Source organism: Anolis carolinensis, chromosome 6, assembly GCF_035594765.1.
Source record: "Anolis carolinensis isolate JA03-04 chromosome 6, rAnoCar3.1.pri, whole genome shotgun sequence".
NCBI classification, from domain to species: Eukaryota; Metazoa; Chordata; class Lepidosauria; order Squamata; family Dactyloidae; genus Anolis; species Anolis carolinensis.
Window position 1 is genome coordinate 78,053,581 of NC_085846.1, and position 288,358 is coordinate 78,341,938.

Here is a 288,358-nt window from a genome sequence, read left to right on the forward strand (position 1 = left end):
TAACACCCATTGGGACACATCAGCTGTAATGGGAAAGCAGCTGTCAGTACCTGCTTATTGTTAAGGGGCAGAAACGAAAGGAAAACAAAAGCAAGCACGAGGACTGTGAGGCTTTCATTTTCGTGTTGCCTCTCGTTTCCTACGAAAATGTCATCATTTGTAATGTGTAGACAAACGGTCAAAATGAAATGATAGCACGAAGGAAATGAAGGAAAATTTTTCGTGCACATCTCAATAACACAAGTCATGAGAAAAGTCTTTTAAAAATTGCATTTATTTGCATTTGCATTCTGATCATCTTCTGTCAAAACCACAGCACAAGGTTTTTGGAGGAATGGATTTTAATCATATGTTTTATATCTTTATATTGTTTTAATTGTTTTATTGGATTTTCATTGCTGTTTTAATTATGTGTAGGCATCGAATTGTTGCCAATTTTGTACGCCGCCCTGAGTCCCTTCGGGTGAGAAGGGCGGGATATAAATATTGGAAATAAATAAAAATAAAATAAATAAAATGGCACATTTGGATTTCCAGGGCAGTTTCATATCCAGACACTAAGGGTGCATCTACATGATAGAATTAATGCAGTTTGATACCACTCTAACTGCCATAGCTCAATGCCATTGAATCTTGGGATTTGAAGATTGGTGAGCCACCAGCAGTTTTTGGCAGAGAAGGCTAACGTATTTGTAAAACAGCAACTTCTACGATTCCTTAGCATTAATTAAAGTGGCACCAAACTTCATTGATTCTACAGGGTAGATGCACATTATGAAGATTTTTTTAGTGTGTTATATTTTATCCCTTAAGGCCATCTTGTATGAGAAAGATCTGTGTTATTCCAGATATTGTTGGAATGCCATACCCATCTGCCCTAGCCAGAAAACCAATGAAAATGCTTGTATGAGATGTAGGAGATTGAAGGAAGGATAATACTAGTATATCATACTTGTGACAACAATTTGCTGGATATTCTAGGAAGTTCAGCAAGGAACAGCACTGTGATCTTGATGAATGAACTATTGTAAGGAACTCAAATGTTTATTATTTATTTATTTATTTACTACATTTATATCCTGCTCTTCTCACCCCGAAGGGGACTCAGAGCGGCTTACAAATCAAATGAACATACAATATATTAATAGCATAGCACAATATAAGCATTAAATTACTATATTGTACGTTATCATTATATGGTAATATTATTAATAATATTACATTTAATATATAATATATAATTAATATTATTATATTCTATTATTATTATGTTAGTCGACAAGTAATGGAAAAGCCCAATGTTGCCTTTGCTTGATGAATAAAATATTTTTAATTTATATAATAATTAGGAGACCCTGGGCTGGTGAGAAAAATCACTTTGGTATTGTAGAAATTTTTTGGATTAAGATAGATTTGCATTATTTTGGAAAAATAGATTTCACAGGGTTCATTTTATAATGATGCTGGTGATAGTAATATTTTGAAATGAACATTTAAGTTAGTGAAAGGGCATCCATTACAGCAAGTTCTCGTGCTGTTGTCTCTGAAGCAGAACTGTAAAAATTGGCTGAGCAAAGCAGAGTTCCAGGTTAATTAGTGACAAAATCTACTGAGATATGATGAGAGGGGAAAATGCCTACTGTTCTTCAGTCAGATATATTTACATCTCTGTGCCAAGGCCTTCAACAAAGATTAACAGCTGTGCTTTGAAATTGTAGATGATCGACTAAAAAGCTAGCAAAGCTAACTGGAGGAATGATTGGGAAGAGATTCGTGATAAAACAAGTGACACGTGGCAACATGCCCTCATAAGAATTGGCACTCGAAAATTTCTTATATTTTAAAATAATATTTCTTAAAATCTCCTGCAATGTTCTAATGCTGATACTTTAAGAATTTATATTTTACTGGGTAAGAAATTGATTCTTACGGAGTTATAAGCTTGATAATCCACCAGTATTATGCATATGTATCTGATACTTGAGACTCACTTTTGCAGCAATTTTTCCACACTATCCATATTCTAGTAAAGGTAGAGGTTTTCCCTGACATTAAGTCTAGTCATTCCCGATTCGGGGTGTTGGTGCTCATCTTCATTTCTAAGCTGAAGAGCCGCTGTTGTCTGCAGAGACCTCCTAGGCTTTAGAGAGATAGATGCAGCATTAATGATTGTGAATTCATGACAAAGAACTGACAGACTTGGATTGTGACTCAGATTACACCTCTGAATGTATGTTTATATGGCTGTTTTAACTTAATTCAATTTTAACTATTATTACTGTTGTACTGCAATTGTTTTTATATACTCTGTTTATATTGGTTGTAAGACGCCCTGAGTCTCCCCTTGGGGGTGAGAAAGGTGGGATAGAAATTTTTGCAATAAATAAATAAATAGGTCATGTAGCCAACATGACTGCATGGAGTGCCGTTACCTTCCCGCAGAAGCAGTACCTATTGATCTACTCACATTTGCATGTTTTCGAACTGTTAGGTTGGCAGAAGCTGGGGCTAACAGTGGGAGCTCACTCTGCTCCCCAGATTCAAACTGCTAACCTTTCAGTCAACAAGCTCAGTAGCTCAGTGCTTTAACCCGCTGCGCCATTGGGGGCTCATCCATACTGTATGTGCATTTTTCATACCTCTTGGTCTGCCTTTTTTCTTAGCTGAATAGCCCCAACCTTTGTTAGCTTTACTGGCCATTCTTTACTAGCTAAGGCTACAACAGTTTTTGTGCAGTTAGAAACTTTAGACATTTTTGTCACTCTTCTCTTTCTTACATGGAAAAATATTTGCCACTTTAATGGTCACCCCCCCCCCCCTCCCATTTTGTCATGAGAATTCTTAAATTCTGTATTTTACCATCCTGGACTGTTTGGTGTGGTTGACAAGTATGACACGCCACTATATATCCCTCCCTCCAGATCCCTTGTGAACATGTTATAGAATGCTGATTTTATCCTTATTGTTTGCATGTATATAGGTTTTAACCCTTTACCGCACACTAGGGTGCACATATTGCCCATGTATGAGGGTTATCCAGAAAGTAGATTACGTTTTGGAATTAAAAATGAACAAAGTATAGGAGAAAACATTTACCATATGCAGTTGAAAGCCACACCCAAATACTACTTCTCAACATAGTCGCCATTCAAATCTAGGCACTTATCATAGTGATGAATGAACATGAAAATTCCTTCCCCACAAAACTCTGCCACTTGCGTCCTCAACACAGCATTTTGGCGATGATGCACAGGGGTGACCGGCTGGTTGAGGATGCAAGCGGCAGAGTTTTGTTGGGAAGTAGTTGCCAAGCTCATTCATCACTATGATAAGTGCCTAGATTTGAATGGCGGCTATGTTGAGAAGTGGTATTTGGGTGTGGCTTTCAACTGCATATGGTAAATGTTTTCTCCTATGTTAAAGCACTGAGCTGCTGAATTTGCAGACCGAAAGGTCCCAGGTTCAAATCCTGGGAGCAGCGTGAGCGCCTGCTGTTAGCTCCAGCTTCTGCCAACCTAGCAGTTTGAAAGCATGCCAATGTGAGTAGATCAATAGGTACCGCTCCGGTGGGAAGGTAACGGCACTCCATGCAGTCATGCCGGCCACATGACCTTGGAGGTGTCTACAGACAACGCCGGCTCTTCAGCTTAGAAATGGAGATGAGTACCAGCCCCCAGAGTCAGACATGACTGGACTTAACGTCAGGGGAAACCTTTACATTTACCTATACTTTGTTCATTTTTAATTCCAAAACGTAATCTACTTTCTGGATAACCCTCATATCCCGAGACTATTATATTTAAACAAAATACATGTTATTTTTTGTATGCAATTTAATTTCAAACGTATTAGGATCCTCACTCATTAACATCATCAGGGTAACTGTGTCCTATTTGTTATTTTACATCCTGGAGTACTTCATAGTATTCATATGAAGATAATACAGAATACAATTTAAAGATAAAATGAGATTGTGCTTTAAAACGGCCTGAGAACTTTGTACCCAATTGATATGATACATAGCATAGAGTACTAGGCTTGCGTAATTCAGCTGGAGGGTGATCCATTTTTCATATCCAAATTTGGTTGGGTACCCAGATCCGTTTTCAGGATCCTCTCGAAAATCAGCTAAAGGAAATATCTGTTTTTGACTAGGCAATTGAAAGGTCCGGGAAGATCCGGCCCATTGGCGGCAATGAAGAACTTACAAGGCTCTCCTTTCCATTCCTGGGATCCTTTCCTCTCTTCCTTTCAAGGGTCCTGGGTTTGAGGAATGGGGTTAAGGAAGCACCCTTTCTGGGCTCCTTTTCTTTCTTCCTTTCAAGGGAGCCTGGGTTTGAGGACCAGGGTTAAGGAAGCATTCGCCACGTGCTCCCCAATAGAAGGGAAGAAGTCATGCCCGGCAACTATGTGAGCCATTTCGTGCAAAAAAAAAAAAAAAAAAAAATGACGGCTGAGCCCTTGTTGTTACAGCCATCTGGGGAAGCCGAAGATGCTGAAGAAAAATGGCTAAAAAAGATTAGTGCACAAGTTTATAGACTGCATCTACATTATAGAATTAAAACAGTTTGACACTACTTTTGACTGCCATGACTCAATGAAATGAAATTATGGGAGCTGTAGTTTGGTTTTTTATTTTTTGGGAACAGACTGATATCATTTTATTATTATTCCCATTTTAGTTAGACTTTTTAATTGCCATATTTTGATAATATAATAATCTTTAGCATTCAAAAGGTATTGTCTTTTTTTAACGAATTTTTATTTTTTAAAACACAAAAAATACATACCGTTCACATACAAAACATTTACAATTCCCACCAACGACACGAGGATTGTTTTCATTTACATATTCATTTCTTTTTGAGACAATCTTTATATTTTGATCTTTATACATTTTTAAATGGAATTTAAAAAGCAAATAGAATTTGAAATTTGAAATTATGAATGTGAAATTAAATGTTTAAAAAACTAATGAAAATAGAACGAGAGAAATGGAAGAAAGATGGACAAGGGTAAAGAACTATATCATGAATCAATCTGGAGATCAAGCCATAAGAAATAAGATACAAATGTTATATAGTATACTAGCTGTCCCCTGCCACGCGTTGCTGTCGCGAAGTATGGTGGTATGGGAAATAAAGTATCTTAAATTATGTGCTTAGAACTGGATTATATGAGGCCTCTTCTACACAGCTGTATAAAATGCACACTGAAGTGGATTATATTGGAGTGTGGAGTCAAGATAATCCAGTTCAAAGCAGATAAAATAAGATTATAAATGGGTTATATAGCTGTGTGGAAGGGCTTTGAGTCTACACTGCCATATAATCCAGTTCAAATCTGATAATCTGTATTTTATAGGCAGTGTGGAAGAGGCCTAAGTGAGGCCTAACTCTGTGTGTCTCCTGGGCTGAGTGGGTTGCTAGGAGACAAGTGGGCGGAGCTTAGCCTTCTAACTGGCAGCAATGGGCTAAAAACGATTATTCATCTCCCTCTAATTAGGACTTTATTTTTCTTTTCTTTTTGCTGTATGAACGTAGAGGCATGGATGAGGGGTTGTGCTGCCATGTTTAGTGTTTCTGGGATGTGTAGTTTTGTTGTTTTGTCCTAGCCCAAAATTTCATTACCCTTTTATATATATAGATAGAATGGAAATGTATAAAGATGGAGCTGTAAGGCACCAGCATTCTTTGCCAGATAAGGTGAAGACCTTGTTAAACGACAGCTCCTATGATTCCACAGCATTGAGCCATAGCAGTTAAAGTGATGTATAATTGCATTAATTCTACAGTGTAGATGCACCCATAGTTTTCCCCTCTCTAGAATATTAACACATTGGAAAAGTTGCTTTTTTATTATAGTTCTCAGAATCTCCCAGTGGCCATACTGGCTGGAGAATTTTAGGAGTTGTCATTCCCCCCCCCCCCCAAAAAAACCCACTTCTTCCAGGCCTTGCACTTAAGATTTATCACTTCACCCTAACCAATATTCACCCTTCCAAATCCAGAGAGAGTTTCAGTGGGAAAGACCTGGGCACAATCTTCACACTGACTGAAGATGAGTCCATTTCAGTCTTCTTGCTTGGCTTGCATCTCTGCTGAGGCAGAACTAGTAACACGGAAACTAATTTAGTTTAGCCTCCTCTTGTGAGTGCCATGATTAATGAGACCCTTGCAAGGCCATTTTATTAAGGAAAGGCTGAAAATCTGCCCAGGAACAAATCTATTACCAGGTGGTTTCTGGGGTGCAGGTGAGTACCAAAGCCACTAAAATAATTTCATTTATTACAAAGGTGATAAAAAAAACCTCAGTGTGATTGAGAGGCTCTTATTTTTATAAGAGGAAATGATATTAAATGGAAAGGATATTTGGTTAATATTTCTATCCTCGACTCATCATATTCTCATTTGAACAAAGTATTATGATAGACAGAAACCACTAAAAAAAGTACCAGATGATAAATCTTAATCCTTTTGACTGGCTGTGTACATAGTGCTTAAATAAAGATGTCAGTGAGGGAGATTCTGCAATCTTTTTTTCTTATTAAGAGTAATTTGTTTGCTACTGTTGATGCGTTTATGTGAAAGGAAATGTACCATTGTATACATTTGGATCTAGTTTTAAAACTGGGTGAAGCCCCCACAGGATACCCAATTGCACCTTGTTCCTGGGATATTATGTGTTGTCAAGAGACACAATTTTCTTGGATTTTATGTTGAACACTCCAGACTTGGTCATGGTTTTGATTCTCCCTGTTTGGGGGTTGACCCAAGACAATTTGGCATGTACTTTGAAGTACTCTAAGGACCTGAATACACGTCTTTGTGATTGTGTAGGGTTGCATTGTGTAGGTTCAGCATTCAATCCACAGCAGAAATTGTTGGTGTCTACCATGCAAGTGGGGTGATGAATCCCCCCAGGTATCAGTGGGTTTTAAAGCTACAGTGGCACTATGAGTTAAAACCTTGTGCTGGCTGAACTTCTGACCTGAAGGTTGCCAGTTCGAATCTGCGAGATGGGGTGAGCTCCCGTCTATCAGCTCTAGCTTGCAGGAACATGAGAGAAGCCTCCCAGCTAACACATCTGGGTATCCCCTGGGCAACGTCTCTGTAGACAGCCAATTCTCTCACACCAGAATCGACTTGCAGTTTGTTCCTAAGTCACTTCTGACATGATAAAAAGTGGAGTTTTAGGGCCCTTCTAGACGGTCATATAAAATCCAGAATATCTGCTTTGAACTGGGTTATCTGGCATTGTAGACTCATATAACCCAGTTCAAAGCAGATAATATTATCAAATTTGATAATCTTGATTATATGGTAGTGTAGAAGGGCCTTTCGTTTTTAAAAAGCTGTCCAGAGTGCTGAAAATATTTTAGGAATAGTTTTCAGCACCTTCAAGAGCACCTTTAAAGTTTAGACTTAAATGCAGATTGGATTCATTACAGTCCTGACATGGAAATCACTAGCCACCACTTAAGAATGACAGTTTTCTCCTCTTCTCAGGAGGCATAAAGCCTAGAGCATTAGAGAAGGATGGATCGCCTGTAGAAAACTGTCCTATTCCTAATCGAGATTTTTCTTTCCCCCACACACAAACTAAGAGTTTGATTGACAGTTATACTTAGTGGTGTTTCATTGCTCTGGAATAGAGCTTTCTAAACATTTCATGTTGGTGATACGCTGTTTTGAGATGCATCATTTTGCAACACAATAATTCAGTTTTGCTAGGAAACCAGATTTTAACCAACCTCTTATAAGAGTTACGAACACATATATAAATTGTAACAACAAAATGTAGACAGACACATATTATCTCTTTTTTTTCGTGTCAGGAGCGACTTGAGAAACTGCAAGTCACTTCTAGAGTGAGAGAATTGGCCGTCTGCAAGGACGTTGCCCAGGGGACGCCCGGATGTTTTGATGTTTTTACCATCCTTGTAGGAGGCTTCTCTCATGTCCCTGCATGGAGCTGGAGCTGATAGAGGGAGCTCATCCGTGCTCTCCCCAAGTGGGATTCGAACCTGGCAGCTTTCAGATCAGCAGCCCAACCTTCAAGTCACACGGCTTTAACCCACTGCTCCACCGGGGGCTCCTATATTATCTCATGAAAACCTTTGATTTAATTTTAAAATACATGATTTGTAAGATAATTACATATATTTCCAAGATTTTGTCATTTCTTGTTATGTTTGCATGACACACCTACATAGAGCAGCCAACACAGCCGGGCTGTGGCGCAGGCTGTTGAGCAACCAGCTGCAACAAATCACAAATCCCCAGGTGTTTTGGCCTACAATTCCCAGAAATCCTAACAGCTGGTCAACTGGCTGGGATTTCTGGGAGTTGAAGGCCAAAACATCTGGGGACCCACAGGTTGAGAAACACTGCTCTACAGGATTCTAGAGGTTCACTGTGAATATACCTGATACATCAATTCCTAGAACTGCAAATCTGGATCTAGCCCTTTTTATTTAATGTGATTTAATTTGGTCCTGATTAGTGATTACCATTTGCCAAGGGGACATAATAAAAAATACATTGCTGCTTAATGATAGGGCACTATATTCTTTGAAGCTGTTAAGTTTTTAGTTTCTTCGATCAACTTGCCACTCTTTAGACTATCTCCCAATGCCATTTCTTGTTAAGAGCTTTAATCAAGGGAAGTTCTCAGACAGTATTCTTGCAGCATTCAGGATCTGAGTGCTTTGGAGCTATAGCGTAGAAGCCTATCTCTGAGAATCAAAGGAAACTCACAGCTGGTAGCTGACTGTGAAAGGCTTCTATTTTAATTTTAAATCCTGGTTTTCATTTTATTTCTTCAACTCTGAAATTGTACAGAAAAGTTCAGCATATATGCAAGATCATTTGGGTGGACTTTTCAGTTTCGAGAACTGCCACCATTTGATTACATAATTAGCAGGTCCTCAAAAGCAATTTCAAAGCCACCAAGCAAAGTTAAGTAATGTATGCTGAGTCATGGAAGTGTCCATTTACATCTGATATCAAATCTTTTCTGCTAGTACATGGGTTGTATTTGTTGAGTAATAACTTTAGGTCATCAACCTAATCTTTTCCATGCCTAATAATGCCAGTGCACGTTCATAAATGGGGGGATATCTAATAATTAAAGGGAAAGTGTGTGTGTATGTACTGAACTTAGCTCCAGAATAATGAAATCCAGACCTCTGAAACTTGGTGTGCAAGCTTAAAAAAAGCCCCCAACAGTATACATTTCATGGTTATTTTCTTTTTAATTTGGATTAATTCATTTTATTTAACTGAAGTCTGACTGTAACATACAGTACCAAATTGCTTTAATTGTTATTGCTTCATCATAAGAAATTCCGAGATTTGAAGTCTGGTCACATATGTCGCTGCCATATTTTCCCCTGTTGTACTTAATATCAGTTTACTTCTGTATTCTGGCTATGGGAGGATACCAGTATGAGATTCACCTTCAGATTTACATTTGTTGCCATTTACCCAGTTGGTTTTATGACTTTTGTGTGTGTTTAAATCATGTTTTATTAAGCTTGCTATTTTATCTTTACATGTTAAAGCTTAAAATTTTGTAATTGTGCATTTTTTTTTCATTTGATGTGTTTTATTTTGTTACTGTTTTTACCCTGGGTCGACACCATGTAAGCCGCCCCAAGTCTCTTCGAGGAGATGGAGGGGTATAAATATAAGGTTTTTATTATTATTTATCTATACCTATAAAAACACAATAAAATTAAAATAAAAAGTGCAGCTTTGCTTTTCACGAATGAATAAATCAAACGTAAAATTTTCCAGTAAAGAAGCAGAGAGGGCAGTTATTAGTGTGAACTGTCGTTGGGCCAAGAAGACCACAGTCTTTGAGGGCAATGTTACTACTCTGCAGAATGAAGTGGTTTCAGATCCTACATTGTCACTAAATCAACATGAAGAGTATACATATTGACTCCCCATGGCACATGTTATAGCTCAGCCATCAGGATCTGGCCCTCCACAGGAGTTAGAGTGGGACTCAGAGGCTGATTTAAATTTTGAGCCTCTCTGGGATTTGGATGAGAGCCCAATGGCTTTGCAGGTGCCTGAAGTTGTGGTTACAGAGGAATAGCTAATTGGAGAACATTCCGATGTTAACTCAAGGCTAAATTCACCAGATGGAGTTGTTGTAGGGGAGGATGAGTCTCTTGATCGGAGGCAATCTATCTCACAGGATAGAAGTCAAAGAGAAGTGCTGAGAAGAAGTAAACGTTTGACTCTCAAACGCTTCAGTTAATAAACTTTCTTATGGGAAGCTGTGATTGTCCTGGATCTCATGAACGGTAGCCCTGAGGTTTCCTTAACGGGACCTCGTGCCTTGTTTTCTTTGCGGTGTCAACGTGCCTTCTTGGGAGAAGCATCCTGTCTCTTGCTCCTTGCCTTGTTCCCGTGCTGTTTCCAGGATATCCAGTTGCAGTTTGTGCCTTGTGACTCTCAAGTTTACCTCTCCTTGTTCTCCGGTTTTTCCCTGCTCTCCAAGGGATACCTTCCATGTGGATTACAGTTGGCATTTTTGCTGCATCTTGACCCTGATTCCTGCAACTACTGGCTGTTTGCTGACTTTGACTCTTTGCTGGAACTCTTTGTATTCCGTTTGTGGATTACAACTTTAAAAGACTTTGAAGAACCATCTTTTGAACTATTGTGAACATTATATTATGGACTACTGACTCTTATTACTCTTACTGCTATTTACTTGCATATATATATATATATATATATATATATATATATAACCTTCAATAAACTGTGCTGCTTGAATACCTGGCTTCTGTGTGGTTCTCAGAGTGCTCTCGTACTCTTGGGGTGCAACAGCACAACTAATTCAATGGATCTACTTTTGTTGAAACTGCCATTGAAATACTAGCCCAAATGTCTTGGGCTGAGCCTGCTGCTGTTATAATAACATATGGAGATATGTGTTACCCTAACACAAGCTGTAGATCAGTGTTTCGCAACTTGGGGTCAGGACCTAGAGGAGTCATGAGGGGGTGTTAAAGGGGTCACCAGGCCATCAGAAAACACATATTTCTGATGATCTTAGGAACCCCCTTGGCAGAGAAGGCTGGATGTAGGTGAACTACAAGTCCCAAACTCAAGATGAATGCCCACCAAACTCTTCCAGTATTTTCTGTTGGTCATGGGAATTCTGTGTGCCAAGTTTGGTTCAGTTCCATCAATGGTGGAGTTCAGAATCCTCTTTGATTGTAGGTGAACTATAAATCCCAGCAACCACAACTCCCAAATGACAAAATCACCCCCCCCCCCCAAAATTCCACCAGTATTCAAATTTGGGCGTATCAGGCATTTAGGCAAAATTTGGTCCAGTGTATGAAAATACATCCTGCATATCAGATATTGACATTACAATTCATAACAGTAGCAAAATTGCAGCTATGAACTAGCAACAAAAATACATTGGGGGTCACCAGAACATGAGGAACTGTATTAAGGGGTCACGGCATTAGAAAGGTTGAGAACCACTGCTGTAGGTTGATGTTGACTGATGAATACTGGGACACAAGCAATGTTTGAGTGTAGTCAAGATGGCAAAAGTTATTAAGGAGGAAGAATTAACAAGCCAAAAGTATCTGCAGCAGTTTGCTTTTGCCTGAGCATACTGGGAAGAGCAAAACCCCAACAATCATTTCCTCTTCCACATTACAGAGTTAATGGAATATGAACTATGTTTGCATTTTGAATACAGTAAGCTTAGACAGGAGGAAAGTGGGAAGAGAAGATTGAAACTGGGATTCTTAACATGTAGAGAATGAGAGAGTGTTAATGAGGACTATCCCTGGCAAAAGGGGGACAGTTCAAGTATAAGTAGAGGGAGGAAAGTATATATTTCAGCACTTAATATTTTAATATTTACCTTTTTCTTTATTATATGAAATTAATTTTAAATGAGTTGCATACTATCTAAAGTGAATGCAAGAAGGTGATGATTGTATGAAGGGGAAAAGATGGATTCTGCTTCAGGTTTGCTCTCTGGTCTGATCGCAATTAGGAAACTATTTTTTGCTCCTAATTGTATTGGCTTCAGTTTCCCACTCAAACCCTCACTCAACTTGACAGCAGCCATATCTGATATATATTTAATTGATTTGCTTCTTGTTAAGGCTGATTTTTCTCCCCTTTGTTCAGAGTGCAAAAGAAAACAAACACTGAAGGATCTATTGGAGCTCTTTCTATCTGTAGGCTGTTAGTGATAGAGAAGGAAGATATAATCAAGTCAGAGACAATAAATAAACACTGAATACACTCTAGACAGTGTCTCCAGTGATATAACCTCAATGTTATCACTTTTCTCTGCAAACCTGTAAAGTATATACATGTAAATATGCAGATGAACATCGGGCAAACCTAAGCATGCTTGAGCATGCATTCACAAGCACATTTTATATGCATATTTTATGTATGTACTGTAGAAAATATAGATATAACAATTATTACATGTCCTCTCTTGATGTAATGTAATACACTGCAAAGCAGAGCTGTCTATGTTCAGACATCACAGTGTGGGATATCTGTTCTCTTGACAGCTCTGAACACAGAAATAATAGATTTGTTAGGTAATGTACTTCCTGTAGATCCAGAGCTGTTAGTACATTCCTGAAGTGGGCATCCATCATATGGAAAATCATGATGTGTGATATAGATTTCTTTTTCTTTTAGCATCAAATAAGAAATATTTCACTCTACACTCCTCAGTACTGATATTGATATTAACATGCTATTGAATGAGCACTTAATGAAACCAGCAAAAAACAAGATGAAGTTATTTCCTAGCCTTCTTCATTGTCGCCCACACCGATCCCTCTCACTTTAACGACCTCCGGTGAAAATTAAGGTAACATTTTTCTCTTGACATTAAGCCCAGTTGTGTCTGACTCTTCGGGTTGGTGCTCATCTCAATTTCTAAGACAAAGAGCCAGCGTTGTCCATAGACACCGCCAAGGTCATGTGGCCGGCATGACTCCTTGGAACACCGTTAACTTTCCCGCTGGAGCGGTTCCTATTGATCTACTCACATTTGCATGTTTTTGAACTGCTAGGTTGGCAGAAGCTGGGGCTAACAGCAGGAGCTCACTTTGCTCTCCGGATTCAAACTGCCAACCTTTCAGTCAGTAAGTCAGTCAGTTTAACCCACTGCACCATTGGGAGCTCCTTATGTGAAAATTACATGACTGTAAATTGGCCCATAATTTGAGTTTGTCTTTTAGGAAAGTGATGTCGGTGCATCTGCAGCTTTGCCTTTGTTTCACACTCATTTTCATTTTGCTCAAGGGTCATTGACTACTGTTACCGTCAAGCAAATCTTGTTGATCCAGAAAACCAAAAGATGATACCAAATATTAATAACCAGAACAAGAGGATGGTATTAAAAGCACATCAGCGTAAGGGTTGTCTGCTTTTAAAAATTATTTCACTCTGATAGGAACAACCTCTCTGAATCTTCAAGTTATGGAGTCTTGATTCACAGCTTTATCATTTTCTATATTCAGTGTTTAAAAGAGAGATGTTGCTCTGGGATGTACAGACAATTTTGCTGGAAATGATTTGGGTCCGATGAGGTCATTCGTACTGCAAAGAAAGAGCTTGTGTTCAGTGTGATGCATAAAGCTGCATTGGGGAAAGCTTTTATTTGGGTGGAAAGACAGAAAATAGACAGCTTCTTTATTTAAAAACCTATTCTTGACTCCTTTTGTCCTGTGGAAATAAGAGACCAGAGCAGAGGATAATTTTCTGCATAGTTGTCTCATTACACATATCCTGACTCTGAGAAATATCCAATATACGTATGTCTTCTGATTCTCCTCTGTGGAAGGAAAGGAATTAAAATAATGAGGGTTCAGTTTTTTTAATATGGAACAGGGTCAAACAGCATAGGGCTTACATTTTTTCTCTTTTCCCCACAACTCCCCTTTTATTCTCTTTTAACCTTCATGATAGTTACCAAGAGAATGAAAGCTCTTTTAAGGCATATGTTAAATTTTGGTGGAAAATATGGATTAAAACAACGACAACAACGACGACGACGACAACAACAACAACAACAAAGCAACCTACTTCATATCTGACACTATGTCTGGTAATTTTTGATGTTAGCACATTAGGAATGAAGAACCATATGGTTTCCAGATATTTTCTACTATGTTTTTCATAATTCCTTTCCATTGGAAATCCTGGGTGGTGATATTGGGAGTTGTAGCCCAAAACATCTAGTAAATTCAGAAAAATGCTGCACTCGCAGAGCTCAAGCGGTGTTGTATTTTGGTGTTGATGTTGACTTTTTTGGAGAGGTGGCTGCCAAGGTAGCGGTAGATCAATAGGTACAGTTAAGGTGGGAAGGTAATGGTGCTCCATGCAGTCATGCCAGCCACATGACCTTGGAGGTGTCTACGGACAACGCTGGCTCTTCGGCTTAGAAATGAAGATGAGCACCAAGATGAGTCGGACACGACTAGACTTAATGTCAGGGGAAAAACTTTACCTTTACCCATCTATTTCTACTCATTCTGTTCTGAAATCCTACTAGAGAAAGATCAGCATTGTGTTATATTATACTTGGTGTTGTTGTGTGCACCTTCAAATTGCTTTGGACTTATGGCAACCCTCAGGTGATTCTGTTATGAGGTTTTCTTGAAAAGAAAATGTGCATGTTGCCTTATCATAGTAGAGTAATGTAGGTATTTAACCTCTTGGCTCTAGACACTCTGTCCCACTGAAGTGCATTGTGCTTAATTCTCAGATGAAAAATCGCAGTTTGGGGAAAAGAAGGAAAGATAATGCAGCTGAGTCTGTTCTCACTGAAACTAGTGTTGCCAATAGATGAAAAATAATTTGGCCATAATAGATAAAAAAAGAATCTTGTACGTTTGTGGCATGCTAAGTAAGGAGAAAGAGCATGGATAAAATCACCTCACTTGTAACATGTTGCTTCGGCTTGACAGCTGAACCAAGGTCTTGATATTTGTGCTAATTATAAAAGCCACGGGCATACGAGGTAGCAGCAAATTGCTGTAAAAGCCCAGCAGGCTATAACAGCAAGAGTTTCCCAAACAGCATTTTTTCACCCTTTACACATCAGGCATCATTTCTCCGTTTCTAGCTTGATTCCCATTCTTTTCCCTTCACAGATCATTATTAGTAGAATTGTAACTGGAGATTTTTTTAAAAAAAAAAGCTTCTAGAATGTAATCCTAAATGTGTACAAAAAATAAACCTCTCTGAAAGCAATTGGACTTACATCTGTGTAAGTTTGCAGCATTCTCATTCAACTGCAAACCACAGCCACGGTATTTAAAGTTAAATGATAGCACTATAATGATGTAGTGTTCGTAGGACCTATCTTTTGTCTGTCACAACATGATTTTTCAAAGTAATCTAAATAATGGAATTTGTAGGGGTTGCCATAAATTAGAAATTAGTTGAAGGCATACAAAAAAAAAAACCAGTCATGGAAGGCTGGTGATACTCTAGAGCCTCAGTTTTAAAAATTCCTCCCTTTCTTTCAAAATACAACTTAAACCACATTCATCTGCCTTTCTTTTCCTTCCTCCTCCTTCTTCCTGCCCTCCTTCTTCCCCTTCCTCCTTCTTCCTTCCTTCCTTCCTTCCTTCCTTCCTTCCTTCCTTCCTTCCTTCCTTCCTTCCTTCCTTCCTTCCTTCCTTCCTTCCTCTTGTCATCTGTCTGATTTTACAATGAGTTTCCAAGTGATGTCACTAAGAATCTGATAAAAGCTATGTGGAATCTTGCACTCCATTTGCCATGGGGCTTAAGCCAAATGGATCAAGGCCACTTCAAAAGATCAAGAAAGGCACAAAATAATGGGGATGTGTTGCCTTGGAGCATATCTGTGGAATCACTTAACCCAGTGCACCTTCACAGAGATAACACTCTAGACTCTGAGCTCTGCCAAGTTGGAGGAAAGAGTTGTTTGGAACCTTCTGAAAATGTAGCAGGTAGCAGGAGATTTGATGTGAATGGGTATTTAAGGTAAATCTGAGCGTATTCTGAGGCTAGGGTCCTTCATGTGTTGTGAACATAAAGGATTCATAGCAGAAAAGGAGTACCAAATTTGCAGATATGGCCCTGCCTTGGTGATATACAGCTCTCGCAGATTCCACCTGTAGTATATTTAAATCAGTGGTTCCCAAACTTATTTTGCCTGCCACCCCCTTCCCAGAAAAAATGTGACTCAGTGCCCCCTGGAAGGGGGTGTGGCTTAGAGGGGTGGGTGTGGCTCCTGCTCAAGAGGGCAGGGCTGAGTCCAAGATGCAGGGCTGAGAGGGGAGGTGGGTGGGGCCACAAATGGGCGGCCAGGACTGGGATGGGTGGAGTTATGAGCTGTGAGGCAGGGCTGAGCTTTTATCCCTGTCCTACAGTGCCTTCCAGGACACAGGAGGTGGGGCTAGAGGAGGGGGCGGGGCCTCCTCCCAAATGCCAGACAGGGCTGAACCTCTATACCTCGCCCACATGTTCTAACAAGTGCCTCAGGGGAGGTATACAGAGGCTCAGCCCTGTCTCGCGCTCTTGGGAAGAGGCCCCCGCCCCTAGCCCCACCCTTTAGTCCTACAAGGCCTCTCAGGAGAGATATAGAGGCTCAGCCCTGTCTCAGGCTCTTGGAAGGAGGCCCCGCCTCATTCCCTAGCTCTGCCCTCTGTGTCCCAACAAGAGCCTCAGGAGAGGTATATATTTTCAGCCCTGTCTCAGGCTCTTGGGAAGAAGCCATGCCCACTCCTCTAGCTCTGGCCCCTGTGTGTCCTAACAGGTGCCTCAGGTGCTCAGCCCCATCTCCGGAACTTGGTAAAAGGCCCCGCCCCTCCTCTGGCCCCGCCCCGTGTCCTATTAGGTGCCATCGTCGCCCCCCTGGATCGCTCCAGCGCCCACCGGGGGGCGGTAGTGCCCACTTTGGGAATCACTGATTTACATGGTGCACATTTCAGTCATAGGTGGCTATGGGATGAAAATGGTTCTCATCTATCTATTTTGATCAATAGGTTTTGGAACCCAGGTCATGCATAACTCCAAAATGTGTGGCAACTGACTTGAGTAGATGCCTCCATGTGGGCCAGAAGCACAGTGAGCCATCAAGATCTGGGTCCACAATCCATTTTGTCACATATTGTTCCGTCATATAAGTAACCTGGGACTATAGTCCTTAGAAAATTGCACTACAAGTCTGCCTTTACAAAAGATGTGAATCAGCTCTGACGGAAAGGTTTGTTGATGTCATATTTATACATGAAAGAACCCTTGGCAGTTAGTGACTCCCATGTCAGTAGAGACCTGAATCCACTCCAGGGTTTAATCCATATTTAAAGGAGTTATCTAAGGTACTGTACTATCACCAAATTGTTTCAGCACCTTAAACAGCTCCTTTAAACCTATCAAAACCCAGTTTACATTCTTCCTGCTGCTGACCTGGGGGTTGCCAGCTACCGGTTATTTGTATGAATAATGCCAGAAGTTTTGTTTGTTTGTTTCGAGATCTGGTTCGAGTTGCTGTTTTAGAATTTATCTGAGATAAAGATAAAGACAGAGATAGACACCCGGAAGGCTATGTACACAAAAGAGACATTTTGCTCCTATCCGCTTAATCTGGTTTAAGTTCTGCCTGCTCTTTTCCTTCCTAATGCTTAATTTCTCTTTCCCCCCCTAACCTTTTCCTCATCTGAGTCCGCTTTGGTATATTAAAGTCATCTTTTGTGTTTCATTGTTAAATCTATATATTGTGGTTTTCAGGGATTCTTTTGCAAAGGCTAACCTCTGGTTTAATTGGCTCTCCTTTTGAAAATCTTTTTTAATCCCCTGTGTCTTGTATTTATGTTATTACTGACTGTTATCAAAATATTTTGGTCATCTGTACTCATATCAGCTTTTTTGATACTTTAGATTCTATATCTGTTTATCCGAGAAGAACGACCATTGAAAGCAATATTGCTTATTTTTAGTAGATGCTAGGATCAAACTAGAACTTTGACTTGGTTTTTCAAACTACTGTCTTAGTGAAAGTTTCCACCACTACCTTTCTAGGCTCTTTAGTGTTTCTATTTTTCCCCAGTTGACATGCTAATCATTTTGATTTATTGCCTTGTGACTTTCTCTCTCTCTTGAGTCAGCCTCTGCCTATTCATATCATTCTTCCTCTCATTACTGATAACAACAGCAGTACTAAAAATAGTTCAGAAGAGCATTATCTGGCACATTTTTGACTACCTAACTCAGGGATAAAATATATTACTTGAAGTATGAGTAATATAATTTTAGGACTACTTTAGTACTATGCATCTAAGAGAAGAATAATAATATTTAATTGGCATTGTCTAAATTGGAACTTGGAAGTATCGTCATCATCAGGGTATTGTGTGGTTTCTGGACTGTATGGCTGTGTTCTAGTAACACTTTCTCCAGCCTGGAAACCACACAACATTCCAGAATTCCGGCCATGGAAACCTTCAGCAATACATCATCATCAAACTAAAGCTCCTGGAATCCTCTAGGCATTATGGCAGGTTGGGTATTTGAGAGCTGACGACCTTCTTATCTAAACCCTACTGGAAGCACATCAGAAACTCTATCTTGCCCTTCTTTTTTTTGTTGTTGATAAAAATGTGCAGATAACTATGATAATTTCTTTATCATTAAAGATTTTTGTGGGTCACACAATTTCCACACACTCTGGTTTAATTTCCTCCTGATCTGGATGAAATCTACCAGATTTCTTCAATGAAATACTATTAGGAATATATTCATAACCTGTGAGGATTATGATACCAATATGGTTAGATATTGGTGCAGAGTAGCAAAAACTCAGGAGACTAGGGTTTATGTGAGCAGAGGTGAGAAAAAGCAAAATAGCCACTCTCCCTTTCCCTTTAAAGAGTCATGCGCATAAAATAAGCATCAGAGACATCAAAAGTAAAATAGTAAAAATATGTTTACTCACAATCTTGTATGATGATGGTCATACAGGTAAAAAACATCTTAGTTCCAAAAGAATACAGTTCAGGATACTACATATCTCTTAACAAAGAGTAACATCAGCATGGCATGGCTGGATCAAGAAAACAGGAAGAGCAGAGAGAGAGCAGGAAGAGAGTCTTCCCTTTTTATGCCCCAAATTCTAAAGGTGTACATCACTTCCTGTGTGTCCCCAGAAAGGATACTCCCCTTTTTCACTTCACATGCGCAATCCTTAAATGGTGCCATTAACTTTGGAATGCAGCTTGGCTCAGGTTACTAAGCAACAAGCAAAACTAACTACATAAACCATTCCACATTGAAAATGCATGCATGATTGCTAGATAACCCAACAAATACTGAATAGACTCACAAGTTTTAATGATGTTACAGCTCAATTGTTGACCTATGATTTATTGTTTGTAGCATTTCTAATGGAAAACTTTAATTAAATTATTGCATGTATTCGCACATTTCTTTCACACTATGAAGACTGGTCCTATGGGTTGGTCCTATTTAACCTTGGCTGACCTCTAGCTCAATTTTAAAATCATGCACACCTAAGCTTGTATGTATGACCTGGCTAATTCTAATATTCATCAGTTTTGTTGCAAGCTGTTTTCAAATCTAGAGTTTCAGTGGCTCAAGCTAAACGTGTCACTATTAAAGCAATTCCTCATTATATCATTTATTTCCAGGTAAATAGCAAACATATGGAGATGAGAGGATTTTAAATTGGACCAGCCAGCATGGTGGGGCCGGGCTGTGGCACAGGTTGTTGAGCAACCTGCTGCAATAAATCACTCTGACCATGAGGTCATGAGTTCGAGGCCAGCCCGTGGCAGGGTGAGCACCCATCAATTAAAAATTAAAAATAGCCCCTTGCTGACCTAGCAACCTGAAAGATAGTTGCATCTATCAAGTAGGAAATAAGGTACCATTATAAAGTGGGAAGGCAAATTTAACTAATTTATGACGTTGGAATGAGGAAGTATATGGGCATTGAATGTTTGCCCTATGTGTGTATAATGTGATCCGCCCTGAGTCCCCTTTGGAGTGAGAAGGGCAGAATATAAATACTGTAAATAAATAAATAAATAAATAAATAAATAAATAAATAAATAAATGGTGTAGTGCTTTGACTGTTGGACTATGCCTCTGGAAACCAGGGTTCAAATTCAAGTTCAGCCATGAAAACCCACTGGGTGTCTCGGGGTAAGTCACACTCACTCAGCCACCAAAAACCCTGTGATCGGGTTACCTTATGGTAGCCACGTGTTGGAAATGACTTGAAGGTATACCACCACAACAAAGGATGGATTTATCTATTTGATTGTATCTACGCATACTATTAACGTGGTTTAACTGTCATGCTTCTATGCTATAGGATTCTGAGATTTACCATTTGGCAAGAGATTTGGAATGCTCTGCTGTGGTATGGAAAATGGATTACAACTTTCTAGCAGAGAATTGCAACCAGCAATTCTTGGGCATTGTGTACACTAATGCAGTGGTTCTCAACCTGTGGGTCCCCAGATGTTTTGGCCTTCAATTCCCAGAAATCCTAACAGCTGGTAAATTGGCTGGGATTTCTGGGAGTTGTAGGCCAAAACACCGGGGACCCACAGGTTGAGAACCACTGCCTTAGAGAGTGTGGAAGAGGGGGTTGGAGAAGTGTTTGGCTATGTCCTTGTATCTGAAGACAGACCAATTAAATCATTAACTTGGGTGCCAGCAGATATTAGTAGATGATGTAATCATTCTGCATCTGACTTATGTGGACCTCTACTGTCATCCCTTTCCACCAAGTCCAGAATGACCATGGTGGGAAGGGGGACTCCAGTGACTCAACAGTAAGTCTGGGAAGTGCTGAATGGACAGCTGTAGCAGAGACCAGATCTTGGCCATAGCCATTGTTACATTGGAAACTAAAATCCAATTCATGGCAGTTGCAAACTGAGCAGCAGATGTCACATTAAATTTGGCCCTTACTGTAATCCTCACAAATCCATTTTATACCATACCCCTGTGGCTTGCTAAGAGGAAATCCAGCATCCAAGGTGTCTGCATTTATGCGTTGCTTAGCTTTGTTGTAACATTCAAAGCACCTTTTGGCAACATGATGTTCTTCAGATTCAATAGGACTACAGCTCTAACCATCTCTAATCAACTAGGTCATTGTAGTCCAACCATTCTTGAATAGGCCAGGTTTGTCAAAAGTTGTCAAAAGCTGGAGACATTTTTTTGGTGTGATCCATCTTTTTGTGATCCTTAGGTTATTCTTCTTATGTCGAAATCAATACGAATAGCCAGGGGTGAGGAATCACATGGATTTATAGGAATGAATCACTGATAAAACCTTCCTTTCAATCCAGGATTACTGACAACATGCAAACTAGCCTGTGGTCCTACACACATTTTGAGTTCAGTCAAAATTAGGTGGATTTGTTTTCAAGTAAATCTGCAAATCTGCTAAGGCTAGATTCTGGTTCAGATGCACATGTTTTAGGAGAAAATTGTAAATGGAAGACAGCCAAAATTATGGAACAACATTAGATGCTGCTGGAAAGGAAATAGCATTAATATATTCTAAAGGAGGATTCAGTAATTTTCTAATGAACATGAAGAAGGATTATAGAATAATTCATTTGAATGATTAAATCCTAACATGATCAGGACAGGAAAGCAACTGTTTAAAATAATGTGCACAAGGCACTGAATGCTGTCTCTTTATTGTGCGAATACTCACTACTTGTTCTTAATTATATAAACAGTCCCAAGACATTTTGAAATACTTTCAAAATGAAAACTGCTATTAACAGAAAACATGATGACATCTTCTATATTCTGCTCCTCCTCGAGAAACTAAATATACACTCTTCCATTTTAATTCTAATATGCTCCAATTTTGCAACTGTACTGGGGCCAAAGTAATTCCATTAATCAAATGTGTATGGCAATGGTGTCAAAGGGTCACCTCTCTGTACTGGACATTTCAGCCCAACTGCACCTGAGTCTATTTAATGTCAGCCATTTTTCACAAGAATACTTGGCGTTGGCTACAGATGATTCCGTACAGCATGCCCAACTTCTCTTCCCAAAATAAAATGAAAGTCCTGGGAAAGGACTGAGGTTGCAAATATGTTCAAAGGAAATGCCACATTTTCAAAACAGATACTGTCCATAATAACCAGTGACAGATTAGGGCACATAAAAATATCAAAGTGGTCTTGGAAAATTGCTGAGACCTGAGTAAGCAGTGGTGTATGGGGAGTATGGGATTCCCCCTTCCCAAATTATTTATTTATTTATTTACAGTATTTATATTCTGCCCTTCTCACCCCGAAGGGGACTCAGGGCGGATCACATTATACACATATAGGGCAAACATTCAATGCCCATATACACATAGAACTGAGACAGAGACAGAGGCAATTTAACCTTCTCCTGAGGGGATGTTCAGTTCTGGCCACAGGGGGAGCAGCTGCTTCATCATCCACTGTGAAGGCACTTCCTCATTCCAACGTTGTAAATTAGTTAAATTTGCCTCCCCACTTTATAAGTGGTACCTTATTTCCTACTTGATAGATGCAACTATCTTTCGGGTTGCTAGGTCAGCAACGAGCAGGAGCTATATTTTTTTAATTGACGGGTGCTCACCCCGCCACAGGCTGGCCTCGAACTCATGACCTCATGGTCAGAGTGATTTATTGCAGCAGGTTGCTCACCTGCCTGCGCCACAGGAATCTTCCACAGTGCAGCTTTATGCACAGAAGGCTCTTCCATCTTGTTTTGTGGGACTCACCCCACCTTCCCACTCCACAGACTGTCCCATGCAACAGTTTCTGTCTAGTGTTTTTGGGTCTGTATGTCCTTTATTGGAGTGGTAAAGAATTTGAAGCCCCTGGTGGCACATCGTGTTAAAGTGCTGAGCTGCTGAACTTGCAGACCGAAAGGTCCCAGGCTCAAATCCACGGAGCGGAGTGAGCGCACACTGTTAGCTCCAGCTTCTGTCAACCTAGCAGTTCAAAAACATGCAAATGTGAGTAGATCAATAGGTACCACTCCAGCGGGAAGGTAACGGCACTCCATGCAGTCATGCCAGCCACATGACCTTGGAGGTGTCTACAGACAATGCTGGCTCTTTGGCTTAGAAATGGAGATTAGCACCAAGCCCCAGAGTCAGGCACGAAACCTTTACCTTTATCTAAAGAATTTTCTGAATATAAAGAAATATTATATTTTTGTTGTTGTTGTTGCTGCTGCTGCTGCTGCTGCTGTTGTTGTTGTTGTTGAGTGCCTTGAAGTCATTTCCAGCTTACGGAAACTCTAAAGCAAACCGATCATACGTCTTCTTGACAAGATTTGTGACTTTTCCATGATCACCCAGTGGACTTCTAAATGGGGATTTAAATCCTGGTTTTCCAAAGTCCTCCTGCAACCTTCAAACCATGATACTTCCGTGAATCTCAAAATTACTTCCTTAGTTTCTTTTCTCCATATTTATCTTACTGGGAGGTGGTGTTGGGTGGGATACAGCCTCGTCATTGCCCTTGGGCTTCCAGCTGAAGGATGTGAAAATAAAAAAATAGACGTCAGAAGCAGATAGTAGAAATGAGTCATACTAATTTATAGCAAAGTAGATACATTGAGAATGAAGGCTTGAACTTACTATTGTTTGATATAACATCATTACAGTCCACTGGATTCCAGATTTAATCAAAAAAGAACTTGGAACTTAAAGGTCACAATGTAAGATCTGGATGCCATGGATATTTTGATTTGATAAAATGAAGGCACATGTTGATTTTAAAAATCAAAGGACAACCAGAGCATCAGTTATCCAAAATGCTTGGGACCAGAACTCTTCTGTTTTTCAGAATTCTTTGGATTTTGCATACACATAATGAGATATCTTGAAGATAAAACATGATATTCATGTTTCATTTACACCTTAAACTCAAAGCTTGAAAGTAATTTCATACACAATATTTAAATAATTTTGTGTATGAAACAAAATTTGTGTATGTTGAACCATCAGAAAGCAAAGATATTGCCACCTACGCCACCCATCAAGACACTTTTGGATTTTGCAATATTTCAGATTTCTGAGTTCTAAATAAGGAACGTTCAACCAATATTAGAAAATCTGCCCTGTGAGTTTGGTATAAGTATAAGCAGAAATGTTTTTCTAAGATTAGCCACCTCATTAGAGGAAGCCTTTTAAAAAAGGAAATAAATATTTGGAGATGGTTGCTGTGTGATTATCTTTTGTATTTTGGACAAGGCAGATGAAATTTTAAATCAAGGGAAATGATTCTCAAGAAATAAAAAAGGAAAGGAAAAACTCTCAGTTGTTTCACTTATATGCAACCTAAAGACAGATTTAATCAAGATAAGAGAACTGCAGACATAAAAAGTGAAAGAAAAAGTTATTTTAAAGTTATGTCAAGATGATGAGCATGTAATTAAAATGTTCAAATGGCTTTTGAAATTAAAGACAGAGGATTAACTGTGAAAAAGTAGATGATAAGGTGGGGTGAAAATTTTGGTCATAATGTACGTATGGATATATGGGGAAAATGTGTTCCAAGGATATAAAATTTATTTTGTGCAATCATTTAAAAGAAAATCTGTATACGGTTATTGATTATACTGTAAATGATATCTAATCTTAAATAAACTGTTGGAAATGTCTCACAAAGTTTGAAATCAATGTTGGGTATATCAACACAAAGGAGACTCCTTTTTCATATGTGACGAACTTGTAAGAAGGTGAAAAGCTACTGGTATAAGATTTATATAATAATCCAAAAATTGTTAAAGGTAGATTTTGTAATTTTACCAGAAATGTTTCTACTGGGTGTTATGGATAAAGGACTGGACAGTAAATGTGGATTATTTCTTTGACACATGATAACTGCAGCATGAATAGTATTTGCTCAAACATGAAGATTGACCAAAGCACCAGTGATAGAAGAATAAATTCTTATGAAAGTTGATGAGTTGTCCCAAATTGTCAAATTAATGTGGATTCTAACAGATATTCCAATTAAAGACTTTTTCAAAGACTGGAATTTTATTCTGGATTTTTAAAGCAACAGTAGATCTGTAGATCTGTAGGTGTAATGATTTGTGGTTATTAATAGTTGTAGTATAATTATTTGGTTAGATCCATAATAAATTAATACAAGCTTTCTTTTCTTATCAGTTAGAATCAGTGGTAGGAATCCTATTACGTTTTAGTTATCAATTTTTCTCTCCTCTTTCTTCTTTTTTCCCTGTCTTTTACTCTCCTTCATTTTGAATTATTAGTTGTTAGTATGAAAAATCAACCAATCAATCAGGGGAAAATTCACTTGTTTTGGAGCAAAAATGGCCTGTAAATTTATGGTTGGTGACATTTTTGTTTTATATAAAGTAGTCTCTTTCAAAGATGTCAGACATTATTTTTTAAATGATACAATGCCTGCACCATTTTTGGACTTGAATTGAGACCCTTAAAGTTATTTTCTACAGAAATAATTGAAGGATAGAGCGTGCCAATTAGCCACCCTGAGTTGTATTATGAGCACTGTTAAAAAAACCCAGCTTCTAAGGAATAAGGAAAAAATAGTAGTTACCCTGAATACTAGCAGATTGCTCAGATCAGAATCCATGACACATAAGAACCTTAATAAAGGCTTTTGTGTTCCTCTAGTTAGCAGATTCTATACAAAAGAACAGGTTAACAAAATTAGACCTTTCTATTAAAATTGACATAAATACTGTATTAATGTGTATAACATTATATAATGCACTTGTCACAAAATAAATGAATGAGAGAGAGAGAAAGAGGGAGAGAGAGAAATTAAATGAGAGGCCAAACTAAGAAGAAAGGTATCCTGAGGTGAATACATACAATTGCAACCAAAAACTCAAGTTCTTTGGATGGTTTCAGCAGTAAAGGTGAAACTTAATGGATGAGTGTAACATTCTGAAACTTGGTGGGCTAACAGTGGAAAATGTGTAGTACAATTATAGCAAGTTTCATCATGATAGCTCTAAAAATGAGAGAGAAATGAGCCCCTGAAATTTCCCCAATTGCTCAATTACTTAACGAAAAAAGTCACGAAATTTCATTACTCTTATTATAGTAACTGAATTTTCACTTTAGAAACACTTTAGAAACAAAACACCAATATCCCCTAATTTTGTAATGAGTTTTGAATTTTTTTTTTCATTGATCGCACAGCCCTAATCTGCAGCCCTAAGTACTCTAGTGATCCTCCTAAAGGCAGGCTATTGCGGCGAAGCAAATAAATCACAATTCTGTGACAGGACAGCAAGAAATACAGTGTTTCAAGAAGAAAGTCCTACAAGACTCCACAAAGGCTCAAACAGGACTAGGGGAGTTGTAGCAATAGTATAACACAGGGTTCCTACAGCTATTCCCCCAGCAACAGTAGTTGAAAGGGTTTAAGTTCTGGTTAAAAAAGAACATTATTCTAGCAAGGTTGTGACTGTCTCTCAGCCCCACACATATGGATTTAACTGCTATAGGGAAGGGATGAAGTTCATGTAAATCAGGGATTTGGAATATGAACACATGCAGGAATATATGTGATTTCAGGGATTCGACACTCAAATTGAATATATGTCATATCCTATTGATTATCACTAGTAATTACAGTTGCTAGAGCAAAGCCCGGAACTCCTATAATTTTAATAATTAACTCCTGTATCCTATGGTAATTGAAAGGGAAGAAAGAAAATTAAAGTCATCGCCCTGGCCACAAGGTTTTGTGGATAAAAACAAGAAATCATTTGCTTTACTGTAAGAACATGTTAGCACCAGAGTGAGGGGTACAAAGGAGGTTAGCTCCTTGGCTTTTTCTGTTCTCTAAGCTTTTAAGAAGGGGAGAAAGTCTTGCTTCATTGCAATGGAGATTCCTTTCTTTAAACCACACCTAGATAAAATAGCCAATGGATAATACATATAATCAAAATATACAAGACTCCAAAACAATGTCAAACTAAAATCCCTAAAGATTGGAAAAATTAAAAAAATGTTCATTTGAGATTTAAAGACACTGAGGGAAGGAGTAATCCGCTAATGGAGACAATTTCAAGATTATGAGACAGTAAGTGGGAAAGGATGAAGTTTAGCCAAGGAAGAGGAAATCCTTAGTTAGGTGAGAAGCCTAACTAACAGGTTGGTAAAAAGAAAAGGAGGAGCTAGGTTGTGTTGAGCTTTGAACATTAACACAAAGAGCTTATCCTTAATCCTAGAAGGAATGAATAACCAATGGAGAGATATCAAAACATGGGCAACAGGATAAAAAAACAGCTAAATCATAGCAGCAGAATGTTGAATGGACTACTGTGAGATAATGGGAGACCGACATAAAAAGATTGCAATAATCAAGACAGGAAATGACTAAGACATAAAGTATGGTTTTAGCAAAGGAAACAGAAGGAAAAGATTCTGAATTTAGCAATGTTATTAAAAAAATGGCATGACTTTGCTACATTCTCAGTGTGGGGAGCACAAAAGACAAAGAGTAAAGCCAAGACTCCATGCTTCCTTCACAGAATCGATGTGCCATTATTAACAGTGATGGACATCATATGCTCCAGAGAGAGTTTTGGAAGAAAACTGAATAGTTCTGTCTTTGTCATGTTGAGTTTTCGATGAGGATGAAGCATCTATGCTGAAATAGCAGAGGGACATGTTGTAATGTGATGTTTCATGTCAGAAAAAATTATGGAGAAATATAGCTGTATCACCGACATAAAAATGATACTGAAAACCATTTTACTGCTACCTCCTTCTCACACTCAAATGACACACAACTACTTAATATGCTTTGGCTTTTGTGAGGCAATTAACATGTTTAGCTATTGTTGGGCCAATTATTTTATATGTGTGTTTGTGAGAACTGACCAATGAATAAAAATGGGAGTAAGAAAATCAATTCATTCGAAACATAGTGCTGGATGAGTTGTGTGGATATAATAGACGTCCAAAAGAGACAAATTAATGGATCCTAGAGTAAACCAAGCCAGAATTCTTTCTAGAAACCAAAATGACCAAACTGGGCCTATTTTTTAATTTTTTAAAAATATTTAATATTTTAAGCTTTGATTTTATATGTGTTGTGGGGCATTGAATTGTGCCATGTGTAAGCCGCCTTGAGTCCCCTCCGGGGTGAGACAGGCGGGGTATAAATGGGGCAAATAAATAAATAAATAAATGTTGTACTTTGGCCATATCATGTGATGACAAATCATTAGATAAGACAATAATGGCCATCAAAGCAGAACGCTAGAGGAAGAGTTCATTATGGGTTTATAAACTCAATCAAGGAAGACACAGCTCTGAGTCTTAGAGGTTCTTGTTCATACATCACCATGAACTAAATCAAAGGTGATGGAAATTAACAATGACAACATCTGTGTTCATCTTTTGCTTTTCAAGTTTACAAACTAGTATTTTTTCACCTTTCTGTTACTCTAGTGATAGGCAGAGGACTATCAGATTTGCTAACAGAAAGTGGTTTTGTTGATAACAATATAATATAGGTTGCCAGTGTAGTTCTTCGGTGATATCTCAGCATGTTAACACAATCTTTTGAGATATAATTCTGCCAGCACAAAAGATAATGCAGTTTCTTTAAAAACTGTTATTTGCTTTCCACTGTGGTTTTTTTTCAAAATCCTTGGAGAATGGTCCTCTTTTATTATTGTTAATGCTTACTGCTCAGATGGGAAATAAATTCTTCTTGACAGAAAACAATGGTGATGGGTTGGGAATCACACATGCAGTATCAAGCCTTTCAGAAGACCAGCAAGGTGGCATCTACCACTCACCTATTATCTATTATCTACAATTCACTTCCTTTCAAGTATATCTTCATCTTGAAGCCCAATGGAGACAGTAATTGTCTGAAAGGATAGGCACTGTGCTTTGAAGAATCTTCATGATGGGAAGTTCCCAGAACCTCTTCATTTGGAGGTAAACTACATGTTACACTGTTTCTTCATGTCGTGAGCCCTGCTGAACTTTCTCCATTTCCCGGAACTCCTAGGAATGACTAATTTGCACCATATAAAGAACTAGATGGTAACTTTGGTATATATTCTGGTATAAGTTGACCTCATTTGTTAGTCAATGGCAGGTTTTGGGCCCAAAAATATGTATTTTGATGTGACCCATGGGTAAGTTGAGGGCCATTCTACAAAGGGAAAAGAACTGTTGTTGTTTCAGGGGGACCAGTCACCCGGGCATTCAAAAACGCCAGAAGTGGCATAGCAGTGGAGAAAATAGAGGGGGTCAGTGCTTCTTTGGGGTTATCTCAGGACAAACTTAGCTCTTTCCTTTAACCATGCTACTCAGAGAAGGAGATGGCTCCTTTTGGATAAGAGTTAAGATCCAGTACTTACACTGATTCATGGATTGGAAGATTCAGGTTTTGGGGTTGTTTTGTGATCGAAATTTCTATACCTATTCAAGATTATATCCAATAGTTTACCAACAGGACTGATATAATGGTTACAAGTTTGGATTAAGTGCAAGGAAATCCAGATTTGAACTCTCACTCAGTCAATGCATGGGGCCGGGCTGTGGCGCAGGCTGTTGAGCAGCTGCAATAAATCACTCTGACCCGTGGTGGGGTGTGCACCCGTCAATTAAAAATAAAAAATAGCCCCTGCTCGTTGCTGACCTAGCAACCCGAAAGATAGTTGCATCTATCAAGTAGGAAATAAGGTACCACATACAAAAAAAAGTGGGGAGGCAAGGTTAACTAATTTACAACCTGGAATGAGGAAGTGCCGTCAGAGTGGATGATGAAGCAGCTGCTCCCCCCTGTGGCCAGAATCAAACATCCCCTCAGGAGAAAGTTAACTTGCCTCTGTCTGTCTCGGTCTCTGTTTGATGTGTTTATGGGCATTGAATGTTTGCCCTATGTGTGTATAATGTGATCCGCCCTGAGTCCCCTTCGGGGTGAGAAGGGCGGAATATAAATACTGTAAATAAAATAAATAAATAAATCTTTTCAGGTGATCATGTGGCAACCAGTTTTGCAAATCCAAGTATTGTACTGAGTTCTTGTGCAGCGATATCCTCTCTTGAATATTATCCAGAATAATATTTGGACTGATATAGGAAAGCGGGAATGACTGTGAATGAATATATAATGTACACATTCAGTACGTATTTGAGGAAAATTGAAATGTTATTGAGAAAATCAGTCAAGTCTTCACAGTGCCTCTTGGTTGAAAAGCTGTCGATGAGAAATTAGTAAAACCAGCAGCAGCGATGAGAAGGTCTCACAGTCAGGGGCTTTTTCTTCCTGATTTGAAAGTCACAGTGGAGCGGAGGGAAGTACTGCTGCCACCATATGGTCCTAGCTGTCAGTGTGGTTGAAGTTAAAAATAGCACACCCCTGCTTTGCAATACATGTGGGCAGCCTTTTTGACTTTCAAATGGGGCATTTCATATAGCTACAGGATACTCAATGCATTTCCTCCATCTGGCAAATCAGGAAGAAGAGTACTGAAGCTCCAACAAAACTGTCGTCATAGACTACAGTTATCAAAATAAGAAACTGTCTGCTATAAGTAATCTTTAATAACATGTAAAATAAACCAATGCCATCCAAAACTCCTTCACTACTTGAACATGTGTTTAAAAATTGAATAAAGAAATGGAGTTACGATTGGTTATTCACTGCACAAAGAAAAAGAAAAAAAATTAAAAATAGGGGAGATACACTACATGCCAAGGAGCCCCTGTGGCAAAGTGCGTTAAAGTACTGAGCTGGAGACCGAAAGGTCCCAGGTTCAAACTCCGGGAATGGCGTGAGCGGCCGCTGTTAGCTCCAGCTTCTGCCAACCTAGCAGTTTGAAAACATGCCAATGTGAGTAGATCAATAGATACCGCTCCGGCGGGAAGCATGCAGTCATGCCGGCCACATGACCTTGGAGGTGTCTACGGACAATGCTGCCTCTTCGGCTTAGAAATGGAAATGAGCACCAACCTCCAGAGTCAGACATGACTGGACTTAACGTCAGGGGAAACTTTTACCTTTTTACACTACATGCCAGATACATTCAAATTCAAGCCAGAGCTTAGAAAAGGTACTTTTTTGGACTATAGTTTCCAGACCCCTGCAGCATATCACTGACAGAAGAGGATATTTGAATAACTTTGTGCTATGTATTAGTAGTAAGCTGGGGGGGGGGGGGGGGTTCTGGAAATTGATGTGCAAATTGTTACTTTTCAAAATGTTGGCTTGGATTTGAAGAGAACACCAATTTTTTACTTCAAAAAGAAATCTTCACTGTTTCTGATCCATTGTGCTTTGGCTACTGATACAGCCATTTGGCCTAAGCTATCCTTTGAGTAGCTGATACAGAGATGCATTTGCTCCAGAGACCTCTTTATGTGGCAGGCAAAAGGGAAGATCCATGGGGCAGCTCATGGTGCCCCATGCGCCCTCCTCTGTTCCCCCATCATATGGTGGGAATTGGACAGGGTGTGGACTCTGTTCCCATCAGATGAAAGAAAGGGTGGCAACGCATGTCAATGCATGGCAACGTGCATTGCCCCGGCTCCCTTACCCCAGTTCATACAGGGAAAAGGGGAGGAAAATGTGAGTAGCTCTGTTGGAGCTACTTAAAATATACTTTCCTCCCCATAGTAGTGGAGGAGGACCCTTTCGGCACTTCCCCTCCACTTTGGGAAGAATATGAGTCATGTGACGGTGCACAGCAAGCCCCGTCTAAGCCACGATTAAAAGTAGCAAAACGGGATTAAAATGTCCCATGTGAAGAGGTTCCAGGACATTTCCAGCAAAGTATAGAATCACCTGAAGGATCATGCAAATTCCTAGAAAAATATTTCTTTTTCCTGGGCATGGGTAATTGAAAACATGCATATGGGTTCCATAGTTACGGGGATCTTAAGGTAGTCATTTTTGATCCTCTAGATGAGAAATTATGTTCACATGTAGCCTAAGCCCCAAAAGACAATCCATTTCCAATGGTAAACTATATGATCAGTGATATTGCAGCTTTGATGTGGCATTTATTGTCAGTTGTTGCATCAAGGGCAGTTCCTTGACATTTTTGTGGAACTGCAAATAGCTTCTCCATTTATACAAGTCCGAAGTACATAGCATACAGAGACAGCAAAAAAAAATGGCACATGAAGCCAACACCTCCTCCCATCTCTGGGAGTGAAATTAGAACAGTAACAAACAAATAACTAATTTTTTTTTGTGTCAGGAGCAACCGGAGTTGCTTCTGGAGTGAGGGAATTGGCCGTCTGCAAGGACGTTACCCAGGGGATGCCCAGATGTTTTGATGTTTTACCATCCTTGTGGAGGCTTCCCTCATGTCCCCGCATGGAGCTGGAGCTGATAGAGGGAGCTCATCCACACTCTCCCTGGGTGGGATTCGAACTTGGCAGCTTTCAGGTCAGCAACCCAACCTTCACGTCATGAGGCTTTTATCCCCTAGGCCATCAGAGGCTCCTACAAATAACTATGAGTTGGTTGCTTTGTCAAGGCACCCCAAATCTGGTTCCTGAGGCCACTACATCAATCTTCTTCCTGATAGATAGGTCTGTCCCTGATTCCACCAATGTCTCTTTGCCATAGGGTGGCCAAAGGAAAGCAAAAACAGAGTGTTTGCATGTTTAGTATATGATATAGAAGATAGACTTTAAGAAAGTATACCTTACCCAAAACTTCTTCTTTTACACAACTATTAGAAGTTTAGGAGCCCGTTCCCCTTTTTCTTGTGCCTATGTACTAGTCAGAAATGCTTCCAAAGGACTGCTACTCAGGCTGGATCTACACTGCCATATAATCCAGTTCAAAGCAGATATTCTGAATTTTATATGGCAGTATAGATGGGGCCTCAGTAGTAGTGAGTTCCTTGTCAGCAGTCATGGAATCTGTCCCAGGTTTTATTCCAAACTTTAAAGTAGCCCCCCAAGGCACTGTATTCATTTTAGAAAGCTCATTCAAAGGTTGGGCTAAAACTCTTAGGCCCCTTCTACACTGCCATATAAAATACAGATTGTCTGCTTTGAACATGATGATATAACAGTGTAGACTCGTATAATCCACTTCAAAGCAGATAATGTGGATTGTCTGCTTTGATAACCTGGATTATATAGCAGTTGATTTATCAGTGCTTCTAGTTCTGCCAACAGAGAGACATTGCCCAGCTCTCTTTTCTTTTCCTTCTTAAGAGAAATTTTGTTGTGAGAAAAACTATGGAAGAAATGAAGACATGGGAAGGTCAGAAGTGGTAACCCAATCAATCAATCGGTTTCTTTATTGTCTGAGTCTCTTGAAAAATTGTATTTAGAGCTGGGCGCCTGTGCCTAACAACTTTAATCTGGATGCACTGCAAGATGAGAAGCTGATTTCATTCTTGTGATTATTTCAGATTTGCCGAGAAGGGTAGAGCACAAAAAAGTGAGAAACATCTAAAAGCCCAAGACATGCTATGTACTTAAAACCGCCAGGATTCTTTTTTTTGTCTTTATAAGCAACATCTGCTACTGCCTTGGCTTTGATGCCAGAACCGCAGGCATCCGTGGTTGTGTAAACAAGACCTAATATTTATAATGGGAATTGAAAGAGATAACTGGCATGATGGCCTTGCAGTCAGCATGTGTTTGCACTCCCCGCCCTCTCACTTCCCTTGTTTTGCTGCTTTCACAGTGGAAGGTGCTCACAGCATTCAAAACAAGTCTTCTGGAAATGTGAAAATTGGTTGGAGAAGTATGGGGACTTTCAGATTCACTCCTAAACATAATTGATTTAATCAGATCACAGCCTTCTTCTGCAAGCTGTGTGTGGAATTCTGCACTCATGGTGGGTGAAGGCCCCAGAGTTATTCTAACAACCTGAAAGCAAAAAAGAGAGATTTTATGCTGAAATTCATCTGTCACTGACTTTATTTATCTATGCAAAAATTAATATGTGAAAAATTTAAAAGTTCTGTTTATATAAGCATTAAGATGTGTTGGAGCTATTTAACATTTGAGACATAACTAGAGGGAGTGAACTTCTAAATAATACAGTCTCTGCCAGTGACTTGCAATGTTCTTGTTATGTGCATCTTCAACTTGGTTTTGAATTATGACAACCCTTAGATGAATCTATCCGAAAGTTTTTGCTTGAGTATGGTCGACACGCCTCCGCCTGTGTGTCCGAACGCCAATAACACGCAACACATTGTAAATTTTTGGGTATGAACTGGTCACAACATTTTATTGTTACAGGAACGAGAGTTGGCTGCCATGCATGGGTCCTGGATCGCTGATCGGACAGCCCAGTGCTGCCTGATCACAAATGAAGCCTAGGCGCGACCGAAAACCGACCAGGTTAACGGTACCCGAGCGCCCCCATGTGGTCAACGGATACTCCCTTCTCCTGCCAATGGGGGGGGGGGAGTAAGCATACCAGATCCGGGGCCCATGCTAAACACCAAAAACCAGAGTTGTGACTGATGGAACAAAAATTAACAGGTAACAAAACAACAACATGAATGTAGGGCGGGTGGGATGGCAAGCCGAAAAGCAGCTGAATGCCTGTCCCAGGCCTCCCGAGACCTGGTGGCATGGATGCTGGGCCCGCCCCTGCACGGGCCTGTCCAATCCCATGGAGGGGTGGTCCCACCCTCCATTGGTCCAGGGGCCTGGTGGCGGGAAAGATTCCCGCTGTCCAGGGGGCTTCTGGGAAGAAGAAGCCCCTGGCCGGCGCCATGATAGGGAGGAGGGCGCCCCACCCAGCAACAGGCCTGGCCTGGTAAGTCAGGCCATGCATTTTCTTGGCTGGATTCATTCAGAGGAGAGAGAGGATTTTGCCTGTTTTTGAGGCTAAGTGTTGCTAAAAGCTGAGCAGGAATTCAAAGTCTGGTCTCCAGAGCCTAACTCTCAAACCACCACACTACACTGGCTCTTAATTTGCCATGTAGATTTGCTCATATCACAATAGTCTTGGTATTTCAAATTGATTTTTACACAATATTTGTGACAGAGCAATGATGCACAGTAGCCTAAATCCAGTTGTTCATCTCACTGACCTCATCACAATGGACTAAATTTGGCAGCATGCGCCAGTTTAGCCCAGGTCACCCATGGAGCCTGCCAGCTCCCATCAAACGATGCTGGTGGGGCGGGCTCTGCAGGTGAAATAAGGGAGAGCCAACACATGCTGCCACTGCAGCAACACGGGAGGCTTCATGTGTTTCCATTAGAAGCAATGGGGGGAAGCCACGCCATCCACGCTTCCCCCCATGGGATCAACTTACGAAGGAGCCGGGCAATGTGGGAGTGGGGAACCAGGTTCCCATTCCCCATGCCTCCCCGATGAGGCGGATTAATTCCAGCGGCCATATGACAAGGTCGTGAATCAATGCAACACCTAAATGTAATCCAATAGATTTACTTTAATTGGTCAACATTTGGTTCTAAATTATTACTTCTTAGGATGCTGAGGACCAATAAGTTATAACCAATTCAGTGATTACCATGAACAAAAGAAGGAATTTGTCAGAATATACTATTTTAAAAAAAAAACTGAAACAGGATATAGATCATTAGATAAGCTCTATTTAACCTGATATATTTGTCAATATAGTAAGGCCTTCTTTTCCCTTTCTTCTCTTCCTCCCCCCTCTCTTTTTTGGGTTGGGGAGAAGCTGAAAGTATAGAATACTACATTTGAGACTTTGTAAATATCTATTCATGGCTAAAATAATAAAAAGATCCTTGCCCCTAGCTATACAGGGCAAAACATCGTGAAATTTTTATTTGAAGCTCAAATGTGGAGGTGGTTTTGTATGCAATAGCTGTTTAATTGCTTTGGGATTTGTGGGGATGAGCGGCTCCATATCAATTTAGCAATATTCGAGGGTTGCAGAGGGAGGAATTTTGTCTCTTTTGGATCATAACAAAACTCTTCACTGCTATGGCTCAAGCCTCCTGGGAATCACAACAGCCGACACAAGCACCATATAAATTGGGGAGAATAATATGATGGAACAACCACAAAATAAAAAGCAGGTTGCTTCTGTCTGCTCATGCCCCAAGGGCAGTCCATCTCCAATATCAGGTATGAGAAGAATGAAGTGAGAAGTGCTCAGGCCTGGAGACAGAAAATAGAGAACTGCTAATAGGATCCCAATGTGTTAGAAGAAATCCACTCTGACCTTTTTCTGTGAAACAGGGATAATGTTGGTATGTTGCTGTCCTTATGTGCAGAGCAAACAACAGGAAGATTTAGTTTGGTCACAACATGTCAGCTTACCAAAGAGTGTATATATTTTTTTAAATATATACACTTCCGAACCAGACTCTTTCTGTGGATTTCATAAGAATAGGAAGAGATACAATAACTGCTCAGACATTTAAAATTAAAAAGCTGAACATTTACAAGCCAATAATATAAGAAAAAAATATGAATTGAGATCATTAATGATAAGTGAATGCCACGGTGAAGCATTTTTGGTCACATTGATTTTGTTGGAAGAGAGTTAACCCTATGCTTAGCTGATAGTTTGAGAATGTTTAGGCACATTGATAATCCTGATCTGGCATATTGTTGCAGATTTACATCTTAATGTAATATATACTTCAGTGGTTGAAATCATCTGGCCTTCCAGATATTGTTGGACTGCACTATCCAGAAACCCAAAACGTCATTGGCACTGGCAAGGAATGCTGGAAGTTACATTTGGCAACATCTGAAAGATGATTCCTGCCTTGATGCAGATGCAGGCCTCTCCCCCAAATTGTTTTGATATGCTAAAAGGAGTATTCATGTCTGTGTCTCTAGATGCTAATGTGAAAATTTCACATGCACAGGAGGGCTGCATTACAAACTGATCAGAAAGGTGCAGGGATGTTTCTTGCACATTTACACAATGTGTTAGGGAGGTGCAGCAAATAATCCTATCTTCTTTAGAAAATGTTTAATTGTATTTTGATCTCAGTCTGTCCAGTTTTAGTAATTTTCATTGTAGATCATAGTGAGACCTCAGCATGGTGTAGTGATTTGAATGTTAGAATGTGACTCTGGGAGAGAAGGGTTCAAATCCATTTTTAGTCATGGAAACCCACTGGGAGATTTTAGACAAGTCACACTTTCTTTGCCCTAGGCTTCTCTGAATAAATTTTGCTACCCCCCCTCCAATGATCAAGAATTGGAACTAATTCCTCTGTTCACATGGGTCACTGCCACCACCCCAGTTTCCATGCTCAGCAGTATATAGAAAATGGGGTGACAATTACCTTTTCAGTTTTTCATCACTATAGAAGTGGCCTTGGAGCTGCAGAGAGCTTGAGTTTGTTGCTTGCTGCTTTTGCCAATGAAAGCAAAGGTGCTTATGGTACTTTTAAAGGGGAGGGGTGTCATAGTGTTAATCTGTTTTATATCCTCTTCTCGTCTAAGTAAACTTTCTTTTAATCTTCAATATTTAGGTGTCAAATTTTTATTGATTAGCATGCTAATCGGGCAGTGATCTGATGTCTCTCTGGGGTGGATTTGTACATTGTGAATCTTAGGTAAGATCGATTTTGAGACCCAGATCATGTCGATCCTTGCCCACGTCTGATGTCTACTGGAATAGTGTGTGTAATCTATTTTGTCAGGATTACGTTCTCTCCACGCATCTACCAGATCGTATTCTTCTTTCAACAGAAAGAGGTTCTTTGGAAGAACACCCGCGATTTTATTCTTTCTAGTTTTTTTCGTTTTATCTAGGTGTTTATCCAAAACTCCGTTTAAGTCCCCGAATATTATTATTTGATCACATTCCACCTTCTCAGGATGCAGATTCAATGTATGTTATAAATGGAAGAATTTTGAAAATATTTGTAACTGTTCAAAGATATGTTTCTGGAGTGTTGAGAAACCTGACAAAAAACACCCTGGATTGATGACAATCTTTGCAGTTTGGAGTATAAAAACTTTATGTAACATTTGTATGTGGTTGTTTGTCTGTGATCAAAACCACATTTTCTGAACAAAACTGCTGTTTCCTGTGCTGGAAAAAACACATTAGTGATTTCCAAACTAAAATATTTTCTGCACAGAAAATAATATTATTCCCTGCATGGAAAACATTGTTTTCTCTGCAAAAAAAATGCAACATGTAAAATTTTGCATAAAACGAATGCCAAAGTGAGAATCTCCCACAAAAACAGTGTAGTTCACAGAGGGAAGACATTTTCTAAAATTCCACCTCAATTCTTTCAGGAAGAAAAATGGTAAAGAAGTGTGGGCTTATCATTTAACTTGAGCTCTCCTAATTTTAGGAAGCAAGAGTGCACATTCAAGAAGTATTTCTTCATTCTTTGAAAAGAGGCCAAGTACCTCCTGACCCTCAGAAATGTAACCTCTTTTCTCCTAAGTTCTCTACTCAGACCCACAAATTCACATTCATATAATAGTTGCCAGACTACAGCAGAACCCAATTGGCATTGGCCTTTCTTAATTCTTAAAGCTACCAGAACAATATTGATATGTTTGTTTAACCAGTGTTCACATACATCTTTCCTTACTGGTGGTTCTGAAATTAGCAAACATGAATATCCTTATCCCTCCCTAAACTGGGTTTAAATGTGCAATTTTTTGGATCTTGGGTACTTTCCCCACAGGCTTAATTGATCTTTATGGCTTTGGTAAACATTTGTACATTGCAAAGAAAGGCTTTGGGAGAGACAAGCAGCTGTGTTCTAACACCTGGCACAACAGTCATCAGAATGAATGTTCTCCATCTCCTCTTTATACGTCTAATAGATATTCTGATGAATAATGGATGGTGTGAGAGTATACATTTCCTTCGGGGTTATATGAGTAGGTGAGGACACTATAAACTGACATGAATTACTGTGTAAACACAGATTGATAATACCAGGTTGAAAAGCCTTTGAGAAAGTAAAGACATCAAACCTGCTTTTATTTCATTGTACAGAGGCAAAGACGACTGATCTGACTGAAAATTTTAAATGCCCCTTCCTATAGAACAGCTCTGTGCCAATTAAAATGGAATAATGAAGCTATAATTATTTAGTGTGGATGGGCCCCAGGTTTAAATTGGGAATTATGGTAAATTGGATGATAAAAGTTTCTAATCAATATTGTCATATCCTAACATCATCTTTAGAATGTGGCATAAATCCAAATAATTGTTTTAGAAATAGTGTTTATTTCTGCAAAAATTACAATGCCATGCTTTCAAATTAAATGTTGATATATTGTACCATGAATTGTTAGCTGCAGAGAATTTGTCACTTTTAAAAATGTCCATCCCTATTGCTCAGGAACATTCCCTTTAAATGAATGGTATATCAAGGTGTCAAAAATATATCGAGTATTCAAGTCCTGAGTGAAATGATTGACAGCACATGCATTGGGAAGGGATAATGAACTTTCAGCATGATATATGGGAAATATATGGGAAAAAGTTTGTTTTCTGGGAAAAAACCCTATTTATCCATTTGAGCTGCAAGAATTGGAACCAGTTCCGCTGTTCACATGGGCCACTGCCACCACCCCAGTTTCCATACTCAGCAGAATATGGAAAATGGGTGACAATTACCTTTTCAGTTTTTCATCGCTATAGAAGTGGCCTTGGAGCTGAAGAGAGCTTGAGTTTGTCGCTTGCTTCTTTTGCCAATGCAAGCAAAGATGCCTATGGTACTTTTAAAGGAGAGGGGTGCCTTTGCTCACATTTGCAAGGGTGCTGAGTGACGGCCCCAAGCACTGTGCATCTCCAAGGCCATTGCTATAGTGGTGAAAAAACGGACAGGGTGAGCAACTATCCAGTGGACAGTGAGGATTCTGCTCCCACTGTTGATGTGGTTTGGGAGCAGAGTTGTGTGAATAACAAGGCGGAATCTGGGGCTAGTTCAAAGCAAGGAAGCCCTTGAATTTGTCACTCATGAATACACACTTAGAACACAGGGCAACGGATTTAACCTACGGGAAAAAGATATTCCACTTACGCATTAAGAAGGGAATTGGACTGCATCGCTCTTGTGACCTTTTACAACTCTGTTTCTATAATTCTATGAACTAGAAGAACTTTAGATCCACAGGGAATAAAGTTGGCATCATGGACTGTCTGAGATTCATGGAGGTTCCATGGAGATTGTGGGCAACCTGTTTGGGATGGAGAAAGGAGACGGGGAAAGCAGAGACAGTTTTCTGTGTCATGCCAGAGGTTAAATGTTGATCTCGTTTTCCTTCCTTCCCTCCTTTTTCACAATGTTATTTTATGAATTCCTTCTTGCAATTCTTTCACTCTTAAGACTTACCTAAGTATTACCATATATACTCGAGTATAAACCGACCCGAATATAAGCCAAGGCACCTAATTTTACCACAAAAAAACTGGGAAAACATTGACTCCAGTATAAGCCGAGAGTGGTAAATTTCAGAAATAAAAATAAATACCAATAAAATTACATTAATGGAGGCATCAGTAGGTTAAATGTTTTTGAATATTTACATCAAGCTCAAATTTAAGATAAGACTCTCTGACTCTGATTAAATCATTATTCTCATCTTGTTCAATGTAAATGTGCTTATGTATCCTTTTAATAATAATAGAGTAAAATAATACATATAATAATAATAATAATAATAATAATAATAATAATAATAAATACAGGAAAATGATACAAGTAATAATAAATAGAGTAAAATAATAAATGCAATAATAATAATATCAGAGTGAAATAATAAATGTATTAATAATAAAAATAGAGTAAAATAAATGTAATAGTAGCAACAATAACAGAGAAAAATAATAAATGTAACAATACCAATAATAATAGAGAAAAATAATAAATACACCATATATTCTGGAGTATAAGCTGGCCCAAATATAAGTCAACCAGGACCCTCACCCAAGTATAAGCCGAGGGGGGCTTTTTGAGTCTTAAAAAAAGGGCTGAAAAACTATGCTTATACTCGAGTATATACAGTACTTACCATTACTTACCATTCAGCAGACTTTTTGATCCAGTGGCTCTACTCCAGATGCAAAAGAATTTAGTTGTGCTAGGGCTGGGAAAAACTGGCATATACACAAGTTTTATGGAGTAATAAATATGCTGCAGCACTAAATTTTCTTATTATGAGTATGTTATTCTCATGTTGATAGGCAGAGGTGGTGACACAGTGAAATGAAAAGGAATAAAAAGTAGAATGTGCAGACAGCACTGAACTATTGAACTACAATACATCAAGAGCCTGATTGTCTCTCCTGAAGCTTAGGTTGGAATAAAGTGGACGACAAAAGTTCACACATTAGTTTGTAAGGTTCCACAGCATTTTCTGTTGGGATTCTTGCAACAGATTAATATGGCTTCTCATCAGGATGTTATTAAATATACCCTTGTATCCTGGATTTCTAATACATACAAGTGAGCATAATAAGGAAAGAAAAAGATAATATACATGTGCATAACTCAAGGTTATATACACATAGACCTTATTTTGGATGGGATGCTGAAAGGTTATTCATTAGTTAATTGTGTTTCACCTAAAAGTTCTCCTTCAGCTAGATGCTACAGCTGTTAAATGGCTGGAGGAGGGTGATGGAGGTAACCAAGAACTGACTTTCATTCCTGCTGTAGTTCACTTGTGCTGGGAGGAGGGGTCATATCTATCCCCCCCACCCCCGCTGAAGAACTGCAATAGGAATGGGGAGGATTCCTTAGTGTTTGGTCATCACTCAGGCTCCGTTCCCCCAACATCCTGCAAGTGTCCTAGGATGCTAAAATTCTCTAATGTGATGAGATACTTAAACTCTTTATGTTCAATGCAGGCTCTCAGCCTGAGTGTGGTAATATTGATGGATGAAGAAGCAGAACTAATGGCTAAGGCTTTTGAACCATGCATTCATTAAACATCATTCCAAATATACCCAATGATGGAGAGCCTCTTTTTTGTTTTCTTATGATCAAGTAATTTTTGTGGGGAAGTAATTTTGGCTAAAGTCATTTCAGAACAGCAGAGATTTAGATATAGTCCATGCTACTCACGATGTAGACCAGGGGTCCCCAAACTTTTTAAACAGGGGGCCAGTTCACGATCCTTCGGACCGTAGGAGGGCCAGACTATAGTTGGCCACCGAGCAATAATTAATAGTATTAATAATAATAACAACAATAATAATAAAAAAGAGGGTTGGAAGAGACCCTTTGGGTCATTGAGTCCAACCCCCTTCTGCCTTTGTGCACCAAAAGCACAAGCAAAGCACCCCTGACAGATGGCCACCCAGCCTCAATGTAATAATAATAATAATAATAATAATAATAATAATAATAATAATCATAAGAAGGTTGGAAGAGACCCCTTGTGCCATTGAGTCCAACCCTCTTCTGCCTTTGTGCACTGAAAGCACAAGCAAAGCATCCCTGACAGATGGCCAACCAGCCTCAATATTAATAATAATAATAATAATAATAATAATAATAATAATAATAATAATGCAGAAAGGAAGTATCAGTGAATGGCTAACAACTGGAAGAACATACCTGATACAAAAGGATCCAGCAAAAGGAGCAGCACCAGGAAACTACAGGCCAATAACGTGTCTGCCCACTATGTTTAAACTACTGACTGGCATCATAGCTGACAGAATTCAAGACTATCTTGAAGAAAAAAACATCTTGCCAGATGAACAGAAAGGCAACAAACGGAAAAGCAGGGGCACAAAAGACCAGTTATTGATTGACAAAATGATTCTGGAGAACTGTAAGAGCCGAAAAGCTAATCTTCACATGACGTGGATTGACTACAAAAAGGCATTTGACTCACTCCCACACAGCTGGATCATCAAGTGCCTGGACGCCATCGGGATTTGTAAAACAGTTGGCACCTTCATTGAAAACATGATGGAGCACTGGAAAACTGAACTGTTTGTTGGAAATGAAAGCTATGGACTTGTCAACATCAGGAGAGGAATTTTCCAGGGAGATTCATTGTCCCCTCTGCTTTTCATTATTGCCATGATCCCTCTGTCAACAATCTTACAAAAAACAAATCTCGGCTATCAAATATCTAAGAATTCTCACAAAATTTCACATTTGATGTACATGGATGACCTGAAGCTATATGGGAAAACGGAAACTGAAATCCAGTCTCTGACCAACACTGTCCGAATTTTTAGCACTGATATCAACATGGAGTTTGGTTTGGACAAATGTTCGACAGTGGCATTGAAGAAGGGAAAAATCATTGAAAGTGAGGGCATAAATATGCCCAATGGCCAAACAATAAAGTGTCACCAGCCAGAGGCCTATAAATATCTGGGCATACTACAGCTGGACAACATCAAGCATGAACATGTGAAAACTGTGGTCAGCAAAGAATACACACAAAGGGTCAGAAAAATTCTCAAAAGCAAGCTCAATGGAGGCAACACCATCAAGACCATAAACACCTGGGCCATACCTGTCATAAGATATACTGCTGGCATTATAAATTGGACACAGGTGGAACTGGACAATTTGGACAGAAAAACAAGAAAACTCATGACCCTTCATCATTCACTGCACCCTCGCAGTGATGTTGACCGGCTATATCTGCCTAGAAGATCAGGGGGCAGAGGACTCTTACAAGTAAAGCAAGCAGTCAAAGAAGAAGAACATGCCCTGGCAGAATATGTCAAGCAAAGTGAAGAACCTGCTTTGATTGAAGTCAAAAATCAGAAACTCCTCAAAACACAGCAGACAAAAAACCAGTACAAGAAAACTGCACTACAAACTAGAGCTGACAGCTGGCACAACAAAACACTGCATGGAAAGTTCCTTGACAAAATTGAAGGAAAAGCTGATAAGGAGAAGACCTGGCTATGGCTCACGAATGGGACCCTGAAGAAGGAGACAGAAGGCCTGATCCTTGCAGCCCAGGAGCAAGCCATCAGAACAAATGCAATTAAGGCCAAGATTGAAAAATCAGCTGATGACCCAAAATACAGACTGTGCAAGGAAACCGACGAAACCATTGATCATATCCTCAGCTGCTGTAAGAAAATCGCACAGACAGACTACAAACAGAGGCACAACTATGTGGCCCAAATGATTCATTGGAACTTATGCCTCAAGTACCACCTGCCAGCAGCAAAGAACTGGTGGGATCACAAACCTGCAAAAGTATTGGAAAATGAGCACGCAAAGATACTGTGGGACTTCTGAATCCAGACTGACAAAGTTCTGGAACACAACACACCAGACATCACAGTTGAGGAAAAGAACAAGGTTTGGATCATTGATGTTGCCATCCCAGGTGACAGTCGCATAGATGAAAAACAACAGGAAAAACTCAGCCGCTATCAGGACCTCAAGATTGAACTTCAAAGACTCTGGCAGAAACCAATACAGGTGGTCCCGGTGGTGATGGGCACACTGGGTGCTGTGCCAAAAGATCTCAGCCGGCATTTAGAAACAATAGACATTGACAAAATCACCATCTGCCAACTGCAAAAGGCCACCCTACTGGGATCTGCACACATCATCAGAAAATACATCACACAGTCCTAGACACTTGGGAAGTGTTCGACTTGTGGTTTTGCGAAACGAAATCCAGCATATCTATCTTGTTTGCTGTGCCATACAACGTCGTTGTGTTGATAATAATAATAATAATGGTTGTAAGAGAAGAAGAGACCCCTTGGGTCATTTAGCCCAACCCCCTTCTGCCCTTGTGCTGTGGGGGCCAGATAAATGGCTTCAATGGGCCGCATCCGGCCCCTGGGCCTTAGTTTGGGGACCCCTGATGTAGACCAATGGATAGTTACGATATTAACGAGAACTTAGTCAACTAAGGGTTCTTCCAGAGAGATAGTTTTACATACTAACAATCAAGACATAATAAATCACGGTTTTGCCTATTTCTCCTTAATAGATTACCTGTAGTAAGAAGGAAAGCAAAGTAGTGAGGAAGTATGGGAATATTAAAAGTGATGTATGATGTTGTCTGCCTCCCCACATCAGGTGTATCATTACACAAGTAAGCCCATTTGGATGCCATTGAACCCACATCAGATTTAAGTGGGATTAAAACACGATTAATACTTTTGAGCCAACCCACAGTGTTCTAGAAAGAGAAGACAAATGTATAATGGATTAAGTGGAATTGGCTGACAAAGATGGAGGACAGAAAAAAATAAGAATTATGTCAAGTGGAATGAAGCACAAAAATCAAGCCCACCTCATTAATACACAACAATCAGGATAGTATAGACAGAATAAAGGGGAGAGATGGAGAATGAGAAACATTAAATTTCATTTTTTTTTGCTTTTATAATAGTGTAAAGCAGTTATAATAAATTATCCTGGCTGGAAGGTAATAGGGAGGACAGCTTGACAGGAGGTAAGTATCATGGCTACCGGTTAAGACAGCTCTCAGACAGGTATGCAATGCCCTAACACCCTTTCAAAGGTTCTCTTTATAAAGCTGTCTACTTCAGGTTTTTTCTGCTTGCTGCCAAGATGATGTGCTCCATTTACAAAATAGTCACATCAGCAGTTTTGTTCCACTTTGTTGAACAATGTGTCCACCCCAAAATCTCAAATAAGAATTGCTGAATAGGTTGATCTTTTTTCCTCATTCAAGTAATAGTTTGCATTTTTATTTTTACCTTTAATTACAGACACACTTCCTCAGGTTTGTGGCTCCATCTCTTTTCATATATAAACAAGTGTATTATTATTATTATTATTATTATTATTATTATTATTATTATTATTATTATTATTTCTCAGAATTAAATCCTCCCACATCTTTCTATTGAAAGTAACCTTTGCCTTTTTTAAAAAGAAAAAAAATCACCATTCCTCACACCCATACTGAGCTTATATGGGTGTGATCCCATACAATTGTGCTATACATATGAATCCTACATCTATGGTCTGGGAATACAACTATGTAAGACTTTACCAGAGCCTAGAATAGTTACTATTTATATTAGTTAGGTAGGCGATCCTTTATTGTCCGTGTATGATGGCCCTCCAAGAGTAGTGTCTTGGTGGTGAGTACGTAGGTGACTGTGGAGTCCTATTTTTGACCCGCATGTTCTTCCTCAGTGAGGGCATCTGTTTCCAGGTGGAAGGTGGTCCTGGTCAGGGTTGGCTTGATGCGTCTTCCTTTTGGCATGTTTCTCCCATTCGCCCTCCATTCATGCCTATTTATATTACAACCTCCATAACCCACCAGCAAACATAACAACATTCCTATGAGATTCTGGAAACTGTCATTCCAAAAAGTTATTTTCCCAGGTTCTGACTCTCATCTCTTGGCTCCTTCCCAATAGGTACCCATAAGTTGGAATTCACACGTATTCATGCTTAGTAATTTCTCAGTCTTCATGAATGAACAGTAGATAATTGTCTCTCCATATAAAATAAGAGAGAGTTATGATGGGTCAGTCGAGCTTTATTTGCTCCATGATGTAACTTGCATTGTCTTTTTATTTTGAACCAAATATACAGTATTGGGTCATTGTACAATGACCCTATTCATTTTTTTCTATATATGTCTTGTTTCTAAAGTGAGGCAAAATATAATTAATATATATACTTTTGTTATCATGGAAAATAAAATGGCCGGCTATCAGAACACCCCTACTTCCAACTGTCATGTGTTTATAAGCTGCAAAGTTAAACTTTTTTTCACTCATGTAGAAAACATTTCTGGATCCTTATTTTTAATTTGGGCATCTAATACATGTTGAGTGGCTCCGATCCAAAATGTTTGGGACCAGAAATGTTTTGTTATTTTGGATCCCCCCCCCCCCCCAGATTTTGGAATGCCCGTGTTTGCATATACATATATGCCTTCTGTCATGACACAGTGTGTTTTTCTAATCTCAAATATCATTCGTTTGCTACTTGTGATTATCAATGTGAAGGTGAAGGGACTGTTATGAGGGGTTGCTCTAAGGGGCACCACATGGCCAGTACTGTGGCAGTCAGTCGTGAAAAGGAAGCAGAGGGAGAGTTAGAGGAGATGTAGAAAGAAGGTGGGAGAGAGAAAGAGTATGGGGAAAAAAGAGAAGGAAAACAATGAAAAAATAATGAGAAAAGAGAACTAGGAGGGAGGCCCAAACTGAGTAAATCTTCCCCAATCCCACCTCAAGGGAAAGAACAAAGAGGCTCCATCATCCTTCACCTCCTGAGGGACAAGAGGAATGAAAAAGAAGAAAAGAATGGGATAGAATGAAGACATGAAAAGAAGGGACCACATTATCTCTTATTGTGCCAGCCCCTATAGTCCCCATCAAAAGAAAAAGGTTAGGAAGGGAAAAGGGAAAAAGTGTGTTGGGGGGGGGGGCAAGGGATGGGGCTAGAGATGGACTTACTTTGAGGAACCAATGCCTCCCACCATTTTAAGTCTCACTCCAGTATTTTAGTCTCTCTCCAGCCTCATGTCTCATGAGGTTGGAGAGAGAATGAGGATCTGAGAGATGAACAAGAAGGAGCACTACCTCCACTGCTCTGAAGTTGAATCAGGCAGCTGATGGCAAAAAGATTTTATTTTTGGAGGTTTTTGGATTTCTGGATAAGGGAGGCTCAACCTATATTGTTAATTTCTTATTTTCTTCAGCAGGAGGACTGTGCTTGTTTATGTCTGAAAGATACCATTATGACTTGCCAATCGATCAGTAGACATGTGTGTTCCTAGGTGGGCAAGTAAATAGTTACCATAGAGATTGGACAAACCCAGGTACATAACTCAGTATAACAAACTGCAAAGTAAAAGAACTATGAAGAAAAATGAAACGCTTATAAAATTAAAGTATCTGTTTCAGTTCAGTGGTCATCATGGTGAAAAAAAATAAGGAGCATTCCATGAAGTCATACAGAATTAGTAAAAAAGTGTGTTTCAAAGATTACTTTCTATGAAAGCAACCCCCCTTACTTATATACACATATTTCAATTGTAAATATCAGATTATTAACAAGACAATGAAGTAGGGGTGGAAAGAAAATTTTGAGAAATATGCAAAAATGATTGAAAAACAGATTTATTAAGTGTCAGTAAACCTTCACAAGGAGAATGCTGGATGGGGAGGAATTTTGCCAGTCAGGACTTATTCTGTGAAATTTTTTTGGCATGTTTTAAAATATAAGAACACAGCAATTTCTGCACAGAAAACAAGTTTTGTTAAAAGAAAGCAGCATTTTTGTGCAAAAATATAAACAAATAAACATATTTTTGGAAAATAAATTGCTGTTTCATAAGTTCCTATTGCGTAGGAAATAGCAATCCTTATACAGAAAATATTTCTACCTGTTAACGGAAACCTATTTTCTGCACAGAAAACAGCCTTTTCTTAGTTAAAAAGCATTATTTTGACAGAATAGTTCCTGAATGACAAATACACAGTTTTGCAACTATTTTCTCATGAGAAAAATGTCCAATTATTTATTATTGCCAGTGAGAATTTATCATTCCCATGTATAATTTGATAACTAATTTCCACATTTCCACGTTTAATTTTGAACTTATTTAGGGGCACAAAAATTACTGCAAAATTGTAGCAAAATAGTAAATACCAGAGACTTATGACAGAGGAAATTTACCTACATCTGAGAAAACCTAGAATTAGGATTACATTGCAAAACCTAGGATTATATTACATGACATACAAATTGAAATTAAAATAGAGATTTCATTTCTTTTAAGAAAGCAGGTTACATGTAAAGTATGAAGTAATGCCTGCTAAATATAGGGTGACTTTAAATTTGGCCTCCATGCAAATTCACTTCCTTTTTTTCCATATTAAGGCTCACATATACATGATTTTTAGAACTTGAAACAGTTCATTGGTCCATTGATGTTTCAAATAATTTTATACTGTAGTTTCCTTAAATGAAAAAGTGGAGAAGTATTATTTATCAAGAACATTTTAATGCCTATTTAGTGTCATGATAACAGATTTTGTATATTCGAAGTGAACATTTAAATCTCTATGATATAGAAATTTATCTGTGCAACTCAGATGTTCTACACATTCTGGAAGCCAACTGTTCAATTTTATCGTATTATAAATCCCAATAACATACTTACTTGGGCAAATTTACTTGTCCATTTTATTATTCCTAATGATACTTTTATATACTAAAGTGCAAGGCAATTTATAAATATCTCCTACTTATATAATGACTATTGATTCTTTTTCTGTTAAAAAACAGTCTTGAATACTAGCTTTGAAACTTATTTCAGAAATATGTTATTTCCAATTGACAATTCCCCAATTATTTTTTTCTTGTTAGAAGTTACCCCTGAGATTTAGGGTTTATGGTTAAATAGTTATCAGGCTTTAAAAAGGTAAAATAAATACAGGATGTAAAAAGTGCTGACGTTGTGCAAAATATAAGTAAGGGCATTGGAAATCACTATTAAGGCAGTACAGTTTGCAGGATATTTATACAACTATGACTTAACATTATATATGCCATCTGGGCTTTTTAGTCTTTTGTTAATAAAATAGTACTTTAGCCTTCATTTATATTTTAATGGCAAGGATAAATTCATTGCAAATGGCATGCAGATAAAAGGGAATAATTTTAAATTAAGAGTAGCTTGATCTAATACATAATATTTTGGACACAGTAGTGTATTAATTTTGGAAACAAGCACTTTTCCAAAAAGGAGGAGGTGAAAGAGTAGACAAAGGGAAGGAAGAAGAGAAAGGGAAGGAGAAGGGAGGAGGAGAAAACAAAAAGAACAAAAAACAAAATCCTTAGCAGCCTCCTTATAAATATTGTAAATACATACTTCTTAGCAAGTATAGAAAAATAGTGTTTTTGATAAAGTACTCTGATTTACATAACAAAGAACGTGCAACAATTAACCACTCTCTACCAGCTCTATTTGGTTGATTGTCAAGGAGATGACATGCAGTGGTAATTGTCCCTTTGCTTTTACAGCATTGCCATAAATACCAGCAGGAGCCTATATCCCCTGAAGCAGACAGTGCCATAGATATTGTCTGGAAGCAACAATCACGCACTAAGAGAGGAAGAACTCTCTGCTTCACACAAAGAAGATCCTCGATCCTCATTGTCCAGATACTTTGGCTCTCAAGAGTGGCAGAGCATCATAAAAGTCTGTTGAGCAGTCCAGTTGAGTTACATTTGAGTACAAAAGGCTTTTCAGTGTGCTTTTTAAAATCTGGAAACCTGTTTCTCTTCATACAAATTAGGTAAAACTTTATCTTTCTGCTTCTCTCCCAACAAGGTGAATTTTCAGGTTTGCTAATTTCCATGGGCATTCAAGAAAAGGCAAAAATGTCATGCAGTACTGGATAAGCGTACAGCTGGCAGTTGTGGAGCATGCTTAAAGTAATGCTTCATTAGTTTCATTATACATTTATGGCTTTACTATCTTGAACATCTACGGTGCTCGCCTTAAAATCTGGAGGCAAATCTTCGGTGGTTGGTGCAGCTGCTGTTCCTGTTGTTCCTTCCAGGTCCCAAGACCCTGGCAGGTTCTCGAGACTTAGCGAACTGACTGCTCCCTGACTAAAGCTGCCTTCTTCGGATCGACTAGGCAGCACAAGGTGTAAGGATGTCTCTGACGATGAACCCATGGAGGATGACAAAGTGGCTGAAATAGACTGGAGAGGAGTCAAAGTGGTGTCTGAAGGTGGAGAGGTGCAACTCACTAACTGTAAATTATCTTTTTGGATTACGTGGTAGTGGGAAGGGGAATATTCAAGGCCTGAAGTGTAATAAAATTCCCCATCTGTAGAGGTCTGAATGTGAGGTTCAGTTCTTTGTGGACTGCTGCCTACTGAGGTTGGATCCATACTCCAGAAACCAGCTATCGTATTAGAATGGCAGAGCTGTGTTCTGGTGCAAGTAACATTTGGAACCTGCCTATGGAGACATGGTTGATGTTTAGTCCAAGTCATTCTGGTCTGCAAGTTGTCCATGCTGGTACTCGTGGCTGGACTATGCACCGCACAGAACTCTGGGGACTTCTGTGACACCAACACACTTTCCAGGAGCTGCATCACATTCTTCATGTCCTTAGTTAACTGAGAGACCTCTTGAGTCAAAGTAGTTACCTGAAATATTAGAATCAGACATATGGATTTACAGAGCATAATTCAAAGTTAATAGTGAATAATTGCACTTGTGATGGTGATTACCGTCTCTGTTTCATAGCTTAACCCATCTTTCTTATTCTAGCTATAAACTTGTTGCAGATAATTGCAAGTTTCTCATTAAAACAATTTCAGATCAAGTAATTAATTGATATGCAATAGTTTTGTATTGTATCCATGTAACTTGTGTTGTCGAAGGCTTTCATGCACAGGGCTGTTGTGTGTTTTCCAGGCTGTATGGCTATGTTCCAGAAGTATTATCTCCTGGCGTTTCACCCACAGCTATGGCAGGCAACCTCAGAGGTTGTGAAGTATACAGTGTTCCCCCCACTACTTCGCAGTTCGCTTTTTGCAGACTCTCTGTTTTGCGGGGAAACGGGGGTATACATTATTTTAATTGTTATGTGACCTTTCTCCCCCTTGCATCCCTTCCCAACCAGCACCTGCTGGGCCCTTGCTCCGGGCCTGTCATGTTGCTCTGGCTACTTCCCTGCAGCCAGGGAAGAAAGAACACTGCTCCAGCCGGATGAGTGAGCGAGGGAGGGTGGGTGAGAGAGTGAAAGCCGGCGGCGGCAGCAAACGCCTGGAAGAGGCAGCCAGGTCCGGCTTCTGCCTCCGCTCTGCCCCCTCTTCCAAGTCCTCCATGTTTCCCGGCATGGCCTGACTGGAGCGGAGGCAGAAGCTGGACCTGGCTGCCTCTTCCAGGCTTTTGCTGCTGCCCCCAGCCTTCCCTCTCTCACTCACACTCCCGGAGCAAGGGCCCAGCCGGCACTGGTAGGGAAGGGTTCTCTAGCTCCCCGGGGCTTGCAAGGGGGAGAAAGGCCACATAACAATTAAAATAATGTATAAATATTAAAATTAAAATAGTGTCCCTACTTCGCGGATTTCACTTATAACCTCCGTGATAAGTGAAGGAACACTTTATATACCTCACAACCTCTGAGGATGCTCGCAATAGATGTGGGTGAAATGTCAGGAGAGAATACTTCTGGAACATGGCCAAACATCTCAGAAAACACACAACAACCCCATGTAACTTGTAGTTTGGTAACAATATAATACCAAAGCAGCAACATTGTAACTGTTTTCTTTTTAGTTCGATGTGAGTGAAAATCAAAGTAAATGTTTTTCCACAGAAGTAAAACAGACCAGCAAAATTAGTGAAATAAGCTTAAAATTTGATTTAAATGAATTATTTAGAGCTAAATACAATGTTAATAAAGGATAGCTAGTTTACAAGGTCAAAAAAATCATTTGCATATGTTTATTATTTATTCTTATACCAGTAACTAAAGTTCTTGAGACAGCAAGATGTTCCCTGGGAAAATAAGCATTTTTCATAGGGCTGAATTACACAATGCATGAAATGACTACATCTCTTTTTTTTTTTTTTTAAAAAGAAACCATCATTGCCACAATTTGTAATAAGACAAAGGACAACAAAAGGAGAATTCACATTTCCTTCCTGCACCATGTCCTCCCAAAATTCAAACTCTCATTTGGTCCCAAACATGCTCTTTAGCTCAGATCATCACTGTGGAGACAAATAACTGCTTCAATGTTCAACCATTTATTTTTGCCTTCTTTCACTAAAATCAATGAGGCTACAACATCAAGTACTATAAACAGAGTGAAACATGTGCTAAACCTAAACAGAAACATCTTATACTAGTCAATAAGCAGCTAGCTGGAAAAGCAAATGAAGGAAGCAAGTTAAAAATTAGCTCTGTTTTGCTTTCAGTAGCAGCTAATCAATTTATTTTAGGCTAGATCATTGTCACTGTAGCCGTAGAATTAAACTTGTGCAGTTCATCGAACTGATAACAGTGAAAGTAATCCGGAGAAAGTCAGACAAGATCATACATTATATTTCCAGATAATGAATCTACCTGTTGGGAATAAAGAAGAATAATAATGATGGATTTATTTTTTTTTAAACTAAAGAACTATCTGATTTAGTATGTGACCTGTACAACTCAGCTTGCTCATTACTACGAATTCAGCACATGCAGATGTCAGAGGGAAGGGAAATCAAGTAGCCAGGGAGAAGATCTGTCCACTTTTTTTCAGGGATAAGCCACAGTCTGTTAATGGGGAAGTGCACTGCACATCTTTGCTTTAATTTAGTAGAGGGCAGGTCCTGATACCACTGTGATTGCTTGATTTCAGCAATGTAGTGACAGCTGTGAAACCAAGGCACAAAAACATTATGCACTTTATTCAAAAATAACTATTTCATGGAGGATTTCCGAGTTGCTTGGTTTGAAGAAAACTGGTGGCCTTTTAGTTTTGCTGTAAAACTGAAAACTATGGCAACAGATTTAGGCAGTCACAAAGGGTATCAGGGACAATGTGTGATCCAAATATTGCACACTATGATTTATGATACAAAAATCAGACCCTGGAAAAGTTTCCTGAAAAAACAATCAGAACTTTGTAAAATAGTTACATTTCTGACCTAGTATGATGACTGGCAGCAAGGCATAGCCACCAAAATGAGATATTATATATATGCATTTTAACAACAAAAAAGGATATAAAAACAAATGGCACAACAATTGATTTTTTGCCATTTGTTAAAATAAATAAATAACAGTGTACCTATTTCCCCACCCTATGTGTTACGTATTTTATGCAGGGCTTCTCATAAGCCACAATGAACACAGGTGAGACCTTCTCCAAGGTAAATGTATAAGACTTCAGTCTGGATTTCCATCAAACAATATTTATATGCTATATGGTCATTCCCACAAGTCTGATTTATGCTGAATGATTATTAGTGAAATCTGTACATATCAAGTACTGTGAATTTAATGAGTCTTACTACCAGATAACTAATAGTAAGTTGCAACTGAAATTCTAAGGTAAAGGTAAAGGTTTTCCCCTGACGTTAAGTCCAGCCGTGACCGACTCTAAAGGTTGGTGCTCATCTCCATTTCTAAGCCGAGGAGCCGGCGTTATCCGTAGACACCTCCAAGGTCATGTGGCCAGCATGACTGCATGGAGCGCCGTTACCTTCCCGCCAGAAATTCTAGTACACTGAAAACATGCTCTTTTTGGTATTAAAAGCACAGTCACTTGCTTAAATGTGGTGGGAGATGGATACTGCTAAACACACATTTTGTAACCTATCAAGTGCTGCTAGTTACAGAAATTTTTAAAATCTAACTTTGAGGATGATCATTACCATATTTATTCATTCACAGGGCATTTAGATTGATTGAAGTAAAATAACATGAATCAGTCCATACCTCATTGTTCAGTCTGTTGATCTGTTGTTTTGTTTCTTCTGCTTTGATAACCAGCACAGCAGAACCAATTTCATTCTCTGTAATCACAGCAGTATATAATAAACAGTCAAGGAAATCTCTATCATGACAGCATCTCATTCACTTGACTCTGTTAATTTAAGATTAATACAGAGATTATCAAACTGTATCAAAATCAACATCCCAAAATCAAGAGAAAGAAACCAAGACTTCAACTGGCATTTTCTCAGTGAATAATAATGGTGACAGTCAGGCAACATCATTGCAGCTCACTTTATTGGTCATTGTAGAGGTCCGAATTCAGAAGCCCCCCCTCCCCAACTCTGTAAGCCGTGCAAGTCCGCAACAAGGCCAATTTGCTGTTGTAGGAGAGCAAGGTAATCAGCAGGAATGCATCCAACTATTTTCCTTTAGCTGCAGGCACCACAATAGATATTGCAGAGATGTCTTGAGAATCCTCTACAGATGCCACTCAAAACACATCTATCAATTATCCTGCTTTCCAATATAATAGAAATGGCTGTGTTGTTTACATGCTGGACTTAGGAAGGGGGCAATAGGAGATATAGCTACAGAGAAATAGATATGGGATACAGATACTCCTCTCAGTGCCCTCTCTTGGCTCCCATTTCTAGATATGGTTGGTATTTATGTTTATGCATGAATATGTATATGCATGTGTATCGATATAAGCAATATAAGGAGCTGCATAAAATCTTGAATGTGAGATGAAACAAATGTTTTGCAATAGCACTGGATAAAATGGTTTCTCTCAAATGATTTAAAAAATATATTTAACAAGTGGCAATATATGTTATGATTGAGCCTCATGGCTCTGTTACTGACAGACGTGGGCGTAAGACTCCTCGAGAGTCAGATACTCTCGAGGAGCGAGAGAGAAAAAGACTGCGAGACATATTTGCAGCACCATCTGACGAAGAGTCTTTCGAGGGGTTTACGGAGAGAATGGAGGAGGGGCTGGTTAGCTCGGAGGAGGATGAGATGGATTGGACTCGGGTAAGGGAGGAATTGGGTGCCACTGGCCATGATGGGATAGAAGATGAATGGGGACCTTCAGGATTAGACCCATGGCTTAGCTGGAGGGATGGGACGGGATCCACAGCTGGAGATGCTGTTGGGCGTAGTCAGAGGTGTTCCAGCTCTGACGAGGAAAGTGATGAGGAAACGCCCGGGTTAAGGAGGACAGCTGACAGTGATGAGGATTTGTAACTGGCATAAAATGGGGCTTGGGAGCAATTGCAAATTGCGTTGGGCAAGGTAATCTGGACAAACGCTTGGGATCTGTGTGTGTGGGACGCTTTCCTGAAGACTGGTGTGTTTTCCTGTGCTGAGACGTAAGTGGTTTTGGAATTCAGGGTCAGACGGCGGGAGGAATTGTGTGGGCATTTGTTTGTGCAAACCTGTGCTTACTCTTATTAGCTTGACCTTCCGTCGTCTTCTTGACGGACGCCATCTCCTGCTTTGAAAACTCGGACTGAACTGACCACGGCTTGTCTTCCCCCCTTCTTGGACTTGGAAAACTACAAACGTCTGCTTCTGGCTTTGATCTACGGAACGGAACTGGTCTACTCTACTGCTACAATCCTTGGCTGATCTGCTCGTGTTGGAAATCCTGTCTGCTGTGTGTGTGTGGGAGCGACGCAAGTTACTCTAAGCACAGTGTTGGCAGCAGAGAGGAATCTGCTGCCAATTAGTTGCATTCTTTGTATCTTTTGTTCCTTGGCTTTCGTTTTGTTTATCTCCAGGCTGAAGCAAGCAGTTTGTTTTTACCCGGATTAAACTCCGGTTTAATCCGGTTTATCTTTTGAACATTTATTTTTGTCCCTTTTTGCTCCTAAAGGCAAATACTGCCTGGCCCTTGTGTTTTACGGGCATTTTTTGAGTTCTGTAATCTAATAAACTCTGTTACTTTGAATCTTGTGGCGTTCTGTCCTTGACAATATATTTCATGAAAAGGTCCTATATTATTGAATAGATTTCATTGCTTCAGTTTTTCCTGCTTCTATTCTAATTGGTCTCACCTGGGTCTCTTACAATCTGTTATTACATTTTTTGGCTTTGGGCCTATGACTTACTGAATCTCATATGAGAACATTCTCAGCTAATCCTTACTTCACTATCACTTCTTTAATGAGGCATATAGGGCACACAGGAATGGGACTTCATTAAGGACACAGCAGTGTTCACAAGCATCAGAATCTATTTTTTTTTTGGCACAGTAAATGACAGAAAAACAAGTTCAAGGAATTGGTAGTAAATTGCTCTGTTTTTCTTTTCTGTCATTCTCTTTGCAGCATGGTGCTGCACATGGTGATCCAGTTGCATGGAAGGATTTTTCTCACAGTGTGTGGTCCACAAAGGGCAGTCCTCTTCAAAAAGGTGCATTATGAATCATTTGAAAGAATGCTAAATATAGCACTCACCCCTGTTGGGAGGAGATGGTCTGGAATCCTGCCTGAGTTGTTCAGAGCCAAAGTCAAATGTCTGGCTCTCTTCGTTATTGTTACCATCCTCTGTGCCGTCAACAATCCTGTTTTTAAAATAAAATGCTATCTTTAAAATTTCACAGAGAAATCATACTTCTTTGTTGTAACAGCATTGCATATTTTAAGAGTCACATGGTGTCTGTAATAAGAACGTTATTGTCATTTGAAAAGAAAATATCAAAAATGCTTTTCTCCCATTGATGACCATTCTTTCATAAAGGTATAATAAATAAAAAATAAAGAGTAAAGAAAACTTAATGATTGAAGTTTCATACAATCAACAAGTTAGGTGATGTAAATAATACAATGAGGTGGCTATACTATTTCAAGATTTGGAATAGAGCTTGAAATTGTTTCTTTTTAGACTACAAGTCCTTTTCATTCTTAAAAATCCAAGTGCTACAAGAAACTATGTAGCCACCTGACACCTCATGATATTTTTCCAGAAACCCCTATCTCCATCTCCTGTGCTTTTATTTGATTTGTTGTGGCAATTGATACTCTAGAGCTTTCCAAACTGTGTGTCGTGACATATTAGCGTGTCAGTTACTGTAGGTGTGTCACGTAAACATAACAAGGATCCTCTGATACTATGTGAAATAAACAAGAAATCATATATTTTAAAATATATGTGTGGTTGACTTGTGATGGTTTTAAATAATGGTTTTAATGTGAAGACAACTGATTTTAGTGTTTATGTATATTTATGGTTTATTTTATGTTCTGGCATTGAATATTTGCCATATATATGTTGTGCTCTGCCCAGAGTCCCCTTCGGGGTGAGAAGGGCGGAATATAAATATTTTAAATAAATAAATAAATAAATAAAATTTTTCATTACATATGTTGTGACATCATACATTTCGTTATTACAATTTATGTATGTGTTGGTATCTCTTATAAGGGATTGGTTTAACCCCTGGTTTGCAACCCTGCTACATTACAGTGCATACACTCTGCCAGCAAGCTACTCCCTCTTCCCCATCTCCCATTCGTTTCCCAGTTGTTGTTGTTGTTGTTGTTTTAAAAAAACAACAACACATGTTTCTATCTGTAAAACAAATATTTATTCACAAAGCTGCATGTGAGATTAGTAATTCTAAAGATGTTTTTCTGGCTCTACTTTTTAAAACAGCTGCTATAACATATCTTCAAAGATGACTGTAATTATAAAAATGACACAATATCTATTTTCCCCTGACATGTTTCCCTCGTATTTGGAATTCAGCTTCAGCTACATATGTCAGAACAATTTCTTGCCCTTTTCTGTTGTTGTGAGACTCCAAAGTCTGTTTTCTAAGACCTTCTACACCTTTAGCTTCTGCTCATGCAAATATTCAACAGTTGCAACATTTCCTGATGAGGAGCTACTACAATGCAGGATACTCTTAAGTGTTGAATTGTTTGTTATTTAGCTATAAAAAGGCACCAAGCTCCAGTCTGGAATAATTATATCCAGAAAAATATAATGGCTTAGCCAAAGAATGTGCTTCCCTCCAAAGGTTGTTAGACTACCGTGTTTCCCCGAAAATAAGACAGTGTCTTATATTAATTTTTGCTCCCAAAGATGCTCTAGGTCTTATTTTCCGGGGATGTCTTATTTTTCCAGAAGAATTCACATTTATTGTTGAACAAAAAAAATGAACATTTATTATATACTGTACAGTAGTTATCATAATCCAGCATAACCAGACAAACTGTGAATCCTATCAAGCATTTCTTGTTACTACCAATATTTCCATGTACAACACTCTATGGTACGTACATTTACCGATCCTGCATGCTCTGGTGTTCTGTTTGCCGGGCATGCTTCCAAACAAAAACTTTTCTAGGTCTTACTTTCAGGGGAGGCCTTATATTTAGCAATTCAGCAAAACCTCTACTAGGTCTTATTTTCTGGGAATGTCTTATTTTAGGGGAAACAGGGTATAACTCCCATAAGCAAATCCTTCAGATGTTCCAGATTGGCGGGGACAGTCCCAATTAATTCTCCACCATCCCACATTTTCAGCTTTTTTGACACAGCAGGCATCTGTCCTGCTTCTCCCTCTCTTCTTTTCTACTTCAAACCAGGGACAGAGAGAAAAGGGAGGGAGGGAGGCAGTCAATTTTGAGCACCATCAAATCTAAAGAGCACCCTAACTTTGGCAAGGTCATTTGGCCAAAAAAGGTGTGCATTAAACTTGAGCAAATATGCTATTATATGAGTTGGAATTGGCATTCCTTCCCCAACATGCAGCTTCAGGTCAAATCGCAAACTTTCCACACCAATTAGATATTTAGAAATACTTTCTTAAACGCATATGTGGAGGGATTGTAAATATGTACAAGAATTTTGGGAAATGGTTATAAGGGAAATAGAAAATATTATGAATATAGAAATTAGAAGGAATCTGGCAGAAAGAATACTATCTTGGTAGTACCAAGCCAATAAAATAAGATATATAGTAGAAGGCTTAGCAAAACAAGGAGATTTGGAGTGGTTAGAAGAAGATGATGAAAAATTGGAAAATTAGATTTGAAATGAATACATTTTTTCTAGATAAAAAGGAAAGATATAAGAAGAACTGGTATAATAAGTTAAGCAATCCCTTTTAAAAACATTCTGGAAATCTGGAAGAAATATAAAATAAAGCTGATGCCAGGTATTTCACCATGAACATTGCTATTGATTAAAGAAGAATTTTAAAGAAGAGAAATAATGAAAATAAGAGATTGGGACTTAAAGATGACAAATATAGAAAGAATTAAAGACCAATTATTAGGAAATAATATAGGATGGTATAAGTCAGTGGTTCTCAACATGTGGGTCCTCAGGTGTTTTGGCCTACAGCTCTCAGAAATCACAGCCAGTTTACCAGCTGTTAGGATTTCTGGGAGTTGAAGGCCAAAACATCTGGGGACCCACAGGTTGAGAACCACTGATATAAATGCTTACAACTGGGAAAATGGTCTACTGGTATGCGAAAGAAATATAAGGGGGGTAGAGAATATACAACATTTGAGAGGATGGTTATCCAAAGAGACTAAGGTAGAAAACAAAACAATAAAAGGTACAATAAGTGATATTTATAAACTATTACTGGAAAACAAGCAAAATATTGGAAAGGGGAAATGACAACACAAATGACAATTATATACAATTGTATACAATTGTTAACCTTTTTATAAAAAATATTTTAAAAAATAAATAATTTTTGAAATGGTTTTGAGAGTCACTTCATTTGCTACACATGACAAGCCCCTTTGTCTGTTTTAGAGTGTCTGTTTGTAAACCAGCCATGTTGTTATATTGTAAGCATATCCTAATGTCAAGGTGCCATTGCTTGTGTAAGTAGTGGTGGATACTATCTATACACAATAAATAAACATTATCCTAAAAAGACGCTTGGCTAGACAATCCTATGCCTGAGAAGTAGTGTTTAGGTTATATGAAACCCACACTCAAAGAGGATGAGTTATAAGCAGTCTGGCTGTCTCACAGGATTAAATTACTAAACTATCTTTTGCATTTTAATTAGAAGTGCTTCAAATTGTATGACTACACACTAGCAATATAAAGGAAACACCAGCTGTGCTAGGTGTGTTCTGAATACACAAAAAACACTACATCTGGCATTAATAAAAACAACTTAGAACACATTTTTTTAAAAGCCACAACAGTTATCTCATTGAATGTTTCTTATATTAACCAATAGAACTTCCATTTAGGGATTTCTTCCTAGCCCAGCACAGAGATTTACTTACTATAAGTATCAGTCTGTCCTCCTCTTTACAGATTCAACTATTTATTGGAACTTTGGCTGGCTGGTGCTACAGAGGGACCAATCTCTCCCCCATCCTGATTGGGGCTTTCGGATACTGAGCAGATTTCTGGGAAATGTAGTTTAGGGCAGGGCCTTTTGAATTCTCTTGCATAGGGCTCCTTGCCTTCCCAAACTACATTTTCCAGAATTCTGTGCTCTCTTTCCCAGAGAGCTCTGCTTTTCCCCTGCTGCTTCTTTCTCCTAATGTCGAGAGGCCATTAATTCAAAGAGGAAATGCAGCCTTTTTGGCTTTGTTTTGCTTCCTTGTACTGAAAATGAAACTGACTTTGGGAGGCTTCCGAGATTTACAAAATGCAAATGAAAAAGTCTTGAGTAAGTTTTGATACTTATGTTTTTGACGCAGGGCATGCCCATGTGTCAGATATCACGTCATATGTACAAATTTAATGAATCTGATCTGACTTACGAGAACTAATGAAAAAATGCTCATTAGTGCAGAGAACTTTTGGGTTTGCCTCTAAAAGAGACAGTAAACAACCATATGTTCAGTTTGGGTTATACACAAGATGAAGTCCTAGTGCAATACTGCCCTTGTGAATCCAAAATATTTGTTTCTAGAAATAAAACTGGGACAAAATTTTACCATGAAGAAATGTGAGACAAAATACCTCAATCTGCCTTGTCAGATCTCATTACCTTCCTGTGGTTTACCCATAATTTTGGAGAGTCGCAAAGATGAAAAGCAGGTCTAACTTTGCTTCCCAGAGTGACTCTTGACTTGCTCAAAGCATGGAAAATGGTTGTATTACAGCTGCAATAGAAACTTAGTTTTGTAAAGATCATTGTATTATGATGTTAGTTTGAATTTGATGTGGTCTAGAGAAACAAATTCCAAGGCTAGATTGATGTGTTTGTTCCACATACAGACAAAAGAGGGTGGAAGGGAATTATTGTATATTTGAAAAATACAAGATAGCAAACAAGCAAAAACTAGCTGCTATACAATAGAAGTCAAGTGATTAGCATCATAGTTCGCTGTGCACTCTCTTTTAGAAATGCAATGCCTGAACTCTCCCTAGCACATAGATGCATCCCTTACAAATACTGCAGAAGTACTCTCATCCATTTAAAGATTTGAAGAGATTATCTGCATGTGTAGCTGGAACCCAATTGATGGGATCTGTCATATATACATTCAGCCATATCTACGTTTGTTGAATCAGGCTTATCAATATAACAGGTGAAGATTCTTCCACTGCTAATATTCATGGGTGAAGAATATTCAATGAGAACAGCTCAACCAGATATTACTTAATTATCACTCATAGCCTTATCTCAGATTCATTTGACTATTTATTTATAATACATTTTATTGCTTGAGATAATAAAACCTCTCACACATACATATGTGTGGAACATTCGTTTTAGATAGTGGTGCACTTACTATCTAATCTTTCCTACATTATGAGTAAGAAGAAAGGCTACATCTTACATTCTGATTAAAGGGCATCTAGCACCTAAATACCCGAAAACAGGCCTGCAGAACTTGGCAGTAATAAGGGCCTGAAATGAAATAAGGCTAAATCTCTTCAGGCTGCAGATAGGTTTTTAGTGCCTCATTCAGGGTTTGCGAGAGGCCGCCTTTTCCTCAGAGCAAAGTGGATTAGCCTCAATTTCTCTGCCTCTCGTCAGTGTGGTGGCAAGTTGCAGTCCTTTTCTGATGGAAAGAGGAAGTGCCTCTCCTGCTCTTCTTTTCTCTTTGCCTCTGGGTTGCCTTTGTCATCTCCTTCTATAGAGGGAAAAATTACCAACTCTGTGCTGTCCATTTTCCCCATTTGTGTGGGAGACACTTAGCTTTGCTATTAAGATTTCACAACAACTTCATGGTGAAGCTATGTTTTTTCCTCTGAAGTGAGGGAAATGAAAAATGGGAAGTTGGTGGTTTTTCCACTGGAAGAGGAGGAGGAAACAGTGGCAACCCAGAGGCAAAGAAAAAGGAAGAGCAGCAAAGACAAGTTTCTCTCTCACAAAGAAAATGGTGCAGAGTTGATGGTTTTGCCACTGGATGAGGAGATGGCAGAGGTATAGAGAAAGGAAGAGTGGTTACCCTAACCCTTCTCCTTCTAAAATGGCCAATCTAAAGTTAAATTTTGACATAACTGGAATCGGAGATTTCAACTTCCCTAAATAAAGATCCGGTACTCCTTGAAATTTCATCCCCACTAACCTCCCAAGAATGTGTTTCCAACTAAGACCAGCACTTCTAGCATTCCGACTGATTCTGTTGGTGGTATCCCCTTTGTCACTGGTTAGTTTGGCAATATTGGTGGATATAGAAACATATAAACAGGTAAAACACTTGGAGGACAGAATGGTGGGCTCCGATTGCTACTCTGCTGCAGCTCTGTATGTGACCTCCCTCCCTATGGCTTAGGCTTAGAGCAGTTGTTCTCAGTCTGGAGTCCCCAGATGTTTTTGGCCTTCAACTCTCAGAAATCCTAACAGCTGGTAAACTGGCTGGGATTTCTGGGGGTTGTAGGCCAAAAACATCTGGGGACCCCAGGTAGAGAATCATTGGCTTAGAGCCTCTGTGGGCTGCACAAAATCCTTGCTTTACGCCTCTGGGCTGCATGTTGTGCAGGCCTGCCCTAAAGGAACCAAATATCACCTGATTTTGGAAGCTAAGCAGTGTCAGTCTGGCTAGTACTTGGATGGAAGATCAGTAATAAATACCAAATAATGTAGACTATGTTTCAGAGGAAATAACAGAAAAAAACATGTCTGAGTCTTCTTTGTCTAAGAAAATCCTATAAAATTCGTGGCCATGCCATAGGTCAACAGGCAACTTGAAGATATATATAAAGGGAAACTGTGAAATACATGTACTTCTTTGTTGCATAAGGTGAATGCTGTATTCTTCAACAACATTTATAGAGTTACAAAATGAAGTCTCTCATCATTTTGAACCAACCCCTACTGATGAATATTTGCACAAGTTTTGCTGTTGTATCACTCTCATCAGTATATTTACTTTAATTAACAGAACATAATGGAAGTCATGGAGAAATGAAAAGTAGATTTATTGAACTATAACCTATTTTATACAAGTCACTGGACACCCATTAAAATGATTACTTTCATTTATAACTGTCCTAAACTCAAGTCAGCAATGTGACAATAGAGATGAAAGTTTCTTTTAGTTTCTTATTGTTCAACTCATGCCAGGAGCCTCTCTGGACATAACCGATTAATGTTTCTTTTGCCGAGCCATACAGACCTGAATAGAGTGCTAACTACTCTCCCATGTTTCAATTGACATTATGAAAAAGATCTTCCCACCGGATTGTCTTTTAATATCTTGATGAAAGCCAATGAAGGTGAGAATATTCTGTCAGAATTTTATTGAGAAGGGAGTTAATTTATCTTCCTGAACATCACAATGGAATAATGATGATAAAATCTACACATAAATTTCACTATATTTCTTCCAGGCTTTGACAACATTAATCATGGCTATCAAATTGCCCCAATATGGCATTAATCATGGCTATTAAATTTGCCCCAATTTGGATGTAATCCTCTGCTATGCTACTTTTAACTGCTTTTAAAATACCTTCTCTCCTCCTCTCACTTTTCCCCTTTACTTTAACTGCTGTAGACTCAATTTGAACTGCAAACATTCTTTGCTCTCACCTCAACAGATATAGGGCAAAGTTTGCATTTTTCAGGCAAAAGCAAAGTTCTGCAGCCGGACCTACATTGGTTGGTCCTCCTCATTCTCAACTTCTGCTATCTTCCCACACTCTGATATTTGGTGAGATGTGTTCCTATTTTCTCTTGTAAATTATTAGAAGGTATGGTATTACTGGTAGTTAGTGTTGTGTAAACTAGTTCCCCTTTTTACTTTGCTATCATTCCATTTGTCCACTAATACCTAGGGAAATGTTCTAACCTGAGATACAATATAAAATAATTCATTTCTGTATACTTTACAAGGAGGATTGACATTCCAGATGGATTGGTTTCTAAGCATTCTAAGCACTGTGTGTCCATTTGGACTGCCATCTGGTCTATGGCTAGGCTGGACTTGTTACCACTCAAAGCAATGTTGTGATTATCAAACCTTGAATGAATAAGCCAAAATATGATACATTTCAGTCACCTAACAAAATTGCTTTTCTTTAGGGAAAAGGAAAAAAAACTAAACAATCCAGGAAAAATTACTTCCTTTTTATCCAAACTCGGAACTACTGTTAATAGTTTTGATCCAGGATAAAAAACAGCTAAAAAACCTTGACTCTGTATTCTATCTTGTTGATCATTAACCACAGATTCAACCATGAGTAGAACATTATGATTAACCTTTTTGGCAGAAGCATTTTCACTGAGGTCTTAGCTTTGTTTTGTGAATACAGAACTGTTTTTGAAATATCATATTTATTTCTCTATAAAAATAGCAATGTGGGGTAGATGTATAACTAAAGTGGTTTTAGCTATCATAAAACTGTATATGTATGACCTTGAGGCAAGAATATCATTAAAAGCAGTATCAAAGAAGAGATGGCATAATATCAAACATGTGCACACCAGACTGAAGATATTTACCTTGGGCTGAGATCTGGAGGGCCAACACTGTTTAGTGATGAAAGGTGTAACTTCAGGTTCTTCTCTCTTCTTTTGGAGTAATAATGCAGTTCTGTTTCATGCTTGGTTCTAGAGGAGTTTGTGCTGCAAACTCGGATAGGAGAGTGGAAGGGCACAGTTCCTGAGGCCAACTGTTTCAAGTTTATCCCAAGATAGCTTTTATTGCTTCCTGACTTTTTCTGTTGGGTGGAGGTTGTGCTTCTTGTGTGGACTGGAGAAAGAGTAGCTGCCTCCTCTTCTGTCACCTCTTCTTCTTCTTCCTCATCCTCCACAATGGATGGAAGTCTCTTGTTTATGCTCCCATTTCCTTTGGAGTCTGCCTAGAATAGAGGATAATTAGCATTAAAACAAATGGAAAGTAGAAGGCATATATTTTGTCATGTATATAATCAATGGTCTACAAGTGTTCCAGTTGCAGGGTTTTTACAGTTCCTGAAATTATTTAAATATAATCTTGATTCTCCTATGCACCTGTAATACAGCTGTCTCTAGAAAAATGTAGTAAGTGGAATGCAAATGCTTTTTCCCATCCAGAGATGTTCCTTAGCTTTAGGTGATAAAGAATTAAATGCTTTTTCATTGATTTGCATAGTCAATGACAACGCTAGGGGGTTCTAGAGGTGAGGACTGCACCAAGTGACATCAGCAGACAATACGACACCAAAATGACTGTCTACATTTTTTGAGCAGTGTTTCAGCAGTAACGTATAATTTTATACAAAAAAGTTAGATACAAACATTTTTGTAAGCCCACTTACATGTACTGTATCAATACGCCTACAAGCTTAAAGGTCTATGCTAGTTTATTTTTTGAATCATCTGAACTGCTCTAGGCAGAACTGTCATTATTGTAATGATACTTTGAAATTATGCAGTTTCATTTGCCTTCCCTACAAGCATACACTATTGTTTTTATCACTGCTTGGGATTTTTATAGTCATAGATTTATCTCAATTTCTGATATTTTAGATCCCTTCCACATAGCTGAATAACATCCCACATTTTCTGCTTTGACCTGGAATATATGGCAGTGTGGACCCGGATTATCCAGTTCAAAGGAGATATTGTGGGATTATCTGCCTTGATATTCTGGGTTATATGACTGTGTGGAAGGGCCCCTAGTGACAATATTGTGGTATGGGAGGAGGTCCATGAGGGTGACACCAACCCTAATGACATCCTTGTGCACTCTCTAATTTGACTTACATATTTCAAATATATGTATCTTGTGAATCTAGGTTCCAGGCTTTGGAATGCTTTGGCAAAGCTCTCAGTGATTCCCTCACTTACAAGTCTTAGTTGTGCACTCATCAATGTTCACGGCTACACGTTTCTTACATTGTCATCTGGAGCTATGCTTACACAACCTTCCAAGACTGACACCTCTTGTCCTTGTTTTTCCTCACTATCCACTTGCTTAAAAGAGGTATGCGATTGTAAACAGGAAGTAATAGGGGAAGAAAAGGAGCAGCAGAGCCAAAGGAGTGGGACCAATACAGCTGATTGGGTCTCAGAAGCTTCACAACAATACTGCCCTATTTTCCAAATTTGTTCATCAAAGTATGTTTTAGTTTTGAAAACTCAGTAAAACAAATTAATACTGATAAGTGACAACATAAAACCAACATCCGGAAACAAGGCCAACTTCTTCCCTCTTTTAGCCCAAGATTTTAAAAAAATAAGCCTTACATAGTTTCCTTTATTAAAGGGGGAAACAATATAGAAAAATCTTTGAGGAAGGCTGTAACACAAGTGGGGTATAAACAACAGAAAAAGAAAACATTCCCGTTTAATATTCCAGACATCTTCACATCCTGTCTTGAGAAAGGGAAAAGAGATTTCAGATGAATCTTAGGAAGAACTTCTGACGGTAAGAGCTGTTTGATAATGAAATATGTTGCCTTGGAGTATGGTGATGTCTCTTTCTTGGAGATTTTCAAATAGAGGCTGGATTGCCATCTGTGGATTGCTTTGATGGGATATTCTTGATTGGCAGAATGAGGTTGGACTGGATGGCCCTTGGGTCTATTTCAACTGTGATTCTATATGTCTGGAAGCGTGGACCAAAAGCCCCAATAAGATTGTCAATTGCTCATTGGATAAAATACAATTTTTTGGTTTATCTATTGCAGGGGTCCTCAAACTTTTAAAGCAGAGGGCCGGTCCACAATCCTTCAGACTGTTGAGGGGCCAAATGATCATTTAAAGAAAAAAAAATGAACAAATTCCTATGCACACTGCATATGTCTTATTTGTAGTGCAAAAAAAAACAACAACAACAACAACAACAAAAGAAAAATACAATATTTAAAAATAAAAACCAACTCAAACCTATCAGGATTTCAATGGGACGTGTGGACCTGCTTCTGGCCAACAAGATAGTCAAGTTAATTAGGATTATTGTTGTTGTGTGCCTTCAAGTCATTTCAGATTTTGGGCGAGCCTAAGTCAAAAATTTATTTATTTATTATTTATTTATTTACTACATTTATATCCTGTCCTTCTCACCCCGAAGGGGACTCAGAGCGGCTTACAATTTATATCTATATATTATATATTACGGTATATTATTAGCATAGAACAATATTAGCATTATATATTACTATATTGAATTATACCACTATATTGTAATAATATTAGTAATATTACATGTAATATATAATATACAATTAATATTATTATATGGTATTATTATTAGTATTACACTGTATTACATTATAATATTTATATCAATATTATAGGTATATACAATATTATATTATTAAAACTGATATACAAATATTATATTATAAAACTGAGGGCAGGGGCCAGGTAAATGACCTTGGAGGGCCGCATCCGGCCCCCAGGCCTTAGTTTGGGGACCCCTGATCTATTGTCTTGAAAAGGCTGACAACAAATAAGCAGGATATAACTTTTAGAAAATGGTCTGAAACTGACTTAAAAATAAAGACCTGGTATCTTATCCTGAGACTGAACAACCCATTTATTCTTATGTAGCTGCCAGTATTAATTATTAAAGTTAAAATTTGAAATGGGTCAAGTAGTAATAGGAAAGACTAACTGTGAAGATGCGCAGAATGAGATTTCTTGACAACTGAGTAAGCATATTTTGTCTCTAGATTAAAGACTTGGGGTTCATTTCCATGATCATATCCTGTGAGTTGATTGTCTTTATAACATTCCTCCATGTCCAGTAGGTATTGTAGGGTAAACTGATTTAATCCAATTTAGCTTCACATTAAAGAAAGGTCAAGGGATGTGCTGGAGTTTACCTCCACTGTAGGCAGCAGGATTAGATCTGATTTGGACTAGTTCTACATAAGGTACTGTTGTCACCCCCCTTTTCCTATGTTCATTAGTGTAGGGAAAAGAGGCTAGATTGTGCCCTCATGCCCGCTATCACTACCCCCAAACAGTCACAGAGCTCCATATGAGATTCTGGCAGATGCACTGTGCTGACATCAGGAGAGGTGCCCACACATCCAGGAATGAGGAGGAAGCTAACTGAACCTGGATTAACAACCCAATATAGATGAGATCTAAAAAGTTAATGCTACTGGACAGAATAAAGCACCAGAAGATTGGAGGAAGGGCATGTTTTGCAGTGGGTAGATGAGGAAGCGCCATCGACCACCGCTGCCAATGCTTCTCCCTGCTATAGCCTAAATGCAAATTGAAGATTCGCTTTTCCCACTTCTTATGTCACTGGATGGCCACAGAGGAATGCACTATCCAAATTAAGGAATTTATCACACAGGACAGGCAAATCACAATTACTGCAGGACAAAATAATAAGAGAAATCTACACACATGCTAAACTGTAAAAACACAGGTAACACCATATGGGGTGAAAGGCTGTGAAATCACAGAGATGGCCTTTGAAGAACAGGCAGCCTTCATCTGTGTTTAGTAGTGAATGCATGGGAATTGCTGTAGGATCAAAATTGAAACTAGACAGATTCTAGTTTGTTTGGAGTTGAGATATCAGACAATGGTCCATCTTGCCTTGGTATCAGCTAATCAGATAGTCCTAAACCAACCTCTATGAAAACCTGGTTGTTCTCTAGGACATATACATGACATTGCTCCTTTTCCACTGCTCTTTCTGTGAGAAAAAGTGTAGAAAACATTTCTTTTGCACAGGTAATCCATTCATAACTCCCTTTGTAAAAGAAATGCCTTTCAGTGGTTTCCCACTGGAAGAGTGGTGAGGAAGGAGTGAAATCATGTGATACGCCCGAGCCAAATATGCTGTTAACCTGCAGTAATTGCAATTTGCTTGCCTTGTGTGATAAACTTCTATGCATACCTGGGTATCTTAGCTAGATTTTATCTGGGAATTCAACTGCTTAAGCTGCTTATGTACATAAGTCATTACAGAATTATTTGCTCTTGCTGTGTACAAAGGGAAAGTATACTCTCTTCTCCATGAGTATGGGCCAATGCACAAAAAAGATATACTCTATTTACATTATATTGGACTTAGTTATTTTTGTAAAAAAAAAAAAAAGACCCCCAACACAATATGGTCTGGTAAATTTCTATATTCTTGTCATCTCAATATTAAGAGGAGTTTACTTTTCCTGCTGCATTTCATTCTCTGTAGTATAGAATTATTAAGATTATGAAATGTATCTGTTCTTAATATAGCAAAGGAGAAGCTTGTTTTTTTTTTTTTAGAAATCCTGGAAAGAGCTCATATTTTAAATATGGCAAGCAAATATAATTAAAATGATCTCTAGGGGAGATTCAATAACACACAGAAATCAGAATCAACATGCAAACAACATAAAACGTTTGACAATAGACAAATTAAGATTTGATCTTAACATTTTAATATCTCAAGATGTGTCAAAACATATTGGTAACTGAACATGCAGAGGTAGCAATGGAACATGCAAATACACAAATTTATCCATGCCAATTCAGCTGTACCCCTTTTAAAAATACATTCCAGTTCCTGCTGGAACTCATAAGAGGCATTTCTGCTTCAAAGGGGAATTGGATTTGGCCACTGGGTGAGGGAGGATGTTTATAGCACAAAACTAAGCTCATCATATTAAAATCAGACAACCATACCTGACAGATTGCAGACTTGTTTGATAATCTTGTGATTACCTGAAAGAACAACAAATAGAGGAAGTAGCAAATTCCAGAATCTGCAAATAGTGGCTTCTAGTAGCAAGTTTAAATGATGGGAACATGTAAAAAGGGAAATCTCATATCAAATGTTTTTCATGTCTTTCACAAAATCAACTGACAAAAGATTACAATAGAAAGTGCATTGCCAAAAATTATGTCACAAATTGGACTTCTGCATTTGTCTGTGATATCAAAGTCCTCAGTTTTTATACTAGTTAATTTTAATAAGAAGATGCACTGGGATACTACTCCAAGAAAATACGATAACGTTTTAATAATGGAATAATAATCTTCATACTCTGTGTATCTGATCCTTGTGGGACACCTTGCCTAGTTTTTAAAAGACTTTGGCATAACATGTATAGTTGTGTCCATTCATTCCTCTGTTTTCTTACTTTGTTTTCCATTAGTGAGTCACATTGCACATTATTTGGATCCACTAACATGAAAAATATACATAGTTAATTTTATATGTTGTCTTGTTTGCATCTTAATAAAAATAAATGTGTTTAGTAGTGAAAGTATGGGTATTGCTGTAGGATCAAAATTGAAACTAGACAGATTCTAGTTTGTTTGGAGTTGAGATATCAGACAATGGTCCATCTTGGCTTGACATCAGTTGGTCAAATGGTCCTAAACCAACATCTGTAAAAACCTAGTTAACTAGATAAGAGCAACACTAATTGATACCTAGAATTATACTTTGGGGACATGAATTTTTAAAATGTTCTCACTGTTTTTTTACTTGATATATGTTTTTTAGTTATGTCTTGCTTGCTCTACAATAGTTTTGTGAGATTTCCAAGGAAAACTATCTGAAGTTGTGGATGCTTTCCCAAACAGCATACTGAAGTTCTATGTTCTCACCATTCATTGCTACTTCCTCTTAAATGCATTGGCTCATACCAGGAGGCGCTGTCATAGGAGAATGCTCCTCATTTGGTATCTTTGTTTTCTCCAGGAATTCTTCATCATGCACCTTCCATTTAACTGGCATTCAAGCCACTATTCCACACATACTTAAAATAAGGTACTTTTGTGTAGATGTATATAGTACTGCAGTTTTCAAGTTACACCAGCGGCAATGTCTATTGTGGCTATAATTATTTTTAAAAGTGTATTTCAATGTTTTTGACTTTGATTGACAGTAGTGCACATTTTATTTCTGTTTCTCTTGCAATTCTAGCTATGTTTGTCTACTGGGAAGTAAGTCCCACAGAACTCATTTATCTGAACCCTCAAGAAAGCACACATATACAGGATGCAGGCGTTTCTCTGTTTCTATGTAAGAAGTGCCATTCTATTGAAACAACACCCACCAAACTGCCTCAGAATGTAAATTAATAGTAATCTCCGATACTTTATATTAACAGCTTCTAAATATTAATATTTCTCTGAAAATGTCTAAATGAAGCTTATTTAATACAAGTAAAGCATTGGGATAAAGTTTGAAAATGAACATCTTCAAAATAATATCCTGCATTAGTGTGACTTTCTGTGAAGGTGACATTTGTATGTGTTTTCTTCAGTTTCTTCTTTTGCCCCTGCAGATGCTCCTTTGTCTCCAAACAGACAGTAGTCACACAGACACAAAACAAGGACATAACAGACTCAGTAAACAGTAGGAGATTTAAAGAGTGAGGAATTCACATAACCATGGTTACGCCTTTTTGCCTCTGCCGCTGAGTATATTTAGTATCAGAAAAATTAATTATGAGAGAACCCAAGGAGCTGCCCTCATTTCTAATCTCCTCAAGACCTTTTCAAGTATGATGGCCATGGTAAGATGCCATACTTTCTCCTAAGAAATAAAGTCAATTTAAGTAAAAGGTTGGCTAAAAAAGAAATCCAAAGTCAAACAAGTTTAATTTTAAATTCAAGCTTGGATTGTTTAGTCATGGCAGACTAGAAAAAGAAAGGTATGAAACAAATATCCCTAAAGGAAAGATATGAGATAAACATTTAAAAACTAAAATCAACTAACTCTCACTCTTTCTAATCAGTAATGTTTGTCATATAACTAAAATGTGCAACAACTCACCAGTGTAGAAAATTAACTCTTGATTGTAAAACTAAGAACTTACATTTACATATCAAATGTTTCATTCTAGTGGTGGATATATTGATGTCTCCCCTCCCTGTATGAGTCAAACGATCCTCTGCTAATTCTTTTTTTCCCTTGGTGAAATGGCAATATGAGATAGATGAGGCAGAAGATGTGATTTAACTTAGTGATTTAGTGCTAATATGAAGGCTTAAAAAAAAGAGTGGAATGCAAGATGTATAGATTCCAGAGTTTCAGCTTGTCCTCTTAGAAATAAAAGTATGGAGAAGTTTTTTTGAAAAAAATAAAAAAAATAAAACAGACTTTTGAAATAAAAAGAGCTGAACATACCACTGTAAACTGGTGGAATGTCCAAAGCCAAGGCAATTAGATGTGGCCCACTAACATTGCAGACTACAACTAATATTGCAGACCATGTCATCAAATGAAACAAAAAAAAAAAAACCAAGTTTTTGGAACTGGGGTTTTAAAAAAGGTTACCTGGAAAATGTATCAGCATTTGTAAAGGGCAACCACATGAAATGACAAGAGGTAGCACTAAATATTGCAGAAAGGTATGGCACAAATAACTCAAAATGAACCTGTTCTGAATGTGCTCTCAGGTTCAACATTGCTCTAAAAATTACCCTAGGAATACCAACAAAATCATTGCACCCTTTCTTGTCAAAGATGAACTATGTCTTAAACAGTCTTTATTTCCCCTCCTTATTTAAAAAACTCATATATATATATGAGGTTCAAAGACTTAAGGGAAGTAAAGTAGGAAGGCTCTGGAATTTGCCAGGAATATCCTGCAGTTTTGGGGTAATCTAAACAGTGGGATCAATTCTAGTTCAAACTGATCCACTGTCCAAATGGGACAGCACAGAAAAGAGGCTTTGTCCAGGCTCCTGGTCATTGCTGACACCCTGTTCTGATATCACCACTCTCCCCCTTCAGTTCACATGGGCTCCTTGGCTGATGTAAGAGTGAGGTGCCCCAAATGGCCAGGAGTTCAGATGAGGCTCCATGCCCAAGTACAATGGTGGAATGTGAGCTGGCAATTCAGTAGGGCTAGTCTGGCATTGGCCTGGTTGACAGTGGTTCACACACTATCACAGCAGGTTTGACTGGGTGCATCTGGCCTGGAGTTAGTGGCTCTTATGCACAGCACATTTGCCATTGGCAAAGTTATCTAAGAGTTTCCATGGCCGAGTGGGATTTCAACCTTGGTCTCCCCAGAGTCCTGGCCGAACATTTAGATCACTGCACCTAATGGGCTCCATTCCCCTCACTTCTCAACAACCTATCCTAACTTACTGTTCTTCCCTTCAGTCATGCCACATGACCTATTTCAAAGCTTAATCAAATAACTTGAGGCATTCGTCTGCTAAAAATGTTGATATTTTGGATGGACACTTTTGGTTTTATATGGCTTTAAATTACAATTTGTATTTATGGTTATATTTCTTTGTTATATTGAGCATAGATTATATTGATTTTATTTCCTTCTTAAACTGAATGGTTTGTATGCTTTTTTCTAAGTCCCTTGGGACTTGTTTGATGTAGAGGAGTGATTAATTGAATGAATGACTAAATGAATGAATGGACAAGAGGAACTTTCCCCCCTCAACATATAATACAACTTGCATATCCATGAACTATTTAAGCTTGGCAGAGACAATCCCAATTCTCTGCCATTTCACTTTTTCAACTGCTTTTATCATGCCCTAGTTTTTTTCTTGTCCTGAATTTACTTCCATTGCTGCAAACTGAATTTAAAATGAAAATTAATTTACACACAAGCCAGAAAGAGAAGAGGTGACAGAGCTGGCCCTAGGTATTTTTCAAGTGTAGGCGAACAGAATTTTGGCACCCCCAAAAAACCAATCACTGAAAAATAAAAGCGTTGGATAAGCAAAAATGTTGGATAAGGAGGGATTAAGGAAAAGCCTATTAAACATCAAATTACATTAAGATTTTACAAATTAAGCACCAAAACGTGATGTTTTACAACAAATCAACAGAAAAAGCAGTCTCAACAGTGCCCCCGTATGTTTTGCGCCCCAAGCGACCGCTTAATTTGCCTCATTGTTGGACCGGCTCTGAGAGGGGACATAATCTTTCCCTTCCTAATAGGCTCAGGGTAAAAGAAAACACGTTACTACAGCCTCTCATAGCTTGTATGTTCTTCCTCATTAATAGCTTTCACCCTCCTAATCACATTCTAATATTACTTGGTCACAAGTGTCCCAATACTTATGTGTGAGATGTTGGAAGATATGAACTATCAGTTTATGGGATACTAAGCAAAAGTGCATTAAGAATTGTGAGAGCTAGGACATACACTTTCCATTCCATTCATCAGTTAGTAAACTGGATAAAGGTGCACTGCATGTCAATGGGGAATGCCTGAGTGTTCAGCTGCTTTAAGATTTATCTGGGATATTAACACTATGGCATTAAGTAGCTGCCCTTATTCTGCATCTACAGCATTCTGATCTTGCTTTGTGTGTGTGTCACGCACGTAGGCTACAAAATAATAGTTTGAGGATATGAAAACTGCTCATTTCCAGAGGAGCCAGAATTGCTGTCCACCTTCTAGTTATTGATTGGTTGCAAGGTACAGCCAAGTTACAAGGGCACAGATAGAGCTTTACATTTTGCCAGTGGTACAATAAGACCTTTCGTTCTCAGTTTTCCAATCTTTTGTAATGAATGGATGAAGGGCTGTAGTTACAAGAGTGGAAGGATATGAGAGCACTGTCTTCAAATAAGAATAACTTTGGCTATTTCTTTTCTTCATGTGCCTAAATTGTATTTCTAAATACTCATCTGAAGTTTTAATGTTAGAAATGTAGATAGTGAAAGAAAATTTCATTCACCCCTAGTGGGGTGCCTATTTCATTATTGTGTCTGGCTTTTATTAATGCTGATGTTTATTGTTGTATTTTTTATCTTGCGACTTGTCATGAGATAATTTTTATACTCTAAAATATCTGATACAAGATGGAATGCCATTATTATATATCTAAAATGAATTCTTTGTTTTTTTCTGAGCATGTCTAGCTTCCATATGCTTCAAAAAGTAAAAACACAAACTAAGCCTTTAGAACAGGATTTGCACTCAAATTGAAATGCTAATATGCTTAGTATTAAGAAGTACAAAATTCTATTTGAGAATGTTGGTAATATGAATGTAGATCAAATGCCATATGCTTTGTTCCCAGGGATTTTTTCTGTGTGGTAATGGAAATACATGAGCATATAACAAGGGATTACTGTATCACCTAAAAGCTTAGTGACTCATACATGTTCATCTCTTTCTGCTTTACTTCGAGCAGAAGCTTTTTTCTGAATGAAATATGTAAATCCCTAAATTGCATCCCTCTGAGACAAGTGCCATCTGAAGGACCTCTTTGGTCAGTTATAATTGTTAATGTATCTAAATTCAGTAATTGAATCTAATACTCCCAAGACAATTGTTTTTCTGAATTTTAATTTTTCACTTCATCACCTTGCTCTCTCTGCACTGCTGTAGTTTATGTTCTCTTCTGCTGCCCTTTTATGTATCTCTGGAGAGCTACATGGCTGCTGTAAGCTTATGCCTTACTCCAGCACTCTTTTATTATTTGCAGGAAAAGCATAGGTTGTCTTTTGAATTAGTAGACTTAATATTACTGTTACAGTATCAGAAAAGTCAAGTCCCATAAAGCAATTATTGTGAAGATATAGAAGAATCACCACAAGGTTTAATGGAGTCTAGCTTTCCACCCTTAACTTTTAGTGGTGCATCTCATCACAGAGGCCATCTTCAAGAATCATGGTGGAATGGTGATGTGCTTCCTTCATTCTCATCTACCATAAAGAGCCTTAGTGGAAAATTAATTTGATGTCTGTGCTCATGAGAACTCCTTTCAAAAATTCTGGCCTGGAGAGGGTAGGAAAGAAGATTTCTATCATTGCCATGCGTCTTCGAGTGTACCATAGTCACCCTATCATAGAGTTTTCTTGGTGAGATTTATATAGGGAATGTTTGCCTTTGCCTTAGTCTGAGGATGAAAGTGTGTAAATTGTCCATGGTTATCCAATAGGCTTCCACAGTTAAGAAGGAATATGATCCCTAATAGCCGACCATTGAAACAACTACACCATGGATTAAACACCATATTGCCTGTACCACATCTGCTGTCCAATTAGGAGTCTTAAGGAAAAGCTTTGAATTAAAACAATCTATAAACTCCGTCTAGTTTGCTTTAAGAAAGATGTTTTTACAGACAGTTTAATTAATATTAAAGGCAAAACGGCAGATATGGATTTAAAATAAACATACTATGAAAAGAAGTATTGCAGTACTCAGTAACTTGACATTAATGAGTCAATAATATTGAAATATAAAGTTTGTTCAGAAGTCTGCTGTATACTTGAAAAATGATTCAACCATAGCTCTTGTATATATTTCATAACTTGCACCCTCTTTGGTTAACCACAAAGAGGTATGGGATTTTTTTTAGGAAGGAAGGGAGCAAGTGAATAAGTCAGCAAGAATAGAAGGAATGAAGGAAAGCAGCTGTGGTGTAAGTAGCAGTTTAATGCAGAGAAAGTGCATCTCTGAAAGACATTTTCAGTGCTAATGGTATATTTTTCCTATTCACCCACTTGGGTCCATATTATAGGAGGAAAAACTGAAAGGAAAATAAGCCATTCTCAGCATCCAAAATGCAAACCTATCTTGTGCAGAACACTATGAGTTGTTTTTCTCTCTTTAAAACTGAAAAACCCTTGAATAGGGATTCTTTTTTTTAACCTCTTGAGCATTAATTCCTTAATACTGCTAGGTAAGCGACTGACTACTCGATAATTGCCTTCCAGTCCTCTAGCTCAATCTTACAATTCTATTTGTGCATAGAATTGTAATTTGTCATTTAGAGTCTGTTCTTTTAAGGATATGGTGAATCCCACTGCATCTCTGCTTATAGAAATAAAATTGTACCTAGATTACAAAACAAATGACTTTTGATTTCAGGGTTGTTGTATGTCTTTCGGGCTGTGTGGCCATGTTCCAGAAGCATTCTCTCCTGACGTTTCGCCCACATCTATGGCAGGCATCCTCAGAGGTTGTGAGGTATGGATAAACTAAGTAAGGAAAGGAAAGAATATATATCTGTGTCCAAGGTGTGGCAAGAGTCCTTTGTCACTGGGAGCCAGCATTAATGTTTCAGTTAATCACCCTAATTAGCATTGGAGATGTTTTGTCCCTTGCCTGGGGGCATCCTTTGTTCAGTCAAGCCTTCATTGTGTTGGTTCCCATCTACTGTTTTGATTTTGGAGTTTTGTAATACTGGTAGCCAGATTTTGTTCATTTTCATGGTTTCCTTTCCTTACTTAGTTTATCCATACCTCACAACCTCTGAGGATGCCTGCCATAGATGTGGGCGAAACGTCAGGAGAGAATGCTTCTGGAACATGGCCACACAGCCCGAAAGACATACAACAACCCTGTGATCCCGGCCATGAAAGCCTTCGACAACGACTTTTGATTTCTTATACGTCCTTTTGGCTCAGGGCTTTATACTCTATTTGTACCACATTTTAAAAACATAGATAAGAAGCTCTGCAAGGCTATGAATTTTCCTTCCCAACTTGTAACCTTCTAGTTAAGCATTATACATGGATGCCTCATGTCATAATGCTAGATCATGAGGTGCACAAGGAGGGAACAAGTTCAGAACAGTTCAGAGGCTAAAATTAATAGGTGCATTTTGTTGCTGTTTCGGTCTTCAGTTGCCAGCTTTTGAATTCCACTTTGTAGGCTACAGTAGTGGTTTGACATGCATCTGTTAGGGGGTGGTGAAGTTTAGTGAAATGCTTCAAAAACCTTCAGCAGGTGATTTGCACAGGTGAAACGAGTATTTAAAATCTCAAGAAGCCGGTTAGCTGTGCTCTCTTTTCCCCTCAAGCCAACTGGTGAACCCAGTTATGATAAAATTTATTACAATTAAATATTTGTTGTGTTTTTTGCATTCTCAGTAATATGGAGAGCAAAATCAAAACCCAGATGAAATATACAATTGTTCAAAAAGTAAATTTGTGACATATGTGGCCAAGCAACATCAAAGTATGGAAAACATGGGAAAGATTATTAGTGATGGAGAACACATAAGTTAGAAGAGGCTGCTGCAGTTTGTTTTTGATTGAGAGGCTGCTGCAGTTTGTTTTTGATTGGGAAATACATGATTCTACTCCTCCTATATAATTTGTACAAAACATTTCTGCTCTTTGAATTCAGTTCATAGTAATGGACATACACTGAAGGCAAAAGGGAAAGTGGAGGAGGAGAAAGAGAGTGAAAGGGGACATTTTAAAAGCAGCTGGAAATGTAGGATGTCAGAGAATTAATCAGATTTGCCTCTCCCTAACTGGGACTGTTGGAAGTTGTGTGTATAAATAACTGAGGAGCAATTTGTATAGCTACTATAGCAGGGAAAGTGTTTGAAAGGTTTTGGAGACCTCAGCCTTTTCCTTGGCCAAGTGAGAAAAAAGAGGAAAGGTAACTTTTGTGAGTATTTCTGCCAGGGTACACTGGTCCCAGAACAGTGGTTCTCAACCTGGGGTTCCCCATTGTTTTTGGCCTACAACTTCCAGAAATCCCAGCCAGTTTACCAGCTGTTAGGATTTCTGGGAGCTGAAGGCCAAAAACATCTGGGGACCCCAGGTTGAGAGCTGCTGTTCTAGAATTACAGTTGTGAAACTAGGACACACATTCTCTGTTCTTTCCCACCTTAGCAGCAAAGGCTTCTATGTTTAAATTGCCCAAAAGCACACAAAAGCTGAGAAAAGGAAGTGGGAATAAAGAATAGGTATGTAGGATAAAAATAATTGTCTAATGCTTTTCAATTGTTCCAGTTCATTTGCATGTATTGGGCAGAAGTCATCAAGCAAGTCATCTAAAAATATAAGGAGGGGGGCTGGAATTCCTGTAGAGAGCATCACCCTAAAAACTTTTGGAAAAAGTCATTGAAAACATATTAAACCAGTGCTAACATAGCTTTCATTCAGCCACAGAACATCTAGCCATAGCTTGTAATTATAGGGCTATACTGTTATGAGCCTGGATTTTCACTACAGATGGTATTTGTTGATAGTGAATGCATTTTATTTGGAGCCAATAGGATCACATGCTATATCATTTTGCATCATCAATATCATTCTGATGCAGCTCAGATTTCTGACACACATTTACACTCTTCATGTACAGAAATACTGATATTCCACTTAAATGGTTTGTTAGTACATGAAGTTGTGTAATAAATAAAAGTGCATTTTTAGTTCTATGTAAACAAAGTCTTCATTCTAACTGAACATGGTGTCTGCTAAGATAGATAGCTGTTTCTTCAAGCAAGCCATCTTTTTCCGAACAATCTGACAGATATTGATAGCACAGAACTGAACTGAAGGCAGAGGAGACATCCTTTCCTCTGAGATTTTCATCTTCCTTTGGGACTTCATTAAAGTTTGTAGAATGATACAGCAGACCTGTGAGTCATTCAGGTTGCAATGATGCTTGGTGGTAGGAGATGAATTAAATCTCACTGTAGCAACGGGGGAAAGGTGTTATGGTTCGGTTTTTGGGAGAACAGAGTAGTAATCTCACTGTGTCATCTAACAAATTAGTTCATGCTTATGATATCATGTCCCAGAGCAAAACAGGAGAGAGCCCATTGGGGCCCCTGAGTCTGCTAGCAGAATTAGCAAGTTTCACAATAGGAAAATTCAACAGTGAGCTCTTGGGAAACTAGCTTGAAAACTTGCTATAGGCTTAAAAATATAACCAGTTCTGCTTTTCCATAATTTATTACAGATATACTGTGTCATTTCCCCAACTCTTTCCAACTAGTTCTCAGAGTTCTAACTAGTCCTCTATCACAGGGTAAGCCTTGGCAAAATGCCCAACTGTAATAAAATTCCAGGTGTAGATCTTGAATGGAACTAGGATGTGTAACATTCAAACAATTATAAACCAACAATGTCATTGCTAATTCAATTTGCCACTCTGCCAGCAATCCATGTCAAGAATGAAAGCTGAGTGAAATGAGGTTTCCTAAGCAATCACACAGCTGCATTCTGAACAATTTGCAATGGACAGAGAATATCTAATGAAAGACCCCTCACAGAGAAAATTGCAAAACAAAACAAAAAATTTTTTGTATAAGCCTACAGTATTGATACATGAGACTATTGAGAAAAGAAGGCAGATCTGCATGTCTGTGTATCCAGTTTTTAAAAGGAGAACTTTTCTATTTGCAGCCTTAAACTATCCAAATAATCCACAGGGAAAACAGCACAATAATGGTGCTACACTCTGAGAACACACATCACTGGTTTCTGATAACACTGCCAACCACCTGGGCATTGTTGTTTCAATCTGCATTATCAGGCTTCCTTGAAGCAGTCATCTCATCTTGCCATTTTTCTGACTCTCCTCCGAAAGGTACAAGTTTAATGCCTGTATTTTCCACCCACCAGGAACCTCAAATGTATTTCATCCTAAAAGCTTAGAACTAGACTTTATTCCCATCTAAAGTAGGACAGTCTATGTTATAATTTACAGTAATCATTTTCAAACTTGGCATTCATATGTTGTGGATTTGGGAGAAAATGCTATTAAATTACGTGGGTCTTGCTTCTCAGTAGACATGTAAGGGATTGCATTACTAGGAGAACAATAATGCAAGGTCATAGAAATTAGATGTCTACATGGAATGGCAAAAAAGGCAAAACAAGAAAAGGAGAAACGGGAAATGAAGAGGAAAACAAAGTGATTGTTTCAATTCGCTCAAATTCTATTTTTTTATATATATGACAATGTTAGATTAACTATGTCTGATTATTGTTCAGCCTGGTACATGAAAGAGAGGAAGAATAAGAAATGCATGAGCAATTCTTAGGGCAGAAAAGGCACCATAATAAGATTATGAATATTATACAGATCCAGTGAAAATTCTGTTTAATCCTAGATATTGTATGTATCCAGTGAAAAATGATTAGATGACCAGTTCTTTTGTGAGCATTATAATGAAAACCCAAGCAACCTGGTAAACTATAGGGAATGTAATTAAATGTTAGTTATCAGTAATGGTGAATGTCAGGTAATATTAGATTCCGCAAGTCATTTTCATTCACTGTAGTCAGTTCTGCATGAAATCAAAGAAATAATATGTTTCTCACACATACAAATGTCTTCAAATATAACTAATGGATTTAGGCCTCTCTACACAGTTGTATAAAATACAGATTATCTGCTTTGAACTGCATCATCTGGCAATGCATACTCAGATAATCTAGTTCAAAGCAGATAATGTTGATAGTCTGGAGTATATGGCAGTGTAGAAGGTCCCTCAATCAAGTGATCCAGGAGTGTGTAGGAACAAGGGAGTAAGACCATGGGCCCTCCCACACAGCCCTGTATCCCAGAATATCAAGGCAGAAAATCCCACAAGATCTGCTTTGAACTGGGTTATCTTAGTCCACACTCAGATAATGCGGGATTTTCTGCCTTGATATTCTGGGATATAGGGCTGTGTGGAAGGGCTCCTAGTAGGGATTATTCCATGATTTAAATTCAATGGAAGATTACTCCTAGGAAGCATATAATATTGCTTGTATCCCACTAGTAATTGGAAATTTGACCAACCTACTTTAAGCATGAAATGAAACTGGCCTTTTGACTTCTGACACAATCAAGATGTAAATGATTTATCAGAAAGAAAACTAGATTTCTTTGTGCATCCGCCCACATCCTCTATCATCATGTTGATATACATGGTTCCATTTATTTATCACTATGGGGTTAATTTGAACTTTGCTCCCAAATAGGCAAACTTCAAGGCTATTTCTTTTCTTAATTGAACTAGGTTTTAAATTACATGTGTAGTTGGGAAACTTTAGTGAATGCTAGAGAAATGATGTAATGAGTTGGTATCTTAGAACTAGACCAAAGTATCAGATTAATTATACTAATGCATTTATTCTTCCTTCTATCTACCTGGAGTATTTGAAGAGTACATAATGGAAGATTACATAAGAAATAAGATGGAGGAAAAGTGTTCAAAGCATCTGTTTGTGATTTTGCTGGGAGATTTATTGATCTATCTAATCTGCTACCATGATTTCTAATGGAGAAGTTAGTTCATATGTCTGGAACAATATCCAACAAACATATTCTGTGCAATTGGTTGACATTATCTATTTCCATAGATCTGCATGTGGCATAACTTTTCAAATCAGGATATTTCAAGTACATGCATATGTTTTTGGCATATATGTACCATGGAAACGTGTTGCGAATTTAAATGGTGACTTTAGTAGCTTCCTGTTAACTCTGACACACCTTAATTTACTTTACTGAAACTCTCTCCCCAGGGAGATTAGATTAGCTCCCACTCTGTCCACTTTTCGTAAAGACTTGAACTTGGATGTTCCAATGTGCCTTTGAATAATGGTATAGCTCTTGATCAGGTCTGCCCAGCCCTAATTTATTGTTTTGGTTTTTCCAACACTTTACTTCCAGTCCCAACCCTATTGTTCTGTGTTTTGCACAAGCCTTGCCCTGCCCTCTCACATCTGAAAATGCCTACTTTTTCCAGTTACTGGTTGTTGATCTCGACTGATGTATTTTTATGTTTTTACTTTTCTGGTTTTAATTGTTTTAATTATATTATTTGTTATATGTTTTTAATTATGTAACTTTGAATTCCTTGTTTACGCTGGGCTTGGTCCCCATGTAAGCTGCCTCAAGTCCCTTTGGGGAGATAGTGGTGGGATATAAGAATAAAGTTACTATTGTTGTTGTTATTATTATTATTATTATTATTATTATTACTACTACTACTACTACTTATTAACTTTATCCAATTAGTTTATGCAGATATGTCCTCTTTACAAATGCCTGAGATAAACCTAGATAATAGGAGGTCTGAGAGAAAAAATCTAATCAAAACTCAGAATAGATAGCCAGACCTGAGACAAATTTGGTTTCTCACATCCGGGCATCTGTTTCACACATCTGAACACAAAAATATAAGGTAAGTGATCAATATATTTGCAATGTCACTTGGATTCTCTGGCCCATAAACTAATATATAAAATGAAAACTACTGACTTGAAGGTTCTAAAAGTCATCTCTTAAATTACAAAGTAGGAACTATTTCATCTCTTCCTTCACTTCGCAAGTGAGTCTTACGATGTAATTACTTTCTTTGTCTATATCACTATTACAGTGAGGTGGCTTAATGTTGGCATTGGAATAAATCTTGTAATTAGCCCCTTCCCATGTAATCTTGCAGCTTTAAAATGGCCAGAATGACTAGGATTACAGCAATAGGAAAGTAGTAAATATATTCTTCTGATAATGCCAAGGAGATTACCACCGTAAAATCACACCCCTTTCCCATTTTCATCACATAGTCAAAACTGTATGGCAGCTTTCTCCTAAGGGAACAGTACAATCAGTAACAGGAATGACTTTAACTGACAGTTTCTAATTTTTAGAATATACTTTTATTCATTTTAGGACACATGAAAAAATGCCTGGATTCATGGGAGCACAATGTTTGTTCACATAGATGAAAAATAAACAGCAATGCTGATATGAAAGCCTTCTTGAAGTCTTTGAAGCATACCTTTCAATATTTCCTGCTTAGTGGTTTTATTGCAAATGTAGCTCATAGTTGTGAAAATAAGTCCCTTCTTGCTCTTGGATGAAGAATTCTCTAAAGGCAACTTATATTTTTATAGGTTAAAGAGTCATAGGTAGTCATTCTCCCTTGTGAGTATATCAAATAAGCAATAGTTGCCATCGCCTTAATAACAATGTAGTTGATAGTGAATTTTCTTTCAACACTATTTTTGTTAAGCACAGTTAAGTAAGATGTATATCATATATTTTAATACTACTTTGGATCAATGTCTAATGCAACTGGAAAAGGCAGTAAAAAAGCAGCACATATGGACACAACCCATGCCGTAAAGAATTATTCATACAAAATCATAAGGTCATAATTGATTTATACTTCACTATCAATAATTCATGATTTTACTGAATTAACAATTCAAGCACAGGCAGGAATTCATTCTAAAACGAACACAGTACAAGTATTTTTACTCTTATCCATGCAGGTGAATTGCTAAAACACAAGATCTATTTTTAAAGTTAAGTGTAGCTTCAGTAATTTTAAAGCTACTCACATCACTTTCATGGCCTTCTCGAAGGTTGTATGTGAGATCATGCTGAATTTCTTCAACAAACTTCTGAGCGTATTCTGGGTAAAGGTCTAACACTTCAAAGAGTCCTTTGAGAATAATACATTGGAGGTCACAGTAGGTTAGAGCTTTCACATCAGCATTCGTTTTAATCACTTGGTCCTTAATTGAAAGGTTTGCTCCAATTAAATCCCCTTTACCTAATGGAAAATAGAAAGAAAAGAAAACTATAATACTTTATTAACAAAATCTTTACTTTTTATTGTAACAGAGAACAACTTAAACACACCATACAGAATGCTCAGAATCCAAAAGATAAAAGACACATTTGAATGGACAAAGCTTCTGAAAGTAATTTAAGACTAGTATATGGAGAATCCAAGTGAATATTACTAGAAACAGACTCTAAACTAGGGAAAATAATAATTTATTGTGATAAGTAGTCTTTAGATGTCCGCAGTCTAAACAGCCCACAACTGCTACTTTAATAAGTCATGTCTGAGTGTCAAACCATTGCATCACTTTGTTAAATATCAGTTCATTTAAGTTGAACATCAGTTCATTTAAGGTCTAAAGAGGTAGCCATGTTAGTTTATTGTAGCAAAAAAGAACAAGAATCAAGTGGCATCTTAAAGGCGAGCAAATCTATGATCATGTGGGTTTTATCATAAACCTGTCCACCTTTAGCACTGTTATTCATAGCACTCTTTCTTGTTTTTCGTTCAGTCATGGAAAACATATTGCAGTTGCTTCACTGCAATATGTTCCATTATAGAGTTTAATTAGGCACAGTGTAAATGAATTAAAACCACTTTGTTTATGTTTTGTGATTGAAACTGTCATTCTTACTATTTTATTTTCATTATCATTGTACCATGAACCACTCAATTCATATTCAAATCACACATTCCTTCTGTATGAGCCATTTCGGTATTAATTTTTTTGTTATTGCCCAAAATCATTCTGGTTATTCTTATTCACCTTAAAGACTCCCAAGCCCTTTATCAGCCAGAATGGTCTTTAATGATTTTCACATACTTTTCCTTTGTAATATAGATGATGTGACTAACGTATGGACATATACAGTGTAACATATTCACAACAATGGAAAAGAGCTGAATTGTGCATATAAAAACAAAAAATAGCTTTTACTGGCTCTTGGAAATTAATTGGTAGGAAATGTGGACACACTGCTTTGTGCACGTAAGAATCTGAACAAAGGTGTCCATAAAGTCAAATAGTCATGAACTAAACTGAGGTAAATGTAATCCTGTTTTAGGGCATATATATTTATGTTTTACATTTATATCCTTTAGCCAAAAAGGTTTCTAGATGGCTTATACATAGTCCATTTGGCAATCCTTGACCTCAGGCTTACAACTAAATAACATACAAGTAAAAAGAGAATTAGGAGATAAGAGGGGGAAATGGTTCACTAATGGTGTCCTATTCTTCCTGACAGATTTTACTGTGTTGGGAAACTCTTTTTTTGGCAGGAAAATGAATGACGGTAAATATTCTTTCCATCCCTGTTCAGAGAACCACCACCTTCTTCTCCTTAATAATAATAATAAAAATTTATTTATATACTGCCCTATCTCCTCAAGGGACTCAGGGCGGTTTCCAACATAACAAAGGAAACCATACAACAACTTAAAACCATACAACAAGTTAAACGTAATACAAATAATGATCATGAGTACAGAAAACATCTCCTTCTCTCTGTGTGTATGTCTTTGTCTTTCTTATTTTCAGCAACACACAAAAACTTACCTAGGATTGCCAGCACCATGCTGTCTTTTAGAACTTCCATTGAACCTGAGCACACAAAATAGACTGCCTGCAAGGCATCTCCCTGCCGGAGGAGGTACTCCCCAGGAGCACAAAAAGAGGTTTTGATATGCAGAGAAAGAGACCTGAGGCAACCGCGGCTGGCACACTCAAAAAGGGACAGCTGCAGAATCTCCTTGTTCAAGTGCATGGTGATGTCTGAGCGCAGTTCATCTGGAAAGTCCTTTAAAAGCTGTCCAGAAAGAGAAAACAGGTTTCCTATTTAATATCAACAGTTTATCCTTCCACCAAAATGATATGAATGCAAATTTATAATTTTCATGTATTTATTTTATAACTTGCTGAAGTGTACCTAGCACTTTCTATTTAATGTTTGCAAAGTGGTCTTTAGAGATCCAGTCCAGTTTTTTTTTTTTTTGCTCCTCTCTTTTCTTCTTAATCTCGGGAATATAAGGAACAGCAGCTCATCTGTAATTTCCCTCCTGATCTTTTAAAGCTCAGGAGTCTTAGTAGTAGTACTTCAAAGAACCACCTCTTGTTTACCAACAGCCCGTTTGTTTACTATACAAAGTCTGGAAATTTAGTCCAAAAATTGACCCCCAAAACCTGAGTCAACATATTTACAGGTCAATATAAATACTGTAGTCTAAGTAGATAAGCAAATACTAAGGGTTTAGTTCCATTCCTAGATAACCTAAAAGAAGCACTAATCTCTTGTTCTCTTTCTGCCACAGTGCTGCTTCTGCTTTTTTGAATGCCTGGGTGGAGATGGCAGCAGTAGCTTCCAGGGATGGATTCTAGAGCATTTTCTAGAGCAGTGCTAGCATTTTTCACTCTATGTGGAATGACCCTTGACTTATCCACATATCAAAATCCATCATTTTGGTCCTAAAACTTGCCCTCAACTTATACATAAGGTCAACTTATATACAAGTATATAAATTAATTCCAACTTATTTTGTTGATTTATGGCAGGCTGTCTTTGACATTTCAATATGAAGAACTGAAACTAGGAGATGTATGAAAAATATTGTCAAATTTTGAGGTATCTGCAACAATATTCTAATTATTTATGGTTACCCCATGTTTTGTTTCTAACCCCACAATTTATTTCTAAATCTGTGGTGTGACCACACTTGGAATAATATATACATTTCTAGTCACTGCACGTAAGAAAGGGTATTATAAATCCAAAGAACACACAGAAAGGGACAAGCAAAATAATCATGAGGTTGAATCAATTCCCTATTAGGAAAAATTACCAATTTTAACTTAGAAAAAAGGGAACATGAATGGAAAAAAGCTAGAGATGTATAAAATGATGTGTGGAATGGAAAGAGAAAGTGTGCGTATACACTATAGAATTAATGCAGTTTGACATTATTTTAGCTGTCATGGCTCAATGCTATAGAATCATGGGAGCCAAGGTTTTTAGCCTTCTCTGCCAATGGGTGCTGGTACATCACCAAATTACAAATCCCAGGATTCCACAGCATTGATGGTTAAAGTGGTGTAAAACTGTATTAATTATACAGTGTAAAGCCAGACAAAATCTCTTTCATAATACTAGAACCTATGCTCATTTGTTAAATGGTGGGAGATTCAAGTCTAATAAATGGAAATGTTTCTTCACACAACACATAGTGAATCTCATTAACACAATCCCACAAGAAGTACTTATGATTTGCAAGCTGAATGTTTTCAACATGGGACTGAATAAAATAATGTAAGATGTGGTTATCAATTACTACTAGTTAAGATGTCTATATATCACTTTCAGATGGAGGCTGCAATTGCACTAATCTCCTGCTAATGGGTCTCTTCCAGGCCACCAGATAGCAATTGCCGATTATATGAACAGAATGTTGGACTAGACAGGACTTTGGTCTAATTAAACATAGCTGTGTTAGTTATCAATTTCTTGTCCCATTGATTTCAATGTGTCTGCTCTATTCAACTGTAAAAAATACTATGAGTACCATTAAAATTATTCTACAATAATAATGGGGATAGATAAACTATAACCAGAAAAATCAATAACAGAAAGTATGTAATTACCTCATTGGAATCTATTCCATTATTTACTGACCATGTAGTTTGGAAATATTCAAGCATCCTTTGCTTTAACTGCTGTGGGAGATGATGGACCCTTATGAAGTCCTTCAGATCCTTGGTTCTTGTGTGATAAAGGGACCATCTGGAGTACATCCGTTGAATTATAGCAGTTACATTACCAAACACCAAGGCATGCATCAAGGCTGTAAAAAGAAGGAAGTATACAGATGTAGTAAAATATATTACTGTCCCCAAAGATTCAGTGTAAAACAATGAACTTGCTTGTTAGTTACATCAGTAATGTGAAATGGGCAACTCATGGTAAAGAATGGATAAACTCAGTTTGATAGGTGAAATCAATGGGCTACATCCAATAGTTCCGCCCATTTACAATGAACTTAGTGAATCAAAGGAACTGTCCAATTGATTAGTATTGGATTAATAAGTGTTATCCATTCAATGCAAGCATGGAATCATGTGGCCTTCCAAGTGTGTTAGGTTGTAACTCCTGACTTTGCCCACTATTATCTTGGGCTGCTTCTACAATGCCACACAATCCAGATCAGAATGTGGATTAAAGAAATCCAGTTCCACTTTGGAGAGTCTCCACATACACTCTGGGAACTGTAGAAAAGCTCCTACAGCATCCACAAAGCTCACCTCATGCCAAATCGATCCAACATAATGTTTAGAAGGATAACTTTTTATACTATTCTTGACTCTGGATTAACAAGGTCTAGTGAATGAAAGGACATTACCTCGGTGCATGGTAATGTTTTATTATTGTATATTGGTTTTTATGATGTTTTAAATGTTTTTAGTTTTTAATGCCTTTGTATTGTATTGTTGATGTGATGGCACTGTGTTGCCAATTTGTAAGCCGCCCTGAGTCCCCCAGGGGAGAAGGGCAGGGTAGAAATACCGGAAATAAATAAATAAATAAATACAGGCTAAGAAACTCTAGTATGGAGTCATTGTTAAGTTTAATTTGGATATCAGAAATCAATCATGTGAGTGGTTTAGGCTAGTGTAATATGTTGTCATGTCAGTATAAGTGAGTTTTTAAGTGGTTTGCTGCAGTAGCAGAAAGATGGCAAATAGGACAGCTTTCTGTCTTGATAACAAAACTGTATCAATAGAGTTTCTGAAGCTATTTTATTAGTGATTTCCTTATCTACACTGTGGCGTTTACTCTGTGGTAGCTACATAAGTCAAGCGGATCAAAGCTAAGGTATCTTCCTGTGTTAGAGGCCAATAGTGGGTGTTGCAGGTGGGAGATACTTCATTGAGATCAGCATTAATGATATTCAGATAATTAGAGTGAGTCAACAGGAACTGAATCAGCTCTGTGGTTCATTTTTCCTACAATCAACATGATGTGAAAAAATAGCTCCCAGCTTTAAAAAATCTGTGATAATACAGAATCTGTATACCTTTGTTCACCAATCAAAAAGTATGCAGCCTGTATCTCAGCTATCCATTAGGTAATTCTTTATTATGAACCACATCTAGTCCCCAACCTCATTTTTGCAAACAGCAATCTCTCCAGAACAGGTCCAGTGTCATTATTCATAGACATGCTTCATTTTAAAAATAATTTATTTGATGGAAATAGTGTCCCAATGTCCAAAAATCCATTTAAAAATCGGGTGGCTTGAGTGGTTCCTTCCAATGGAGAGAAATGGAGAGAACCAGTTGCTTTTCAGGTGAAAAGTGAATTTGGAAGTGACATCATTTCCTTTTTATCTACTCAGAGTGCGCCACTGCTGCAGTTTTCCAAACAGTCTTTTTTTGCATTTAAAGCCACAGATTTTCAAAATCAGAACATGCCCTTTCAACTGTAGTTACCTTCAGGCTTCAGTTTTGTTTAAAAAATGACTTTTTGATTACTTGACTATTTGGATTCATTCTCATTCATTTTCAGTTGTGAATTCAAAATTTGTTGTTCCTCATTTCCCCTACAAAGAAAGCTTGCACCAATGTTGTACAACGTGTTTTCATATCGTACTTGTTGTATAATGTGTTCACTTACCCCCAATCAGCATTGTGCAAATAGAGAAAATCTTTTCAGCATCGGTATTGGCTGACACATTGCCAAACCCAACACTGGTGAGGCTGCTGAGTGTGAAATATAGAGCAGCAATATAGGCACTTCTAAGTGATGGGCCTCCAAATGTGTTATTGCCTTGGTATGGAGACTCCAAGCGTTTCCCCAATTCATGAAGCCAACCTAGAGACAAAGAAACAGGGTCCATGGTGAGTAGAGATTTATCAGAACATAAACATTTTAGTTACAACTTCAAAATACTAAAAGTCCAAAAAGAGAATTTTACTTATTTTATTCTGAACAGGCTTATATGCATCATCATAAGAAATGCCTTGTTGCCCCTGCAATATCTGCTGGGTATCAGCTGGGGTTTGGTTCCAGGACTATCCCATGGAAACAAAATCTGTAGATGCTCAAGTGTCATTATATACAGTAGAGTCTCACTTATCCAAACCTCGCTTATCCAAGCTTCTGGATTATCCAAGCCATTTTTGTAGTCAATGTTTTCAATATATCGTAATATTTTGGTGCTAAATTCATAAATACAGTAATTACAACGTAAAATTACTGCGTATTGAACTACTTTTTCTGTCAAATTTGTTGTATAACATGATGTTTTGGTGCTTAATTTGTAAAATCATAACCTAATTTGATGTTTAATAGCCTTTTCTTTAATCCCTCCTTATTATCCAAGATATTCGCTTATCCAAGCTTCTGCCGGCCCGTTTAGCTTGGATAAGTGAGACTCTACTGTACAATGATGCGTTTTCAAGCCATGGATGGTTGAAGGCACATGAAAGCAGGGACATGGCACTACATTCTGAAGCCCAACACTTGTATTGACATTCACATGCCCGTGGAAATATCCAGAAAGGTTGCCTACTGCCTTAAAATGCTAAATCTCTAAACATATCCCCATCAGGGTTTGAAGGTTTTCTTTGTGGGAGGCGCAAAAAGAAAAAGAGAAAGAGGAACAGGTTGGGAAGGAGGGAGAAAGAAAATAAGTGTAGCTAGGTAGAGTGATTAGAAGTTGAGAGATACAGGAAAAGAGAGATTTAGAGAAAGATGCAAAAAGGCAAATATATAATTGGGTGGAAGAGATGGGAAAGCGGAGAGGATAAGTGCAAATAGATGTGATATGGGAAGAGAAGGACAGAAAGAGAGAAATACATTTAGCCAGGAGATTTGGCTGGGGGAGGAAGAAGAAGCAGATTTTTTAGCCAAGAGTTGGGGAAGGATAAGTAAGAGGACATGAAAGAAAAACACCAAGGAATGAGAAAAAACTGATTTTAAGACAGTAAAGTAAAATGGTACTATGCTTTTTATTGTGATGTTATTTATTTTATTGTGTGTTTCATTATCCAGGTAGACCGCAAAAAAGGGCCTAGACAGAGAAGGATAATAATAATAATAATATAATAGACTTTATTTATACCCCGCCACCATCTCCCCAACGGGGACTCGGGGCGGCTTACATGGGGCCATGCCCAAAACAATACAAAATAAACAGCATATAAAAAACAACACTTCAGAACACAATGAACAGTACAATAAATAAAATATCAATTACAATACAAATCAAGGGAACAATAAAAACAGGGCGGTCCACATAAACATTAAATTAAAACTCGGGGTGAGAGAAACATAGAATAAAACCATAGCAATCAGGGTCAAGGAAGTGGTGTGGTCTAGAGGATAGATATTAGAGGGAGCAACAGAAAATGTAAAATAGTTACTCTCCAAAGGCACCACGGAAAAGCCATGTTTTCAAATCTTTCTTGAAGGCTACTAATGTGGGGGCTTGCCTAATCTCAGTGGGCAGTAAATTCCATAATCGGGGGGCCACAGCAGAGAAGGCCCTCTCCCTTGTTCCCACAAGGCGGGTCTGGGTTATTGGCAATGGCGTCAGGAAAGCTTCCCCTGATGAACGAAGGGATCGGGTAGGCTGATAATAGGAGATACGGTCACGAAGGTAGATGGGTCCCAAACCGTTTAGGGCTTTATATGTGATGGTATACACCTTGAATTGGGCCCGGAAAATAAACGGCAGCCAGTGGAGCTCCTTAAACAAGGGAGTAGATCTCTCCCTGTAACTCGCTCCCGTTATTAATCTGGCAGCCGAACGCTGAACCAATTGTAGTTTCCGGGCCGTCTTCAAGGGAAGCCCCACGTAGAGCGCATTACAGTAGTCCAGTCTAGAGGTAACTAAGGCATGCACCACCGTGGTCAAGTCAGACTTCATGAGGTATGGTCGCAGTTGGCGCACAAGTTTGAGTTGTGCGAAAGCCCTCCCGGCCACTGCCGACACCTGAGCCTCAAGCGTCAACGCTGAGTTCAGGAGGACCCCCAAACTGCGGACCTGTGATTTCAGGGGGAGTGCAACCCCGTCCAGCACAGGTTGCCACCCAATACCCCGATCCAACGAGCGACTGACCAGGAGGGCCTCTGTCTTGTCAGGATTGATCCTCAGCTTGTTCCTCCTCATCCAGTCCACCACAGAGGCCAGACACTGGTTCAGAATCCGAGGGGCTTCCTTGGAATTAGGTGGAAACGAGTAGTGGATTTGCGTGTCATCTGCGTAGAGATGGCAACACCCTCCAAAACTCCGGATGACCTCTCCCAGCGGTTTCATGTAGATGTTGAATAGCATGGGGGATAAGATAGACCCTTGTGGATAGTTCATTTTATGTGGGGGGGGGGGGGACTTTCCCAATTTTCCCAATCCCCCCTTTCCCGTATCATAAACTATGGTTGTTTTGACGATGGCGACATGAGTGGGGGGAATAACAAGAATATAGGGGGAAATGGTTTAACTTCTTTAAACCCCTCCCACCATTAAATTGACGATCCTTCTCTGACTAGCGCCCCCTTTTGGCCATTGCCCAGATAATGGAACAGTACCTAGAAAAGTATTCTTCTTTTTGTTGTGATGCAACCCTATGAAAGGAAATATGTCAACTTCAACCACATCAGGTAGTTTAAGGAAGGTGAAAACATGTTGAAAAAGTTGCAAAGCCACAATCATGTATTTAGTGGCAGTAGTTAATCTATCTACATACATCAGTATTCCCACTGAGCCCAGTCTCAACTGTGATACAGCAATCAATCCAAAACAGTCTACAGCAGCAGTGACCAACGACACAAAAGACTACAAACATATTATACAGGTTTCTTAAAAAGCACCTTCTCCCAGAGATTCCTTCTCCCTACTTTGAGGATTGGAGACCAGGCTCCATGTCCTGATCTCAAGTATTATTCCCATATTCTCATCACATGTGTGTATATGTGAGAATCCTGGCCTAAATTATTTAGGTCTTAATGTGCAGCTCAGCAACAATTACTCTAATGGTACAAAATGAACAGAAAAAAAATGTATAGTAGGTTCCACTGAAGTTCATGTCTTCTGGAGTAGGAACTATATCTTCTGCTTCTTTGGGAATCTGGTATAAAAGAAAAACATTAGAAAGAAATAGAAATATAGTGGGGGGTATGTCTCAAATGCAACTTCTTGGAAATAGGAGTGCTTACCAGGTTATAAAGGTTCTTCTATTAAATATACCATATACACTCATGTAGAAGTCGACTGTATGAGGGTAGGTTTTGATATGGCATGTGGACAAGTTCAGGGTCATTTTACAGAGAGTGGAAAGCACTAATGCTGTCTGATGGGGCTAGCAACACCTGCCTGCCACTACAATTTCCCCCATCCAGGCATCAAAAATGCCAGAAGCTATGGGGGAGAGAGTAGTGGTTGGTGCTTCTGTTAGATTGTTCCAAAACAAACTTACTCTGACCTTTTGCCACTCTACTAAGATACGGCTCTTTTATATAAGAGTTAAGGTTCTGTACTCACATTGGCCCAGGTTTAGGGGATGATTTTTTTTACCCAAATTTTAGACTACATATGAATATGTAGGGTAAGTATTTTACTAATAGGTAGCATGACTTAACAATAAACTGTGTAGCATCAGCATTTATGTCTCTTTAGAACAGCTTTGTCATGATTTCTTCCTAAAATTCCTACTTTCTGAAAGCTCGTAGCTAACTACATTTGATAGTTCAATCAACTGTGAAATACATTAAGGCGTAAGAATGTATGCACAGTAAAAACAGAGAATGCTGAGTTCTGGCCTTGAGATAAACATCTCTGGGGATAAAATTATGCACATAACCCCCTGCCAAGGACAGCAGTAAAGGCTTCAAAAGCACACAAGGCTAGAGAGGGTAAGATAAACAAAGGGCCATCCCATTGTAAAGTGGTTCTGGGACACTACAATATAACAGGCAATGTTCATAATCACCTATGTCTTTCTTCCCTTGTAAGGGACAGACCAGTGGGATTCATTAATTTAAACTAATGGTTCTGAGACATAGGACTCATCTACACATAACACATAATCTGGGGCTAATTAGGGTAGCCATACCTGGACCCATCCCAGGGGCTATTATACTCTTTGTGTCCATCCTGAAGTGATGGCAGAATAGAGTCTAGATGATGCAGTAGGGCCCCACCAGACTGCCTCCTTATCTGTGCTGCCCCTGTTGCTGCTACCACACAGCTACCGAGTTGCAGAGGGCTCTTGGTCATTATTGGGCACCTTTACTGACATCAGCAAAGGGACATACATTACAAATAGGGGGAGCAAACTGTATTGTAAGCTGCCTTGAATCTCTATGGGGAGAAAGGCTGGGTAGACATAAATAAGATTAATAATAATAATAATAATAATAATAATAATAATAATAATAATAATATAAGCTGGGTTTAGAAAAGGCAGAGGATCGAGAGACCAAACTGCCAATATCCCCTGGATAATGGAGGAAGGCAGGGAGTTTCATAAAAACATCTATTTCTGTTTTATTGACTATTCTAAAGCCATTGACTGTGTGGATCATAATAAATTGTGGCAAGTTCTTGGTGGTATGGGAATACCAAGTCACCTTGTCTGTCTCCTGAGAAATCTATATAACAACCAGGGAGCAACAGTAGGAACAGATCACGGAACAACAGATTGGTTCAAGATTGGGAAAGGAGTATGGTAGGCCTGTATACTCTCACCCTACCTATTCAACTTGTATGCAGAACACATAATGTAATGTGCGGGGCTTGATGAATCCAAGGCTAGAATTAAAATTGCTGGAAGAAGCATTAGCCATAGATATGCAGCTGATACTACTTTGATGGGTGAAAGCGAGGAGGAGTAGAGGAGCCTTATCACCAAGGTGAAAGAAGAAAGTGCAAAAGCTGGGTTGCAGTTAAACATTAAAAAAAACAAGATGATGGCAGCCAGACTGATTGTTAACTGGCAAATAGAGGGAGAAAACGTGGAGGCTGTGACAGACTTTGTATTTCTAGGTGCAAAGATTACTGCAGACGCAGACTGCAGCTAGGAAATCAGAAGACGTTTACTTCTTGGGATGAGAGCAATGACCAACCTTGATAAAATAGTGAGGAGTAGAGACAACACACTGGTAACGAAGATCCACAAAGTTAAAGCAATGGTATTCCCCAAAGTAATCTATGGATGTGAGAGCTGGACCATAAGGAAGGCTGAGTGAAGGAAGATAGATGCTTTTGAACTGTGGTGTTGGAGGAAAATTCTGAGAGTGCCTTGGACCACAAGAAGATCCAACCAGTCCATACTCCAGGAAATAATGTCCAATTGCTCACTGAAGGGCAGGATATTAGAGGCAAATGTGAAGTACTATGGCCATATAATGAGAAGACAGGACAGCTTGGAGAAGAAAACCAGCCTCTGCTGAGCAGTTTATGTTGTGCCTTCCCCTTTCATTTTGCCATTCTGGCCAAGCACCTCTCTCCTTGCTCTGGGGTCAGAACAAGGCACTCAGATATGAAATCAACTATGAAGTGATAACCCAACCGAACCCCTCACTGTTGATTGCATGGCTGGGCATCTTTACAGGGTGGTGCTTGGCTGATGATGGTCTTGAGTAAAATGAAACATTTTTTTCAAAGGTAAGGACCCCAATCTACTATCTCACATTTGATCTTATGGTTGGAATTGGCTGGGGAGTGGATGACAGTCATGATGCTCTGTATTAATAATAAAATAATAAATAGGATAAATCATGTTAATATTAAACATACACTTCCCAGCAAGTAATTTTTTTTTTAAAAAAGGTGAAGCTTGCCACCCATCAATCCATGATGACCCCTCCCCCATGCCCCAATGCCACTCCAGTCCTTGGGGACACACTAGCAAAATAACATTTTTCCTGGAAACTGAACAGCAAGAAGTAAGTTATAAAAAAAAAAGAAAGCCTAAAAATTGATATATGCAAGAATTGTTATATGCAGAATTGATATATGCAAGAAGGAAGCCAATGTGCATATATTTTTAGATCTATGGATATCTTTGGGGAAATAGGATGGTCCTCATACATGATTCAAACTCCCCTGGAAGCTTCTTGCTTAGGGATCTTCCCTCTCTGTAGAAGCTTATGTCTGATATCAAAGGTGGCGGAAATTGCATGTTCTCAGAAATCATGGTACTGAAAATTGTCCTTTTTAATCACATGGAATGTGAATTCACTGCATTACATAGAGCATGGATTATATCCATTTTTTAAAACTTTATTCTGTCCCTTTTCAGCAACACAACTAGCAAACTGGCATTTAACTGGCAAACCTGCATAATCTGTTTACAGACTGAACATGTAGAGAAAAATATAGAGTCCTGAATCATATAATTAATTCCAGCTAAAGCAGCCACTTGAATCTGTGGGGTTTACTTAAGTATTAACTCACCATTTAGCGACAGATTTAATGGATTTACTTTGTTTAAGACTACCACAAGGATTCAAAACTACATGCAGTAACCATATGATGGAGAAGTGTTGTTAACACTGCAATTCATGGCAGATTTTATATGCAGACTTTTAGTGCAAGTTTGCATTTCTCCTGGATATTTTTAAAATACTAGCATAATTGAAATTGGGATTTTTTTTACAGGAACAAAATGTAGATGGTCAAGTGTTTTTGCAAATCAAGAGGATAGCTAAACATACATTGTGGCCTTTTGGAAATTCCATCCAAAAGAACTGTAGGTGTAGGGATACATTTGTATCCTACTTTGTTTGTGTCTGGGAATTGTTCCAATTGTTCCAAATCATTCCAAATCACGTTTTATTGATTAGCCCATCGGCCGTATCAAAACATTTAACACATAGACATACATACAACATACAACCCGCGATAAAAAAGAAGTTAAAATAAACAAGCTGTTAACAAGATCCCGTTCAAGTCAAATATCTGCATCACCTCCACAGTTTACCCCAATTGATTCCAAATATGCAATTCTCAGCTGTGTTGCTTTGAATAGGAAAAGGGCTGTTTTGTGTGTTATTTTAAGATTCTGGCCGGCCAACAAAAATGAGATTTTAATATGTGGGTCCCAGTGTGTTTTGTGAATAATGTATGGCCCGAGGCATTGGTCTCTCTCTTTCTTATACAATTCACAGCCGAACAGTACATGTGCAATATCCTCCACCTCTGATGCTCCACAAATACAAAATCATTCGTTGTATGGAACTTGATTAAACCTTCCGTGTTTGACCATCGTATCCAGCTGCTCAAAACGAGATCTGGTAAATAACCTCCTGAGGTGTTTAGGCATTTCTGTCTTTAGATACTTGGCTGTTTGGAAAGTATGTTTAAAACGGCTTAACCATTTCAATGAGCCAGCTTTACTCAGGGTAGCAATGTCTTTTTGGTCCAATTGTTCCTTATATAAAATGTAAAAGAGTTTGGAATTTGACAAGTAATGAAAATAGCATTTACAGTCAGCAATAAAAGCATTTTATTATTCTACAAGTTGCTTTCTGTTTTAAAACACAATCTGCCCACATTTTGATTCATCCATCTAATTACCAATAGCTGAAATGGGCCAGGGCTAGCAAGATACAAAAAAACTATCCCCAACAAACATAAATCGATTCTACTTTTAATTGCTTGGTGTATTCATTAAAAGAGTAAGAAGGCCCATCGTAGCTGACAACTATCATTTTTACTTCCTACTATTACTTCCTTCAATTTTTACTTCTACAAGGTCTAGCCAAGCAGAGACCATGTTATCATTGCTGGACTGTCACTTCACTATGTCACCATCAGCTCCCAAATGTGTGCACAGTACCCATTTCTCCTGTTTCATTTGTTCTTTCATTCCTCTGGTTTCGGGCAGGAGCACAAATGGGAACCCCTCCCTGGAATGAAAATAACCTTGGAATAAAAGAAAGTGAGAGTGGGTACTATTTCCTTGCCTGCCTTTCGGCCTACGTGGAGCTCCTCACTTGGCTGCGGAGAATTGCTATTTCTCTCTGAGCCCTGCCTGTTGGGCCAATCAGAAAAGAACACCATCCACCTTGTTGCCTCCCTCGTCTCACCCGCCGCTGCTCATCTCCTTTGCATCACAGGAGTGGTATCGTAAGTAGCTGTGATGATTTAAGCCAGATCATTATAAAGGATATAAGGACAAACCGTGGCATTGCCAAAAATGATGGGAAGGGGAGGGGAATTCCCCCTCCCCAATTGCTACCATTTAAAGAAGAAGTGAAATAGTGCAGCTGGGCACTGGGATGTGTGTGTGGTGTGTGGAACATCTTTGACATTTAGCAGGAAGGAATAGTGCCCTGTCCTGCTTCCCTCCTGCTGCTGCTCCTGGAGAAGTTAGAGGGCAGGGTCAGCGAGGGAAAGTTGTTAAGCAGATTTTATTTATAGAAAGAAAAAAATCCCTAAAAAATCAGGAGATGACCCAAACATTATAAAACCCGGTAGGCTAAAAGTGGTAGATGTGCTTTCCAAGTGTGGCGATTTAGTGACCAATGGGTCAAAAATTTTCGTATTTTCTGATGCAGAATGAAAACGCCAATTCAGATAGACGCCCATTTTTGGAAGGCGCTCGAAAATGAAGGCCTTACGAATGAAACAAACAGAAATGGATAGTGATTCTATACAAATGCACAAGTCTACTATAGAGTCTGTGTTTCTGACCACCCGAGGTGTCCCGTGTTAACATCCAGGCCCATAACATCATCACTTTTATATGGTTTTTCACATCTTTGCTTGAAGAAGCCAATTAATCTCCAAATGGTTGAATGATTTCTTTTGTATATTTCAGTTGGCTCAATAAAGTCATCACTGTTTGTGGATTGTGGATTTTGTTATATTTCCCTTGACAAATGTTTCTGGCAACAGGGCAAAATCATGATATCAAGACTGATGGATTAGGTAAAGCATTACTAAATGATGTCAGAAAAACCAGAAATACAACTGCCACTTTAAAGTTTTGTGTTTAAATCGCAGTCTCCTCATAAATAATGTTAACTGAATCAAACAGGACTTAATCTTCTGAATTTATGAAAATTATTGAAAAGAAAACCCCAAGTGAAAGGGGAAAACCTTGTATTGTAAAACTGTATTGTAAAACCCAGCAAAACTCTAAAAAGTTTGTTGAGTAAAATGTGATGGTAAATGCCAGGTCTACTAATGTATGGCAGACCTCCTCTGAAGTAGTAATAATGAAAGCAAATAAAAGGAAAATGCAAGTAGGTCAGCCACAGGTTTCCACACAAGATTCTCCAGTTGCTGTCTCACACCCTGCTGCTAGTTTGCCAAAGAGGAGAAGCTATTTCCTCATGACAGTGTAAAATGGATTTTAAAAAGAAAAAATGCAAAAAGGAAAGTACTTACAATTTCTTTAGTGAAAACAAATTGACCAAGGTGCTTGAGTTACTTTTGAAATAATACTGTTGACAACCCACCTACACAATTTCTTTAAACAATTCTAATTTCTCAAAATTAAAAGGAGAAAAATTCAAGATAGATTACCCAAGGGCAGAAAACTGTCAAATACAATTTTTCTCTTGCTTTTGCCACCTGGCATTTGTTACTTCTTTATTTGTTTATGCTGAATAACATTTCTTGAGCAACTTAGGTAAATTTCATCATTTATTTTTGTTCCCCATCTTCCCCCCCCCCCAAAAAGAGAGCATTATCTGTAAAACACAGGTGCTCATGTTATCTTAATCATATTCCTCTAGATACAAATATCTTTGTTTTTTTCCAATGCAAAAACAAACTTTATTGCCTTTATTTTACTGCCTTTTTACTCAGTCAGCTCATGGCCACTTACAATGAGACTAAGTTGATACTCTACACTAGTGCCTTCCAAAGTAGGTGATATTGCCTCCTGGGGGCACTGAAATAATCCAAGGAAACGGTAATAGCCTTGAGTACAACTGGGGGCGGGGGAGAGATTGAATAAAAGTAAGGGGGTGGTGGAAACAAAAAGAAAGATGCCAATCTTGAAAAACTGTTCATACATGTTTCATCTGTTGTGTAACATAGAGTGAAAGTTGTAGTTATTACTTTATTTTCCAAATGAACAGATAAAATGAGTGGACAAGTCTGCCAACAGGTTTTAACAATCGAACGTTTATAGGTGAGTGTGTTAAACATTGTCGGTAAATTCAGCATACATCAGCAGGAATATGTGCATTTAATGACTTGTTCATAATACAATACTATAAATAGGTGGTATGTATGAAATCTAACTTAGATTTTTTCTGAATTGTGTAACAAGCAGTTTATAATAGTGCAAGTACAATAAACATTTACAATGTTTAAATCATGCTGTTGACAAAAATAGAGCTGAACATTAATAAATTGATAGCAGCACAACAGGTTCATTCTTCTAATTTAGGATTTTAATGTTATTTGTCATTTTTATTTTAATATTATCTGTTATTTTAATTTTCTGTGTGTAATGCAAATATTGCTATGGTTGATTTTAATAAATAATATTATAATGTCAAACTTCAAGGTGTCTTATTTACAATGTATTTCTTTATCATGTTGTAGGATGTAGGAAGAAACACTGATACATAAAACAATGAATTTGTCACTATATCTTTCTGTTTGTTTCCTTAAAGAAGGGAGATTTCCAAGGGGAGTTCTGAGTATTTTTTTTCTGAATGGGCGGGGAGGCGGGGGAGGCCAAATAAGTTTTGGATTCTCTGCTCCACACAGATTCCTCCTATGTACCACTGCACACCAACATATGTCACCATCAACCTATTACCTTTGCATGGGGATGAGTGACCACGGGCTCTGCAACCCAAAGAAGATATACACATAGTGTTGGGATAACAAAGGCCACAACTTATTTATTGATTACAGAATAGGAACAGGGTTGGCCACCATGCATGGGTCCTGGATTAGAGATAGGGCAGCCCGCCGCTGACCGATCCCATTTTTTACGTCCAGGGGTGCTGTTGGCACAATACTGGGCCACCGTTACTGCCTCACCCTTGGTAAACCCGCAAATGCTCCTCCTCCCTCCAATTTGGGGGGGGGGAGTACGCAAGCCAGATCCAGGGCCCATACCATACACCAACCTGCAAGTTGTGACAAAACAAATTTAAATATAAATCATAAAACAGTAAGGTATATGTAGAGTGGGTGGGATGGTACAACCAAGAAAAGGCAGCTCCAAGGAAGCAGCCTAGGGCAGCCTTAAATAGGCTGCAGGGGGATCGGGCCCCAGCCAATCGGGAGGTGAGGTGACATGAGGCCTGCCTCTGATTGGCTGGCCTCGCAACAGGTTTCCCACCACGCTGGGGGCTTCTGGGAAGAATAAGCTCCCACAGGCAACAATGGTGGGCAGGAGGGCATCTGCCACCACAACAGCACTGCCAGGTAAATCAAGCAGCACGTTTTAATTCTCTTATATGCTTTTAAAAAAAGGCATACCTGCCTGATGGAGATGCTTGCAAGAAACGAAGGCTAGAGTGATGAATCTTGTGCCTCAGGAAAGGGGGTGGAGTAGCATAATATGTCTGATTTAATAATGGTATTAGGACTTATGTATCTTTTCATTTATTATGTATGATATTTCTATTCTAACGTAATAACTGATTGGAAATTAGAAATTTATTCTAATATAATAACTAAAGGCTTGTCTAAAAGGACAAAATAACATGGAGTGGGAGTGAATGGATTCTCTGATATCCACATTATTTCCTGAAGCATTGGAGCTTCCCTGCACTTTGGAGTAGTGTAAACAATTAAGTCAGTTCAGGTTCAGAACCTGCCAACACTCTTACATGGTCATCACATTTTTCCAAGGTTTAGCAGACCAGGGACAGGGGATGGCATTTACTGTTGTCATATTGTCGCCATTATAGCAGAGACCACAGAGCATAAAATTGTTCCTGATTGTTGCTTATCACCATTGCTGTATTATTTGTATTGTGCAGTGATTTTTTTCTTTTTTCTTTCTTTCTGTTTTCCCCCTTGTTGGTTATTTTTTCCTTCTCCTCTCATTTACTAATAATGGAACTAGATGGAACTAGATGGCTTACAAATTATTAAAATACATGCAAGTTAAAAACCATGAAAAACCAGATAGACAGACACACACACAGACAGACAGAATTTTATACCAAATTTAAACATAAGTTGTTTTGGATGGTATCTCTAACTTTGCAAGTTATGCTTCCTAATTATCAAGGTACGGATGGAATTTTTAACCGAGAAACAGAAGTGCATGCCCTCAAGGATATATTCAAAATTCATTCCCAGAATTGCTGAAAAGAATTACTGGTGACTGCAGAAGCATTAATGAATGGAATGATGAATGCTTCAGATTCCACTGCCATCAATTCTGGGGAAAACTTCAGACATTAAAATTTCTCTGTCAATTCTGTATTCTGAATATCAAGAATATAATGATAATGATCATAGTGTAGTGTTTAGCCTAGTGGCTGTTTTGAGGATTTTCACTGAACAGAAGTATGCGACAATACATTTGAATAATGCTATCCTGTGTATATCTACTCAGAAACAATCTCATTGAGCTCAATGAAACTGACTTCTTAGAGCTCCATATAAATGTATATAGAATGGGAAAAATGATCTCCAGCCAACTGGGGAGACTGACTGTGATCCTGCAGGCTATGAGTGGAAATGAGGGGGAAAATGTGAGGAGATTCCAGAATCTTTTTCTTGGTCCCTGCCTCAGACTTACCACCTCTTCACACGGTCTCTAGGGCAGTGCTATTTCGTCGGCAGATGCTGGTGAAAAGGAAGGCGCGCGGGGCGGATTGGGGCACCCTATGTGCCCAACCTCCTTCCTCCATCATATGGTGGGGACAGAACAAGGAGTGTTGGTGCCCTGTCCCTGTCTCCATCATATGGGAGAAAGGGCAACAATGAGAATCACTCCACTGCCCTTTCCCCATCATATGGGGAAAAGAAAAGTGCGAGTAGCTCTGTTGGAGCTACCCAAAAAACACTTTCCAATCCATTGTGGATGAGGGAGCATCTTGCAATGTTTCCCCTCCACTTTGGGAGGAATGTGGGCAGTGTTGTCTGATGATGCCTTGTGAAGATGTTTTTAGACTAGCCCTGAAGGTTAAGTCGCCACATTTGTCTGGAGTACCATCTCCAAGTTACAGAAGTAAATGTGGCATGGTTTCTTTGCTCTTACAATCCTTTAGCACAAGGAACAGAGAGTCTCTATATGCTTTGATTATTCAACATGGTGGGAATGACCTAGGCTTATGGAAGGCTTACATCGTACAGGCTTGGAGACACTCTTTCTCAACAAGATTAATATGTAGTCTAACATACTGAAATATCAGACATAGTGAGGGGCTGTGGAACATTGCCATGAGACATGTTTAACATTGCCATGAGAAAGGAGACTTTGCAACATAACTTGTGAGTCTCCTGATTTAAATTCCAACCATTTGTTTTCACATGGGGGGGGGGGTTATAACTGATTTGGAAGATTGCTGATAGGCTGGATGCCTCTTGAATGGGGAGTAGGAATCTTGTATTCCACCCATGTGGAATTCCAAAATATGCCATCTATGCAGGTCAACGCAATAGGTAATCTGGAGGTAGTGGTTTGATCAGCAGGTGAACCATGCAATGTCTGGAGTGGGACTCATACTAGCCCAAGTGTCTTCAGCTGTAAACAATCAACTAGGGCCTCCTCATTTCAGTTCACTCACTATTCATTTAAGGCAGTGGTTCCCAACATTTGGTTCAGCTGGTGTATTAGACTTCAGATTCCATAATTCCTAACAGCTGGTAAACTGGATAGGATTTCTGGGAGTTCAAGTCCAAAACAATAAGAGAACCTGTCAGGACCCAGGCTGCAGAGCACCAATAACCATACGCAGAGGCCAGAATCTATCTAATATCTTTATTAAAGAAATATATAAAGTCAATAAAAACAAGTGTAGGATATAGTTCAGAAGTAGACCTTTCAGGAAAGGTCAAATATAGTCCAGGAAAACAATGTCCAATATGAGATATTAAAGTCCAAAGTTATAATCCAATAACCGAAACACACACTTTGCCAAGCAAAGTGAGGGGAAATAACAAGGTCCTTTAGTCCATGGAATTTGATGCAAGGCTGGAGAGCAAACTAGGTTCTTGGCAAATAAGGCTTGATTCAAGGCAGCAAGAAACGAGGAACAAGAATCCGTGGCGAGGTCCGGGGAACAAGGCAGGACTGGGACGAGAGCAAGGTCCTGGAAACTGGAGTAGCGTAGTCCACACACAATCTACTCCCGTAGTTGACGAATTGACTCCGCAAGGAATCCTTGTGGCCAAACACCTATATAGGATCTTGTTTTCCCGCCAGAGAACACTTTCTCTGGGGAACAAGAAACGAAACCTATTCTGTGTCCAGATGCAGGACTCCTTAAACTTTCCCAAGGGAAACAGACTTAATCATCTAATTGTCTGGCAGCGATCCTGGCGCTTCGGCGAGTTGCCTCCTTAGCGTGTCTATCTTGATTATAATAAAGGCGGCGAGAAAATGGGGGAGATTTCGGCTCAAGGCTTGTTTGACTGTCTTCTTGTGGGCAAACATCCTGCAGCTGCAAGGGCTCTAAATCTGGCAGAAACGGTGGGAAACCCAAATTCTCCTCTTCATCTGCCACAACAGTACTAGGAACGGGACTACATGGCCCATGAGACATCACAGAACCAAAGGTTGGGAACCACTGATTTAAATCAAACAAAGCTTCTATTTGGCCAGCCACTCTGCAATAATATGATCCTCATGATGTGGTTGAATTATAACACTAGTAACACCCACTATGGTGATCAGTAATACTATGAGTTGTACTCTAACCATATCAGGATGGAACAGGATTCCACCTAGTATCACAGCCTGATTAACAATCTCACATATAATAGAAGCATAAACTGAAAAGCCAGTATCACCCTGCCACCCAAAGCATTGCTTCAAACATCGTGAAAATGGCAAAGGAAATATAACAACCCCCACTTAGAGCATAACAACAAAGCATAAAGAATATGGCAAGCAATTTCATAAATAAATATAAATAATAAGTATTTCAACTGTAGGGGAGCAACAGGGAGCCAGGTTTACCCAATGTATGTAAATGTTGTTATAATGCTCACAAAGAGTCACATTTTAATCACACATGAAAAAATAAATAGATTTTGCCTTAGCTATTAAACAAAATGAAAGGGCCAATTCGAATAGTTGAATTTTGGATCATCCCCAGGATAAATTTTACTACTAGCTAATATGTATTCCAAAATCTTTTAGCCTTTTTCTTTCTCTGAAGACAAAAGATAGTTACTTGTCCAATGTCACCCAATGGGTTTCCATGGTTGAATAGGGATTTGAATTGTGATTTCCAGAGTTGTAGTCCAAGGATCTCATCACATGTAAGATAAGAAGCTGGAGGACTGTGTGGGAAACCATGGAGCAGCATAAAGCTTCATCCACTTACCATCAGTGGTCATGGAATCCCATTCTACTATGTATCTGTATTGTGCCTGGCTTCTTACCGCTTCTTGTATGAGGAGTCGGATGTACACCTGGCTCCCCTTGGCTCCGCTTCTCGGCACTGTTAGCATGCTGCTGCCACTGCTGGAAGTAGCACTGCATCATTTGATGGGCTTCAGTGGACTTCATGCCAGCAGCGTGCAGGTAGTGCCAAGAAGCGGAGAAAAACATCAGTTATCAGGTGGTACTTTAACCATCATATCACACCACCTAATGCTATTTAATACACTCCTATATTTGCAACTGTGCTCCTGAAGCTTTTCTTCTGCAAAGAAATGCAAAAATCAAACAGTGAATGTGAAAAGAAAGCAATCTGGATCAGTAAATCTCTAGAGCCCAAGTTCTAAGAATCAAAGGATTCAGCTTAAATAGCTATGACAATTTTTTGGTTTTCATATTTTCAGGTTTAGGAACCATTTGACAGTTTCTTAGCTTGGCAAATTAGTCATTTCATAACGTTAGAAAACTTTTTCCCTAAAGAGACTCAGTTCCATCGCTCACCTACTGGGTTTGCTCTTTAACTTTGGTTGACTGATGTTTGACATCTAATTACAACAAGGGCGTTTAAAACAACAATTGTTGTACTCTTGCTGTACTCCAAGTTCATTTACTTCAGGAATCAATATTTTCCACAATTTTGCAAGGATATTAAGGATACCTCTGATAAGCATTAAGATGCTAATTATTTCAGCATTAAATACAAAGTCAAAGATTCATGCATGGCTAAATTTTCGGTTAAACAATTAAGTGCTTTAAAAGAAACAGGCATGTTTGTGCTCTCATCTCACCTCTGGTGAAAGGATTTATATAATGGTTCACTTACTGCAAATTAATGCAGATTGAAATCACTTCCTAAGTTTCTAGATCCTATGGAAATCCAAAATAGCCAGGCAATTTCACTTCTAAAATTAAGTTCTGGACATAGGAGATAGTCTAAGAAGTTTATATATGTTTCTCTGAACTCATTTTACAGACACAAACATTATATGATGGGATTCCACAAATGTTTTTCTGGTATTAGCTACAGAGGGAGGGAGAAGTTCAAGATAAGCAGGCAGGCCACAATAAACGTTTCCTACATGCAGGTGTATTTTAATGCCTTATTTAAAGGGTGGAATAAATAAGTCTCCCATATATTTACTCAGTATTATTAAAATAAGTATCAGAATAATAAATGGAGCATAACCTCTGGTTGCTTATTCTTGAGGGAGACTAGATTCATGGGACTTAATTATTGCAATCTGCCTATATACAGTAATTGCAACAATGTCAATGAGACATATATATGATTATAATATTTAATTAATCTGGATAGAGTTACAACAGGCTGATTTCTTAAAGAGCATTTTTTCAATGAGTAAGTAAAAAAATATGAGCAGCCTTTACCTATGTCCCATGTGAATGGTTTCTTTTCCATTTCCTTCCTTCCAATGACATACCAAATGCAAGCCATCCAATGAGCTAGCAGTGCAAACATAGACATAAGAAGTGTCAGAACAATAGTGCTGTGCTGGGAATAACGATCCAACTTTTGAAGAAGACGTAAAAGACGCAGCAATCGTACTGTTTTGAGAAGGTGGACAATGGACACCTAAAACAATAAGAAGACAAAAGAAGATTTGGTAACCTTTCCAAACATAATCGGGCTTGTTTTACTCCTGTCAGCTATTGAACCTTGGAGTATGTGTTACTAAAATCAGCAATATTTGAGAGCAAAAGGCAGATATATATATCCTTCAGCTGTCCCAGTTCCAGTTAATCCTCAGTTGTCCCACTTTTTCAGCTGCTTTGAAAATGTCTCAGTGTCTTTCTCCTCTTCTCATATCCCCCCTTGGTCCTCAGCTTGCTTGAATTGCTGCATCTAGAGTTCAAAGTCAAAAGGAGTTTATACTCCATTAACTCAGAAGAGAGGGGAGGAGAGAAGAGTTGGAATTTCATCCTTCCCAGTAGGCTCAGGCAAAAGCAAACTACTGCAGCCTTTCCTAACTTGTTTATTATTTTACCTTAATAACTTTTACCATATTGATCATATTCTTATATTGGTTGACTACATGTGTCCCTGTTTTCATCAATGAAATGATGTAAACTGAACATTTATTAGATAATTTAAAAAATGTCCCTACTGGGGTAGGGCAAACCTAGAGTTAGGTAATGGATTTTTTGTTTTATTGTTTGGAAGGTGGAATCTGTAAGTGAAAATAGCATATGAAGTCAATGTAGGCTACATCTCATTTTGTAATCTTTTACTAATCTTGTAAACGGATAACCACTCTCCTAGATAGCAGCTGTTGCCCTTATTAAAGAGGCTCTAATTTCCCAGGGTCTGTTTGAATTTTTTTCCGATATGTCACTCATTTGGACCATTACCACATTCGTTGTGTTTAATTTTTATTTTTTAATCAGCTACTTTACATTCCTAACAAAATATCACAAGGAGTTTGCTTTTCCTTGGTTTGCATTAAAATATTGATTAAGCTATTGTTGTGCACATTCAGAATTATTTTGATGGAATCCATACTTTTCAACTCAAGGATATATTTCCATTCTTTATATGTATTAAGTTTGATTAGATAACAAGGGACAGACTGAATTGAAAGGAAAAAAAATGAGTTTCCCATGGATAATAGTAATAAAAAGTATTGCCTATATGCTCATGCCACATACAAGGCCAACTACTCCCAGTCAAAACACTGACAAAATAGAGAATAAACATAAATTGTTATGTTATATAACCCAAACCTCAACAAACAAACAAAAAATCTGCCTATATGTTAAGATGACTTTTTTCTACATGCATTTTCTGCAGGAATTTATAATCTACAAAAAGCAGGTTATTTATGTGGTGAAACACTGGGAGGTTTCCATGTAAGGTTTATATTGTGTTCTTCTCAATGTTACGTCAAAATCCTTTCCTTTTTTCACATTTCCACATTTAATTTTTCAATTTTGATGTTGATCTTTAAATCATAAAATCCATTTCTGCCTGTACACCTTTACACGTGGGGCTACACACGTGTCCAGGTTTTCATCAGTGAAATTCTGGAGGATCTTTTGGGGAAATAGTGACAGATTTGTGAGTCATGTTGGTTGGTGGTGATTCCAGCGGCTCATCTGATGAGGTCATTAGTGTATGTATATATGTGCCTTCAAATCACCTGTCAATTTATGGCGACCCTATGAATTTCATATAGTTTTCTTCACCAAAGAATCCTCACGGGTGGTTTTGCCAGTTCCTTCCTCTGAAATATAGAGTACAGTAGCTGGTATTCACTGGTGATTTCCCATCCAAGTATTATCCCAGGTTGACTGTGCTTAGTTTCTATGATCACATCAGAATCGGGTGCCTTTAGGAAAGTGCTGTCAAACTTGTGGCCCTCCAGGTGTTTGGACATCAGCTCCCAGAATTCCTGGCCATTGGACAAGCTGGCTAGTGCTTCTGGGAGTTGGAATCCCAAAAACCTGGAGGGCTACAAGTCTGAAACTTCTGCTTTAGGTTATACTGCCTGCATTGTCCACTACCATACATTTGAAATGGCTCCCACACTGAAATGGTCTTGTAATAAACAAATACATCTATATTCTATGTGCTGCTATTCTTCTCTGTACAATGTGATACTACATGTCATTCAGTTGCAGTGAAGATTCTTCTGAACTTTACTATCAGTGTCCTGCTGCTGGTTTTCTTCTAGGCCAGTGGTTCTCAAACTGTGCTACATCGAGCACTAAAGGCTCAATGAAACACAGTCAGGGGCTTTGCACTTTCCTTCTCCTCCAAGTGCATGGTGGTGGGGCAAGAGACACCCATCAACTGGTTGCTCCTTCTTTCTCTTCCTTCCACTTCCCCCTTCCCTCCCTCCCTCCCTCCCCCCTTCCATCCTTTCTTTTCTATTCTTTCCTTTCCTTTCCTTTCCTTTCCTTTCCTTTCCTTTCTTCCCTTCCTCACTATGCATCCCCTTTTCCCCGCACTTTCTTGCTTCCAGAACCCTTTTCCCGCATGGCAGAAGGGGGTTGGACTGGATTGCCCTGGGAGTCTTTCACTGAAAGACTGTTAAGTTTATGTTGGTTAAAACTGTTCTTCATTTCAAATATTGTATTGTTCTTTCAGTCTTTTTCTTTTTAGCACTGTAAATGAGATATATGCAGTGTGCATAGGAATTTGTTCATTTTTTTCAGTTAATTCACACAAACATTCTCCATCCATCTGCCGCTGGCCCAGCCCATCTGTCTAATTTTAAATTGCCACGCGGCCCCTGTGCCCAAAGTTTGCCCATGCCTACACACACACACACACATATATACACACATATAAATACATACATACATACATTATATATAATATAAAAACACTTCTTAGGGCTCCTCAAGAAACCTTTTCTTCAAAAAAGGCTCCGAGGCTGAAAAAGTTTGAGAACCCCTGCTCTAGGCTATTTCACATATTCTTCTGCCTGTTTTGGAACTAGCCAATATGGGAGGACAAGGCAACGGATACCGATTGTAAAATAGCAGAAAGGACAAACTGTTCATGCAAAACCTAAATAAGATTGGACATGTTTCAATTGAGTGAGTAGATCTATCCTACTTGAGGCTAGCAATTGAATTTTTGGCCATTAGAAATTTGCTTCTGCGTATTAAATCTTTTATTATAACATTTCTCTAAACTTAATGTGTAATGTAAAGCTTAATTCTCTTATGGTCACCAGCATATTAACATGCATATGTATAAAGTAACAAACAAATTCATGTTAATAATGAATGTAGGTTTTATTACACTAATTATCATAAGGAAAGTATTTTGCGAAATGCTTAGCATTTTATCTAGTCACCACCATCTTTAAAAATAAGAACGCATCGTGGTCCCCCTTGCACTATATGTAGCACTGTCAATATAAAAACTCAGCATTTCATATGGCTTTTACCTCTTTGAAACTTTTAAAAACTAAAATCCAGACTTCATGAAACTTTCATATGCATGCAAAACGTTAATGGTGGCCCAGGGCAGAATAATTTTCTGACTGAATGGACTTTGTTATGTTGTACATGAAGATCTTTTGATACAGGCGAGTATTTAAAGCATTAGAGAGTTTGAAAAGGTTGCATTATGTTCCTGCATATAGTGGATCACAGGGCTGAGTCAACATCATTATGGGTAGTGGGCAAATATCTTGCACTTTGGCAAAGTGAGGGCATATTATTTCAGTCTATGTGATTCTATTATTTAAATATATTTGTGGGAAATTTCAAAAACAAAATATGAAATTTTAAAAACAAAATGTTTGAAAATCAGTGTTGAGGTCTTTTTGAAATGGAATTTTTATATGATCTTGTGAACATTTGGATGGTTTTGAGATTTAGTCATGGTTCTGCTTGACGTCCTAAACGATGATCACCACCGAATCTTTCATAAGTTCATGTAATATTATCATTTGAATGCAACTGGGGGAAATTTCAAAAGCAAAATCTGATAACGTTAAAAAATCAATGTGTTGAGGTTCTTTTAAAATTATTTTGTGAACATTTGGATGGTTTTGAGACAGTGGCTTATTTAGTCAGGGGTAAGCTTGACATACTGAACATTGTTCCAAGAAATTGTGATCATTATTCAATCTTTCATAAGTCCATGCAACTGTGGGAAATTTCAAAAGCAAAATCTGATCATGTTGGGAAATCAGTGTGTTGAGGTCCTTTTTAAAATGGAATTTTATATGATCTTGTGAACATTTAGATGGTTGAAATAGTGGCTCATTTACCATTACATCATAAGATGCTTTCACCCAAGTTGAGCTACAGAGCCCCCCACTGTCCATCAGACAATGCAGGCTCACTTCCGGTGGGGCTCAGTGGCTCAATTAGAGTGCAAGCATTCTACAATGCTATGCCAGGAACATGGGAGGCTTTCTGTGTTCCATTGCAATTCACGGTGCCAGTGTGGGAGGAAGCTGAATGGCGACGCTTCCCCCTGTGTGATGGGAAAGTATTGCTGAGGACAAGGCAGGGCACAAGGCACCAGGATTGCCCAATTGGCCCGTCAATTTGCCATTCAAATTGCCCTGTGAGATCTCATCCATGTGATGAGGTCCTTAGTCATGGCGCAGCTTGACATCCTGAACTTTGTCCAAAGAAATGATTATTAACCTTGGAGTTTTCACAAGACTGGTGCAACTTGCCAAAGCCTCTTGAAAAATTAACTTAAAATTAACTTAAGAAAGGTTCCATGAGAGGAACAGATGCAAAAAAGTCATGTTTATTTCCCACTAAAATTAACATGCCTTCCGTTAACTGACACTATCCTACTGATTACACTATGTAACAAAATTTGAATTTTTTTCTGTTCCTGGTTTGAAAGTTTTAGTTTCTGTTTAATTGTGCTGTACTTGAAAGTAGTTGTTACATCCCAGAAATTTCGTTTTTGTGGCTGCCACACACTATGTTGAATTGGTAGAGTATCACAGGCATGGGCAAACTTCAGCCCTCCAGGTGTTTTGGACTGCAACTCCCACAATTCCTGACAGCTGGTTTTCCATGCCTGCTCTATCAGATATTCATTGAAAAACTTATAGCAAAATGTGCTGTAGGATGTCTCACAAAAAAAAGTTTTTGCAGTTCAATACACCTTTTCCAGACCCTCTGAAAATGCCAGCCACAGATGTAGGCAAAGCGTTGGGAGAAAATGCTTTTAGAACACGGCCATACAGGCTGGAAACCACACAACACCCCAAACTTTTCCAAAGTTTTTATGTTAGAACCAGTTCAGAAATGACATTTATAACCCATGGACAGAAACCATGTTACATACTGTTATAATTAAGGATGATAAACCTCCTCTCTATGTACTCTAATATAAATAAAATTAGTTATATATGGGATATTATAAGCATTTTAATTTTACAAATGTAAAAAAACCCTGCTTTGCTAAATGTTTTGACTTGTTTCTGTTTGGGGAAAAGTTAATAATCAACAAAATTACTACACACTTTAGTATAGTGTTGCAAAAGTAGTTCATATATGGTGTACAGCTTCCTTAAAGATACAGAGAGCATTTAGTGTGCTAGACTTTGCATTCAGTACTACATTTTCCCCTCAATAATGTCTTGAGCACAAGAAGTTAAAACGTTTCACATACTTGAAATTGATTTAATGCTGTATTTGAGTACAGTGTGCACATATTGTAGTTAGTGCTTTTCTTTAATCTGCTTAGAGCAAAATGTTGATTCACAAAAAGAAATAGCTTGATATAACTACTTCTAGTGGAACAGAAAGACTGTACTTACCACATTGACATTAAAAGCATATAGAAGATCAAAAGGAAGTGCAGCAATTAAATCAATGATGAACCATGTGGTCACATAGTGGATACAAATAGATCTTGCTTCAAATATTACTTGGCCAGACTTGCTGACATATGTTGTTCGGAAATTTAAAATAATATCTGTTTGACAAATAAAAAAATATGTTGTTAGAGACCCCTCCTACGTTTTGACATTGATAAGTGAAGAATGAACAAGTTAGGTGGATACTTTCCATATTACCTGCAGGAAAATTGTCTTAGGTAACGCAGATGAGAAAGAAAGCCTATTTTAGCTAAAGGATATTTCAACTGAAAACAAAAAGTAATAGAAAGAGATGTAAATCTGATCGATAATCAACACAGAAGCCTAAAAGAATGGAATATGCTATGTCTTTAAAATGAGGTTAACTGTAAGTCAGTTTCATTTCAAGTTTTTCCAATGCTCCATTTGATTGGTCACATGCATTTATATCCACATATGCCCCACCCGTGGCCAAGCAAGCTTAAGGCGCGGGGGTGGGTGGGCAGTTTGAAAGACCCCATGAAGGAGCCAGACTTGCTGAGGCCAGCTGGTCTGCCGGCCCACCCATGTGAGGGGGCGGAGCAACAAGCTGGAGGTCCTGACTGCATGAGAAGAGGTTGTGCCTAAAGCAGGCAGCTGCTGATCTGCCCTTCTTCAGGCCTGACGGAGAGTCCTCTTCCATGCTGGTAATTATAGAGTGGGGAGGGTTGAGCAAGGCAAGCAGCAATTTTGGCTGCCCCTTGCTCCAGTACGGCAGCCATTTTTTCCTTCATACCTTTGCTTGGCAGGGTGGCCATTTTAATTTTGGGCCTAAGCACATGGCCAGCATGAAGCCTGCCTAGGAGTACGGTGGCCATTTTGTCCTTCATACCTTTGCTTGGCAAGGCAGCCATTTTGATTTTGGGCCTACCTCATGGTCAGCAGAGACCCTGTTTGGTAGTAGAATGGCCATTTTGTTGTATCTTTTTAAGTCTGATTTTATGGCAGCCATTTTGTACCATTGAACTTAACCTTTTCCATTGCATTTGGCAGACAGTGCCATTAGGGCATAGGCCATCATTTAGGAATTGACATCTTTATCTCCTTCACCTAGAGGGGGAACCTCTGGTCCAGCAAGGCCCCCTCGGGGACTGCAATAGTTTCTGAACCACAGGAAGCTCCTGTGCTCCAGCAGTTGAGCAATGTTGTGAGGGGAGCATCTTCCAAGGGAAGCCCTGTTGCACAGCAAATGGGCACTACTGCCTCTTGAGCAATGGCTGGGCAGCAGGGGGTGCCACAGGTATGGCAGGAGGCTGCAATGGGGACTGTATCGGTATCCCAGCTACCTGCACAGATGTCCCAGCCCGGCACTCAGCAGAGTATGGGTGCAGCCACACTTTCTCAGCCACAATCCTTGGCAAGGTCAGCAATATTAAGCCCTCCATTGCCCTCTCAGCATTTGGCCCTCCTGAGAGATGTTGCAGGGGCTTGGCCTTGGGGATGTGTGCAGGCCCCTGCGGCCCCTGCAGTGCTATCTCAGTTGCCTCAGGCTCCTGCTTATTCTTAGGTGGCCGCTGCAGTGCCTCAGGCTCCTGTCTTCTCCCCTACAGTACTACCAGCGCTGCATCAGCCTCCTTCCTATTTTCAGGTAGCGCCATTGGTGACCCAGGCTCCTGCTATTTCTAGCACTATGGCTTCTGCAGTACTATCTACAGTGCCCCAGACTTCTATCTATTCTCAGGTAGCACCAATGGGGCCTCAGGCACCTGCCCTTGCTGGAGCAGTGGCCCCTGCAGGAGTTTCTCCAATGCCTCAGGTTGCACCAGCGGTGCCCTATGTGCCTGCCTTTATGGTTACAATGGCCTCTGCAGCAGCATTACCAGCGCCCCAGGCCCCTATATATTCTCAGATGGCATCGTCTATGCCTCAGGCCCCTCCTTACGTAGGTGTTACGCCCTCGGTTTCTACAGCAATAGTTACGCAACCAAGCTTAGTAGTAGGACCTGGGTCACTTTCTGTCGGAAATGCTCTGGCAGCTCTGACATCAACAGTTTCATTAGGTGGCGCCACTGCACACACCAAGCCACCAGGAGTCCCTCAGCCAGGGCAATTGGTTTATGGGCAGAGCTTGATGAGGCAACAGCCCACCTTGCAAGCCTATTCAGCCATCCCACCAGGTGACCTGACTATGGAGCTAGGAGATCACCTTACTCAGGGAACCACTGATAAAATCTTGAAGGGTGAGTATGTTGATACATTCTCATTATTACATAGGGAAATTGAGGGGAAAAAGATTGGGAACTACTGGATGACAAAGAAAGGCAAACGGTGAAGAAATGAAAAGTGGATAGAACCTGGCATAACTGGCTAGCAGGTTATGTTATCTACATGGGAGTCATTGTTAGGGTTCAGCCATGGCGGGCTTACACCCTGACCAAATACTTAGACATTATACAGAAAGCTTACACAGACTCTCCTGTCATGCTTTCCGTATGAAGGCAGCCTCCTTTCCTACTTTGCCATGGGATAGGCCATTTTCTGAGATGTGGATGAGGATCATGAACCCTGCTCGCCCCATGCTAGGGGACAGGTCACACTGTGGCCATTTGTAGGCAAACACTAGTTTTTCCCCTAACAATAGTAGCTTCAAACAAGGGAAACAGAATAAATGCTGCTGGGAATTTGGGATTCAAGGTAGTTGCAATAGAAAGTTGTGCCGATTTAAGCATGAGTGTTCATTGTGCAAAGGACCACATTCCTTTCATAACTGCTCAGAAGGACACTGTAACACACAAGTTGTGAGTCAGTCAGACAAAAGAAACCAAAGTAATGCCCAGTGGAATCAAGGAATCCCCCAATTACCTCCTAAAGGGCCCCAGTCCAATTAAATTGAAAAACATGATGGGCTGGTTGGCTGAATACCAGATTGTATTGTTGCCAGTTATTTGCTATTGGGATTTTTTCTGAAGGTTTTTTCAAATTCCATTTCATGGGGATAGGTGGCCTTTTAGGTCAGGTAACCTCCTATCCATTGTTGGAATGGAGGATACAGTGTGTGCCTTCTGAAGCTTTGCTTGTTTATAATGGTATTTTAATTATTATTTAATTAATAATTAATTATGAAGGGGTGTTTTTCTAGTGCTTTTGGTGCACAAAGGCAGAAGGAGGTTGGACTAAATGGCCCAAGGGGTCTCTTCCAACCCTCTTTATTATTTTTATTATGATATAATTATGATTAACATTGAGGCTGTATTTATTCCTGTTTTGTTTTTGTTTGTTTTTTACTTCAAAATAAGATATGTGCAGTGTGCACTGCATAGGAATTTGTTCATAGTTTTTTTTAAAAAAAACCTATAGTCCGGCCCTCCAACAGTCTGAGGGACTGTGAACTGGCCCCCTGTTTAAAAAGTTTGGGGACTCCTGGGTAAGAGGAAGAGACCCAGGCGTTCTTAGGCATGCAGTCTCTCCCCCCCCCCCCCACACACACTTGCAAAATATCAATTTGGGAGGGTTACATCAAGGCCCTACAAGTTTTGGGCTTGGGTGGGGTCAATTTTGGAACTCATTCCTTTTGTATCAGGGCAGCCTTTATGACGGTAGCCATGGGATGTAAAAACCAAGATGTTCAGCACATATCGGTGTTACGTGCAATCATTCCCAATAACAAATCAGTGATGATTGACCCTCTTCTTTTATTAGTTTATAGATGCAGACCACTTTGCAGGAGTGTCCTCATCTGTGGCCATAGTCTGGTGTTCTGGGCAGAGAGAAATGCCTGACGAAGTTACTTTGGTACCCATTTGGGTTGGAATGACCAGGTTACAGTTGAATGGTGGGGTAGAAGGGGACTCTGATGGGGGGGGGGCTTCTACCAATGTTATTCAAGGAGAGGCGGGGACCTCCTCCTGATATGTTAATTGTACATTTGGGGGGCAATGATTTGGGTCTATTAAAGGGAAAGGAACTAATTCTTCAAGCCCAAAAAGATTTCAGTCTCATCAGGCAACGTTGGCCTGGAGTTCTGACTGCCTGGTCGGCACTGTTGCCACAACTACGGTGGCTAAGGAATTGTGATCCCAAGAAACTCGATGTGGCCAGGAGGAAGGTCAATCAGGAAATGAAAACTGTCATGGGGCAGAGTGGGGGCTGTTTAGTCCCGCACAGAGAAATTGTATTCAAACAGCCAGAGTTGTTTAAGGTGGATGGAGTTCACCTCTCAGATGAGGGGAATGTTGTGTTTGTGAGCGATTTGAAAGAGAGAATAAAAGATATGTTGGCCAGTCTAGTGGGAAAAAGGGACGAGGCAGACGCCTGACCCTTTTAGTGGCATGGTAAAGGTTAAATAGGTATGGTAGGCACCGTGGCACCCCCCCCCCCTTAGGGGTGAAGGGTCCCCATAAGTCCCCATAAGTTTTCATAAAATGGGAGCTACCTTTGGGGCTGGATTGAGGGTTCTCACTCTTGAAACGACTCTGTGGTTTGGGAGAGAGCACCCTCAGGATGGCCTTCCAACTATGATGGGCCAAGGGTGCAGACTAAGACTTTTGGTCGGCCTTCGGGATCCTTGGTGCATGCATGTCCTTGGAGATGATCAGAGGGAGTGACACCTGGACCTGGGATGAGGCTCACTAGATGGCCATTCACCCATGATTTACGTTTTTTGTGTTTTTACAGATTTTCTCTCTACAGGTTATTACTAGTTCTTTCAATAAATAGGTCAGAGAATGGCCCTTTAGATCCATTTTCTTGTGTCTGGCTCTTTATTTCATGGTGGGAGTTCAAATACCTTATCCAGCACTTTGTTGTAATACAGTACATGCCCTTAAATGTATAACTCTTTGAATATGTTTCAAAAAACTATTTGAAAAGCTTAGTGCTCTTTGGCTACGTATCTCTCCAATCTGCTTCTTTTTTTCTACTCTTGCCACTGGTATGGCTTCCACACTCCTATACTTCTTCATTTACTCTCCCAATTTTAGCTTTAAAGTGTACATATAAACTTCCCAGTCACTACATGTATTGTATATTTTGTTGGAACAGGAATGTTATAGCTTCCTAAATAAACATGAATTGTATAACATACGTCTATATAACACATGCACACTGCAAGGTATGGAAACATTTCCCATTTTTCTTAGTGTAAGTAGTTCTGTATATGACATATCATATGTTAGGCTACCATCCACTCAAATATAATCATGATTAAATCCTGTTGGAAGCATTGGGTAGATACTGAAATCCAAGTGCCCAGTAGTGAATGGCACATACATATTTAATGTGATGAATAGTTTATTGAAAAGGTCAGAAACCCATTTTATCTGTTCTCAACTTTAATGTTGGAAGAAAGGAAAGACCAAAACACAATAGTGAGAACATGACCTTAGTAGCACAGTCAGTGCCTTCTGTTCTTCTTTCAAACCTGGCTCCTTACTTTGCAAATGTATTTGGAATCCTGAATTTATGTAGATCAGTAAACTGATAAGTTGTGACAAATTCAGCACACTGATTATAGTGAGTCCTACCAAATGTTTATTTTAGATGTCCCTTTGCATGCAGTGTGATTTAGTCACAAATAACTTTAGCTGGATTGGGCTTTAGTTTTTTTCTCTTCATGTCAGGAGCAACTTGAGAAACTCCAAGTCGTTTCTGGTGTGAGAGAATTGGCAGTCTGCAAGGACATTGCCCAGGGGACGCCCAGGTGTTTTGATGTTTTACCATCCTTGTGGGAGGCTTCTCTCATGTCCCTGCATGGAGCTGGAGCTGATAGAGGGAGCTCATCTGCACTCTCCCAGGGTTGGATTCAAACTGACAACCTTCAGGTCAACAACCCAACCTTTTAAGTCATCAGTCCTGCCAGCATAAGAGTTTAACCCACTGCGCCACCGGGGGCTTTAGGTATAGTTCAGTAAGTATTACACTGAAAAGTTGAAATTTACCTCAATATAAAATCTGTTTTTGTGTTTTAATCGCCTTTTCTGGAAAATAAAGGGGCCTTCCACACAGCCGTATAACCCAGCATATCAAGGCAGATAATCCATAATATCTGCTTTGAACTGGATTATCTGAGTCCACACTGTTTATAATCCAGTTCAATGTAGATTTTATACAGCTATGTGGAAGGGGCCAAACAATACAAATAAAGACCCACCTGTGTAATTCATCAATATTAAAACATTGCATTTATTTCAATATGAAAAAGGGTGAAAACTATATAACTAATAGTCGCATGCTTAGCAAGCATCTTCAAAGTGCTATACCCTGCAGGTCAGCGAAGACATACTCAAAATAGTAAAAGCTGAATCAGCTGAAAATAAGGAAATGGTGGGAGATGGTGGGAAGAAATCAAAGACAAAGGCATGCACGGCTTGTGTTATGTGTATGACTGCATTGCTTTTCCCAATAAGAAATCCTTTTGACATGGCATGCTAGAACATGTTAAAATACAAGTAAAAGTTCAGATCCTGACAGTTGTCTCAATTATTTTCATGTTTTACAAGATGAGGGCCACTTATTGCCCTTGAGCTACATATACACAGCTTATTGGTGAGGAGAACTCAGCTCTAATGTCTACAGGACGTCAAAGGAATTGCATTCAGTTTTCAATAATTATGTCTTGCTTGCATTTTAGAATTTCAAGACAACATTCTCTCAAGTCAGACACATGGACTTCTATCTGTTACTCAGTTTGGATATATTCTATTCTGATGCATTTTCCACAGCAGGATGAATGGATAGATATTTATTGGTTTTTATTCAGTTAACACATAATTATGGAGATAAAAAATCTGAAAAACTCTCCTGCCCCTCGGCCACTGCAGAAATAGGAGGGAGTCCTGACTGCCCAGTGCTGCTTGACCTTGTTCAAAGCTGCTGGATGACCACCCTGTTATTCTCCATCTCGTGGTGGTCTCCAGTCACAACATAGGTTCTAGCAGGACATGGGTCCTACTGGTCAGCTGTTGCTTACAGTGGTGTCAAACAGGGTGATGAGGAAATGAGGGAAAGGGAAGAGAAGGAATCACCCCCTCTTCACTCCCTGCCTTCCCTGATTGCCTCGTCAACCAAGCTGACATTACCTAACACAACAACTGATTAGTAGGGCCCATGTCGTGGCTGGAAACCACCACGACACAGAGAATGAGAGAGGACAATAAGTGCTATTCTGTGTCTCCAGATCACCGAAGTCCAGGAAATATGGGATGGGAGGGAAAACAGTTGTAGACAGTTTTGTCATGGAACATAGCCGAACTGTTTACATGGGTCCAAAGCCAGAAGATACTTTGAACTCTGGGCCAGAATTTGAACTATTCCTTGACTTTGGCTAACATGGGTTAAGATCATTTTAAGATGGCCTTGCCACAGGTTATCCTGGATCAGCTCCATGCAGAATTTAGCTGCCACTGAGCTGACCCATGGCCCTTCCACATTGTCGTCAGTGTAGATGTGCCTTAAATCAGATGGAAAACAGATGCCTCCTCTAGTTTATAGTTTTCCCTTGTAACTTTCATTTTCAGACAGAAACAGGAAATTGAACATGCCACATTTGGCATTATTTTACACTTCAGGTCTCATGTGGCCCAAGGCAATTCCTTTTTCATTGGGAAATTGGAAGGTGAATATAGCTTGCAAGGTCTTGTTTTCAGGCTACAAGCATACACACACATGCACACACACACATCTAGGAGTAATACCTGTTTTATTCAGTAGTGTTTCATTTTGAATAGACATCCAGAAGCTTGTGCAGGATGCCAGTTCCCAATATGAAAACTATTCCTTTTCAAGGTACTACTGTTATACTTTCACTGAATGTTACTGAAAGGGCCACATGCATCGTTTAGCAGGAAAAATGGGCAACTTCAGTTTCTATGAGTAGCGGTATGGAAATATAGCTGAATACATAGATACAGCATTTAATGATAATATGGTTTGTGACAAACATGTCAGGTTTTATAATTGCTTTTTCTCAGTTCTACTCCTTGATTTGCTTATAAATATACATAAGATCCAAGTTCCTTTTGTGACCATCTATTATGCCAGCAGAACGTTGCCACTGAAGAGTTCCTGATGAAAAGCAATCAAAGCTCTTGAACATTTTCACTGTGCATATTGTACTTCACCCTTCTGGCTTTTTAGCCTTCAGCAAGGCAATTCTGGCAAATTTTAAACTTTTCTCTGCCAATGGCTTTCTCATCTACATTTTTTCTTCCTTGCTGTCACTGAATAGTCATTATTTTATAGAATCCACATTCATAAAAGATTAATTAGGCTTTACTTCCTGGCCTTCTAGAAACTCACACACATATTTAATTGGTTTCATTGCCATTTGTATTGTTTTGTTTTTCAGACATGATGATGTAGTGTGACTTTGATAGATTTCTTACAGACTCTCTATAGTAAATAACCCTGATCATTTTCATTTTAAGTTTTTAATTAATCTATATTTTCCAAGTGTATTTGTAAATGAAATTGGAACACTTGAAACCTATTTTATGAGTAAAATTAAAACTACAAACCATAAACACTAATTAACAACTCCAAGAAAATAGAGAAATAACAATGATCCTTGCTGAGAAGGAAAAGATAAATAGTCCTCTTGGTCAGTTCTAGTAATGGAAAACATGACAACAGGCCTATATGACTCATTAGAAGATACATATATTGCACCCCTGGTGGTGCAGCAGGCTAAACTACTGAGCTGCTGAACTTGCTGATCAAAAGGTTGGCGATTCGAATCTGGAGCACGGGGTGAGCTCCCGCTGTTAGCCTCAGCTTCTGCCAACCTAGCAGTTTGAAAACATGCAAATGTGAGATCAATAGGTACCATTCTGGTGGGAAGGTAAAAGCTCCATGTAGCCATGCCAGCCACATGAACTTGGAGATATCTACGGACAACACTGGCTATTCAGCTTAGAAATGGAGATGAACACTAACCCCAAGAGACAGACACAATTAGACTTAATGTCAGGGGAATGTCATTATACTGCAGATACTTCCCCATCCATCCTCCCATTGTCATTCCTGGTTTTTTTTGGCTGGTGCTTGGAGGCAAAGGAACTGAGGCTAAAGCCCCTCCCTCAGCCTATATGCCTCCTGGGGACAGTGAGTGGTACTATAGCCAGGACTCAAAAGCTTTCTAGAAGATTCTGAGCTATTGTGCAGGCACAGGAAGTACCATATGTGTGAATTTCACAGATGACCACTCAAAGAATCATAGAATCATAGAATAGTAGAGTTGGAAGAGACCTCATGGGCCATCCAGTCCAACCCCCTGCCAAGAAGCAGGAAATCGCATTCAGAAATACGGTTACAGGTAAGCAACCATTCCTTCTCTAGGCTCTCTGGCACAAATCGATGTTCAACTTCTTCCAGAAGCAGCAGATGCAGTGAAAAACAGAGTAATCTACAATCAAATTGTCAAATGCTTAACTTACAAATGCAGAGGGTTGACTGTATAAATTATAAATAAATTACAAATTTCTAGGTAAACTCCACTTAGTGATGTAAAGACTTGGCTTTCTTTCATTGTCTGCAACTCAAGGAACATGTCAGAGAGAGTGGCACCAGCCAGTACAATTGTTCAGGAAATGACAAAGGTCATTGTACTAACACATGAAAATATGCTTCCTAGCGCTACAAAAATCTCTATATGGACTCCCCCTATAAAGCGGGAATGTGGAATTAGGTTTCTACATAGAATGCTTTTCTCATCATGCCAAAACTAACTGAGATAAACAACAAGATAATTTACATAATTTACACAATCTCGCCCATATGTGAAACAAACCTAACATTACTGCATGACAGATTGACAAAGGGGAGTTGTAGTCATCATATATAAGTCAGGTAAAGCTATCTGAGTGACAACTGTCTAAAAACCATATTTTACAGAATCCTCTCTAAAGATCCCACTGAAATTTACTGAGAGAATTCTCAACCAATGTACGTAAGTAAATTCAAATGGACACAACCTATCCAAAATACACAAACAAGACAATCCAGGAAGGTGTATTCTCTTAAGAACTCTGATTGCTTGGATATTGGGATTCTAGCCATATGCCATCAACATTCTAAGCCAGCATTTTCCAGACATCTCATGCTGATAACACATTTTAAAGACCTGCATCATTTTGTGACACAGCAATTCAGTTTTACTCACACACCAGAGGATAAACCAACCTCTTATAAGAGACTCATACATAAGTTGCAATAACAAAATTTATGGGAACACAACATGTGTCATGAGAACCTTTCATTTAAATACTGTGTTTTCCTGGAAATAAGGCACTGTCTTATATTAATTTTTGCTCCCAAAGATGTGTTATGTCTTATTTTCAGGGGATGTCTTATTTTTCCATGAAGAAGAATTCACATTTATTGTTGAACAACAAAATGAACATTTATTATATACTTTACAGTAGTTGTCATCACAAACCAGCATAACCAGACAAACTGTGAATCCTATCAAGAATTTCTTGTTACTACCATTATTTCCATGTACTACAATCTATGGTACTTACATTAACCAATCCTGCACACTGTGTTCTTCTGCTTGGCAGGCATGCTTCCAAACAAAAAGTTTGCTAGGTCTTACTTTTGGAGGTGGCCTTATATTTAGCAATTCAGCAAAACCTCCACTAGGTCTTATTTTCAGGGGATGTGTTTTTTTGGGGGGAAACAGGGTATCTTTAAAATATATGAATTATTGGTTACTTCTCATAGAGGTTTCTAGTTATGTTCGCATGACACACCTAGACCCTGCAGCAGAGATAAGAGTGTGACGCAACAGTCTGGAAAGCTCTGTTCTAAGCTATGTGAATGATACAACTGATTTCCTGAAGAAAATACAGTATCTGTATGTATGCAAGCCTCTTTTGTCACATAGCTTTATATATCTATATAAACTGAAATGAGTCAGCAAATCTAATCAAACAAGGCTAATTTTAGCACAGATCTAGCATGTAGAGATATATAATGTGACAGATGCTGAAGCAAAGGCAAAGTGAAATAAATTTGGTTCAGAATTGTCTCAAACCTGTAATTCTCTCATGTTCCCAAATGAAGCCCACTTTTATTTATATTTTAATGAGCAATATACAATACAGGCAGTCCCAAAATTATGAACAAGATAGATCTTGCAGGTTTGTTCTTAAGTTGCTTTTATGTTGGAACAACTAATACATTGTTTTGGGACCTAAAGAGACAGGACACCAAGAACCACCTCCCCGCAAAAAGCCACAAAAATCAAAGTAAACTTACTGGGCTACCATGATGCCTCTCTGGAGGTCTCCTAGAGCGTACCAATGATGCACAGGAGGTGGGGTGGGGAGGGAAGAAGTCATTTGTCCCCCTTCTCCTGATACATCATTAGTACACTCCAGAGGACTTGCATGGTGACCTAGTGAGTTTACTCTGATTTTTATGGCTTTGGGGGGGATTTGGAGAGGGGGTAGATGTCCTCTTCCCATCTTTGGGCTCATTGAACCCAAATAAGTGATTTGGGCTGTGAGGACAAACTCCTACAGGGCCCATACCCCATTAGACCCAGTCCTTTCAAAAAGGCCCAGGTCTAATGGGATACCTAAATAATTTGCGACAAAGCAGGGTTTCCCTTACTGGTGTGGTCATTTGGACACCACCTGCAACAGGTCCTGCAGTATGGGGCCTGTCTGAATGAGCCCTCAGTAAGTCTCAGTACAAAAAAACAAAAAGGTGGCCAATGTAACTTCAGTTTTTTAACAGGTAATATTTTCAAAGGAAAATTACCAGGGAAATACAGGAAATACCATGGCAGCTTGCTTAACCGTCTGTTCCGGATAATTTCAGAAAGAGAGAAAAAAAATAAACAGAAAACTATCATATATACAAAATGGCAGGTTTTGCTGAAGTAAAAACAGGATGAGTTATGCAAAGCCAAGCCCTGATTCTAAAATGTTATGGGTATGTCCACAATGAGGAATGATGAGACTAGCACAGCTTAATTGAAGTTTCAGAAGGCCCAGGTATTTAGGTTTCTAAAATAGGTATAAAAATTAAACATTTACTAAAAATAAATCAGCATTTGCAAGTTTTGTTAAACATGTTGATCTTCCTTTTTGTGAAGTACAGCTGAAGCATTATCTGCAGAGTCCACTGTAGACATTGCATGTTGCTGCTAACAGATTTGTGGAAATGGGTGCCATTTAGAAAACTTTTACTGTGATCAATTTTTTCATGACTCCAACATTGAGCTAATGTAGTCACATTTGGGGGCAAAACCCACAGATTAAGAAGTAATGGTATAAGTGAGCTATTTGTCTTATAAAAAGTTACACTATTATATGCTATGACACTATGCCTCTTTATCCCAAAACAATGTATTAGTTCCTTTAAAACATTGATATGAATGTTGGACATGGACTGTGTGGCCGCCTTCAGAGTATTACTGCTCTAGACTGGCTGCAGATTAAGCAGGAAATGTAGATAAGCCCAAGGTCTGAGTCAGGAGGAACTCGGCCAAGTTTTCAGTGAAATATAAAAGCTCCATGTCACAAATCTGTTGATAGCTGCTGTTCTTAATGTAGCACTCTAATCTTTTAGACATCATTGATTGACTGATGAAGCTTATGTAGTTCAACAAGCTCTCATGGTTTCCCCCTCATTGGGAAAAGCCTTTTCCCTACATTACATTTAACAACATTGATCTTAAGTAAAGAACATACCGTCAAATATTTCACTGAATCAGGGAAATATGTCCAAGCAACGTCAGATGACAAACTACAATGTGAAAATCACACGAGTAAAGACTGTAACAATTTGGCTTTTGAGTCTATAGGGAAAGGCAAAATTCCATTCCTTTTTTCCCCTCCTCATTGCTGAATGATTTCAGCTCCCATTTACGCTGCCATATAATGCAGCTTCAAACTGCATTAGATGGTCGGTCATTGTACACTCATATAATGAAGTTTCAAACATTATGTGGCAGTGGAGACGAGGCCCCAGTTAATTTTTGCACTTTGAATTCAGTTTGTGTCAATGAAAGTGTGATGTCTCATGGGCCTTGTAGTCCCGTTCCTAGTGCTATTGTGGCAGATGAGGAGGAAAATTTGGGATTTCCACCGGTTCAGCTTGAATCGGAGCCTCGCCACCTGGAGGATGTTTGTCCTCAGGAAGCTAACCAAACAAGCCTTGGGCAGAATTCTCCCCCGTTTTCCCGAAAGGACAATTATAATAGAGATAGAGGAGCGAGGGAGGCTAATCGCCGGAGCCTCAGAATCGCTGCCAGACAATTAGCTGATTAAGTCTGCTTCCCTTGGGAAATTCTAAGGAGTCATGCATCTGGACACAGTTTGGGTTTCACTTCTTGTTCTCCAGGGAAAGTGTTCTATTGGCGGGAAAACAAGATCCTATATAGGGGTTTTGCCGCAAGGGGAACCTTGCGGAGTCAATTTGTTCAGCTTGAGGAGAGAGATCGTGTGTGGACTACGTACCCCAGTTCCCTGTTTCCTGGATCGAGTTTTCAGCCTTGTCTTGTTTCACGGATCAAGTTTCCAGCCTAGCCTTGTTTCACGGACTTCTCTGGACTCAGTTCATGTTTCATGTTTGCCTTGTTTCAAGTTTTGATTTAGCCAAGAATCAAGTCTATTTTCCAGCCTTGTTGTCAAGCTACTTTGGATTTTAAGGACCCTGTCATTTCCCCACACTTGCTTGGCAAAGTGTGTGTTTCGGTCAAGTGGATTAAACTTTGAACTCTAATATCTTATATTGGACAATACATTTCTGGACTATATTTGGCCTTTCCTGAAAGGTCTGCTTCTGAACTATATTCTTCACTTGTTTTTATTGACTTTATATATTTCTATAATAAAGATATTAGATAGATTCTGGTCTCTGCGCATGGTTATTGGTGCTCTGGAGCCTGGGTCTTGACAGAAAGTGAGCTGAGGACAAAGATGAATTTTAAAAGCAGCTGAAAATGTGGAATGACAGAAGATGAATCAGTACTATGTATCTTTGCCAGATTGGGATGAGTGGAGGACATGGAAGAAACTGAAATATTATCCAGAGACCACTTAAAAGAAGATATTTGAAGTAACTATTTTCTTGATACTCATAGAATTGAGGCATTCCAAATATAAATTTGATCTTCTGAACAATAGCATAGTCCAAAACATTCTTACCTTTCTCTTTCCTATTCCTTCTAAAATACTTTGTGACACAAGCTGTACTTTTGAATTACTAAATACTAGATTAAAGTGCAACTAAAATGACTAGACATAATGTACTTACACTGAAGTCTTTTACCACTAAATCCAAGTTATAGATTTGCACAAATTATGCAATATTTCCTTCCTCCTTTATCCATGAATAGACACTGGTCTTCCCATTATGCAGCTGTCTGAAGAAAACCACAAATGGTGAACCATGTCCACCCGTCCCTGAAGAAGCCTATTGGGCAATCTCTGGTCACAATTGGGAAATGGTCAGGTGGATTTTTTTAAAGAAGTTCTGCATCTGAAAACAATTTCCTTAAGAGGAGGATGACAGGGATGACTTAAAGTGGAAATACAAATAAAAGACATTGACAAGTGGCATGAATCTCACCCCCACCGCCTTAAGCCTTCCTAGAACAATAGAAATTGAGCAAAGCCTTTCAGCAAATAAAAAAAATCCAATGACAAGCCTGCCCTCTTTCACCATGATGAAAGTAAGAATAATACAGACAACACTGAGGACAATTTCCAAACAGGCCAGCCTATGCATTAAATGTACAGTAATAGGATCTGCATTTAGTTAAGTGTATACTGTATAGGAATGCCTGCAGCCTAAACCATCAACAAACTGCAGTATACATTAAAACATTTGAATATTGCTCAGCATTTCTTATTTTATCCCCTTAGCTGAAGCACTACAGTTATTTTGGGGAACAAGCAACTGAACAAGTCAGAAAGAAATGGTGTAAGTCTTACCTATGATAAAAAGAATTTCCACTGCAATGTCACTGACAGTTGTGCTTCGAGTTGTAGATAGATCATCATTGCCAATAAAGCAAACATTGTAAGGTACAGTCACAGCAACATAAAACGTTGCCAGTAAAATAAGCCAGTCCCAGCCAGCTTTAAAAGTGCTAAAATGCAAAAGTATGAATTTGGACTTTTTTGCATCTGAAACTTTATATTCTGGAAATGCTGGTTTGTCTACAAAAACATTCTGAAAGAGAAAAAGAAAAGATAACCAATATAACACATGATGATTCTTGTCTGACAACTAAAAGAAACCCCATTAGCAGTTTAGCATTTTGTAAAAGCTTTTCTTCCACTAAAGCCTACATTTTGTAAGTTTGTGACCCAATATAGTTCCTCTAATCCTTCTTTCATGGTTCAGGATAATCATACTTTGTATTAGTGTGCTATAGAGTTATTTTTATTTTCAGACTCAGACAATGGAAATCCCTTCTGCCAGAAAAGGAAAGGTGGAAATCCTTCACACTAAATGAAGAGGTTAAAGTGGTCAACACAACAGTTGTAATCCATAATATTGTAAATCCCGAAGAAAATGATACGCTATTGCTTCTGCATTTTCAGTGTAGCTTTAGCCATTTCTGAAGCATCTATTGCAGAAAGACCTTTAACGTATCTAATTCTCACTTTATAACTCTGAATTTACTTGCTATAAATAAGTAGAGTACTTCAAAAGTAAATTAATCCAGCACTCGGTGACATTTTGCCCTCCAATTTTATAGTCACAAAAGATTGCAAGAACCTTTATATTTTAACTGTTTTAGAGGTCTTATGTCTGTGTAAAAGATGATCAAAGTTAAGCAGGTTATAGGTTTAAGAGATATACAACAGTTCGTATCAATATAAATAAAAAATAGGATTTCAAAAATACAACATAACCCCAAACAAGCTCCTGAAACAATAAACCCTTTGTTTGAGGAAAGGCTGGGAAATGCATTAAAAAGATAATCCTATATATGTCACCTCTACCCTTTATGAAGGTGAAGGAGGAAGAGGAGGAAGGAATGGGAAAGGAAACTTAATGATTTCTCCACTTTTTTATCCTATTGAAAACGATATCTACCCTATACTCTATATCCCTGGGGAGATTTCATTGTTGTTAATAGGGGTTTCCTTTAGAAAGCATGCCCATGTTAGTGGCAAATAATATTTAGACCATTATTTATCTCCATACCTATTTGTAATGTTAGTAGAAAGAGTAGTAAGCAGACAACCCTGATAACAAATTGTTTAACATATATAGTTTAGCCATCAGAGAGTGACTTGAAAACCTTCTGTACAAACTTATACAATAAACGTGGGAAGCTATGTCTAACACTGATAGATGCTACAGTAACAAGACATGATAATGGTAGTGGTGGGAAACAGATATACAAAAGCTTGCAACCACATGAAAATACACACCACAAAATTTTCTTGTGATGTGTGTGAAAAGCCAGGGTTGCAGGATATGACTATTGTATTTTGTCATTGACTTGTCATACACTTTAATTCATGAACAATGGAAACAACGGGGCCAGGCTGTGGAGCAGCTGCAATAAATCACTCTGACCATGAGGTCATGAGTTCGAGGCCAGCCCATGGCGGGGTGAGCACCCGTCAATTAATAATAAAAAATAGCCCCTGCTCGTTGCTGACCTGGCAACCCGAAAGATAGTTGCATCTATCAAGTAGGAAATAAGGTACCACTTATATATATATAAAAGTAGGGAGGCAAGTTTAACTAATTTACGACCTGGAATGAGGAAGTGCCATCAGAGTAGATGATGAAACAGCTGCTCCCCCCTGTGGCCAGAATCGAACATCCCTTCAGGGGAAGGTTAAATTGCCTCTGCGTCTGTCTGTCTAAGTCTCTGTTTGATGTGTTTATGGGCATTGAATGTTTGCCCTATCTATATATATAAAAGAGTGATGGCATCAGGGCAGCGGACAAAACAACAAAACTACAGGCCCCCCAACCTTGAAATTTGACAACACAACCCATCATCCACAGCTCTAGGTTGATACAACAAAAAGCAAAGAAAAATAAAGTCCTAATTAGAGGTAGAGGAATAATTGTTTTTATCCAATTGCTGCCAGTTACAAGGCTAAGTTCCACCCACTTGGTCTCCTAGCAACCTACTCAGCCCAGGGGACAGGCACAAGAGTTTGGAGAGACCCCTAAGGGCCATCCAGCCCAACCCTTTCTACTATGCAGCAGGACACAATCCAAGCATTCACAACACATGGACAATGTATAAATACTATACAATACTACACAGGGACATAGACCCCCTCTATCCTCACCACTTTCACAGTACACAAACAACCAAATGCATACTAAACATAAAGACAACCATACAACAGACATCCAATACCACCACTACCTCAACAAGTTCTCAGCAACACCAACGCCACAGCAACGCGTGGCCGGGCATAGCTAGTGTGTGTATAATGTGAGTCCCCTTCAGGGTGAGAAGGGCGGAATATAAATACTGTAAATAAATAAATAAATAAATAAACAATGGTAGCAGAATGTTTTCTTTGTATATGTTGCTAACCTTCTATATTGCATTATTGAAAAGAATGTTCAGATAACAAGACACATCAAATAAAATTCAAATAATTAGGAGTACCCATTACAGTAATTCTCAGTATAAAAAATACATTGTAAACATAGCAGTACCGAAGGATCTTGATGTTCTATACCTACATTATTAATTTTTAATTTGTTCTTTTCTCTTCTTTGTAGATGTCCAGAGATATGATAAAGAACAGCTCTGCTCCGTCTGCGTGCTGAATCAAAATGTGATCCTGCTCTTCCTCGACCTTTGAATTTTTCTGAGATATAAAAATGAGATACTATGAAACAATACAGACAACACTTTCAGAAAATGCTCCAGTGATATTTTGGATTGCACCATAATAATAATAATAATAATAATAATAATAATAATAAAACTTTATTTATATCCCGCCACCATCTCCCCACGGGGACTCGGGGCGGCTTACATGAGGCAGTGGCCCAAACAACATAAGAGCAAAATATAAGCAACACAATACAATCACAATATAAAAAGATAAAACAATAATACAATATATCAATATAAACAACAATACAAGATAAAAATTTCATTTAAAACACATAAATGGTAAGACCGTAATAAAAACAGGATAAATTATTTAAAAACCCACTGGGGCTGATTAATTAATGACTATCTCCGAAGGCCTGCCGAAACATCCAAGTCTTCAGTTGCTTCCTGAAGGAAGGTAGAGAGGGAGCCAACCTAATCTCCCTGGGGAGGGAGTTCCAGAGTCGGGGAGCCACGGCCGAGAAGGCCCTCTCTCCCGTCCCTACCAAACGCAGTTGTGAGGAGGGTGGAAGTGAGAGGAGGGCCTCCCCGGAGGATCTCAGCGATCGGGTGGGTTCATAGGGGACGACGTGGTCACGAAGATAGGCAGGTCCCGAACCATTTAGAGCTTTATAGGTAATAACCTGCACCTTGAATTGGGCCCGGAATATTATCGGCAGCCAGTGGAGCTGCTTGAACAGGGGGGTTGACTGCTCCCTGTAAGCAGCTCCAGTTAGTAACCTAGCTGCCGACCGTTGTACCAACTGCAGTTTCCGGACCGTCTTCAAGGGCAGCCCCACGTAGAGCGCCTTACAGTAATCCATCCTTGAGGTAACCAGAGCATGGACCACCATGTTCAAGTCAGACTTCTCGAGGTACGGTGGCAGTTGGCGCACTAGCTTTAGCTGTGCAAAGGCCCTCCCAGCCACCGCCGACACCTGAGCATCAAGTGACAGCGATGAGTACAGGAGGACCCCCAGACTGCGGACCTGTGCCTTCAGGGGGAGTGTGACCCCGTCAAGCACAGGTAGCCACCCTATACCTCGATCAGTCGCACGACTGACCTGGAGGACCTCTGTCTTGTCAGGATTAAGTTTCAGCTTGTTGGTCCTCATCCAACCCATTACAGCGGCCAGGCACTGGTCTAGGATCCGAGGGGCTTCCTTGGAGGTAGGTGGAAAAGAGTAGTAGAGTTGAGTGTCATCTGCGTAGAGATGGCACCGAACTCCAAAACCCCGGATGACCTCGCCCAGTGGTTTCATGTAGATATTAAAAAGCATGGGGGACAGAATGGAACCTTGCGGGACCCCACAGGTCAAAGGCCAGGGGTCCGAGCAGGTGTCCCCCAGCTTCACCATCTGGAATCGGCCCTCCAGGAAGGACTGGAGCCACTGGAGAGTAGTACCCCCAAGGCCCATCCCGGAGAGCCGTCCCAGAAGGATACCATGGTCGATGGTATCGAAAGCCGCTGAGATGTCTAAGAGAACCAACAGGGACACACTCCCCCTGTCAAGCTCTCTACGGAGGTCATCCACCAAGGCAACCAAAGCCGTCTCAGTGCCATGACCAGGCCTGAAACCAGACTGGAATGGGTCAAGATAATTGGTGTCATCCAAGAATCCCTGGAGTTGAGAGGCCACCACTCGCTCAAGAACCTTGCCTAAGAATGGGAGGTTTGAAATTGGTCGATAGTTTGATAGAATAGAGGAATCAAGGGATGCCTTTTTTAGAATTGGTCTAATAGTTGCCTGTTTCAGGCTAGATGGAAATTGCCCTTGTTCCAATGAGGCATTGATAACCCTCAAAAACCAATCGACCAACCCCCCCCCCCCCCCCGGCAAGCTTTATAAGCCAGGTAGGACAAGGGTCTAGAGCACATGTGGTTGGTCTCATTGCTCCAAGGATCTTGTCCACGTCATCAGGCCGAACAGGTTGAAACGAATCCATCAAGATGGAATCGACAGATGCTCTAGGTACCTCATCATGCACTGTATCAAAGCTGGCGTCCAAGTCGGAGCATAATCGAGCAACTTTATCTGCAAAATGATGCGCGAACTCGCTGCATCGAGTGACCGAGTTGTCAAGGGGCTCCTCCACCTCATGAGGATGAAGGAGCTCCCGGTCAACCCGGAACAACTCTGCTGGTCTATTTGTTGCAGATGCGATGCGGGCAGTCGAGAAAGTTTTTCTGGCTGCCTGCAACGCCACAGAGTAGGCCTTAATGGAGGCTCTAGCCCGTGTTTGGTCGGTGATGCTCCGAGTCTTCCGCCACTTGCACTCTAGTCCCCGCCTCACCCGCTTCATCAAAGCCAGCTCCTCGGTGAACCAAGGAGCCGACCTGGCTCTGCGGAGCGCGAGGGGACGTTCGGGGGCGATCGAGTCAAGAGCCCTGGCCATCTCGGTGTTATAGAGATCAACCAGGGTCTCAACAGGATTGTCAGCCAACATGACAGGAAGTTCCCCAAGAGACATCAGGAATCCATCTGGATCCATAAGTCTCCTGGGGCGGACCATCTTAATTGGTCTGCCACCCCTGCGGAGGTTTTGGGTGACGGTAAGTCTAACACTGACCAGATGATGGTCGGTCTATGACAATGGAAGGATGTTTTGATCTTCCACACCAACATCTCCCCCATTCGTCACAAATACTAGGTCTAAAGTGTGTCCAGCCTGATGAGTGGGACCAGATATCATTTGGGACAGTCCCATGGTCGTCATGGCAACCAAGAAGTCCTGAGCTGCGCCAGATAAGGTGGCATCCGCGTGGATGTTGAAATCTCCCAGGACAACAAGTCGCTGAGAGACCAACACCAGGCCAGACACCACCTCACCACCTCAGCAAGCTCAACACCATGTTGGTGTTCACTTTCCAAGTTTGATATCTTTTGTTTCATTTTATTTTAAAATTTAGAAGAAAACAGACATTTATTTAATATTTAGAATGCACTGTTATTAACATAGAGAATCAACATGGTTATGGTACTAATATAACCTGAAATATGGAAATGAGAGCTGTCCTTAGGTCATGAAGTTCACCAAGCAATCTTGGACCACTCACTCTTTCATCTTATCACCAAATGCATAGGATTTTAAGGACAAAATGCAGTATTTTGTATCTTTATTGGCCAAATGGAGCACAATGGTAAAGAAAAGATACAGGTTCTTCTTCTTCAGCATCCTAATTACCACTATTGATCTAGCTATAAATTGGAGGGGTGAAGATACTTATGAGAATAACACCATTACAGATACAGTACTAAATGAGCATGTGAAATCTGAAATGGCTACAAACACAAGTGTCTTGGAGTGAATACTTTTTAGAAGTACTTTACATTTTCTTTCCAATCATAAATATAAGAGAGTTTGTGGGCCCAGAAAGGCTAGCCACTCTCTGCTACTGCATGGTGCACCACTGCCTATGGCAGAAATAATTTCTGCCTTCCACGCATTTAGATGGTGCAGACAATGGATTTTCATAAATACTGATAGACACACCTAGTGTTTCTCCAAGTGAACTGGGACCCTGCTGGAATTAGAGCAGATAAGTGTTTCCATTGGAAATAGTCCTTCAATACAGCTTCTTTTAATGCCCGTGTGTGTGTGAATTACCATCCTGTACATCTGTCATCCTCCAAAAAATGAGTACAAACGTTGTGCCATGATCTGACCTGTCTAATTTATGGCCCATGGTTCCACCTCTCACATCACAATCTTTGTGCCATGACCTGACCGATTTACTGCTCATGGTTCCCAACTCTCACATCTCATAAAGTAGATAATTACCATAACTCGGCTTTTGCTCTAATTCAGGCTAAACTGTGCAGCAGGGCTAGATAAATTACTGTGCAACATCCATCTAATAGTAAGATTTAGTTCTGAGTATTGCTAGAAATGGAGAAAAAGGTATTTGGAGCTTCTCAGACTTGGGCTATCGGTCAAACAAGGCTAATTAAAAACAATACCAAATATATAGACAAGGTGAAGAGAACCCAATTAGCACTACTAATAAAAATAGATTAAAAAGTGTATGCTGATGTCTGTGCAAAATAAAATAGAAAAGTGATGTGTATGTGATTGATGTGAAGACATAAGTACAAAGCAAACCCATTAGTGACGACCACCCACCTATGTCTAAATGCTTCCCTATTTGTTTCATTCCAAATGCATAGCTGGCTAAGGAAGCTTTCTAACATCACTGTAAGTGCTCCAAAAGGCTTTTCTGCCATCATGCTATTTACTTGAATATACTGACTTTTATTTTTACAAGATGTTCTTTCCCATAATAAACTCCCCCATCCCCGCACAGCTGGGGGAGGGAAGTGTCTTTGCCCCTCCCACCGAAAGAGAGAGTTCTAGAAGGGGGCGGGGCTTCTAGGAAGTAGCCCACCTCCTAGATCACTCACTTTCTGGATTTCTACCCGCCCACCACTAACAGTATAGCAGAAGTGTGGTCGCTTAGATGGGCCGGGTAGGAATTTTTTCCCTCCTATGTTCTGGGAGGGTTTTTTCGCCTACCCTATACTGTGCAGAGTGGTAAATTGGGAGGTGTGGTCATTTAAATAGGTTGTCAGTGGAATGCTTAGGGCAATCTCTTATTTTGGTGTGCACCACAAGGCACCTCAGTTTTGGTGTTGTCCAGAGGCATGAATCCTCGCTTAGGGTTTGTACAGCCCCGGCGAGGGTGAACGATTATGGCCTTGGAATGGGAGACTTTGACCTCATTTGTTTCGGAAGCAAAACTCTCCACCAGAGTCCCCTTTAGGTCATCCAGATTTAGTTATGCTGGGGACCTGGTGTTTCACCCTAAATTCAGTTAAAAGGATGGTCAGGCAGGACCACCTTTATTGGCTTATGCCTTACCAAATTTTAAAAATTTCCTCCTCCCCCCTTCTCCTGGCACATCATTCCTATGCGCCAGGAGAGCTCCGGCAGCAGTCTAATTGTGGTCGGGTAAGTTATTTTATTTTAAAACACTTTTGAAAGGGGTTTTTGGGAAGGGGTGAGGGCTGTCTCCCTGTCTACCTGGAAGGTTCTGGGAAGGCATGTCGACACCTCCCTGAAAAGCACGTGCTTTCTGGGGTGTATGTGTGGACTAGAACCCAGGAACAATGTGGTTTTTAAAATGCAATTGCTCCTGGGTTAAAGGGCTGTGTGGAACCGCCCTGTGGCCCCTTCTGCACAACTGTATTAAATTCACATTAAACTTGATTATATGGCAGTGTGGACTCAGATAATCCAGTTCAAAGCAGATATTATGGATTATTTGCCTAAATATTCTGGGTTATATATCTGTGTGGAAAGGCCATAAGTCTACTGCAGTGTATATACCTCATGTATACTGAATACCTGACACATTTTTTCTGTCTAACAGGTTTATCTTGATGCATTTTGCCACAGGAAAATACTGGAGAGAAACTAGGCATAAATTTCTGATTTCTGCCATGACAATCAGCTGTAGTTATGCAAGAGAGGAAAAGAGAGCTTTAAAAATCTTTCTCCAAAGCTATAAGTATACAGACAACAGCTGAAGAACCATTTCCGAAATCTCACAGGCAGATGTGATTAAATAAGAGGATAATGCCACAGAACTGAGTAGAAGGAAGCTTATCTCTGCAATTCCAAAAGCAAATGTTCAGGAGACCAGACAATGTGTCAGGAAACTTTGAAACTGATATAAATATGAGACAGAATATCAAATGGAATTGTGGGAGAAACCTGAATAATGATGGTTCACTTCTAGGCTAATTTTACAATAGTATGTGCTTGATAGGGATTTTTTAAAAGGAAATCAATTGCATTATAGATCCTTAGAATGGAATGGACCATAAAGCCCAACAAGTCCAACCTCCTGCCATACGTATATCATAAAACGTAAATCCACAAAAGAGAGGCCTTTCCAGACATAAACTTTTCTTGTATGCGCTTTAATTATATTTAAAGGATTTTTGCAGCATTTTTGAAATTGATTGAGAGAAAGATGCTGGTAGCATAATTTTTCATAGGCTTCAGTATGTTCATCAGGTCCATTTATGACATCTCTAGGAACAGAACTTTATAGTATGAATGAGCAGGCTGTATGCGTGAATAGCAATAGAACTACAAAACTTTTGGGTATGGAGATGAGGTGACAAGTTCAATTTTAATGATGGCCATTAGAGGACAAAGACAGGAGGAAACATATTTCTTGAAGCTTCAATGAGTACATATGAATAGTGAAGGGAATTACTGGAATGCAGTCTAATGTTGGCCGGGAACCAGAAAGAATATGTGATAAACTGAGCAAGGAGGCCCTAATGCAACAGGGGTGTTGGCTAGTGCCATAATATGTGTAGTGTGCCAGGAGACCATGGTCTTACTTCTACCCACTATTGATGGACTGGAGTTTGTAACTATATTGTAATTCTGCTGCTTCTCTTTGCAATTTTTTTGCAGGCATTGCAGATTGAGTCTTTTCATCTCCCCAAAAGATTTTTAAAGTGCTGGAGAAGCAGACACAAGTCTCTTTCCCTGTTTTCCCTGTATTTGAATACCTGTCACTCTGTCAGGAAATTAACGGTGTGATAGTCTCTTTCACAATCCAGTACTTTTTAAGTAAAAAAAAAATTCTATAATATTTTTTCACTGTTCCGCTTTCACAAATATACATATGCAGTTATGCACACCTATCCTAGGGTTATGTGTACTCTGTATATGTGTGTATTCCTCCCTGCCATCAATTTTAAATGTTGTTATTGAAACAACATTTATCTTGAAGAATGTATGTGGCTTCTGTTGCGTGTGATGATGGGTAATGGTCATTTTTGCTGATTCTGGTTTTTTCTTTTCATTCTGCCTCATCAGCACATCAGTTGAGAAAAAAAACCCAAGTTAAATGAAATACAGCAACAAATACAGTTGTATTACGAGCTCTAAATGCATAATCTTAATATTGTGACCCAAAAATTAGATCAAGAATTGGAGGGTATAAAATATTCATCATCATCATTTTATTTATTTATATATATAGTGCCATCAGTGCACATAGTGTTTTCAAAGTAAGCATATTGTATCATATCACATAATCAGACAAACCAGTTATCATGACCAAGACTATATTATTCAAAGCCAGAAATATTGTAATCGAAAAAAGCTATGTCGTGCCAATATTCTACCCTCATTTATTTCACTATGTATCCAAAGCATTTTCCTTGACTTAAATGGATTTTCTCTATTTCAACACTGCTGAAATAGAAAATATTTTTTCTTGGCATACAGCACCTGAACATACTTCTCTGTTTATTACGTGACCTTTCCTATCTGAGGAAATGTTTATACCCTGCAGTGAAACTTTAGTCCCAAGAAGATGATAAAGACTTGTAAGGTTATCCATAATTCAGGAGCAGAGCTCAATATATAATAATGGTTATTTGTTCAAAGCTTTTCCAAGGAATCTCATCTCTTAAAAGAATGTCTCACTCTTTTTTTTAAAGGGCAAAAGCAGGGCTGGGAATATAGCAGCTTTAGGAACCAGTCCTTGCCCCTAGAATTTGGGATGTGTTCGTGGTGATGGGGGGGGGGGGGGCAGACACAGATGGCTCGAAATGCAAAAGCAACTCATACCAACTCCTCTTCCAAGAAACACAAGAAAGTCCAGGGTGTTTTTTTAAAAAAAATGTCAAACAATATGGAGGACTGCAACCAATGTAAAAGGAAAACTGCCATGTTTGATGACTTCTAGGGCTGTATCTACACTGACAAAAGGTGGATTAACCACAAAACTGGTGCTGGTAGTCCAGATGCTTTATGGCTACTACTGGTGAAGATCTGTCTTTTTAAAAAATGGCTTTACACAGATTTTACTCCAAGCTAAGCAAAATTGTAGAAAAGTATGGTGTTTTCTATAAACTCCAGAGTGCCCTTGGAGGGTTTTGCCATGTGGACATCTGAACTGGGTCTGATTCAGCTCAATCAGGTCAGACAGGAGAAGTTAGGTCAGCCTATTTCCCCATGTGATCAACATGGAGGAGAAGACGTGTCAAGGCACTGACTCGACAGCGTAGACAGGAAGACACAGAAATAGTCTCTTTAATCCCTACAGCAACAGGGAATCCTGTGTCCAGTCCAAGTTCAGTACAGACAGCTAACCAGCAGATCCAAAGCAGTCCAAGGTTATACACAAGCATTAGTCCAAGCACAGGAATAGGCAACACACATAATTAAAGTATTCAGTCTGAGGTCAAAATACAGCACACCAAAGCTCCACATAACATAATGCTGATCCACAAATCCAATTCACTGACTGAAACCTTCAGTATAACAACTGCTTTGTCATACCATCTTTAGTTGTTATGCTAACTGTGCCCCTTCCTAAAACTGAAGGACCTGACAATGGCAGTGCCCACACTGGTAAAATGAAGTCTGGGCCTCTGCAATGCACTGTACACTAGACTATCTCTATACCAAGTTTGGAAATTTCAGTTTGCTCAAAATATGGTAGGCAAATAGTTTATTGGCACATCTAGGAATTATCATGTTATGCCAATATTAAAATCATTCACTGGATGCCGATTAATTTCTAGGTAAGGTACAAAATGTTTCAATTGCCTTTAAAGACCTACATACTTGGCTGGCAATCCTCAGGCTTGCCTTCTCCCATACACTCTGGGGACATTTACTTCAGTCAGCCAACACTAGGCTGACAACTGTTACCATACCTTCAACCACCCTCAGATTATGGACTGATCAGCTGGAGGAGACTAGACAGCTAAGTAGGCTTTCTGTGTTCAAAACAGCAGTAAAGATCAGTTTCTTCCCATAGGTCTAGCCAGATATTTTTGAAAGCATGCATTTAAATATATACATATTCATTCATTGATTTAAAATTTATTGATTTTATATGCTCTTTTAATTGGTGATATATGTCTAGTTGTTTGTTCCTTGCCTTGATCAATAGGGAGGAGGAGGAGGAGGAGGAGGAGGAAGCTGTTTTTCATAGTGTAATTGCATGCACTGTGCCATCTTTTTTTAAAAAAAAAAAAGTTTAGTTTTTAATCTTTTAGAAAATACTTTAAGAATGATCAGTGCCTGTTATTCCCCATTATCATATACATTCAAAAAGAAAAAAGAACAATGAACCTTAACAACCACTTTCTTGCCCATGACAGTAGTGACCTTTTGTTCCCTATTTATAAGGCCATATAATTATGGTGCCATTGTAATGCCAAATTTTTCAGTCATGGCAGGAATCCACTTTTTCTCCCTCAAATGTACGAACATTAAAGAATACCATGTTCAAAGTTATTACATTCTCTCTTTGGCTATAAGAATTTAAAAAACCATTAATTAGTAATGTCATCCATTATTCAGTGTTCTGCAACAATGCAACTACAACTTTGCTCCCAAAATTAAAATGTGAGTGTTTACACCTTTCCTTCTAATGTTCTGGTTGAAAAATAATGACAGAGCTATTTTTGAAATACTCATTGCAAATCATAAGCATTCACAATCTTCTTGTCCCCCATTTTCCTAAAGTGTGGAATTACTTTGTAACAGGTATCAGTGATCCATGGAATCTTGATGTGATTGAGCTTCATTTTCTTGACTATTGTCCAACTCATTGTAGAGTCCATTATAGTGTTCTAGCTCCTCTCCAGCCTCATGTGATTTTCCTAACAATGGTAAATATAGTTGGATGTTACACTAATAAACCTGCTCCTGAAGTCTGCATGGTACTAATCCACATAGTTGTTGTGGCCCTCCAGATATAATGTGCATTAACTCTATTGACTATGCAGGCAACTGCTGGAATTAAAGTCCAACCGCATTTGGAGGATCACTAGTTATTCAATATAGTACTTAATGCTATGGTTTTGAGGACAAATTCCTTACATAGCAATGGAATTTACTTTGAGAAATACCTGAAGTGAAAATTTACCTACAAATGGATATTGCCATCGTATTTTGGCATGCATATCAGGTAACAGCTGGCCATCTCTTTTTTGGCACATTTCAACCTTTCTGCACTGTGGCTTCAACATAGGCTAAACAGCAGCTTTTCCTATCCCAAACTCACCTTAAAGTATGAAGAAAAGTGGTTGTTCTTTGTGGACCTAAATCATCATATTTCTTTGCATGTAAATGAGTATAAAACTATTCAGAAATGCTACATAGAACCGAAGTACAAAGCAATATGAAAAGCTGCATGGTTCAGTTCAAAGACTTCATGGAAATGAGGGAGACAGGCATTGCAAACATAGCTTAAGATACTTTGTTGTGTGAGGTATAGAAGAAAATTCTGTGTTGTCTATCTCCATACCACGTATTGAGGTGCAATATACAGAAATACAGGAAAATTATTTGGCACCTAAGATGACAATTTTATAAATGTTTCTACATTTTGGCAATAAAACACAGTTAATGATAACTCTAATATAAATAATTTTCTGCCCTTTTGCGATCCATGTTAACTGCTGCCTGAGAAAGCTATGTTACTCTATTTATAAGGCTGGCCCTGCTTTGAAAGAAAATGCTAACCAACCATGCTGCCTTTCCTAACTTACCCCACAGTTCTGACTTTGGCAAGCCTAGTAGTTTTAAGTAGGGATCAATGATGTAACACCACCCCCCCACACACACACACATATACATACATGTTCACAAAACCCCTCTAAGTATTTGACAGAAAACGATTACATTGTGTCCTCCATATCTGCTGTCTCTAGATCAGTGGATTTCAACAAGTTGACAAGAGACTGGGAGAAAGAAAGGGAACTGGCTTTTGGGTTGGAGAAGGGTGTGTATAGGAAGGAGGTGGCAGAGTAGAATGGATTGCATAGTATTCGAGATTTATATAAAGTCCCTTTATATAATGGACCAGCACCCACATTTTGGAACAGTATACATACGGATGCACAACAGTGTTGTTAGCCCTTCATTACAAGTTTGTAAAAGCTTAATATTATATAAACAAATGACCAAAATGGGCATAGTCATGCTGACTACACTTATTGATCTGCAACGAGATAGTGAGAAAGTTTGCAAATTTTGAAGGTAAATCAGATTTATTTTCAAGTCAGATTAATTCAAGTCTTTGGCCCTATGCAATCTCTTAACTGCTTTTCTTAAGATTGTGACTAATAACTGACTACTGTAGTTCAAAAAACTAATTCAAGCTTGTTAGCAAAATTAGGGTGGGGCCTTTGCAATTCTCAGCTAGAGAGGTCCTTGCCTTCGTAAAGTACATTTCCCAGAATTCTGCAGGAGGCAAAAGACACTAAGAAAGTGAGGGTGCTCACTTTAAAACACTAGTTTAATAAAGTCCATAATGCGATCTTTTCCAATAGCAATGTTCATTTTTCACATTTTATGTCCTATGAAAATATATCACTTTTCATTGTGTAAATGAGACAAACCTTCCTTTTTGTCATCCAGAGGAATCTTCACTTTTGTATCCGTTATGTCTTTGAAAGAAGACAGAAACAGAACCACATCACCTTTTTCATTTTTGATAGGGACAATGTCCAGCAAGCACCAAAATGAAGACCCTATAAGAAAAATAACACAATAAAGACATTGCATATTTAATTCAAACTGTTATCTGTTTTTTTAAAAAACTAAAAATATTACAGTGAGCTATATCTCACAATCCTTTTAAAAGGTGAATAAGTCGTGACAGATGTTCAGCCCCTGTAATTCTGCTTTTTTCCTGAAAAAAAATTATTGTATTTAATGAACTCTAATGCTCACCTTATTTTTGGGTTAAATTATCTTCCCAAAATTAGGGTGTGGATTAGATTCACATAATATGGTAATCTTAGTCCTGAGTCAAAGCAAAAGGGGAAGCTAGTTCAGGAGCATCTGGAGCTCCTATTTGAGGGACCTTGTAAAACTATATGATTCCATAGCATTGAGTCAGGGCAGTTAAAGTGGATTCATTCTACAGCATAGATGCACATCAAGCTTTTATTTTCCATTGCTGGAAGCTTTGGTGTTCTAACACTTTTGCTTTTAAAGAAGTAATTTTGACCTCATCAGACAGACAATCCCCCAATTCAAGGACAGCCACTGTAAAATAACGGGGAGTCACGACTGCCATCAGACAACACAGCTGTAGTTTCAGTTGTCATTCCTGCCCCCCCCCCCCCCCCCCCCGGTCACAGAACTACAAATCTATTGTTAATTTGGGCCGATCTTTGATCACAGAAAAAAAATCATGAAATTAGCAAAAATAGTGTGAAGGACCCGTTATTTTGTCTCAAAATGACATGTGATGGAGTCCATGACAGTCTCCATCCAGTTTCGGCACTTGTCATGCTGATGAGGGACATTCTTATGGGCAGTCCTTAGAGCAGCAAGCTGTCATCCTTGTTTATAGAAATGCATGATTACTCCTTCACAAAAAATTAGAAATGAAAGATATTGCAGAATAGACACACTGGAGAAGTGAGGAAATTATTTATTTATTTACAGTATTTATATTCCACCCTTCTCACCCCGAAGGGGACTCAGGGCGGATCACATTACACATATAAGGCAAACATGCAATGCCTTAACATAGAACAAAGACAGAAGACAAACGCAAGCTCCGAGCTGGCCTTGAACTCATGACCTCATGGTCAGAGTGATTTGCTGCAGCTGGCTGCAGCTGGCTGCTCAACAGCCTGCGCCACAGCTGGGCTCGAAACTGGCAGTTTTCCTTTGCTGTTTGGTTTACATTTATTATTGTTTATTATTAAGTTATTTAATTGTTTCCCAAAAATTTTCCAAAAATATTTAATATGTCTGATGAAAGGAAAAGTCACAAAACAGAGAGATGGAGGACTGAAAGGTACTATCAGTTCACAATTCTTCTCTTTACTTTTTAAAATGATGCCCCCCCCAACACTACTGTCTGATAAGGTTCTTTGTTCTCACAGCCTTTCTTCTATACAGTATATCTTTTTTTGGTCAGGTCAGAATTGCCAATATGATATTTTCTCAGGACCTGAGATTTTGAAATCAAAACCTGAGACATAGACATAGCCTCTTTCACAGTGTGTATATCATGATGATGCCACAACAGTGATATCAAAATGAACAGGTCCTGATGATATCATTACTAGGCATGGGAGAATCTTCGGAATAAGTCGTTTATCATAATAAATTCATTATTCAAAATAGATCCAAAGGGGTTTCCGAGGTGGTTTGGTAACATTTTCAACATTATAAAGTTAGAAATCTTTACACTGCTGTTGTTTTCCAATCTTGAATTTCTGCTTCCCTTTTGTATTCTAATACACAAGAAAATAAGATGCCTGTCTAACTTACATTTGAACCCTACAGATAAACAAAATCCTCTGCACATGTAACCGTATGAAATGGCATTTCAAACAAATGAAAATATACTTCCCCACTTTTCAGAAAGGTTTTTACAATAAAGAACTATACCTCCTCGCCTCGGCTGCTATACACAAAGAGCACTGCCACGGTCAGCAGGCATGGTCTAAAACTGACTGCGCAGAATTGCATTTATGCATTATTTTTATTGCTCCTAGCTATTTCTCTAGAAAATAAAATTCTATCTCTGTGCCGTCGCGCCTGGGGCTGTAAACTCTTAGTGAAAGAGGCATGGACGTGACATCTTTCCCCAGGGGATTGCTTCTTGCCCTCCTTTAGGGAAACTGGAACTCCCAAGGACCAAAACACTGTAGTTAACTCAAAAACTGGGTTTATTCTTCACAAAGGGGGTAAAAGAAAATATACATTACAGTCTTTGATTGTTTAAGTCCATGAAGCTTGTCCAGATCCCTCTTTCTCTGGCTGTGAATGCCGGAGCAAACTCGGCCTCAGTCCAATGACCTATGTCTGAAGACAAGAGTCTTCCTCTGTTGCCAAAGGACTGATGTGAAGGCGCTTGAGACTCCTCAACGTTGTTCAGGTTGGCCCTGAACATGAAGTGTGAGTCCCAAGGGTAAGAACCTCAGAATTGGTGCTGAGAGGTAACTTTTGAAGGGCTTTCAGAGCCAAGCCTCTCTTTCACGTCCATCCGATAGAGTGGAATGAAAAGGAGGAAACACAGTCCTACTCCAGGAAGAGGTGGAGCCAAACAGTTTTGCTGAGTGAGCAATGTAACAGGTACAAACAACATTGATTGACAGATATAAATAACCAATCCAACTACATTTACAGGGTAAGGGCAAAATCAGGCATGATACAACAATTCAAATCTTGAAACTTATAGTTCCAACATATACATGGCGCCACTCGCGCCGTCACAATCTCCCTCCAGTCCCAGAAAGCTCTTTAGGTTCAAACTTTTAATGTTCTTAGATCTAAGTATAGCCCTTCCAGAAAGGCCCTATATCCCAGGATCTGATCCCAGGTTTTTTGTTTATCCCAGATTATCTGGCAGTATCTAGTATATAGCAGAAAACCTGGAATCAGATCCTGGGATATAGGGCCTGTCTGGAAGGGCCCAGTATTGTAAAAGGAGACAGAGAGTGGATTTAAGAGTAGATGCAAGAATTAAACCAGAATAAAACTTCTTTCAAACTGAGGACCAGACTGGAGTTCATTTTAAATGGCCTCATTTCTTAAACATCTGTATCTTTTTTAGCCATCCCATGGTACTTACAAACACAATACTCTGGGAGAGTTCTCTCCTACAGAAGTGGGAGAGAACTGTTATTAAGGGCATGTCTACACAGGGCAAAAAACCCAGACCCACTGCAAATGGACTGCTGGCTGCCTTCATGATGTACAATAGTTTTCAGTGAGAGTCTGTTTTTTTTTTTTTTGGCTATACTCTTAATTTGCACCACTTGAAAAAAGTTAGGGAATACTCTGGAGTTTGTTGGAAACTCCATGGTATCCTGGGCCTTTAGGGTAGTCTGGATAACTGGATTGGGTCCAATTCTGCCTGATTCCTTGTCCACACCATAACCTGTTATAATGTAAACATAGTATTTCTATATCAGTTAGCACATATAAATCAGCATGGAAAACTAAGCCACATTAGATTGCCCAAAGGGAGAGAGAAGAGGGGATTTTAAAAATTACCTTCAAATGCTTTTAAGATGCATTGGTGTATTTTTTACATGTCTGGATTTCAAAAAAGGCTTCCACAACACACCCACAAAAAGATTAAATGGTAATGAATTTTAAAAATAAATATATATTTTAAGATGCATAGCCTTCAATCTGTGGACAGTAGACTTGTGCACTGATTCGTATTGGCTGTTTTCCTTTGGCTTCTTTGGATGCCCGTAATGGCAAGGGCTCTGCCGCCATGTTTTTTTTCAATGTGGCTACCAGTTGTGGCTCCTTCTGCTCTATTCGGGATCATGCTGCATGCGGAGAGGCTGCCGCATGCTTGCATGGGATTTCCCTGTGAACCCTGCCTGTTGGGCCAATCAGAGTAGAAGAAATAGCCATGACGTGTCTTATGCAAACTGTATCTATGTAATGTACCTGTCTAATAAGGGGACATGCTTCTTGCTTGCTTGTGGATGGTGGGCTTTGGGTCTCTTCGTATGTTGTGAGAACAAGAAATGCAAAAGCTTTGGAAATAGTTGCTGTTGTTTTTTATTAGTAAAGAAAGTGTAATAGTGGGCTGTGTGATGTGGAAGTGCATCTTTGACATTTGGCAGGAAGGAATGGTGCCCCGCTGCTGCTCCTGGAGAAGTTACAGGGCAGAGCTGGGGGGGGGGGGGGGGAATACATTTTTGGGAATCTTTTAAGGAGATTTTATTTCTAGAAAGAAAAAGAATCCTAAAAATCAGGGGATGACCCAAACATTATACAACCTGGTGGGCCAGCAGTGGTAGATGTATCCTCCAAGTGTGGCCATTTTCATCCCAAACTTGACAGGAAGGGGATCTAGAGCCTCACCAGGCTGCATTAATTCTATAGTGTTGAACTACATCAGTTCAACAGTGTTGATGCACCCATAGTCAGTTGAACCATGAAATCCATTGACATTATATCTGATCATAGGTCATAGATTAAAGTAACTGACACTATACAGTATATGAAAAACTTTAAAAGATTGCTTAGAAGATTTTAGAATGAGAAATAAAACAAAGAAAATGTGACGTTCCTGACAGCATAATGCAATAGCAGAAAAGACATTGAATTCAAACTTCTGAGCTTTGTTTCTTTAAATAAAAAGCAATTATTTTTTTAAATTAAATTATATGATAGAATGCTAATAGAAATAAAACATAGCTCCCTGAAGCCATTGTGCCTACGGTGTTTCCTGGTAGTTATGGCTTTACACATTTGTGTGCCTATTACTCAATTTTTAAATAATGTTATGTATTTAGTTAAGTGCCTGAAATGACTAGTAGCAAGATAAGCTTGCACTAAAAGTGTCAAACTTGTCAATTAGGGAACACAAACTTGCTACAGGTTCTAAGTTTAAAATCACAGAATAGTTTTACATTATTCTATATTACGCTTACTTACTACATATCCCAAGGCTTTTTCGTTTTTCTAAAACAGATCATGAAAATAAATTAAAGTACCTGGAGTGTAATGTATTTCATATGTAGGATTACACATCCTGGATTTATTTCAAGAGGCAAAACATAATAAAAGCTATTTCCCCATTGTGTTTCTTTGTCAGAAAGGAGTGGAGTTCAAAAGCTAGCAATGGTTTGAATGCTGCTGCTACTTCCACAAGCAGGTAATGCTGAAAAGAACAAGCCAAGCAAACCTGACCTTTTTCTCATTAGATGCATCCTTGATGTTGAGACACTGCAGAAGCTACTATGATACACACTATGTCCTGAAAGAAGTGGTGGCAACACTATTCACAGTCAAGGGCTGGAGTACTAACTCTCTTTGAAACATAGGAAGCGGACATATACCAGGTTAGATTATTTTTTTTGTCTTTTTCTACTTCTCAATGTCTTAGATAGAAAGCAGATCTCCTTATTTCATACTACACAATCCACAAGTTTAGCAAAGCATATTCCATGGACCTAGGATCCTTTCCTTCCAGATGCAGTCACAGAGTAATCTCAGGGGACTCCTATTGCATAACCATATGTATTATTTCAGTTATGATGTACAGAAGTAAGCTTTCTCTTCAGTCCTCCAATCAGCCATTCCATGCTTTCCAACTGAATCTATATTCCTAAAATGCTTGAACAAAACCGATTGCTTATATTGCCAAGTATAGTAGGCCCTTGGTACCCACCGGAACTTGGTTCTAGCAACCCAAAATCCATTTATGCTCAAGTACCGTTGTGTACAATGGCATCATAATCTGGTGCCCCTTATATGAAATGGCAAAATCAAGGTCTATCTTTTGGAGTTTTTTATTTGGAATATTTCCAAGCCATATATGGTTGTAGAATCCATGGGTATGGATGTTCAGCTGAATGTTAAACCTAGGCATGCATATACAGTTTGTCATTTTTACTCACTTCACAGCACCAATATAATTACAGAATTGAATGGAATTTGCTGTCATGACGCTGAATATTTGCATGATGATATCCATCATTTCATTATGAAATATAAAATAACTTGGAAACTGCCCATGTCCAATCTGTCAACTTCCCAATTATAATTTATGAAGAAAGAGAAGGGAGAAGAAAAGATGTTGAAACGACCAAGTTGTTAATGCTTGATATGATGGCCATTGACTCCACCATTGGCCACTCTGAGTGGTCATTTTTGTTCCCATGGGATGTGACACCCTGAATTTTAGGCAATCCTAGGTATACTACTCCTTCCCTCCTTGAAATTGGAATCCTGAAAAATGTTTAAGGAAACAAGTTAATGTTTCTGGCCTTCCCCAGTTACCTGAATATTAATCCTCTCCCCTGAAATGAACATATACATTTCGCAGAAATGGCTGTGTTTCCTCCTAAATTGAAACGTTTAGTTGCTAACATTAATCTATTTGAACTGAAAATTGTGTTCACATTTTTATGCTTTTCAGTTTTTTAAACCATGTTACCACAGTGCTTTTTTAAAGGGTCAACTAAAGATAAAATCCTTTAAATATTAAGCTACTTCCCATAGCTCATTGTCGCAGTGGATTTTTGATCATCACAATTTTTTGTTACTTTTTGTTATAATATTTTGCACAAGTGGGGAAACTTCAGGGGCTCCTTTCTACAATGGTAGAACACATTTACCACCCAGCCCATCAAGTTCCAGAACGTTTCACTTGCCCACATATTTTTGGGAAATTTTCAAAGTTTTATAAATACGATTTTTTAAAAAATCTACAAGAGCTATATCCTTGAATTTTCTATACAATGACATAAGATAAGAGAGGATCATTCCCCCTAACCTTTAGAAATATTCATATATCCACTAATTTTAGGGATTTTACATTTTTTTTACCAAAACAATTTTTAAAAAAGAAGCCATAACAACTATCTCATTGAATGTCTCTTATATTAACCAATAGAACTTCTTACAGGGATTTTGTCCCAGCACAGAGATTTACTTACTAGAAGTATCAGTCAGTCATCCTCTTTGCAGATTCAACAATTTATTAGAACTCTGGTTGGCTAATGCTATGGAAGAACAAATCTCTCCCCTAGCCTGATTGGGGCTTTCTGATGCTGAACAGAATTCTGGGAAATGTAGTTTAGGACAGGACCTTTTGAATTCTCTGTCATAGGGCTCCTTGCCTTCCCAAACTACATTTCTCAGTCTCTTTCTCAGCAAACTCTGCTTTCTCCCTGATGTTTCAGTCTTCTAATTGTGAGAGGCCATTAAGTTAAAGAGGACTGGCAGTCCTTTTGGTTTTGCTTTACTTGCTTGTGCTGAAAATGAAACTGACTTCAGGAGGTTTCCGAGGTTTACATAATTCAAACAAAAAGTATTGGGTAAGTTTCAATTCATAAGTTTTGTGTGCAAGTCATGCCCACATGTCAGATATCGCATTATAGGTACAAATTTAACTAATTTGTTCCAACTTATGACGACTAACAAAAAATTGCACTACCCTATTGAATATAGCACAACTTCACAATGCAGTTTTGGATTTCATAATATGTTATCATTCATGCATATTCCTATAGAATTCTGAACGTTCAGATGAAAAAGCAATGTTTAAATAGAGGTTGCATAACCATTGAACTGAATAATGGTTGCATTCGCTGTTTGCCTCGAAGCAATTAAGCAGTGGTGAATGAAATAATACTCACCATTCTTTTTATAAAACATTATTTCTCCTTTGAATTCTATCTTTTCTTCCAGTGACTTTTCAATTTGGAGAATCATCTGCTCATTTGTTTCAGCACCATATAAAAATTTACAGCTGCAGCTCTTCTGCATGACTTCTGTTCGTGCAAATCCGGAAAGCTCACAGAAGCCATCGGAACAGTAAACTATGGGAAATCCCTTAGCCACCTGAGCATTTGCAAGGATGAAGTTACTATCTGTAGAAAAAAACACAAAATAAAACATAGATGATTCATTAGAGAAATATAGAGCTGAATGAACTTGGGGAGGGTTAGATACAGTCAAACACTTCTTTGAGGAAAAGCAGCCTCTTGCTAGCTTTACAGGACACACTGATGTCCTTTCTAAGGGGCATTCATCATATTTATGCATTCCCCTCTCTTACCCATTCTCACATATTATAAGTGGGATGAAGGGGCTTGAGGATGAAGGGGCTTGAGGATGAAGGGGCTTGAGGATGAAGGGGCTTGAGGATTTTCTCACAGATTGTAATATCTAAAGTGATTTGTCCCAATACATTTTGTTGCTTGAAAAGATAAGAATGTGCCTCCCCATTCCGCCCACAAAAGGTAAACAAGTCAGAATCTGAATCTTATTTCAACAATGAAAAATATTTCAATAATGAAAATGGTATAGCCTCTTCCATTGCACATAAGGCAGGAGAGTAATTTTAGAGGGTCTGTGGCAGGCCAGGGGATCAGTCTGACATCAGTGTGGTGGGGAATTCACTTTTAATTTCAATGTAAATTTAAAAGAGCTTATCAAGGATCCAGCACTTTGGATAGTTCCTTCAAAATCCAGGCTAAAACCAGAGTGGATTTACCACTGCACTAGCATGGAAGCTACCATTTGCCACTTCATATGGCATTCAGTCTCTATGTACTCCTAACTTCTCCGCATCTGTCAGTTGAGGCGACTGCCTCATTCTTTGTCATGGAAAACTAATCATGCATTTAGAGTTTTGTCAAGCAAACATATCACTATTCAGATCCATTAAATGTAAGAGCAGTGAAGAATGATGAATCCCTGTGCAAAAACTTTCCAGGCCGCAAAGCTCAGCTAAATTCAACACAACCACTTTGCAATCTTAAAATACCTCTTCATCTCTGGAAATTGCAACAACAATAACTTTTGCTGGTGGGTGCTAGGAGGGAACCCATCCAATTTGATGAAACCTCTTACTGAGGAACTACAACTTCCTCAGACCTGCTTATTGCAAGGCCAAACGCCTAGATGGGAAAGGGAAAGAACTTGCCTGGTTAATTCAGAAAAAGCACAAGGAACAACAGGGATCTGGACCCGCATATAATATTCAGTCTATTTATGCCTATGTGGATTCAACCATCTGCAAATTCAACCATCCATGGCTTGAAAATATTCCAAAAACAAGTCAACCCAAACGTTAAGATCCTCAAAGAAGATTTTCCTTGGTGAAGATATGATAGAGATCCTACTTGGTGGCTACTCCCAGACTGTGAAACTCTTTTCCATAGGAGCCTCCATAAAAAAACCTTCGACTTTATGTCTATTTTTGTTTGTGTATTTTAATGTGTATTTTGTGGAAATATGTTTTAATATTAATATGTGTATTCCATTGAGTATTATTAAAGAACTATGTGTTTTAGCAATGTTGTAACCTGCTTTGAGCCATGAGGAAAGGCGGGGAAGAAATACATTTATTATTATCATCATCATCATCATAATCATCATCATCAGTTAAAGCTTTTAAAAATTTAGTTAGGTCTACAATTAATTCATGTAGCAGACATTTTCAAAGTGATGGACTGTTTTACCTTTTAAAGTATGCTTTAATGTGTTGTGAATATTGTAACCATGTATTTTTTAAACTGAATTGTTATTAATGGTTTTTTTGAACTTTTGGAAAATAACATTTTAGCTGCTTTTGTTAAAATTATTTTGCTGAGAAAAGGGACAGGCGTTAACAAATAACTACACAAATTTCCTAATTGAGACAGCACTGAGGATATGAGAGTTATCAGTTTCTTTTTTACAAAGAAACAAAACTAAGCAAACTAAAGTTTATCAGGTGACTTCATAAATTCCTGAACAAAAAGCAAAAACTCTTTCTGATGTTAGTCGTAACACTTAAATAGAGCTCATCTGTTGAGTACCTACTCACTAATCAGAAAGGTTGGAGCCCTCAAACTATCACTTTTGTTTTGCTAAATGGAAAATGAACATCATTATCAGTTATATGAATCTGTGTGCTGATTCTGCTGTCAAAACAAAATCAGATTCCCCTACGAGTAAAAGAATTAAAATCATCTGCTTGCCATGCAAATCGATGACAGCACCTCTGTATAAGAGCTAATGATAATGTATCTAAAAAGCATCTGCAGAGTACAAATTAATTTATTCCTGGGTTTCCTATTGTTTAAAATACAATTACCTTCTGTGGAGTCATTCATCCTCTCAGCTAATTCGATGTGAATTATATGAAGCAGAAAGAACACTGACGAGATAAAAGGGATTCAAGGGTTACACTAACTAACTGCAAAAGGACTTGCATCATGTAGGGATACAAGTGGAATAGAATATAAATTAAAATTATGTCAGGATCAATCTAGAATGTCTTAGCAAATGCACTAAAACCAAAGCACTTGTATAACATTAATTCTGCTCAGCCTCCAAGCTGTGTTTAAAAAAAACAAACAAACCCACGTGTATAGTACATATTTGCAACTTCCTAAGAAGGTGGAAAGAGTATGTATATTCTACACAACTTCACACATAGTGCAGTGGGCAATGGTAACCCAGCATATGAGAAAGAGAGTGATAGTTGTATGTGTGTGTTTAGGTGTGTTGTCTAAGTGTGGTGCATTTCCACTTGATTTGTGATTCCTTGGTTCAATTTTAGCTTAATACATTATGCATAGACCTTGTAACAATAGGCACTAACTAAAAGATGATGCTTATTATAATATAATTAAAATACAACAACTTAAGACTTTGATGAAAGAAGGAACATGTAAATATAAAGCCTTGCTGATTAAATTTCTAATCTTGTCTGCTATGAGCCTTAACAATTTTCCTTGCAAACCTTGCAAATTAAGCCTGGTATAAATCTGCCCTCAGAACAGAATTATCTAGGAGTGCTGAATCTAGGAGTTTTGTCAAGATGACCCAGGACTACATCTGCTCCACTGGATGATGCCAACATCATCACTGGCCACAGAGTTCCAATCGAGCTCCTGGTCATTGCAAATGCCTTTGCTAACATCACTGGGGTGCCTGTGTAACCACAGAAAGAAGAGTGTGTAACTGTTCCCTTTTCTCTGCATTATTCAGCTTAAAGAAATGGGATGAAAACAGTGTCTGTCTAGACAGCAGTTCGGCCTGAATCAGACAACATCCAGCTATTCAGACTGGCTCAAACCTCTGGGATATTCCAGAGATTCCAGCAAACTCTGGAGTATCTCTGACTTTCTTAAGGCAGGGCAAAGATGTGTAATGAGTAGAGGTGTGCAATTTGGCCAAAACGCATGCCGTTTTGGGGTCCATTGTCAACCAATCCCTCATTCTGTTTACCGGAAAGTTACTCAAATCGGGAGGGGTGTTGTCATTTTCATTTGGCAAAAATTTGGCCATTGGCTACAATGGGAAATTTTAAAGGCTCAATCCTCAGTAATTGTAAGGCCTATCTGCTTGAAACCTACCTCAGTTTTAAACCCCATTTACAACTGCAGGCCTGGCAAGTCTCAAAACAATTCACCAATCTACTGATGTTTAGAATTATTTTAAGTTTTTACCATAACATTTTTTAAAATAAGACAAACTGCAAGAGAGGGTTCTGGGAATTGTAGTTGCCAGTTGTGTCCATTCTCAGTCAATCAGAACCCTGACACAACCAGGCTTTTTATTGGCTGAGAAACAGAGGGAGAGAGAGAGATTATATGAAATGGACCACCGAATATTACAAATCATTTTCATTCAAACAGATTCAGGCCTAAACCTAGTAATGAGAATACTCATGATACTCATCAGAAGCTGTTGTGCATCATGAATACTGCCTGTTGTTCATTTGTGAAAGTATGGGTTTGGGGCCAGTGTAGACAAGCCCAAAGTTGATCAAAATATTGAAACAAACTATATCTCATCTCTATCCACCCATAAGACAGTTGCTTAAACACACACATGGCGAGATGGGGTGGGGGTATAAATAAAGTTGTTATTATTGACACAAAGACACAGTATGACACAGCAAACAAGATATATATGCTGGATTTCATATCACAAAATCACATGTCGAACACTTCCCAAGTGTTTAGGGCTGTGTGATATATTTTCGGATGATGTGTGCAGATCCTGGTAAGGTGGCCTTTTGCAGTTGACAGATTGTAATTTTGTCAATGTTTATTGTTTCCAAATGCCGGCTGAGATCTTTTGGCATGGCACCCAGTGTGCCAATTACCACCGGGATCACCTGTACTGGTTTATGCCAGAGCCTTTGCAGTTCTATTTTGAGGTCCTGATAACGGCTGAGTTTTTCCTGTTGTTTTTTGTCAATGCGACTGTCACCTGGTATGGTGACATCAATAATCCAAACTTTTTTCTTCTCCACAACAGTGAGGTCTTGTCAGACCCGAGGCAGCAGGGCACCAAGAACCATACACGGAGGCCAATCTCTATCTAATATCTTTATTAAGTAAATATATAAAAGCAATAAAAACAAGTGAAGAATATAGTTCAGAGGCAGACCTTTCAAATAAGGTCAAATATAGTCCAAAAATGTATTGTCCAATAAATGATATTAGAGTTCAAAGTTTTAATCCAAAACCGAAACACACACTATTGCCAAGCAATAGTGTGGGGAAATGCCAGAGTCTTAGGAGTCCAAGGTATCTTGACAACAAGGCTGGATACCATCTTGATTCTTTAGCAAGGTCCGTGACTAGGAACAAGGCAAACAGTGATTCTTGGAACAAGATCCGTGGTTAAAAACAAGGCAAGGCAAATCTTGAATACTTGATCCGGGAAGCAAGGAACTGGGGTTGCGAAGTCCACACACGATCTCACTCCTGAAGCTGCTCTGTTGACTCCGCAAAGATTCTCCCGTGTCAGGCACCTATATTGGGGTCTCGTTTTCCCGCCAACAACCTCTTTCCCTAGAGAACGGGAAGCGAAACTCAACTTTGTCCAGATGCAAGACTCCTTAGAATTTCCCAAGGGAAGCAGGTCTAATCAGCCTGTTGTTTGGCTGCAATCCGTAAACTCCTGCGATTCTGTTCCCTCACTCCTCTGTCTGCAGAATAGGACTCTCTCCTAGGGAATGGAGGAGATGAATGCCCAAGGTCTGTTTTACTGAGTTCTTGGGTACAAACATCAACATCCGGCAGGTGAAAAGATTCCGGCTCTTGTTGAACCGGCGAAAACCCCATGTTTTCGTCTTCATCTGCCACGATGGCACTAGGAACAGGACTACAAGGCCCATGAGGCATCACAGGTCTGGTGTGTTATGTTCCAAAACTTTGTCAGTCTGGATTCGAAAGTCCCACAGTATTTTTGCATGCTCATTTTCTACTACCTTTGAAGGTTTCTGGTCCCACCAGTTCCTGTCTACTGGCAGGTGGTACTTGTGACATAAATTCCAACAAATCATTTGGGCCACGTAGTTGTTTCTCTGTTTGTAGTCCGTCTGTGCAATTTTCTTACAGCAGCTGAGGATATGATCAATGGTTTCATCAGCTTCCTTGCACAGTCTGCATTTTGGGTCATTAGCTGATTTTTCGATCTTGGCCTTAATTGCATTTGTTCTATTGCTTGCTCCTGGGCTGAAGGAATCAGGCCTTCTGTCTCCTTCTTCAGTGTTCCATTAGTGAACCATAACCAGGTCTTCTCCTTATCAACTTTTCCTTCAATTTTGTCAAGGAACTGCCCATGCAGTGCTTTGTTGTGCCAGCTGTCAATTCAAGTTTGTAGTGCAGTTTTCTTGTACTGATTTTTTGTCTGCTGTGCTTTGAGAAGTTTCTGATTTTTGACTTCAATCAAAGCAGGTTCTTCACTTTCCTTTACATATTCTGCCAGTGCATATTTTTCTTCTTCGGCTGCTTGTTTTACTTGTAAAAGATCTTTGCCATCAAATCTTCTAGGCAGATACAGCCAGTCAACATCACTGTAAGTATGCAGTAAATTATGAATGGTCATGAGTTTTTTTTGTTTTTCTCTCCAAATTGTCCAGTTCCATCTGTGTCTAATTTATAATGCCAGCAGTATATCTAATGACAGGTATGGCCCAGGTGTTTATGGTCTTGATGGTGTTGCCTCCATTGAGCTTGCTTTTGAGAATTTTTAAAACCCTTTGAGTGTATTCTTTGCTGACCACAGTTTTACATGTTCATGTTTGATGTTGTCTATCTGTAGTATGCCCAGATATTTATAGGCCTCTGGCTGGCGACATTTTATCACTTGGCCATTAGGCATATTTATGCTTTCACTTTCAATGATTTTTCCCTTCTTCAATGCCACTGTCGAACATTTTTCCAAACCAAACTCCATGCTGATATCAGCACTAAAGATTCAGACAGAGTTAGAGACTGGATTTCACTTTCAGTTTTCCCATACAGCTTCAGGTCATCCAAATTTTGTGAGATTTGTTATTATTATTATATGAAGAAAAGTTTCATAGGCCTCTTTGCACACCTGAGAAGGTGGCAGGACTGAAAGAAGTGTTTCTCCTGATGATCTCTTGAACAGGTTCACATGAGCAGATATGGTCTGTGAGATGTCTTTCCCCTAAGCCATATAGGACTCTATAGGTAAAAGCCAGCACTTTGAATTATGTCTGGAAAAAGACTGCCAGCCAGTATATCAAAGGATTTGTATGCTTTCTGTAACCAGCTTCAGAATGTCTAGCTACAGTTCTTTGTACCAGCTGAAGTTTCTAAACACTCAACTCCACATACAGAAATCCAAATGGGATATAACTAGGGCATATATCACTATGGCCAGATCAGCCATCTCTAGACATGAGTGCAATTGACAAACTAGCTTTAAGTGTGCGGAAGCACTTCTGTCATTTGCAGAAACCTGAGTCTCCATACTGAAAACTGAGTCAAAGTGTATACTCAAACTACACACTTGCATCTTCAGGGGAAACATAACCTTATCCGGCCCAATCTAAATCCCTGTATGCTCGTGTACCTTTTGATTGATGAGGAGCAGCTCTATCTTGTCTGTATTTGAAAAAAAAAATCTTTTTTATCTCGGCTCTGGGCTTTACTATTCAATGGGTTAAATGGCTGAGCTGCTGAACTTGCTGACTGAAAGGTTGGCTGTTCGAATCTAGGGAGCAGGGTGAGCTTCCCCTGTTACCCCCCAGCTTCTTCCAACCTAGCAATTTGAAAACATGCAAAAGTGAATAGATCGGTAGGTACAGCTCCAGCAGGAAGGTAACGGCGCTCCATGCAGTCATGACGGCAACATGACCTTTGAGGTGTCTACGGACAACGTCGGCTCTTCAGTTTCGAAATGGAGATGAGCACCAAGTCTAGTCGGACATGACTAGACTTAATGTCAGGGGAAAACCTTTACCTTTACCGTACTATCATTATGTGAATGATACCCAACTCAGCTGTTTCAGTGTTAAACTGGTGCCTGACATCAGTAATGGACTGGGTTTGGAGGATCAAATTGAAATTCTTCTTCACCCTCACCATGACATCTGTATACTGTCATCTAGTGGAGTTTTCTCAAATGGTCAGGGACATTTTACATTTTGCTCTGTATGTAAACTACACAGCAGCCTGCTGTTTTGCAGATAAAATTGTTTGATTCTGTTCTGACTGCAGTTGATACTGGCCCAGTGGATATAACCTTGACCCCTGACCAAATGGGATAACTCTTCCTCACTTGAAGAAAGGTAGAGGCCCTTCTTCCACTCAGGGCTCTTCCAGACAGGTCCTCTATCTAGGATCAGACCCCAGGTTTTCTGCTTTAAACTGGATTATATGAGTCCACACTGCCAGATAATCTGGCATAAACAGAAAACCTGGGATCAGAATCTGGGGTATAGGGTTTGCCTGGAAGGGTCCTCACTTCTGTAAGTACTACATTTAAAACAAAGAATGCCACCCACATCTAAGCAGGGAAATGTTTTGGAAATTTTTAATAGATTTTCAGTAGAATTGGCTTCAGGAAGTCTTTCATCAAAACCATGCTTCCTAGTGAAATGGATTTCATTAAAGATAATTAAAACAAGTTCAAAGCACACTTGTTTAAAATAGAGGAGGGTTGTTCAATAATGATGGTGTTAAATCTGCTGAGCCATTTTTCTTTTTGGAAAACCAGATTTGGTTTCTAAGCCTTTAGGAAGTAATAAGGCTGTAATCCTAAATGCACTTACTACTGACTAAGCCCCATTTAACAAACCATGATTTACTTCTAAGTAAATATTAATAGAAATGCTCCATTACTTAAAAATGTAACTTTGGATGTTCATTAATTTACTCATTTTCTATGCAAAATATAATATTTTCTCTTCAGAATGGCTTTCTACATAGGGTGATTAGGAGAAGCCCTATTTCATGTAGACAAAAGGAATAAATAGACACAAAATGGGTGATACAAGTGCACAAACTATGGACACAGATCTGACATCAAAGGATCACATAGTTGAAAGGAGCCCTAGGTTATCGACAGAGTGTAACCCCCTGATTATTGTAGCATCCCCAGCAGGTAGAGGTCCAGTCTCTTTTTTATGATTGCACCTCCTCTCTGGGTAATTGATTCCATTTCTGAACTGCTCTTACCATCAAAAATATTATTCCAAATAGCAGTTGGAAAATGGCAAACACAAAACCAGTATTAGAATACTATCCTAGTGTCAATGGGATAATTTTGATGAAATGTCAAAAGAGATTTGAACAAGAGAAAGCCAAATTGATCAGAATACATTCACAAATTGTATCACCAAAAGGAAAAAATCAGACAATAGTTTATTGTGACATTACATGTATTACTTGTAATAGGCTGACTTGTGCAAAAGCTTTATGTATGGACAAATTTAAATAAACCTACAAGATGCATCAGGTCACTCAAATTTCAGTACAACTGAATAAAACAAACTTTCTTTTAAAAGAAACTTCACTGATTTACCACTCCAAAGATTATAAATTGCTAACTGGATGTTATATAATAGATGTTTATCATTTGTTAACAGCTTTACATAATAGAAAGATTGTTTATGGTTAGGGTAATAATGTAAGTATAATTTGCTGCATCCAGTTTTCACAGAATCATAGAATCACAGAGTTGGGAAACACCACAAAGGCCATCCAGTCCAATCCCCTGGAATGCAAGAACCTAAGCACACCCATCAGATAGCCATCCAACCTCTGCTTAAAAACCTTGAGAGCAGGAGACTCCACGACCTCACAAGGAAGAATATTTCACTGCCAAACAGCTCTTACCTTCAGAAAGTTCTTTCTAAAGTTTAGTTTTATTTTGATCTGACCCAATCACCCACATCCTCAGAATTAATACATTATTTTATTCATATGAGATAATTTTGGACAATATTTCTTAAACCATACACAAAAAGTATTAAATGTCTAGGCTTCTTTGAAAATACATGCTTGTTTTAAAACAGATGCCACTTTCAAAACCCAGATGTATATATTACTTGCAATGTCAAGATTTTCTCAACAGCATAGAAATCATGTAATTTTTTCATTCTCTCCTTTTCTTTTGTATCTGAACATTTGTAACAGCTTTGGTATGACAATCAAACACTGCATTTATATCTAAGCCCTGTTGTGACAAGCAGTCATAGCATGGAATACCAAAATAAGGGGGAAAGAAATGATGGTGTACCAAATAAGCTTCTCAGACAGAAGAAAAGAAAAAGACATTGTACAATATATGTTTCTGAACTGCTGCTCAGAAAACAAGAATCTCTATTTCTGTCTCCATCTTTTGGGTGGTGATAGTAACAGGATACTAAAAGAAAGAATGTGCCTGAATTTCTCAAGAAAAAATGATTTTTTCCCAGAAGCATTTATTCCATAATCCCTATGACATAATATAATTTAAGAACTGGATACAAATTATGTTAATTGTGTAATTGCAACCATAGCAAGGATTTTTAAAATAATTCTATGTGCATGAGGACAGCAGACATTTCTATTGGGACTACAGTAGATGAGGTGAGAAGAGTTCACTCTTTATTCTTAACTGTGACACTAGAAAAATTAATCTCTATTTGCAGACAGTAATTAATCTCATCTGGCAAGTCTGACTGGGACTAATGGATATTTTTTAAATGATGATCAGTGCATTGTGAATTATTTTTGTAGTGATGAGATAAGAGTTAAGCTTCCTCTTCTAGTACTGTGGTACTTGTAAAAAATAATTCTGCATTTAGTGCTACTGTTTTGTTCAACTGTATTTCAAATTGCGTTTTATTTTTTTTATTTTTTTTCGGCATCTTGTGCCATGTGTGAGCCACCTTGATTCCCTTCGGGGAGATGGTGGCGGGATACAAGAAGTTATTATTATTAGTAATAATAATAACAATTACATTCAAAGTCCTCTATTCAGTAACCAGTCATTCTAGGCTTGTAATGCAATAGGAATTCAGATGGCACTATATCAAAATTAACAAATTTGCCCACTGCTGAAGGAAAATTGTGACTACTTATTATGCATGTCTTATCTGTATGTATGATGAATTATTAATAAATTAGGCTCAATATATACAAGATTCAGATGCCCATTTAACTTGGTTATGGGAGGAATCACTGGCTGAGAGGCAAGGAAGGAATCACTGGCTGAGAGGCAGTAAAGAAACCTGATGCAAACAGATATGGGTAATTACTAGGCTTGTGCATTTTGGCTGAACCTCGAATCATTTTTGCTATCCAGATTTTGGGGGACCTGTGACTTCATTGTCATATGCCTCCCAAAACCGGGTGAGTGTCCAAATGGACATTTTCGGTCCACAGCCAAAACATGCAGCTAGATCCGGCCCATTGGTAGCAATGATGGAGCTTCTCAGGTTCTCCTTCCCATAATTTTTAGTACTAGCGGGATAAAAATGGCCACACTCAGAAAACACATTTACCACTCTTGGCCCACCAAGTTTCGTAATGTTTTGGTCACCCACTAATTTTAGGAATTTTGCTTCTTCCCAGAAATAAAATATCCTTAAAAATTCCCCAAAAGGTAAACCCTGCCGGCGCTGTAATTTCTCCAAGAGTAGCATTCCTTCCTGCCAAATGGCAAAGATGCACTTCCACATCACACAGCCCACTATTACATTTTCTTTACTAATAAAAATATAACAGCAACTACTTCCAAAGCTTGTGCATTTCTTATTCTCACAGCATACTGGAAGAGGCCAGAAGCCCACCATCCGCAAGCAAGCAGCATGTCCCCTTATTAGAAAAACACTCCTGTATGATCCACTGGAGTGTATAGTACAAATAATAATAAAAATAATCTTTTATGTCTTAATGGAGGTTGGCGTTAAGAGATGGATGATGGGTTTTGTTGGCTTGGCATATTATTAAATGAAATTAAGAAGGCAGAGAGCATAGAGAGAAATATAAACAGAGAGAACTTGTGATGAGATTTGCAAAGGAAAGAAATTATTAGCTATTGGTGGTAAGTTTAGGTACATAGGTAGGTAGTTTTTCTGAGAATGAGGCTTTGCTGTTTTCTGGAATTCCTATAATTATTAATAAAAATAATTTTTAAAAGTACTTTCTGAAAGAGAGGAGGGTGGAGAGATAAGAGAAGAAGCTAAAGGCTTTAGTAAAGGCTAAAAGGTGACTCAAAGCTCAGAGCTACCCTAAAAGAACACCCACCCGCAAGTCCCCAAATGCCTTGTAGCCATGAAGTCCAGCTTGGTCAAAAAAACATGGTGGCAGAGCCCTTGCCATCACGGGCATCTGAAGAAGCTGAAAGCAAACAGTCAAAATGAATCTGTGCACAAGTCTAGTAATTAATAATAATTTTATCTGGAGTTTGAAATTATTCAATTGGCTTTCTTTTAATTGTGGATGTGTGTGTGAGAGAGATTAAACATAAACCAAAGCTGCCTCTTGCTTCACCCTAGCTATTTTGGGGGCTTTGGGAACAGCTGTGTCACTTGCTCACTCACTCTATCTATCTAAAGGCCAGTTTAAAATACACTCTATATAGTTTACCATAATTAAAAAACCCAAATGCAACCAATAAAATAACAACCAAATCAGCAATGTAGAAAATGTCAACATCAAAGAAAAAACAGATTTGTAATAAGTCAATATAAAACTGATAGAAAGAGGGAAATTTAGATAGAGGAAGGACATGTTAGCCTCAGCTTCTGCCAACCAAGCAGTTTGAAAACATGCAAATGTGAGTAGATCAATAGGTACTGCTCTGATGGAAAGATAATGGCATTCCATGCAGTCATGCCGGCAACATGACCTTGTAGGTGTAAGAACAACGCCAGTTTTTCGGCTTAGAAATGGAGATGAGCACCAAGTCCCAGAGTCTGACATGATTAGACTTAATGTCAAGGAAAACCTTTACCTTTACTAAGGACATGGGACCTTCTCAAGTCCATTATTTCAAGCTAAAACATTTCTTGCTTTTGGATTTCTAAAAGTGTGCCATTTTCATACAAACTGTCTCAAAAACCAAGGGGGCAGAGGAACAACAACTGTCCATCTAGAAAATCTTTTTGTTTCTCATTCCACTCCACATGAATTTATGCACTCTCCCCTCAGATTTGTACTTAGGGTCACCTCTATACTATCTACAATTTATAACAATTCTTTACAAAGAAATGGGGGGATTGGTTGTGGCCTTTCCAGATATTATCCATGTGATAAGGCCGCTCTTGCATTAAACTATTCTGCCTATTCATCTGAAACTTTACAGCATTCACAAATTCAGAGAAGGCAACTATGCCAGCAAATTTCTTCATTTATGCCAAGGAATTTTTAAAAAAGTTAACAGCAATTCCATTTTTAAAAACCCTCAGAATGTAAATTAGTACATCACAGGAGAGAGACAGATGCAGCCCATAAGGGAGGCACTGAATAAAATTAAAACTGATAAAACAATTGCTGCCTAAAAAGAAGTTTTGGTGCCATACGGTGAAAAACTGTTAAGAGAAGGCACATCACAGCACTAAGTCATGAGGGGCACACTCTCCCTGTCAAGCTTTCTACTCAGATCATCTACCAAGGTGACCAAAGCAGTCTCAGTTCCATAATCAGGCCTGAAACCAGACTGGCATGGATCTAGATAATCAGTTTCTTCCAGGAATCCCTGGAGTTGTGAGGCCACCACCCACTCCAGAACCTTGCCCAGGAAGGGGAGATTAGAGACTGGGTGGTAATTGCCCATTTCCATGTGATCAAATGATGGTCTCTTAAGTAATGATTTTACAGCCACCATTTTTAGGCTAGATGGAAATTTTCCTTGGCTAAGGGAAGCATTAGTTACCCTCTTCAGCCAGTCTGCTAACCCCCCTCCCGGCCTGTTTAATTAGTCAAGAAGGGCAAGGGTCTGGAGCACAAGTGGTGGGTCTTGCTTCCCCAAGGATCCTGTCCATTTACATAACATTGCATAGAACTGAATTTATTTATTTATTTTGTGTCAAAATCATTGCATAAATGAATAAGTATAAAACTGATAAAATAAAGGTAGCACAAGCAACTGAATCAAGGCCAATGATAAAAACCGATATGTTTTCGAAGTAAGTTGCTATAAAAATAAAATGTTCTGTAACCCTATTTTATAACTTCCACATTGTTTTTTTGTTCTGGTACTTGGAGGCATGTACCTTTTAAAATGAGGCATATGTGATGAGGATTTGTTAAAAATGTGGCATTAATTCTCCACATTTCACTCACATACAGTATGTAGCATTTCATGCATATAAAACAATGAGATCTGAATCTATTCAGAAGTAAATGAGGTGGCAAAAATACTTTGTTTACAATTTACTTTAGGTTATAAAACAGTTTTGTGTCAAAATATATTCAAACTTATGCAACACAGAATATAAATATATAAAACAGAGAGCCTGGATTCCTTAACTTTATTTAAGCAGGGCTGCACTCATCACTCTATTTTCTAAAATTAAGTTAATTGATCAACTACCAACTGCTTGAATTCAGTTCTTAAACATATTATAAAACTTTAGTGGTTTTTACAGTTGCAAAATATGATAATCTTTTTTTCCCTTGGCCATTCTAAGATTTCAATGTTTAATGGTCCAATTTCAGGTGCCCTGTTTTCTCCCTATTTACCTCAACAACCAGGTCAGAAAGGAACTTGACTACAAATACTTTCTTTGTCAAATCCAGAAGTTATAACATTTACAAAGTCCTTTTCTGCCCTAGAAAAAAGTGAAACGATCTTCCATCTAAATCATGAAAGGAACCCCTAAGTATATCAGTTGGATCTCAAATTGTTTTCAACAGGCAATCTCTTCTATTTCTACTTTCACAGCAGATGTTGCCAAGTAGAAATTGTGTGGAGGGATGGCCTCCAAATGGAAGCAAGTTCCTTTAGTTGCACTTGTGTAAGACCTTGTAGAATTGCATTTTCAAGTTCTCTATATGAAAAAATTCTCAAGATTATGTTAGAAGATGTGGCTCTACCCAAGCCCGTGCCTCTCTCTTGAGGTCATCTGGCTTTCCTGAAACACATTTCCATAGGGAAAACGCTTTCTTGTGTGTCTTGCCACTCCGTTGGTGGTAACATTGAGTTTCACCCCACCCAGCTCACATTTCCAATTGGGAAAATGAATGTGTGTGAATGGGGGGGGAGGGTCCACTGTATCATCAGATCAGTGATATAAGATAATAGAGGGATCTCTCATTGGGAAGGTAATGGCACTAATTAGAGATACAATAGAGTTCAATGGCATGCCACTTGCCTTTTCCCTATTATATAGACATTTCAGGAGGAGATTTGACAATGGAAAAAGAGTATCTTCAGGGCCATCCATGTGCTAAATTAAGCCTACAGGTCAGAAGTTTCCCTCCACTACATTAAAATCACAAGATATGATAAGACACTAGTTCATTTGCTTCTAAGTCTCATCTTCTGAATCTCCTTTTTTAGAGCTCAGAAAACCAGGGCTTTAGTCAATGAAAGTCAGATGACAATTAGAATACAAATGATATAAGATTGATTCGCATACACTCTTACTGTTCTAATTAGTCTTCCATGCTGATTCCAGCAAAACCAAACAGTTACAGTTTCTCCTAGTTTGGGTGTTTCTCGTAAAGAAAGTTTGTCACATTCACTATGTTCTGATGTTGCTTAGTCCTATGTATTCTCTAGTTTTCATGTGCGAAATGTTGGAGGATATGATGCATTTAATGTATGCAGTGGGCACAGCAAAGGTGGCCTACTTTACTATCTGTCTTTTATAGTAGTTTTCTGCTAGAGCTGTTCCAAGTGGTATAGGGTTTATTAATATCTAACCCAGTTAAAACCCTTGGATGCCAGCTGTGACTATTTTGCTTGACACTCTGAGAATAAATCACTTGCCTCCATGCTTGTTGCTTGTTAGTACAGTGCTGTGGGAGATGTTTGATGGATTCTATTTCCCTGCTGATCACAATGTAGCCCTTGTTGTGAACTGCTATCAAGTTGATCTTGACCTATGAATGAGAGATCACCAAGTCCTCCTGTCATCAACCATCCTGCTCAGATCTTGCAGACTTAAAGCTGCGGCTTTTTGATATTTTCTATCTTACTAAGCATTATTATGTTATCTACTGAATTATATCTTCTCATGTAATGTATCACAGCATCAGTTTATTAATCATGGCTTCTTGGAAGTGTCCAGGCTTGATTTGCTCTAGCATCCACTGTTGGTGCATCCGTATTGTAGGATTAATGCAGTTTAATATCACCAAGGCTCAATACTATGGGATCCTGGCAGTTAGTTTTACAAGGTCTTTTCTGCAAAAGAAGGTTGGTACCTCAGCAAACCATGAATCCCATTATTCCATAGCATTGATCCATGGCAGTTAAAATGGTATCAAACTGCATTAATTCTACAATACAAGTACAGTAGAGTCTCACTTATCCAACACTCAATTATCCAACGTTCTGGATTATCCAACGCATTTTTGTAGTCAATATTTTCAATATATCATGATATTTTGGTGCTAAATTTGTAAATACAGTAATTACTACATAGCATTACTGTGTATTGAATTACTTTTTCTGTCAAATTTGTTGTATAATATGATGTTTTGGTGCTTAATTTGTAAAATCATAACCTAATTTGATGTTTAATAGGCTTTTCCTTAATGCCTCCTTATTATCCAACATATTCGCTTATCCAACGTTCTGCCGCCCGTTTATGTTGGATAAGTGAGACTCTACTGTACTGTCAATGGATGCAAGAGCAAATCCAGCTTGAACTCTTCCAAGAAGCCATGATTAATGAACCAATGCTGTCATACATTTCAAGAGAAGATATGACTCAACAGAAAACATAATAAAGCCACATCTCAAATGTCTGCCTTGAAGTTGTTCAATGCACAGCATACTCTCGAGTTGTGCCCTTTATGCCTAGCCAGAGAAGGCATGGTAGTTATTGCTGCTGTTGTCTTTCAAATATTTTCAGATATTGTTCCATTATCTGGGTGGAGGCCAAAAGTGAGTGCTAAAAAGAGAAGAATAGTCAATTTTATGGAAGGGGACGGGGTTTGAAAGAGGAAAACAATTTTCCCCGTTTCTGCTGGTTATTCCCCCTCCTAACTTCCCATTTCATAATCAAGGGTTGTTTCCACGACAGCAACATGGGTGGAGAGAATAACAGGGAAACAGGGGGAAATTGTTTTACTCCTTCAACCCCCCCCCCCCACACACACACACACAAAATGGACTATCCTTCTCTGTCTAGCACCCCTTTTTGGCCTCTGCCCAGATAATGGAACAGTACCTAATTTCCTATACCCATGCTATAAATACCTGATTTTAGCATTGTTCTTCATGGTGACAATTCACCTGCAGGCACAGAAGCTTGATTATCCTGGTCCACTTCAAACCCATATCTGAGAGAGAATTGGCCCTGGGTACTCTACTGGTTAATTTTTTGAGTGTGGAGGTTTTGAGGTGGAAATGTATAACTGGTAGCAGTGATGAAATTCCCAGTGGTGAGTGGCGTTCAATAGGAAGTTGCCTATTAAAGAACCTTCTACCTATTTAGAACCTTCAGTCTTTTTAGATCTTGGCAGAGTCTGGTATCTTATTAGCTAAACCATGAACTACCACCCCAAATCCTCTGATAAACTATAACTCAATTTCTACCTGCATTTCAGGTGTCAATGTACATAATCAGAAAAGTCATTTCCTTCATTAGAGGTAGATATGGGGTCCTTTGGTCCTACATGATTATCCATCAATCCACAAAGCTTGTATCCATCATCAGTTCAGCATGTTGGTCTGTATGGCACTCCCTGAAGGAGTATTACATTTTTTTTCTGGCACAGGTTCTGAAGAAAAAATATCCCTAGAGAAATTAAAACTCAGAGGCAAGACTGAAAAATAAAAATCAGCTTTTAGACTTCTTTTTCCAGAAAAAATAGAAGAAATGGATTATGGGGTGGTTTCAATTACTTCTATGAATAAAATGTATTTTTTAAATTTGAAGTCAATGGATACATGTAAAGCACTGGTTCCTGGGACACGAGGGAAGGAAAAAGCCAGTTCCTCCCTATCAGCCTGAGAAACAGTAATATACAGCATCAGATAAATATAGTTCCTGGTTATCTTTTCTCAGCTCTTTTTTATAGGGATGATTTTTCATATGTATTTGTTAGGGCTATGAGATCAATAATTTTTTTTCAAAAGTCATTACAAAATTAGTGGGTGCCAGTGCTTCATTTCTAAAGTGTTTTTAAACTATTGTTAGTGAAAATTTCATTACTATAATAAAAGGAATAAAATTTTGTTACTTTTTCATTATAGTAATTGCGCAAGTTGGGAAACTTCAGGGGCTCCTTTCTCCCTCATTTTTATGGCTATTAGGGTGATACTTGCTACAATGGTAGAACACATTTACCACTGTTAACCCATCAAGTTTCAAAATGTTGCACTTATCCATGGATGTTTGGGGAATTTTCAAAGTTTTGTAAACATTTTTTAAAAGGCTACAAGAGCTATCTCTCTGAATTTTCTATACAATGGCACAAGTTAACAGGTGATCATTCCCTTAAAGTTTCAGATATATCAATACATCTACTGATTTTAGGGAATGCTTAAATTTTTTGACAGAAATAGTTTTTTTTAAAGGCACAACAGCTATCTCATTGAATGTCTTTCATATTTCTTCCCAGCCCAACACAGAGATTTGCTTTCTAGAAGTATCAGTCAGTCCTCCTCTTTACAGCTGCTGCTACAGAGAGACAAATTTCTCCCCTGTCCTGATTGGGGCTTTCTGACGCTGAGCAGAATTCTAGGAAACGTAGTTTAGGGCAGGACCTTTTGAATTCTCTGTCATAGGGTTCCTCGCCTTCCCAAGCTACATTTCTTAGTTTATTTCCTAGCAAACTCTGCTTTCTTCCTGCTGTTTCCCTCTCCTAATGGTGAGAGGCCATTAATTTAAAAAGGAAAGGCAGCCTTTTTGGCTTTGCTTTGCTCACTTGCACTGAAAATGAAACAGACTTTGGGAGGCTTCCGAGATTTACAAATTCAAATGAAAAAGTATTGGATAAGTTTCTATTCTTAAGGTTTTGACGTGGGCCATGCCCATGTGTCAGATATCGCATCATAAGTATGAATAAGTATGAACGAATCTGATACAACTTATGACAACTAACAAAAATTCCACACGCTTAGTATTTGTAATCACTGAGGTGTGGTAACAAAATAATGTTCTATGTTTTACTAATATATATGGTTTCTCTGTTATCACTGTTGCTTAATTGTTATAAATTGACAAATCCAAAGAGCCCTCTACAGTTCAAGTGTTTGTTATAAATCTAACACATTCTAGGTCCATCTGTAAACAAAAAAAATGAACTGTTTAAAAAGTTAATTCAATTTGTACTTCCATCAAATGTGAAGATTTTCTGCCAAAACAAATTATACATAACCGATTTTATGTTCCTGAAGTTATGAAGTGACTTTCAATGCATAAAAGGAAGCTACCACTGCAATTTTCTCTCTGAAAATTCTTATTTTTAAAAAATGGCTTGAACATTTTCATTTTCCATCCACTGGTTATTCCTCTCCCCCTCTTGATTTTGCTCTATAAGTCTAAATGATGACTACAGGGAAATCTAATGTATTGGAGTTTGGATCTCCTAGCTTGGAAGACAGCCTCGGTTTGGCTTTGAATATAGCTACATAGAAAGGAACAGTCATGAAATAGTACCTTGAAAAAGACATAGTGAAACTCTTCTTCAAACCTTTATCAAAATGAAAGAAATGCAATGCGAGTCTTGGGAGTCACAACTTCTTTTCATGAGTTATACACTGTCATAATGAGAACTAAGCCTTGCTGTTCGAAACAGTCCATAACAATTCAACATCCTTGGACTCCAATCAACAACAAAATAACATTTTATGCTGCCTCTATTGTTGTGCAATGCCCACAGATAACCTGGCATTTAAAGGGGAGGAGGTGAAAAATCACTCTCTTGCTGCTGCATTGTTTTTCAGGGAAACAAGCAAACCTGAGTGGGAGTCCTGTTGGGAGGAGATCGACTGGCCACAGCAGGAGACAGAAAGAAAACATTCTTTAGGATGAAGTAAGGAAGCATTGCCTTTAATCAACATAATTATCCAGGGAATCAATGATGGCCCAACACTAAATCTAAGAATAGGCAAGTGCTTGCTCTAAAGAAAGAGAAAGGCTTTTCCTCCACTGAGCAAGTTAATCAGGTTAAGTCTTTCCCTTTAAGTGGCACCCTAAGGAATGCAAGGCTGCTGTTAAGTCTGCCCCATAAAAGAGGCTCAAGGATTCCTTTTAAAACTTTTTTTTATTACAAAACACTAGTCAGAGTTAATGCTGATCTAATTCTTCCATTTTTATTTAGCAGTGCTCCTATTTGCAATATCATACCCGCCACCTTTGAAGATGCTTTTAATATCTTCCAGTCTCTCCATTGGTACAAACTGAGTTCAAAGTGTAAAAGTAATTTGCACTTAATTAACCCAGCAGGAAGGAAAGGAGAGAAAGGGGTGAATCTCATCTTTCCCAGTAGGTTCAGGAAACAGCACATTTGCTACAGCTTTTCATAGCATCTCTATTTCTCCTCATAAATCACTTTTGCCATGTTTTTCCTCATCAATCAATTTTGAACACATTTTCATGAGCTTGGTCATATGTGTCTACTGTCATTGAATGCTCCTGAGCAAATGGCTAAATAAATAAATATCTGGAAGGTTAAAATAGACTGGTTAAAAAATCCGGAAGTCCATGGTGCAAATTATACTTCTGGATTTAGTTTGGATGTTAAAGAGGCTATCCAAGGTACTCAACCCTATCAGCCAAATGAGTTCCTCTCTTAAAGAGTTCCTTCAAAGTGCCACATTTTTGAATTATAGCAATGCAGAAGGCATAGTGGTTTAGTCATGGAGCCTCAGTTTGTATATACGTGTCTATATAATTTCTAAAACTAGCAATGATTGGCAATGATTGGAAGGAAGCCAATTTCAAGTGTTAATTATCCTAGGATGTAAACAGCTACTACTAATTATTGATTCTGGTCAATTCATTATTCCTAGGAACATAAAAGTCATGACACAGTTCCCAACTGTGTGTACTTTATTCCTAAACAGTATAAGAGAATATCCAGATGGCAGTGCTGAAGGGAGAATGGGCTACCATCTTGTCTTGAAGGATAGAATGGGCTGCCACCTTTTATTCTCTCCAGCTCATTGATACTGCTATCAGGGGTGGCTCATGTAATACCAATACAGGCTATGCTGTTGTCTCAGTGCCATAAGGTTACAAAACTACTAAAAAGGACTCTACATTTGTAAGCTTACTCCTCCTAGGAAGTAAACAAATACAAGGCCAGACAGACAATATTCTAGTATCTGATATACCCATTATGCAGATGAATATTCATATATGGTAGAATTTCATGCAGCAAACTAAATATTTTGGCTGCTGGTCATGAATTAAAGATTTTAATTAACAACCCGAAAGACATACAACAATCCTAAAGATTTTAATTATATATTTACAAATAAAATATGGCTTTACAAAATAAAAGAAGTTAAAAATTTTCCTTCTTGTAGATTGCAATGATTAGGGTAGAGTACACATAGTACAGGCTTTCTGTCTTACCAATCTGTAAGTAGCAAAAGAGGAATATATTAGGGAGGGAAATTGCTAAAAACCACAATTTACTCATACTCATAAACAATGATGTTTAAAAAGTTAGTTGTACAGTCTAGTTTTAACTATGTTTTAACTGTTCTTTTTAAAATGGAAATGTAACATTTTTAATTGGCATGCTTTCAAAGCATGTATTTTTATTGCATTTAACATCAGGTTTGTTTGGTATTTGTTATGTCCAATATATTAAACTTTTGCAGTTAAAGAGACAAGCTATTATGCAATAAAAACGTGATAACAGTTTTTATTCTCCAGTATTTTTCTTCCACAAATATTTATTCTCTTCTCGGAAGATTCTTTTAAATAATAAACTAGTAGCAAAGTCAAGCCAAGGAAATTAGTTTTGCTTTGCATGTTAATAGTAGAAAACTGCCCTCTACAGTCTTCTTTCATCAAGACACATACTTTTGTATAGGAGAGATACTCTTTTATTAAGACGTTTACCCAGCCATACCCTGAATTCAGTGGGATTCATTCTGAGAGCCACTCTTAGACCTGTTTTGTAATTATATTTTAAGGTAACCATCAAGACACTTTAAATGGACACTGAAAGTATGAATATGATAATAACTGGTATCATAAAAGTAAAAGGAAAATTGGTTTTGGTTTATTAAAGTAATGAAGAGTCCTTGTTTGATTGGGTTCTTGTCAAGCACATGCCTTCATTCTCACCAGGCAACAGACCCTTCCTCTTAATGACCATGTAAGGGAGGATAAAATCTGAAACAGTTTTACAGTATATGTATTATAATGAAATTGGAGAACAAGGGAGCACAAAAATGTCACAAAAAAGTGGAGTATACAGTGGGAAAATTATCCACCATGTTTAATTCCAGGGACCATCTACTAAGTCAGTTATAGAACAATGCATGAGATGAGTGATCCAAATCTGTTTGTTAAAGCACTTCTCACAACAAATAATTTCTTGATGGTTCAGTAGTATTGGTTCATAATTCAGTAGATTCATTGGTTCATAATTTTACCAAGAGCAATGGTGTCAGCCTCAAAATAAATAAATAAATCTGTAACAATGGATAGATTTTCTAAGATTGTTATCTTGGATATGATCAGGTCAGAACTTGGAAATGATTTTTTTAAAATTACTTTAAAAAATGTTTGGATCAGTGATCTACCATTTATATTACAAGGTATGTTATTCTTAGAGCTATAATTTTTGAATACAAGTCTTTACTTTCCTAATGTTTTTAAATAATTAGTTATTTTTGTTATATTTAACAATTTGGAATACCAGAAACTGGTGACCTGAAGTACAAAACATACAGAAGTAATTTCATTTTAAAAATCTACTGACATAACAGTATGCCTACACTTCCATTTTTTCAGTCCCATGCCTTTTACTCTGATGGAAGTGTAAACGTATAATTACCATGCTTGCTTTCATATCTTTTTTACGCAAAAGTATCACAGTATCTATCTACTCAGGAGTAATAAGGATAGAGTTATCTACTAAAAAGTAAAAAAGATTGGGTTGCTCAAGAATAGATGTGGACAGAAAATTCTGAGAGCATCCAAAATGTAACCTTTTGCATGCAGTATCAGAAATGAAGATGATCATGTTTTGGGGTGATAAAAACATCTCCCCTTTTGTACTGAAGTGGTAACTGCTGCAATTACCTTTAAAGTTACTTTCCTCCTGTAATCACAGGGGTGATATAGCAGAATGTGTCAGCTTAAAATGTATATATTGCTGTGTAGATGTTATTCCATGCTGAATCGCAATTATAAGTTTGTTGTTGCAAAAAGAAACTAATTATAAATAACTCATTATTTCTAGCTACTTACAGCCTGGCTCTGTTTAATGCCACTTCAATGAATTTTTCAAAATATCAGGATAAACAAAATGAAATAACATTAATGGGGAAATATGACAGCTGTCTTCTTCTGGTATCTGAATATACGACAGACTTCACTGTCCAGGCAGCAAGAATTACAATTTTCTTTGTTTATAAATGGATGAAGTTCCCAGTAAGAGGTGTTTGACAGTGAAGCAGGATGCCTTGGGAGGTGATAGGCTCTTCATTGCTGGTAGTATTTAAGCAGAGATTGAATTGCCATCTGTCAGGGATGCTGGAGCTGAAATGAACAGGGAATTGAACTGATGATTTCTGCCACTTTGACCTTCAGTCTTCATGCCCTGCCTGTGACTCCCAAAGCATCTGCTTTTCAGTTTTTGGAAACAGAATTCTAAACCAGATTGGTTTTTGATCTGATATGATGTGTGCTTTCAAGTTGTTTCTAATTCATGGCAATCTTATGGCAAATCTATCACGGGGGTTTCTTGGCAAGGTTTGTTAAGATGGGGTATCCTTTTGACTTCCTCCGAGAGAAAGTGTGATTCACTAAAGACACCCCATGGGTTTACTTCCAAGCTTGGATTTCAGAGTTGTAATCCAATACTCAAATCACATCAGCTCTGAAATAGCACGTTATTACCAAACAAGCAACATTTACATAAAAATGGCTAGATGTAACATTTTAAAATAATTTCTAGCATTATCCAAAAACATGACAGCAAAGCATAGAGTTTCAATTTCAAAATAAGAACTAAAGAAAAAAAATCCAAGCCATGGCTTAGCTTTAAAATATAAACAAAACTAGCTTGTAAGAAAAATATTCACTGATAGCAGAGATACTATAGCATCATAATTAGCAATTTTATCAAAGGATTATCCAGTTCATCTATGAAATCCCATATATATATATAGCTGACTTTATACAAGCAACTACTGAATCAATCTTAGTTATGTACCCCTCTCAAAATAGGGAGTGATATTAGTAGTGAGGGAGACAGAGTAAAACAATTCCATGACTATACTTTTTAAAAAATTAATACATATAAAGTTTGTTTTTCTTAATTAATAATGTCATGATCCTATAGAATCACTGGATCTGATAATAAATATACAAATTAGTCATTGTATCTTAAAACTCTTTAATTTATTAATAATTTATCACAGGAATAAACCAATGGTTAATATGAGGCAAATGTTAAATGTGCATATGGTTAAATGTTGTAAGCATAAATTTCAAAGAGACTTATCATACTTGATTTGTATGGTATATTCTCTCTTTGACTATTTGTGCTACTTTGGAATATATTTTCCCATGCAAGAGTGGGTGGTACATGCTTCTAGAAGCAACAGAGATGTTTGACCACATATTAAAAATTGCTAGATTTTGCTATTGATGTTTTTGTTTTGTTCACAAGACTGACAGGCACAAAACTGAAAACTCTTTCTCACACTGAGGTGGAAAGGAGTAGTAGACTTGAGTCTCATCCATATACTGAAGATATTGAACTCCAAAACCTTGAAGTAGTATGTATATAGTAAACAGCATGGGGGCATAGCTAGGTCCCAAGGAACATAGCAGACCCCCAAAGACTTTATAGGCCAATGACCAAGTGACCAAACAGTAGTCCCTCACCAATCTCCTCTAGACTCATCTTGAAGAAATATAGTCACTGTAACACAGTACCTTCAAAGTCCATCCCAACCAGGCAGCCATCAGGATATTATGAGCCATAGTATCAAAAGAAACCCCAAAGAGCAGCAGAACCAACAAAGACACAACTTTCCCATCTAGTCCTCGAATAGGCTACATACCAGGGTGACCAATATTGTCACTGTTCCATAACCATGTCTGAAATAAGATTGAAATTCATCTGGATAATGTGTTTGATCCAAAAACCCTGGAGCTAGGTGGTCACCACATGCTTCAGTACCATTAAAAATGGAATGTGGAAACTGGCTGGTAAGTGTCAAGTGTGATCAGACACAGGGAGGACTTATAAATGAACCTTATAAAAGTACTTTTATAGCAGTAAGATAACCCGTTTCACATTTTCAATGAACTTGAAAGTAAAGATCTGGGAACAATTTATGATTGGACTATGTATATTTATGTTTATAGTCTATGACACACAACAAATGATTCATGCTGTATCTCACAGTACTTCTGCATTTTGTCTGAAACCTACTGTTACAAATATTTTTCATCTTTTTATATTAAGGTTGCTTAAGCCATCTATACTGGGCAGGATTATTTTCTGTGCCTATCCAGGGTTTATATTTTACTTGATTTGCAGAATTGTGCAAATATCAATCAATAGAATGAATAACAGCAACACAATATAAATATATCAGATTCCTGAAGCAAATATTGCAGCTCTGAATATCGGACAGGACAACAAAAGCTTATACATAAAGAACTGGAATGAACAAAATAGGATCCATTCTGAAGGAGTAATTAGATGACCTTAATATGTTTTTCAAAAATTAAAGATGATTTCAGGAAATTATTTCTTATGTGCTCTTTGGACTATAATAATTTCAAATGATAATGTATTATAGCTAGTATTCCCCCTAATCAGGGGAATCAGTTCACTAAATAATAAATGCTCATACAAAAATATGAACTCTAAACTCTGCCCTGGAGTTTAATGAAGCTGAGATGAAGATATGACTAGCTAGATGTGAAGTGATAGTTCCTTTTTGTCCAAACATTTTACTACGGTATATATCAGGTGCTTGATGGGGCTAGGAGTGGAAGAGAAAAAAGAATACAGTGCTCTAACCTCAAAATCTATTAGTTCTACTTCTAGCTCTAAAAAATCAATCAGGGAAGGATTTACCCAATCTTTTAAAATATATACCTTATCTTGAGAACACCAAGACTTCTATAGCTTTCCTCTGTGATGAAAAAGTCAAGATGAACAATTGCAATCAAAGCTTTAAATCAAGTAAACTGATTCTGTCTAACCAACTGGATGAACAATGACCAACAGAAGAAAGTAGAACATAAAGTTCTGTGCTACAGAGCAATTACATCCTACACTAAGAAACACATATTGAAAATCAAAATCAAATTAGATGCCTCTTATTAGTGTATGGATGTTTGAAAAATTTAGTAGTTGTGAACCTTGATCATATCTTGCTGATCTGAACCTCTTGGCCTGATATGTGTTTTACAAACAAATTATCTGCCGATTTTTATAATTCTCTGCATTTTTCTATATGGTTTTCAACTGATGAAATGTACTGAAATACATAACTTGCATTTTTTAGAAACTATAGAAATATGGGTTTAAACATAATACATTTAGAAATGAATGAATTGTTAGTGGAGAATATTCTGAAAAATATTTGTATTCATTGCTGAATTTCTTTTTTTGTTTAATTCATACAGGAACACAAAAATACCATGAGCGGATTTTTTTCATGTCAGGAGTGACTTGAGAAACTGCAAGTCGCTTCTGGAGTGAGAGAATTGGCCATCTGCAAGGACGTTGCCCAGGAGATGCCCTGATGTTTTGATGTTTTACCATCCTTGTGGGAGGCTTTTTCATGTCCCCACATGGAGCTGGAGCTGATAGAGGGAGCTCATCCGCACTCTCCCCGGGTTGGATTCGAACCCTGCAGCCTTCAGGTCAGCAACCCAACCTTCAAGTCACAAGGTTTTAACCCACTACGCCATCAGGGGCTCCCATGAGCTGATAGATTTATTCTTTCATCCCTAGATGCTACTGAAGAAAGCTTAAGTACCACTCCTATACATGTTCACCAGGGAATTAGGTCCCTCTATCTTTGTTTACATCTGAATGGATATATATGAGATTGCACCATTACTCAATTAATTGTACATTGTAATTGACTGATTGTTAGATTAAATATATCTAAATTTGAAAGTAAACCACTAGTTCTAGAAAAGAAAATCATTTCGATCAGTGGTTCTCAACTTGTGGGTCCCCAGATGTTTTGGCCTTCAACTCTCAGAAATCCTAACAGCTGATAAACTGGCTGGGATTTCTGGGAGTTGTAGGCCCAAACACCTGGGGGACCCACAGGTTGAGGACCACTAATTTAGATGATGCACATTTGTGCCATCCTGGGTTCATTACGGTGGTTTGATGACAACTTTGCCTGTCACACCTCATTCATCCTGGCAAACATCTGGAATGCAAGGCAGACATCAGCAAAGTTCAGACATATTCAGTATGGAAGCCCAAAGAAAAACATTTGTAGAAGCTTCCACTCTCTTCACTTTTTCTATAAGGGGCATGCCAGAGGAACCCTGAAGAGATATTGGCCCTGGTTACTACACAAATACAATCTGCTGGATACAGAAGAAGAATTATATGAATAAGTTCTACATACAAAAGCATTTGAGACAAGATAACATGTGGATGCAATGTGACTGAGGGTATAAACTGCTGGTTTAATAGCATACATATTATTTTAGTTGGCCAACTAGACTATAGTTTCTGCAATTTGAAAGTTCTTCATGCTGTAACCTGAAGGCAGCTCAAAGTTACTTCATGCATTTTGTTCAAAGAATTTATTAGAAAACATTTGGGGCTGCCTGCCAGAAAGACAGCAGAGATTTATGACAATTTGGGGTTTTTTTCATCTATGGTCATGACATGTGCTTTTTTTTTTTTTTTGCCCTATTCTCGTTTATAAGCTCTTTTTGAATTGTATATGATCTATTACTCTGTGGTCTAGACACATACTTTGAATAATGATCAGGTGTAGGGCTACCATTTTCTCTAAAATACACACATATTTCCAAACAATGCTACATATTGTTAGGCCAAGGCGTAAATAAAAACTATACATAGATACTCCTTGTTAATTGCTAAATGATTATGTTTTAGAATACAGTAAAAGGCAATAAGACCATCCTGTGTTTATGCACACTCACTGTTTCTTGTGAGTTTCTATTTTATATACGTGACAGCTGTCATAATTATTTTAGCGTTAAAAAATATTTTTTGTGTAACCACAACAGATTTTGACAATGTAACATATTCCATGATGTCATATTTGCTAGATATATCCATTTTGCAATTTGATTTTTCAACAATTATATTTGCAGTTGTTCTTTGGTATCAGAATCCTTCTAGATATATTGGATTCCATGGAAATATGCAGCTAAAGTACTTTATCTAATTAGTTAATGCTCAGAAGATCAAAAGCATTGTAAAGACTGCAAATAAATGTTCATGTGAAATCTTCCTTTGTTAGAGCACTGCTTTAATTCTCTAATACCATAATTAGCGCTGAAAGACTCAAGAGTTTTCACAGAAGACAATGATAGACTACAGTATTTTGCATAATATTATATTCCTCATCACAACTAATATAATTCACCACCATGGGATTAGTTATTTGATTTTGAGCTGTTGTTTGACTTCCTGGTTCTATCTTTCAATTTTTTCTGTTCATCTGAATGGGCAACCTTTTTTGACTGCATCTGCAAATATGCAAAACGCATCTACAAATACACCCGTGAATACATGTGCTTCAAAAGCAGTGCAAAAACAGGCTATAAAGTTGATTGCATCTTTGAAACTGTAATTGAGATGATGGTGCCAGTAATTCTGCAACATAAAGCTGAAGGTTTGCCACAAACTGTTGATTTAAATAGTTATAAGACAATAAAAAAACAGTTTGTCTCCTTCAGATTAAAAAATGATTGTAATTGATCCACCTCTAAATACATAGTTCCACTACAACACATCTCAAGGAAAGGGGTTTTAAATCACTTCTCACTGATTACTTAGATATAATGAATGCTGGTATATGTGTGAAGAACTGAAAACTTTCCTGTTTAAGTGGCCCCCATTAAGTTAATTTTTGGCACTAGTTGCAGGGATGAAAAAGGAGTTTCAAACATGGGATCACTGGGTTTTGGCTTTCAACCTTGACTCCATCTACTCCTTCCATGGGAAGAGGCATATAATAATAATAATAATAATAATAATAATAATAATAATAATAATAATAATAATAATAGCTTTATATATGCTGATGACTTTGGCCTAACAACACAAGCAAAAGACTTTGAAACAGTCGAAAACCAGTTTACTCATCCCATGAAGCAGTGGTTCTCGACCTGGGGTCCCCAGATGTTTATGGCCTACAACTCCCAGAAATCCCAGCCAGTTTACCAGTTGTTAGGATTTTTGAGAGTTGAAGGCTAAAAACATTTGGGTATCCCAGGTTGAGAACCACTGCCGTGAAAGATCTCTACAAAGATAACCACCTGAAGCCTAACCCTGCCAAGACATGTGTGTGCTTCCCACACACATAACTGTGAAGCCAGCAGGAAACTGAAAGTTACCTGGGAAGGCCAAGAGCTCAAACACTGTTCCCATCCTAAATATCTCGGTGTCACCTTAATGAACACTAACGTTTAGGAAACTGTATGAACACCAAGCAAAAAGTAGCTGCACACAATAACATGCTGCGGAAACTTACTGGTCACGCATAGGGTACAGATCCAAAATTAATAAGAACATCAACCCTGGCCTTGTCTTACTCGATTGCTGAGTATGGTTGCCCTGTTTGGCACAAGTCTTACCACACAAAGCAGGTGAATATAGCACTGAACGAAACATGTAGAATAATCACAGGATGTCTCAAACCTACCCCTGTTGATAGATTTTATAAGCTTGCTGGCATTGCTCCCTGATGTGCCACGGGAAGTTGCTGCCAACTGTGAGAGAAACAAGGTTGAACACTGTGAAAGCCATCCACTGCATGGCTATCAGCTCCCTTCCAGTAGACTCAAATCAAGGAAAAGTTTCACAAGAACCACCACTCCTCTTAATGTTCCCCCAGCTATAGCAAATAGTATCTCTATGGGCAGCTAAACCAGGAAATCCCAACTGGATGACCCCCCCCCCCCCCCACAAGGGTATGCCTCCAGGGGCAAACCAAGAATGGGCAACATGGAAGTCCCTGAACACTCAGAAGTGGTGTTGGGATTTCAAAAGACAACCCTGGCTAAATAGCACTACCTAGAAGAATCCTACACCTTGTGTGACTGTGGAGCAGAACAAATAACTCAGCATCTGTATGCTTGCCCACAATGCCCTGCCTCATGTATAGAGGAAGAACTGTTTAAAGCTACTGATAATGCAGTCGCTGTTGCCCATTTTTGGTCTAAAATTATTTAGCTGCTTGTGTTCCCTCTATTTTATCAGTTTTATACTTGTTTATTAATGCAATGCTTTTAACAAAAAATAAATAAAGCATATCATGGGCTCTCAAAGAGATGTCAAGCCAAAGAACAAGTAAAGTGGTTTATTTGCTCCAGTGCTTAATAATCAGTCTAAACTCATTCAGCACTCAGACCAATAAGCTTTAGGCTGTGTGGAGACCCATTCGTGGCTCAGAGGAAACTGGCTCAACAACTCTTTTGGGTCTATTCTCTGGCAGAATGAACACTGTAGAATTAATGCAGTTTGACAACATGCCATAGGTCAGTGCACCACACCATAGCTCAATGCTATTGAATTCAGTGATTTGTAGGTTGGTGAGGCACCAGAACTCTTTGGCAGAGAAGGCTAAAGAGACCATGCAAAACCCAAACTTCCACGATTTTATAGTATTGATTCATAGCAGTTAAAGTGGTTTAGAATTGCACTCATTTCACAGTGTAGATTAGTGTTTGGCACTAGAAATACTTTCTTTGCCTTTTAGGTACCTAAGCATAAAAAAGATTTTTAAAAATCCCTTCTACTCTGTTTGGTGTTAGGATACATATTTTTATGAGCTCCTCACAGTTAGGACTCAACAGTTAACAGCATTACTTCTCACAACTGTAACACAGTAGTAAAAAAGAACAAAGTAATGATGTAAGAATAGTTTTTTTATATTTCTTCATATTTCTGTAAGTTTGTTGGCAAAAATGGGGTCTTAAATTTATTTATAGAACAAACTTCATACCCTATTTTAAAATTCTATAAATACCTATATTTATTCATTTGAAAACAAGGTCAGTTTTAACAACTGCAACAGAATATGAATGAATACCACTGCTTCTATTGATTGCTTAAGGTTTTGAAATAATGTATATGTAATTCTAAACATTTCCAATGACATGAGTTCTTTTGCATTGTGAACAGCACAATGATTTTTTAGTGAGACATGAAGCTAAATAGGTTTTTACCCGAGGTTTCTTTTAGAAGGGAAGCCTATATCCCCAGCTGTGCTATGCTGCCTCTGAGGCATGTTTCCATTAGCAATTGCAGATGGGAAAAAAATTCTCTGGGGACTGAAAATTCACTTCTACTTTTTGCATTAAGCACTGTGCAAACAAGCTATTGGTTAAGCTTAGCTGAAAGCACAAATGAATTTGCCAACTCAGCATCCAGAAGTAACATTACTGGGCTGAAAAAGATTGCCTCTGAGAAATACCACCTAGAATATAAAAGCAAGTCACAAAATTGTAGAACATATTTGGATAAGGGTACCTTATTTAGAAAGGAGATAGAAATACAAAACAAAATATGATTATTTAAGGTATCTCATAGATATTTTGAACCATTATCAAACCACCAAATATTTGGGGAGAGGGGTTGCTGAACAGAGCATAAGAATAATATATGTATACCTGTATTTTTTAAAAAAAAGTCTACAGTGATGCATTACTTAATTTGCTAGGCTTGAAGTAGTCTTGCTTCACTTGCTGAATATGCCCAGATGGAAGAAACCGGTACTCAGAGTTGAGCACTCCAAAGTGCAAAGACAAGAAGATTCTCCCTTGAATCTGTTTCCCACAACACAGGATACCAGCAGACAATGCAGCACAAAAAAACACACAACTCTGTTTGTCTTTATCTATTGTATAGTTTTCTAGTAAGGGAAAAAATATACATTTCCTTTTTTAAAGTGGCATTTGCTCAAGACAGTGTTCTGTATATTGAAACTATTTTCAAGTATCGATTATTAGTAGAGATGAAGGAGCTTACCCTATCCTAGATCAAACTGTTGATCCAACTTGTAGAATCTCCTGTTTGGCAAAACTTCTCCAGAATTTCTGTTTTCCTTTTCCTGCTGATTGTTCTAACTCCGGGATGGGTAATTCAGCAATGTGGCCTCTTGGGATTCTTGATCAGGCTGAAAGCTTTTTTGCATCTCCAATCATTAATCAGAGTTGGAGATAACAGGCTGTTTCTAAACTGAGGAGAATTTGCAGGGAAATGGGTTTTGATTTCCAGCAGGGCCGGCCCCACCATAAAGGCCAGTGACGCCGCCGCCTCGGGCGCAGGTCCCGGGGGGCGCCGTCAGGCTGGGAGGGAGGCGGGGCACCGCTCTGACGGTGCCCCGCCGCCCGACCAGTGCGCCCTGGCCTTGTGGCTCCCTCTTTCGCCGCCCGGGGAGGGGAGGAGGGATCGCCTCCTTCCCTCCCCGGGCGGCGAAGCCTGCTTCTTTCGCCGCCCGGGGAGGGGAGGAGGGATCGCCTCCTTCCCTCCCCGGGCGGCGAAGCCTGCTTCTTTCGCCGCCCGGGGAGGGGAGGAGGCGATCCCTCCTTCCCTCCCCGGGCGGCGAAGCCTACTTCTTTCGCCGCCCGGGGAGGGGAGGAGGCGATCCCTCCTTCCCTCCCCGGGCGGCGAAGCCTGCTTCTTTCGCCGCCCGGGGAGGGGAGGAGGCGATCCCTCCTTCCCTCCCCGGGCGGCGAAGCCTGCTTCTTTCGCCACCCGGGGAGGGGAGGAGGGATCGCCTCCTTCCCTCCCCGGGCGGCGAAGCCTGCTTCTTTCGCCGCCCGGGGAGGGGAGGAGGCGATCCCTCCTTCCCTCCCCGGGCGGCGAAGCCTGCTTCTTTCGCCGCCCGGGGAGGGGAGGAGGTGATCCCTCCTCCCCTCCCCGGGCGGCGAAGCCTCCCTCTTTCCAACCCTGGCCGCGCCTCCCACGCTGCGTGGGAGGCGGGGCCAGGGCGAATAGCATGGGAGGCGGGGCCAACCCTGGCCCCGCCTTCCACCCAGCGTGCCCTGGCCCCGCCTCCCACACAGCGCGGGAGGCGGGGCCAGGGCACGCTGGTTGGGAGGCGGGGCCAGGGCGCAGGAGGCGGGGCCGGCGGGGGGCGCTTTTCAGCGCCCCTGCTTAATATTTAAATTTATCTCCGACCGGCCCTGATTTCCAGCATGGGAAAATTGGATTGAAGAGAAGGCTCTTGCTTACAAACTGAATAACAACTGGAAAATTAAAAATTAAAAACAAATGTAGGTGGGTGAACTCAACTTTCTTGCCTACACTCCATCCCTCCCTGTTTCTCCTCTGAAAGCAAGCTAGCAAGCATTCCTTCCCCATCCATGGCATAGGATGATTAGCAAGGGATGTTCACTCATTCACCTCCTCACCCCCTCCACCATCATTTCCGTAGGAAAGATATATGGATATGGATGGAATACACCTTTTTAAATAGATACAACTATGTTGCAGTACAGGCAATTTCATCAGTTACCATATCTTCCTCCCAAATATTGAAATATCCCACTGATGCAGGAGATCCAAAGAATTAGATGCTCAAAGAAAAGACAGCAGCCTTGTTTCCTCCTTTACTTTCAAATGTAATGGAAATAAAAGCAGGAGGGAGAATGCAGGTATTCTCTCAGTTAATCAAGTATTTGTAGTTAATGAAGTAGATTCCTGAGCTTTACTTCTTTAACATGGGGCCCTGGGTTGCGCAGTGGGTTAAACCCTTGTGCTGGCAGGACTGATGACTTGAGGTTGGTTGCTGACCTGAAGGTTGCTGGTCTGAATCCAACCCGATCTGGACGTCCCCGGGGCAATATCCTTGCAGACAGCCAATTGTCTCACACTAGAAGTGACTTGCAGTTTCTCAAGTCACTCCTGACACGAAAAAACTTCTTTAACAGATATTTTGGTACCAGAAGTAGAAATAACAATAAAAGTATAGGGATAGGTTCCTATGTCACAAAAGGTTCAATACATTTCAGCAAACTTTTATTCAAAATTAAAATTATGCACAAATAAAATGAAACCAGGTCACATAGTGATCTCTAAAAGATTCAACATGTTTACCTTGCATAAGTAAACAAACATGTCGAATCTTTTAGAGATCACTTGAAAGCTTCTTCCAAAATGCATTCCAGAATGCACCCACATTCCTAACAATTACTATTTTGATGGTGAAACTTAGATTTAAGTTTTTTCCAACATGTCACTTTAGCGAATGAGGAAGGCTAGTTTTTATCTTCAAACATGCTGAGTAAGTGATTCTGGAGGCAGCTGTTTTTCTTGTCTGTAGTACAAACGCGCTCACAACTACAGTAGTACTATCTAGAGTAGAATTCCATTTTTTCGAGGTCACGCTTTATTGCATTGTTTACTAAAAACATGCTGTTACAACCAACATTGAAAATCTGTCTTCTTCCAGCTCTCCTTCAACAAGTTCCCAAAGTTAATGCAATACCCTTTCAGTTAGGTTGGGCTTATGTCAAAAGATTTTTTATTTTAAAAAGAGCTTTTATGTCAGAGGCTTTGTCAACTGAGGAATGCCGGGAGAGAGAGAACAACCATAGGGCACAGCCTTTTGTGCACTCAGTGCTATATTTGCTACTTTGCTTTCCAAGCCTTCTCCCACCCCAGGCCTACTCCAAAGTTTTTTTCCCCTGCTGGGTTTTAAGCAATGTAATGGAGCCCTGGTGGCGAAGTGTGTTAAAGCACTGAGCTGCTGAACTTGCAGACCGTAAAGTCCCAGGTTCAAATCCGGGGAGGGGAGTGCCCGCTATTAGCTCCAGCTTCTGCCAACCTAGCAGTTTGAAAACATGCAAATGTGAGTAGATTAATAGGTACTGCTCCGGCAGGAAGGTAACGGCTTTCCATGCAGTCATGCCAGCCACATTACCTTGGAGGTGTCTACAGACAATGCCGGCTCTTAGGCTTAGAAATGGAGATGAGCATCAACCCCCAGTCAGACATGACTGAACTTAACGTCTGGGGAAACCTTTACCTTTACCTAATAGCCCTACTACACTCATGTCTGTCACCAACATTGCAAAAATCCTTATCCTCTCCTCCTTGTTTCGTCCACAATAGATAGAGTAAGAATACCCCCCTGCTACTGAGGAGGATGAAAGAGAGTGGGGAAAAAGTGGTGATAGCTGCAAGAAGTTCACCATGACCTTTGGCTGTAAATCTCACTGGTAAAAAATGTGGAACTGGCGGGAAGGTCTGTCAGAAGGCGACTTGAGGGATGCAGGCTATAAATGTTTTCCTATCCCTGTTTCACATGGAACAGAAACCAAGTCTTTGCATGGAAGAAACTCTCTGGTTTGCAGCCCCAAACTCTTTTTAATGAATAGAAACTTTACCCTAAAGCTTAGGAAATGGTTGCAGTGGGGCAGTGCAGATTTCTGAGAAGGCATATGTACCACTAAGCTGCATCTTTCAGCTTTGGTTCCAACAGAACATGTCCAAACTGATAAGATTAGCAGTTTGCCCTTTCCATTACTTGACCCATCCTGCAGAGGTAAAACAGAAAAAAAAACTCGCTCACTGCTGCTTGGGAATGAAATTGTTTAAAGAGAAAGCTTTTGCTCAGGAGAAATGTCCAACTACAGCAAAGGATTCCGCATATGTAGGAGAACTCATGTGGTGGATCTTTTTAATGAACAATTACTCACCACTGAGTGTGATTTAGCAGTTATCTCTATATTGGTTCCATATATAGTATACCTTTTCTACCTAGCTCTCAGTAACTTTGTTAACACTACCTTGCCACCAAAATATTTGCTAGGAATCATCTTAGGGCTTTCACACATGAGGCAGGATCCTATTGGATAATGCTATGCACATCTAGCTGATTATTGCATCCCTAGGTACTGACAGGTAAATCCCATAAATAACTCCCAGTCCCAAAACATTCCTACCTTTTGCAATGGTTCTTTCCTACTTTTGCAGTGGCATACTGGTGGGAAAGTGACATCTGCTATTCCAAAACTATCTCTTTATCATTTATGCCACATTATATAGTTATATTTTCTCCCCCCAGGTGCAATTGTTATAGAATTTGTTTTTTTTAAAAAAAGAACATGGAACCGTGGGAGTGTGGGAAAGCAGAGTTATGAGGGTATGCAGAAGTAGAAGCACGGGACTGTGAATTGGTGCAATTCTGCAATGAAAGGGAGTTGTGATATTGAAAGTGCTCTACCCAGTGTGTATCTGCAATCAGTGATAGTGTATATAGTGTAATAATACACCTGTAATGTAATAGTGTAATCTTTAGACTATCCTGATCTCAGCATTTGTGACCTCACTCCAGGCCTCAAGTGCTAGCCCTTCTGAAAGGTGATAGGGGCTATATATACATTCCTGAATGAATCATTATTTCTAAACAGAAAATTTTCACCTTGTAATCTATGAAAGTGGGAAAATTTAGAGAGCAGCTTGCAAACTAGCACTGTGTATGGTGGGTGTTAGGGGAGGGGCTGGTTACTATTTAGGAATTGAAGCTTAAAAGGCACACTGAACATACGTAAACTTGTCTGTGTATGCAAAGCATGGGGGCGTAGTGTGCTTGCAGTGTCATGAAAGGAAGTAAACAAAAGCCAAAAAAGTATACAAATATCTATTGTGACACTCTCAAGTAATATGTATAAGATCTTCTTCAAATAGTTAGGCACCCTGATGAAGGCTAGAGAGAAGAAAGCATTCATACAATATATCAGGGTGGGCAAATTTGCATCTCAAAGAAGGCCCCAAAGCCCATAAAAGCAAGTCCAGATGTGATGGGAGTTTGACTCCTGGTTTTTGAAATAATGGGAATTTTTTTAATGCTAAGCCATGAATAGGGGAAGGGAAACAGGCCATTTAATGGTGAATTGTTGCTTTTCCTTCCTTCCTTTTCTTTTTCTCTTCTGGTTCTTTTCTTGCTATAACAATGGAAGAGGAGCTGCAGAAACAAGCTTGAGAATAGCATGTGGTCCCACAATGAACTTTTACTCAGCTCTGGATTAAACTAAACATATCACGTTTACTGGAATACATAAGATGTATACATAGAAACAATCTCCTTGTCCTCAATATCCAGGGTTACTCAAGGTCCTACTCTTTTGTGTCCTACCATCACTATATTTATCAGTCAAGAAAGGTTTATTCTAAGCTTTTTCCTGTACTGCATAAAAATCCAGAAGGCTAGTACAAGGAAACTCTTCTCCCCCAATCACATTAAGATTTGTTCTTTTGTGTGATCACACCACACACAGTAGAAAGTTGCAGAAACAGCTTCACCAAGCTATTGACTAAAGATATGATGACAATACTCCTGAAATGTGGCGGCACTGTGTGAAGTAACAAGAAATATATAATGGTGAATTATCAAAATCTGTGATAAAACTGTACATATCAGGAGCCAATAAATCTTGCAACTGTTGTGCAAAAATAGGGCTAGGTGCAGTTACAAGTGAATTTGAACATACCATTGGATTCAAAGCAGTGAGACAGAGTTTCATTTGTGCACCTGCTCTGATCATCGATCGTGGCCAAATAGTTTTTCCCAATAAAATATTATTAATATAAAAATATAAACACTATAAATTTTATGTTATATTGCTTTATCTCTTTGTCATCCGTTTCAATAAACAACTTTGCTCCTGATTAAAGCCCATCCTTCCAATTGCACAAAGACATATTTCCTACTTTTATTTTCGCATTGCACACAATACGTATCCAGATATACATTAGAAAAATGTTTGCAGTCAAACCTAAACAGTGGTTCCACTTTCAAGCTTCCAAATGTTGAGGGCAGGTCTCCAAATTTAGCCATCATGCTTTCTTTGGAATGTGTGAATAGGTCATAACATCAATTAATTTGTTATCAGATGAAATAAGCAGTTATAGCACTATGGGAATTTTTCACTGAAGACAGCAAGGTTTTAGTCACAACCTAGCAATATCTAGATTTTGGAGTAGGTATACAGGGTTTTTAACTAGAAAGGTAACTTATGCTTTTTATGTTATTTGTCTTATGGAGGATGGGGATGTAAACTTTTTAAATGTGAAAAATTGCAAATTTCACATATGTTGAGGGTTTATGGTAGCATTTTATGTTATGTAATTGTCTTTTGTTCAGTCGTGCGCCGCTTTGAGTCCCGCTCTGGAAGAAAAGCAGGATAGTAATAAATAAATAAATAAAAGTAATAAATAAATAAATAAATAGTAATAAATAAAAAATAAAATAAATAAAAGTAATAAATAAATAAATAAAAATATATAAAAAATAAAATAAATAAATAAGTTAAAAAATAAATAAATAAATAAATAAGTTCAAAAACTATATTTCAGTTAACAATATTGTTTTACATACTTCCTGTCTACAGCTCAGGTATTCTTTGCATTCCAATGATTGCTTCAAATATATGTGATAAAGAACTACAAACTTTGTGTCTATAGTTGTAATTGTGATACTGACTTTGCTTTCTGCTGCCTTTGTCTCCCTTGTGTCTCAGCTTTCTATTCCCACCTTCTGATTTTCACCTGCTGTTTAATGGTCTAGCTTACTCAGACAATTTCACCTTTCGGAACATGACTGCTGTAATAGCAATGATTTCAAACAGAGTGATACTATCTTATAGACCTCACGAGAGATAAAGAAGTACTTTGCACCTATATTTATTTGAAAATGTATGTGGCAAGTAAAGACAGATGGTGACAACAGATGTATTTTTCCTTTGTTATTGCTACATCTCCTTTTATGTTTGATATGTCTTCTTTTTAGAAAAGAAAAAAGCATACAAAGTCTTTCATAGCTACTGCCCATGAGAGATTTTCTCTAATTAAAGATGGCTTATGCTGCCAAGCAGAAAGAGCCTCCTACCAAAAAGGAAGAGAAAGAGACACCTTCATCGTGAAAGATTAGGCATATAGGGAGCAGTTAAGATGGCCTTAATTCTTCCGGTTTAATAACAGCCTTTCAGATAAGTCTCCCCCACTGCTGACAAAGATAGGCAGCTTGGCTTAAAGTCATTTCCTAAACCATTTAATGGTTTTTCATCTCCCCCCTATCGTTAATATAAAAGTTAGTCAAGCCTTAGGCTTACCTCTAAATTCCAAATTATGTGAATAATTCAATAAGATACAACCAAATAGGGATAAAAATCCTTGACTACTTCATCTTGCACAAGAAGATGAATGCTATGGAACTTTTCTCCCTGCTGTGGAAGAAAATGAACATTTCCCTACAGTATTTTCCCTACATTTGAGTGTTGTGAAAGAATTATTATGTGGGAAATCAATTTTTCAACGTATTAGAGTCGTGCAGGAAAACCACAGGTTGCATGTTCAATATCTTTCTTGTCCATATGTTAAATAGGGCTGAAAGAGGTACACTCTTTACACAGATAGATGCACGGGGCTAGGGATTGGTGATAATATATGTCATAATATAATTTCATTTGTTTCTGGGTACAATTCAAAGTGCCAGTTATTACACAAAAATCACAAATGTCTCTATAATGAGAAAAACTTGAGATTTTTTTAAAAAATCAAATACGAGGGAAGCATTGAGAAATGTGAGATATAATACTGGATCTCTCAAGCAGAATATGGACATTGACAAGACAGCTATACCAAACCCACAACAAGTGTTGCAGAGAAAAGAAGTAAGTTCAGTCTTCTTTGTAAAATAGATAATGTAGCTTTATTTATAAAATCCATGCATAATCAAATACATTGTGCAGAGAGAAGAAAAAATAAAAAATGAGTGAAGGTCAGCATGATGCAGGGGAAGAGTGGGTGTGATAAAACAAAAACAGAAATTCTCCATAATGGAGACTAGCAATTGAGAGAGTTTGGGCATGCACAAATTGTTGTCTTTAACAAGGAGAAATCACAATTGGAAGATTTGCTCATCCATTCAGAGAGCTTTGCGCATTTACCTTTTAGAAGTGTAGCTTCTCCATGGATTTTAATTAATTCTATTTCAAATGTATTGCAAATGCAAGAAGCAAGGGGGATGCACTGCTAGGGGTGGAAGTTAAGGGAGGGAGTAGGAGGGAATGTAAAATCAACAATGTGAGCAATAGAGTACAATACAACTCATGCATTAGTACCTGGAATTCACTTACATGCATAATCACTCTAGGAAATATTTAGGTCTTCCACCATGGTGTCATGGTATGCCTCTGCCAGAACTTGGCCATGGAATTGTGCTGGAGGACCTATAAATCCTAGAGAGGTGTTCCCTCTGGGCATGTTCTAGGACATCCTGTGGAATGTGGTATGTTTCCACTAGAAGTAATTGATTTCAATGGGATGCACTATTACCTGCAGTTTCACATTTTTATAGTAAGCCCAGGAATGTATCCTCCATGGATATACTGTACAAGAAGCAAAGGAGGGAAAGGAAAGACTGTGAGGCAAGTGGCAAAGTGCAAAAAACAGGACAGGAGTTCACTGAAAGGGCACACAATGAAGCAAAAGCAGGAGTAATATGAGGGAAGAGAGCACCAATAACAAAACAGTGGACTGCAAGAAGCAAAAGGAGGCCAATGAAAGGAGTCAGGGAAGTGAAACAAGGAGAGTGAATCAAGAAGATGAGTAGGAGGGAAAGGAGAGAGAGTGGCATGAGCAGTGGACTGGGAGAAGTAAAGGAAGGAATGCTGAGGGGAAACAAAATGAATAAAGGGAGGGAGTAGAAGGGGGAGGAAGCAATGCAAGTAGCAGAGTGTAAGAAGCAGGATGGTGCTTGTAAAGTATGCTTGCTGACAGGTAGAATCATAGAATAACAAAGTTGGAAGAGACCACATGGGTCATCCAGACCAAACCCCTGCCATGCAGGAAAAGCACAATCAAACTACCCGATAGGTAACATTCTGTTTGGATTATTGTAACATGCTCTACTGGGGGCTGCCTTTCAAGAGTGTTTGGAAACTTCAGCTGGACCAAATAACTGTACTCAAAATGTTGGGCTTCGCTACAGGGATCACTATAACATCTCCACTGGCTGCCAATTTGTTTCTGGGTACAATTCAAAGTGCCAGTTATTACACATAAAGCCCTTTATGATTTAGGTCCAAGCTATTTGGCAACCTGTATTTTTCAGTATGTGTCAGCCTGTGCTCTGGGATTTTCAGAAAAAGCCCTTCTCCCAGGGTCATCATCATTGCAAGCAGGTTGATGGAGATGCAAGAGAAGATCTTCTTGGTGGCTATCCTAGACTCTGGAGCTCCCTGCCCAGGTAAGCTAGAATGGCCCTTTCCTTGCTGGCCTTCTGTTGACAGGCTAAACCCTTTTTATTAAAGAGGCCTTTAAAACAAAACTCTTTTAAAGAAGAGGCTAGGGGATGCTTCATTTGCTTAACTATTTTGAAGGAGACAAATCAAGGGACCTGATTTGTATAATGATAACGACAGTATTAGGAATAGTTTTATTAAATAAATAGTCTTAGTCTTTAGTGTTAGAAGGGAATCTGCCTTAATCTTAGTGTTAAGCTATGAGAAACACATAGAACAAATGACAATTGAAAGAGAAGAGACAGAGCCCAACCACAAACAGCCCATCACTTCCTTAGATATGCAAAAGGAGACATCAATTGAAGGTCTGGAATGTCAAGCCAAGGAACTCACAAGACAATAAACCCAAAAAAGCAGGTCTTAGATGTAGACAGTTCAAACAAAATAGTGTCTGATGGATTGGACCAAAATTGATGCCTCAAAGGAAGGAAATCCCAGATGGTATATTGATATATTGAATGGTTGCAACCTGGACATTTGCTCCCCTGAACTGTTTTGATAAGCATCTGATCAAATGGTGCCATGTGCAGGATGAAATAAGATGAAAGAAGGAGGGGGCATGAGAACAAGGATATTTGTAAAGTGAATTGTACCTGAAAAAAATTATAAGACCTTATGTGAAATGTCTGTCAGTGTACCGCTCCCCTTCCACACGGACACTCACAGATCTTCTATTTGCAAATAAAGGCTGTTGTAATTTTAATCTCCTCTGCCTCCTGACGTCTCATTGGGAAACCAGCTTCGAGAGGTTACAAAGGTTGCCTTCTTAAGAAAAGGGACATCACAACTGAGCATCTCCATTTTAAAGAGCTTTTATCTTTTTAAATGGCATTTTATTATTTTATTCCAAATCCAAACTGTTTTTAACACTCCAATTAGTTTGATTGCAAAATCCAAATGCAAAACACTTCAGATCTCCTGAATTTCAAATAAGACATACTCAACCTGTAAATACTTTTTTAAAAGATAACATATAGAGACATTGTCAGCTTTGTTCCATCTTAAAGAATACATAAAGATAAGTGCTTGCAAGATCTACAGCAGCGTTGACTGAAGAGGGAAGAAATGTAATCAGAACAACCAATTCAAATCCCATTAGACTAACAATGAGAGAATGATCTGGCACTTTACCAATATTGTTTATAGGGGTGGCAGATGAGAAACAGCAGCCAAAATTAAATTTGACAGCCCTCCAATGACTTGATATCATTCCTTCTTGTGGCCATGGTGTCTCTCATAGAGACATTAGCCAGTTACAAAGGTCTCCAGATTTCTTAGAGCTAAGTATGAAAAAAGGCAGGACACAATTTTGTATTTATTCCTTGACCAAATGTTATAGATTAGTGGCAGTTCTGTTTTAATGATAGGTGGGTTAGTTTCAATCTACCATTTTAAGCAAAATAGCCTTTTCTGCATAATTTTATTTGTATAGATATAACTATATTATTGCAAAAAGAAAAGAGACTTGTGATACCTTTAAAAACAACCAATCTATTTCTGCAAAGGCGTTCATGCATTCAAGTTCACTTTTTTAGATGCATGGAATGAAGTCTTAATAAGCATACATATTTACCAATGTTACACTAAGGTGAAAGTCCTGTATGTGCTGTGACATAATACTAATATGTGTACATAGTTTTTAATATGTTTATATATATTAAAATGCAGAGGATTCTCAGCTCATTTTATAATATAGACATCATAAAACATGTTCTGCACATGCTTAGTTTGAGTTGCCTATCTAGCAAAAATTATGTAGGAGGCCAAGATGTAGTGGGTTAGAATGAGTGTGTCTGGTTACCAAGGAGATAGGAATGCGGAGAAGGCCCAGTCTACTCCATCTCAGAAAAAGACAATTTCACAAGAAATCTGTAACTACTCTCCATACTTATCCCCACCCCCAAAGATGAAGAAATGTATTGAGATTAAATGGTAATTCATACACTTGAATAGTCTAAGCTGGTGTTTCTCAAACTGTGCTCCTCCAAGTGAATTGGACATTAGCTGCCAGAAAATCCAGCCAGTTTACCAGCTCTTAGGAATTGTGGGAGCGAAAGTCCAAAACATCTGGAGGAGCACAGTTTAAAAAACACTGGCATTTGTGCTATTTTGTAGACTCTTGGTATTCACTGCAGTTTGGTTCTAAGATCTCCTGTGGATGCTTAAATCCATGGATGCTCGAATTCCCTTATATATAATGGCATGGTAAATACTGTCCCTTACATAAAATGGCAAAATCAAGATTTGCTTTTTTGTCCCCCACCCCCACCCCGTGTTTTCAATATGTGTATGGTAGAAACCACAGATGCAGAAGCAATGGATGCAGAGGGCTGACTGTACAAGATTGTCTCCATATTTCTCATGCATCTTGAGTAAGTCCAGTTATTAATAAAACAGAGGTCTGTTCCTGAGAAAAACTCTGAAGTGCATTGTTTTCCAACATAACACATGCTAGAAAGATTTAAACTTTCTGTTAGAATACTGTCAGGATATCTCTCAGGTTAATTTCTGTAATATCAGGGGAAAAAATCATAGAATCATAGAGTTGGAAGAGACCTCATGGGCCATCTAGTCCTTCCCCCTACCAAGAAGTAGGAAAATCGCATTCAAAGCACTTCTGACAGATGGCCATCCAGCCTCCGCTTAAAAGCCTTCAAAAAAGGAGCCTCCACCACACTCCTGGGCATAGTGCTAAATAGTTTTCACAGAAAGTTCTTCCTGATGTTCAGGTGGAATCTCCTTTCCTGTAGTTTGAAGCCATTGTTCCATGTCCTGGTCTCCAGGACAGAAGAAAAAAAGTCTGCTCCCTCCTCCCTATGTCTTCCCCTCACATATTTATAGATGGTCATCATGTTTCCTCTCAGCCTTCTCTTCTGAAGGCTAAACATGCCCAGCTCTTTAAGTCGCTCCTCATAGGGCTTGTTCTCCAGATCCTTGAGCCTTTGAGTCGCCCTCCTCTGAACACCTTTCAGCTTGTCAACATCTCCCTTATTCTGTGGTGCCCAGAATTGGACACAGTGTGATTCCAGGTGTGGTCTGAAAAAGGCTGAATAGAGGGGTAGCATCACTTCCCTGGACTTAGACACGATACTCCTATTTATGCAGATGAAAATCCCATTGGCTTTTTAAGCCACTGCATCACATTGTTGGCTCATGCTTAACTTGTTGTTCATGAGGACTCCAAGATCGTTTTCACACGTGCTTCTGTCGAGCCAGGCATCATCCCCCATGCTGTATCTTCGCATTTAATTTTTTTCTGCCTATGTGGAGTATCCTGCATTTGTTCTTGTTGAACTTCATTTGTTAGTTTTGGCTCATCTTTCTAATTTGTTAAGACCATTTTGAATTCTGCTCCTGTCTTCTGGAATATTAGCTATCCCTCCAAATTTGATGTCGTCTGCAAACATGATGATCATGCCAATTGTGGCAAAGGGTTTTGAAAAATGGTGGTGGCACCACACTGACAAAAACAGGACTGGAGAGTAGGTTGATGCTCTAAAATGCATAAGTGCTCTAACAATGACAGTCAGAAGTCTGTTTACATTACACAATTATAGCGGTTTTATTCCACTTCAGTTGCAATGATGTAATCCCATGCAATCCTAACATTTGTAGTTAGTTGAGCCAGTACAGTTGTCTGCCTTAGAATTATAAATTGCCTCCTCTAAACAGACAGCTGAAGGATTCTATAATTTTGTAGTACAAATGGACCAACAGACCAATGTGGGGAAATGGTGTTACTCACCTTGTCTTTTCTAAGCAGGGAGAGGGGAGCCAATAGTTTTCATTCCTATCTGCCAGAAGTGAGGGAGTACCAAAAATAAGATAAGCAGTTAAAATAATCTTTGTTTTCCATTATTTTCTACCCTGTCCACTGCTTCAAGTAGAAATTTTATATTTCCTTCATTCTCCTCACTCTAATACACATCAGCTGCTACTTTTCTGTGAAAATTGCCTGAAGAAAAGAGAGGCAGGAATGTTGCGGTTCTGCTAGCAGAGTTAAGCCAGAGGTAGTGTTACTGACATTCTGGAAAAGCAGAAGATGTAACACCAAAATGATGAAACAGGTGAGAAGAAAAGGATACACCAACTTCAAGTTGCTGGTTGTGTGCATACTTAACTTCAGAGGGCAGGGAATTTTCTTAAAGTCGAGGCTTTATGAGAAGGATATTTGGAACATTGTATTTGTTGTTCAGGAAGGTTGTGTTTTTTGTTCTCCATTGAATTGGGCATTTTTAATTAATGTGATCATTATGACAATGGATTTGCCATGCACCTATTTTAAGGGGGTCAAAAGTTTAACAGATGCCTTTCCCATCACATTATCAAAATTCCTTGAGTGCAACATGTAGTAAAAGATTTAGGTTATGCGTATACAACTCAAATATCACTGAAGAAAATCTTTTATAACACTGTGTTCTGAGGAAGATGAATTCCCCACATCTTGCAAAAACACAGAGCAGCAACTAGGGAGTACATAAAGCAAGCATCAGCCCTTTACTGCAGGTATATTCTTCTCGTGCTAGTCATGGAAGATGATCCTCCCCGGCCACTCAACAGAATCCAATAAAAAGACAGAGTACATTTGGAATGAAACTCCACTCTTTCTCTCTTAACACATTTTGTATTACCCGAGAACTAAGTTGTGGCAGGGCAGGTAAGATTGGCATTTGCCTAAACATACATTTCCTTTGTACAGGCTACACAAAATACGCTGATAGATAGATCCCATATTGTTTGTAGGCCATATGCTGGGCATGCTGGGTTTCAGACAAAGGCATTTTCAGATCTTAAAAGTACATTGACCACGAGTGGGTCCCATGCTTGTTCTGTATTTTCCAGTGTTCTATCTGAAAATGCAACATATAACCTGATCTCATCCTATTACTTTTTTCGGTAATTCAAGAACTTGCTATAAGTACATAGGTAACATGTTTGAACATTATAATAACTCTGGAATCATCATACACTCCCTGTGTTAATTAGCAAGCTCAAAGTGCATTTGATGTCGTGAGTTATTAAAGGTATCTATCTAGTGGAAGTTTCACCACTCACAGCAAGAAGAGCAGCAAGATGACTTAGATTAATCAACATAATTATACATATTTATAACTCTAAAAGTCTGCATGTAGCTTTGATACAATTATTTTGTGTGCTTCTGACTAATAACAAGCCAAGAAGCTGTCATTGAAGAGGGGAAATTGTGTAGAGAGGTGGGTCTTAAATGTGGACAAAGATCAAAGAACCAGCAAAGATAAAAATATTGAAAACTTAATGCAGATTCACAGACTACCGCTTCAAGAAACATGATGCAAATGTGATTAATCTTCACTGCTCTTAAAATATTTTTGAGCTGTAATGAGAGTCTGGTTATAAAAACATTTCTTGGAAAACTTAGCTACATGCTAAGGAGCTTCATGGTAGCTAGTTGATGGTTGTATTAGTAAATAATTCAAGTGGCTTTCGGGATTGGTGACTGATGTGTGCAGGATTCTTCCTGTTTGGATAATTGAGCTCAACCTTCAGTTTGATGGGTTCAGAATTATGTCCATCCAGAAGGGGAAGTAGGTCTAGCTAGCTACAAGTTACTAGGGACACTATAAAAGTGGTTCAGGGATGACATTATGCTAAACCATTTCTATAGCAATGAATAGACATGGATGTTTGGCCAGTATTCCTTCTTCTCTCCTCTTCTTTTGGGTTTAGAGAGAGAGAAAAGTTTCACATTATGCCTGGATATAATGTAATTAAAACCACAAAGTTCACAAACCAGAATATTATACTATGTCTGAAACCACAACTTCATATAATGTAAGGGGAAGTATTATTTTCCCCAAAGTTCAAACAAAAGATTTAAACAGCTTTCCTGCACATGCAGAGATGGGTACAAGCCAAAACTATTTTCCTCATAGTGCTACACCATGATTTAGTACTGAATCTGAATTGGGTCCTTATCTATTATTTAAATTATTTGGATTGTGGAAAAGTATTTGTTAGCAGCTTCTGTAAACTATAAATTTAACTTGTTATCAAAATGTTCATGACTTCTATCTTATGCAGCCCAGATGTTTCTAACTAGCATTATCAATTACCAGTAGATTTGAGCATGTTTATTATGGTAATTCCTATGAACACTTACTAGGAAGAAAAATACATAAAATATAGCGGTACTTATTTTCACAAGAATATACACTGTATCGAGAGACAAATATTTATTAATATCACGACATCATCCAATATTTCATTATGTAGGATTTCATTTTTTTTAAAAAAAATATTAATCATGATATTCAAAAAGAAATGAACATTTATGAATTTTCTCTTCTCCAAATCTTTTTCTCTCTTAAAAAATGACCTCTTATAATTTTTCTTATAAAACTAAAAACACAAAACATTTTGCACACATTTCTTTGAATCTAGCCAAAATTGCAACTTCAACGTATTCTCCTGTCCCACCTTGACACAAGTCTAAAGAGCCTCTGAATACTGATCTCCACATCAAAATAATAAAATCTTGATTTATAGCAATAAATATCAGGGTTGGAATGGGATCAGCAAAAGAATCACCCCAAAAGACTGGAAAACCTGTCAACAAGATGTATGAAAGGACCCATAAACAGGATTAAAGTCGCCTGTTATCAATAGATGTTAACAGGACCTTGCTTGAAAAAATGCTTCAAGTTGCTTTACTATAAGAAAAGTATTATTCCTGTTATCATCTCATCTCTGAAAGCAGGAGGACTAAGAATATAGGTTCTGTTGAAAGTATTCAGGAATGGCTAGGTTTATTTGTTTATTTTATTTGTTAATCAAATTTCTGTCCACCAGGTCTTAAAATATGTAACAATATATATATATTCAAAATGATTTCAAAACAATTTCAGAAATTGTGATGTCCCATGGGCCATGGAGTTCTGATCCCAGCGCCATCGTGGTTGATGATGACGAAAACATGGTTTTTTTGCCAGCTCAGCAAGAGACGGAATTTTTCCAGATGCCTGTTGTTGATGATTCTACCCAAGAGCCTATTAAGAAAGACCTTGAGCAGGCCTTTCCCACTGCCTCCCCCCCTTTTGCTAGGAAACAGTCCTATGCTATGAGTCGGGGTGAAAAAGAACAGTTTCGGAGAAGCTTGAGATTAGCAGCTAAACAAGACGTTAATTAGCTATGTTCCCCTGGGAAATTCTAGGGAGGAACGCATCTGGAGGGAGATGTGTTTCGCTTCTCTTTCCCTTGAGAAAGGAAGCTCTGGACACCTGCTTTGCAGGAAGATGGGACTTAGTTAAAAGTGCCCGACACAGAGGATTCCGTGCGGAGTCAACAGATCAGCTTCAGGAGTGATTTCGTGTTTCCAGCCAAGTGTGGACTTCGTAAAGTCTGCAACTCCAGTTTCCTTGCCTTGCCTTGCTTTGCCTAGCCAAGTATTCAAGAACTATCTTGCCGTGCTTCCAGCCTTGGACCTTGTTTCTAGTATTAAGCCTTGTTCCCAGTTCTTGCCGTGGACTTACTTTGAACTTTGGAAAGATCTTTGGACATTTCCCCACTCTATTGTTTGTAAATAGAGTGTGTTTCGGTTTGGAATTACAACTTTGAACTCTAATATAAAATATTGGACAATATATTTTTGGACTATATTTGACCTTCCCTGAAAGGTCTTTTATTGGACTACATTTCCTACTTGTTTTTATTATTCTTACATATCTCCTTAATAAAGATATTAGATAGTTTTGGCCTCCGTGTGTCGGTTCTTAGTGCTCCGTTGCCTTGGGCGTGACAGAAATATATTTTAGAATCGGTTTTAAAAACTAAAGTCTATATAGAATAACATAGATTTGGCTGCCCTCTAGAAACTCAACAGTCTGACATTCCCTGGTGAAGGTATTCCATAATTAAGCTGCTGCTACAAAAAAAGTTGTCTTATGTTCTCACTAACCTCTCAAGATAATGAGACACACAACAGCAGCTTCCTCAAGTACTGGGCAACTAGGTTGATGTCACTGGCATGAGAACACACAATTTGAAGGAGCCCGACGTATTATTACTAGAGAAACAGGCTGTCAAGATGCCATATTAGATTCAGAAAGATGAGCACTGGTATAGTCCCTGATGCAATGGCCTCCAGAAAGTGCCATATTCGCCTCAGGAACATAAGGAGTACTTGGTAATGACTAACATTGTTATTAGATAAATATCTCCCCCCCACACACACAACACCCACTTTTCTGCTCAAAATTACACTGATGGGGATCTACCCATATACATTTACTATATTAATTACCCTAATTGTATTCACTCTTTTTGTATTTTATTGTTATTCAAAGAATACAGTATTTGTTGATTGTTGAATGCAGCTAAATGGCCCTTGGCATCTCTCCACAATGCAAAGAGTACTCAGCAGAACAATATTTAATACTAAATTGGAACATCAAAGTAATGGATTACACAACATACAATGTACATAATTTGAAGTCTATAACCACATGCCATAGGTAAAGAGTAATTATAAACACATAATAAAGGTGGCTGTGATTTCTAACCAATTAAATCCAGGAAAGAAATTACAGAATGTAATTTCATGGACTAGAGCAAAGCTGGAGAGAAGATAAATTAGAATATCCTGATAGATCACTGAATGATTTGTGACCCCATTACGCATGAAAAAAAAAAAGAGCTTCGACCATTGTTCACTCATGGAGCCCCAACACCACACATCAGATGACATAGGCTGATTTCCAGCGAGGCTCCATGGGTGAAGGCAGCATGGTAGGATTCTAGTCCACCAACACTGTAGCCTCCCTGTGTTCCATTAGGAACAATGGGGTTACTGCGAGATTAGGCCATGTGGAGACATTTTGCCAAGTTTGATGGGGAAGTGTCAGCTGCCGGCCAGGGCACAGGAATTGCCCCACTGCAGCCCCGATTTGCCACAGAGGCTGGAGAATCGCAATGCTGGACCTCATACATGTGATGAGGTCCTTGCTATAGATCTTATCTTAAGATTCAGCTTACATTTTTTACTTTGTGTATCTGTAGAATACATTTTGTAAACATATATGGGACAGAAAGATATGGCTAGAAAGGCAGAAATGTTAGCTGAAAACAGGTATCCTAAGGGTCTGCCCAAGCTGACAGCCTTGATCTTTGCCTAAGAATCACTTTGCTCTTTTCATAGGCATAGAATACTCACAGTTTTTCCAGTTTCTTTCTCTGAAATACTCTACAACACTTGATATTTGTTAGTTTTCTCTCATCCAAATAATAACTAGAGTTGACCCTTCTTCCAATACAAGATCTAGTGCCTTTAGGGTACTTAGTCAGATCCCAGTATTATTAGACTCCTGATTACATGAAAGTGTTTACTGACATCTAGCCATTCTTTATTAATTCCCTCCTTCAGATCCTCTGCTAAATATGATCAACAAAAAAGACATTCATGATTATGGTAGGATGTAGTATAGAGTGAACTTCTAATAATGGTTAAAATGGAGGCATAGAAATCTCAGTCCTCCAGATATTTTTGACTGAAACTCTCCAAAATTCCATACCATTTGTAATGCTGTCTAGGTTTCTGACTGGCAAATTCCAAAATATCTCAAGGGTCAAAGATTATCCATCACTGCTTGAAGCACTACCTTTCCCATATGAGGACATTTCCACACAGCTGAGTCCACAATATAGAAAAGCAGCTTACCGCATGAAACATTACAATTGCACAATGATTTATGTTTGTTTGTTACAACATCTGCCACTGGCATGGAAAAAATGGCAAGCCACTCTTGATATAACGGATGTGGAAACAGTCTCCACATAGCCCTCCACATAGCTTGGTGGATGTCGTTGACATGGTAGGTAGAAAATTTTTAATACATATCACAGCCCAATGAAATTTTTTTGGGGTGTCTAGGTTTCTAGGCCTCTTCCTGTATTATTAGAGGTGATTATTCAGAAAATAGCATTGAATAGACCCCGCATCAGCTTGAGTTTCTTAACTGTGGTGATTATAATTTTTTATGGGTGAAGCAGATGAAGATGGTTATATGGCATATGATGTGTATCTTATAAACTAGAGCTGATAGGAGGAATCTGTGACCATTTTTGGACTCAGCAGATCAAATATAATCAGAAACTGGACTAACATTTGAGGCACCAAAATGTCGGCCAGTGTATCTTATCTTTTTTTTTCATTGTTTGATTTTTAAACTTTCCAATAGAACTTTTAAATAAGAAGTTGGGCTTGATTTTTGAATAAATACATATGTACCCACATTTTAGGCAAAACTGCTGTGGATGCATCAATTATCTGATAAAATACTATTATATCAAAGGAATGAATAACATTACAGTGTGGTGCCCTAAGCTACTCTTTTTTCATACCAGTCATTCAATTTGCCTTCTGATAACACAGGCTTCTAAATATTGCAAAAGAATGAAGTTTTGAGAAGTTTTGCTATGCCTGCCAACAGTTTAAAAAGCTACTCAGTTGGACATTCTGTGCTGTCTTTCACATCAGGATTCATATGTTATTTATGAATTGGTTGTATAATGGAAGATTATTTATGCTCTGATATTTATTGCTCCCCTTTTTGTAAAAGCCTTTGGAAAGAAAATAGCATGAATAGGCACACTTACTAAGCAATCATGTTATAAAAAATAAATGGCTAGCATGTTTAAAAGGACTATAGCTTTTTAAAAACCAGCAGCTAAAACAATATTTACTATCCATCAGGAATGATAGGATAGGATAGGATAGTTCATAAGTGTAATTTGGAAGCTATGGGTCTGTAGGTGTAATCACTTTCTTAGAAGAACACTTAATTGGAAGCACACCCCTCTAAAATCAATGGGGTTTACTTTCAGGGAACATACATGACAATAAAGCAATAAGTAGTTTGCAGCACTTTCTACTTAGCAGTCTCAAAAAGAGATGCTTAATTTCTCTTTTTGCCTGAAACTCATTACTACAAAATATAAATTGAAAGGTTTCAAGAGCCACTTCTGTCTGAACAGCTAGCTCCTCTACTATTGCTGTCGAGCTCAGTGGCCATTTAATTAGATTCCTAGTGAGTGTAAAGTTTGGTTGTTAAACTAATATGAATGATATTATCATATTTTATGTCAAATGAGGTATTTAGAACCTTCCAATCAATGTTAAAAGGTAAAGGTTTCCCCTGACGTTAAGTCCAGTCATGTCTGACTCTGGGGTGTGGTGCTCATCTCCATTTCTAAGCCGAAGAGCCGGCGTTGTCCATAGACACCTCCAAGGTTATGTGGCTGGCATGACTGCATGGAGTGCCGTTACCTTCCCACAGGAGCGGTGGTTATTGATCTACTCACATTTGCATGTTTTCAAACTGCTAGCTTGGCAGGAGCTGGAGCTAACAGCGGGCGCTCAAGCCGCTCCCGAGATTTGGACCTGGGACCTTTCGGTCTGCAAGTTCAGCAGCTCAGCGCTTTAACACACTGAGCCACCGGAGGCTCCAATCAATCAATCAATCAATCAATCAATGTTAGGGCTAGAATAATTTACCTATGATTGTTGATAAAACAACTATAGGTCATTTGTCAAATGGTATTTAGCAATAATTGTTTGGGAGCCCCTGGTGGCACAGTGGGTTAAACCGCTGAGCTGCTGAACTTGCTGACCAAAAGGTTGATGGTCCAAATCTGGGAAGTGGGTGAGCTCCCTCTGTTAGCCCCAGCTTCTGCCAACCTTGCAGTTTGAAAACATGCAAATGTGAGTAGATCAATAGGTACCACTCCGGCAGGAAGGTAACAATGCTCCATGCAGTCATGCTGGCCAAATGGCCTTGGAGGTGTTTGCAGACAATGTTGGCTCTTTGACTTAGAAATGGAGATGAGCACCAACTCCCAGAGTTGGACACGACTAGACTTAATGTCAGGGAAAAACCTTTACCTTTATTAATAATTGTTTATTAATATATATTTAATATAATATCAATATTAATACTCTACATGTCATAACTGTTTATTAATTCACTGCTTTATTGTGTATGTATATACACTGTGATTATATATAAACAGCTACAGAATATGTGCAAGTAGACACCTAATGAAGAACAAAAAAATTATATGAGGAAAACATGGTAACAAGTCTTTCACTACTCTGTATCTAATACATTCAGATATTAGCTAGACTAGATGATAAAAAACTGCATATGGATTTACTAGGGATGGGAATCTTGTGCCTTGCTCCCTGTTTATTTTTATGCACATCCTAGATATTTGAACTAAAAAGGAGAATAGTCACCCCTCATTTCCAGAAATATCTAATTTTTCAATGCCAAAAAAGCAGAATTCCCACTGATGGAAGACTCTGGGAACTCTAGTTATTCTCTGAAGTACTGCCACCCCACTTTCTCAGTTGTAATTAAAATATTGCTTTTTCTTTTTCCTCCTTCCACTTTCCCTCTTTCTCCTTGGCTTACTTCAGTTAATGTGAACTGCATTCAAAGGGCAAAAGTAGTTTGCAATGTTAATTCAGGAGGACGAAGGGAAAGGAGAGGGCCGGATCTTGCCCTTTTGCCCTTTTGCCTCAGGAAAAAGAAAACTGCTGTAGCTTTCCCTATCTTGTATGTTCATCCTCATTAATAACTTCTGACTGGAAATTCATCAGAATTCTCTAATATTTTCCAAAAATATTTTGGGGAATATTGCTTCCCTAGACACAATGAGAGCAATCCATGGCACTTTGACTGTCATGATGTGCTCAAACACAGAGAGTCAGTATCCAAGTCCAGAGATCATACACAGAAAGTTCTTGAATCAAAGCCCAAATCCACAATCCAAGTACCAGGAGACAGTGTCCATGTTCCAAAATCAAACAAGCCAGTAAATAACGATATAGCTATTTGCAAGACAAAATCCAAAGTACTTAAGTCCAGTCCAGGGTTCACAAAACCAGTCATACAACAAGTTCATGATTGCCTCCAGCAACAAGACTGTGAGCTTTTATGCAAAGATCACAGGTGTTGCTTGTGGATAGCCTTTTTCTTAGTAACCTGACAGACCTGCATAATTGAGCTTGCTCTCTGTGAAATTGCACATGAGAAGGAATAGTTAACTCTTCAGCAGCATGCCTGCTTGCTCCTCCTGCTGAGACGTTGTAGCTAAGGGTTCTCCTTCTGCAGCTACTACACTCTGCTGTGTAAACTGCTGAAAGCTGTTGGTCTGCAGCTCCAACCACTCATCCTTACTGTCAGAGCTGACTAGGACATTGACAAACGTAAGGACTTCACCCCACCAGCAGGGGATTTTCTTACCCTATTCTCTCCCATCTTTCCTCATCTTCTGGGATGGCCAGCCATCTTACATCCTTTCTGCAGTGAGGTCCATCTTTCCTCCGACTTCTGTTGCTTTCTTCTGTTTGGAGTCAGGTAACACTCAACTTCTGAAGATGATTTTAGGGCTCAATTTCCATGCTCTGCAAAAACGGAAGCCACACGAAGTCCCACTGGAAGTACCCTTAAGTTATGTGATGGCCTACATGGAACTCCTGCAAGGCTCCATTTCCATAGCACATGGAAACTGAGCCCTAAGGCTGTGCGATTAAATCCTAAGAAACTGTTCAGAATTCAAAGTGCTGTTTTTGAGTTTTAAAGCCTTGAACTATGTGTCCTTACAAAAGCCAGCATGCACATTAAGTTATGCAGGGAAGGGTTTTCTCTGGTCTCATCACTGTTGTAGGCATGATTAATGAGAACTTGAAGAGCGCTTTCTCCATAGCTGCTCCCAGACTGTGGGACTCCCTTTTATCAAGGGTGGAGTTGGCCTCTTCCCTGCACTATTTCTACCAGCAGGTGAAGACGTTTTGTTTAAGCAGGCTTTTGAATTTCAATCATGGGACTATGGAGTGTATGTAAGTGGTGTGCTATTTTTAATCTTTTATCAAAATTATGTTTTAAATATGTTTTAAGTGTTTTTAAGTGTCTTTAGGCATGCTTTTAACAATAGTGATATTTAATTCATGTTTTTATCTTTTGTAAATTTAATGTTTTAGCTGCATCTTTTTGAAATCATTGTGAGCCATCTTATATCTCATTTTGGTAGAATGGTGGAATATAAATTCAATCAATTAATGTTTTCGATATACTCATATAAATTTGTCAAGAAATCAAATCAAAAACCTGGACTGACTTATCCACAAGTCAATGTGAGTACTGTACATTAATTCTTATCTAGAAAGGGAACCACCCCCTTCTCTGAAGAGAGTAGTGAAAGGCAAGAATATTTTTATTTATTTACGACATTTCTACCCCGTCTTTCTCTACCCCGAAGGGGACTCAAGGCGGCTTTACACATAGGCAACTATTTGATGCCTAAAAACCTACAATTAAAATGAACATTTAATTTAAATAGAATAATAAAATACATTAAAACAATTAGAAACATTTAAAACAATACAATCACACTTAATCACGTAATCCACAAGAGTAATCCGGGTCATACCTATAGTCATTGCATGTTATTCCATATCTGGGTTGTTGTATGTCTTTCGGGCTGTGTGGCCATGTTCCAGAAGCATTCTCTCCTGACGTTTTGCCCACATCTATGGCAGGCATCCTCAGAGGTTACTCCATACCTCACAACCTCTGAGGATGCCTGCCATAGATGTGGGCGAAACGTCAGGAGAGAATGCTTCTGGAACATGGCCACACAGCCCGAAAGACATACAACAGCCCTGTGATCCCGGCCATGAAAGCCTTCGACAACACATATTCCATATCTATTTATTGCACAAGTTCTCCAAAGGCTTGGTCACAAAGCCATGTTTTTACTCTCTTACGAAAGGTCAAGAGGGAGGGGGCTGATCTAATATCCCTGGGGAGGGAATTCCATAGCTGAACTTTCCATCCCAAGAGACCCTAAAAGAAGCACCGAGTTCCTAAGGAAGCACCAACCTGCCTAAGCAGTACAATAACTTCCTGATTATTAGAGCTATTCACCAGTGGAATATGCTGCCTCAAATGTGGTTGAGTCTCCTCTGGAAGTTTTTAAACAGAGGCTGGAGGATAATCTGTCAGGAGTGCTTTGATTGCCTGAGCAGAGAAATATCAGTGGCGGTCAGGGGTGGCTGGCCCCCTGAAGTGCTTTTGGTAGTTTCTCCTATCTGTGGAACACACCTGAACTTATCCACGGATTATTTTAAAATCCTCAATTTTTACTCCAAGACCTGTCCATGACTTATACATGAATTGGCTTATACATGAGAAGGATAAATATCTGTCTTTCTCACTCCACCTCTTAACCTGCAATTTTCTTCCTAACAATGGTGGATTATGTTATCCTTATTTTTAGATCATATGTTTGTTACAGTAGACATTATCTTGGAAGATACCTTATATTTGAGGAAAAAAACAAAAACAACAACAAAGCTTTATTTATATACCTCTCTATCTCCCATAGGGACTCAGGGCGGTTTACACATGGTAAACATTCAGTAATAATAATAATAATAATAATAATAATAATAATAATAATAATACATTTATTTTTATACCCCGCCCCATCTCCCCGAAGGGACTCGGGGCGGCTTACATGGGGCATGGCCCGATAAAACAAACAAATAACAGTAACAAAGAAATAAAACAATTATCCCAGTAAAAAACATCAACATCAATAAAAACAATCATTAAAATCAACAAGCAGGATACAGTGTTAAAAACAGGAGACTAATTTGTAGATCCCAGGCAAAGTGCAGAGTGTTACGAAATGGGAAAAGGAAATTTCACAGTTGAATGGACAATCAAGTGTGGTATAAATGGCAAGACAACAACAATGGGACTATTATGGAATGGACAGATAGATCAATCCAGCAACAACTAAACATTGAAGGCCTTTTGGAAGAGCCAGGTTTTTAAGCTCTTCCGGAAGGAGAGGAGGGTAGGGGCCTGCCTGATCTCTCTAGGTAGAGAGTTCCAAAGCCGGGGGGCCACGACGGAGAAGGCCCTTTCTCTCGTCCCCACCAACCATGACTGTGAGGTTGGTGGGAGCGAGAGAAGGGCCTCCCCCGACGAGCGAAGAGAACGTGTGGGTTCATAGAGGGAGATGCGGTCTCTACTTCAGTACCAGCATACAACATACAACAATCCAATAATAACACCACAATTTAAATGTGATAAAGAAATTAAAACAATGTGCTCATTTGATATAAAAAGCAATTTCAAATAGCTCCATTGGGTGATTCATCAACCAATTGCATGGTTTTCCAGATGGGTCATGACAGCTATAAGAGCTGGAGTAGGGTTCACACAGTAAAAATAACATAAAGCCAGGGTAGAAACATGATTTATAGCAAGGAGCATAAGCAGGGATTACACCACTTCAGACCTGCTGAGTAGCTATAAGGGTAAAATTAGTTAAACTAGCACCTTGGCAAAATCAAAAGAAGTGGGTAAAGTGCAGAACAGGGACCATATAATGGCCAGGGTGGAGTCTGAGGCTTCAGGTTAGTCACTTCCAAAAGCCTGTTGAAACCACCAGGTTTTCAGATCCCTATGGAAGGATAATACTGAAGGGGCTTGACTTATCTCTTTGGGGGGGGGGGGGATTCCAGAGGCGGGAGCCACCACCAATAAGGCCGTCTCCCTCTTCCCCACCAATCGTATCTGAGACGGCTGTGGGAGTGAGAGGAGGGCCTCCCCGGAGGATCTAAGGGTCCGCGCTGTGAAGTTGTGAAGCCTCCTTTTTAGATGGTGTTTACTATGGTTTTTATAAGTATTTCATTTTTAAAAAATCTGCTGCTAAGTTAAATAGAGCCAGATTTTCTTACTCTAATAAAAGTTTTAAAATTGATTAACTGATTCATAAATTAAAGATTGCAGCCCTGCTGCATTTCCATGTTAAGCAAAGCAGGTTCAGCTGGTGGCTATAAAAAGCTCGTGAATCCTGTCTGGCGCAAAACAAACAACTCATGACAGTTGCTTGCAAAAGAAAGTGGAATTATGAGATACCTAAGGCATTGCTCCTTTTAAAATATCTGCTAGGGAGCATTATGCTCCCACCAATAGAAGTTGCTCCAACAAAAGGTATCACCATCCCTTCTCTATGCTTTTGTTAAAGGAAGGCAGCTTGGTCTGGAGAGATAATGGATTCATCGTGAAAGCCTGTATTGCAGATTGCTGTGTGAGGCTGGTCTTTGTGTTTGCAGGGATGGCTTTGAGCAATCAGCCATTCAAATGGTGAGTAAATGGCTTCACTTGAGAGCAAGGGAGCATTTCTAAAGTAATAAACCCTGAGATGGAAGGAAAGCTTCCAGGAAAAAATTATGTGGGATGGATGTAAAAACACAGATAGATTTAAGAAACTCTAGGGACATGGTAAAAGGATAAGTACTGTACATGTATTTACTCAAATCTTGTGTGCCATTGAATGTAATGCTCACCTCTATTGTCTAAACCATGAAACAAAAAATCATTTGCTGGCAAATGTAATGTGCAACTGCAAAAAGTGCACACTTTGTAATTTGGCCAAAAAAGATGTGTATTACAATTGCTACCTGCTTAGAACTGCTTCTTTAAAAACCAAAGTGTTGGGACATCCAATCTTCCAGCAACTGAAAATAAATCCATGGAAATAGGTAATCCTTCCCTCAAGGACCTCTCCTGTTTATCTTGCCTCAGCTTCTTTGGTGAATCATTTCATAGAATGTGGTTACCTTTTGGAGCTCTAAGTAGACTTGGGGACTAAAGTCTAGGTTCCTAGCATAGCTCTCCTAGGATGCATCTACACTGCAGAATGAATGCAGCTTGACACCACTTTAATTTTCCTGGCTCAATGCTATGGAATCCTGGCTGTTGTAGTTCTACAAGCTCTTCAGCCTTCTCTGCCAAATAAAGCTGGTGCCTCTCCAAACTACAAATCCCAGTATTCTGTTCTAGGCCTGTGCAAAACTTTTGGAAGTTCTGGAAATCATGATAGTATCCATCAGCCATGAAGCAAACAATCAAGATACATGAAAATTTACAGATTGTTATTTCTTTTATAGGGACATAAAGAAGATTCTTTTCGATCACATCAAAGATTCATCTTGTCCTGTTCTCAACATTGGCCAAACCAGCTACCTCTGAGATGTCAGCAGACATGACATAAAGACAAAAGCTACCTGTTGGTGTGCAGCTTCTGATATTCAGTGGCAGACTGCCTCTGAAAACCATTTCAGCTTTATGGGAAAAGAGCAATTGAAGGATCACAATGCACAATAATTGGAGTAAATTATAGAACGTAACTGCTACCACATAGCTGATCATTAGGAAAATCCATTGTACTAGGCACAGCTTGGTTGATTCCCTTTTGCATTTTGGTATTTTAAAAATGGTTTTAGTGTGTATTTAAATTTAAAATTGTAAAATTCACAAAACTAGAGAAAACTATGTGCATATATACTATGTATATTTATGAATGTATTTGCCAAGCATATTATTCTCTCCAATCACTGAAATGGGAAATAAATATCAGAGAGAGAAAATGAATGGATGTATTCACTAGGATTTTCTCTGCTAATTCAACATTTGTTTATCTTCTAATTGGCCCTTGGAACCCATATTATGAAGCATGAACTGGAAATTGATTGAATACTTAGATTAACATTTAACTGTTTTTGATAATACAGTATTCTAAAACCATCCTTTAGCACCTGAACTAGGATCACCAAAACTATAATAGGGCACTTCCCATACCAGCAAAAAGTATAGCATGTTCTGTTCAGTTTGTCATGAAGGAAAATCTATTTATGTATTATTTAAAATATTTATATAATTCCATATAACTGAATATCTCCAAACTGATCTGCCATAAAATCATTTTGAAACATTTAACACTTAAAGCATAGTAGATGAATTTTCATGCAAAACAGGACCATTTTAGAATAGTTAAACAATTCAAACAAACCCTCACAGGTACATATTTGGATCGACTCAATCTTCTAAAAATGTTACTTAATAATCATGGTTTTATTAGTGCCAAAAGAAGTTACTCCCAATTTCCTGGCTAATGGTTAGAGGTGTCTAACATCTTCTTATACTCTCAGATAAAATATTGTATATGTACAACATGCCTTCCTTAATCCGTAGAGTAAATTGTATTATTTTAGCAGGATTCGATTCCATGATTATCTCCATAGTATATCACAAAAGAAGCAATTTTAGTTGAAATCTGTGATTTTCTTTATAAAAAATAGTATACTTGAACCCACTCAGATCATGTTTGTGGAAAGACAACCAAATAAAGGAGGCCTAGAAGTTTATACTGATTCTACTGTACACTTGTTTTTCAGGAAATTCTCAAGAATCACAGACCTCCAGAGTAATTTACTTTGTCACTGTGACTACATTTAGCTAATGTTAGCCATGATGTCAGATACAATATACTAAATTCTTATTGAAATGTATGATTTACAGAAAGTTCAGGAGTCAAGACTCATACAGTTGTTTAGGTACAATTAAACCAAACACATTATCTGGAGACAGAAGTTGGAATATTTCCATGTGCTTCTCTTTTTTGTTGCAGTCCTTTGCATGAATCATATTAAACTGCCAGAGAGAGACTGAAAACAAATTAGACTTTGAACTGTAGTTAGCATTGTCACTGTATTCTTGATAAGTAATAAGACTTATATCATAAATCAAAAACAAAAATCTATGCTTAAGTGAGCACCTTCAGTGGCAACACCTGTTTGGGATGATTTTGCAGGGTTGATAAAAGGTTTTTCTGGCACAATAGTGTTGCTATTTGCCATGAAGTCTGCTCCAATGTCTGAGATCCAATGAAAGAATCGAGGAGCCCCAGACACAAAGAGCTCTGCCCAGGTCACAATAGTTCAAGGGCATGGCTTTGATGACCGTCACCCCGGCTTTCAAATTGATTTGGACCCACAGCGGAGAGTTCCGCAGATCCATCACCAAAAGGAACGGAGCGGGACCGCAGCAGACTATTATTAAAAGATCTTTTTTTTCTTCACTTTCCCCTTCCCTGAACTATGTAACAAATCCCCCAATAAAAGTAGCCTTCATTTTTAACAGTAACACTCTCTATCTGGTTATTTTGTGTCTTTCTCTGACTCCTTCCTTTGCATGCAATTTCTCTCTCTCTCTCTCTCTCTCACTAACCCGTCCGATCTTTAAACCCTGGCAGAGGCTTCTCCGCTATAGATTAATACGGAGGACGATACAAATTGGCTCATATCTTTATCAAAATTACCCCTAGAACGCTCCTCTTTTAGTCCTAACCCTTTCTAAGGCTCCTGACTCGAAGACCACCAACGGAACCGAAATCGGTCCAGTTCTCGGCACCTCATCAGCTGACTGTCAAACGGAACCGACTGCTCTTTTCAAGCCGGACTGCTCTCTTCCAGCCTTATCTCGGACTTTCCTCTCTCCGCGACCCGCGGGATGGTTTTAGGAGATCCCTGGTCCCTTTCTGTGAACTGGGGATGGTGGGATCGCTCTCCCGCTGGGGAGACATAGTTCTCCAAGGACCTTCGCCCTCTTTACAGCCTGCCAGGAGGGTGCCTGGACGGGCGCCCTCCACGTTTCATTCATACCTTCATAATTTTATGAAGGAGAAGAACACTCTTCCCCAGACCTATCCCTGGACTTATGAAATCTTATACTTCCAAAGACTGCAACCCACATGTGCCCCTTCCCCATGCCATCTCTATGAATTCCTTCCACCATAGATGAACTCTTTTCCTCATGTATCCGTGAATTTTCATATTCTATGTACCTGGACACCCTCATGAATCACTGTTGTATGAATTTCTAATCGTTGGGCTAATTTCATGAATTGTGAGATCATGCTGCTAAAACTCCACTTTTATGAATTTCCATATTGGGTTCCCCAGATGTTGTGAACTTCGTTCTTATCAAATGTTTTCAAATTGTTTATATCATTCATGATTCCCCTTCATGCAATGTAACCCACCTCTATGGATTCTCCCTTACTTCCTTGAAATCTATCTATCTGCCTATATGTGTTTGTACTCTTTGGGATTTTTGGGAACGTGCATTTTTCCCAGCTGGGTTTATATTCCAACTTTATTTTATTTTTCATTTTATTTCATATAATTGCCAAGTTATGAAATCAGATAGGGAATATTTCGAACTCAACTTGAACCTCAGGACCTGCCCCATTTTCTATGACCCAGGCTTACCTTCCCAAAAACAAAAGGATAATCTGCCACAGCTTAACCCAATCTAATTCAGATGGCATGGACAATATAAGGCTTGAGTCACCAAAATTCGGAGTATTGTCCAAAGGTGATTCGCCCCCAAGGCAAACATTGTCATATCTCATCTTAAGGAAATTCCAGGACACCTCAAGAAGGCGCCCTGTGGAGCCTGTCAATTTTGGCTCATCAACACCCATCACCACTTCCCCCTGACACCCCAAGGCATATCTGAAATCAGTGTACATGACAGGGACCCCTGATTGCTGTCATTAATCCCTTTAGAATCCGGCCGGGCAGGAATTAATCTGATCCTTCCTGCTCAGTCACTTCATTGTTTCAACAACTCCCGCCTTCTCCTCTCTGATTGGCCCGAGTGGGGACAAAAAGCAGCTCCCTATTGGGCCAGCAGAGCAAGGCGGGAAACGAAAGCCCGCCTCGTTCAACACTCTAGCCTATCCGCGATCAGATGGGCGGGGGAACGGGGCGGGAAATTCAAGGGGCTGTCAGACTGAAACATTGTATAAATATGGCTTTATTTTGGTTATCTGGTATGCTAGTAGGCTGAATGATCGCTACTAGTGTCCTTTTCAGCTGAATCGCTCAATAAAGACTCCTTGGCGGATTTTCCTTCAACTTTGGCGGACCTTCTTCATTTCGGCTCCAGGTTGTATTGCGGCTCATATTCTCCTATTGGCTCCGCCAAGGTCCATTCTCTCAGGACCGGATCGGCTCTCTCCTTAAGGGGCCCGATCCCCTAGAAACGCGGTAGACAACAGCTTCATTGAGTGCCTGAATCCATGTGTAATATAGTCTTTCTCTCTTACTACTGCCTTCTACTTTATCAAGCATTCTTTGTTTTCCAGTGAGTCACATCATCTCATAACATGTCCAAAGTAAAATAGCCCCAATTTACAAAATGGCTTGTAGTAAGAATTCAGGCTTGATTTGCCCTAAAACCCATTCATTTATCTTTCTGGCAGTCCATACTAGCCAAAGAAGTTTCCTGTAGCACCACATTTCGAATTAATTGGTTTTTTTTCTCGTCCGATTTCTTCACTATCCATCTATCCCATCCATACACAGAAAAGGAAGAGGCACAAAATGCGTAAAAACAGCAGTTGGGGCTTCATGTTACAACATTCCCCACTTCCATTTTGGGAGGGGAATTCTCTAATGTTTCTCAAGAATTGAGTTCTCAGTTAGCAGTAACAGTAGCTCAATTTATCCCTTTGCTTTGTTCAGATTTAACTATGCCTGTACATAGCAGAAACTCATATATCTGGTCTACTACTGTGTAGTGCTATGGGATGGGAACATCAACCACAAAAAAAAGGGGGGGGGGTCTGTAAAAATTATTTACCCTTTCTTTCTTTTTTCTTGTTGAGAACATTTAGAAAAAGAAACTGGAAAATTTCGCGGAAATACACATTCTCATTTTGATTCATCTCTAGTACCAGGACACAAAAGCAGAAAACTGCTTTTAGGATTCCTGATTATAGAGGATCAGTATCAGGTGGTGGCTTCTAAGGCCAGATCTTCACTGCCAAACAATGCACTTTGAACTGCATCATATGGTAAGTGTAGACTCGTATGCAGTTAAAGCTGTATTATTTGGCAGTGTAGATCCAGCCAAAATCACCGGGGCAATGAATCTACTTTGAGTTCTATTCTAAATTTTAAAGACACTATCAAAGATACTGAACCCTATGTCAAAATTAGGCACACTGCCTCAGAAAGCTCCTTTGAAGTTTAGCTAAAACTCTGGAGTCAATTCATCATTCCAATGATATGGGAGCCACCAGTCAGGATTACTGGAAACTAAAGAATATTTTGTTCTGTGGTCATACAAAAAATTCAAACCTCTATTGAATAATAAGGGCAGACTGTTAAATCTTAATTTCATATTTCATATGGTTTTCCAGATCTTAACAAAGGTAGGAGCTCCCTCAAAATCACTGCGATATTTAATTACACAAAGGCCTTATTTACTATATATTTCAATTAAGCCAATTTCCCAAAGTGGGTTCCAATATCTAGAGCAATCTATTTTCTTATTGTTGTTTCTTTTTCTTTAATTACACCATTTACAAACTGTTGCTGGAAGCCACAAATTAACGATGGTAAATGAACTGTAAAAAATTGAACTACTATGCAAACTGGTACAATAATTTGGACATTAGAAGATGATCATTTGGCTGTGATCAGTAATAATGTATTATATTTAATGTCTGAAAATGTAGCAGTTGTGGAACTACAGTCTACATTCGCATGAATTTTTATCATTAACTGAATTTATAGGAAAGAACATTGTCATTAGGGTAGCTATGATGATTATGCTTATTTTAATTACATACAAGGAGAAATTAGAGAAAAGGCTGTAGTCTTATCAAGAAACCAAAAAGAGCATAGTAATTTCCTGGCTGTGACAACATTAATACATTCAAAGAATAGCAAATTCTATTTTTCTTCCCAGTAACTTCTTTGCTTAAAGAAAACAACATTGGAATTAATTACTTTTGGGCATGTCACAATAAAAATGTTTCTACCATATTACTGAAAATAAACCAAAGGATACGTATTGATACTTATATGAAGCTCTCTTAATGAGTTTCAAATTCTTGGTTGCAGTTGTGATTAATTTTAACAGCCATCCCTTCCAGAACAAAGAAAACAAATCTGTAGTGATTTTGATTTCTAGAGATAGTTTCAGCACTTTAGAGACAATTTTTAAAGTTTCTTGTTTCTATTTATGTCTTTCAGCTCCAAATGATAAAGAACAAAAAAACCATAGTGATAAATAAGCCAAAAAAAGAAAGGAAAATGCTATACTTCTTTTCTTTATAAAGGAGTGAAAAAACGCAACATGCCCCTTTACAATTTCATCAAAGTTGATCATGGGGCAAGGGGGTGGGGGATAAAAGAAGTTTGGCAGAAGTTGTTAAAAGTGGGGTTTATTTTAATGTGTCACTGATGAAGAACGGAAATCAACCCTTTACATAGCCAGAACAAATAAGAGTGTCCTCAAAAAGATGCTCTTGAAGATAAAGTTGGAAATGCTAAGTATAATAGATGGAGCATACTGCACAATGATGTCACCCTTGATCATGCTTTACGATTGAAAGTAAAAATTGTCAATAAATTCAGTATCACTGTTCTTCTATCACTCTTCCTTGGGTGATAATATCCTTCCTTTGTACTCCTGATATTGTGAAGCAGAGAAAGGTCTCACAAGGACACAACCATACAGTTGCTATTAAAAGAGGGGGGAGGAAAAAAATAGGGGGAAAACACAGTACACATGTAGGGCAAACACAGGTAGAAAGGCTGTGTAGAAGACTGCTCAGGATTTTGCATCAAGAAAGTGCTATCATTGCACAAGTGCAGTGTACTGTGAATGTAATCATTCCAATAATATGTTTCCATTTGCTTAAAGAACATGATTGCTGTGCCGTCCGCCGGACAATAAAAAACTATAAAACTGAAACGTGCTGTCCTTTATCCGGGCGAACTGCAAATCCCTATAAGCTGTCCTATAGATATTGAACGACCGAGTCTGGATAACTTCAAAAAGGATGTTTATTCATACAAGGTTGTAAACCTGGCACAGATCTTAAAGTTGCAGAAAATGAAACAAATTTCTATAGGTTTTAGGTACAGAATTATCCCTGGTTCCAGAAAGCAAAGGTGATTATAAAACCACTATACCCTAATCACGCTGCCTATATTAGAAGGAGAAACTCTTTCCTTCCCTATCTTTACAGCAAAGATTAGTTCTAGAAGCGACAGAATAACCCTGCTCCTCCAACTAGATTTCCTATTCCAGATCAATATAATTCAATACTTATCTAATTTGGATAGGCTTAGATTGGCCTGGTTTTGAGGATGATTTGTCCCAGTTAGCCTTGCACAGCTCCAGCACGTTGGAAGACTATAGCCAGAATGAAACTCCAAAATGGAGACTAGACCCTGGTAAAAAGGGCGGTCCTAAGATGTTGCACTCTTTGACCAATCATTGCAAAGAAAACTGCAGCCAGCTCTTGCAGACTTCAAGCCACCTTTCCTGGGCTTTGCAGCCAGAGGCTGAAACAAAATGCAAAGGAGGGAAAACAAACAAACGACCAATAAGTAAGGCAAACCATCGTCCTGGGGGACGGAACAATTGCAACAAAGCAACAAGCTGGTATGATAACATCCATAAATAGTGAAATACTATTACACAAGCCAGCAAGTATTTTTCATCAGATATAATTTCAAGTCATTCTTATAAAGTTTTTTGCACTGAATTCAGATCTGTGTTTATTTTTTCTGTCACATGTAGTTTTTGCGATGAGGATAATTTAATAATTAATGCATTTACACACTGATATCAATTAGATATCACCAAAGGGTGGTATTAATTGGTGATTTTAACAGCCATAACTACACATGGGGCTATGCTCAGGAGGATAAAAATGGAGAGGCTGCCCTTTCCTTGGCTGAATTGCCTAAACTATTGCTTATTCGTGATAGTAAGCTCCCACCATCCTACAACAGTGGAATTATACCACCAAGGATATAACCGAGACCTTCTATTTGTGAGTGACAGTATTGTGCAACAATGCACTAAATCAGTGGGACCACCAATACCAAACACACAGCATTGGCCAATAATATGCAAATTGTTTCCCACAATAAGGACTCAGAAATTTCAATTTAAACAAAGATTCAACTTCAGAAAGGCAGATTGGTCTAAATTCTCATATATGTTAGATGACAAATTTATATCCCAATCCCTGAGGAATACGAGTGCTTTATCGAAATAGTAAAAACCTGTTCATTGGCTTCTATACCAAAAGGCTGCTAGACACACTGTCTTCAGGGCATTACTCCTGAAACAGCCGCCTAGTTGGAAGACTATTACCGGCTCCACGATGAAGACCAATTTAGTGAGCAAACTCTTCTGACAGCACAGAGTATTTTGTCCTCCATCTCTGAAGCCAAGAAAAAAACAGTGGATAAGGCTGATAACAGAAGCCGATATGGGCAGAAGTTGTCAGAAGGCATGGAAGCTGTTAAGACAGCTGAGCAATGACCCTTCATAAACTAATACATGTCAACATAAAGGCAGATCAGATAGCACATCGACTTCTCAAGAATGGGAAACCCAACTTTGCCACCAAACTAGGAAGGAAACCAATAGTCAGACAATCTGATAATGAAAACAACCTTCATGAACCTTTTACAGCTGCCAATTGGAAATGGCTCTCAATAAATGTAAAAATGGCAAAGCAGCTGACCTGGGTGATCTACAGATGGAGCAAATTAAGACCTTTGGCCCAAAAACAAGGTGCTTGCTCCTGAAACTGATGAACAACTGCATTGCATTCTGTCAGATCCCTAAAATCTGGAGGAAAGCAAGACTCATAGCCATTTTGAAACCAGGTAAAGACCGTAATGATCCAAAAAGCTAAAGAGCAATCTCTTGTGCCATTTTTATAAAGTTCTGGAGAGATTTATCCTGCACAGTAATATGGAAAAAATAGTCCCATTTATGATCCTACAGCAAGCTGGTTTTGGAAAAGGGAAAAGCTGCACATCACAACTGCTGAACCTGACTCTGCACATAGAAGATGGTTTTGAAAGACTGCAGATTACAGGAGCTGTCTTCACAAACCTGTCAACAGCTTATGATACTGTAAATCATTACCTCCTCCTGAGAAAAATGTATAATATTACAAAGGACTACCTCCTCATGTGCTTCATAGGAAATCTGCTACAAACAGGAGCTTTTTGTTCCAAGGTCAGAGAAGCAGGTGGTAAAAACAGAAGAAGGGCCTATATCAGAGAAGTGTGCTTGCTCCATCAATGTTTAACATTTACACAAATTATCAGCCACTGCCAGAAGGGACAGAGCATTTCGTCTATGCTGATGATTGTGCTATCACCGCACAAGCAGGGAGCTTTAAAATGGTTGAACAGAAGCTCTCCAAAGCTTTAGGTGCTCTTACTGCCTATTACAGAGAAAGCCATCTGATTCCTAATCCATCTAAAATGCAGATGTGTGCTTTTCATTTTAAGAACAGCCAAGCATCTCAAGCTCTGAGGATTACCTGGGAAAGAATCCCACTGGAGCATTGCAGCACACAAAAATACTTGGGAGTCACTCTGGACCATGCTCTGACTTATAAAAAGCACTGCTTGACTATCAAGCAAAAGTGGGCACTAGAAATAACATTGTACGAAAGCTGACTGGCATAACCTGGGGATCACAACCAGATAGAGTGAAGACATCTGCCCTTACACTTTGCTACTCTGCTGCTGAATACATCTCACCACATTAAAACAGTACATGTGGCTTTTAATGAGACATGTCACATTATCATAGGATGTCTACGCCCAACACTGCTGGAGAAATTATACTATTTAGCCAGTATTGCACCACCTGATATCTGCTGGGAAGTAGCAGCCCACAATGAAAGGAAAAGGGCATTAACATCTCCATCCCATCCTCTGTTCAGATATCAGCCAGCATGCCAATGACTTAACTCAAGGAATAGTTTCCTAAGATCTACAGAGATACTCGCAGGAACACCTCAGCAAGCAAGAGTCCAAAAGTGGCAGGTAAAAACCTGGAACCTCAATCAGTGGCTGATACCAGATGAGAAACTCCCTCCTGGGCACACAGAAGACTGGGTAACTTGGAAGGCACTGAACAGACTGCACTCTGGTACAATGAGATGCAGAGCCAATCTTAATAAATGGGGCTATTAAATGGAGTCCATGACATGCAAGTGTGGAAAAAAGCAATTCAAAGACAATTCACTACAATGCAGTCTGAGCCCTGTGACATGCACAGTGGAGAACTTACTTACAACGACACCAGAGAGTCTTGAAGTGGCCAGCTTCTGGTCAAAGAAAATCTAATATAATGCCAAATTTTTAACTCTGTTTGTGGTTTTTAATACATTATAACTGTATTCTCAATTTGCTTCTGACACAATAAATAAATAAGTTTCTCATCGTGCGCACTCATATAGTAATCTCATTTCTCTTCCTCATTTTTTCTACAGTGTATCATGCTATTTTAAGATAATTTCTACCACTTTGACAGTAATTTCCATTTCATATGCTTTATCACTGGTGTTCATGCCAACTAGAAAAATAAATCAGTTAAGCAATTCAAAATCACAAAAGCCATGATTTTCCACTTATAATTTTAACTAATGCATTTGATAGCTTCTGTGATGACAATAGAAATTGATTGAGAAGGGTAGAGAATACCTACACAGTTCTTCTTATTCAAATGAAGAAATCCCACTTGTATTGAAATCCCCACTTATAATTTTAAGAGTTATCATACTTATACATTCTCGTGTTCAGAAATTTACATAAGGAATTCAATATTATTTGTTCTATGGGGATGCTTGAGTCAACATTGTGCAGTTGTTTTGAGCATTGGTTTAGGCTGGGTTCAAATTGTGTAGGCTGGGTTCAAATCTCTGGACATAGAAACCCACTGGATAGCTTTAGGTAAAGTCACTCTTTCAGGCTCAGACAGAAAACCCTGGGATAGGGTCACCATAATTTTAAAGCAACATAAGGGCACACAACAGTGATCATGATATTTAAGGTCAAAATATATTTCAAACAATTTCATAAAATTGAAGAGGGTTTTATAAACCACCCAATTCAATATCCTACTCAATGCAGGAAATGTAGAACATCCAAGAAATGACTATCAAATCTCTTTGGTTAATAACCTTATGCAAGGGAGAGGGATAATTGAAAATGGTTATCAAACTGTTTCCTGAAAGGGATCTTGCAGCATTCTTGAGACTAAGAGAAAGAATTTGGTAGCATAAAAGACTTAAGTCTATTTCACCACATTATCAGAAGTGCTACTTAATTTTCAAAAGTACTGCAAGTTCCCTTTGCAGACTGATCCACAACCTCATTAAATGTGTCACCGGAATCACCACAGATTGTGGCAATTCCAGTATGTCAGCCCACGTCCTGCATCATCCAATTCACTGGTTGTCCCATTCCACGGGGGGGGGGGGGGGGGGGGGGAATGGGCCACCCAGTTTCCCCCGTCGATCTCAATGGAACACGGAGTCTTCCCATATTGCCGCTGCAATGGCATATACCAGTTGAACTTCCCTTTTGTGACGGAGCCCCGATGGAAGTACTTTGACATTGTGAGATGGGAGCCAGCAGACTCAGTCGCAAAAGAGAAGATCAACTGGCATATGCTGATTTGGACCCCATCTGATGAGGTTGCTAAACCATCATAGATATGTCGTTGAATTCAAGCTACTACCTGTCGCTCAGATATTTCTGCTAATGCTCAATCAAGGCTCCTGGGGCACTAACTGATAAGACTCCCTTTTTTATGTAACCACATTTTGCCATTTAAAGAATACTATACTGAATGTTCAAAAGAAGAGAAAGTGTTTTTTTTCTTAAACAGTACTGTGTAGTAGTGAGAGCGTTGGATTAGAACCAGGATACTGTGGCCAATTTTTCAGACATATACCCTTAGCAATTGAGTTAAATTTATTGTAATCCTGGGCATACTTATTTGTGGAATAACTCCCTTTGAAAAAAGTGATATTTACTTTTTAGCAAAATACATAATATTATGTGATCAATCTTTCTAAAGCTACCATCATATGTATTTTTATCTGACTAATTCATCAAGTTGTTAATAGGGATTGTAGCTGGGGTTTAAATTGGCAGTTTCATAAATACAGCAATACTTTGATTTACAATTTTAATTCATTCTGTGACCAAGCTCTTAACTCAAAAACCTCTTATCTCAAAGTGAAGCTTTCCATTGAAATGTATTGAAATGCTATTAATCAATTCCACCTCCAACCCCCCCCCCCCAATTTTGTTACGTGTTTTTAAATAAGAAAATGTACTTCATAAATAACAAATAATGTATAAATGCACATTCACATGGAACAATAAAAAGGAAGATTAATTTAAAATTGTAGAAACACAAAGTTGTGGCAAGGAAGCACATTTAAGGCAACAAAATGTGTGTTGGCCATGAACAGGAAGGCAATACCTGCACATTCACCTGGAACAATAAAAAAGAAAGGTCAGCTTTAAAATGGTAGAAGCACAAAAGTTGTGGTAAGGAAGCACAAAGCACAAAATGAAAAGGAAGAAGCATCATTTTTTTTCATACTGTACTCATTCCAGCCTCCAATCCTCTCTTGTTCTCTCTCCCTCTTTCTCTTCATGAAGCCAAACAAGCCAGGAATAAAAACTGCAGAAAATCAACTAACCCAAAGTTCCTCAAAGCGAATAAGAGCAAAGCAGACAGCAACCTCCCAAAGCAAACAAGAGGCATGGAAGCTACTCTCTTGAAGCCCTAATGCCTTATACTCTCATGCTACCACTCCCTCTTGAGGTAGCTCTTAACTCAAAATCTGTTCTTATGTCAAAGAAAAGCCTGGGCCGATCAATAACTCTTGACTTAACACACTCTTAAGTAGAGGTTCCACTGTACCACAAATTTACATTATTTTGTGCTCTATATTATGTGTGGGCTATACAAGAAGCTTAAATTTCAATAAGTTTGATCTGAGAAGGAAATAAAAATGCATTACCATGTTTAAATCATGTATTAATATATATCTTCCATCATAGTTTTTTTCATCTGATCAACACATTTTTTCAATATATCCAAAGTGGAATCTTAACCTGATATCCCAGCAAGCAAATAATTTTTGATTGCTAAGCAACATTCAGCCTCCCAGAAGCTCATAGTAAATTCAGGTTTCTGATATTAATAATCTTCAACCGCTCATTCCAAGTCACTACCCACTGCTCACTCAGCAATTTGATAGCAAATTCCCAGGTTATTACCAGATGGTGCACCTACCATTTGCTTGAATGATCATATCTAATAAATAGTAAGGAGTGTGAACACAACACTTTTTAAAGACAATTATCATAACTCAGGTGGTTGTTTAGGTCAAATAGTATATTATAAACCACTATTTGTTCAAACAGTAGAACTATTTAGTTACATATTAGGTTTCTGTTTGGGACCATATAGACTCCATTGCTTGTGAGATTTAGAAAATAAGCAATCTCGATTTGAATAATTCTATAAGCTTATTGGATTGCTTTGTATTTTAACCTTGTTTCTCTGTTCATTAAAAGGATTTTCATCTCATAAACTTATATGAAAATGAATGCTGGGTGTTTCCAGACAAAATGATTCTACTACTACTACTTTTAAAAAGGCAAACAGCTAGTCCATCTTTTCCTTAACAGATTTTCTGCATTGATGGAAAAACACAAGGAGATTACAAATGGAAAACTGATTTCTAGACCTTTTATTTGCAAAATTTTATAAAGGGGCAATAAACATAATAAGTCTCATTTGTAATTATCCCAATGCAGGGGTGGATGGTCAAAGGTAGTTCTCAACTGACAATGAGTGATTTGCATGAGATCAAGACTTTTGTGAGTTCCATTTAGATATGGAATCAAAACAAATTCCTAGGTTTAGAACTCTAATTCCAAGGCCCAAGCTACATGTTTCTTTAAGGATGTAGTTAGTAGCTACATCATTTTACTTTTTGAATTCTTTTTTTCAAAAAACTTTCTTATTATTCAAGGAGCATGTTTTGAATTGGGATGTCTAGGTCTAGGTAAAGAATTACTCAATTTCCATTGCCAGAAAATGATCAGTGGCAACAAACAAAAGTGAAATTTAATTGGCTGTTTCTGAATTTATTATGTGTAAGATGTGCCCATTTAATTCTTTCCCATTTTAAATTTCAGGGACTGAACTAATGCACAAGTGTTTTTGAACAAAAACAATGTTTTAAATATTTCATAAAACTGTCCAGTCTAAATCAGTAATATTATTTGAGGGACAGAGAAAAAGAAAACCCAGGTAATAAGAATCTCTGTTCATCTGTGTATATGTATGTATATGTATGTGTGTGTGTGTGTATATATGTGTATGTATGTATGTGTGTGTGTGTGTATGTGTGTGTGTGTGTGTGTGTGTGTGTGTGTGTGTATATATATATATATATATATATATATATATATATATATATATGTATATATATATGGGGGGTCTTAGCTTGAAAATCATGTAGCAACTTTACATAGAAAAATGACATCTCCATTTCCAACAGGTTCCACTTGGAAGACAAAAAAAATTATAGACCCATCAAATTCCAGCCTCAAGAAGACCTGAGAGCAGGAATCTTGACTCCTACTAGCTATAATGAAGCCTTTATTGCTTAAAAAAAGGGAGAAAAGATTAAAGTAGTATAAGAATTCAATGTTGTGATGAGAATAGTCTAAGAAAAAGGTCTCAGTGTAAAGTTTTCAGATATATCACTAAGGCTATACCGAATACCATCATTGATAATAATGCATTTTCACATTTCTTCCTCCTTGCTACAGCCTAGCTTCTGAAGTAAAGTATTTTTGCTGTAAGATATGAAACTATTTTCTCCAATAATGATGGGTTCCATTATTTTCCCAACAACTCTGGATATTATAATTAAAAGAAACATCCAGTGACTTAGAATCTTTCAGGGAGGCAGATTTACAAAGAAGAAGCTATTTCCCCATGTCTAATGCATTATTACCATCTTTACATTCATATGTTCAGGAGCAGGAATGTAGAAGCCAAAAGGTTGGAGGAAACAATACATGATCAAGCACTCTTTGACTATTACATAATAAAATTAAAATTAGCATGCAGCTCTGACCAGTGCTCTGGAAACAAGTTAATTGTCTACTTTTACAATCTCTCAGTTTTAATCCATGTTTTCATTAGTTCTTGTTTTTTATTGGCTAATGTTTTATTTTATTTTATTTTTTATTTTTTTATTGTGCAAGTTGTTGTCTATTGCTGTGTTTTATACTGCTACTGTTTTTATTCGGGCTTGGCCCCATATAAGCCGCCCTGAGTCCCCTTCGGGGAGATAGAGGCGAGGTATAAAAATAAAGTTATTATTATTATTATTATTGTCTACATGGGTTGTTACTTTAAATCACAATTATTAAAATTTAGTTAGCTTCATATTAGTGAGTTTCAGGATGCATCCATAGAGCACCCAAAATGCACGAGCTCAAGCACTTTTACCTGAGGCGTCCCAATGAAAACCCTGTTTTGTCCCAAATTAATTTCACACCTGAAAAGACCCAGGTCTTTCATAAGACCCAGGTCTTTCCAGGTGTGGGCTCTGTGTGAATTGGGCCCGGGAATCACGTCATGTGACTTCCTGGCCCAATCCACACAGCCGTCTCAAGATTTCTGGGCTCATGGAAATCCCAAAACAGGACCCATTCCACCCAAAAGCCCCTTAACCCCCCCCCCCCAAAAGAGAAAATAACTTACCCAGCCACCATTTCTGTGCTGCTGGCCCTCTCCTGGCATGTAAAATTATCCAAGTCAATTTCTAACTAAGCCCAACCAAGTCATTTTAGAACATAGGACAGGAAGTCTCACAATACTAGAAGTAGCAATATGATCACAATGAAGCAAATAAGAAATGATTTGTTGTCATTTTCTGAAACCAAACTCTACTCCTTCAGATGGCCTTGTGATATGGCTGGCCCCATCTCTAATGAGTTGTTATATACAAATAAAACAAACCATAATTCATACAATGATGCTATCACTTCCTTCTTTAGTTAAGGTAGTTAACGGCCCTTTAAATCAGGGGATTGACAGAAGTGTGAGACTAGCTATAGGAAAATTTCACCCTGAAGAGACACATATGGAAAACGGTTTTTATCCAAGTCGCTGACAGATGGGAGTATGAAGAGTCTGAGACTGGTTGGGTCATGAAGAAACAAATGGCTTTCTTTTCTCTAATTACGTTCATTCCTCGTGGACCCTTTGAGTGAGAGACTTGATAAAAGTGGGAACAAGGTTCAGAAAAATGTTCAGAAAAAGGCAGATAGAAGTGTTGAGATTGCAAGGCTGGGTGGGTAATGAGAAAACAAATGGAGAGTAGAAAAAGAAAATTAGAAGAATAGGAGCTAGGAAGAGAGACACATATGTTTCACTTAATCTGGATTCAGCCCTATAAACAGGCAATATCAAACATAATGATAGTCCATAGCATCATGATGTCAAGCAATCAAATCTGTCATTAAACTTCCTTTTTGGTGATATTTTCAATGGAACTACAATTTTTCAATGGAACTATAGCTTTTGTTGTCTTTAGCTGAAAATAAACCCCACTGCAAACAATAAAGTTGCTGGTCTTTAATAGGGATATATTACCATATATTCTTATTCTTATAAGAATGCATATTCTTATAAAAATGCATTCATTAATGTACATGATAGTATTGCTGGGAATCCCATATTACAGCAGTGTATCTCACTAACAGACTTCCAGCACTATATCTTTTGTGAGATATCCTTTAAAAGAGTGTATTCTTAAGTCTGTTTTATGGAGCATGAGTGAAAAATATTTTGGAAAGGATGTCCTGTTTATGTTGATTCTATTCTATGTTGTATTATATGTGGATATTTCATATGTAGAAACTTTTGTTACAATTTTGTTGTTCCTTCCCCTTAATTAGCAATCTGCAATTCATCCATGTTGCTTCCATTCCCTTCTTCTACTTTTAAATTTTCTTTATTCTTGTTCCTCAAGAAACAAGATTTCTAAATTAAGCAACTACTGGGGAACTACTAAATTCACAGGGGAGTATGAGGTCATGTAAACACCAGTTACTTGGGTTTCCAAATATATGATTACGTACTTTTTATTAGCTCCTGCCAACCTAGCAGTTCAAAAACATGCCAATGTGAGTAGATCAATAGGTACCGCTCCGGCGGGAAGGTAATGGCGCTCCATGCAGTCATGCCGGCCACATGACCTTGGAGGTGTCTACGGACAATGCCGGCTCTTCGGCTTAGAAATGGAGATGAGCACCAACCCCCAGAGTCAGACCTTTACTACTTTTTATCACACTTTAATTGGTTTCTGCTCCATCTGATGTGCTGTACTTTTCCTCTGCTTTTTTATTATGGAGCATTGGAAAACATTATCAATAAAAAAGTACCATATATACTCATATATAAATTGACCTAATGTGAAAGCCAAACTCAGGTTTGAGTGCCAAAATTATGGATTTTAATATCATCCATGGATAAGTCAAGAACAGAGCAGAGAAAGCACCAGGGCTATGTTAGGGGACCAGTCACTCCTGCTCTGCCCAGACATTCAAAAAGGCCAGAAGTAGCACTATAGTAAAAAAAAAAAAAAACAATAAAGGGAATTAGATACTTTTTTAAAAGGTTATCCTGGAGTGGATTAAGTTCTTACATTTCCTTGTTTTGCTTTCTTTTTTTTGCTAAGGGTTAAGGTACAGTGCTTATACTAACTTGTAGATAAGTCGCCTCAGGGTTTTTTTGGGTTCATTGTTGACAACAAAAGGTCTAGACTTATGTATGTAAGTGTTTTATGCAGTCATTTTTCATTGCGAACTTTCTGAGAAATGAGCAATAACTCTACATTAAAATAATAATAATGCTATATTAATTATACTACATGGATGGATGGATAGATAGAAGCATGTTTCCTCCTCCTATCACTGATATTTCTAATCATCAAGTAGAGAAACATTGTTTAATGAAATGTCATAGTCATCGTCATTGTCATCATCAATGTTTGAGAAAAATTATATGCACAACAACTTGTCTCAACTATAGTAGGCACACTGAATCAATAGCTGATTAGCAAATACACATTTTATATATAATGTGTAAGTTCCATCGATTTCATTTTTTCTTCTCTATTTGAGACTAACAATTGTATTTAAGCTACTGTCTCTTTTCAGTTTAGAAAGCAGGGTGCACTGTCCTAATCACTCAGGATTCAAGATTACAGAGCAAGAAGGACCTCATACTGATGGTGACACAGCCAAATCATCAACTCAGCAAAGTATTGAGTACACAGCAATGATGACTCAATAACATGGAAGTTGTGGCATAGCCACGCATAGTCCATTGGAGAGAAGAACAGAAAACTTACAAAGGGTAGTAGGAATCAGGGGAGCCATAAATGCTATACTATACATTATACACATTTTAAAATGTGCTTTTAAAAGTTATAATCCCTTCAAAGTTTGCTCAAATATATCCCTCGAGTCCATGGGGGCTTACATCCAAATACAGAATCACAAAAGGCCGAAGATTTATACAACTAAAGATAAACCAGAATATATAAAGCATAGAATTGCAGCCTTTGGTTTTCTTGAATGAAACATTCATTAACATTTAAAGGCATGAGATGATTAAGTTTGAAGTGGGAATGTTTGAAGGCTACACACATCTCGTAACAAACAAAAATGAATCACAAGTAACATAATTCCAGAAAAGTGATACCTAAACCATAGAATCATAGAGTTAGAAGAGATCTTGTGGGCTATCTAGTCCAACCCCCTGCCAAGAAGCAGGAAAATCTCATTCAAAGCACCCCTGACAGATGGCCATCCAGCCTCTGCTTAAAAGCCTCCAAAGAAGGAGCCTCCACCACACTCCAGGGCAGAGAGTTCCACTGCTGAATAGCTCTCACAGTGAAGTTCTTCCTAATGTTCAGGAGGAATCTCCATTCCTATAGTTTGAAGCCATTGTTCCGTGGCCTAGTCTCCAGGGCAGCAGAAAACAAGCTTGCTCCCTCTTTCCTATGACTTCCCCTCACATATTTAGAAATTACCATCATGTCTCTTCTTAGCCTTCTCTTCTGCAGGCTAAACATGCACAGCCCTTTGAATCGCTCCTCATAGGTCTTGTTCTCCAGACCAATCTATGAGTCTCTTTATCCAGTAATTACATTTCAGACATTCAACTGAGTTGATATTTCAGCTGCTCTTATTTTCTATGAGTGGGAAGCAATGTTTGATATTTGTTGTTCTTTTTCACCTCATACTTATTTAGATGGAATAGATGGGTGGGTAACTCAATGAAAACTAAGGCTTTAAAAACAGAATTTTATACAAATTAATGAATGTAACAAAAAATAAAGGAAATACGTATTTAATTATCTAGTGCTTCAGTTGGTCATGTTTGTGTAAGCATACAGGCATTTTTAAATTACATTATAAGAATCCATTATCCTGCAGAACAAATGCTAGTGATGAAACACAGTTTCAGTATTCTTTCTTTTTAATGTTCCATAGTGATCAGGAACTCCCATAATAGACATGTCTCCAGCTGTACCTTTATTATCATGCAAGTATAAATAGGAACATATTGTCCTCAACTTCAAATATTATATGGAAAAAATATACAATACTGCTTGGCTGGAGCACTGGTGAGTAATGGGTATTGCATAAACCGAATGATGATAATGTTACATGTGACATCCTACAACAAATGCCATTTGTGAAACCATGGTTACCATGGAAGTTTTCATATAAGTTATAAAATATATTTCTGACTCTAAAACACAATGAAACAAATAACGGTGTTACTGGTGGCTACTCACTAACAATAGATCATTCCATACCCAGGGATAATGTATCTGTAATATATCAAGGTACAAACAAAAGGAGATAGCTGGCTCCAGTGATACAACCGTGTGAAAACTTTCCAGTTTGTTTCATTATCATTTTTGTGTGGAAAGAAGGACTTTAATATGACCTATTAAGGAAATTATTCTGTTCTCAAGGAGGCATTTTCCATATCAGTCTATGGGATTTGTTTTCATTAACATTAACATCCCCTGATTAAACTTGAACTGATTCTGTTAATGAAACACTTTCATTAACAGAATCAGTCCAAGTTTTAACTGGAGATGATTGAAGATTATCTTCTATTTCAAAAAGAATTACATAATTAAAGAAAAAAGAAAAGAAAGATTCTTAAAGAATGAACTTGTCCTTCTCCCTATCCTTTAAAGAAAGTGCTATATAAAATCAGAGCATTTTTTCCAACATAAACAGGAATCCTTTTCTGCCCCATTGCTCAGAATTAGAATTAATTCTCAACCGGATTATAGATGTATTGCTGGATTAGAGACTTACTGATGACAGCATAATACATCCTCCCAGTGGTTTAAAATAAAATGAACTCTGTTTAACCACAGCCAACATTACTAACAAAATATGCAATCAATATTGATAGTACTCACAGCATCATTATCTTGGCGGCTGACAGAAAAGAATTTGTAGAATGTATATTGTTATAAATTTCAGGACAATATATAGACCAAATTTGAATCTTTGTAAGTCAGTGACATCACAGAAAATTAAGCAGAAACTCAAATGTGGTCTATTAAAATAACTAGGACTTGCAAAGCTTACATTTGGTTAGATCATGCTACAGCTTCAAAACTAACTGTAAAAAAAATCATATTAGGCAACCATTGCCAGTATCCAGCTGACTGAAGTTCTATTTAACTTCATTTTAGATCTCTTGCCCAAAGATCTTTCAGTTTGACTTGGATATTATGCTGCAGTTTGTAATTCTTCAAAAGCCATGCTCTTTCCTTGAACAACCCCAGTGATAACTAAAAGTGTGATGTACTGTGTTACCAGTTTATATGTAAAACACTGTAGATAAAGCTCTTTTCATTACAATATTTTTCTTTCATTGCAAAAATTAAAATTAAACATCAGTTGACCTAGAAGATAAGCTATTGGCTTTCAAAATCCAACTGCATTTTATTTACATGCAGCAGTTTCCTCTATGAGAACCTGGACATTATTTTGGAATCTCTCTATTGGAAATGTTGAAAGTAAGATAAGGCTTTAAAAAACAGATTTTAGAAAATAATTTATTTCTGCTAAACTAAAACTATCACATTTTCATCTGGTTTCACTATTCTAACCCAAGTCTAATGAGACACAGACCAATGCAGTTTGGTGGTTCATTACAACTGTTTCTGTAGCAGTAGACTGCAGTCACCATTTTACAACATATGGATTAGACAATTGCATCAATAATGTGCACTGACCAAGAGTATTGACTTCAAGACAAAGTAAACATGGCCATTTTACAAACAAATTTAACTCAGGATGATCTTACATAAAAGCAAATCTGAATTTCAAAAGAGACTGAAGTTTTCCAACTGCAGACAAACTTCTGTTTAACACACCTTCTTGTTGATGTATTCTGAATCTGAAATACCTAAATAGCTCTGTCCCCACCAGGGTGGATAGCAACAAATGGATATATCTGTCAGTACAAAGTTCAGTAACCTTCCAGACTGTGTGTCCGTATGTGTCTATTCCATTGTACACAACGGGCACACAGACACATCCCTTCCATGTGAATAAAGTATATCAGAAGGGAGCCATTGAGCAGGGATTAACTGCAGCAGAAGGCCACGTGTTTGCTGGGAAGGGGAGAGAATTTGTCTTCCAACTGCCTTGAAACAGCTGGAATGTGAAATACAGGCCATTTGGGAGGCAGGCAAGGCAGCAAGGCAACCCTCGAAAGAACAACCTCCAGGATTAAGGTCTGCAGTTCAGGGCGGGAAGGATTGGATCTGTCCAGGGTCCTGAAATATAAAAAAATCTTTTCTCCTTTCTCTCCTCGCCGCTCTAATAAACTCATTCATTAGTCGACCGGATAGAGACCTCATTCAGCAACCTCAGACAACAGCTGTCTGGCCAATATAAAAACCTGGTTTACAAGAACGAAGCCTTTAAAGGGATTTTAAAAATAAAAAATTAAAAAGCAGGGCAAATCCAAGCTAAATTCAGAGAGTGATGTCTTCCTCCCCCTCCCCAGTCTTGTCTCTTTTCTACTCCAATATTTAGAGGCTGATTAGATAGAGAGTATTTGACAATATTGAGTGGGTGGGGAAGGAAAGGGGGGAAATGTTTTATTATTATTTATTTACTCGTGTATTGTTTAATTAATGTTACACTTTATTTCTCCATTTGTGGGAGCCAAGGCCAAAAGAATACATTCTCTCCCTCCTCCGCTCTCTCTCATTCTCTCTCTCTCTATCTCCCTCTCTCTTTTTAAAAATAGGTTCCAGTTTACATTTCTGAGTAGGACTGTTTTTCAGTCAAAGGCCCCACCTACACTGACATCAATGTCGACTCATATAACATAATTTGATGAACTACATTATATTACTCTACCTACCACCTACAGTGACGTATAATGTAGTTTGGAACCACTTTATATACTCAGTGTAGACTCATATAACATAGTTTAATCAACTCATTATATGACTCCACCTACCACCTACAGTGAAATATAATGCAGTTTGGCACCGCATTATATGTCCAGTGTAGACTCATATAACATAGTTTAATGAACTGCATTATATGACTCTACAGTGACATATAATGCAGTTTGGAACTGCACTATATGCTCAGTGTAGTCTCATATAACATAGTTTAATCAATTGCATTATATGACTCTACCTACCACCTAGAGTGAAATATGATGCAGTTTGGCACCACATTATATGTCCAGTGTAGACTCATATAACATAGTTTAATGAACTGCACTATATGACTCTACCTATCACTTACAGTGACATATAATGCAGTTTGGAACCACATTATATGCTCAGTGTAGTCTCATATAACATAGTTTAATCAACTGCATTATATGACTCTACCTACCACCTACAGTGAAATATAATGCAATCTGGCACCACATTATATATCCAGTGTAGACTCATAAAACATAGTTTAATGAACTGCATTATATGACTCTACCTACCATCTACAGTGACATATAATGCAGTTTGGAACTGCACTATATGCTCAGTATAGTCTCATATAACATAGTTTAATCAACTGCACTATATGACTCTACCTATCACTTACAGTGAAATATAATGCAGTTTGGCACCGCATTATATGTCCAGTGTAGACTCATATAACATAGTTTAATGAACTGCATTATATGACTCTACCTACCATCTACAGTGACATATAATGCAGTTTGTAACTGCACTATATGCTCAGTGTAGTCTCATATAACATAGTTTAATCAACTGCATTATATGACTCTACCTACCACCTACAGTGAAATATAATGCAGTTTGGCACCACATTATATGTCCAGTGTAGACTCATATAACATAGTTTAATGAACTGCACTATATGACTCTACCTATCACTTACAGTGACATATAATGCAGTTTGGAACCACATTATATGCTCAGTGTAGTCTCATAAAACATAGTTTAATCAACTTCATTCTATGACTCTACCTACCACCTACAGTGACATATAATGCAGTTTGGAACCGCATTATATGTCCAGTGTAGACTCATATATAATCTTTTAATGAACTGCATTATATGACTCTACCTACCACCTATAGTGACATATAATGCAGTTTGGAACTGCATTATGAGATCAGTGTAGACTCATATAACATAGTTTAATGAAATGTATTATATGACTGTACAATGAGCATATAATGTAACATATGCCAGTGGATAACTACATTATATGACATTAAATGATTCTATTGCACTTTATATATTTACGAATTTGTTGCTCATAATGTGCACTTTGCTTATCCACTATTGCAACCTCATTGTTTTTAATTTGATGTTTTAATTCTGTGTTGTTTTTTTCCTATTGTGTATATTTATTATTAGTTTCTGTTGTTGTCCTTTGATGTGTCATATTTTATAATTGCTTGTACAGTAGAGTCTCACTAATCCAAGCTAAACGGGCCGGCAGAAGCTTGGATAAGCGAATATCTTGGATTATAAGGACTGATCAAGGAAAAGCCTATTAAGCATCAAATTAGGTTATGATTTTACAAATTAAGCACCAAAACTTCATGTTATACAACAAATTTGACAGAAAAAGTAGTTCAATACGCAGTAATGTTATGTTGTAATTACTGTATTTACGAATTTAGCACCAAAATATCACGATATATTGGAAACATTGACTACAAAAATGGCTTGGATTATCCAGAGGCTTGGATAAGCGAGGCATGGATTAGTGAGACTCTACTGTATTTTGATTTTGCTGTAATCAAAAATCAAATCAAATCATCTCGGGGGAGATGGAGGCGGGATATAAATAAACTTATTATTATTATTATCGTGCACTATATGGCAGTGATGAACTGCATTATGATGATGGGACCAAAGTTTCTGAGCTTCGCAAAGACCCTCTGAGATGATGGGCAGCCACAGCTCTGTTGAAAAGTGGGGTGTCGGACCTTCGGGAAGAGGCACCTCGCTTTCACCCGAGCCCTCTCCCCAGCCCCCAAGCGACTCTTTCCCGGCTTGAAGCTGAAGGCGGTTCCCTTCCCCATTCCCTCCTTTCTTTTCTTTCTTTCCTCCCTTCCCCGCTTCCCAGTTTGAGGGAGACTTACGTGTGCCGTCAAACCGAGTCGCTATGGTGTCCAGGAAGGTGTTCTGCGGTGCCAGTAATCCTTTCATGACAGGCATTTTGCCAGCGCGGGGTGAAATTCTCCATCAAAGTTTGCCTTGGGGAGGAGAAGGATGGGGAAGAAAGTCGTTGTCGAAGGTGGTGGTGGAGGAGGAGGAGCGCCGCGGACTTTGGGGCAAGGCGTGCTAGTGCTACTTTGGCTGCCGAGGTTTGGCAACCAAGCCTGAGGAAACGCCCGGCTTGCAAACGCTGCCGCCGCCGCGAGCCCTTCGGCTGCTTCTGTGCATGTTTTCCTTTTTTTTTTTGCGCCGAGAGCGCGCGCCAACCCCCTCCCCGCCTCGCCCCGCCCCTCGCTTCTCACCAGGTGGCTGTTTCTCACACTCGCCCCGCGCCCTCGACGCCAGGCAAAGCAAGGCGTTTTTGGCGGGAGAATAAAAGGATGGGCATTGGAAGGCTGCCAGTGGGAGCTGTGAGGAGGAAGGAAGATGCTTCTAGGGCTGAGGCTTTGCCAACATTGAGACAAGAGTGGTGTCCTGCCCCACAACTTGAAAGACAGACACTGTGGGAAGACTGTGAAAGCTGAAGACCACTCCTTGTATGGTTGTGTACAGCAGAGCTTTCCAAACATTTCACACTTTTTAGACACAGTGATTCAGTTTCCCCGGCAAACCAATGGTTAAACAACCGGAATTGTGGGAGATGAAGTCAAAAACACCTGGAGGGCTGAAGTTTGCACAAGCCTGGGTTAAACCAATCCCTTATAAGAGACAGGGACAATTACAGAAATTGTAATAATGAAAGCTATTGGAGCCCCGGTGACGAAGTGCGTTAGAGCGCTGAGCTGCTGAACTTGCAGACCGAAAGGTCCCAGGTTCAAACCCCAGAAGCGGCGTGAGTGGCTGCTGTTAGCTCCAGCTCCTGCCAACCTAGCAGTTCGAAAACATGCCAATGTGAGTAGATCAATAGGTACCGCTCCGGCGGGAAGGTAACGGCGCTCCATGAAGTCATGCCGGCCACATGACCTTGGAGGTGTCTATGGACAACACTGGCTCTTCACCTTAGAAATGGAGATGAGCACCAACCCCCAGAGTCAGATATGACTAGACTTAACGTCAGGGGAAACTTTTACCTTTACCTTATAGGAACACAACGTATCTCATGAAAATCTGTCATTTATTGAAGAATAGAAGCGTAGAGTTGGAGGAAACCTCGTGGGCCATCCAGTCCAATCCCCTGCCAAGAAACAGGAAATCTCATTCAATGCACCCTCGACAGATGGCCATCCAGCCTCTGTTTAAAAGCCTCAAAATAAGGAGTCTCCACCACACTCCGGGGCAGAGAGTTCCACTGCTGAACAGCTCTCACAGTGAGGAAGTTCTTCCTAATGTTCAGGTGGAATCTCCTTTCCTGTAGTTTGAAGCCATTGTTCCGTGTCCTAGTCTGCAGGGCAACACAAGCTTGCTCCCTCCTCCCTATGACTTCCCCTCACATATTTATACATGGCTATCATGTCTTCTCTCAGCCTTCTCTACTGCAGGTGAAACATGCCCAGCTCTTTAAGCCGCTCCTCATAGGGCTTGTTCTCCAGACCCTTGATCATTTTAGTTGCCCTCCTCTGGGCACTTTCCAGCTTGCCAACATCTCCCTTCAATTGCGGTGTCCAGAATTGGACACAGTATTCCAGGTGTGGTCTGACCAAGGCAGAATAGAGGGGTAGCATGACTTCCCTGGATCTAGACACTATACTCCTATTTATGCAGGCCAAAATCCCATTGGCTTTTTTAGCTGCCGCATCACATTGTTGGCTCATGTTTAACTTGTTGTCCACGAGGACTCCAAGATCCTTTTCACATGTACTGCTGTCAAGCCAGACCTCCCCCATTCTGTATCTTTGCATTTCATTTTTCTGCCTAAGTGAAGTATCTTGCTTTTTCATTTTCATATATGTGAGTGCAGCATTTTTTTTCAAATGAAGCAAAGAGTGTTTGAGGATCAAGACAGTCATAGGAATACCAAAATGCTTGTTTATAAAACTATTGTCCTCCTAACTCTATTATATGCCTGCAAAATTTTGACCATCTACAAATGTCACTCTCAACTCCTGGAATAAATTCATCAGCATTGCCTCCAAAAATCCTGCAAATCTCTTGGGAAGAGAGGCAGACAAATGTCAGTGTTCTGGAAGAAGCAAAGACCACCAGCACTGAAGCAGTGATCCTATACCACCAACTTTGCTGGGCTGACCACATTGTCTGAATGACTGATCACCGTCTCCCAAAACAGAATGTTTTGTGAATAGCAAATGACATTTAAAGATGGGCTTGAAGCTAACCTTAAAAATCATGGCATAGACATTGAGAACGGGGAAGCCCTGGCTCTCGAGCATTCTAACTGGAGGTCAGCTGTTACCAACAGTGCTGTGAAATTCAAAAAATGGAGGTCAAAAAGGAGAAACATGTCAAGAGGAAAGTGCCTCAAGCCAACCCTTGTTGGGACTGCCTTCCATCTGGAAATAACATGCAGATCCAGAATAGGTCTCTACAGTCACCTGCGGACCCACCACCAAGACGCTATACTTGGAATGCCATGACATTCGGCCACGAGGAATTGCCTATGATGACAAGGAGGAGACCAGCAATGAATACCAGCTGTTGTAGGCTATGATTCAACAGAAGGAACTGGTAGAACCGTTTCTATTCCTTGCCTTAGAAAACCCAACAAAATTAATGAGGTCATGATAAGGCAAGAGGTGACTCGAAGACACACACAGAGAAAGTAAAAACACACACAACCCTGTTGGACTACTATAATCACTCTATATGGGACTGCCTTTGAAAAGTGCTCAGAAACCTCAATTGGTCCAAAGAGCAGCAGGCAGATTGCTAACTGGGGTGGGCTACAGGAAGCACATAACTCTCTGTTGCAACAGCTCAGCTGACTTCCAGCCCATTTCCGGGAACAATTTGAAGTGCTGGTTTTGACCTATAAAGCCCTATATGTCTTAGGCCCGGATTATTTGAAGGACAGTCTCTATGAAACTGTCAGGAATTTACAATACTCTGGGGAGAGCCTTTTCTCTGTCCCACCACCTGCTGAAAGGTGTTTGGTGGGAGCAAAGGAAAGGGCCTTTTCAGTGACTGCTCCCAGACTTCAAACTCCCTCCCAAGAGAGACCAGGATGGCCACATCCCTGCCCACCTTCTGCAAGCAGGTAAGGACATTTCTGTGCCAGCAGCATTTGGGGGAGGTTGAGGGGTATGTTGCTGGGGAGCTTGTGGGTGGGCTTTTTTGAGAGTTGTGGTGAGTTTAAAATGTGATATTAATTGCATTTTATTTGTATTTTTACTTTACACCCATGCACTAATATTTAATCATTTTTATTTTATTTATTTTTATTTGTCTTTTAAAAATTCTTATTAGATTATGTGGTCCTATGGGACTCAGTAAATAAAAGTAGAAGAATGCCTGGTGCTGTAGCTTGAACAGTGCAAACCAGACAAGCACAACCTGGCAATACAGGCCAATGTAAAATACCATAGACTACATTTCTTAATGCCACATCCCAAGACTGGGACAAGAGGGCACCTTGCTCTCAGGGAACTTGCCCATGGAGCTCTTGGCATCCCTCCCACAGCCCTGAGCATAGGGTTTCCTCTGTGCTCTCCATGGCCACCAGGGAAGCTGCTTCCAAACCTCCTCCCTCCCTGCCTCTCCATTGCTTGTATTGCTTGAGGCTTGGATGGTGTGCTCATTCCCGGGCACCACAGAGTAGGCATACACTGGCCCCACATGCCACCGAGCTGCCGGACAGAAGAAGAACAGTCAACTGGCCAGCCAGCTTGATTCCCTGGCATCTCCTATCCAACCAGCAATGCCTTGGAGCCTCTGAGGGCAATGCTGATGGAGCCCCATTCATGGGTGTGGAATAGGCAGTGGTGAGGTCCAGGCACTGGAGCAGTGGTGAAGTCTAGGCAGTTTGATGTTGGCCAGAGGGGAGATGGCCAGCATCAAATCAAACCACCCTGAGTCCCCTCGGGGAGATAGGTGCAGGATATAAAGCTATTATTATTATTATTATTATTATTATTATTATTATTATTATTATTATTTTATGACACAGTAAACAAGATAGATATGCTGGATTTCATATCACAAAATCACAAGTCGAACTCTTCCCAAGTGTCTAGGACTGTGTGATGTATTTTCGGATGATGCGTGCAGATCCCAGTAGGGTGGCCTTTTGCAGTTGGCAGATCGTAATTTTGTCAATGTCTATTGTTTCCAAATGCCGGCTGAGATCTTTTGGCATGGCACCCAGTGTGCCCATCACCACCAGGACCACCTGCACTGGTTTCTGCCAGAGTCTTTGAAGTTCGATCTTGAGGTCCTGATAGCGGCTGAGTTTTTCCTGTTGTTTTTCATCAATCCAACTGTCACCTGGGATTGCAACATCAATGATCCAAACCTTTTTCTTTTTCACAACTGTGATGTCTGGTGTGTTGTGTTCTAGAACTTTGTCAGTCTGGATTCGGAAGTCCCACAGTATCTTTGCGTGTTCATTTTCCATTACTTTTGCAAGTTTGTGGTTGTTGTTGTTATTGTTGTTGTTGTTGTTGTTGTTGTTGTTGTATGGCTTGCTTGGGTGTTGCCCAGGGCTGCGGTCATGGGCCTTCTGAAATCATGTGGCCTATGAGCTGTATATTGTGCAGGTCTGATGTAAACCAACAACAGGAGAAAGTGTCATTCTCTCCACACAACGTGTGCATTTGGTGACTGGGGTTGGCTTGTATTTACATTTTTCTGAGTTTCACTTACCCCAAGGAGGAAGTAAATTCTATCTCTCTGGGGTACCTCAATTCATGCACAAACAGATCCAGCTGTGTCTTTGTGTTCCAATAATCCAGTTTTACAATCTAGACCTATGCATGTTTATTTGAAAAGAAGTCCTACTGAGTTCAGTAGGGCATATTCTCAAAATATCTTGTTTTGCTTTTATTTCTCACCTAAGCTCTTCAGACCTTTACTGAGCAGAAAGGTCAGTTATCAAGTACCAATGTTTAGAATGAAGAGGTAAAATTTTCAAAATATGTAGCAAAATCACTTTCACCCCATGACTTCATTCCAAGTTTGTGTACAAAATCAATTTTCTTTATTGTTAAAAAATGCTCACTGGTGTCTTTTAAATGTACCCACCATTTTAACATAGGAGAATCTACATTTGCTTTAACCAAAACAAATATTACAGAGATGTAAAAAAAACCTAATGGATCTGGCATAATTAAAATATTCCCTCTACCTATACCTATTTCTTAGTTTGTAGTATATTGTTACACTGCCCTTCCTCTAAAGAGCTCAGAACTACCCTGTTTCCCCGAAAATAAGACATCCCCGGAAAATAAGACCTAGTAGAGATTTTGCTGAATTGCTAAATATAAGACCTTCCCCGAAAGTAAGACCTAGCAAAGTCTTAGTTTGTAAGCATGCTCGCCGAACAGAACATGCGGGATTGGTAAATGTACATATCATAGAGTCTTGTACATGGAAATAATGGTAGTAACAAGAAATTCTTGATAGGATTCACAGTTTGGTTATGCTGGTTTGTGATGTCAACTACAGTATATAATAAATGTTCATTTTTTTGTTCAACAATAAATGTGAATTCTTCTTCATGGAAAAATAAAACATCCCCTGAAAATAAGACCTAGCGCATCTTTGGGAACAAAAATTAATGTAAGACACTGTCTTATTTTCAGGGAAACACGGTATATACTTATCTATCCAAACGTGTCTCCCGCTATGACCCACCTCGAAGCTTAAGATCGTCGGATGAGGCCCTGCTCGCGGTCCCGTCAGCCTCACAGGTGCGGCTGGCGGGGACGAGAGACAGGGCCTTTTCAGTAGTGGCTCCCCGCCTATGGAACGCCCTCCCCATTGAAGTCAGGCAGGCTCCCTCCCTCCTATCCTTCCGTAGGAAGGTAAAAACTTGGTTGTGGGGCCAGGCTTTCGAATAAGAATCAGCAGCATTAATTACTATTATGTATACTGGAACTCAATTGACAGACCCAGTCTTTTAAACTTGTACACGCCTATCTATATTTTATAAATGCATTTTATGAATGTTATATGTAAGTTAATTTTTAAACTAATTTATAGTGTATTGTACTGTTTTTATATGTCTGTTTTATTGTAAGCCGCCCTGAGTCCCCTGTTGGGTGAGAAGGGCGGGATATAAATATTGTAATAAATAAATAAATAAAATATATACATAAACTTTCTTCCATTACATTTTGTTATTGCAGCTGTCATGTCAAGTAGATTAAGATATGATGCTTAACCATAGATCACTCAGAGAGATCAAGGCTGAGGGGCAATTTAAATTCAGATCTCCCCAGTCTTGTGAAAAAGCATTCACATGATGGTGGGGATGATCCTATGGGGGGGGAAAGCATTTGTGTGGGTATATTGTCTAGAACAGTGGTTCCCACAGTTCTTAACAGGTGATAAGGTGACTGGGATTTCTGAGAGTTGAAGTCCAAAACACCTGGAGGCCCAAAGGTTGGGAACCACTGGCATAGAAGGCTATCCATGAGCAATACAAGGTTGTGATCTTACAATGGCCAGGTTCAGTGAGCCCAGAGGCCAATTTTGACCACTCCCTACCACTCCACAATCATGGGCCGCCACGACTCCACAATGAGGGGTATGCTTTATTTTGTTCCTCCAAAAGCAGACTTGTTCAGATATGCTGGCTGAATTTAATATATGTTGATATATATAATAATTCAGATATTCCCCAGCCTTTCCTTTTCCTTTTATTCCTTTCATCCGATTTGTTGTCGATCCACTCTTTGGCTTCACGCGAATCTACCATTTGTCAAAATATATAATCCTGTGCTATTTTTTTTCCATTTCTAGCCAAATAGCTTAAATTCAGATAAAATATTGACTTTGGTATTTTACCAATTAAATTTTGCAGCAGTGCTGTTCGGGTTGCTAGTCCTTGTGACCCTATTGCTGCTTGTTCTTCCATCAATTTCGGGGCTCAATCCCAACTGCTGGTGGATGAGACACGATGGAGCTGTGTCTTCCTGGCTGTCCCCTCTTCACTCTGTGGCCACAGAATGGCAGCTGGAATTGTGGGGAGGGGCTCCCAACTGATGGCACATGAGGCATGATGGAGCTGTGTCCATTCCCCAGCCACTATATAATACTGCAAAATGCACAAAATTCAGAGTTTAAGTAAGTTATTATATCAGAGTCTATCAGAATAGTTATTTTTGCTGAATTATATGGAAATATGAATATTCAAAAATTAACTGCACTAGCCTATCTGTTGTAGCTTAGTTATTGTATAATACATAAACTGCGAATTATTATTCCAAATGGGCAGGGACAAAGTAACTGCAAAAATTTGAAATAAATATTATTTGATCTTTATTTTTTATTTTTTAAAGGAATAACAATAAAGTAAAACATAGATGTTGAAAAGAGGGAGCCCCAAAGTTAACAATAACCAAGCTTGCATGATGGTGGTGAGAAATTTGTTCTTTGTGATAATATAGTTCTTAGATTTCAATTACATATACACTTGTGAACTTCTTCAAAAAGAATGATATTTTTGTCCAATCATATAGTAACATTAGGTTAGTCTCTTCCTACAAGTGGTAAAGATAGATAATTATGGGAATTATTTACTGGTTTAATAAGCAAAGAATTCAATGTGCAACAATCAGACTGAAATGTCCATTTTTTGAATTGTACTAGAGGATATTCTTAAACAGAACAGAAAGTAACTCTCCTCCTATCTCTATCTGTTCTGGTAGGATGGATGATCCTCTGAAGCCTCAGATCTCTTGTGATGGGGTGGGGGAATTCTTTGGAAAGTTATGAGAAGTTCAGAAGAAAATCTCATTAAAAATTGAATATTCATGCAATGTTAGATATAGCCCAAGACTTTGCATCCTGAAGCCCCTTTTTCACAAATAAGAGTTTATCTGGCATATATTAATGAATAAAAAAGTAACACTGACATAAAATATTTGAAGGAAATATGCTTAGTAATATACTAAAACCTTCTTCTAATTACAAATGTACTGAAAATCAAATTAACTATAATCTGTCACCAGAATCAGTGTGGTTATCAAAGAATTTTATATGATTTGAAACATCTGATTAATTATCCAGGCTGGAAATCTGTATCATATCAACCAGTAGGATTAATCAATATTTTAAATAGAGATTTAGACCCCGAGACTTTATCATCAGAATTGCGCTACGGTACAATTGTCCACTGTGAAAGAATATTCAGTTCTAATAGAATTATTGTAAATACGGTTCATAGATATTGATTTCAATAAAATATTTAAGATCTGCCAAACATCATTTTTATTTCAAAATATCAGCTGAGATGAAATAACAAAATATTCTTAACCAGTTAATTTATTGTGTGCATTTCTCAATAACAGCTGCTATGCAATGTTAATGTGTTCAGTTGAAGTCAATGAGAATGATATCAGGATACCACACACTAGGTGTTCAGACTTTTTATAAACTACATCCTGAGATCTAGCCTGAGTATAGTATAAAAGGCATACACTTAAAATTGAGTAATTCTAAGACTGAAAATCTGTTCTGAGAAAAAGATATGAACATAATTTATACAGCACTCACACACAAACTACTTCTGATCATTCCAAGCTTCCTCCACTTCTGCAGCAAATTTCTTGGATGTGAAACTGTCTGAATAATTTTCATCCTAATGCTGTTGAATAATTAAGAAAGAAATCCTTATTTATTCCTTACCATTGTGCCAGAGATCTATTGTGGATCCAGATAAATCTTTTATATGCCTTTGGAATTTAGCATTCTTTCTTCCACAAACCTTTCTTTGACCAGTTTTTGTTCACAGTTAAAACTGAAATGAAAAACATAGTTTCTCCCATCATTATCATCAAAAAGTTAATTTTATCTTTGTGATAATTCTATGAGGAAGGTTGGACTGAAGACCAGACCATGCAATTTTAAATGTGTCTTTGAATAGCACATTGAGGGTTTTAAAAGTGTAAACAGAATACACTGTGGTGATAATTATTTGGATTGCAGTAAGAAGGCGGTAGGCATTGCATATTTTCTTCCCTGCTGCATAGCTGATAAAAACTCCAGCTTTGAAGGTGCTGTTTGCATTGGGAAGAAAACTTCATATTGGGGGGAAAAATAAATTAATCCCGGATTACTCTGCTAATTACCTCTTCACACAAACACCCCCCCCTCATATATTTTCACTTTTTAAATGAATACATCAAAATAAAAAGGGCATTTATATCCTTCACCTAGAACTGCTAAACACTAATCGGTCCATATTAAACATGTTAATATTGACCCATTCATACCATATTTATTTTGACCTAAAATGAATAGGCAATAGCTCAATATGCAATAAAATTTAAACAGTTGTAGTCTATTCACTAAACCACATTGATTCTCTTATAGGGTATTCCAATTTTTGGTCAGTAAAAAGTAAATTCCACTGTTGTAGCCATGATGTTTATAAAGCAAGCAATATAATTTAAAATAAGGAAGTACAAGAGAAGAAACATTACCTCTAAAGGCAGCAGAATTATTGTTGACAAAAAAGTGAGAGGGCCATTAATTTTAAGAGCTGAAAAATTTCAAGTCATCTATAAAAATCTGAGAATTAGTTTTTTGGGGCTCATTTTAAATATGAATAATATCATTATTTACTTTTTTATTTTAGGCATTCATATATAGCTCTTTTTGTTTATGAACAGTCACTTAAAACACTTCAGGAAGGAAAAAGAATAAAAATGTCTTCAATGGTATTGGATCCACACTTCAAGCACATCTACCTTAGACAGTTTAGCCTGCCATAATCTGCCCTTGAAGCATCCCTGAGTTCATCACTTGTGTTAAATCCATGGCCAGGCAGCTCCAGATCACATCCTCCCCACTGGCCTGTCACCTCCTTCATGACACTGATACTGCTGTTCCTACCTAACCATGGATCTCTTGGCCACCATGGGCACCTTTCCTGATGCCAGAACATGCTCTCTTTCTTGTTGATCACTAGGTGTCCTGTTTTAGCATCTGTAGAGACCTCCACAACAGCCAGGAGTTAGGATGGAGGCTTGTGGTTGGCTAGAAGTGGTGATGACAATCCATTCCCTTTCCCTGCACTGATCAGCACAGGAAAAGGGTGATGGTGGCTGTGGCCATCTGGACAGTAGATCTGGCTGGATTGGACCCAGCTGTCTAGACTGTTTCAAAGCTTTGGGAACCTGTGGAATTTCAAGAAAATTCTGGCATTTTCCCCAACTTTGCTTAAAGCAGGGCAAAGTCAAAGCATCGCTGAAAATTCCACGACACTCACCATAAACCACTGTGTGTTAAGAACATAGTCAGTCCATTTGCAGTGAGACTGGATTTTTATTCAGTTAAAACATTCCTATTTAATATCTTTATAGGATTAGATAACTTGCTGTCAATGATAAGAAAAATATTGAGTGATACTTTTGTATTGAGTTTTATACATTACTTTGATAATCCGTGAATAGCATTTTCATAGAGCCAACAGTACATTTCATTTGAAGCCATTCCATTCACTTACAAAAATGATTTCTCATCATGAACAAACAGTATTTTTATATACTGTTTTTACTTGAATCTAATACTCACCTTTTTTTTTTTTTGGCTAAATTGCCTTCCCCAAATTGGAGTGTGCACTAGATTCATGGAATATGGTAATCTTTGTGCTGAGCCAAAGCAAAAGAGGAAGCTACTTCAGGAGCACCCGGAGCTATTTGAGGGACATAATCTCTAATTTAATGGCCATGGCCCAGTGTTATGCAATGCTGAAATTTGTAGTTTGGTGAGGCATCAGCATTTTTTGGCAGCCTCCATGATCTCAAACTACAGCCCCCATAACTATAGCATTGAACCAGGGCAGTTAAAGTGTATTCATTTTAAAACATTGATGCACCCCAAGGTTTTCTTTTCCTTTGCTGGAAGCTTTGGTGTCCTAACACTTTGGTTGTTAAAGTAAGAATTCTAAACAGGCAGCAACTGAAATGGCCAAATGACAAAAAGTGCACTTTTTGCCGCCATGTATTGCATTCAACAGCAAATATGGTTTTTGGTTTTTTTTTGTTCCAGAATTTTGAAAGTTGAGGTGCACATTAGATTCAATGGCACATTAGTAAATATGGGTAAATATTTTGTTAGTGTGATATACCAAAGATATGTCGACTTAGACTTTTATGTACAGTACACCAGAATGGTGAAATCTGCATTGCACAGATATATGGATTGTGCCCTATTGCTGCAATTCTCAGCTTGCAGAGGTTCCTTGATCCCTCCAGAGTATTTCCTCTTTCCAAATGGGTACTGATTGTGTTGAACTGCAATACAACATATTAGAGGCTTGGCATATATTTCCTTTGGCAGATTTGCATATTAACATATGTCCCAGACCTTGGGAAAGTTATTGTTTTGGAAAACAACTCCCAAAATCACCAGTCAACATAGCTTATAATTAAAAAAATGTAGCACTTCCATATTCTGATCTGCCTCTTGAGCGTAAGACAATTTGCAATAACATATGCTTCATTTTATCTTAAAACAATTGAAATAATAGCAATAACTAATTTATTTTTGTCATTATCTTTCTTTGACACTTACCTGCTCAAATATGCCCACCCATATATATTTTGAGAGCTATCTCCCCATATTTCATAACCTTTCACCACTTACCTTTACTCTGCAGATGTGATTCTTTATTTTTGACTTGTTTACTCTGAAATTTTCCCTTCCATAGTACTCCCAGTGTGATCTCCTATCCAGAAAATCAATCAGGTTTCCAACTACTTAAGTGTAGCAACCTTCTAGCATTAGGTGCTCCAAGATCATTGGGTCTAATATTTGATTCATAAATCAATTAAATGCTTTCCCCACTAGAGTCTTCATCCACTAAATAAATCTGAAATAATTGCCTCAAAATTCTTTAATCAGCCAATTTCTTAAATTATATCTCTAGCAACTTTTTCATTCTTCTTTTATAGTTGCCTGTAGGGCTCTCCCACATATAACTATTGGGTGACAGATGTGTGTGCCAATTAGAACTGGGTCAGAGAGGGGAAGGTGCTCGCCTGTTTCATCTGCTTGTCCTTCAAATTGCAGTTACATGACAGTCTCCAAAGTAACAGTTTCTTCTACAAAGATGGTATGGAACAGAGTTCAGGGATGATGATGCAGTCAGAGCTGTTGCTATTAGCAGCATTAAAAATACAAGCTCTTTTGTCAATATATTCAATATTTTTTTCAGCAATGCACATTCCAGACATTTTTAAAGTCTCATATATTGCATTGGTATGTATTTTCAAACAAATTTCTATAAGCTGAATTAACAGAGAATATATAACACTTAGCCAACAACTTAGCCTTGGCAAAAAAAAAATGCGGATTGGTCATTATAATCAGATAATGTATCCCCATGGAAGCCACGGAAGTCCAGAATAGGCAGTTAGCTGAATTATTTCATCAGCAGCTATCCCCAAGCAACACCATCTGGAACCTGTCTGACAGGTATGACTGGATCCATTGTAGTACAGTGCCTCCACCCCCCCCCCCCCCCGGCGTTCCAGAAAGATGCCATGGTCAATGGTATCAAAAACCTCTGAGAGGTCTAGAAGCACCAACACAGACCTCTTGTCATTATTAAGATAGAGACCATCCACTAAGACAAACATAGCAGTCTGTATCCTGCCCTGAAGCCAGTTTGAAATGGGTCAAAGAAGTGTGTGTCATCCAAGGCCCCTTCTCCATTGCCATATCAAATCCAGATTATTTGCTTTGAACTGGATTATATGGGAGCGTAAACTCATATAATCTAGTTCAAAGCAGATAATGTGGATTATCCAATTTGATAATCTGGATTATATGGCAGTGTAGAAAGGGCCCAAGACTGCCTGAAGTTGGAGGGTATCTGCTTTCTCAATCCCTTTGCCCCAAAAAGGAAGGAAGGTTAAAGACTGGTCTGTAATTATTAAGGTCCAGGTGATCCAGGGAGTGCTCTTTTAGCAGCAGTCTTAACTACTGCTTCTTTTAAACAGAGTGGAAAATTCCCCTCCCTGAGAGGTGCATTAATAATTTGTTGTATTTGAGATTGAATTGCAACTCCTCCCGAGATGACCAGCCAAGACAGAGAGGGATCAAGAAAACAGGTTGTCCTCCTTATTTGCCCCAGCAGCTTGTCCACATCAACAGTACTCATCAATTGAAACTGATCCAGTGTAATTTCATTCACAGAGTTGCTGGACACCTCATTGTTGGCTTGTACTCCCATTATAGTGTCTAAATCCCCTTCTACACTGCCATATAAAATCAAAATTATCTCTTTTGAACTGGATTATATGACAGTGTGGACTCAGATAATCCAGTTCAAAGCAGATAATCTGGATTATCTGCTTTGATAATCTGGATTATATGGCAGTGTAGAAGGGGCCTCAGTCGGTTCTTATGTGAGATATTTTATCTGTGAAATGGTTGTTAAAAGCATCACAGTAAGCTACTGAAGGTTCAGAGAGGGGGGTACCTCACAACACTCTGAACAGCTCAACCAAAAGGTAATGGCAAAGAAAGGGCCTAAGACTTCCATGATTTCCTTCTAAAGAGAACAAGTAATATCTTAAGAAGTGCCCTCTGATTCCACTAATTACCATCTACCCCAGCACAGTAATCTGTCACCTGAGCCAATATTTGATGAAGCTAAATGAAAATGTATACCAACAAAAGCTAATTAATTTTCAAGGCACTGCAAGAATATTTGTATTTTGTCTGCATTGGATTAACACAGCTATGTCCCTTAAAACCTTTCAAAAGAACACTATTAATAAAACCATCCTATTTTCTTCTTATTCTTAGTTTAAAGTCCAGTTCTAGGATTTATTCAAGGAATAGTCTCTATATCCCACCAACCTCTCCAGCTTCCCTTCTTGTCAAATGATATTTTCCAATTAAAGATTGATAATTGCCTCTCCAGAGGCCCCTAGGAGGCATGATTATCCATGTATTTATCCATCTTCCTCTTCCTCACACAAGGTGCAACAACTACATCTTTTTTATTGTTTTCATCTTGTCTTGTTCCACCAAACATTTCTTGTTAATTCTGCCATGATCTTGTATCATCAGTGTCTGAGCCACTAGGACCATAACTCTGCGGCACAGTATATATCTAACAAGCAATAGGTCCACATTTCAATTCCTAGCATATTTTATTTAAAAGGACTGCCTAGGAAATAAAGGGAAGCCTTCTGCCTGAGAACATAGTGAGGGATTAATTACTAGTTGGTGAGAACTGTCGTAGGTGAGGTATACAAATTTAATGCAATACTGTATATGACAGCTTTTCAACCACTCATATTTTTCTTCCATGTAACCATGTATTCCTGTATACTGCAAATAACACTTACAAGTCAAAGGAAATATAATCCTGTCTACAAAGGGTTAGGTCACAACGTCAGACAAGAAGCTGTCAAAAGCTGGAATGCAGTTCAGTTAAGAGATTCAGCAGAATTATTTTCCTTCAAACAATGCTGGTCATAGAATATTTGTAAGGAATTAATAAAAAAAAATTTGTCCAATTCTGCCTTTAACACTGTTTTGGTACAAGACATCACAGGTGATCTGAATCAACAGTAAGTAAACCATGATTGAGAAAGGTCATGCCAGTGATCAGGAAGTTAGGAATGCTGTAAAGGCATTCCTAACTATAAAGGCTGAGTTGCACCAGGCCTGGGAAGGCTTCAGTCTGCTGCAGCTTTCCACAAGAGGCCTGAGGATTCCATCCAGCTCTGCTGTCTCTGGACTACTTGTGAGTAGGCAGAAGCCCTAGGCCCATTCCAACTGGGTGTGACTCAGCAACCTCCAAGCAGGGAGAAGCTATAAAGGCTGAGTTGCACCAGGCCTGGGAAGGCTTCAGTCTGCTGCAGCTTTTCTACAAGAGGCCTGAGGATTCCATTTGTCTTCTGCTGTAGGCCTACTGCCCCCTCCCTTTCTCCCAGCGTTGGTGAGTGGACATAAGGAGGGAGGTAGACTTTCAAAACTTCTGATTTTATTTTTGAGATGGGATCCAACCAACTAAACCAGGACTTATTGGACCTTTTGTTCTTAGAGTACGAGTGCGTTACTGAAAGTTTAAGCCACCTTGGAGTGTTACTAAATCGATTAAGTGACTCAAAATCACCAGAAAGAGCCTCCATGGACATATTGCAGGCAAATAAGTACTTACTAAACGATAGTCCAGCTGACGTGTTCTTTGGGGGGGGTAAGTTCCTCGCCAAGACCATCGCAGCCTCGGAGTCCACCATCATGGCCCCTGATACCCTCGGGGGGAGTTTTCCAGGAGGCGACAGTCCTGGAATGCTCATTTGGGGGATATTGCCCTTTTGGGGCAAATCCTGATGACACCTGTCCCTGGTCAAACCAAAAATCTAGGAAGGCCATGGGGGCCATGGGGCAGATCCGCCTCAGTGGATGGAAGCCGAGCCATTGGACATTTCTGCAATCCTGCAAAAGAATCCAAGGACGATCACCGAGGCCCAAAAGCCGGAAGATCGCTGCAGACGTCGTTGTCTTCTCTTGTCTGAAAGACAAGCTCAGATCAAGGCCTTGAAAATAGCGCCCGGTTCGGGGATTGTTAAAAGGGAATTGACCTCCCTATGGCCAAGTCCCAAAGAGAAACAGCACATGTGCAAACGCCGTACGAGAAAGAGACGGAAGCACCATCTAGGGAAAGGCCCTATTTCCGGTGAGGACATCCCCAAAGTAACTGCTCTTGAGGGGAATCCACATGAAGCGGTTTCTGGTGGGAGCTCCTCCGGAGGAGATGTCTCCGGCTGAAGAAACTCTAAGGGGGCCGATGCTGAAAAAAATACTGAAGAAGCTCTAACTCAGGATGCCCCAGATCGCACCCAGAGGGGCTTTTGCGAGGGCAGAGAACATTTCCGCCGACATACAGAACACAGAATTGCCCGGAAGTCAACGTTCTGAACATGTGTCGGTCAGAGCCACAAGCCCTAGTTCATCAAAACACAGAGCCCAGCAGAAAGGCTACAAAACTAGAACTTTTGGGGGGGGGGGCTGGTTTTAGGGCCAGGATAAGAATGCCGAAGGCACTTTCAACACAAAGGATGAATACCTCTCCAGTTAGGGCCACTATTAATACAAACAGGGAAGATAGAGCCACAGAAGAGGGTCATTCCAAAAACCCAGCGGCTGGGGGCTCATTCCCTCGGTGCAATGGAACACCTGCACGTCCTAAACGATGTTTAGGAGACTTCGCATTTACTCCAACTCCGCTGTGCCCACAGGTTGGTGCTCAAAATCATACACCCTCGGGGCTTGCGTCATTCCCTTTTCTGGAGGTGGTTCAAACATCGGGTACCTAACTGACACTACAGACGAACCCAGAACTGGGAGGACGATCCCAGTAATCATCAGGAGAGGGATATATGAGAATGATAGCATGCTGGTCTCTAAAAAGAGACAAAGTCAGCGACAGATTCAGCCTTCATCTGTCCTATGTGATATTCCCAAGTATGATCACAGTGGTCCTAGGTCAAGTGCCAGAGTAAGATCGAGCCGATTGGAAACTCATTCTCTTTCCAACTTGCGTTCCATCCCTAGGCATACGGCCGAGAAAGTGCTACCAACGCCCCTCCTGTCCCTGCTATTATTCAATGCTAGGTCTATTGTCAACAAAACTGCTACCCTCTCTGACTTTATTCTCGATCAAGCAGCGGACCTGATTTGTATTACAGAGACCTGGATCCGTGAGGGTGATAACATTCCCTCACATGAACTGACACCTCCAGGCTTCCAGATATTTCAACAGCCACGGAGTGGGGGTCGGGGTGGAGGGGTAGCAATACTCTCCCGTGATTATTTTACCATCAAAGCTATTCCAACTCCAAAGATAGCCGGTATTGAGTGTGTTGGTGTGGTCCTGGCTAGCAGGGAATCCCTAGCCATTCTTGTAGTTGACCGCACGCCTGGGTCTCCGGGAGAGAGTCTGCTAAATTTACTAGATCTTGTGGCGGACTGGGTCCTGAAGTTCCCCAGACTTATTGTTCTGGGTGACTTTAATGTACATGTCGAGGCACTGCCATCCTCATCTGTGACTAAGGACCTAGTACCAACCTTTGAAGCTCTGGGGCTCTCACTACTCAAGACTCGCCCTACTCATCGGGCTGGCCACACCCTGGACCTGATTTTTAATATCAGAGTACGAACATCTCTATCCACGGTAATTGATGTTCCCTGGTCTGATCACGCTGTCCTGAAGGCCCAGATTGAGATTCCATCTCCTCCTCCCCATCCTGCCACACCAATCTTTGCTCGGCCCAGGAGACTCATGGAACCTGCTAGGTTCTTGAATGCCCTTAAAGGCCTGGGAACTGTGTGTGTCACTCTCAATGAGCTAGTCAACACCTGGAATGTCAGTTTGTTGGCTGCCTTGGATGAGATTGCCCCCAGACGCCTCCTTCGCCCTCACTGGAATCGCTCCCCCTGGTACACTAATGAGCTGCGGATGATGAAGCAAGCACGAAAGCGGCTGGAACATCGGTGGCGACAGAAGCCCGAAGAGGTGTCACTGTCCACTTTCAAGGCTTTTCGCAGGTCCTACGAATCAGCCGTCAAGGATGCAAAAAATCTTACAATTCCTCCTTAATAGCCTCTGCTAGATCGCGCCCAGCTCAAGTAATCAAAATCGTTCGTGCTTTGACCAGTCCGGCTCCCTTAGTCCAAAACCCAGCAACCATGGCTCTTACAGCAGAGGCATTCCAGAAGTTTTTCACTGATAAAATCACCGTGCTTCGGCAGGAACTGCCCCCTACAGCTGATACCTTAAGTGAGCTTGAGACTTTGTGGCCGCTTAGTGGGCCTATCTTTGACCGATTTACTCTGCTTGACAAGGAAGATGTCGCTAGAATCCTGGCTGTTGCAAAACCAACCACCTGTTCCCTTGATCCGTGCCCCTCCTGGCTGGTGAAGAGCTGCCTGGAAGGTCTACTCGATCCGTTGAGTAATATCATCAATGGCTCTCTTGAACAGGGGGTCTTCCCGGACAACCTAAAAGAGGCAAGGGTTCGTCCCTTGCTAAAGAAGCCTAGCTTGGATCCCATGACCCTTGCCAACTATCGTCCTGTCTCCAACCTCCCATTCTTGGGTAAGATGATAGAGCGGGCTGTACTTGGACAATTGCAACAATTTCTGGATGATACAGCTGGCCTGGACCCTTTCCAGTCAGGCTTCCGCCCTGGCCATGGGACAGAGACAGTCCTGGTTGCCATTACAGATGAACTTCGTCGCCAGTCTGATAGCGGCGGATCAGCGCTTCTGGTACTTCTCGACCTTACCGCAGCGTTTGACACCGTTGACCACGATCTAATGATTCACCGTCTCGCCATGTCCGGAGTTCGCGGTCAGGCCCTCAATTGGTTCAACTCATTTCTGCAAAACCGGAGCCAATGCGTGGAGTATATGGATCAAGTCTCTGACAGATCTCCCCTCCTATGTGGGGTACCCCAAGGTGCAATTCTCTCCCCTCTTCTCTTCAACATCTACGTTGCTAGTTTGGCTCGGAGTTTCGGCCTAGACTGCTATCAACATGCGGACGACACCCAACTCCTTCTGCGCTTGGAGCCTGGAGCAACGTCAATACCAGACAATTTCGCCTTATGTCTGGAGGCTCTGTCGAACTGCCTACGTGCTAGTAGACTGAAGGTGAACCCGGCGAAGACTGAGATTCTCTGGCATGGCCGCTCGACTGGTCTGACCCACTTGCTACCCACCTTCGATGGTGCTGCCCTATCTCCTTCGCCCACCGTTAAGAGCCTGGGTGTCGTTTTAGATTCGCAGCTGACAATGGAAGCTCAGGTAGCTGCTGCCAGCAAACAGGCCTTTTACCACCTACGACAAGCGAGGCAACTGGCACCCTATCTATCTGATGAGGCTCTGGCAACAGTCATCCATGCCACGGCCACGTCTAGGCTGGACTATTGCAACGCCCTGTATGTTGGGCTTCCGATGTCCACGACCCGAAAGCTCCGTATTGTTCAGAATGCGGCAGCCAGGCTACTCACAAGAACACCCATGAAATGCCACATAACACCAGTGCTGCAGCATCTGCATTGGCTTCCAACTGATTACCATGGTCTATATAAAATGCTAGTCCTGACTTTTAAAACTCTTTACGGCCAGGGCCCATCGTATCTTAGGGACCGTCTCTCCTTTTCCCATCATTGGAGGTCACAATGACCATCCCAACGAGACTTACTCTATGTACCGGGTCCTAGAGAAGTGCACTTGGAGAGGACCAGACGCAGAGCTTTTTCTATTTCTGCCTCTGCCTTATGGAATGCCTTGCCACCCTATATGAGAGCCATGCGTGAGTTAGGGCCTTTTACCCTAGCACTCAAGACCTGGCTCTTTACTAGAGCTTTTAATCTATTTTAATTTTTAATCAATATTTGTAAGTATGTATATTTATCCTTTACAATTTTATCTTGTAAATTGCCTAGAGCATCGTGGATGGAGGGCGATTAATAAGTAATTAAATGATGATGATGATGATGATGATGATGATGATGATGATGATGATGTAAGGGGAAGGGATAAAGAATATGTGCTCAGAACTGTCCAAGGTGACCAGTCAGGTAATAAATGAATTTCAGAGATCCAAAAGATTCAACAGCAAATAGTCATAAATGATCCAGTGGTCATAAATAGCAACTGAAGATTTCAAACAAAGATATGCTAAGAGGGATGTTGTGTACAACACTGGTGAGAGCTGGCCTGCTTTATAATGCTGAAGGCTTTCAGCCCTAACCAGTTTCCCTGATGTTATTTACGTAAAAGGTCACTGCTAGATGGGTTCTTCCAAAGTAAACATTGCTTACACTGCACGCTGTGTCTCCAGCATTTCATAGATTAATATCAAGATATATACAGCCAAAGAAGATCAGTGTGTGGTCAATTTGAAAGTTATTAATGGGGAAGCATAGACAAGCTAGAGAGGCTGCAGCAATTTGCTGGGAAGGACAAGTTTCCAATCCTCCCTTCTCTGTTTTCCCCATTGCTGCCTAATTGATTGTGGATGACATTTTCATCTACAATTCAAATCCCTTCCACACTGCCAAAACAAGATAATCCCATCTTGAGGAGGAGAATTTGGTGTAGCCACTTTTGTTGAAACGTCTTGGTTGCCTAAACCAGAGGCTCAGGCCCTTTCTACACTGTCATATTATCAAATCAGATAATCCACATTACCTGCTTTGAACTGGATTATATAAGTCTACACTGCCATATAATCCAGTTTAAAGCAGATCATCTGACTTTTATATGGCAGTGTAGAAGGGGCCTCATTGGCTGCTGGGCCTTGAGCTGTCTTGCCCAACAAAAGAAAAACCTGGTTAGTCTTCAGCTCTCTGAGGAGATGCTCTCTCTCCTGCCTTTTTATGTTGGCAAAGTTGATATTGTATTCCAACTGATTAAGATTCCTCCTGAGTGCTGGAGAATATTGGCACTCCTAGAAAAATGACAAATCAAATATGTCTTTTTACAGCAGACAGACTTTATGCTTAAATAGCTTTGATCAAAGAAACCAAACCATGATTTTAATACCTATAAGTGATCTGAAGAAGGCTGTATTATTATAAACTATTCTCAATAAATATGACTTGCAAGTATTTTGGCAGGTAGTCACTTCTTGCTAAAACTTGAACATTGTAACAGACATTCTTATAGGGCAGAGAAGGATGTTCTAGATCCCTGATCATCTTGGAAGAAGACAAGCTGCATTTTAAAATCCAAACTGGTTTTTATTTGAAATCTCCTATCTCCTACTATCTAGAAAATGGTCTCATTGTTGCATTCAAGAGAGCAATCATTGCTTAACTATCTTGTTTCCTTCTGGCCAAATTGACTTAGACTGGCACACCCCCACTGGTGTAGTTTTCAGAGGTTGGGCAATCCCATTTGTATCTGGGCTGTCTGATTATCTGATTTTCTTTGTCCCAGGTGTGAAATTTTAGATAGTCCAGTGGCCAGAGATAATGTTAATATCTGCATAAAAGGCTCAAACTCTGATCCCATTACTTTAAACACAGGGGTCCTTTTCTTTTGAACTCCATAAAGAAGAAGATTCAGATTATGTTTTTCACATTCAGGTATCTCCCCCACTCCAGGTAATGGGCCCCAAATTAGAAACAAATCAAGAGAGCAAAGGAAGGCAAAGTCTGCAAAGGGGTAAAGCAGGTAAAAGGTAAAGGTTTCCCCTGACGTTAAGTCCAGTCATGTCTGACTCTGGGGACTGGTGCTCATCCCCATTTCTAAGCCGAAGAGCTGGCGTTGTCCGTAGACACCTCCAAGGTCATGTGGCCAGCATGACTGCATGGAGCGCCGTTACCTTCCCGCCAGAGCGGTACCTATTGATCTACTCACATTGCCATGTTTTCGAACTGCTAGGTTGGCAGAAGCTGGAGCAACAGCGGGTGCTCACTCCGCTCCTGGGATTTGAACCTGGGACCTTTTGGTCTGCAAGTTCAGCAGCTCAGTGCTTTAACACACTTTGCCACCGGGGGTAAAGCAAGTTAAGCAACATTTCTAGACAGACAGACAGAATCAGAAGGATCTATAGAGATGCCTCAGTCTGTTGCCCCTTTACCTTAGCTGCTCCATCCACATAGCATTTTCAACTGATCAGGTATACAGTTTTTAGCAGCTGCTTACCTACCTTCTTTTTTTCATTTTATAGAAATAACTTGTATTGACCACAAACTGTTGGGTGTCTACTGCTATAAAAGGTCAAGGTTTCCCCCTGACATTAAGTGTAGTCATGTTCGACTTGGGGGGTTGGTGCTCATCTCCATTTCTAAGCCAAAGAGCTGGTGTTGTTCGTAGACACCTCCAAGGTCATGTGGCCGGCATGATTGCATGGAGCACTGTTACCTTCCTGCCGGCGTGGTACCTACTTATGTCCTCACTTTGCATGTTTTCGAACTGCTAGGTTGGCAGAAGTTGGGGCTAACAGCAGGAGGTCACCCCACTCCCCGGATTTGAACTGCAGACCTTTTGGTCAGTAAGTTCAGCAGTTCAGCAGTTTAACCTGCTGCACGACCGGGGGCTCCGGCGTCTACTGCCATATTTTTCTGATGTATTAAATGTTTTTGCTTCAAAATCAACTTGTCCTTGACTTGACCCCCCTCCCCCCTTTGGACCTATTCTGGTTGATTGTCCTTTTTAAAAATCTTTAACTTGCAGACTTAGTGTTCCAAACCAGAAAAAGTGCATCTCTCTTATCTTATGTTCATACCTTACGTGTTTGTTAACATAAGCTCCCCTAAACCTGAAATACCTTCATAAGATTTTGAAAATTATATTTGGAAAGGGCAAGAGTGGTTGTGACGGCGCAAGTGGTGCCATCTATATATGGAACTGTAAGTTGCAAGATTTGAATTGTTGTATCATGCCTGATTTTGCCCCTTTTACCCTGTAAATGTAGTTGGATTGATTGGTTATTTATAACTGTCAATCAATGTTGTTTGCACCAGTTATATTGCTCCCTCAGCTCAATTGTTTGGCTCCACCTTTTCCTGGAGTAGGACAGTGTTTCCTTTTTCATTCCACCATCAAGCTTTCTATCAGATGGACGTGAGAGAGAGACTTGGTTCTAAAAGCCCTTGATTAAGTTATCTCCCAGCACCAATTCTGAGGTTCTTACCCTTGAGACTTATGTTTCATGTTCAGACCAACCTGGACGATGTTGAGAAGTCTCAAGCACCTTCAAATCAGTTCTTTGGCACCAGAGGAAGGCTCCGTGTCTTCAAACATAGGCCATTTGGACTGAGGTTGAGGATTGCTTCGGCATTCACAGCCATTGAGAAAGAGGGACCTGGAAAAGCTTCTCAGCTGCAAAGCTCCTTGGACCCAAGACAACCAGAGACTGTAATTTATATTTTCCTTTACCCCTTTGAAACTTCCAGCTTATTGCCTTAAAGGGATAACCTTTTGTAAACAATAAAACCAGCTTTGAGTTATTTGATCCTTGGGAGTTCCAGCTTTCCTAAAGGAGGGCAAGAAGCAATCCCCTGGGGGAAAGATGTCACGTCCATGCCTCTTTCGCTAAGAATTATAGCCCCAGGTGTGACGGCATAGTGGCAACAACAGATGCATTAAATTAATGGAAATTACATAATAATATACATGCTACAGTGCAGGTGTTTTGAGTTTTACAATATGAACAATGCTTCATCAGTACCAACACTTGCCTATCACTTGGTGAATATAAACAAGTGACTGCTGGGTTTGGATTGTGGAAGTGTAGAAGGCTGCAATTTGAAATTATATGCATGTGCTTTATAATTTAGAATTCTGAAAGCTAGGATGATGAAATTATGCATGACTACCTTAAGGTGATCTTTCAAAAATCCATACAGTAGCAATATTTCATCACAGATTTAGCTTTAATTATTTGAGCAAAAATTGCTCTATAATTGCAGTATAATTAGATGGAAAAGCAAGCATATGGAATTACTTTCAAGGCAAAAATATTACTCAATGTAGTCAGGGCTTCCCCTGTAATTTTAAATAGTGGCACAGAGCTTGAATATGGTTAGCAGACTACTTTAAACAGATGTAACATGCATAAGTGTGGTTCCAGATATAGATGTAACTATTTATCTCCATATTTGCCCTTCTGATTTGTCAATTTCTTCCTCCCACTGCAAGATTAGCAAGACTTGGTGAGGAATGAACTCTGCCTGTCTTGCATACAGAAATCCACAGAACACTAGCAATTAAAGCAGGAAACTAACTTTAGCAGTGACATTTCTCACTTACTTTGGTTGTGGGTGTCAGCTTCAGAACAATATCTTCAAACATAGAAGGTATGGTTTACCTGTATCCACTTTTAGTTATTAAAACCAACATTGATTAAACATCAAGTTCTCTATCCAAGTACATAAAATATAATTATGTTAAATTGTTTCCCACTAACTGTGTTTACTTGTTATTTTTGCAGTGTCAGGAAAAACAAGACTCTGGGGCTTACAGAGTGAAAACAGGAGACAGCTTCTGTACCTTTAATGATTGTGTAGAATAGGAATTTCAGCAGGTGTTTCTTGTCATATCTTCAGGTAACAAGCAGTTTTCCAGGAGTGTAAAAGAAATCATGCAGAAAGTAGAGGGGCAGATAGACTTTATACAGGGAGTCCATATAATTATCCTGTGAACATTCCTTGATAAAATGCCAATTTGACAACCTATGAAAAACTAGATTTTCTCCTCCCTTTATAAACAATAGTTTTCCGCTCCAATGTTTCTCTGGCCTTCTCTTTTAGTATTCATTAGATGTAAAACATTATGATATTAAACCTAAGAAATCCCAGTAGTACTATAATAGTACTTTCCTTTTTTATACCACTTTCCTTTTAGCAAGGCACACACATGATTTCCTAGGTTTATTATTATTTATTGCAGACCATTACAGATAGATAGTTGACCTTTTCAAAGAGAAGAGGAATATGGATTGTTCATCTCATAGATGCCATTTTGTAACTTCAAACTTTCTATAAGGGAAACAGAAAACTTGTCTTCAATTTATGCTACTTGTGATATAGGTACTGTCACGACCCAGGCTGCAGAGCACCAATAACCATACACAGAGGCCAGAATCTATCTAATATCTTTATTAAGGAAATATGTAAAGTTAATAAAAGCAAGTGTATGAAATAGTTCAGAAGTAGACCTTTCAGGAAAGGTCAAAATTAGTCCAAAGAAACAATGTCCAATATAAAATATTAAGGTCCAAAGTTGTAATCCAATAACCGAAACACTCACTTTGCCAGGCAAAGTGAGGGGAGATGACAAGGTCCTTTAGTCCTTGAACTTGAGCAAGGCTAGGAAATAACTTGAAACAAGGCAACAAGGAACGAGGAGCGAGAACAAGATCCGTGGAATTACTTGGCAAAATCCGGAAAACAAGGCAAGGTCCGTGGAGGTAAACAAGGCTGGAAACGGGAACGAAGGCTTGGAAACGGAGCGAAGGCTTGGAATCAGGAACAAGGCTTGAAACAGGAACGAGGCTTGGAAACGGAGCGCGCTGTCCACACACAACTTACTCCAGTAGCTGACGAATTGACTCCGCAAAACCCCTTTGTGGGTAAAACACCTAAATAGGGTCTAGTTTTCCCACCAAAGAGCAGTTCTCTGGGGAACCAGAAACGAAAGCTAATCTCTGAGTCCAGATGCATGACTCCTTAAGGTTTCCCATGGAAAGCAGGCTTAATCAGCTGAATTCTTAGCAGCTATCCTAGCACTCCTACGAGAGGCCGCTTGAACTCCTCTCTGTTGTTTACAAAACTCGTGGCGAGAAAACACAGGAGATTTAGACTCAGGGCTTGTTTGACAGATTTCTGGAAGACAAATCTCTTGCAGGTGCAAGGTTCCCAAATCTGGCTGGGAAGGTTCCAATTCTGACTGAGACGGTGAAAAACCCAAGTTCTCCTCTTCATCTGGGACTACAGTGCCATGAACGGGACTACATGGCCCATGACTCATCACAGGTATTTATGTATTACTTACATTCATATTATGAAATCAGGATTCATGATTATTCTCTATACCTTTTTGACCTCACAATAATCTTGTGGTATGTCAGGCTGAGAGAATGACCGGTCCAAGAATTCATTTTTAAAAAATCAACAGTATGATAGCTACTAGATTTTTATGGCGAACTAGAAATTGAATCTTCCACAAAGTCCAATATTCACATAAATATTCACTATTTAAAAAATTGTTTGATGTTCTAACCACTGGTTATGGCTTCTCTATGCAAACTGTGTTTACTTTCAGTATGTAAAACATGAAAACATATTTCTGTTCTGCATTTCTTTTGAGTAAGAGTGTGCAAATCTCATTATCACTGGGATGTTTTAAAAGCGATAATTGGTTGACTGAAATTCTTGAGTAGATATGTATCTGTGTGTAGAATTGCTTAAATGTATTGTGGTGCAGTGATTTGGACATTGGACTGTCTCTGGAGACCAGAATTCAATTCCCTGTTGGTCATGGACGTCCACCAGGTGACCTTGTGCAAGTCACACTCTCTCAATCTTAGACAAATTGCCTCTGAACAAATCTTGCCAAGAAACCCCCATGATAAGTTTACCTTAAGGTTGCCATAAATCAGAAGCAAACTGAGAGTACTCAACAAAATTTATTGAAGATCTGGTCTTTAAAAAATTGACACTGATGTCCACAGCATTAAAGAGAAATATGTTTGCTAACTGCATGTTTGACGCAAGAAAATTAAGTGCCATGCTCTTCTTTAAGATAAATTTACTCTCTATATAGGGACCAGGCCTGTAGCGAGGGGGGGGGGGTTAGGGGTTCAACCCCCCCCCCCCCGAAATTTTTCAAGTTATAAAAAAAAATCTCGTTTACTCATGAATTTTAACTGGTTAACCAAATCCCCATGCTAAGTCTATGAGATGCAAAACATTAAGAGTCCCTCCAGGCACTATCTCAAGCAGGTATTGACAGGTTTGTAGCGAGGAGGGGTATGTGCTAGGGGTTCAACCCCCCCCCCCCCCCTGAAATTTTCAAAACCCCTCCCGAAATTTTTTTCTGGCTACGGCCCTGATAGGGACATCCCCAGAACATGGTTAAAGACAGAATTCTATCCCATACCTGAATGAATTGTGATTTTAGACATTCAAGCACCACCTGGTGGCTACTCAAGATTTCATAATACTGTAATCCATTTAGAAAACAGATATATGTAACTGATGGCAAATGTTATCAGGGTTAGTCTAAGTCATCTTGCTTTTAGGATGCAGGGTGCTGGGAATACCATAAATAGTTTGAGTCTATATTAATGTGAATCTTTTATATGTTTAAGCTGTATTAAATTTAGATTGTAAGCCATCTTGAGTCCCAACTTTGAGGCATAGATGAGATATGGGTGAAGAAGATAATGATGATTTTGAAAAGTTACTTTTTTGAAGTAAGGTTTTGGTTGCAACAACAGGCTGGAGCCACCATGGTCAACCACTCCAGGTTTTACTTTGGACTTTAAAGAAGCTGTCCATGATGCTGAACTCCATTCCCAAATAGTTTCAGAATCTTGAAATAGTTCCTTTAGGTTGACTGCCACATTGACATCAGAGTTGCTGGTCTCCTCTTGCCCTTGGAACTATAGAATTCTCTTCCTGTCCATATCAACCAATGACAGATTTTTAAATATGAAACAAAATATCACATAACTTTACCTATCCAGGCATTTTGCCTTACTGCTTTATCTGCCTTTCAAGAAGACAACTCATTTCATTAAGACAAGAAGCCTAAAATACATCCTATCTCCTTTCTATTCAGAAATAGGCCCCACCGAGTTAGAGAGAATTAATTTCCAGCTATATGTATATGGGATTTGAGCCTAAATCAACTTTGATTTTTTATCAACCTGGAGAGAACCAGGTTCATCTGAACTAACACTTAGCTTTTCCAATGTGCTATAGGCTGCTTAGTTAAGGGACACAAAAGTATCTTAAACATAGCAGGACTATAGTTGCTTAGTCTTAATTCTGATAAATATGTTTCTTAATATGGTTCAAACTCACTAGCTGTTCTATTTTAAAGTATTTTATTAATGAATAATAAAACATTGTCATGGGATTTACAATTTCAATAAGCTTGAGTCAATTTTTTGAGAGATCATGAAAAAATGGTATGTCTTGAAATCTTCCTTGTACCTATATCTATCCATGCTTTGCAGGATGGTCAGAGGATGGGGTTGGTCCCTTATATGTCGTAAAGACATTACAGGATAAGCTTTTATGGATTGCAGCCCACTTCATTAGAAACATGGAGCATTATCCTATGGAGACAGTAAACAGTGAGATCAGCAGGAACTGAAATGCAGAAAGCCCAAAGAGATATATACAGTACATGTGTCAATCTCAGTATCCAGTTTTTACCAAAAAAAAAAAAAATGTTATGTGATTAATTGTAGCTCCTTGCATTGACGAGCTGATGAACACAGAGAATATGATGAAGCCATAGTAAATGTGTAAGATAGGATGCATTTTTGGTATCTACTTGTGGTAAAAAAAGCTTACAAGACCAGTAAAACCATATAGTCAGATAGTCAGTTATTTTGGCATCTAAGGCAGAACATAACTTTGCCTTTTCCCTGACTGTGCAATAATAATAAGAATAAGAATACAACTGGCAATCCAGTGATTTTCATAACATCCAAAACTTTTAACTCCTCTAGTCTTCTCATTGTACCCAATGTTATAAAAGTGTCAGCCCTTAATATTCACAAATCAATATGGGAATAAAACAGTTGGACTGGTTTGGCTATTTACAGTTTTATGCTTTCTCTAATTTTATTTCATGATAATTTATAAAAACCTTTCAATGCTTTAAGCATGGTTCCATGCTGAAATACTCTTCCAAACCTGAAAGCAGTCTTAAGAGACTGAAAGAGAAATGACCTTGTCATTTTACTCCTGACTAGAAAGATATAATAAATTAGAGTGGGGAGGAGTGAGAATCTATTGCTACTATATTTATCCTTAAACCTTAAAAGTTATTTCAACTAGCTGCTACATTGGGAATTCACATTTTGCCTCAGAAGTCATGTGCTTAGTCCAATAGACAGTTGCTTAGAAGCATTCTTGTAGTGGAGCTGCTGTTTCAGTTTCTATACATTATTATAAAACACCCAAAGCAATTGCACCAAATAGTAGGAGGTAGGGTGGGAATGGGACATCGGCTCTAACAAATTACCAGCTAGTGTGGCCATCATTGTAAGATACGTCTTGCTGCCAAATGGAAGTGCTTGGGGTACATAGAATAGCATGGTCATGCTCATCTATGGTTCCTGTTAATTTTATAGAGTTTGCACAGTAGAATTTCCCAGCTCATTGTTGCTTTAACCATGCTTTCCCCATACAGGCAATTCTTTATTGTAATCAGGCCTTTGGCAGCATAAATGTAACATAATAACAAACTTATCTTCGAATTTCCTTTCTTTATTGGCTTGAGTCATGCCTTTAACACTACACAAACCTAATTTGAGAGCTCACTAATTACTTTCCTTGCCAACCTCTGTTCTTTCCAGATCACCTAATGAACAATCTGGAATGAATCTAGTTCACAAGGACAATCCTCATAATGCAATTTCCCCTGAAGTCTTTTGATATATGAGTTCCTTCAATTGGAGACAGTACTAATACAGTGATACCTTGACTTAAGAATGTAATTCTTTCTGTGACCAAGCTCTTCACTCATAGCTCTCTTATCTCAAAGCAGATCTTCCCATTGAATTGCGTTGAAATGTTATTAAGCTGTTCAGCCCCCCAACCCTCCCGTTTTTGTCACGTATTTTACATAAGAAAATATACTTTATAAATGACAAATAATGTATAAATTCACATTCACAACAAAAAGATCAACTTCAAAATTGCAGAAGTATAAAGTTGTGGCAAGGAAGCACATTTGAGGCAAACAAAATGTGTGTTGGCCAGTGTAACAGGAAGGCAAAACCTGCACATTCACATGCAACAATAAAAAAGAACAACTTTAAAATGCTAGAAGCACAAAGTTGTGGCAAGAAAGCACAACATACAAAGTGAAGAGGCAGAAGCATCATTTTCTTCGTAACTCTATTCATTTCAGCCTCCCTCCCTCTGTTGCTCTCTCTCTCCCCCCTCTTCATGAAGCCAAACATACCAGAAATAAAAACTGCAGAAAATCAACTAACTCAAAGTTCCTCAAAGCAAACAAGAGCAAAGCAGACAGCAATCTCTCAAAGCAAACAAGATCATGAGGCACTGAGGCTGCTCCCTCGAAGCCCTAAAGCCCTGTACTCTCATGTTACCATTCCCTCTTGAGGTAGCTCTTAACTCAAACTCTGCTTTTATGTCAAAGCAAAGCCTGGGCCAGCCTACAGCTCTTAACTCAAAAACATTCTTAAGTTGGGATGCTCTTAAGTAGAGATTCCATTGTACTGATATTTTGACTAAGATGTATATAAACCTTCAAAATTAAATTTTGTGGAAACAGAAAATTGTATTTCTCACATTCTTATTGTTGAGATTTCAGATAGGACAACAGATAGAGAAGTCCATACCCAGTGAGCTTCCACAAAACCAGATCAGCTAGGACATAGGAAAAGCACTCCAGGTTGAAGGCAAAGCTACAGAGGTTTATTCAGTTTGGCCAAAAGGGATGCAAGTACCAGCAAATGCTTCAAATATACAAGCATAAACTCACAGAAAAATACATTTTATATGGTTTTGACAGCTATTCAGACTTCCGTGCCTCCTCCTGATTGGCTGAGATACCATGCTGGCCAGGATCCACGCAGGGATTGGCCAGAGATTACCCTGACATCACTGACAGGGAGAGGAGATCCCATGATGGGAAGATGGTTCGTCTGTTTATAGGTCCAGTTACTGGAACAGAGTGGAGAGAGCAACACAGGGAAAGTGGGGTGATGGTGCCAAAAATAGTGAGAAGGAAAGGAAAGCACGACTAATGGGTGGGAAATGCCATTCCTTTCTTTGACACTTCCAGGGTTGGCTTTAGCCCTGTCCAGCAACTTCATGCAGCTGCCAACAAATTACCTAAAACACATGCATCTGCCACAGATGAAAAAAAGTTTCTCTCCTGTTGTTGCAAGTTATGTTTCACTACTTTTTTTTAACCCATAGAATGGTAGCAGATAAACAAGCAGCACCTTTCTAAAACCGATTTATCCTTGATGCCTCAAGTTGCCAACCCCTCTCATACTTATTTTTTTGTAGGATGAGTATATCATAAAACATGATACTACACACTGATATGGTTTACAATAGCATCACAATATCAAATAATACAACAGAAGTACTTCAAGGAAGAAAGGGAAGTTGTTAACAGACAACATCTGACAAGTCCAATAGAAATTTAAATAAACAAAGGTTGCGAATTACATTTCTTTTCCACTTTACATCTTTTCTTAGGGAGTTAGAAAAACAGGTGGAGGTGAGGGTGCTTCAATAATGATAGTATGAGAAAGATTTATGATATTCCCAGACACCAAGTGCTTCAGACATGCAATTATAAAACCAGCACGTATTTCTCTTCCAGCCCAGAACACAGATTTCTAGCACTGTTAGACCTGTCATGCTGATTTTATGAATAAAATGAAGAGGAAGGGGTTGAAGACAGTATTTCCTGCAGCTTTTTAAAAAGTGGAATATGGGATGTTCATGTAGCAATAGTATCACCTAGTGTGCATTGTAGAGTATTGCACCTACCATATTCCTAACCTAAAGCATAATATAGATGCTGTTTGCACTTTTCTTGTGATTCATGAATTAGCGAACTGAACTTTACCGAGATCTAGAGATGATGATTTTTTCACGTGGAAGCCTTCTTGTGTTTTCCTGTTGGTTTCCCAGAGACAATTTGTTTTGAAAAAACAAATTAACAAGAGAAAGTAGTAGCATGCCACCTTTTAAGTATGTATGGCAGAAATCTATCCGATGTGTAGGCAAAATGCAGTTCACTATTTTGGATAGGCCAAGCTCAGTATCCTCTTGGCCAACATGGTTTAAATTCCATAGTTTCTGCTTGCTCAAAATATAAATTAGCTTTGGATCATCACCTCTTCTAATCTGGCTCTATTTTTACATTCATAAAAATAATGCAAGAAGAATCTGGCCACCAATTGGTAAGCAGGTGGTCAGGCTTGCTCTGGTTTATGGAATTAATCTATTCATCCATTCGCCTCCCAGCTGTCCCATGATGGTGACTGAACTGTGTGCCATAAATGAATTCCGGATTCCCTGTGATGTTGTGTTAGTATGTTTGTGTTTGTGTGCTTAACTATGAATTATCTCAAAATTCCCTTTAGACATTTCCTCAGGTGACATTAAGGTTACATAATTAGTTAATATTGTAAATGTGATACACAATATTATTGCCTCTCTTCCTTTGTAAGTGTCCTCAAATCACATGGGGAAATCAGTAAAGTACCTATTTATCAAACTAGCACTTTCTCCCTTGGGGCACTTCTCTGTCCCACACAAACTCTTCAAAACCTGGGCTTTCCCAGGGAGGGTGGCTATATGCCACCCCGATTACTATCGGGATGCCATGCAACCACCCCAAAGTCCCCTAAAAGAACCCCTAAAAAGTAAATAAAACTTATCCAGCCACCATTATGGCTCTCCTCACATCCTCCTGGTATGAGGAAATTATTGCACCAGGAGACCGGGGGTAGGGGAGCTTCCTCGGCACTCCCCCTCAGTCTCCTGGTGTGTCATTTCGTTGCACCAGGAGGCTGCAAGAAAGACCATAATGGTGGCTGTGTAAGTTTTATTAACTTTTTAGTGGGGGGGGGGGGATAGGAGGCTGGGGGGAGGTGGTAAGTGCCATCCCAGATGTTTGGGATCCAGGAGTCCAAAAGGTTCAGGATGGCAAATGGGGACACACTCCTGGGTAGTCCTGGGACTACCCAGAAGTGAGTCCCCACAGGCCCAATACCCCATTAGATCTAGACATTTCAGGAAGGCCTGGCTCTAATGGGGTATTTAATTAATTCAGAATAACATGTAAGTTCAGCAATATGTTTCCCTATTGCAATTCTAGCTGATATTTTAGCTGCAATTACAGCATAATGCTGTCTGAAAGAGCATGTTTGCCATAGAAACAAATAAGATTAATATAAAACCTTTTTGTTAAGAAATTTGCAATGGGAATAAAAGTCTTCCATACATTGACTGTTTATAAACCCATGGTACAACTGGCTTCCAGTCCATCCTAATTACTTTAAAGAAGTAATTCAGCCCAATTGCTTATTACTTGTTAGTTGCAACTCATTAGGATTTGTTTTAAAAATAAAGTATCTTGGCATTAGTAGCCTATTGCATTATTTATTAGTAACATGTGGTGTTCTTTATTAGTAATGCAATAAAAACATCTCATTTTAAAATTGTTTTAGAGAAAACCTTACAATGCAAAAACCGCTACCAAATGGACAAAAATTATTCCTGAGACAAAAAAGAATGAGTAAAAGTACAACTGTGCAATCGTTAGTTCTTCTTATAAGTCAGTTCTCTATAACCATGGATTCTGCATCCAAGGATTCAACCATCCACAGCTTGAAAATGTTTATTGAAATATTCCACAAAGCAAACCTTGATTTTGCCATTTTATATAAGGGATACCGTTTTACAGTGCCATTGTATATAAGGAGCTTGAGCAGCCATGGGTTTTAGTATCCATGGAAAATGGGAACCAAACCTCAAAGGATAACAATATACCCGTGGTTCCCAACCTTTTTTGACCAGGGACCACTTTGACCAGTTTTTGGTCAACTTTACAAATCAGTTTTTGGTCAACTTTAGATTTGGTTTGGTTATTTGGGAATCTGATTCAGAAAATTTCATCGGCTAGACCACATCAGCTCTAGTTTCCAATACAGAATATATGCCATCTAGTAGTCGTCATATGCTCGCCAACAGAAAACCATATTTAATAATCTAGAGCTAATGTGGTAATGCAATTTTCTGAATCAGCACCCCAAATAACCTCAGGAACACTTCTAAGAACAAAGGCCTCAAGCTGCTCCCACTTCCAGGTGCCACATGGAATGGCTCTGCTCAGGTGGAGAGAGAAAGAGGAGAAGCAGCATTCAGGAGGTTGTTTGTGGGTAGTCAGCCTCTCCCCTTCTGAAATTCCCATTCCCTTGGCACTATAAGGGGGTTTTGTGAGACCAGTCTCTCTCATTGCAACGGTGTAGTAATGATGAGACTGCGGACCATATTTTCGTTCTTGGGGAACACTGGTGGTCCACAGACTACAGGTTGGGAACCACTGGTATATACAAAAGGAAACATGTGGACATTATTGTTAAAATTCAGAACTGCTTTTCACTTGTTAGACTGCTCATGTAACATTCCACATGTAATTACAGACAATTAATTATTTGCAACACATTCTACCTGAGCTTTTCATGTTGCATCATAACAAAATGCAATGAAACAAAATCTGGTGGGCAGAGTGTTTGCTGCAAAGTTTGGGATCTTTTCAGTTTTGTCTGTCACCTCACTGCATTTAATTTTGCAAATTTGTATATGCCAAACAGAAATAGGGTCAAAGGCAAGTTTATTTATTTATTTATTTCATGTCAAAAGCTTTGCGTAGATAAATATAAAATTGATAAAATGCAGGGAGCACAAGCAACTAAATAATTTTAGACCAAAAACGAGCAACAACAACCACATTGTCTGTAGTTTTCAACAATTCTTCCTCTGTGCACGAGGCAGGGCATTGTGGGCAAGCATACAGATGCAGAGTTGTTTTGTTCTGCTCCACAGTCACACAAGGTGGAGGATTCTTCTAAGTAGTACCATTTTGCCAGGTTGTCTTTTGATCTGTCCACTCCGCTTCTGAGTCTGTCCAGGGCCTTCCAAGTTGCCTATTCTTGGTTTGCCCCTGGAAGCAGACCCTCATGTGAGACCATCCATTTCAGGTTTCTTTGTTTAGCTGCCCAGAGGCATACTCTTGCTGTTACTGGGGGAATATTAAGAGGAGTGGTGGTTCTCATGAAACTTTTCCTTCATTAAAAAGAATAATTTACATATCCAGAAAGCACATTATGAAATCTGAGTAGTTCTTCCTAACTGAAATACAAAACAACATCTAGAATCACATTTCCTACATATGCATTAAACTCTCTTGCATGTTAGTGATTATTATCAACATCTCTGTTTCATGAATAATTTTCTCTACTTCTGAATGGTACTTTGGATTACAGTTGAAAATGGTGCTTTAGTATTAACTTCCAATATCTATTTTTTTATTCTGAAGTGTAAAAGCTTTTTTTCAGAGTGTAAATACTACAGTGATGTGAGAAATATGCTTCTGTCATGTAATTACTTTAAAGCAGGGTGTGGCTGCCGCATAGCAGACAAACAGTCAATTTAACTTGTCTGTCGCCTTTTCCTTTCATTAAGTGGTAATTCAGCTCTTCATTTTCCCTAATGCTCTCTGCTCACTTTCAGGTAATTACTGAAGGAGACTATGATGTTAATGAGTTTTGCATAGCAGATCCTAGAACTAAACTTTTTTTAAAAAGGAAATGTAGGTACTTTAATGGTGTATCAACTGTGAAAGATATAAAAATATTTTTGAAATCCAAGATACATTTGCTATCAGGGTTTGATTGATCTTATAAGTCAGGTATTCATCAATATAACTAACCTTTAACTAGCTCAAGATGTTTTAAATTGCACACTTTGAGTTGAGTTGTGGATGTAGTTTCTTATGAAAAACTATGGTCTATGAATCCAAATATTTTCAATTAATTTTCAGTCATTTAATTTGAAAGAATTCTGTACAATAAATAAAGAGGTGAGTGTGTAAGGTGAATATGATCTTAGCTTGGGGTTATTTTTTCATGTGACTTTAAATATGTTGAAATGCATCGCAAACCCCGAATTAAGCCAGACGTCACTCGTGGACACTCACTTGATGTTCAGGAGCTTCCAGTTCCTAACATGGCATAATACTGCTTAACCCATTTTTGCCCCACATTAACAGAAGTTGGAATATGCTCCTGAGCTTCCCAAATATTCCAGAAGAGCCCTGTACTTTGAAGATAGTATGAACATCTGAATTGGTTGTAATTTGAACTGGTCCATCTGTTCACATGGGCCAGTGCTGCTATTCCATTTTTCTTTGCCTTGAGGAAAAAGGGATAGCACTTGCTTTTTCTATCATTTTGACTGTGAACTGGAGAAAGTAGGGAGATCGCTCCCCTCTTTTCCCCAGGTCAGGCAGGTACCTTTGCTGAAATCAGCAAATGTATCCAGTGATGTCCAGAAGCTTTCAAGCCTTGTGGCCACTACAGTAGTAACAAACAACAGAAAAAGTGTCACCATCCAGAAAGATTTGGTCCAACTGAATGATTGGGACTCCAGCCCCACTGCTGATAAGGTTTGGGAGTAGAGTGTGTAAATACTAGGCCTGTGCTATCAATGAAAAAAAAATGCTTCAATACCCATTATTAAATTGGGGTGTGGTGGTGAATAATGTCTAAAGTGTTTCTAAAATATTATAAGGGGTCTGTATCATAACTATAATGAAGTAAATTTTTCAGTACAATTTCCTTATGTACTTGCACAAGGGGGGAGCTTCTGGGGGCTCCTTTCTCCCTCATTTTATTTATTTATTTGTGTCCTATATTTCTACCCTGCGCTTCTCACCCTGAAGAGGACTCAGAGTGGCTTACAGTTATGGCAAAATTCAATTTTTAGAGCTATTGGGATGAAACTTGCTACAATGGTAGAACACATTTACCAGTGTTACCACCACCATCCCAAGTTTCAGAATGTTTCACACGCCCATTGATTTTTGGGAATTTTAAAAAGGTTTTATGAACATTTTTTTTAAAAAAAAACCACAAGAGCTATCTCCAATATAATCAGGGCATAATTCCCCCCAAGTTTCAGAAAGATTTGCAAATCAACCATTTTTTTTATGGAATTTTAACTGGAATTCTGCCCATTTCCCACATTAAAGCCTCAGTGTGAGTGTGGTTTCTGCCTGTCTCTTTCTGGGCTGGCCATGTCCTGGAGGGGCTTCTTCCTTGCCCAGCCATCCAGCCAAGCATCCATCTCTCTCACCTGCTGGCCCTAGCCCCCCCTCGCTATCCCATTTGGGGAAAGAGCAGGGTTTCCCCCTCCACTCTGGCCTCACCATCCTCCTCAAAGTCCTTTGGGGGAACCAAACCCAGGCCCTTTGGAAGGGAAGCAGCACCTGCGACAGAGACCTGTAGTTCACAGTTAAATATGGACTAAGATGCACAGTTGCTCAATGTAAGTTAACATTTAGCTGAGTGATAAGTGTTGTACAGCATTTTGTTATTTCTGAAAATATAGGCTACACTGCTATCCTTTTGTTCATTCTTGACTATATTCTCTCTATAGACTTTAGCCTACCAGTATGCATAAAGATACTCTGTCCCCCTCTATGTCTTTAATGATACAGCAGACTCATGTGCAGAACTATTTAACAGGCTCCATATCTTATGGACATACTATATTCTGTGATGTTTCCTATCCCCCCCTTTAATAGTTTATTTGAGGTTTTCTCCTCTTTTCTGAAAACAAAATAAAAAATTATTTGGAAAAAAGACATAATTTTGAATTTCTCTTTATAGCATTTTTATATAGGATATGAAAAACATAAATAAAGAAAATCAAGGCTGTGAGATCACTCAACTAAGGTAATGCATGGTGGAAAGGGTCTAGAATAGAGATGGGCTTCAAATCTTGGAGAGCTAAATGGGTGAGTGAAATAGGAATGTTAAGACTTCTGGAAGACACAAAAAAAGAGGTACAGGGAAAAGAAATGCTACAGTGCCAAAAAAACAAGTGCCATGGTGCAGCTAAATTCAAGATAATCTCATTATTTCTGGCACCTTGTTTTCCTACTTAGATCATTTTGATGTTGACTGTTACCCCCAAGCTATCCCCAAGTACCCTCTGCTTCATGACAAGTGAGACTAGAGCTCCCATCACTCCAAACCTTTCTCAATTAAGATTCTTAAAAAAGAAGATGGGTCTTTGTGGTGGACTGCTGATTGATATTTTTCACTTTGTAATTTCCTGAAGCTAGTTTTACTAGGCATGCTTATATTTAATATAGTTTAATCAATGTGTTTGGGCTTTTTATAGTAAATAATTTTGAGATGATGGTCATGAACAACAGCTAAAATGGACTGAAATAGATAAATGGATGAAATGAGAGTGAGAAAAAGTGTGGGTGGTGATGAGAGAGAGTGTAGGGCGCCAATCATATTAACCTAACTTCCATCTCAGTGCAATGTAGTAATGTAATCTCCTCTTTTCCCCAATTTCTCACATTTACATCTTGGTTGCGATTGACTGAGAGAGGGAGTACTTGAATTGAGGACCTTATATTTTGTGCGCACACACACACATACACATACACATACAAGAACCCCATATAGAATTACCGCCCTTCAGTCTGGATCTAATTCATTGTCCTTTGTGACAATAACAAATAACACAAATGCTAAAGAGGCAGCTAATTTTCCCCCAGTAAATATTTCTGCATCAGCATTCACATTCAGTGAGAAACAATACTTTACACACTTTATTTTTAACAGGGTAGTGAGACAAAACCTAATCCAAGAAAACCCCATATTCCCAAGAACAGTTCTCTTCTGAGAAAGCACAAGAAAAGGTTGTAATTAATGCCAAAAGAGGGAGAACAATCTATTAACATAATCTGAATAAAGCCCTTCCATATTTAAATGCAGACGCTAACTGCTAGTATAATACTTTATTAATTAACAAAGTATTTATCCACTGGGAAACGAGGATAAAAGGCGGCACTTTGTCAGACTATAGTAAAATGTGTTAGCTCTTCATAAGAAATGCATAAAAATCAAACAAAAGAACCATTATCTTTTTAAACCAATTACATTTAATCTCAAAAGAAAGAATGAGTACATCAGTTCTTCCTTGTTCTGTGATAAGCCTGCCCAGCTACTCGTAAGATCAGAACTTCTTGACAGACCTCAGTGGTAGCATCAAATCTGATTATGATACTGAAGTAGCTCAGACAAATGGTGGTTATTCAATTAGACTTTGAGGCAAGGTCCATTATTGCGTTGTTTCATGGCAACCCCCCAGGGACTCAATAATTTCTCCATTTTTTTCCAGCTAGACAATAACTCCCAGAACTCAGATTAAAATGATCTCTTCAAAACTCCTTCGACTTTTCTATGAACAGAGCGTTGCTGCTACAGATACTGCCGTTGTTACTGCTGTTGCTTTGCTCCACCTTTAGCAAAGTCAGGGGATATTTTGAAGTTTGCTGGAAACTCCAGAGTATCCCGGGTGTGCAAGGCAGTCAAGACAGCTGGATGGGGCCCAATTTGGTCTGATCCACTGTCCAGATAGACACCAACGATCACAGAATTTTACTACCGCCAGTATATTCCATTTTCATTCTGTGTAAAGTACTTGGAGGGTCAATTTGTGGGCATTACAGAATCATTAAAGAGAGATTAAGGAAACTGAAAGTTTCTTATCTTATGTTATTTTCCTTGTTCAAAATTTTTTGGATACAAAGCAAAATTTTAAAAAATATATGCCTAATAGGGCAGCCAAATTATCTGATGAAGTGCTTTCCTTGCGATATATACAACCGCTCTCTGGACCATCCTCCAAAAAATTGGGTGTCCTGACAAATTTGTGAACATCCTGTGGCTCCTCCATGATGACATGATGGCAACACTCTTGGACAGCAATGGCTCCCAAAGTGACCCATTTAAGGTGGAATCCGGTGTCAAGAAGGGATGTGTTATTGCCCCTACCTTATTTTCCATCTTCATTGCTATGATCCTTCACCTTGTTGATGGGAAGCTTCCCACCAGAGTGGAAATCATCTATTGGATAGATGGCAAGCTATTTAACCTCAGCAGACTGAAAGCTAAAACCAAGGTCACCACAACATCTATTATAGAACTCCAATATGCTGATGACAACGTAGTCTGTGCACACTCAGAAGAAGACCTACAAGCCACTCTAAATACCTTCGCAGAAGCATACGAGAAGCTCGGCCTCTCATTGAACATCGAGAAAACCAAAGTGCTCTTCCAACAGGCACCAGCTAATCCCTCTGCAATGCCAGGAATACAACTTAATGCTGTAACACTAGAAAATGTTGACCATTTCCGCTACCTTGGCAGCCATCTCTCCACAAAAGTCAACATCGACACTGAAATACAACACTGCCTGAGCTCTGCGAGTGCACATTTTTCCATATGAAGCAGAGAGTGTTTGATGATCGGGACATCCATAGAGATATCAAGGTGCTTATTTATAAAGCAATTGTCCTCCCAATCCTGCTCTATGACTGCAAAACGTGGACGGTCTACAGACGTCACACTCAACTCCTAGAACGTTTCCATCAACTTTGCCTCAGAAAAATCTTGCAAATCTGAAGAGGAAACGCAGCTGAGAATTTTCAAATGCTCCACAGGGAGAGGCAGGGGCTTCAGAAGGTTCTCTGAAGGGAAAGGGAGAACCTCCAAAGAATCCTCAGAGTCTCCAGAAGGATTCCTGGAGAGGGAGATAGTTTCCAGAGAAAATGAGAGAGTCTCCAAAGAGTGTCCAGAGGGTCTTCATCACATGGTCCTATTCCTTGAGAACCTGTGTCCCTGCCTTCTCAGGGCTTTTCCACACAGCTAAATAACCCAGAATATCAAGGCAAATAATCCACAATATCTCCTTTGAACTGGGTTATCTGACTTCACTGCCATATAATCCAGTTCAATATGGATTTTATACAGCTGTGTGGAAGGGGCCTAAGTTGATTCCTGAAGTCTACCCAACTTTGTTCTAAACAACTGAGGTTCATATGGTGGGTTGGAGGCACAATCACATTCACAAAGTGATATAAGGTCAGTTCCAACAGCCACACTTCCAAAATAGAAATATATTAGGGATAAGGTGTTCCAGATACTATTGGACAGCAACTCCCAATTATCCCCAGCCAACAAAGTCAAGTTTGGGGTGAGATGTAGTCCAGCACATTTGCAAGGTCCCCAGATTCCCCACCCCTGTAATACAAATGAAAGGAGAAAGAAGAGTAGAAGAATAGTGCTTCAAAATACATGTACTCATATCCTTCTTCCTGAGGTTTCTCTATTTCTGGACATACTTGCAAATGACCTCTCAGTCAGTGCTTCTCCACAGCCTGAGTCTTGCAATGTTTGTTCTTCAAGGCATGTCTCTGTAGGGCTCTTTCTTGTAGGTAATCTTCACTTTCAGTCCAGCATCAGTTACCATGTAAAATCTGATAACCTCTCAGTGCCTGAAAAGTTCCTTATCTTTAAAGGCAATGGATCATAATGTCAACATTAAAAGAGGAAATAAAACATAAATGATTCAAACTTTTGCTTCAAAACCAGTGTTGTAAAATGAATGCAGCCTATCAATATTAATCATTTCCCTGGTGGCATAAATGCATTTGCACACATACACTGGGATTTTTCTGTAGATTCCCTCCCAGTATGCATTCTCAATCTATCTCACTGGTGAGCTTGTGCTTTGTACTTAACATAACCGCAGGTGTTGTCTTCCACTTTCAGTCTTGAATGTGATTTCACATGTACATCAAAGCAACCTGTCCTGGCACAGCTCTGCCATTCAGCCATGCTGGATTGTGGGTCAGCACTATTTTTCTTTGTTTGCTAATGCTTCATTGGCTCTTAGGCGGCATTGGCATAAAGGTAATTTATGGAGGTATTTTGTATGCACAGCAAATAATGAGAAACACCTGCAAATTTTCCCTCCCTGAGTTCAAAAACTAATTATATTTGTAAATAATGGCTACCATTGAACACAATTATCCAAATCATTTTAAGTAATGGAGTCTTTTAAGGCATTTGTGAAAGGTTGGAAGCAGTTTTAAAACACTATTTGCAATATGGGAGACTAAAAAGTTCAGGAAGCTCCTCAGCAACAAACAACCAATAAATAAAATATTCTACCAGTTTTGCTCATTCCCAACCTTTGTTTTTCCAGATATGTGTAATAGCTACCATGCTTTCTCCAACACACATAGCTCTCAGTATGGGCCAATGCTTAAATCATAAAACGTATACTGAAACAATTGATTTATTTCATAATCTATATTATTTTATGTCTTAATTTCCACAAGGAAACTGCTGACATAATAAAAACATACAGTATATAGATACTCAATTTAAAAATCAGATTGAAAAGCAAAACAGTGACCTTAAATTCAATCAGGGAATTAGACTGGAAGGTCTTCTATGAGCTATTTCTTATATGCCACTCAACTGGCCACTGTCCCCAGGGTGATCTATAATCAAAACCCTGCTCCTCAAACTACTTCTACCCTCATGATAGGTTGTGTCAGTCCAGTCTTGTGGATTTAGTTCACGTCTGGTCACTTTATTGAAGTATACTTATTTTACAAAACCATGTCAAATCCCTTTCACCACCCACTGTCCCAAATACTTGGTTTGGGAATGGAAATGAATGTCTCGGCAACACAAACATTAATTACAAGATGAGGAAGGGAAGAGAAGGGGGAAAACCTGTACTGTTAGTCTCATCCAACTCTTTCATTTTAGAACAAGATATATCAAAATTCCAAAGCAAAAGGAATTGGAATAATATTATTACTGTGACAGATAATTTTCTAACTATATTCCTATAGTTAGAGGGCAGACTGATGGTGGTATTGTGCTCTCTCTTCTCTTCTCTTCTCTTCTCTTCTCTTCTCTCTTTTATATAAGCAATTCCTCTAGCGGCAGAGTACAATTTTCTTCTCTCTTCCCTGGTGGGTTATGATGTACATTAAAGAAAAAACATTTTCCCCAATTTCCTGCTCTGGCTAATACATGCTCTAACACAATGGTTCTCAACCTGTGGATCTCCAAATGTTTTGGCCTTCAACTCCCAGAAATCCTAACATCTGGTAAACTGGTTAGGATTTCTGGGAGTTGTGGGCCCAAACACCTGGGGACCCACAGGTTGAGAACCACTGCTCTAACAGGTACATGTCATATAAACATAAGAATAATAGAGACAGTCATCTTTTTTTACTTTCCACTTGTCCTCTTATTGCATGGAATAGGGTCAACAACATGCCGTTGTCAACACTACACCTTGACAATAGCACTATTTACAATAGTGGGGAATGTCATGCAAAACAACCAGGAAAGAACAATATAATATTTAAAATGAAGAACCTTTTAAACCAACATAAGCCTACCAGTATTTCAGTGGGAAGTTTGGGCCTGATTTTGGTTGATGAGATAATCAAGTTAATTAGGATTGTTATTGCTGTTGTTGTAGTTGTTGTTGTAGTTGTTGTAGTTGTTGTTGTTGTATGCCTTCAAGTCGTTTTGGACTTAGGGTAATCCTAAATCCAAAGTTTTGGATGGGGGCTGGGTGACATTGGAGGGTCACATCCGGCCTTTGCACCTTAGTTTGGGGACCCCTGATATCGACCAAATCTCATAGAATGGGCAGAAAAATTGATGGGAGAATTTGGGTAGAGTGGGATGCCCAGCATATAGCTATATTTTAATTTTAGTTACATGTGGAAACATTTGACAACACATTCAGTAGATTTCCTAGTTCATCATGGACATTACCTCTTTGTCTCAGAGTGTGGGCCAAAAATTAGAAATGGCACAGAAAATAATCACTTTAATCAAAGCATCATTTGGAATATATACATCTACAGTTAGTAACAACTAAGGAAATGATTGAATCTCACTATGTAAATCTACCTCTCCTACTTGTCTTTGAATGAGAGAAAGATACTAAGGACTTAGGAACTGGATGAAAAACATTTGTGCAGAGGCTTTGCTCAGGTGATTTCTAGGGAATTAATGGATAAATCTATCCACTTTCTCCCACTTTCAGTATTTATTCATTCATTCATTTATTTACTTTTTAAATAATTTATAAAATAGAATTTATGATGAAACTTACACATGCTGATAAGTTCAACTACATGCATAGACCAAATGCAACAGGTTCACTCCAAGCCACCATTATCTCCATTTCTACAAACACAGTTGTTACAAAAACATGGAAAGTTACTTTTAAAAAAGTAACCTGCTTTGAAGAATTGCTGGTCATTAGGCATTGAACTAAAAATATTTTTTGTTTGTAGTACTGTTCCTTGCTTTTTTGTGACTTTCTATTTTTTTTTGTGAGATGGAAAACTTGTCTGTGACCGTGACTCTAAAAATAACTTAAGAAAGTAGTCAGAAGTAATTACTCATTGCTCCATTACAGTAACTCCACTGCAACCCACTATGTTACTTCCAAAATGTCTTACATTTTGTTTTCCTCCCCAATAGTTAGTTATCAGTAACTATGTTACTTGCAACTTATTGCTTCCAAGCACTGATCTTTATGGCTTCTCCCCAGGACAATATAAGCATGGTATCTTCTTAACACAGAATTGTCTTTGCATGCTTATTTTTTTATTATTTAAAGGAACCATGGAACTTATTTAAAGGAACTCTCTCCAATGTCATAATCCAAATTGTTGACTCCTTGTAACAGATATTTGCCCTAGGAAAAAATAGCTGCCTTGAATCTATCCTGCAAATTTTGATTTTGTATATAGACTCTGTGAATTTCAGGTATTAAAGACTTTTTAAATAATTATTTCTCATTGTCCCAGGAACCAAGCACAATCTTTGACACTCCAGTTATGAATTTCCCTGTAATATAATTTAGCAGAAGTATTGAAATGGCCATAGATCAGGCTACAGATAGGCTTTACAAAGCATAGAAATACTGATTATGGCAACAGAAAATTTTCTTTTCTTTTGGAATCATAAAAGAAAATGCGTACTTTTACAAAAGAGCTGAAGAATACTATTAAGCATTTGATTAAGAATAGCATTTGTTATCAAGACCGTAACTTTGATTTTTGACTTGATGTTACTGAAATGAAAAAGAAAAACGAAATCTTATCTGTGTTGCATGACTTAACCATGGCCAGGAGAGGGATCCATTGGCTAAGAGTTGACATTGTGTTTTGTCCTGTTACAAGAGCAGTAAATGTTTCTAGAGTAACATTAGATGTTTGGAAAATAGGACGGTTTTGGATGTTCATTAGAATGCAAGTTTTGAAAGCGCAACGGTTTCTACGATACTACATCAAGACGGTGGTACTAATAGGATTTAGTGTGATATATGGAGAAACCGTGACAGGAGCCTGATTTGAGAGGGACACATAATATCAACGGACTTCATTATGCTACAAAAAAAAAAAATAACAACTAGCCCATATCATATGCTTTCTATTTCACTTCCTTAAAAAAAGAGGAAAACTTTTCCTAAGTACATCCATTTCAAACATTTCAGTCTAAAGCCAAAGTGACTGCATCTGATCAAATAAACTACCAAAAATATATATGCATATATACTTATCTGGAACGGGGACTGTAGAAATAACTGATTCTGAAGTATTCTTGTTTGTCATTATCTGGACCATTGTAGTTGTGGTTTTGTTTTTCAAATGGCAAAGATGATAAAATATACCCAAAGTGGCCTCTTGGAGATTATGTAGCATGCTTCTGGCTTCCATCCAGTGAACACACTACAAAATGAGCTGGAAAATGTATGCATCTTCTAGGTTTGAGGGTTTTCTTGCCCACTGCTTCTCCCAACCCTCAAAGCGAAACACTTGAACAATATGCTTATTGATCTTGGCAGCCTCCTGATTTATTAGAGTGTTGACACATACTTCTTTTGTATCACTTGGCAAAGGATCAATAACATTTTTTCTTGGTGCCAGCATTTGCAGATTGACTGTGGCAGCAGGTATAAAAGGGAGTAATACCAGATTAGGGGTTTAGGTGAATTAACAGCAGAAAGAGGACTTCCGTTTCAGTGCCTTGATTGAAGAAACATAAGTGGTCTGACAATTATGATCGCCGATCCTGGGAGTAAATTCTAACAGCATGACTGCTGGAAAGGTTTTTACAAAGCAGAGCTATTCACATGTAGCACATTATATCACACAAACCCCACACACGGCAAGTGTACCAATACATTCATTTGCAATGAAAATGAATATATGTGGGAATTCGGATGAATAAATGGCACAATGCAGAGCTCTATGCTGTTTACATATAATCTCAATATTAGGCAGAGAGCATTTTAAAGAAAAAAGATTGCTCCTCTGAGTAAAATTTAAAGCTATGTTGGTAAGACTGGATGTTAGAGCTCTATGTATTTTTATTAATATGATATCTTAAATATTTGGCTTTACATAGATTTATCATTAATCTCTATGATTATTAAAGATATGGAAATATTTAAATACATGCATTAAAATCCCATTGTTTTCTGTCCTTGAATGTGTACAAAATTAATAGTCACTTTCTCAGGAATTATTTATGTTGAAAGGTGTTTGGTAAAAGAATCTATTCACCCTTCTTCACGTACGATTTTTAAAAAAAATCATTGTCATGAAGCTGTCATGTAAATTATGTAATGCGTGTGGCTGTTACATGTATCCAAAAGCCCATATTAGCTAATCTGCATTTTCCTTGAAATATTTTAATACCCTTACCGTTAAAATGCCATGAATGAAAATGAATCTCTGTCTTTCTTTCAAGTCTGACAAATTGTGAAATAAACAGCAATCAGGCTGAAGAAGCTGTATTAAACAAACCAAGTTTTGTTTTGCTAAACTAAGCAAAATTAGTTGAATGCCCAAAGTAATAGTTGCTAGTGTTTTTCTCCCCTCCACTTTAAATTATTTCTCCACTTGTTTTTGTGTCTATGCATAAATTAAAAATCTGCTGAAATTTATTATTCATCTGAGATGTAATTAATATGCAAAATTATGCAAATTAAGATGCAATTAGGTTTCAATTCTCTAGTGGAATTTTCCATTATAATTTAATACAAAGTAATAGAGTAATTGGTGTCACGTGTAATTACTGTTACTCACGTGTACATGCGGACGTGAAAATGGTTTGTATATGTTAGTTATCCTATGCAAATATACCATACAGCCTCTCATCACTGTGGGACTAGGTAAACAAAGCCGGCCTTAAAACAAGAGGGAGTGACCCCCCCCCCTTTCTTTTCATGTACTGTCATTTTCAAGAACAACACAAATAATTGTAATAGATTTTGCTGCATTTGTTCCTTAGAATTCATAAATAGGTACAGTTTTGTGTCATATTTGCCTTATTATTGTAGAGAATACTTATCTCTAGCAAAACAAGACATAATAACTAGCTCGACAAAGAGATTTTGATGTTCCACCAACACAGAGAAAATCAAAATAATAAATGAAGCCATTTCACAACAAATCAAGACCATTCTAATACGTTTTGTTGGCCTTACTTTGGGATGGATTCTTCTACAAGGATGCGAATTGTATCCTTATCTCTAAACATACGAAAGGATGACAGTGGCCTCCAGAGAAGAGTCCCAGTAACTTTGTCCCGAAGTAACTACAGATCTATGATTATGAACAAGACAAGATTGGGCAACTCTATATCTACTGGTGTATCGGATGTTCTGCCATATAGCAATATTTTCTGACTCTCATTTGTTTAATAACAACAATAATGAAAACGGCTCTGTTATCATCAGTCAGGTTGCTATAAACTTGGAATACAATATCTAATTATAAGAGATGTAGATGCGAACTGCAGTACAACATATGGAGGGTTACAGATTTCTGTTTTCCTGGTTTACAGAATGCAATAGGCAGTTGGGTTTGCTTTATCAATAACTTTGTGTTGCTACCAAAATCACTATTTTTGCACATGGCTTTCTTTAGGTACATAAGAGTGCTAACAAAACACACAAAAGATCCAGGAAAGTTTATTATATAAATCAAGAATAGGCGGCTGTGGCCTTCTAGCCACCATAATCAATATGTTTATGGAAATTATAATCCCAGAGATCTAGGATGATTCAGTGTGCCTGTTTCTTCCATATACCAAATCATTGCCAGTTCCTATCTGGTGCCAGATACAGTTGCAAATTTGAAGTTTCTATCATTCACTTGATCCCAAAATAACTTCTTCCCTATGAACACAAAAATGGGCCAATCAACCCATTACTCCCTGGTGTAAACAGCATCAGAACATTTGGGAGAGTTTTGTTTATGCATTTGTACTAAACGAGTCACTAGCAAAAGCACTGAGTCAATACGTGGTGACCAAGTTTTCTGTTTTATAGAGAACAAAACTGCTCTATCTGAAGCATTGTTATAATAGAGTCCTCTGTCTGGAAACATAAATCTGTTGTCGTTGTTGTTCAGGCAGAACGGTGGAATAATGGAAAGCAAAATCTGAAAAGCTGCCCATCAATAGTTAGTGGACAGCAGTGGGAAGAGACATGCAGGCCTTTCTCACCACAGTGAGATGTACTCTGTTCTTGTCTAAATTATAGTAGTGACACTAAATAGATGGACAGACAGCTGAAGAGATGTTTTGGATGATGCATTTTTCGTTTTGAGAAATATACAACCTTAAATGCAGGTTTTTCCTATATTCTGCTAATATAGCAGGGAAAATGCTATTTACATTCTTTTTTATTGGAAATACAGTAATTTTGAGAAAAAGAGGCATTTAATAAGTAACATATTTAATGTACCTTGTTTCATACAATGTATTAATGGCCGGTGCCAATGTTTCTGGTTGTTTCTTAAATCAGAACTTAGACTCTTAACATGAAAACTGGGACTGCAATGAAGTTACTTGTATGAAGCTTGATTATCCCAAAGCACATGAAAACTGGATTAACTGCCACTGTGGTAGGCATATTTGGTACACACAGAAAACCATAACACCTTAAGGATACAGTAGGGGATAATCACTGGCTTTGTTGGATGGAGGATTCTGGAAACTGATCAAATTTTGCAAGCCCTGCTTACAGATTAACAACCTCCTCCCCGCCTCCTCCTCCTCTCTTTTGTGGGATAAGTCTATGTCTGTTACTTCATCAGGTGTCCTCATACTATAACATGCTTGTAAGGCTTTAAGATATCATAGTTTTCATCTTAGGGGACTATCTATACTTACCAATTAGGTCAGTGTGAAACCGGCAGAAGAGGAAGCATGTTCAATGTGTGAAGCCCTGAAACCAGACTAAGACCTGGGTGATGCTTATATGAACTTGGTTCCAGGAGTCACAGGATCCATGACTTCAGAGCCATGGAGGAATCAGTTTTCCCTACCACAATGCCATGTGCAGATTGCAGGAGTGCCTTGTTCCTTAATTGGTTGCACCATGTAATGTGGTTTACAACTAAGTGTGCTGATGCGCATTACAGGCTCTATTTTGAAGCATTACCTGACTTTGCTTATCCTGGTTTAAAGCCTTTAATGCATATTTTTGCATGCATTTAAATACTGCACTTTAAAGCTTCCTTCTAACTACATTGAGTGATCAGTGTAGATGTGCCATAAAATTACTGAGAAAAATGTTTCAGGGAGGCTGCTCCAAATGCCTCATAATGCCATAATAATTTATACATACATCCCCCCCCCTTTGTATTCTTCCATAATAAGAAACAATTGTACAGACTGGGTAAGTAGGCATAGACCCCTCCTTTTATATGCTGTGTGGTCCTTTCATTGTTTTCTGAGTAAAGAATTCTGAATATCAGAGATGGTGATATTAGTTTCTATGCAAAGCTAAGCTAATTGCCCTTAGGTTCCACTGAAGTAAGTGAAACAAGTTTGACACAACGACTTCACTTATGTCCCATTTTTTTCTGTGGAAACAAAGTACGACTAATTCATACTGGATCCAACCCGATGACTCCAAGGTCATTTATGACTTTAGTAAATAGGTGAGAAACCTGCTCCTGAATATCTGGAGGCTGTTTCTGTTGCAATTTAATTTGCTTGAGACTTGACTTAAGAGGTTTTATTCAAGGATAAGTAATCATGGAAACAACACCTGAAGCATAGTTTTCTACTATCTTGTATACCTATTGTGAGCTTTTCTCATGCATAGCACTCAGGCTGTACATTTGAACTGAGGAACTTTGAAAGAAAGTAGACATTATTGTAAATTAGCACAATGCGTATGCTGCTATATTGTGCCAAACTGCATTTTCCTTCTAATTTTTTCTACCCCTTCCTCACATTTTGCTTCTGGCTAATTATTTAAAGTAAAAGACATCCATAAGAAGAAATAAAATCTGCCATTAGTCTCCTGTGCTGCACCCCGTCCGGGCTTCACCCATTCATCCATATGTAGCTTCTCCATTCTATCCTGTAATACTACCAATTACTATGCAGTCAGGACTATTCATATTCATATTCACATCTCACAGTGGACATTTAAGCTACACTCTGAGCAACACTCATACCTTAAACTACACCTATTATACAGCTGTTGTACAATTACTGTAAATGAAGTGCACAATATGGGGCTCGGCTTGTATAATAACTTGTAATCAGTGATAGGGAAAGGGGCTACAATTCGCTCTTCTCATGCACACAAAAAGCTCTCCTCCTTCCCCACCTCCCACCCCCATGATTGCCTGATTTCTTTTCTCTCTTGGATATTTGACAAACGATTATTGTTAAAGAGATACCTCACCTAATACCCATGGGACTTCAACAACTCTGCTGGAAACAGAACAAGATTAGCTGTTTCTATTTGGCTCTTCCGTTTGACTAGTACTGAGAAGGTTATTGGTTACACTGTGGATCAATACTAGCCCAGAAACAGTATTGCTTGTGGACGGAAACACTCAGACTGATTCTAAATTTGCTGCTTTTTTTCCTGGATTGACCTGGGATCATCTGGTGAACCTCTGCCCTCTTCCCCCAGTTGTAATATCCCCAATTAAGGCAATGCTTCCTTCAAAAACACCCACCACCACCACCACAACAACATATTGGAGAAGGTTCCCAGAGGGAATTTATTACCATTCAGGCAACACAATGCATTGAATCATACAAATACAGGGTTGGAAGAGACCACCAGGGCCATTTAGTCCACCCCTATTCTGTCATGGTTTGCAAAGATACTATATGTGTGTTAACTTGAAAATCAAATGCATGAAGCCGATTGGCTGAGTTTGCAAGGACCTGGGAATCGGTTTGTAACTGTTGCTATCCTGCTGCTGGAGAACCAGTTTCAACAGGTTTCTGTGTTTGTGTGTGTGGGTGAGTCTTCAGAGTACTGGCTGGAAAGAAGATGGCTCTGTACTCAGAGAGGCCTGACTATTTCTGAGGCCTTGTTTGCATTGTGTGATAGGCAAAGTAGATTGCCATTTCTTAAATGTGTAAAAATGTGCTTTTATTGTGTAGGATGAAGTCCTTAGTCTTTGGTGCAGTAGAAAACGGTCTGGCTCCATTTTCAGTTGTTTCAATCTTCAGCTTATGTATCAAATCATTCCCTCGTTGATTTTGAGAGACCTCTGTTAGAAAATCTGACTGGTTCTCATCTGACTAGTCCATTAACAGGTCTTTGTGAGGCTCTATAATGTCACAAAGGTATACCATAATACCTTTTTGTCTTTCTTACATAAAGTAAAATATGGTGATTATTGTCGTCTTAGATTTTTCTATTTCATATAACTTTGTGGTGTTTTAAATTTTGGAGTGATATGTAATACATGCTCGCATGTATTGACTATTATATGCCCCATGAAATAAATGCACTCCCTTAATGGATATTTTATGGCTATCCTTCATTTCCCATTCACAGGAAACAAAGCTACCAGGAATGGATATTTTGTCTCTTTTTTGATGCCCATTAATTTCCCGGAAAATGTTTGTTTCATCATTATAGTTGACTAACTCCTCCTCCTCACCTGCCAATCACCAATACCATGCTAACAGAACATGCCTTATAAAATTAATTGTACTGCTTTGCGTTATAGCTCATCAACGCATTTAGAATTAGCCGAAATGAAATAATGGGGGTCAGTTGTGTAAAAAATGAGTTTACTTTCATGCCAGCTGCAGAAAATGAACAAAACTGGCTTTGTGCCAAGGAAGAGAGAGTCTCACATTAGGAAAAGACAAGGAAAGTACTCACAAAGCACTGTACATCAAAAGAAATATTACATTATACACTGTGAATATTATCCACCTATGTCCAAAGAATTTATTGTTGTGTGGAAGTCCATGGCTGACTGGTTTCACCTCTCACACATTCCTTTCATTGGAACTAACAAATGTTATTTTATTTCACTAATACATGGATCTGCATTTAATCTGAATGATGTTGCTTTGTGAAGCATACAAAAATTGATATAAAAAGGAAAAGAAATGCTTGGAGCATGCTGGACCATCTCTGAAAAAGTAAGACTGATTGCACACCTCAGTGTACATTAAACTGCTATGCAGATCAAATGAATTAAACATAACAGCAGTATTAAACACTACTATTTGTACTGAAAGAGGGCAATTGACCCTATGCACTATAGTCTGAGGTTATGCTTTTGATGAAAAATAATCCTGGATCCAGAGCCAAACTGAATTGATTCAGACAGATATGGGAGATGTTTAAATCTAATTAGAGTTGTTGCAAGACAAAATGAATCAGACTCTGAACATTCCTGGAGATATGTTCATGATTTTGATTCTGAAGGACACAAAGACCTATTGGATCTCTCAAAGCTTATGCTTTTCTCCTTGAGCTCACTAAATATATAAAACACCAGGATAGAAGTAGTAGTGGGGTTTCAGCTCCTATTGTTACTTCTCAGCATATACCTGTTTTCTTTTACCTAATGGTAGGACTGATTCTAGGGAGCCCCCAGTGGCGCAGCGGGTTAAACCCCCTAAGCTACTGAACTTGCTGATTGAAAGATCGGTGGTTCGAATCCGGGGAGCGGGGTGAGCTCCAGCTTCTGCCAACCTAGCAGTTCGAAAACATGCAAAATGTGAGTAGATCAATAGGTACTGCTCTGGCAGGAAGGTAACAACACTCCATGCAATCATGCTGGCCACATGACCTTGGAGATGTCTATGGACAACACCAGCTCTTTGGCTTAGAGATGAAGATGAGCGCCAACCCCCAGAGTCTTGATGTCAGGGGAAAATTTATTTATTTATTCATTTATTTATTTACATTATTTATATTCTGCCCTTCTCACCTTGAAGGGGACTCAGGGTGGATCACAATGCACATAAACATGGCAAACATTCAATGCCATTAGACATACGGCATATATAGACAAACACAGAGGCAATTTAACATTTTCCAGCTTATGGCTTCATGAGGGTTGTTCTGGCCACAGGGGGAGCTGCCGCTTCACTGTCCACTTGTGACACCGAGTCCTTGATGGAGTACTTCCTCATTCTTCCACAGGCTGCTGGAAGGTTTTATGGTGTCATAGATTAAATTAGCCTCCCCGCATAAAGCGATACCTAAATTTCTGACTTGACAGATGCAACTATCTTTTGGGCTGCATAGATCAACAGCAATATAGGCTATTAATGCTCAGGGGCTTAATCCGACCCAGGCTGGCTTCGAACTCATGACCTCTCAGTCAGTAGTGATTGATTGCAGCGGGCTGCTAACCAGCTGCGCCACAGCCTGGCCCTTTTACCCTTTAAACCTTTACCCCTTACCTAGGACTGACTCTAGCTACCCTTAATGTATCTGGGTTCTTGCCATGTTTCATAGACCTTATACAGGCATGACAATCAACTTTGTTCTAGTGTAAATGTTGCATAAATATAATGACTCTATGAAAGAAAAATAAGGGAATTGCATGATCATACACATATGTGTACAGAAACATTAAAGAATGCCCCATGCCACAAACATGATGTTTCACAAGAAGTCAGAGTGAACAAGGATTTATCCATGTGATGTGCAAAAGAGGAGCCTAAGATTCATTTCTATATATTATATACCCTACTGGAGAGACTGCCTGTCCACAAGAATGTAGTGTAAATTAGTTCTTTGTTCCTATTTTCTTTGCCCTCCTCAAAATAATTTTGTATTAGGAAACTGGGAATGCTGAAAAGCCAGA

General features: G+C 38.9%; 1 protein-coding gene and 3 long non-coding RNA genes across 7 annotated transcripts; 3 read left to right on the forward strand and 1 right to left on the reverse strand.

The window, feature by feature from the left end:
- Nucleotides 1-48,037: 48,037 nt before the first annotated feature.
- On the reverse strand, nucleotides 48,038-234,998 carry kcnh8 (potassium voltage-gated channel subfamily H member 8). 3 transcript variants are annotated; one of them, XM_003222163.4, is made up of 16 exons: nucleotides 234,694-234,998; nucleotides 150,771-151,004; nucleotides 143,031-143,162; nucleotides 131,502-131,629; nucleotides 128,759-128,999; nucleotides 113,796-113,953; nucleotides 107,914-108,118; nucleotides 90,656-90,853; nucleotides 88,627-88,826; nucleotides 86,551-86,800; nucleotides 84,763-84,977; nucleotides 70,410-70,448; nucleotides 65,292-65,650; nucleotides 56,857-56,963; nucleotides 54,395-54,471; nucleotides 48,038-51,104 (listed from the first exon to the last, which is right to left on the reverse strand). In XM_003222163.4, exons 1-16 carry the CDS (start codon nucleotides 234,767-234,769, stop codon nucleotides 50,397-50,399), a joined length of 3,327 nt encoding a protein of 1,108 aa, XP_003222211.2. In that variant the 5' UTR covers nucleotides 234,770-234,998; the 3' UTR covers nucleotides 48,038-50,396. The 3 variants fall into 3 exon arrangements, with proteins under 3 accessions (XP_003222211.2, XP_062840644.1, XP_062840645.1); XM_062984574.1 differs by having other exon boundaries at nucleotides 84,763-85,004; XM_062984575.1 differs by lacking the exon at nucleotides 70,410-70,448 and having other exon boundaries at nucleotides 84,763-85,004.
- On the forward strand, nucleotides 55,220-56,348 carry LOC134300015 (uncharacterized). The gene is made up of 2 exons (XR_010007279.1): nucleotides 55,220-55,767; nucleotides 55,853-56,348. It is a non-coding gene; the product is annotated as an uncharacterized LOC134300015 (long non-coding RNA).
- Nucleotides 64,405-101,504, forward strand: LOC134300014 (uncharacterized). Its single transcript, XR_010007278.1, has 5 exons — nucleotides 64,405-64,500; nucleotides 67,132-67,200; nucleotides 71,434-71,502; nucleotides 98,872-99,113; nucleotides 99,545-101,504. It is a non-coding gene; the product is annotated as an uncharacterized LOC134300014 (long non-coding RNA).
- On the forward strand, nucleotides 205,483-212,244 carry LOC103279143 (uncharacterized). Of its 2 annotated transcripts, none has more exons than XR_506597.3 (3): nucleotides 205,483-205,599; nucleotides 209,285-209,403; nucleotides 210,210-212,244. It is a non-coding gene; the product is annotated as an uncharacterized LOC103279143 (long non-coding RNA). The 2 variants fall into 2 exon arrangements; XR_506596.3 differs by lacking the exon at nucleotides 205,483-205,599 and adding an exon at nucleotides 205,865-206,081.
- Nucleotides 234,999-288,358: the final 53,360 nt, after the last annotated feature.

What these genes read in the sequence shown, in the direction of transcription:
- kcnh8 (XM_062984574.1), bottom strand. Translation starts at nt 234,769, where the DNA reads ATGCCTGTCATGAAAGGATTACTGGCACCGCAGAACACCTTCCTGGAC. An exon ending in GGAAATTCTTTTTATCATAG is followed by an intron (nt 113,954 to 128,758) that starts GTAAGACTTACA and finishes TTTGTCAAACAG; the next exon opens with ATATTATTTTAAATTTCCGA. An exon ending in ATGGAATAGATTCCAATGAG is followed by an intron (nt 86,801 to 88,626) that starts GTAATTACATAC and finishes CTTTCTGGACAG; the next exon opens with CTTTTAAAGGACTTTCCAGA.